The 288,358-nt window shown below is 41.1% G+C and overlaps 1 protein-coding gene, 1 long non-coding RNA gene, 2 other non-coding genes and 1 pseudogene across 4 annotated transcripts; 2 read left to right on the plus strand and 3 right to left on the minus strand.

The window, feature by feature from the left end:
* Positions 1–54,624: 54,624 nt before the first annotated feature.
* On the minus strand, positions 54,625–202,159 carry LRATD2. The gene is made up of 3 exons (XR_004954666.1): positions 202,081–202,159; positions 200,918–200,990; positions 54,625–54,698 (listed from the first exon to the last, which is right to left on the minus strand). It is a non-coding gene; the product is annotated as an LRAT domain containing 2 (transcript).
* LOC107506199 lies at positions 137,249–143,663 on the plus strand. Its single transcript, XR_001595843.2, has 3 exons — positions 137,249–137,914; positions 140,523–140,647; positions 140,914–143,663. It is a non-coding gene; the product is annotated as an uncharacterized LOC107506199 (long non-coding RNA).
* Positions 202,160–224,003: 21,844 nt separating the features above from the next.
* LOC118612050 lies at positions 224,004–224,122 on the plus strand. Its single transcript, XR_004954770.1, has one exon. It is a non-coding gene; the product is annotated as a 5S ribosomal RNA (ribosomal RNA).
* A 6,764-nt stretch (positions 224,123–230,886) lies between these two features.
* Positions 230,887–257,220, minus strand: LOC118611958 (cytoplasmic tRNA 2-thiolation protein 2-like). The gene is given in 9 exon segments (XM_036232734.1): positions 230,887–231,031; positions 254,679–254,846; positions 255,562–255,724; positions 255,727–255,810; positions 255,813–256,078; positions 256,080–256,163; positions 256,165–256,362; positions 256,509–256,913; positions 256,976–257,220. Coding segments are annotated over 9 exon segments (1,758 nt in total).
* Positions 251,104–251,222, minus strand: LOC118612053 (annotated as a pseudogene).
* Positions 257,221–288,358: the final 31,138 nt, after the last annotated feature.

Genomic DNA, 288,358 nt, shown 5'->3' on the forward strand with positions numbered 1-288,358 from the left:
GCTTGGGCCACGCCAGTTAAAACTAAAGGCTCTCCTTTAGTTGGTGCACTGGGCGAAATAGAACAGAGAACAAGTCCCAGTTCTCCAGTGATTCCCAGGCTCTGTGTGGATTATGATAGGCAAAACAAGCCTGAAGAAAGGGCAGGGCCATAGAGGAGCCGGTTTCAGACTCTCTGAGATAGAGTCACTTATTAGCTTTAAGGTTTTAGGGTAATTAACTCTCATTTTTCAGTTTTCTCATCTATAAAATAAAAGTAGAAATACTACACAATTTATAAGTTGAACAAAGGAGTTAATAAGATAAAATATGCGAGGTGCTTAGGGGTCTGCAAACTTGCTTTGTAAAGGTACAGATATTTTCAGCTTTGTAAAGGTACAGATATTTTCAGCTTTGCAGGCCACCCCATCTCTGTCACAACCACTCGACCAAGCAGGGGAGGCAGCCATAGATGCTACATAAACAAACGTGTACAGCTGCGTTCCAATTACTCTTTCTCTACAAAATAGATAATGAGCCAGATTTGTCCTAGGGCTATATGTTATGGACCCATAGTTTAGAACATAACTGGACACACTATAAATGACTTATAAGTATTAGCTGTTACTATTATTGTTATTATTATTATCAGATCACTATGTCCTTCCAGATTATTTTTGTTTGATAATTAGCCAATAGTAAAAATTTTTATATTAATGTTCTATACTGATCTTCCAAATTCAAGGTCATAATAAAGAGATTATATTATATTAGACTCCCACATAAGGTTTATTTTTATAAACAAGTCTCACTTTAAATATATATGTATATATACACTAATAAGCAAGAATATATAATTCTAGAATATACATATTAGTTTTTATATAGAGAATACGTGTATTAGTTTTATACGGAATATGTATTCTCTCTATATACATTCTCTCTATATATAAATATATATAAAACATATTTTCTATATAGCCTCTCTATAAAAAGTTTATATATATATATATATTAATAAATTAGATTTGGCAAAACTTCCTTCTGCTTCCACAAATCCTTCTAATCTCAAATACTCACAACTCCTTTCCATGCAGACTTGAGTTTTGAGACTGCTTTGAAGAATTCAGGCTTCTGTAGAGCCCTTACATGGGCGAGAGCCAACTTTTAACAAGGCTGGTTCTCCTCGACACCATCCTTGCTGCCATCACTGTTACTATCATCCAGAAAATTCTCCTTTCTCAAAGAGAGCACCCAAGTTCCAGGAACTGGTTCTGCCAGCATCTTGGCACCTTTTCAGCAGGCCCATCTGTCTGCACTGCTCAGTCGAGGCCTAAGGGCCCAGAACATATGGCTGGGACTTCTCGTCTTGGAGAGTTGAAGCTGACAAATACTTGAGAACACATATTTGATGTGGGAGGTATGTTGGCTCATGGGGGAAATTACCTGAAGTCCTAGTAGGGAAAAAAGAACCTTTCCATTTTCACGAGAGTAAATGGAAATGGCTGTATCTAAGCATTATACTATTTCTATACAGATACAAGAAGCGAGGCTCTGACAGATTGAAGGACACACCCCAATTGAAACTGGGATTAAGTGGCAGAAACTGAGCTACTTTGAGAGTATTCTAACCTTCACAACAGAGCTCTACATTTACATTTACCTAATCAGAAGATCCCATTTTCCAACCACTCCAAATAAGTAGAATTTGACTATACAGTTGAAGAGTAAATGGTCTGCGAATAGGCAAAGTTACAAAAATAGATGTAGGCTAAAATAAAACACAGCTGGACAAAATATATTAGAAAAGCCCAAGAGATGGGGGTAAAGTGGTCAAACAGATTATATCCGAACATGGAAATTTAAACAATAGGCCACATGGCTCTGTGCAACCACAGCCCTTTCAAAAGCTAGTTATCTCTGATAATGAATCAATAAACAGGACAGCCATGGTTCCTGTTTCCATGCAGTTTACCGTCAAGTGGGAGGTTATTGGATCAGCTAAGGCCCAATAACGAAAGTGAAAGCATGGATAAAGAGTTTAGCTGGGGAGACTTTCATGAAGGATTAGAGTTGTGAGCAAGGCTGAAGAAATGCAAGGAACAGGGAAGCACCTTAGAATGGACAAGAGTGAGTGGGGAGGCTGATACCACCTCTCAGACAGAAGAGGCCAGAGGAAGGGACACTGTTTTCAGCCTGGTGAGGAAGCTGAACCTCAGAGGAGGACCTTTGGCTATGGAGCAACACAGCAAAAGACAAAGAAACCACTACAAAGCAGGCAGGAGTCGGAGAGGAAACCCATTTTCCTGCTCTCCAAACTCCTACGTGTGGCCCCCAAGGGCAGAATTCCAGCTGTAACTAAAGCGTAAAGGAACCCGGGTGATTTAGCCCATAAGGTTCAGCTACTTGAGGCACAGAGTTATGGCTGAAAAAAGGGAAGAGTGATTTGTATTTGCTTTTTGTTTTTGGTATAGGATGTTGAAAATGAAGAATAACCAGCTTACTCATGGTATTTCTCAAAGTCTAATACCCATGAAAGGCACATAGTAGGCCTTCAATTCATGCCTCTTTAATGGAAAATGGCATAATGGAAATAAATGGGTTTTGGAGTCAACTAAACATAGGCTAGAACCCTATCTCTGTCACTGTGTAGCTGTGGGATATTGGACAATTTCCTTAAACTCTTTGTTCCGATTTGTATAACTGTAAAATGGAAATAATAATGCCCTCTTCACAGGCTCTTTGTAAAAAATAAAAGAAGGGGTGTTTCTTTCTTAAACCCTTGGCATGTAGGAAACTTTCTAATAGTATTATGTTCTTTCCTGCCTTCTTTTATACCACTGCATTCTCATTACTGTGATAATTTTAGGAATTTATAGCCCAGAAAGCATAAAATTCAATGTTGGACATAACTGGCTAATATTTTAACAAACTTAAAAGTGTTGAAAACAATCCCTCAAAATGTAAAATAACGTTGGTCTTAAAAAAGATTAAGGGAACCAACCTAAAGATTATGGTCATCTAAAATTCCACTCCTTAAGATAGCTTTTTGATTTTTACATCAAAGCATTTTGGACAATCGTTTAAAAATGTTATAAAAGTTATCATCCCTGGGGTGATGAATGTGTTTTTAATCTCTCCCTACCTCGTTCCTTTCCTGCCGAGTTATTTGTCCAAAACCAGAATTGATTCTATCACTTTCCTCTATTAAACATATCTCCCTATACCTACAGCACAAAATTTAAACTCCTTAGCAAGACATTCAAAGGTTTTCCTAATGTAACTCCAAAATATACCTCTAATCCAATTTCTTAGCACTTCATAAACTATACATCAGCTTCACTGAGTGAGTCACGCCTTGCAATACATTTTCATATCTCTGTTTCTTATTGTTCCCGCTGTCCATATCTGCTTTCTTGGCCCAGTGAAACCTTATCAATCCTTCAAATATTAGCCCTAATACTGCTTCATTGGAAAATAGGTCATTCCCTCTCCTTGGTTCCCATAGTGCCTTGTTATAATTCTTAATGCTGGCCCATGTTAATAATTAGTTGTATGTCTGTCTTTCTAAACAATTCAACTTATATTCAAAGCACATGGCCTATATGGGTCAGATATAATAAATACTTTTTAACTGAATAAATATAGCGAGAGTAAGGAGAATTTTATTAAGGTGGGGTTCCAAAGGAAGGTGAATGTAAGCGAATGTTAAATTTGTAAGGTGGGAATATGTGGGTTTTAATAAGGCAGACAGAAACATTGTGTTAGTTGGTACAGATGCCAAAGCCCGTCTAGTGCTTAGAGAATGAGACAGAACAAAAGTGTTTCCGTGGGAGAGAAAATATGCAGGAGACAATTCAAACAGGCAGTGGAAGCCAAAGAAAGTAAGAATCACTGATCTTCATTCCTTCCCTCTCCCCCTGCAGCCTTCCCTGGCCACTTCAGGCCTAGGTAGTGGCCCTGCTTCGGCTCAGTTCTGTGGCTCAGACAGTCTAGCACATGTTTGGCATAACTACAACTGTTATTAGCTTTGCTCCTCCTCCCCAATAAATGACAAGCTTCCTGAAACCACATCTCATTATCCTCAACCTTTGTTCACACATCAGTGAGCTACTGTTGAATGAGAAAATGAAAGACCTCAAATTTCTAATCCAGAGTTTGACTTTGTTGAAATGAACAATGGACAGGTCCTTCTGGCCCTCCCTTTGCTTCACCCTCCTCGACAAAAAGAAAGAGAGAGAGAGAGAGAGAGAGAGAGAGAGAGAGAGAGAGAGAGAGAGAGAGAGAGAAATGTTTATTTATGTATTTATCCTATGCTTATCAGTGCCCGATGTATGCAGTCTCTGTTGAGATGCCGGGGATACAACCGAGAACAAGACAAAGTTCTTGACTTGAGAGAGCTTATCCTTCACTAAAGGAGATTAACAATGAGTGAACGAATACAAAAGAATAGATTTCAAGAAGTAATAAGGCTGTGAAGAAACAAAGTTGGATAAGAGTCTTAGAGTGATGGAGAGGCAATGTAGGGTGATTTTCAACAGAGCAGTCAAGTAAGATTATTGCTGAGCAGGTAATTGGCATCTGAGATGAACGCACTGTGAAGAATGGAGTCACACAAACATGGTGCCATTAGAACATGACAAGGCTTTCTCAATCAACTATTGAACTTGTTCATAAGCTCACTCAACACATCTTTCAAAGGGAGATAAGACTCATGAAATGTAACTTTTCTTCCTAGTCCCTCAGCATCTATTATCAATTTTTTCATTAGTCTCTGAACATTTTCTTTCATTACATTTTTAATTTCCCACTAATACCTGAAATGAGATTTGGTCAATGTTAACTTCCAGGTTATTTTTTCAATAGACACATTGAAAGTTAGAATTTTCTTTGCTCAATCATGTCTGTTCTTTCCTCTATAAAGTGTCATTGTAAGATTTATTGACCATCTGCAAATTTGATGGATGCCATTAAGAGGCAGCAGAAGAGCAAGGACTGTCATGTTTCGGCTCCAGAACACATGACGTTCGACGTGCATTCTTCTCAGATCCATCCAAGAAACATTTGTTGAACATCTCTTATGGGCCATTATTCTACCTGGTACATCAGTGAACAAAGCATTCATGTTTCCCTCGTCTCATGGAGCTTACTATCTTAAAGGGGGAGACGGGTAATAAATATAAGACACATATAAATTACAAGGTATGGATAAAAATGATGAATGCTATAAAAAAAAGACAATGTTGATTCATGTGGAAAAGAATTAGCTGGGGTGGCTGGTGCTAAGGAGCACTTTACACCTCATAGAGAAAAGATTGTATAATGAGAAATGCCTGGTGTGTTCTAGGGGGCTGATGTGGACAGAGCAAATGGAGCTAGAGAAGGAGTTATTAAAGGGCAAGGAGAGACTGGCAATAGGGTCTAGGTCCTACAAGGTCATCAGCTTCTATTCAGAGCGACTGTAATTCTTCATGAAATACAGACAGTCACTCTCAATTTGCTCTTTCAATACTAGCTCGAAAACACAGTTTTAAGGTAACCAAGGGGTAAAAATCTTCATGATTAAGGCTACATAATGCTTTGGAGTTGACAAGGTGCTTCTATCTATATTTATTCATTTAATTTCCCCAAATCCTTAAGTTAGTCTTATTCCAGTTTTTAAATGAGAAAACTGAGCCTTGGAGATGCAACTGCCTTGGTATCTCCACCAAGGTATGAAAGATGGAGATGCATTCTTATCCAGGAACACTGTACTGGAACAACATCTCACACCCCCACCATTGTAACCAGCTACATTCTTCTCTTCCTGGGGCTATCTCATCAGCTGTTGGCCAGATGCACTTTTATCTACTTGTTTCTTATTGCAGCAAAAGTGCATCTATGTCTTGGTAGCATCCCCACGTCAGTAAGTTCCCAGTCATTGATGTGGTCTGCAGGGCACTGAATGCACGACTTGTGTCCCTCTCTCCGGCCCTGGCACACAGTCCGTCTCTCCTCTCTGGCTACAGTCACGTTTGTTCTTTTTCATCCTCAGTCCCGCTGCAGGTCCACTTTCACATGTTCCTTTTTGGATGCAAAAAATCCCTTCTATTCTCTTAATTATTCCTACTTTTTGAATCTTAACTCAATCATTTCCTCCTATTACTCTTTCCTCACCTTCCTGGGATGTCAAAAACATTCGTTCAATGCAAGAGATTCTGGAGCCTCAATAAATATTTGTTAAATGGATGGATACACAAAGAGTGGAAGTCTGCATCTAAAGCCCACATATTTCCATGATACCCACTATTCCTACATAGCAAACACTTTATGCAAGTCTGTGATTCACATGGAAGGGCGAGCCAGGAGGAGGCTTTGCTAGACAGCAAGAATAGACCTGTGCACAGTTAGGAGTTAATACATCATTTATATTTATGACACATATGCTAATTCAAGTACTTAACATATTTGCTGATTTATTCATTAAGGTAAAGTTGCAATTATTTTCTATTTAACCATAAAAGCCTGTACTTGTATAGGCAATTACAGCTTGCATTGTACTCGTACTCTGGCTCATTGAAACTTCGTAAGGACCCTACAAAGTGGTTGTTAATATAACATATCCCTGACTGTCACTGATTTAACCAAGCATTTTATCAATGTACTAGTGACTCAGATGGCACAAAACTTAAAGTCATTTGTAATTTTGCTGAGACAAGATCTCGAAACTCATATTTCAGTCACTTAACTATCCAGTAAACCTGATTGATCATCTATATACTCATGCCATCATCACTGTTTGTCTTCATAAAGAGGAAATTTAAGCAAAATGCTGGAAGAGTAAGTGGAGACAAAGTAGAAGCATCTAAGAAAGTGTTGATGCTGGGGGCAAAAAACAGGCTGTGGTGACATTGTCAGATGTAATGTTTAAACGGATGAAAACAGGCTTTACCTGTCTTCATCATCTCACAATAGTGCCACAGTCAAAAGAACATAGTCTATAACAAAAATAATTAAGTTAATATTTTACCTAAATTTTGTAAACAGGACATAAACTTCTTAATCTCTCTCTCTCTTCTTTTGATTTTTTTTTTCATCAAATGCTATCACATCACAGCTACTCTTAAATCTCACACTTCAGGCCTTCTCTGACCGAACATCTTCCCAGCCCAGGAGTCTTTGTCCTGGCCTATCTTTCTCTTCCCGTTTTATCTGGGTCCTGCATTCAAAGTCCAGAATATGAGACTGTGAAAATGTCAAGCTCTTGGCAACCTGGAAACCAGGGGAGAAGAAGATATTTCATGAACTCACCCAGATTTTTCCTTTAATAGAAAGAAGGATAAACTGGGGCATCCTCACAATAATTTTTTCCCATCACACATGATTTCTGGCCTATGGAAAAGTGAGTATTTTCTTGGCGAATACTAAATGTCCACAAAGCACAGTCCACAGTATATAGTGGAAGAAAATAATGCTCGGAAAATGTGTGTAAATCTGACACCGTTTTCCTTTAATGATCATAAATTTGTCACCTCCTCAGAGCAGGGTAGAAAAGAGAATTATCTTGACTGACTTTATCCTTCTACTTGCTTCTGACCTTGAACTTCCTCAAGACCCAAGCTCTGTTCATGTTGTCTCACAATCTGCAAAGAGGTGATCTCTCAAATGTACCTAAGTCCTCCCTGGCTTTTAATCTTTGCTGCTACTAGCTCAGTAATGTCAGTTCATCATGGATGCTGCAACTCCCCAATCAAGAAGAGACAGTGCTATATGTCTGAAATTCGAAGCTAGTGGAATGTAAAACTAGAGCTTGAACTTGGTCCAAACATTTGTCAGTGAAGCCTGGTAGGTTACCTCATGAGCTTTTAGACAAAACGATATTATGGTGTGAGTTAATTTGATCTTTGGATTCGTTTTTTGTTGTTGCCATGCCTTTCATCGTGTACACATGCATCTTGTTTTTTCTGTCTCTTGACATTAAACTCAATACCTCCAGCCCTTTGCACCTCCATAGCCTCTTGTGTCCTATCTCAACAATGTCATATGCTGAAAGACTTGACTCTTTCACTCAAGGTTCTTCAACATTCTTCTCACACAAGCATGAGAAGGCAGCACTGAGTAAGGATTTTAGAATTGTGTAGCTCAGGGTTTGATTTCAGCTCTGCTGTGTGCTGGATTTTGAGAACTAAGCCAAAGTCTATGTTCACATGCATCATGTAACAGATGTCTGGTTCACTTTACTTACCCCTCGCTACCAACCCGTCCCTGTTACTTCAAAAGAGAACCACCAGTTGACTTCTACCAGGTGTTAGCTTATTCCTATAACTTAACACTACTGACATTTTAACCGAAAGTCTCTAGAGAGCTCCAACATAGAGAAATCCCAGGCAGTCAGAGCTCTCCACCAGACCTTTCTACAATGATAGAAGTATTTGCTATCTGCAAGGCCAATAGAGCAGCCACTGGTCACATGTGGCTACTGAGCACTTGATATGTGGCTGGTACAACTGAGAAGCTGAATTTTGACCTTTATATTGCTGTTAATCATTTTCAAGTTAAATCTAAATATACATATGTGAATATTGCTACTGTACCAGGTCACACAATGTTAAATGATAAAATTTCAGACATTATGACAGGTTCATAGTATAAATATTCAAGGGAATGGACAACTTTTCAGCGCCCCTCGACTACCGGATATTGTAATCATTCTGCCTGTTCCTCAGCTTATCTGTACCATCTGACCACAGGACCCCCATATTGTTTGTGTGTGGGTATACATAAGGTTATTATTGCTGCCAACTTTTTAAATATGTCTTCATTATTTCCCAATTATCCAGATCGCTCTTTTATTTTCCTCTGTTCAAGACAGATGCTCAAATAAATTCAGGAGGGAAGCCAGGTAAGAGTCATCATTAATTTCATTTAGTAGGTTGTCTCCTCGGCCTTTATCACCGTTTCTTTCTCCTTATAAATGCATTTCCAGTCCTTTAATCCTCTTGGGGTAGGTTTAACTCACTATTGATGGTCTGATCTCAGCCCTTTATTAAGTCAGAGTCCTGCAGTTTGGAAGTTTTCCCTGGTGGGACATTTGCTTTGAATAAGGGCTGTATTCCCTACATTTCTTCTACTTGGATGGGACATCATTTAATAAATTGCTATGTAGACTTTATATATAGAATCCAAATAATAACTGGAATGAAAAAATTAACTTTTATTTAATTTCTGTATATATTTTATTGGAGTCACATGTGGTTTGCCTTATAAGACAAGTCAGCTCCTTGTCACTGGAATTATCTAAGCAACAGTGTAAGGTCACATTTTAGGTATTCTAAAGATATAAATCCTGACTCTAAGTTCTTGGCACTTAAAACTGGTTTGATGTTGTGATGGTAGACTATCCGGAAGCTTAACTAGATTTCTTAGACTTCGTCCAGATATAAGAATCTTTTCTACTGTGATGTCTCTGATTTTACTCTTGGTGTCTGTTTTTTGTTTGTTCGTTTATTTGGTTTTTACTGCTTCTCTACTGCATTTTTTTTTCTGGGTTTATTTCAAGGGGCTGTCTTCCTCTGGCAATTGTATGAATGGTTGGTTCCCCAGAATCCCCTGCTCAGCCTTTCGCCCATCTCAGTTCTTATATTCTGTGTGTGATTACATCTATTCCCATAGCTCTACCTGCAACACAGACCCTGATAACTACTAGACATGTCCCTAAGCAAAGCTCCCCATAAACACCTAAAACTGTCTACCTAGGAGATTCCACCTGAATGTCCTCACATATAACACACCAAAAATTTAACTGTCACCCTCAAACCACCCAAAATACCTATTTCTCCTGCATTTCCTATTTAGGTGAAATATACTACCATGTAACCAGTTACCCAAACTCAAAACCTGGGGGTCATCCTTGGCTTTCCCTCTTCCTGACCCCTTAACCATCCGAATAGTTACCAAATCTTGTCTATTCCATCACCATTCATTCATTCATTCATTCATTCACTTATTCCTTCAGTAAATATTTATTGTACACATGCTATGGGCCATGTAGCCTGCTAGGTGCTGTAAATAGAGAGATAGACAAGACAGACATAATTCCTGCCCAAATGAAGCTTAAAGTACAACAGAGAGAGATAAAATAAAACCAAAAAATCATATAAGCAAAAGTAATTTGCAATTCACACTCCACAGCACATGGACTAGAATTGACTCAGCCTATCATAAATCCTTGCTCCTAGAAAAATTGCCAAAAAATGGCCCTGAATTCTTATTTGCAGATTAAAAGAATACAAACATCAATACTTTGGATTTTTTTTCCAAAGAGAACACTGCTTGTCTATACAAATTGCTTGGAGTTTGTGTCATATTGAAGAGGCTCTTCCATGAAGACTCATTGCACAGGTACTATTCATTTAGTCCAATCTCTAACTCCATACCAGATTGACTTTTACAACAAGCCATCAGCACTGGGCAAGCTCACATCCTCATGAGGCTGCTCACCACATTTTTTAATAACTTTGCCCATTAGCAGGTTTTCCCAGAAACTCCAAGCCACTGCCCTTGTTCAGAAGTTATAACATACACCCAATATTTCCTCTTGTGGTTGCCTCTCAAATACTAGAAGATAATTAGCTAAAGCTTACATCCTTCAGACAAATTTTCTCAACTTTTTCAAATGATCCTCATCTCATGCAAATGATAGAGTCCTCAGATCATATGCTGGCCAAATCTTAATGGCACTCTAATTTGTAAATGTCCATATTCAAATGTAATACCCAGAACTGAACACAAAGTTCCAGATGTGAAATAACTAGCTGTGATTACAATGATGATGATGATCAAAATCATATTCTTCTACTTATCATATGCTTCCCATGTGCCAGACAGGCTAAGAACTTAATTATCTCATTTGATACTCACAATAACTTTATTGGTTGCATGAGCTTATTATCTCCATTTTTGCTGATGTGTAGAAATTGAGACTCAGAGAGATTATATCGGTAGCAAAATGGCTCGTAAGTGGCAGAGGCATATGCTTCTTGTACCCAGCTACCCAGCTACATTTAACTTCACAGCCCATGTTCTTAATCATTTCTTTGTTTTCTTTCTTCTGTACAAATAAAGCAGGGAAAGCAACTTATTTTTTACCTCTCTGTGCCTCTGTAATTTTGATTTGTTATCTTATTACAAGTCATATTCTTGTAATAAAGATGGAATAAAGACAATACCTACTTCCTAGAGTTGTCATAAGGATAAAATGGGGTAAAATACTATATGACTGGCATATGAGTTTAAAAATATAAACTTTTATTATTATTGCCACTGTTGTGCCACATCATACTTGATAATCAGTAATAAATTATTTATAACTGAGACATTGAATCCTAAGAAAATCAGAGAGTTGTAGCTAATGATGATTATCACAGAAACTCAAAGGTTTCCATACTCTCAGAATGTTCCTGTAATTGGCTTGGCAAAAACAACTCTCAATTTTTAATGCCTCAAAAGAATATTTACTTATCACTTACTCTACATTTCCAGCATGGCTTTTCTGTGCACTCTGCTCTGTATATTTACTCAAGGTCCCAGAATAATGGAACCACCATGTTGTACCTTGTAGCCATCTCATCTGGAACACATTTCCACTTTGACAGCTGCAGCAGGGAAAGAGAGAAGTTCAAGGATCATGCATGAAGTTTTCGCAGCTCGAACCCAGTAGAGATTCACTGTGCACTGACCAGAACTAATTACCTGGCTCCACTGAACTGCAAGTGAAGCTGAGAAGTAGGTCTTCTCTGAGCCCAGGAGGACAGGAGACTAAGTATGAGTAAAACTAGGAGGATGAAACTGTTTGCCCTGGGCAGTTGCAGTCTGTACCTATCATCCTGGCATTTATTACTCTCAAAAGTGCCCTGGTTTGAATGATGATCTGTCGTTACTCTCAGTAACATCAATTCCATCTTCCTACCTATTTTATTATGTCATTTCGTGAGAGAAACCTTCCCTCCCCACCTAATCGAAAGTAGACTCCCACTCTCTATCATATCACTCTCTTTTATCTGCATCACATCACGTATCACTACTTGTTTGTTTGCTCCTTTGTTTGCTTATTATCTGTGGACCTCCATTGAAATGTCAGCCCCATGAGAACTGGGGTCTTTTCTGTCTTGCTCAATGCCATCTTCCCAGTTTTTGGCTCAATAAACGTTTACTGAGTACGCAAAAGAATATGCCAGTTTTCCTCACTGTAGTATTAGTAATTGGGAAATGAGCATTAAAGCGACATTAAAACATTAAAGCTACTTTTACTTGAAAGGAAAACTAAAAAAATATCTAGTAATAGCAAGTGTTAATGAGGATATGGAGAAATGGAAACTTTCATCCATTGCTGTTGAGGATATAATTTGGTAAAATGAGTTTGGAAAACAGCTTTGTATTTCCTAGTACAGCTGAGCATGATCTGTTCTCTCTACAACCCAGTAACTCATCCTACAGCACATAACCTAGAGAAACTTCTGAACGCATTCCAGAATACATGCATAGGGATATTCTTAGCAGGAAAAAAAAAAAAAATGTTAACCAAAATATCCATCTACAGTAGAATATATAAATCAATTGTGGATATTTATATAACAAAATAATAAATGACAGTGAAAAGGAAGGAACCACAGCTACATAGAGCAATGTGAATGAATCTAAAGTATACAGTACTGAGAGAATAAGAAATATCCCAATCACTCACTAGACCTTGTTTTCCCAATGCCTCTATGGAATTACAGTCCATCTAGATACCATGAGGACTAAAAAGGAAAAATAAAACCAACAACATTCCTTTGGAAAAGCTGCCTGCTAACTTTCCTTCTTGGAGAGTCACATGCAAAGTTGCTATTAAAGGATGTAAGAAATCCTACAATGTAAATTTAACTGTGTCTCACTACATTATTTATGTTACATGTATATTAATAACAAATAACAACTTGTGGCACACATTTTAGAAAAATGTAAGAGAATTTATGATTTTTCAGCTGCAAAAGTTCAATAAGCTAAATATTATCTCAGAATTGTATTAGGGTGTTGACTAATTAGATTATTTTTCAATTTCCTCAATAGAACTGGTAACTCCAAAGCTACACCTTGTCTAAAGGATCTGCTTCTGTGGATGACCTCAGAGAGCTAGTGTCTGGACACGGGACATTTGCTAAGAATCTGCAGTTGATCCCAGAGTCTCTGTATTCATGTTAGTAGCAGATACTCTGGAGGAAACACTAGTGTGTCCACCTCACTTCCGCTTTCCAAATTTTTCAAATAACAACCAGATAGGCTGAACCTAGATCATGTCTGAACCCTTGCTGCAAGAGACTCTAAGAAATACAGGTTTTTGCTTTTCAGCCTCTGTATAGGTGGACACACCAGCAAGACTGGAGTGGGTGGTGAACATAAATCTACCACACCCACTATAAGGACACATTTTAGGACCCAGGACCAAAGAGAGAACAGGTAGTGAAGCAAAAGGGAGATTATCTTGTTCCCTAAAACAGTGTAGTATGCCTTGGCTGAGTAACTTCTGAGTTCTGTTTCAACTCTCAGATTTTTTTTTCTTCTTTTTGTTTTTTAAATTATTGAGGTGTCATTGATTAACAAAATCAAATAAGTTTCAAGTGTATTATTCAATAGTAAGTCATATATATACTGCACTGTGTAGTCACCACCCCGAGTTAGGTTTCCTTCCATCACCAAATATTTGACTTATTTACCCCTATCTACCTGCCCACTCCTCCCTTCCCTCTTGTAACCATTAATCCACTGTCCATGTCCATGAGTGTCTGTCTGTCATGTTTGTTTGTTGCTTTCAGTTTTATATCCCACATATGAGTGATATCATGTGGTTTTCAACTTTTCAACTCTTATCTTTTTGATTCATCAATCTAAAAAGTTACTCAGCCAAGGCATACTACACTGTTTTAGGGAACAAGATAATAGTGATGTTTCTTTTAACTTTTCCAGTAGTAGTCAGTTTACATTACTTTGGTTTTGGGACAATACTTTTTGATTTCTTGGTAGGTCTCTACAGCTATCAGGATCCCAATCTAATAGGACTGTATTCTAGTCAACATGTGTGAAATAAGATTTTTTTTTTTTTTTTTTTGCCTTGGAAATTCTCATCTACCCCAGATTCTCAAAATGAAAGATTGTTCACAGGGTCAGAGGCAGAAGGCTAAAAACCAAATAGACAAATCGCGAAATGAACCAGAAAATAAAGGGCAAAGGCAATAGGAGGGTTCTGAGAGTTTGGTATCATTTCAGCGACTTTATCTAAGTTCTCGCGCTGGGGTGGCTGCTTGAAGTGTAAAATGGATCAGCCTGGTTTGTGGCAACAATGCCTGAAACACAATATCAAAGCAAATCTCAAAATGCTGCTTTTAAAGTGTTTCTTAAAGATTCTCACATGGGCAAAGGTCCTCGTTGTTAATCTATGGCTGGGAAAAACAAAACAAAACAAAACAAAAAACAGTTGCGTTCAAGTGAAAGGTTCTAACACTTCATATCCGAATGATTTCTGATTTAGTAAGGACATTATGTAACTCCAGTGTAGGTGGTCCTTTAACCATCTTTTGAGAAATACTGTTCTAGAGTCATATAAGAGAGGCTTGGTCATTTTCTGCAGCTGGAGAAAATAATTTTATAGAGATTTGGAACCAGGAAGAGTCTGTCAATAGCCTTGTCAACAAAGGTCACAGACTAGGACTCAAAGTATGATCCAAAAAGTGATGCGCTCTTTAAAATGCAGATACCTGGACTCTACCTCAGAGCCGTTGAAGTGCGATGGAAAACGGGCTGTCATTCAAGCTTCCTACACAATTAGAATGCACAATTTGAAAATCACTGTCACAGATAATGTAGACAACACTGCAGCATTATTTTTCCAAGAATTCTGAATTCATTGAAGGAGGTTAATGGGCACTGAAACATTTTAATATGTGATATCTAGCACTGGCCACATAATAATTTATTTCTAAATAAGCTGACAACCACAGCATCAAAAATCAGCCTTTCCATTTCTATATAAAACCAATGCAAGAGTAGCCATCTAAACAATATTTTACCCTGTTGGTAATCTCAAATTCAATTGCTAGAGAATTGCTTAGAAGACAAAGTAAATTAATCTCTATAGAAATGAACACTAGGAGAAATACTTGTCAAATTATTGCAATGATGAAAGTTTAAAATGATATTCTATTTCCACAGTCTTTGCAAATGAATCCGTTTCTATACTATGTACAGACCTTATGAAGATATCCAAAAAAGCAGATTGTCATCATTGGGGAAAATTTTTGTACTCAAAAACAAAATGCAGCATCCTTTACATACTTGTATCCTGGAGAAAAAGACTGTTATAGCAAACACTTGCTGCTCTGGTTGTAAAACAAATTGAAAGCAAATATAATTGTGTTTCAACCTTGTATTGTTTACTATGCCTGTTAAAAAGCCCAGATGAAATTCTGAACTTTTATTCTAGTCTTTTTCTTAAGAGTATTTTGTTCTCCATCAAAACCATAAGTGTGTTGAAAAATCCATCTGCCATCGCTGATCCTAAATGTAACTACATTAATCCAAGGTGATAGCTGTATGTGAATACAAAGCTGATGTCATTTATAAACAAGCAATTCAGCATACTGTTTTAACAACTTATTCTTCCCAGCTTGACAAATATAAACATTTATATACAAAGTCATTTACATTTAAAATCCCATGCCAACAGTTGATAAGAGAAGATGGAATATTAAATTCTGGCATATAAATAAGCTTTTCCAAAATAACAAAGAGGATTCTAGTAACGGCTTTCATTTAGACAGAAATTCACCCATTGAGAATTCTAACTAACACACTGCACAAAAATAAATAGGGAAAGTTTGTACTCTTTATAAATAAAAAGATTAGTTATGGTAGGTCACCAGAACTCAGAATTTTAATTGGTTTATGTCACAATGCCTCATTTTTAGAACTTATACGTAGAACTTATACTTCGGAGCTACTTACAGGAGGTCTTGGGAGCATATATAGAAGTCTGAATTTACAACCAGAACAATAAAAATCTACACATCTATTGTTGTAGAGCCACATCTAGAGCGTGACCATTTTGTAAATGGCCACATAGCCTTGTCCAAATGCAGAAAACTATTAATGTCTCATTTTTAAAAAGGTGATGCGAGCATTTTGATTTCAGTGACTGGGAATAGGCAGTTGTCAGAATTCTTGATAAAATCAACTACCAGAACAATGAAGCCCATATACTGGTAAAATGGTGTTAGTTGAGAATTTAACGTCTGGCATCCAATTTTTCCAAAGCATTTTTCAATAGGCAGTGAAGTCTACTATAAAGTACTAAGACTTTGGAATGAATCAAAACTAGCTTCGAATATAGTTTTGCCACTGATGGCGTGATTACAAAGCTGTATGTTGTGTGCCAATAACCTTGTATGGCCTTAGGAAAGCATTTTACATCTTTAGAATATTATTTGTTTGTTTTTTTTTTAATCTATGAAATAGGAGCAATAATGCTAAAAGTAATTATAATATCTATTGCAAAGGACTGTATTATCATAATAATTAAATAAAATGATGCATGAATGATGCTTAGAATATTGTCTAGTACAGAATAAAATTTCAGTAAAAGAGAACCAAATGTATAACCACTGGTTTTCTAAGCCTAACCTGGGAATATTCTTCTAAATATGTAATAATTTAGAGGAAATATAGAAATAATTTTAAAGTCAGATTATAATAACAGGAGGTAAGAGTGATTAGTGAAAGAAGAAATTAAAAAGAATAAAAGACAAGAGGCCCACTAAATTGGCAAAAGTAAAAATGACCTACTCTAATAAGTGTTGATAAGGGCAGGGAGCAACCAAACATTACATGTATACTATTGGTGGAAATGTAAATTGGCAAAACCACTTTGAATAATAATTGGGCCTTACACAAAAGAAGCAAAAAAAAAAAAAAAAATGTACACACACCAAGTCCTAGGAATCTCACTCCAGGCACATACTCTAGAGATCCTTCTATATATGTGCACCAGAGGACGTGTACAAGAGTGTTCACAGTAGCCATGTTTATTTAAAGTAAACACTGAAAATAAAACTGCCATCAAAACTAGGATGAACAATAAGTTATTAAAAATCCATAGTATAAAACATAAAAGAGTGAATTTACATTGTTAAATGTTCTGTTTTTGTCATCTTGCTCTAAAGATGATTGGCCTTTCTTCTGGCTGGCTGTTAAGTAACTTGTATGTGAATTTGATCCCCTTATGACCTGTTTAGCTAGAGTAGCTTTTACTTAAGGACAGATAAGCCCTACTGTTAAATTGTGACACCATTCCCCTCAGAAGAGTGTTTCACTGGGTATTCTGGGCAATCGCTGAGGATGCCCTGCTCTTGTTGGCTTGAGTTTAAACATCTCCCCACATGTGTGAGCTATATACATGCTACCAATAAGGAAAAAGTAACCTGCAACCAGAGAAAAATCAGTTCTAGAAACAGGCCCAAAAGTTTCAGAAATGATAAAACAAGAAGAAAAGAACATTTGTTTGCATGACATTTTTTTTTCTTCTTTTCAACTTTTATCCTATATGTGTCTATATATTTAAAGGGGACTGCTTATAGACAATATGTAGTTGAGCTCTTTCTTTTTTATCAAGTTTGGTTATCTGTCTTGAATTTGCAGTATTTAGAGATTTATATTTAGTGTAATTATTGTTGCAGTTATATTTAGATCCACCATTGACCTGGATAAGAATGAAAACAAAGCCTACTAATGCAAATTGATGAGATGCACCTAAAGAAGGGGTTTCAAAAATTTATAGCTTGAAATGTTTGACATGAGAAAACAAAGGTTTTAAAATAAATTAATCCTTTGACTTCAGGAGTTACAAAAGGAAACAGCACAGTAAACCCTAAGAGAGTGAAAGGAAGAATATATCAAAATATATAGAGAAATAATGAAATAGAAAAGAAAAACAATAGATGAAATCGAGGAAATCAAAAGTTGTTTCTTTAGAATAAATTAATGCAATTCATACAAACATATCTAGACTAAACTAAAGGACAAAAAGAGACATGACAAAATTGCCCATATCAGGATTAAATAGGCTATCACTACAAATTCCATAACTACTGAAGGAATCATAAGGTGATAACATAAATAAATTTACACGAAGCAGTCCAATAATTCATTTGAAATGGACAAATTTCTTCAAACACACAAATTAGCAGATTTATTTAAAAGGAAATTAAAAATCTAAATATTCTTTTATTTGATAAAGAAATTTAATTTATTATTAAAATCATTCTAACAAAAGAAATCTCTGGCCCAGATGATTTCACTGGTAGAAAATATCAAAACTTTAAGTAAAAAATTATACTAACAGTATAGCAAACTTTTTAAGAAAATAGAAAAAAGGATTACCCTAAAACCCAAACCAAAAACATTACAAGAAAATACTACTATATATCATTATCTCACTTAAACATATGTAAAATGTTTTTAAAATATATTATCTAATAAAGTACAGGAGAATATAAATAGGACAACACGCCATGACTAACTATGGCTTAGCCCTGGAATGGAGGACTGATTTTAAATGCAGTAGCAATCAATGTAACTTTTTATATTAATAGACTGATGTATTCAAAGGCTTCTTTCAGAAAAAAAGTTTAGAAAAAATCAATACACCCTTATGATAAAAATTTATGAGGGAATTCCTCAAACTAATAGAAGGTATTTATGAAAAATATATAAGGAAAGCATCATATCTAATGGTATAAGATTATAGAAAAGACAAAAATTATAGCTCTTACCATTCTTATTTAGTATTGTACTAGAGGTCCTAGCCAGTGCAATAAGGCAAGACAGAAATAAAAGGCAACTAATTAGAACAGAAGATATCTTTCTTCATTTGCAGAAAATATGACCGTGTATATAAAAATCTTAAGGCACCTATAAAAATTATTAAAATTAACAAGTAACTGTATCAAAATTATGGAATATGAGGTCAAGATATAAAAATCATTGGTATATTATATATATGCCATGAAAATTGGATATTGAAATTAAGAGTCAATAGCATTCACAATAATATAAACACAGGAAGTTATAAATAGTAAATTTTAAAAACATGTTGCCTCCACTGAATCTAATTGATATTTGTAGAATACTTTACCCAACAGTAACAGGATATACATTCTTTTTGAGCTCCAATGTAATATTCATCGAGGCAGACAACATTCTGGACCATGAAACATACATTAATAAATTTAAAAGAAAATCATAGAAAGTATGTCCTCAGAACACTATAGAATTAAACTCAACGACAGAAACATGATTGGAAAATTCCAAAATATTTGGAAATGAAACACGCTTATAAATAATATTTGAAGAAAAAAAAATCTCAAGAAATATATTTTAAACTAAAGAAGTACAAATTAGTAGTTGATAGATGGTCACACAGATGGGGAACACGGCATAGGGAATGCAGTTAGCATTAATATGTTGGCTAGGTGGAGGGTCAGGGGATGGAGCAATTGGAGGGATCGTTTTATAAACTATATAGATATCTTATCAATGTACTATATACTGGAAACTCATTTAAATAATTAAATAAATTATAAATAATTAAATGAAGATAAAAATACAACTTATCAGAAACCGTGGGACGCAGTGAAAATAGTGCTTCGAAGGAAATTTAGAACACAGCACATACCTTAAGTTAAAGACTGCTCTAAGTCTTCTATGAATACTGACTCACTCAACCCTCACAACATTAAAAAAGAAATCTAAATCAATAATCTCCGCTATTAGTTTAAAAACTAGAGTAAAAAAGAGCGATATATATATATAAACCTAAAACAGGAGAAAATGCTAAAAATTAGAGCAGAAATCAATAAAATTGAAATCAGGGAAACAATAGAGTAACAAAAGCAAGGAGTGGTTCTTTGAAAAGATCAATAAAATTGATAAACCACTAGCCAGGCTGGCCAAGAAAAAGGAGAGAAGATACAAATTTCGAATCACTACTGGTTCATTGACACTAAAAGGATAATAAGGCAATATTATGAACAGCTCGAGACTAACATAACTGATAACTTAGATGAAGGAACCAATTCTTTGAAAGACACAAACTATCAATATGCACAGAAGGAAAAGAAGATAATTTGAATAGGTCGTGTCTACTAAAAAAAATTAAATCAATAATTAATAATTATCTTCCAAAACAGAAAGCACCATGCTCACAGTTTCCTTGGTATATCTATCAAATATTTAAGTAAGAAATTGTAATAATTTGTGATGAAAGAAGAGACAAATAGATCAATGGAACAGAATAGAAAGCCCAGGAATTAATCCACATATAGCCACTGACAAAGGAGGAAAGATAATTCAATAGAAAAAACAACAGTCCTTAAAAACAAACAAACAAACAAACAAAAAGCAGAGCTGAAACAACTGGACATCCATTTGTGAAAAGGAAAAAAAAAGGATGTGGACACTGATCTTACATATTTCACAAAAATTAACTCAAAATGGATCATAGACCTAAATTATATAAAATGCAAAAATATAAACCTTCTACAAAATAGTATAGGAGAAAGTCTAGACTGCCATGGATTTGGTGATGAGTTTTTAATACAACATGAAAGTACAAAATTAGGCAGCGAGAATCTCAGCAGGAAGTGCATATCTGAAACAGACTCCGCAACCTCAGTGGGGACCTTTGGAGCAGGATCTGCCTATTGGAAGCCTCCTATGCTCAACTAAAATGGCCAGAACCAAATATCCTGCCATGCTCAGTCCTTGGCTGGAAACTGCCTAAGAATACCGAGTCCCTGATTTGAAAGCTGAAGAGATCCAAAGGAGGTAAGAGCTGGAGGTTGTCAAGTAACTGCACTCCTTGTACCTAAATGGCAAGGTCTTTCCTGGATGAAGATCCAAGCATAACCTTAGTGGCTGCCCCAAGTATATTGGAAGTGTCAAGAACTAGCCATCAGAATGAGTAATATACTTGAACATGTCATCTAGATTCCCAATTCGGAGCCTTGTTTTTAAATTTATTTTACATTCAAAGCACATATCTGCCAGCCCATATGGGGATCTTTAAATGCCAACATATATTTGTCTTGGCAAATATTAGACTCTCTATCCTGAAGCTAATTATCAGAAGAGCAATCTTTGGCTGGATACCCCAATGGCTAATCATCTCACCAGTGCTGTTAGTTTTATCTACACATTGGCTAGTCTTCTCTCTAATTACAATTTAAGCAAGTGCAATTTGGAACCAGCTCTGAGGAATACTCATTTCAATTTTATGTGCAAATAGGTATTTTCCTAGTAATTTATTTTTGTTTCAAATTTCATGCTCCCTTAGCCAGAAGTAGGCTACGGGTTTTTTTTTTGATAACTACATTTTAGTTTAATGCTTTATCCTTAAAACCATCTTAAAACATCAATCCATTATGTTTCTCTCATATTTTCCATTCATGAAGCTTTTTATTGGTCACAATCATAGCAAAAATGGAATCAGATGGACCTTAATTTTTAAATTCCTTCTTTTCTTCTGCCTTCATCATGTCCTTTAAAAAAAAAATCTCTATTTGTGGGTTCTTAAATACAATTATGTCTTATTCTTTTTCAAAAACGTAAATGGGCCACAACACACTAGTCATGCCTAATCCTCTCTTCTACCATTATAATCAAATATCCCACACGAGCCTGAGAAAAGGTGGAAAGGAATAACGATGTCTGAGGCCTTGAGAAGAGAAAGAGAGTTATACTGTTGTAGGTTTAGGATGAGGGGCTCTGCTTCATATAATATGCTTAAGAGCTTAGCATTTTATCCTTTTATTAAGGATAAAATTGGAGACAGAGAGGTCAAGATCAGGGGGACAAAGGTAAAGGCTAACCTCATAGCTTCAGGATGAAAAGATCCTTTCAAACAAGATATTAGGCTTTGTATTCATGTTTAGGCTGGAACTGTAAAACATAAGGAGTCACATGTGCTTTAGACTAAGAATTTCTTATCTCATAGTGTTTTGGGAATGTGGTATCTGCCTGAGCCCTGTTCACTTTCTGCCTGGTAGAACAGGGAGAATCGTGCATTCATAATTGGTAAGTGTTAAAATGATGACCAAAGAAATGATTGATTGTATTAACCTATTCATTCCTCATACTATTTAACACTCACCTTCCTTGCCTGTCCTTGTCCCTATCCATACTCCTCCTGGGTTTAAATCTCTAGTTCTAGGTCCTAAAAACTCCAGGATTAGAAAGCCAAGCTTAAACTTTCTTTCTAGATCTCTCAGTACCTTTGCAACATTTCGTGAAGATAAAAGTTTAAAATTATTGAAATTGGGGCTCTCTTTGCCTTAATTTCTATCCCTTGCCTGTCTTATTTAATTAGAAAAATAAATTTTGATCTTAAATGTTCTTCAAGGATGAGCTCAAACCATGTATCTTCCAGAAAGTCTTTCATGGATAATCTAAACCCATGATATTCTTTTCTGTTTAGACCTTGCACTAGAGAATCTGTACTAGCATGTGTATCAACTTATCGTTTTTAACTGATTGTTCCTGAATTCCTACCTGAAACATTTGACCCAGGGATCAATTTATTTCACACACAAAACTTGCTAGCTTGAGTTAACTGAAACAAAGGATTCTGAAGGATTTCTTTAAATGCCCTTGGGGTGATTGTTCTTGACAAGTGGGACTCATGAGATTCAGCTTAAATTATTGCTTTAAAAGGTGCCTACGGCCTCTCTTCAGAGATTTTGTTTCAATGGATCTGAAGTAGAGCTCCTTTGGTGTCTCTGTCTTAAAAAAAAAAAAAAAAACCTCCTCACACAACCCTGGTTAAAAGCTACCTCTTTAAAGCTGAAAAAAATATTGGTATGATTTTAATTTCCCAAGTGGTACTGACTAGAGTTGTCTTATTTGGTAAATAAAAATATAGAAAACTCAGTTGAATTTTAATTTAAAATAAACAAACATTTTTTAGTATGAGTATGTCCAAAATATTGCCTGCCTTCTCTGGTGACCTTAATTCTGACGGATACATAGGCCCCATACAGATGTGAAAGTTTTACATATGACAGAAGTGTGACTGCAAATCACTGGGGACCTAAGGGGTAACTTAATAATTATGCTAGGATAAAAGATTATTCTTAGGAAAATAAAGTGAAATTGGAGTACTACCTCATACTTGAAACTTATTTTTAGATTAACTCGAAAACAAAACTTTAAAACACTTAGGAAAAAATATGAGGCTATTTTATGTCTTCAGGATAGGTATAAATTTCTTTAGAAAATATATGGAAGAAGGTAATCCAAAAAAAAAAATGTTGATAAATTTGACTATACTAAAATTAAGAATTTCTGTTTAAAAAAAGACATGACAAAGAAAGCGAAAATATAAGAATAAAATCTTAAATCCCATGTTCAATGATATTAGTAACCATTATGTATAAAAATATACTCAAATCACTAAGAAACAACCCAGTAGAGAAATGCAAAGATATAAAAGGCAGTTCAGAAAATAATCCATAGAGAATAAATATGTGAAAAAATACTTATTCTACTATATGATAGAAATGATATAATTGGAAATTAAAAATAAAAGTTAACAATAATATCATTTTTATGCCCAATGGATTGGCAAAAATTAACAAGTCTGATAATACCAACTGCCGATGGTATGGAGCAATTTAAATACTGGTGAGAGTGTTATTTAAAAAAAAATTCAGAAAAATAAATTCACATTATAAATTTAAAAATTATAACACTCTCTGATCCAAATATTCTAATTCTTGGAATAGAGCATAGAGAAATTCCACCTCAAAAAACTCTTTCATATGTCTACCAGCAAACATTTTCGGAAATATTTACCATCAAGAAAATAATCTAGTGGACAAATTCACCAACACAGGTAAATTTGAGAAAGAATGTTGAGTAGAAAAAAAAAAGCCTATCTCAGAAGACTACATTCAGTATGATACTGTTTTTAATGCATAACTAAACACAGGAACATTTATATGTTTAATAAAAATTATTGGAAAAAAGACAAAGGGATTAAATACAAATTTCAGGATAGTGCTTACTCTTATGGAGAAGCCTAGAATGGCATAAAAGAGTAATAGTTGCTTAGATACAACGGTATTCGTAAAGTTCTAAATTTTTTGCTAGAATCATGGGCATTTATTTTATTGTTATGCTTTATAACACACATATATGTTAAATATATTGTGTTAAATATAACATAACTATATTATGTTATATTGATCTAATATCATGATAAAAATAATGAATAAGTTAACATCCTTTGTTCTAATTCTTCAGTTTCTTTTAAAAGTTTCCCCCAAAGAGTGTGCTAAGAAGTTTTCAGTTTGCACTTAGAAAATTTTTTTTCATTGTGGATTTTTTCACAAGCACATATGCGCATATTTCTAAAAAAAAAATGTATTTTACATTTTTGTACTAAACAGTGCATACTTTGCAATGCATTCTGAATTTTATGTTATGTAAGTTTCAGGTGTATATTATGATTGACATCTGTATCTGAAATTCTTTATACTGTTCTTTAATGCTTTTCCAGCACACTTAAATGATTTTATAGTCCATAATTGGGTCATGACCTAGAGCTGGAAAAATACTGCTCTCGAGTTTACCAGTTTTGTTGGCTGTTAATAAATACTACTTAAGCAAAGGAACTTGTTGTCTAATATGTTTAAGAAATTATAGGTTAAGTAAGTTTATTATGAGGTCTCCCTTTATTCTTAAATGACTTAAATGTTAATATGCTATGTGACTATCTAAGTAGGGGAGTTAGTATTCAGCTTCCCAGACTTGACTGATCATGGGAACGTCTTGTGGGAATAGAGCAGTAATGAACATACTCAGGAAATAATTCATCAAGAGAATATCTCCTCTTTCACTCTCTTTGCATTTCCCTATCTCAATTTTTTTTTCACTTATGATCTCCCCCCACCCCCGCCACCAAAATTAGTAATGATTAAGATGTGTGAAGCATAGAGCTAAATATACACTTAATTGAAAATGGGGAAATGGAATACTATAACCCATAAAATGGTTAGAGTGTCAAGAAACCTCCCATCTTCAAAAAAATCAATCAGTGGCATTCCTAATCTCTTCTCATTAAATCCAATTTACCTGTACGAATGAAAAAAGTAAAATTCAAACTATTTCATTCAATTTGGCCATCTATTCAATTTATTAATTTTTTGATAATAGTTATTTTCTGCCTTTTAGCAGAAACCTGTGTTCATCCTGGTGGACTAGACTTTTGTGTAAAGACTGTTTGTATTTTAATTTATATGGGATAATGTGCACTTAAGTTCCAAATAACTGAGATATTCATCAGTAAATTTAGGTCTGCTTAATACACTGGAATCTTAACAGATTAAGCCATTACCAATGATTAAACTCATGAGAATTTCATTTCTAGGAAGACTAGAAAGGCCTGAACTCTATGCAGCCACAGCCGGAAGAGGAATAATTTTAGGAGCACACTTCTTGGTGGGGACCCCAAAAGAAGAAGAGGGAAGAGGTATCAAAGACAAATTGCTAATTTTATTTTATTTATTTGCTGTTTGTTTATTCATTATTTATTTTATTTTCTGTTAGGAAATATCCTGATTTGATAGAATACAAGATGAGTCTCATTTTCTACTTCTCGGGCAGGCAAAATGTTTACCATTAGGAGTCTCAGGGCTAGTTGATTGCAGGTCAATCAATCAAATGTCAAAACTATGTCTTTTCTCATAAGTTTTGATTTCGAAACTTTGGCCTTCTGGGCACCCGGCATTTGTTTCCCCAGCTCCGTGGTGCGCTGGAGCTGGCTCGTGAAAGCTGATCGGACGCATGTCTTCCCCGGCTGGCTTGGATGGCGGGTGCATTTACACCACGGAACTTGTCAAATGCTACAGATTGAAATTTTTTGTGTGTCTGTGAATCAGTTTGCCAGCGCACAACTGACATAGGCCACCTTCATTCCCACAACTGTGACATTGCCCAAGTTAGTTATGTTCCTTGAATTTCTCTTTAACAGAAGAAAACTAATTCATTCTCTTCTCTTCCTAGTCCACAGAGGCTACCTGGGGCTCAGACACATGTCTATGCATATGTTTTGCAGAGGGAAAAGAACCATGCAAATAATTATTTTAACTGAATCAATTCTGTTTTATTTATACCTGTCTCTGAGCTACACCCTGTATATCATCCTTTTATCGGGTCCCCATTGTAATAGACTGTAACTTTTATAGTTTCCAACGAGATACATCTCGGGTTATTTAAGCCCTTATATCATCCCTCCCCCACTGGTTCTGAGCTACTCTATATGAGAGATCTTGATCAATTAAATGAGATGTTGTGCTAAGTCTTGATCTAGGTTAAAAGGGCCTGGAAGCTTCTGTTTGCACTTGGGGGTTTCGAGCAAAATTTAAAGGAAACTGAGCTAGTCATGTAGAAAGAGGGAGTGAAGAAAAATAGAGACGTCTTACATTCCCACCTGAGCCAGCAGACATGGAAATAAAGAAGCCATCTTGGATGTTACAGCCCTAAAATATATAACGCGGAGCAGAAAAAAAACATCTGTACCAATTCCTGCCCAAATCAAAGATTTGCAAGCAAATAACTTATAATCATTTTAAGCCACAAGTTTTGGAGTGGCTTATTTTCCAGTGATAGATAACCAAAATACTTACCAACTTTGAGAACAAAGCATCATCTCCATTTTTGAATAAAAGAAACTGCGGGATCATAGATATTGAGAGTTCACTCGAGCTCGCCTAGCAAGTAAATGTTGGATTTAGGCTAAAATCCCAGTGTCTGCAATCTAGCCCTATGCTCTTCAAATGATCTTATTTACTATGTTTACTGTGAATACCTAAAACCCTGATTGCACAATAAGCTCCATTTTAAGTTTTCTTTTTCTATCGTGACCAGTCTAGAACTGCATACAGAGCTGACAGTGGATTTGGGAGGCGACATGGTTCAGTGAAAACGGAAAGACACAGAAAGAGCTGCACTGTAATCCTAGACTCGTTGTATTAGTTGGGATTCTCCAGAGAAACAAAAGTAACAGGGAGTGTATACAGAGACTTATTTTAAAGAACTGGCCCATACAGTTAAGGGGGCTGCTAAGTCCAAGATCGGCAGAGTGGGCCAGCAGGCTGAAGCCCCAGGGAAAAGCTGATGTAGTTCAAGTCTAAAGGCCTTCTGCTGGAAGAACTCTCTCTTGCTCAGGAGAGGACAGCTGTTTTTAAAAATATGTTCCTCGACTGATCAGATGAGGCTCCCCCATATTATGGAGAGTAGTTGGCTTTACTCAAAGTCCACCGATTTAAATACCAATCTCATCCAAAACACACTCACCAAACTAACAAGCAAGCTTGAGCACTGTTGAGCCAAACATCGGGGCTCTGTGGCACAGACAAAATGACATGTAAAATCAACCATCACACTTGTCATTCTCTAGCCGTGAGGCCTAGGACCAGTCATGTAATTTTTCTGACCTCGGTTCCGTTCTGAGTATGATGGGTGTATTCCTCCTTTCCTCACGGGTATGTAGATGACAAGGTGCGTAAAGTGTGTGGGTCCCTCAGTACATTGCAGGGCACACTGGTTAGTTTATCTGGTGATGAGCACTGCAGAGCACATGAACATTGTCCTGACACGCCAAACTTTTAAGAAATTTCTCCAGAAAGAGAAATCTGCTTTGTTTCACAAGGCTCTTCTGATGAAGGCAGGCAGCGTGAGCTCAGCAGGAAATCCCTCTAAATGCAGAGATTGCATTACAAGGCAATTTTACTATGGTCCCTTTTCATCAAGTGGGCTCAAAAGCACAGTTTTTTTTTTTCCTTTCTTTCTTCAAGCATCTCTTTAAAGGAGGAGAAGAAAAATACATCCTCATTCATCCAAATTGGTTTCTACTTCAAAATGCGTGTGACTGCGAACCCCTGATCACCTCGGAGTGCCAGCCTCCCAGAACATTCTGTTTCCTGATCTCTAATGGCTCCTTTCAGAGACTGGCCCTGGACCATGGGGACTTCCAGTCAATCAGACCCTCCCTGCCCAACCTGATCCAGGTCCCCTCCCAGGCTTAGCCACCAACAGGTTCTCTGGTGCCCCAGTGACATTCTCCAAACACAGACTGAGATTTATCATTCCCAGGAGTTAATCCAAGGAGATTAAAGCTTTGATCTCCACAAAAATGAAAATCCCCAGAGCTCCTGTAAGATGAGGGTGTCAACAGGAGTTTAATGGAACATTCTGGGGGTGGGGAGGGGGAGGTGTGTGTGAACACAGCGGGAAGAGAGTGGAGCCCTGGGGTATGAAAAAAGGAGCAGAGGATCCAAAACATAAGGACAAATCTCCATCACTTGAAAATCTAACTTAAAATTGGCCCTTCGCTAAGCCTGGAGATCTGACTGAGGGTTCTTTGTCCCCTTTTAGGAAGTCCTGGGAGGCGGGCTCTGTCACAGGGGGAGCAAAGATCGAACACATTCTCTTAAGGAGGGGGAGCAACTCAGAGGTGCTGCATGAGTGTTCATTATTGGAGGAGTAAATTCTTGATTGAATAGAACTCCCACTGGCCTTATAGGCTGTGTGTGGTTGAACCATTCACTCACTAAACAACAAAAACATCATAGGGGAAGATTAGCTTCAGTTCCACACTGAGCCCTTAACAGAGGGAGGCATGAGTTCTCTCTGGTCACCTTTTAACTGCAAGGAGGAAGGCTCTTCCAGCAGAAGAGGTGTGATCATAACTGAGATTCACATAGCTCTTTAGACCTTCCATCAATGACTCCAGTTGATTCTCTCGTGCCAATCCTGCAAGGGAGGAAGGACAGAGGAATTGCTTCCTCCCACTTTCAGAGAAGCTAAGGACGAAGACTGCTAAACCCAGAATTCACAAGTGCCCGATTCTTCTTGTTCTGCTTCTCCCATTGTGACTTAGGCATAGGACAAAGATCGCAAATGGAAATTCAACTGAAAGGGAGGAGTAAGCATTTTGTTGCAAATCCTGGCTCTGGGTAGAGAAAGAAGATCTTTTCCGTCCTTCAGACACCACTGTGGTAATGTCATAAACGACAGCACAGCATACTTGAGAATTCACTAAGGTGTTTTCACAGTAGTAATCATGGAAGCACATATTTAAGATAATAAGGATATGCCATTACACACACACACACACAATTAGGTTGGCAAATTTTAAAATCTGATAATTCAAAAGGTTGACAAGAATAAGAGTAAATAAAACTGTTATAAACTAAAAGTAGAATGGTAAATATTTACAACTGCTTTGGAAAATAACTTGACAATATATAATAGAGTTGAAGATGCACAAACTCTATGAACTAGCAGTTTCATTCCTAAATGTTTTTCCTGGAAAAATGTCTATATATGTGCTTAAGATGACATTTACAGGACCATTCATTGCAGTGCTGTTTATAATGGCTGAAATTGGGTTTCTAAATTGGAACAAACCTATTACCATTCATTTATTGATTTAGCCATCTCTCCATCCATCCATCCATCCATCCATCCATTCATGTACATGTGTCTATATATGTCTACTATGTGCCAGGCATGGTTCTAGGTACCAGATAGGCAGCAGTGAACAAGACTACAAAAAGCCTTTGTCCTCATTTGTATTTTGGTAAAAATAAGCTATAAACAAGAAAACAAATAGGTATATAATTTTAGTAAGGAAAGGTGCTATGAAACATAATTAAGAAGGTATCTAGGTTGAAGAGGGACATATTTTATAAGCACCCGTTGGTCCAGGAAGCTTCTTTGTAAGAGCAACATTTAAGAAGATATTTGGCTGAACTTGGGAGAAAGAGTATGAGTAAATGAGAATTGTTCGAAAAACTGGTGAGTAATAAATATTAGAGAGTGAAACCCACAGGTACAGTGGCTCTGAGGTAGAAATGTGTTTGGTATTTTCTGAAACTCAGATGTATTGAGGGTAACCAGACATTCACAAGGAGTGGATTTGAGTGTGTGTGTGTGTGTGTGTGTGTGTGTGCATGTGTGTGTGCATGCATGTGTGTATTTTGTGAGTAGATAGCTGAGGTTCTTTTGCCCTGGATTTCTTGTTTCTGTTCCATGTATGGAGCGTGCTCCATAAGAAACAGATAGAGGCATAGGCTTGATCAGTTGCCAATCCATCTTGCCAATTCATGAAAATAAGTCATTTTGTTTAGTTAATTTTCCAAGGTCCACACTTGGATTTTTAAACCCAGCCTCTGTTCGATCAGAGAACCCAAAACGTTATTCACAAACACGCATTCCTGACCGACTGTAGTGGCCTTTCTCTTGTTTATCATGAGTTTGTCTACAGCAAAGAATAATCTGTTCCTGGCAGAATAGCCGCCTCCCTATAAATTCTCACTGTAACACTAATTTTTATGCTTATCTTGGTCAATGGCAAAATTATTTTTGCTTTGAGTAACAATGGGAATTATGTGGAACTTTTTACATGTCAAAACTTAGAGGAGCTTCAGAAAGGCATAGAAAGCAAAAAAATTAAACATTCAATAGTCAGCCTTTCAACCTGATGCTAACTTTAAATATACAAAATGCTGACTTCAAGAAAATCTCTTAGAAAGGCTTTCTTGTTCACTCCTGCACAACCTTCTGAAATTTATGCTTCTTGTATCTCTCTTAATGTATCTTATCTTACTCTCCAATTCCTTCTGCTCTTTCTGCTGACCTCCTGAGCTCCTCTTTGTGTGGGGTGTGGGGGGTGGGGGGGTGGGGAGTGGGGGAGTGGGGGGGGGGGTGCGTGTTCTCAGGAAGAAGCAATCACACCGCACACAACATCTCTTTCAAATCCCTAAACCAGAAGGCAATATATAAAAGCTGCACTTAGACCCAGGTCTAGAGAAAAAGTTAAGGGCTATAATTACAATTTTCCCCAAACCTCTAGACATAACCAGAATCTGCTGTGGAAATCAGGATTTGGCTAGATATTGTCCAGGATGGTCATAACTGTTCCAATTGGTTCACTAAGTTGTTATCCCTTTAGACAGAGAAAAATTGTTAAAAGTTACAAGGATAGAAAGACCAGGAGAGAATTTAAATAGTCCTGTTATGCATATTTTTTAAATGGCCGTGACAGGGCTAAATAAATAAATGGAAATATACTATAAAAAAGCAATTTAAGAAAACTTTCTGTTATAGGTAATTGCATAAGGATTCCAAATTGTAAGCCAAATAAAGGTGAATCAACAGCAGTCTTTAAAACATAGTTTTTAAAACCCCCAAATGGTATTTTTTTTTAGGGAGAGAGAAGTTGTTCTTTCTTTTCATAAATAAGCTCAGACCTGAATTAGGGGAATTTTCAGACAAAAAACAATAATTAAAAAAAGGAGTAATTTCCAATTTAGAATATTTCAACATGTAACTAAACATTTGCAGTAAATAAAGCTAGAAATCAAAACAAACTTCAATTTAATAAGATGAATTTATAAATGGGACTTCCAGATAAATACTACTACAAAATTATTGTTACTAGGAATCTCAGAAACACATCCTAGATTCGATTAATATGTTTACATTATATGTAATTGAAGAAATAAATAATTAGCTATAATTCCAGAATTCTTATAGGCAAAAATCTCATGCACAGCGATGGAATAATTATAACAGAGCACATAAGCATCCAGACCGATTTTTCTCAGATTATTGTAAATTGCTTTTTTGCATATACTAATATGTTAGACCATATTAACTGTTAACTCAACAGTATGGTATACCTCCAAGACCCACTGCTTACTTTACATTATCCCTTGATCCCACAGCCAAGGCTTACCCTCTGTATCTTTAGATTTCACACCAGAATTATCTCTAAATCTGGTGATAGCTCACGCGACATAATCTCTATTCCTAACAGAAAACAACCAACATTTTTCTGCTAGCCAGTGACATAATTATGAAATATTGTTACTGTCTTTCAATTGAAAAACTCTCTTATATTTACTAACATAAGAAAATTTCCTGATTGTGTTTCCATGGTTCAAGTAGTATCTATGTCCATAACAGATTTTTTGTACTCTTTTAAGTCTTGACTGAATACATTTATGTTGCTATGTCTTGTCTTAAAAATTAAAGAGAAAATCACCAGGCTCAATATGCAGTAATTACTTTAGTCTTCTATAGGATCTAATCCCTTACTGGAAACCAAATTAATTTAAATAGCCGAACAATGGTCCTTTCAAGAACTAATCAAATTGTTAAAAATAAAAATGTAAATATATTGTTTAATAGTAAAATAATTTTGAAATTGTTTAAGTATCTTAGGATGATGTTCAAATTAAAGTTTCCTTCCCCTTCAAAATACTGCTCTCCTAAAAGCGGAGCCTCATAATTAAAAAGATACTATTGAATCGCATAAAATGCTTTAGAACAGGGGTCCCCAACCCCTGAGTAGAAAATGAAATTAATCTTTTTTTGAAGAAGAAAAAAAGAAACTATCAGAAAAAAATATGATAATAGAGATGTTATGGGAGAAAAATTATATGGAAAAGCAAAGAAACTAGAATAGCTAAAATAATTTTAGGGAAAAAAATCAAGTGGGAGAAATCCATTTTTCTGATTTCAGAACTTACGTAACTACAGTCGTCAAGAGTCTGACATTGTTGGAGGGACAGATGTACATGTCGATGAAGCAGAAGAGAAGGAGACAGAATAGAGAGAGACCCGCACAGGTGAATCTAACTCATTTTTGATGAATGCACAAACAATATCCAAAGGGGGAAAATCTGCAAAATTCAAGCCTAGGCTAACAGCTCATTAAGTTGACACCAAAAACATGGTTTAATCAAGAAAAAAAATGGTAAATTAGGCTTCATGAAAATTAAAAACTTTTGCTCAGCAAAAAATGCTGCTAATAGTATAAAGAGATAAGCTTCGGAGTGGGAGGAATATTTGCAAACCATATATCTGATGAAGGGCTAAATCAAAAATATATAAAAACTCAAAAATAAAGAAAAAGAATAATTCATTTCATTATGGACAGAAGACATAAAGGGACATTTTAATGAACAAGATATATAGTACGGCTAGAAAATAAGCACATGGAAAAATGTCCGACACCATTAATCATTAGAAAAATTCAAATCAAAACCACAATGAGGTATTACTGCATTCTTAACAAAATGATGATTTAAAAAAAAAATAATAATGACAGCATCACATGCTGGTGAAGACGCAGAAAAACTGAATCGCTCAGACATTGCTGGTGGGAATGCAGACTGGCATAGCCCCTCTGGAAAACAGTTTGACAATTTCTTAAAAACTAAATATGTAACCGCCATGTGATCCAGCAATTGCATTTATCCCAAAGAAATGTACTGAAAAAACAAAACCTGCACACAAATGTTCATAGCAACTTTATTCAAAATAGCCAAAAACTAGAAACAACCCAGATGTCCATCAATGTGTGAAGGGTTGAACCATCTGTAGTATATCAATAACATGGAATACCATTCAGCAATAAAAAGCGACAAACTACTGATACATGTAAAAACCTAGATGAGAACTACGTTGAGCGGGAAAAAAAACAATGTTCTAAGTTTACATACTCTATGCTTCTGTTTATACAGCATTTTTGAAATGACAAAATTACAGAAGTGGAGAACGGATGTGGTTGCTAGTTATAAAGTTGGGGTGGTGGTTAGAGAGAATTGAGTGTGATTGTAAAAGAAAACCATTAGGAATGCTTATGATGATGGACACTTTCTATCTTGACTGTATCAGTGTCAAGGCTCTGGTTTGATATTTTACTATAGTTTTGAAAGATGGTACTGCTAGAAAGAAATGAGTAAAGGGTACATGATTTCTTTAATATTTTTTTTTTTACAATTGATATGAATCTATAATTAGCAGATTTTCATTTTGGTTTTTAAATCAGATATTATCCATTAGTTACCAAGCAATTATTTCTTTTTAGAAATACTATGATCTAGAATGGTTCATAATAAAAATATTTTTCTGGTTCTCTTCCAATCAGAAAGTTTGAGAAGACAGAATACTCCATTCCTCTCAGCTGATATAAGAAAAAGCAAGGTGTTTGTATCAGGGCACACCTCATTCAAATCTCAAGTCTATTTTGGACCTGATCTGTGAAAATTGGATATCTTGTTTTTGAAGTAGGGATAATAATACCAATTTCACTGAGTTGATATGAGAACTGCATGAGATAAAGTATGCAAAGCACAGAGAACATTGCCTACCAAATCATAGGGGCTCAACAAATGTGAGTTTCCATCTCTTTTCCATTCTGAGTAATGGGATCTCTTACTTTATTTTGCACATAAAACCAAATACTAAACGGAGAGAGATGTCAGGCTATGCCTGCAGTACAAATTGCCTTGGGAAATGAAAATTAAGATGAGTTACCAAGATGAAAAATATTCTTCCCAACAGAGTTCAAAGAGACTCAGAAATGGTCTCTATGGGGAAAACTTCCACAAAAAATGAAAACATGAAACAGGCGATAGTCTTGTCCTGGGAGAGTAACGGCCAATTTGACCTCTCATGTGTTTACTATATCCAGTTTATTTGTTGTCCTGATCACAAACCACAAAGGGGACATTAAGGGTGAAAAAGAGCTGTCCATTCGACAGCCATTACTTCTAGGTTCTTTCTTTTGCCAACTAGCCCTGACGCAATGTTTTAAGCAATGATAAATTAACTTCCTTTGACCTACAGCCTTCTCTAGGATGAGAAGATATTGAAGAAAATTTATATTGGGAATCAGGAGTGGTAAGGGAAAATATAAGACCAACATAAAGTGCAATAAAAGAAGGTCGAAGTAGGAACATCAAAAAATTAATTTCCTGGCTCCAAGTGTTATTGGATTGCATCTCAGCAGCTCACCTGGGACAGGTCAGAGGCTCATCACGGGAATCTGCTGAGCCAAGTGGATGGAAACACCAAACAATGAGTAACAAAGACATTTGAACAGGTGACAATCTTAGTAACCCCTGAATGACTTACTTGTTCGACAATGCAGAAGATTTTCTTGGTGGCTGATAAACAGCCTCAAACAAATTCGTTCTCTAGGAAACACTTTCATTTTAATGGGAGAGGCAGGCATTGGCCCCCAGCATCAGGTACCTCCTACAGCATGCTTGGGCTGCTTGTGGATTTGTGGAATGGCTTTCCTAGATGCTGCTTCTCTTGGACATCTATTAGAATTAACTGGGCAAAATCAGATTTCAAACTAGACTAGGATGTCAAAAAAAATGTTGCTTATAAATTTCCCTTCTCCCACATCAGAAAGAAATGCCTGTGGATCCAAGATACTTTCATCATAAATAATCAACTTCATGTACTTGTAAAGCACATTACAATTTACAAAGCACTCCTTCCCAAGTTCTCTCTTTAGATCTACATGAAAACCTTCAACCTAGGCAAGGTATACGCTATCACACAGAAAAATCACAGGAGGCCACCTAAGAAGACCAAGTGCTATAGGTGTAAAAATTTTTAAAAATAAGGGCTTGTAAACTGACAAGGTCCTTGCAACCTGTGAGGTCAACCAAGGGTTGCTTCACCAAAAAAAATAAAAATAAAGAAAAAATAAAGAAAATCATCTACAGATGAGGAAACTGAGGTTTGAAGAAAATGAAGGTCTAACGTCGCCAAATAAAAAGTCAAAGTTGGATATTCTGACTCCCAGAATACCACCAATTTGGAACCAAGAGCCAAGAATACACAGGCATTTTGAGGTTGCGGATTTTTTTTTTTTTCATTATCCTCTGTGTTTTCTTTCCTTGGGGCAATGAAGGTTTGAGATGGCTTTGTCTTTGATGGCACTGCACTGTAGCAGTCACTTTGGAAAGTGAAGTTCAGTTGAGGCCCCAGGCCCACGAGAACTCGAATATAGATTGGGAAGAGGCCATCCCTGGAACATTTATGACTCTCAGAGGGGAAATCTGAATATGTGTTGAAATGAGGGCAGAGATAATAACTGCTAGTGAAATTCCAACTAATTATGTGTCATTATGAGCTAGAGTAGAAGCAAAGGTTTTGTGGTGAGGCCATTATAGGCAAAGACTTAAAAAATTAACATGATTTACAGACAAAGGAAGTAAAGGAGGGGTGGGATATTCCAATGAAGAGCAGTTTGAGCAAAGGCAGAGGAGGCCATATGTTTTAGAGCTATGATAATTGGTATTAGAAGCTGAAATGAATACTGTGGTATAGATTTAAGAGGGAGCTCTGAGATCAGACTGTTGGAGGTAAAAAAATATCCACCACTTACAACTGAACAAGTTATATGACAGTTTCTCCATTTATAAGCAATAATAAAAGTACAAAAGTTAGAGTTTTTTTTTCATGAGAACTAAATAAGAAAGTGGATAAAATGTTCTTCATTAGAATAATATCTGTATTAGTTGATATTAAAAAAACAAAAAACAAAAAAACAAACCCTGTTGTCTATTTGCGAAAATCGTCAGGAGCTAGGAAAGTGTTTGGACTTGGAGTATGGGTAAAGCGACCATAAAATTTACCACTTTAATTATTTATTTAGCCTTTGAAATGTAAGGGGATACTATTAATGGCTATCCCAGGGCACCAACTATAAAGGAGAAATATTTGGGACAAAACAGAAGGTATGGTAACTCTACATACAGAAAGCCCTACTCTAAATTTTTCCTTCTGTATTCAAACTTCCCAGGTATGTCACAGAAAAATTCCATGATCAAATAGCACTATATAGGCCAGGATGTTAAAAAGTTATTTCTGTAATATAATCCAGAGAGTTCAGCTTTGGTCCAAGACATGTCAAAGGTGAAAAAGATTTTAGAAGTCACCAAATATTCTTTCCACATTTTCAGTTTTAGGAAGGACTTTGTTGAATACAGGAGCCCAGAGTGCCTGTGATTTCATTAGGCGGCGCAGACACAAAGGACCGATATAGCTAGAACTGGGCAGAACTTTGAGAGACCATTTTACAGATTTCTAATTGTTATGAAAGTCCGGGGCTTCTTACACAGGAGAGGGAACTGACGTAGACTGGCTAGGGCCCTTATTCAGGAGTTCCTAGTCCAGGAATCTTTTCAAAACACCTGTACTTCCCAAAGCGTGTTCCACAGAACACTAGCCCTCCGAGATGCTCTGGTAGAGAAGGAGGGAGGGTGGGCGGGGACAGGAGGAGGCCGTGGCTGAGGAAGCTGAGACACTGCAGCTTATTATATCACACTCTGGGAAATTCATAACATACATTAAATACTATGAGAAGCCCCTGAGCAAAAAAAAAAAAAAAAATCATTTTGTTCAAAGCACTATTTCCCAAATGTGTTTTATCGCAATACTCTTTTATCATGTAATAATAAATTAACATTCTGCAGAATTAGTGTTCTGATGTTATGTGCTTTGCAAAAAAATATAGATATACATATTCTACAGAATTTAGTATTTTGTGAAGAACTTCCAAAGCAGTAAGAATAAGGAATATATAGATCATTAGAACATTTGCTCATTTTCTATGGTTTACATGCATTTATAAAATTAATACCCCTCCAGATGAATTCATTCTTTTAGTTGTTTTAAGTAACATATTCTATCAAGCTTAAAACAATTGGATACACCCAATTCATCATTTCCGTATTGTTCAAAGTTTGCTTTAGCTTTGTCAAAAGCAGCAATATTAATATAAAATAATTTGAGCTTAATTAAATATTGTATAATCTTAAAAAAGGAAGAAAACACTTCAATTTATCCTAACCTTTAGAATGGGAAGACTTTAAATTTTTTAAAGCAATAGGAGAAAGTAAAAGAACTGAGAGATTAACTGTAAAGATGTTATATTGCTGTATGGCCAAAATATAAAGCCAATTAAAGAAATAATAAAAAGAATTTATAGTTAAATATGACAGCAAATGATACCTATCTTAAGTACTTAAATGGCTTCTGTAAATTTCAAAAGACATACAAACAACAGTAAAACCCATTAAAAGAACAATAGAAAAAGGACTAAGCATCTGAACAGAGGAGATAGAAATAGAATGAATAAAGGAGGTACTTGACTTCTCAGCATCCTGCTTTGCTATAGGCTACACCTTCTTCTGTAATGTATTGACTCTGCTAAATCACTTCATACATCCATTTCCATCTTCCATGCCCCAGACCACTCCAGATTGGTAGGTGGCAGGTTTAGTAAGCAAGGAAACTTAACACACAAGGTTTGTTGTGAGTGGCCATGAGGTGAGATCTGATTAAGACAACAGGAAGTACAGAAATCCTAAGAATATATAGAGAGGCCTTAACTGGGCTCAGTCACATATACAAGACAGATGGTCTCAACAACACGCTGCTCTTACAAGGCTTTGTTTTTGAAAATGGCTCCGACTGTGACTGTGGGAACAGTGAGCAGAATGTGCATTCCAAGTACAGGGAAGGGCAAGGAGTCTCCAGCTGTTCAAGCCTAGTTCTTGGGTCAAAGGGCAGTCACGTCCTCTCATTGCTTTCAAACAATAATATATATTAAGGGTTAAATGAGATAACAAATACAGTGCTTACCTCAGAGAGCAGCATAGGGCTAGTGTGCAATGAATGAAAGTTACGGTAGCTACTTGTAGCTAGTGCTTGGGAAGACTCCCGCATTTTGCCTAGATGAAACATAGGATTAATTTGCTTCCACTATACCTTATTCTTCCTGGTACAAATCCTCATTCTTATTTGATTATAATATGTGCAGTGAGGGCACAGAAGAAACAAAAATAAAAACAAGATAAGCACCAGCTTCAAACCACAGCAGAAACAATATTCAAAATGAATAATCGAATCACAGAATCGAATATTACCACTGCTACATGTTACAATAAAATAATTTCCTCATTCGATGTAATTTCCAAGTAAAATATAGAGTGTCTCAAATACCAGTAAATTATAATCTAGAGTGATGTTAAAATTACTAGTCATAAACTATGATGAAAAATTGATGTTTTCTGAAAATTAATATAGTGCAAGGGTCAACACAGATTTCTGGAAAGGGCCAGGCAGTAAATGGTTTTGACCCTATGGGCCAGATGGTTTCCACAGTCATTATTCAGCTCAGCACACTGGAACTTGAAAATAGCTATAGATGATACAAAAACAAATGAGTGAGCCCATGTTCCAATAAATCTTTATTTACAAAAACAGGTGGCATGCTGGATTTTGCCCCCTAGGCTATAGTTTTATTCTCTGCTTTAGAAAATAAAGGATAAGAAGAAAATTCCCTTGAATTAGCATCACTGCAGCTACAGTCAATCCTAGCCAATTGTCCAGTCGTTTTAAAACTCAATCAGGAGAAATTTCCCACCAAGACATTAATTATGACAGTACGATTTCATAGGTTTGGTTTCAGACTGCCTTTTCTCTCGGAAAGTGGCATCTGAAACACTACACGGGTATTAACCAATCTGGAGCGGCCTGCCTCCTTCTTTGGTTTCTCCTTGCCCTCCTCGGACAGACGGGGTCTGGGGCAGTTTGGAAATCAACAATTACGAGGATGTTTGTGTTGCAAACACATGACCAAAGAGCCTCCAAAATGTTAAATAATTTGCCTAAAGTTACACAGCCAGAAAAAGGCAAAGCCATAATTTGGCCCCAGTGCTATCTGATTTCAAAACCTGTGGCTTTAATAGCCATGTTCTATATAATGAGGCTTATACCTGCTCTGCAAAGGAGCCCCCTCTTAGAGGGCAGACTTGAGAGGAAAGAAATACCTGGAGATTCTAATTTGGACGATATACAGACACCACTAACACCATGCAAGTGGAAAAAAACAATATGCTGGAAGGAACTTCATTTGAATACTATCTATGAATGTGCCACACTGAAGACAATGTGGATTTTTTTTCTTTTATTTATTTTCTGTTAAGATTATATTTGAGGCAATTTCATTTTCTTTAACATATAAAATAAAACAGGCAAATAGAGCTCTACGAATGGTTGTCACAGGGTCCTTAGCAGAGTATTGTAAATCAATAATTCTTTTTATTGCTGAATCTATTCCATTGCATGGATTTTTTATCCCTATTTTATCCATTCACCTACTGTAGAACATCTTGGTTGTTTCTAGTTCTTGTTGATAATAAATAAAGCTGCTATGAACATTTATTTATAGGTTATTGCATGAAGAAAGATTTCAATTCATTTAGGTATATGCCTAAAAGTGAGATGATTGGATCATATAAGTATATGTTTGATTATATAAGGAACTGACGAAGTGTTTTCTAAAGTGGCTGTCCCATTTTTCACTTCCCCCAAACTGAGCAAGAACTCCTGCTGCTTTTTCCTACCAACCACCGGTACAGTTGTCCCCCCATTATTCATGGGATGTATGTTGAAAGACCCCCAGCAGATGTCTGAAATTACAGAGAATACCAAACCCTATGTACTATGTTTTTTCCTATACATACATACCTATGGTGAAGTTTAATTTATAATTAGGTACATAAGAGATTAACAACATAACTAATAATAAAGTAGAACAGTTATAATACTGTAATAAAAGTTATGTGAATGTGGTCTCTCTCTCTCTCTCTTTAAATATTTTATTGTACTGTCCTCTCCTTTTCACTTTTCAAGGAAGTATTTAATGGCTTCTCTTTGTCATATCCAAATTGCTGGCATCACTAATCTTGCACTTTGGGACCATTATGAAAACAAGGGTGACTTGAATACAAGCCTGTGATACCAGGTCAGTGGATATGACAACCAAGACTGTGGATATGACAACCAAGACTGACCTAAGGGCAACAGGCCTTGATCTCCTTCCCCCAGCATCTTAAGGCTTTTGTTCCCTAAGAAAATAGAGGTTATCTAGGCAGGGCTCTGTGCCTTTCCTTCAACAGCTGCTGTTCCTCTCTTACAAGACAGTACCACAAAGGTTGCTTTGTCTACACTCTCATCCTAACCCTAGACTTTCTTATAAGGACCCAGTGGTGATCTGTGGAGAACAGTCTGCAAATGGATAAGAATTCCCTTTATTTTAGTGTCTCCCAGAGGAATTATTTTCTATGGTGGCCCACACTCCGCTCTTAGCAATTTGTTAAATTTTTTAGCCGAATTACTTCTGGTTTGCATGGCATCTGGCATTTGCTGCAAGTATATGCATTCCATTTTTCTTTGAAGGAAATGATTATTCCCCAAAGTTTGAATTCATTGGCTGTCCTGTAAGCTCATCTTTTTGGTATATTCAGGAAAATATGTGATTTTACAAATTATTCAGATTTTTTAGTCGTTAACAGTGAGATCTATGTTCTTTCCAACTTTCTATATTCTAGATGAAAGCTGAAATTTTTCAGTTTTATTTTGAGAAAAACAGAGCCATTAAACATTTTTGAGCTGGGGAAATGAAAAGATCAGATCTGTTTTTTAGGGGAAAAAAAATTATTCTGGTTGCATGATGCAGAATGGATTGGAGAAAATGAGAGTCCAGAGGCAAGTTAGGAGGCTGTTGCAATATCTGGGCAAAAGATGAGCAAATTCCAAACCCAACATGACATGGGGACCAAAAGATAAAGATATATTTGAGACGTTTAGGATTTAACAGGATTTCCTGACAGATTGTGGACGTGGGTGCATGTATGCATATTCATGCATTTAAATATGCTGGATTATGGTGTGAAAAAGAGAGAAGATTCAAAAATTGTGCCCATGTCTCTAACCTAGACAACCAAGAGGATGGTGGCAAAGGAGTCGAGATAACATGAAGGCTGTAAGCAATGCAGGATTATGGAGAGGCCAGAGAGATGAGTGTTGTCCTTGGAGATAAGATGCAAGGACTATGAACAAGCTAGCCAGAGGACCTCAACAGCTCATTAAATGAATGAGTGAGTGAATGAATAAATATATCAGAGCTTCAGTCTGGAGCTATACTACTTAATAAGACTGCTTTCTTTCTTTTACTCCAGCAAGGGTTTTATGACACTTAAAAGAGTTCAGCGGAAATAACTTGTCTAAACTGAGATGCAGAACCACTGCAACCATTTCCGGGCTGAGATGCTTGAGGAGCTTCCTCTACACTCCCATCACCGGCATCCCCAAATACTGTGTGCTAATTGCATGGGTCAATTAGTATAAAATTCAATTTGTTATAATCTGCTTGAGGCCACTTAATAAACCTGATATGTCAGCCTCAGGTTTGGGGACAATTAACAGCAACTCACAGTGTGAAGGCATTTAAGTACTTGTTAGGAAAGAAGCAAAATATTTAACGCCCGATTCCCTATTCCATCTTTCAGAAACCAGAGAGGGATCATTATATCACAAACATCGTAATTTAACAGTGATCGTTACTGAAATAGTAATTAAGACAAATTGTCTCAATCACAATGTCATGGAGTTCCCTCTGCCCTTCCTCATTCTTGCAAGCATTCATAAAGCTCTACTCTGATCCAGCCTCTGTGCTTGGTGTTTTGGATGCAAAAACGAGACTCTCCTTAGAGGAGTTGAAGCCTCCTGAGAAAATGTCCACAATAAACAGTTTGAGTGCTCAACTAAGGGCTGGAGATGGGCCAGGAAGGAGAAAAGAATATTCATCAGCAACTTGGACTGGTCTCGATGAACTTGCCCATTTAAATAAGCATTGTTCTTCAAAACAGTCACTTTGAAAAAAAGAATACATGTCTCAATTGTGTTCCAATAGCTTTAAACATTTTAGACTTTCCTCTTGGAGTTATCTTCAGGGAATATTTGCGAATTATAAGATTTGATGACTGCCTTTCATTTTTATCAAATTATAATAACTAGCTCAATGCTTTCCCAAATGTATTTCCTTGAATAGTTTTCTATACAGATGCACCATGAAACATGCTTCTGTGGTTAAATAAATTTAAGAAAAATCTATGTAAGCATCCTGTTTATTTGATATGCATTAGCAGATCCAGATCTTTGAGAAGCCCTGCAACAAATTTATTTAACTTTTGTAGACCAGCACTTCCCCAGTTCACCAGAAATAGACACATTTAGCTATTGTTATGATTATTATAAGTTATTATTATTATTTTTCAGGCATTCTTGACAAGTAACCACCTTTCCAGATTTAGCTCTGCAAGAATCTTGGCTAGTTCTGAAAATCAAAATGACTCTTTAAGGATTAATTATTTCTTGTGTGAAGAGGTTTCCAGCAATATGCTCCAGGGTCTGGTGATCGTTATCAAGTGAGGCATATCCAGAAGTAATTCTGGCAATGGCCGCCTTATCAAAATAAGTGCATGACCTCCTGCATGTCTATTATGAGAGCAACTAGACTCATTTGCAAAAAAGCAGTTCTGTGGTGATTTCTGTCATATCCTGCTGCACTGCAGGTAAATTGAATAGAAACATGTTTTCTGCTTTCTGCATTCCATCCCTCTCACCTCCCAGGTCCAATCAATTTGAAAGTCTTTATTGGAGGCAGCGTTTTTGAAAAACGCTGAAAAGAAGTTTGGTTTCTTTAAAAGCAAGAATTTCACTTACTAAGTATATAACTTGGGCCAGTCAATTGATCTTTCTTGAGCCCTGATTTCACCTATAAAATAAAGATGGTAAAAGTGCCTAGCTCATAGGGTTGTTTGGGTGCTCGACAAGATAACACACATAAAGCTCTGTAACACATTTCCAGACACGTGGTAAGCACTGAATAAACAGCAATATTAGTTTTGTCGATTATTATTAGCATTAATATTAGTATCGTTGCACTAATTTCTTATTGTGACAGATCATCGCAAACATGGCAGCTTACAACAAGATAAGTGTATCATCTTAAGAGTACTCAAGGTCAGAAGTCCAAAATGAGTCTCACTGGGCTAAAATGAGGGTGTCAAAAGAATTGAGTTTCTTCCAAAAACTTTAGAAGAGAATGTTTCTTTGCCTTCTCCAGCTTCCAGGGGCTACCCACATTCCTTGGCCGGTGGCCCCTTCCATCACCACGGCCAGCAATACATCACTGCATCACTCTGACGTGGCCTCACCTGCCTTCCTCTTTCCCTTATAAGAACCTGTGGGAAGCCATTGGGCCCAACTCAAGGTCAGATAATTAGCAAACTAACTGCCCCCTTGCCACGTAACATAACGTAGTCACAGGTTCCAGAAATGAAGACATGGACATCTTGGCGGGGGGCTAATATTATCCTGCCTACCACAGTCATCGTCACTCTATCAATTATCTTCTACTTCCGAACACATCACTCCAAAAGGTAGCTGCTCACAGTAACAGCACTATCTCACAGTCTCTCTGGGTCAGGAATTTAGATGTGGCTTCGTGGGTCCTCTGACTCCAGGTCTCTCTCAGGGCCTGACTGGGAGGACTGACCAAGTTCATTCACATGGTGGTAAGCTGAATTTAGTTCCTTGGGGGCCCTCTCAGTTCCTTGCCACATGGGCCTCTCCGCAGGGGCAGACAGCTCACAACATAGCAGCTGGCTTCAGAGCGAGCAATCAAGAGTAGAGGAGAGAACCAACTCACAAGACAGAAGTTGTCGTCTTTTGCAATGACATCTCAGAAGCAACAGTTCATTACTTTTGTCATATTTTACGCATTAGAAGCGAGTCACTAGGTTCAGCCCGCACTCAAGGGGAGGGGTTTTCACAAGAGCATGAATACCGCGTGGCAAAAATCACTGGAAGCCATCTTGAAAGTCTGTGTACCACAATCACCATCATTATTGTCTCATGAAATCCATCCTTTTTACCCAGTCACATTTGAGCCCCAAATCCATTTCCAACTAATTATATCAAAATAGCTGGAGGCTGAACCCAGGCCTCGTATTTTTAAAGGGCTCCCTCTGTGATTTTATTATGCAGCCAGCACTGAGAGCCACAGCTCTACACTACATCACTACAATAGTGATTTACTTACGATGCACTGTGTCTGTCATTCTCATTTTGAAATCCCATCACAAGGTTTGTGATCACTTGTAGCAGAAAGTGGAAGCTCTGTACCTGTTTGTCAGGCCCTCTCTGACTTGCACCTACTTCTCTGGATTTGCCTCCATCTACTCTGACCTCGACACACACTCCTGTAATATCTCAGTGCTTGTAATGCTCTTGCTTTTATCTAAAGTTGTAACGCATGTGCGTACATCGATAAATAGTAGTGCTGTTCAGTTAGATATGTTTTGTGGACTCATACACCGTTCTTTTCCTGAGTTTCACCCATATGTTCCTCGTAACTGAAATACATATCTTTTCACCATGTCATCATAACCAATGTTTGTAACATCTCAATTATTGATCTACTCTACTGCTGATGGACATCTGGGTTATTTCCAATGTTTCTGCTATAAATGACTCTGCTTACCATAAAATTATTTTCTTTGTTGACGTACTCATGTAAAAATATTTCTCTGGGGTGTATATCTACGAATGGGTTGGGTGGTCCCTTCATACATGATGTTCAAACTTATTAGAGACTGACAAAGGATTTTCCAACATGTTTATACCAATATACTCTCTCTCTAGCAGTGTATATATGTTCTTACAGCTCTATATTCTCATCATCACGTCGTATTGCCAGACTTTTTAGTTTTTGCCAGTCTAGTGGATGTGATTAGCAACCTAATCACTAATGAATGGCACATCTTTTCAAAAATTTGTTTGCCATTCAGGATACCTCTGCTACAAAGTGCTGTGCAAGTCTTTTGCCTGTTTTCCTTTGTAATTTATAGTTCTTTGTATATTTGAACCCTAATTATTACATTTTGTAGTGTGTCTTTTATCTTCTTTGCAATATGTTTTGATAAAGAGATGCTCCTTTTTTTAACATAATCGGTTTGATTTATCTTTCAAATTACGACCTACTTTCTATGTCTTGTTTAAAAAATGCTTCCCTACTCCAGGTTAGAAAGCTATTCTCCTGTATTGACTTCTAAAAGCTTTAAAAGTCTGATTTTCAAATTCAAATTCTTAATTTTATGAAATATAATCTTATGTATGGTGTGAGGCAAAAATTAAATTCTATCATGTCCCTATGGTTAATTGTTATGTGAACATTTTTAACTTATTAATTACATAGTCCATCATTTCTATCTTGAGCCATAAGGCCAATTGTTTCATCAATAAGGCCGACAAGACAAGTACATATGTTCCTTTTTCTGGGTTTGTTCTGTTTGTCAAATTGCTTGTCACTACACTGCATTCTAAGTATAATTATTATACTTTTATTATTACTTTTGTCTGAAAAGGCAAATTCTTATTCTTCTAAAAAATTATTCTAAGTATTCTTTGCCCTTTGTGCTTCCAAAATTTTAGAATCAACTAATTACATTTGGGGTTTTAATTGTTTTGTTCTCAGTATTACTCAAGTTTTAGAGAGTCTAAGGGGAGGTGATACTGAGAAAAACGACTGACTGCACCCATACACAGTGCATTTACATTTATTTCCTTCAGTAAGCTAACCAAGGAGCTGACTGGTGAGGAAGGGTCAAGGCTTCTGGTCAGCACTATTTAATGGGATTAGCCAGTCTCTCTCAGCCTCAGCCACTGCCGACTCCAGGCAGGAGCTCACCATGACCTTTCTAGTAAGATTTGCTTCTTCCATCTGCACAAGGAGACTAGAGTCCTCCCACAATCTGTGTGCAGTGCACCAAAGAAAACTCAGTTCAGCGTTTTCCAGATGGGCACAGGATAATGGGTGTTCCAGGCTTAGTGATGCTCAGTAAATAGGCTGTATGTACTTTGGTACCAAAACTTTTACTATAGTACTAGGCTACAGTTGTCAGAAATACAAGTGTAGATTTTTTATTTTCTCAAATACAAATGGCATGTTTACAGCACTTTATTTTTAGGTAAAAATATTTTTAAGAAAAAATACTTCTCAAAAACATGCTCAAAAATAAATTTCACACAAAAAAGTTTATGTCATTTCTTAAGAGCAACATGCTTATAACAGTGAAAACACTGTCTAAACTCTACTTTTTTGGGGTAAAGAAATAAGACACTTTTACAAATACTTATAAAAATCCCAAATATCAGGGATTGGAATTGTTTTTGTGTTAGAAGAGTTTAGAAAGAGTTGTCAACTCTAGGACACAGAGTATTCCAATCCATGAATATAGTATGCTCCATGGATATAGTATGTTCCGTGGATATAGTATGTTGCTCTATTTATTCAGGTTTTCTTCAATGTCATCAATAAAATTTCATAATTTTCTCCTTAAAGATGTGTTGTTTCTTTTGTTAAATTTATTCCTATTTTTATTTCTCTCGACACTATTATAAATAATAATTTTTAAATATTACAGTTTAACTGGAACTGTTGTATAGAATTATAATGATTTCATATCGATTTTTTTATTTTAAACTTGCTAAATTCACTTATCGTTTTAATAATGTCTATATATTTTTTGCATTTTCTACTAGTCAGTCTTATAAGTAAATGATGAATGTTTATTTCTTCCTTTTCGATCCTTATAAATTATAAACATTCTGGCCTTACTATTTTGGTTAAGGTTTCCGGGAATATCTTGAATAAAAGGAATGATTACAGCTGTACTTGTCTTATTCCTGATTTTAAAAAATTATTTTAACAATTCAACATTATATATAATATGTTCTGTGGTCTTTTAAATATTATATATCATATAATACTGTACAAGGACTTTCTATTATTAGATTTTTAAAAAGTGAATAAGTACTGAATTTTATCTAATATTTTTATACAGCTATAATAAAATGCTTTTATGATTCAGTATTTTTTTCTCATACATTTTATAGTAGAAAAATGTTTTGAATTTTGAGAAAAATGTTTATTGATTTTCTAATATGAATCCCACTTTTATTCCTTGGAATTAACCCAGTTTAAACATGATATATTTTCTTTTTAATGGATTTCTGGATTCAGTTACTAATATTTTATTTATAATTTGCATTTATGTTCAAGAGTTAAACTGGGTACAGTTAGTTTTCCTTTATCATACTGCCTTTGAAAGGTTTTGGTATCAAAGTTATGTTAATCTAAGTAAATGCTCTGAGTAGGATTTCTTTTTTTTTTTTCCTATGCTCAGAAATAGTTTGTGTAAGACTGAAAATTTTTCATGAACACTCAGTAGATCTTTATGGAAAAATCTTAGCTATTTGTATAATTACATTAATAATTATATCACTATTTAAGTTTCTTATTTCTTTATGGATTAGTTCTTACTAATATCATTTTCCAAGAATTTTTCCATTTCACTAAAGATTTCAAATTTATTTTTACAATGTTGTTCATAATATCCTCTTAATATTTTTTAATAACTATGGCATTTGAGGTTGTTTCCTTTTTATTTGTAATTTATAGAATGTATTTGTTCCTCCTCTCTTTTGTCCATGATCGACCTTAAAAAAACTTTGTCTGTTTTATTATTTGTATTAGTTTCCTATAGCTGCTGTAACAAATTACCACAAACCTCGTAGCTTAAAACAACACAAAATTTAATCTTTTACAGTTCTGGAAGTCAAGAGTATGAAATAAATCTCATGAGGCTAAAATCAAGATACCGGTAAGGCAGTATTATTTCTAGAGGCTTCAGAGGGAAATCTGTTCCTTAACTTTTCTAGCTTCTAGAGACTGTTAGCATTCCTCGATGTATTAGTAGTATGTACAATACATACTATACTTACATGTATTTTAAGTTACACATGAGAGTTTTCTAGTTGGCCTTTGGTACTGAGGTTAACTTAATTACACTGTATAATTTATATGATCTTTAAAATTGAGACTGGCTTTATCACCAACTATGTGACTAATTTTCATATAACATCAAATATGTTTTTAAAAAATAAATATCCGATAATTGGGTTTTGTGTTCTATACACATAAACTTGCAACCTCTAGTCCTGCTCAGCATTTCTCAATCAACTCCAATTTCCTTTATCGCAAGAAGACTTCCTTGACCACTGGGCTAGTCTTCTCTTCTACACTCTCATTTCTCTCCATGTATAATTAAACACAGCTTTTTATTCTCACTACTGTAGTATCTAATCCCTCACTTACCTCTCCTATATGTTTTAAAGATCTCCAAGGATGCAAAGCAGATTTTATTTATCTTTGCTTTTCTTATTCCCAGCACTGTACCTGCCATGTTGGTTCTCAATAAATAATTATTGACCTAAACAACTGAATAAAATTAATATCTTAAAAAGCTTGCCTACCCAACTCTCCTCTTCCATATAAATAATAATCACTGCTACATTAAACCCAGTGGAAAGTAAGGCAAATTTTCTACCCTATTAAAGAAAATACCAAGGGAAAAAACCAGTATTTTATCTGCAGGTTTTATTTACCAAGGCAAAAGTGCTTATTGATTAAAGTCATATGCAGGTCATTAAAGAGAGAACACATAAGTCTTTGAATGTGGTTTTTGACTCTTAACAAGTACATATCCCTTAATTTTGCTAGGTTTATAATGTTGGGTGAACACATAGAACTTAACTGTATGGTATCTGGGACATTATTAGGACATAATGTTCACAGCTTTGAAATAGGGAAAAATCTAACTTGAATTAATTATAGACTCAGAGCTAGGGAAAAAAAATTTAAATCTTCTAGTCTGGCCCAATTCTTAAATTTCTTCTCTAAGATCCCAGGCAAGAATTGAAATTTCTGCTTGAATATCTCCAGTGATAGAGGACTTAACTACCTCTAACATTTTTAACATCAATATGATTGCCTATCAGGAATATGTTAATCTGGGAGTGAATTAAGTGATTTAATTCAATAAAGAGAACACAATAATTCCTTTTTAAAAAAATTATTAATTCTCCTCTTTCCTCTAGATAAATGAATCTTCCCTCCATGCATCATCTGTTTTTCTCAGTCTTCAGTGAGATCATAACTTAGGAGCTATTACAGAATCAAAGCTTATCTAATATAAAAGGCAATACCCAAACTAAGTAAATTTTCTACGCAAAACTTTAAACTTGGACTTTTCAACAGAAAAAAAATGCTTTTATGTCACAATAACTGTAACATTAAAGAATTTCTCAATTCAGAGGCTGGCCAGTATTAGATTATTATATCTGTTAGTCCAATTTAATTCAACTACAATTAAGCATTTTAAATTCCCAAGTACATGGAGAAAATTGTGAAAACTCAGGTATTCTCAATCCAGAACTAGAGAATTCTAAAGTACAGAAGATCTTTCAAATTTTTCTGTTTCAAGGAAGGCTGAATGATGTCTGAATGCTTCCAAATACAGGAGTTCCTAGAGGTGAGAATATTCTGGAAGTGTGGTAATGGCTAAGGAAAACAGCACATATTATATCAGACAATGCCTAGCTTATATACCACATGGCCCATAAATGTCTATCTTTTCTCACCAAAGGCTTTGACCTCAGTTTATGACAGCTATGTTGTAAACATGCGAAGTCCATAACTTTCCTTACATCCACAGCCCTTGCTATGTAACTTTGCAGTGCCCTCACACTCTGATGGAAGGCTTGACCATGTGACTTGCTTTAGACAAAGGGAAATTGACAAATGTGACATGCATACGGGCTTGAAGAGTGCTCGGCAATTAGGGATTGCCCTAGCTCTTGCTCCTCTGCCTTTTCCATGAGAACATGCCTAGGCTCCCCCGCTGGAGAGACAGAAGAAAGATGTGGAGCAAAGTCAAGTGACTCCAGCCAGCAGCCACATGACCCGCGGATGCAACAGTCACCCCCAGACAGCACAGATATGTGAGCAATTTCAGTTAAGACTAGAAAAGCTGTCCAGCCTTGTTTGCTAACCCACTGATTTATGAACTAAATAAATACTTATTATTTTCAGCCAATATGTTTTGGATCTGACTCAATAGTTGCTTACTTTCTTTACTTTTCTCCTTCATCACCACAAAACACCCCATATAATTTGATGGCCCGGAGAGTCGACTTTTGGGCTGGACAAAACAGTGTTCAAAAGGAACAAGGAACTTTCCCTGAGCAAGGGCAGGGTAGTAAAATGAAGAGAAACTGAGCCAAGATAGTAACTCCAAAGGCTTTTCACTCATAACACTATTTCTGCTGTTACCACTTCTTCAGCATACATGGAAGAAAGGCTTATCATTTAAGCACATCTCCCAAGTTCAAACTGTCAACCACGGTGACCGATGTTCCCAATGGGCTATGAAACAATGGTGATGGGAAGGATAAGGACCGCACCTATTTAGAAAAGATAACATACTGAGCAATTTATTTTGCTTGAAGCAGAAGAAATGGACGTGAAAGATAAATTAATTTTAAATTTCCACAGTAAAATGTTCAAAGGAAGAAGTGAGGATATTGGAAATGGCAAGAATAAATAAGCGATTATAGAAAAGAACTAATTAGAAATAAGTCATATAAAATTTGAACTGTTGAAATAAAGAGCTTACTAGATACTCTGAAAAACAGAATACATCCCATCAAAAAATGAAATCTCATGTCTAGGTCTTTCGTGGAAGGCAGAAATATGGCGCTGAGTGAAAAAGAATAATTTAAAGTTAAACGATATAAAGGATAGGAAAAGATTTGTTTATATCCACATAATAAGCACTGTAAAATCTAAGAAAACCTAATTAAAAGGGAGGAAATATGTAAAAACAAATTTTAAAATTCTTGAATTAAATAAATATGTAAAATCACATTAAATAGATTCATAAAGATTAGAAAAGTAAAAGCTATACCTATAGTCATCAAATTTAAGTACATCTCAATGAAAGAGAAAAACTTTCATGAGTAAAAGTAGATCACCTAAAGGGAAACGACAAGAATCACGTATAACTGAGACCAAAAGTAACAAAATAATAATAAAAAGTGGTAAAGCAAAGAAATTGTAAATATACGATGTTATAATCAGCTAAATTACTGCTTAAATAGGGGGCTAAAATACAAATAGTCTCAATAATGAATGCCTCAGAAATTTTACCACAGCTACAGCCTTTTAGAAGAAGGCTTTGATTAGGTACTCCAGCATTAAGACATGGGAGAATAAAACATGACAATTAATTACTTAGTAAAATATGCTGTTAAGTAAATAATAACTATATATAACAATAACAAAAACTGAACAATAACAATATCCCCTGAAATTATTAAAGTGTATTCAGAGTACATTTCTAAGTGATAACTATATTGTGATATAAAAGGACCAAGGGAAAAGACCAGAAGAAGTTAAAAGAGATCTTTACTTCAAAAAAAAAAAAAAAACCCCACAAAAACTGGTTGGGGATAAATAAAAAACTATAAGCCTCAATAAGTTAGGGAAACTAATAAAATTAAAGTATGAGATTTTTAAACCTTCAAAATAAAATTCAACTTATCTATAGAAGTTACAAGAGAAAGTAAAAGCAACAATAAAGTATTATAAATAAAAACCATGAAATGAGATTTCAGAAATAACTGAAATTTTTAATAAACTTAACTGGGTTGGATACACCAATTAAAATACTAAGATTTCAACTGGATAATTTGATATGCAATGCTAAATGTTTACCACCATTTCCCTTACTTGGGCAGAAAGGAAGGAGGCATACCCTAATGTCCCTAATAGCTAATTTGGGGACATAGGACTGAATAATGCCTAATTGGCCCTAGTAGTGCAAATTCTTGGCTTTCAAAATATGATGCTCTACTTCTCCTTTCTCTTGTTGCATCAACTCTATAGAGTCCCTGGTGTTATAGCTCTTGGAGCAGCCTGCCTCCCGCCCCCCACCAAATCACCTTTTGGAGTAGAACCATGCAGGAAATCCATGTTGCCCACACCATACTACAACATTGAATGAAAAATAACAAATCATCATTGCATTCTTTTGGTTTTTAATTGTAGCCACATATTAGTATAGCCTCAGCCTGCCTAATATCGAGAAACAGGTCTGGCCATAAACTATTTTCAAGAAACAGTTTCGATAAGGAAGAATTCTCTAAAACACCAAAAATCTGAAGTGAGAGATGCAATTCAAGGACGCCAGCCCCAGCTCTGCGTTGGTAAGGATTTTGTCATATAGAAAACTATATGTTTATATGCTTTCTCATAAACTAAGGCAGAATGATTTCCAGTGGCAGCTGTGTTGGAACTACACTATAAGCCTAAACTAAAATGACGGAGGCGCAATAAAATTTTCGTATTTTACTCAACTCTGGCAGGACACAGACTTCGTGGGAAGTGTCCCTTGCAGCAGTGCGCGCATAGAAAGAAGACAAGGACACACTCATGAAAGGCATGCTTCCGCTCTTGGTTGCTTTACCACGTTCACTCCGTCAAGTTATGATTCTCTCATTCAGTAAGTAAAAAACTCGTAAATCACATATTTATAGCAGGCATGTCTGTGCTCTCTTCCCACCAATTCATAACCTTATGTGCAACACCAAACATAGTTAAAATATTTCAAAAGGGTGAAAAAGAACATGCTAGGCAAATGTAACCGAAAGAAATATGGTGTCACACCATTAATTTTGGACTAAATAGAATTCAAAGCAAAACATCATCACAGATAAAAGTTTTACCTTATACGCGGGCTGATAAAAGGGACGAAAGATCCAAAAGGTAACAATAATAATGAATATATTTGCACATAAAAATATATACATTATCTCTAAGGATAGTTTACGAGCTCTGAGGAGAAACAGCTAAATCAGCAGTTGTAGTTAAAGATCTTAAAGCCTGTGTATTAGAAACAGATAGCTCAAGGAAACAAATTAAAAATTCATATGCATGATAATTAATAACTATGAACCAAAAGACACAGAAGCAACTTTATACCGAATGAGCGCTTTTTCTTTTCCAAGCATGCATGAAACATTTACACAATTCAATCAAGTACTGAGTCACAAAAAAAAAGCCTCAATAAATTGCAAAAAAAAAGCAATATCTTTGAGTTTTCCAACTATTACTCAATAAAAATTAGAAATCAAAACCAAATATAGAGCCTGATAGAAACTCCAAATATCTATAAACCAAGAAACATACAGCCATGCAGCACTTGGGTTAATGACAAATTTATAAGTGAAAGTACTGAATTTACAGCTGAGTGAGCATAAAAGGACTGTGTTAAAATTTCTGGGAACCAGCAAAGGCAGTACTGTGAGAGGCATATATATCCTAAAAAATATTTATCAGAGGACAAGAAAGGCTATAAATAAGCTAAATATTCCGTAAAAGACTAGGAAAAAAGCAAGAGAATAAATCCAAAGAAGTAAGAAGGCAGGAAGTGAGAAGGAATAAAGATAAGGACAGAAAGTAATAAAGTGAAAAACACAGCCAATAACAGCTAACACGTCTAGAGCACATATCTTATATTTAAGGGCTGCTCTAAGTGCTTTACATACACTCACTCACTTGATTCCCACAACAACCCTTAGAAACAGCTAAACTTAGTCACTCTCATAATATAGATGAGTACAGCAGTGCGCGGAGATTGCATAACTTTCCCAAGATCAAACGGCTAATAAGGAGCAGAGACGGATTTATAATCTGTGCTTTTATCAACCATGCTATACTAAGGCAAAAGCTGATGCTCTTTTGCAAAGACTCCTAAAGTAGATAAATCTTCGGAAAGTCTGATCAAGGAGAGAAAAAGAAAGCATTGCTGCTTCGGTCAGGTACTTAAGTGTAGCTGACACAGCGAACCCTTCAATCTCTTGGGCGGAAAGTAATAAATATTAATTTCTTGCTTACATCAGAATCCTCGGTCAGTGGAATCCGCAGGGCAGCTCTGCTCAGGCAGCGGTCAAGGGTCCATGACAGCTGTGGCAGAAGAAAGAAAGGGTGAGAAACACTGACTCTTAACCTCCTTGATCTAGAAGTCATACTCTCTGCTGATCTCTCTTTGGTTTGAACCTACTGATAGTCGAAGTCAATGATAACGAGGCTGGGAAGGCAGGAAAGCCCATGCGTAGTGTGGGTGGTCACTATCAACCTCTGCAATTGTTGGAGGAGGTCACTGAGAGCATGTGACCACTGGTTAACCAGCAAGAGCAGGACCTGGACGATCGGAGGCTCCTAGCCCGTTCCTCACAGTAGAAGCAGATCCAAAAACGCAGCCTTGAGAGAGTCAGGTGCATTGGGACCATCTGAACTGAATACCTGACTGAGCCCCATTAAGGCCTCTGTATAAGCTTGAAGATTTAGGGGATGGGGTGCTGCGGAGATCTACTTGCCAAAGAGGAGCCTCGCGTGTAAGTTCCCTGGCTTAGTAACCTGCCACCTACCAGTGTGGAGTGACCTGGATCTTTCCTCAGTCTCTCCCTGTACTCTCTGTATGAGGCCCAGTTTGTGAACCAACAGCAATAAATAGGGGGGGGGGGGGGAGGCAAATATACACTTGTCCAACATCCAGAGGGCGACGGTCACACCCTAACAAAGGCTATATCCAGCCTTTGGTGGGGGTGGAGGAATGTTCTCCCAAATTTGTTCTGTGATTACTCCGCATCGGCCGGAGAGTGACTTTTCTTATATACTTGTTACTTCTGTATTCCTTAGAGTTCTTTGTTACTGTTTAATAAGTCCTTTTGTTCCTCTTTCTGTTCAAATTACTCTACAATTTCTGTCTCTTGACTAGATACTAACTGATATAGTCCAAGTCTTGTTTTAAGAGGACATTTCACCAAATTTCAAGACACAGATAATACATTTTATACAAGTTATTCAGAATAAAGAAAAATCTGTTTTATGATTCTAGTGCAATCCAGATTCTCAAACTACATCAGGGCAACACACAAAAACACAATTCCATGTCTTTCCATAGGCGAAAAAATAAACAAACTGTGGAACATCCAGACAATGGGATATTATTCAATGTTTTTAAAAAATGAGATATCAATCCATGAAAAGATAAGCAAGAACCTTAAATGCATATTGCTAAGTGAAAGAGGCCAATCTAAAAATGTGACATACTGTATAGCTCCAACTATACTGCATTCTGGAAAAGGCAAAACAATGGAGACCATAAAAAGACCACTGGTTGCCAGGGCTTGCAATGGGGGATGGGATACACACAGGCAAATAACAGAGGGTTTTTAGGGCAGTAAAACTATTCTGTATGATACTGTATTGGTCATACACGATACTACTAATTCGTCAACACATAGACAACATCAAGAGTGAACCCTAGTATATACTGTAGACTTTAGCTAATAATAATGCATCAAAAACTGGTCATCAATTGAAATAAATGACTACACTAATGCAAGGTGTTAATAATAGAAGAAAATGGGGGAGGGAGTGAAGAAGTATATAGAAACTCCATGTACTTTCCACTTGATTTTCCTGCAATAAAAAAAAAAAACCACGATTTCACGCCTATTTCACTTACGAATATAATTGCCAAAATTTTAAAGCAAGTACTAGATAAACTCAGTATTATTTAAGCAACTATACAATGATGAAGTAAGGTTTACATTAAGAATGACTATGCATAAAATATATTTATGTAATTTACATATTAATGGGCAAAAGAAAAAAAAATGGCCTGGTCCTATTAGTATATTCAGAAACACAATTAGATAAAATTCAGCATCCATTTATGACAAAAAATATCATAGACCATATTAGGTAGGAACTTTCTTAACATAGTAAAGGCTATATCCTGAAAATAGATAATAAATATTATATTTTAAGAACATAATTCTTAAGGGAGAACATAAAAAATAATCGAAGAAATGTAAAAACTGTCTTTATGTATAGAGAGCATAATAATTTGTATTGCACATCCAGCAGAATCAACAAACTATTAGAATGAGGCTTCGAAGTTCATGAACATAGGAAAAACAATGGCATTTCTCTATTCTAGCAATAAGCAATAAGAGCAGGTAGTAGAAAATCAGATACTATTTAAAGAAACCATAAATATATAGAAACTAACTTAAAAAATGCATAACATATTAGAGAAAATTCTAAAATTCTATTAAAAGTCATAAAATAGACCTGAATGAATGGAGAGATTATTACTTCTATGGAGGGTTTTAATTAACATGGTAAAGATATCAATTCTTTCCAAAGTTCCTATTTAAATTTTACTACACTGTCCGCTGGCTCCTTGATCTTCCCTCCTTTACCCAACACCTTAACAAACCTTCTCCTGCCTTCATTTCATTGAATATCAGTTCCATTCTTACCAAGGCTCAGACTCAACCCTGATTCATCTATAATTATACTTTTTCCAATAACCCGTATCCAGTCTAGCAGAAATCCTGTATAATATGCCTCAAACATATTGAGAATTAGACTACTTTGTACCACCCCACAACCAGCACTCATTCAAGACAGAATGATGCCTCACCTAGATTATGTAACGTTTCCTAACTAATCTTGAACTCACATGATCCCTTAAACTTATTCCCTTATACCACGTGACAGCTAGAGGACCCTTTTTAAAAAAAATGATTTTTAATGACTTTATCTTGTAGAGCAATTTTAGATACACAGGAAAATTGAGCAGAATTTCAGAGAGGTCCCATAAGCTCATGCTGCAAACATGCATAGCCTCTCCCTCCATCAACATCCTGCATGCATCATAGTTATACGTTTGTTACAACTGATGAACCTACACTGGTGTCATAATCAACCAAAGTCCATAATTTACATGAGGGGTCATTTCTGGTGTTGTGCATTCTATGGATTTTGACAAACGTATAATGACATGTAGTCACCATAACAGCATCGCACAGAATACTTTCACTGTCCTAAAATTCCTCAAGAGTAATGCCTATTTGTCCCTGCCTCACCACTAACTCCTGGCAACCAATGATCTTTTTACCGTCTCCATAGTTTTGCCTTTTCTAGATGTGACTCATTCCTATTGGAATTCTAGAGTACGTAGCTTTTCCGATAGTCTTTTTTCTTAGCAATACGCATTTAAGGTTCTTACATGTCTTTTCATGGATTGATAGTTCATTTCTTTTAAGTGCTGAATAATATTCTATTATCTGGATATACCGGTTTATTTATCTACACACTTACTGAAGGATATCTTGATTGCTTCCAAGTTCTGGCAATTATGAATAAAACTCCTATAAACATCTGAGCACAGGTTTTTGCATAAACATAAAATGTCAGCTTGCATTGGGTAAATACTAAGGAGTGTGACTGCTGGATCACATTGTTAAGAGTATGCTTTGTTTTATAGGAAAGTAACAAGCTGTCCTTGAAAGTAGCTATACCACTTTTGCTTTTCCACAAGCAATAAATGAGAGTTCCTGTTGCCCCACATCATTATCAGTAGTTCATGTTGTTAGGGTGTTGGATTTTGGCCATTCTAATAGGTGTGTAGTGATATCTCATAGTTGCTTGAATTTGCAATTATCTAATGACATATAATGTTAAGGATCTTCCCATATGTTCATTTTCCATTTATATATCTTCTCGGATGAGAATTCTGTCTCGATCCTTCATTGTTCATGTTCTTATTGTTGAATTTTAGAGAGATTCACTTAAAAATTATGTTAGACCATGTTCATATTATCATCAAAATGAGAATAACAATTCATATATACGCTTCGCCAGGAACTGTACTATGTGCTGTTCGCATAAAATTCCCTCAAATTTAAGATACAATTTTCTTCTTTTCACATTTAGCATTGTTTAAATTGGGGTGTATCACATTACTGCTGGCCAAACGGCAGTCATAATGTAACTGTCACAGCCTCTGAGTAAACATCAAATATAAACTTGCCAAAGGTGTCAATGTCATGGAGGAAAATACCAGAGGCAATAGTAGGAGCACATTCTTTTAAAAATAGTGCATTGCCAATGGCCTTAATGAAAGTCAGAAGGATATCAGTTGGAAAAACACAAACATAAGGAACTCTAAATGAAAGGTTTCCAAAAACCTAAAAGTTATTAATTTTAGAAACACTTTATTCTATTTGCATAAATTTCACTTGAGACACTGAATGGAGATTTCATAAGATTGTGGGAAAAAAACATAACTAGACCAACTTCCCCAAAGGCTGAAACCCAGCATTGAATCATTTTTATACATGTTTACATTTAGTTAATCTGTCCCCACTCTATCTCACTGCCAGAGCAAGATATAAACCATCTCTTGAGAAAGATAATATTATTCATAGTGTTTACAATTTTTTACACGCAATCTCTAGAATACAATAAAAAAAAAAGTCTCCAGGCATGATAGAAGGAAGAAATAAATGACAGAAAACCTTCAGGTGATATAAATATTGGAGTTCTCAAACAATGACATTAAAATCATGTGATAAATATGTTCAAGAAAATAGAATAGAATGCAGATACTATCAGCAGAGAAATGAATCAAATAGAAATTCTAGAAGTGAAAGAAAGCAATAATAAATTAAGAACTTTATAGATGAGAAAACAGGATAAACACAAAAGAAGAAAGAATTAGAGAACTAACTACAAGTTAGGTTAGTACAAAATATTTGTACTAGGCTCCCGGTTTTCCAGCAGTTGAAGCAGGCCCAGAGTGGTTAAGTCACTACATCAAAATCATATCGCTGCCTGATGTCAATAGAGTTGCCTGACTCCACATCCAGTGCTCATTCTATTGTGTCTCACGCTTAACATTTTCCTCACCACGTGAGCACCCATTCTGGAGAATCAGGCCTTCTGGATGCTCACGTGGTGAGGAATGCTGAGAAACTATAAGGGGAGAGAAGAAAAACGAGGTTTAGAAGGGGCTTCTAAATCCTTGGGAAATAGGGAAAATACCAAGGAACATACTCCAGGATCTCCTTGTTGCTCTCTGGGGTACTCCATCTGGAGTAAAGCATGCAAGCTCTATTAGGAGCCTCCCTCTAACTCATCCATTGCAACCAGTGAGAAACAGGTTGAAGGCAATATGCCAAATATTTAAATTTGCTTAGAGAAAAGGCCTCTGTAGAGAAGCCTCCACAGAACATCCAGAGAAGCAGCTACTGGAGTTCATCTGTCACTCCTGACTCTCAGGAGAAAGGCCGTTTTAAATGGAGTATTAACTCAAAAATGCACCCGTGAAATGGGCCAAGTGGTTCTCTCTCAGGAGTGATTTGGCTTCCCAGGGGATGTTTAGCAAAGTCTTAGACATTTTGTCATGACTAGGGGGTGCCACTGCCATCAAGTGGAGAGATGCTGCTATACATTCTATGATGCGCTGCATAGCCCCCAAACACCACAACAAAAAACTTATCTGGTTCAAAATCTCCCAAGTACTAAAGTTGAGAAACCTTGCTCTAAACCAAAATGTAGAAAGAAAAAAAAAGGGTAGCAAAGAAAGAGAATAAGAGATATATGGAACACAGTTATAAGGTCCATAATATGGATAATTGAAATCATCCCCTCTCCAAAAAAAAAAAAAAAAAGGCCTAGAGAATGAGATGGAAGCAATAAAATTTTAAGAATATTATAAAACTCATAAATGCCCTCAATCCACAGACTAGGGTCTTGAAATTCCAAGCATGATACCTATGATATTACAGTAAAACTACTAAAAATCAGACAAAAAGAAAGTCTTTAAAGTGTTTAAAGGGGAAAAAATGATATCTTACTTTTAAAGGAATAAAGCTAAGACTGGCATTAGACACTTTGACAGAATATCTGGACGTTGGATGACAGTAGTTTGACATCTTTAAAGGGCTCTCAATCCAGAATTCTATACCTAGTGAAAATATCTTTAAAAAAAACCTATAAGAATGTAAACCTGCATTAAAAGAAGCATAAAGTGAATTATTCAGGTAGAAGAAACGTGTTCACAGAGAGAACAGAAATTCAGGGAGGAATAAAGATCACAGAAAAGAGTAAACGTAGATAAACTGAAAGAATATTTACTGTATTCAATAATTACAACAATGTATTATGAGATGTATATTTAAAACTAAATTTCACAATACCAATAGGTAAAAATATGGATAGAGGCTTTCTTAATCAGCTTGGGCTGCTCTAACAAAATATCATAGACTGGATAGCTTAAACAATAAATGTTTATTTCTCACGGTTTAGAGGCTGCATATTTGCAATTGGTGTGCCAGCAAGATTAGATTCTTGGTGAGGACTCTGAGCTTTCTTCCTCTATCCTCTCATGGAAGAGAGAGAGAGAGAGAAAGAGAGAAAGAGAGAGAGAGAGAGAGAGAGAGAGAGAGAGAGAGAGAGAGAAGGGTGGTGAAGATGGACAGACAGGGACCTCTTGTCTCTTCTTCTAAGACACTAATTCCATCTTGAAGATACTCCCCACCAAACCTCAACCTCATCTAAATTTAATTCCTTCCCAGAGGTCCCACCTCCTAATACCATTACATTAGGGGTAAGAGCTTCAACATAAGAATTTTGGAGACACAAACTTTCCACTCCTAACAGTAGTTAAATGGAGTTCAAATCTTACTGAGAACTTGAGTTGTTCAGCAAGTGATAAAGTACAGGTTTACTTGAATTATACTCTAATAAGTCAAGTATATATTCTAGAATCTCAAGAATAACCACTAAGATAATAATTTTAATATACTAACTCATGAAAAAATGGAAGTTAAAAAAAAAAAACTCGATTTCACCTAAAGAAGTTAAGAACGAAGAAGGAAGAAGATGGAATCAGTAGAAAAGAAATATTAATATAATATGTAAGTCGATATATATTAAATTATAAATTATAAATCTAATTTATAAATTAAAAATTAAATTATACATGGAGTACATCAACTTAAGGGAAAGACTGTCAGATTGGATCAAAAATGGAAACCCATCTATACACTACTTGCAAGAAAGATATCTTAAATGATATGCACCCATAGAAAGGGTCAAGGTAGGAGGATGGAAAATATACACTGTGCAAATTCTTGGACAGTGTATATTTAGTATGTCTATATTATAATTTGACAAAGTACACCCTAACGTAAAAAGGATTATTAGCAATAATGACATAATCATCCTGCATGTATAGTGACCAAATAACATAATCCCGAAATATGTAAACATTGATAGGAATAATAGGAGAAACAGACAAAGCTATGGAGTGGAAGATTTCAACAGACTTCTCAATTAATAGCAGAAAAAAAAACAGATTTTTTAAATCAATAAAAGTTTGACTATTTTAAACACCTCATATATGTGGAATCATGTAGTATTTGTCTACGACTAGCTTAATTCACTTCACATAATGTCCTCCAGCTCATCCACATTGTCACGAATGGATTTAAGGCTGAATAATAGTCTATGGTATGAAAATATCACCTTTTTTTTATTCATTCATCTGTCAATGGACTTTTGGGTTGTTTACATTTCTTGGCTACTGTGCATAATGCTTCAATAAATTTGGGCATGCACGTATCTCTTTAAGATCCAGACTTCAATTCTTTTGGTTATATATCCAGCAGTGGCTTTGCTGGATCATAGGGTAGCTCTGTTTTTGAGAAACTTCCATTCTGTTTTCAAACTCACAGAAGCACAGAATAGAATGGTGGTTGCCAAGAGCTGGGAGAGGAGGACATGGACAGCTGTTCAGTGAGGATAGTTTCATTTATGGCAGATGAATACATTCTAAACATCTTCTGAGCAATGTAGTGCTCATAGTTAACATGTATTGTACACTTAAAATGTGTTTAAAGGGTAGACCTCATGGTAAGTGTTCTTATAACAAAAAAATAAATAATTAAAGAGGTACAAGGCAAAGGGGAAGGATATGTCGATTGTGGTAGTAGTTTCACAGGTGTATCCACATGTCCAAACTCAGCAAATTATACATATTAATATGTGCAGGGTTTGGTATATCAATTATATTTTGATAAAATCAATAAAAGCATAGTAATTGGTACAGCATATTCAACAAACTCTATCAAACTGATGTGTATATAGGACCTTCATCGATTACAGAATATACATTCTTTTTAAGTACAAATGTAATAACCACTAAAATTTATTATATAGTAGGTCCTAAAAATCTGTTCCAATAACATAACATAACATATATCTACTTAATGTTTTGTCAATTTTTTAAAATTGTGTACTCAGGATGAACTTTTTCCCCCCTCTCATGCCTCTTCTGGGTAATAACTCAGAGAGATATTTAAAATGAACTTACTGAGGTAAAACTGTCAATAAGATGAGTCCCAAATATAATCTTTTAGAAAGACAAGGACCGGTGATTACCAGTTTTCCTCTATTTAACAAGGCTTGCAAATCAGAAGCCCTAACTCTCCCTTTCAATTGCAGACAAACAAGTTTAATTCATAAATAGAAAATAAAATGACATCCATGTATTTTTGAAAATGTATTATGAATAAAATATACAACCGTGTAGTACTGCCTCATATGTTCAAGATCAAGATAGTTTTCCAGATATAAACATTTTAAATACTGTCCTTCCTAAGATGAAGGGTCTTAAGCTAGTATTTTTAAGGAAGGCATTTTGATTCTATCCATTTCACACAAGGACTATAAATTAGACTAAATAGTATATGACGGGTCACAATGAATCTACTTATTTACAATCATTATTTATGAAAAAGGTTTCGTGGATAGTGAGAATGCCCAATGCACTATTTCAAAGAAATTGGCAAAAGCAGAGCAATCAGGGGAAGGAAGAATTAAAAAGTGCAGCTACATTTCCTAACTAACAGGTTTATTTGGGACTCTCATGTAATTCCCATATTTTCAACCTATTTTCCAAAGGACCAAGATGACACCCTCCCAAAAAACATGATATTTTACATTACATTAGAGTACAGACAACAATAAGAAAAACACTTTCATGGAAACCTACATAAAGATGTTTTATATAAGACTCCAGCCTCTTCGAATTGGAAAGATTTGGGTACCAACACCTCCTGTCCATCATTACTTTGCAATGGCCTCTTCTACTGTCTTCTCTTTCTGCACCTCCTCTTATTCCTCCTTCAAGGAGGAATTTTATACATTCCTGCTTGGCCCAAAACAGGTCTACACAAAAGGGCACCTTTATTTTATCCCAAATGTAGTGGAAGCAAAGGCCGACTTGAACTGTTTATCCCAAGGGCCTCCAGTTATTTCTTCAAAGCATGGGGAGTCCCAGTAAAAGATTCCACTTGGCAATATTAACTCGTATCCTTATTTGAAAAACGGAAAGATCACTAGGCATTATGGGGTAGGCCTAGGCTACTGTCCAGCATTCCAATCTCTGAGCAGCCAGGTTGGAAAGCTCACTCTCTGAGATGTCCTCCAGCTCCTGTGGGAGGGAGAAGTCCAGAGAAGAACCTTCCTACTCTTCAGTATGAAATTTTCATCTCCATAGAATCCTTCCATATTTCAATCTGTCTGCATTTCATGATTACATAATCCAGCCTCACAGATAAAACATCCTCTTAACTTATGTTTGGAACCCAGATCCCATTCCTACAGATGCTTCAAAGTTCTTTTGAATTGCATTAGCTTTAAGTGGGCCTAAATAATTTATATTTGTTTATATTATGCTTGTCCAAGATTGGCTAATAGCTAATGAAAGCTAAACCAGGTTCTCTCTGCTCTGGGCAGCTAAATGGAAAGTAACTCTCATCTAATTTTGTTTGAGATTCTGAAAGCATTGTTTAAAACTCTGAAGCTATATTTCTAAAATATAGTGTTAAAGTCCCACGGTTCATGTTCATATCACCTCTGAGTTTTATTTATGTGTATTTCCATCATCATCCTCTGACTGTACAAACATTCAAAAGCAGAAATTTTAAAACTTTTTGATTATAATGTTAACTTCTTACAGGTTTCCTTAAAATACTAAGAAAATAATGGGAAGTCTCTGGTGACCAGACCCCACCTTTAGGTGTTTTCTAAAAGTCACCTCATTAACAGAACAAAAGGCACCTTTATCACTCTCAATACTTGGAAAATTTCAATGGTGTTGGGAGCTGTGAGTCAGAAACTCAAGAGGAAAATTAAATACATATGAATGACTAAACATATATTTCTTATAAATCACAATATCACAACTTCTAATGATGAGTACACACTCTGTGAGAACATAAGACATCTCTCTTTCACTAGTACTCCCACTAGGGGAGGTCATTTCAGGACTTTTAATCATCATTTTACATAAAATCTCCTAATAATTATTTAGCATTCAAAGGGAGTTAGTAGGCTTCAGGCCTTAGGCTTTTGGAGATGTGGGGTACAGCGAGTTTCTGAAAGTGATTCCACTGACTTTAAAACATTATTGAACAAATATTATCAAAAGGTCTGGCGTTCAGTGGGATGTTTATCTTTTTATCTGTCCATTGGGTATCTTCTAAGAATGCCTGGTGATTGAACCGACCACCAAAGCACCAACTTGTTAGTGCTTTGGCTAGAAAAGCAAAGCCAGGATAATACTCTTTCATTTTTTTTTTCATATAAAGAGAGTGTGTGTGGGTAGGAGTAGGTGGGGAGGCCAAACCCCACAGTGTCTGTTCCATTGTTCGGAATGCTTTGAGCAGGTCTGCTTTGCGCCTTCTGTCATTTTCCTTTTAAGCTGGGGGATTTATTTAATGTGCTAAAACACTAGAGTAATACTGGTGCAGGAATAGGAAAAATTGTCTTTGGAGAAAATATAGAGATAGTGCGGCAAAGTTATGGGACTGAGGCAATGGGTGTTGTTTCTTGGGGCTCACAAATTTCTTGTTTTAGGTTTGGTTTCAAGAGGAAAAAAAGGTTATTTTTTTTTATTAACAATTTTTCTAGGGAAAAAAACATAGAATTCTTCATTTTTATCTATTTCCTAGGATGCGTTTACCAATGATATTTCTCACAAACATTTACCATTCATGTCTTTACATAAAAATTAACTGACGTCTCTTATCGACTGTAAGGGAGAAAATGGAGCACACTAGGTTTGCTTCTACTTAGGTTTCCATTTTCATGGCAACCCATGCACTGATATTAATAAAACCTTTTATTTTAATTCAAGTCAAAACTTACATATTGCTCTTAAACATCAATCTACTATACAGTGAGTATTTAGAATTTCAAATATAATTTTGAAAAATATAAGAATAATTTTATTACTTTATTCAGGGTAGACTCTTTGGTCATATAAACAAATAAATTTGGGGAAGAGAAAATATAGAAACATATTTCAAAATTTCCTACGTGTTCAACACTATGGAATTAATGTTATAAACCAAATAGAAAATCCATTATTTCGAATAGAAGGAGAATCTTTAAAGCAGCACCCTTGACATTTTTCCTCCCAAGTTTCATATTTCCTTTACTTTTTCATGATCTGATTTTTAGTACCACCTCATTCATCCCAGAGTCAATTTCTTTAACTTTAATGCTCTGGGTCATTTTGGGGGTGGGGGAACCCCTTGCTTTGACTCCCCATTACACTGGTATTATTATATAACTGAAATAATGTTACTAAATAGTAAGGAAAGGATAAAGATGCAAATAAGTTATAAATAAGCATAAATGCAGTAAAGCTCTCTAAATACAGATTCTTAATTCTCTTTGTTAAGATTACTGTATATAGCCAAAGGAAATGAAAATAGGTTATCAAAGTGATATGTGTATTCCCATATTTACCACAACATTAATCATAATATCCAAAATATAGAAACAATCTAAGTGTCTGTCAACAGACGAGTAGAAAAAGAAGAGATGATCACACACACACACACACACACACACACACACACACACACACAGGAATACTATTTACCTGTCATTTTTAACAATATAGATGGGACTCGAAGACATTATGCTAAATAAGATAAGTCAGACATAGAAAGACAAATATTGTATATCTCTTAAAAAAAAACTGAACTGGATAAAACAGAGTAAAATGGTGGTTACCAGGGATCAGGGGGTGGTGGCGGAATAAGAGAGATATTGTTTAATAAGACATGCTTGCAACTAGTAGGCAAGTAAGGCTTGAACATTTAAGATACAGTACAGTGATTATGGACAACAAAACTGTGTTATAAACATTAAACTTGTTAAGGGTCTAGATCTTAATCATTCCCACCACTAGAAGTAATTATAATTATGCGAGGTGGCAGAGGTGTTAGCTAACATTAGAATGACAATTATATTGCAATACAAATATATTAAATCAATATGTGTAAACAGATATAAATAGAGGCAGGTATGAGAGAAAAGCAGAGAGAATGCGCGTGCGAGAGAGAGAAAAAGAGAGAGAGAAAGAGACAGAGACAGAGAGAGAGAGAGAGACAGAGACAGAGACAGAGAGACAGAGAGACAGAGAGAGGGAGAGAATGACCTTTAATGTACAAGTTGCAAGTCATTGTGTATTTGTCAATATCCAAGACTGACCTGTTTGGCCTCCAGGCTGGATAGACTTCCTCAGCACCCAAGAGTCCTAATCTTCTCTAGCAAAATATGTCTTTTTAATGTGAAAACAGTTGCCAACATTATGACTGTCAGTTTTTGTATCTATTGATTAAAAAATACATAGTGCCACACTCATGAATTCAAGAAACACATTAAAATGAATTTCTATGTCATTAAGCACAAGGCTATTTACATAAATGTATGGACTGGGAATTCATATGTGAATGAGACTTTGTGTTTGTTTAGTTTAGAGACTATTTTGAATGTAGAATGACTTTGGGTTCTACATTTTTTTATCATTATGTAGATGCAGGAAATGTCTTCAAAATGGAAAAACTTTACATAGTGATAAAAATCTCATTGTTATTCTATCACCAAACATCCTCTTGGACGCGAAGATTAAAATTTGGTTCTCTTGTCCTTAAGACAGGTCAGAGTGACCAAGGACAGAACCCAGGTTTATTGAGTCAGTCCGACATGGGATAAAGTTTGATTTAATAAATATTCTTTCTAAATGCTGGACCCTGGGAAAATGGCTTGGCTTCACAAAGTCATGGTTTTATCATCTAAAACAAAATAACAACAACAAAAGTGATAATAATACCAGTTTCTTCAAGGTAATTGTATTTTTCTTTACTCTTTTAATATGGGCATGTATTTATATATTACTATACTTCCAAAAAGATTTGAGACCACATGGTGATATCATGGAGAATAAAAGAGATAATTCATGGAATGGTTCTGTTTGCGATAAATGTGCAACAACTTTGATTTCTTTCTTCTTCTCTCCACTTTCTATTTTAAAATTTAGCCTTTGATAACTCTGATTTGAGCATTTCCTTTATTTCAGTGCCTTGGTATTACCATACAAAATGGGGAAAAGACGCATTAAAATCTTAGGATTTAAGAGTGAGATGACCTGTTTCTGTGAACTTGAACAAATTGTTGAATTTCATCATGCCCTAAATTCTCACCTGGTAAACTGAGAAAATACCTGCCTTAACTAAAATAATCAAAATGCTATAATTATAAAATGTCTTTGTAAATACTAAAGTATATACACACGTAAGTTATACTCTATCAGTAAAGCTAATGAAAAAATGGGCTGGGAAAGTCATTTGACCAAATAATCTTATAAATTATACTTCTAAAATTGTACTGGAAAAATATTTGATGCTGAGAAGTTATATATCAACAGAATCCCCATAAAACACTTAAAACTTTTTATTTGCATTTTATACCAACAAAACTTTAGCACAGACAAAAGTAATAAAGGGAAGAATTTATGTGAAAACTTGAATTCCCATTAGAAAATATGTCATAACATTTTAAGATATAATTATGTTATTATCATTTTATGATTTTCAATATACTCTCTTATTTGAAAATTAAATGCATGATGAATATAACTTTATCTATCATTAAATGCTCTCAGCTTCTGTTACCAGAAATAAAGATATACTTTGTAAAAAAAACATAAAGAAAGGGATCATTTTCAGTCTCTTTTTTCCCTGAGAGCTGGTATTATATACAGGTTCCCCAGTGTGTAAGGATAGCTTAATTTATGAACATTTCCCTGATAGTATCCATCATGACTCAATCAGATTGCATGTATATTTCATTCCATCATTCAAAAGTTAGTGACCTGTAGATGGTCAATGAGGGTGTAGGCTTTTGATTAAAGAAAGTAACTGCTGATCTTGCATCCTTAGAATGTCAAAAGAACTGGAAATGGTTCTTGCTAAATTCTGTAGCCGCTAGGGCAATGTCAACTGCATGGAAAATTCAGTTCTCCTTAGAAGAAACCCTGAAGCTATGCAATTTCCACAACGATGATTAGTTTCAATCAGAAAATATGGTACTATAATCTCACTGAAAGAAACGATAAGGAGATTGAAACTCAAAGAGGCAGATTCTCTTCGAGGTGCAAATTATTTCTGGGTAGGGTTGCAGGAAACACTACTAACACTTTCAGGCCATCAGAAAAATATATTAGTGTCACCAAGCACTGAAGTACCCCCATGGAGGCATGGGTAAGTTCATTTATTTTCCCAAGAGCATAATTTACTTCTGGGAGGACACTAAAGTATACCTTTATGTACATTGTCTTATTTAATTCTTATTACAATTTAGAAATAGATAGTACTACCCTCAGTTTATAGATAAGAAAATGAAGGATAGAGAGATAGTATAATGCTCTCAAGGTCAGAGATAAATCTGCCTGCTACCAAGGCTCATGGCGTCTCTCATATACAGTACAACCATTCTTACAGCCCAGAAATAAGTTCTCTACTTTCACAGTCTTACACTTGCCCCTCTCTCGACCACTGCCCTATACCCAACACCAATTGGGGATAGGTGCTTGCTACAATCTACTGTACTGTTTGGAAGTGTGCAGTTCTTGAACAAAGCAAGAATTGATAAATTATTCATCCAGCTACCCATCTATTACCACAGTCCTATTTGGAAAAACAAGTGTTCAAAATATATTTCTGTTCCTAGTCTATGACAAGAAAAAGATGATAGAAATGAAACCCAGTTAACAAGAGCAAGAAAGGCAGGAGCATCTGATGAACCCTGAAGAATGAATAAGGCTTCAGTGTGTAAAGGTGGCCCCAGACATGACATTCACAGAGTGGTGAGGAACATGAAGCAAGGCTCAGAGAGATGCCAAGTCAGGAGCAAAACAAAGTTAAGTGAGACTCAAAGGTGGCCCTGAAGTTTCAGAGTTACAGAAAATGCCTGGGCTATTAACTACAATTAAGGAAGATAAGGAGCGACCCGAAGGAGAGGACAAAGTTTTGGACATATTGGTAGTGGTGGTCATTTGAGTCAGTTTTCCATTTGCTCAAGCCAAAAACTTTGGAGCCATCCTTGATGACTCTATTTCTCTCACACTCTGCAGCGCAGTCTACCGACCAATCTTGGTGGGTTTACCTCAAAGTATATTTTAGATGCAACCTATTTTTCATTTTCTCCTTGGTAACCTGTAGCCTTTGTATGTCTTTCCTTTGGTTTGAGTTTGCTGTTTTTCTTTTTCTACCTTCTGGAATTGAATGTTTAGCCCGTTTGTTTTAAGCCTTACATGGGCCCTAATGATGCACTTAAAATCATTTCTTTCTCTAAATACTGTTTTAGTGGTGTCCTACAAATAGCGACATGGTGTGTTTCATAACCTCTCAATTTTAAGCATTTTGAAACTTTATGATTGCTTTTTTAAACAGAAAAATTATCATATATTACTTCAGTTCTTAACTACTGGAAATTTTAGCTATTTTTGTTGTACATTCCTAAATTAATTGCACTATCTTAACTGAATATAGACTGTATAAAATTGATTCTTTGATGTTTACTTGTGAGACTTCCTTTCAGAGCTAACATAGAATCCAAAATTTTTTTAAAAATTAATATTTTCTTAATAACAAAATATTTCACCTATTTGTCGAGCAGAGTTTATATAAATATAAATAAGCATAGATGATACAAATATTGATACAGAGATAAAATGTGTCTGTGTATAGAGATATAGAAAACTCGAGTGTATTCAGATCTATGGTAACTCTTGTTTTGTTCGCCTATTTGTTTTGATTTTTGATCTATCGGTTCCTGTAGAGCATTTCAACATCTCCAAATGCAGTTATTGACTTCTGTATTCTTCCCTTCAGTTCTGTCAGCTGAGGCTTTTTATATTGTTGAGTATATGTTTGTTTTGATGTTTATTCCTTCTTGCTCTATTGTGCCTTTCATGAGAATATAATGACTTTTTCCTGCTGCTTTCTGAGGATGTTCTTCAATCTGATTTCTAACTCGTTATGTTATTCTTCGGCTATTTATCCCATATGTTGTGTTTTTTACATCAAATTTACAGTTTTCATTACCCAATATTTCCAAATCATCCTTTCCTATAAGCTTTAGGTATGGCTTGGTATCATTCCTTACCTTCTTATTTCTATTTTATTATATATTATTATATTTATTTTACTCCTTTTAAATTGAGCCTTCTGTTTCAATGACTCTTTGGTTGTATGTTTCTGTGTGTGTGTGTGTGTGTGTGTGTGTGTGTGTGTGTGTGTTTTGTAGAGATTATTTGATCAAGGGTCTGGTTATTTTGGCCCATGAGACCATGTTTCCTGGAGGTATTAGCTAGCTGGGGGGAAACTCAAAAGGTAGGTCCTTGTCTACATAATCCTACCTGAATTTAAGAGGTGGGAGGAGACCCGGGTCCTGCACAGTTGGCCTCTCTCATTTGCTGCCACCATACAACTCATCTGTTCTGGTTACACATGTAAATTCTTAGGAATAAGCAGACTGGGATGAGGCGGTCTCCAACATTTCGATCCACTAGCCCCGTGAGTTTGGAGGGGGAGCGGTGAAGAAGAAATTGTCCAAAGCTGACTAGTCAATTCCCATCTGTTTTCATCAAATCTTCACCCCATCAGAGCCATGCTCAGCCCTTAATATCACCTCCACTGATATCAGTGCGGCCTGGGATGCTGCTGACATCGGGAGAAGGCATCGGCTGTTGCCTCTGAGACAACTGAGCAAGAAACAAGGTAAAGGCTTTCTTTCCTCCACTCTCATTCCTCCCCTAGGCAGGCCACCTCCACGCCAAGCCGTTGCAGCCTGAAAGCCTTCGGTCTCCCAGGAATTTATATCAGGCAATTGTTCTTGGATGTGTCTTCTGTTCCACGCTTCTGTGTTGCTCCTATTGTTCCTCCAGAGCTGATTTGGGAGGAGGGAGCCATGCCGATTTGCCATCTCCATCATGCTTTAACAATACTTAAGCTGCCGTCTTTGTCAGTGGAACCCTCTGTAGTCGAGCATGTAATAGAACCATCTCAAATTTAAAAAAAAAAAAAACTGTATTTATGACTTCATGCCTAGAGGACAGGACTGACTCTAACAGCTGAGGAACAACGGTCTTTAATGCTATGCAGAATTGTCCAATATTCCTTTGGAGAGAAAAAAAAAAATATTACCCTGGCCTTCCCTGATCATGTCAGGCCAGCTGTCATCATCATCAATGAGAAGAGTATTCTAACTGGAAAGAGTGGAGTTGGGTTTGCTTCATTTTGTTATGCTTCCCTTTGGAATTTCCACTACAGATCTGTCAGAGGTCGAGTGTCATGTTCCTCATTTGAATAATCTCCCAGCCATGACTCTATCTGTCCATCATGTTAAACAGTATGTTCAATTTAAATGCACATTCCTACAATTTCACCAGAAAACTGACCCCTGGGACCACTTTGGGCCAGCATTATACATCTGGCACCCTCTGCCGTGCTTACTCTGGCTCTCCTAAAGCTATCTGAAAGTCATTTCTTTATGTAAATGCAGAATTCCTATTACCTGCTTTCAGATAGGTAATTCTGATACCTTCTTTCTTTGTTCTCGTCATGGTCACTTAGAAGCAGCAAAGGACAGCCTTTTGTGAATCCATTCTTATTCTACTATTAGCTTGCTTGTAAAATTATAATATTTCTTTTATATATTATATACAAAATTTGCAATCACATTTAATATTTATAATTAAAATACACAGTATTAATCATTATATAAATATATAACAATTATGTTATATAGCATATATTATATATAATATGTCAAAGTGATTATATATTATAAAATATAAATTATATATAAATATATAATATATATAATATTATATAAATATACATCATGTATAATACTGATATATATTATAATAAATAAAATATTCCTCATTAGTAAGACTCAAAGGTTTCTGAAAATTATACTTCAGAGCTGTCTAAATTTCTTAAGAGGCATTTAAAGATGCTTTGTGGCTTCTAAACTGGACATTTAAAACGTCTGTCCAGATACCAGAAGGCTAGATAACTTTTTTTTCAAAAAGCAGAAGAGGTGCTTAGATAGTACATCCAAACTCTTTAATCTCAAGCACACAGCATGTTAAAATATCTAATGATCTGTTTTTGCACTTTTTAAATCTTTTATTTAAGAAAAGATGTTGGCCACGTCCTCAAATATGTCTGCTCAGAATGCTGTATCTGGATAAAAGCATTATTTGTTACCACTCTTTCCTTTTCCAATGCAGTGACAACAGTTTCATTTCAAGGAAAAGAAACTTTTTCCTTAGTAGACCCAGGTCTCTATGGAAAATACTGATGACCTGGGGCCCAACTAATTGAGCCTGAAGGATGCGTTGGCATCTCAGCACACGGCATCAAGGCGCCCAGGTTAATAAGCCATGTTTACGGTTAGTGCCTGTTCTTACATAGTCATCAATCCTCCTTAGAAAGAACTGCCACTCTGGGATTTGCCACATCTGTCAATCAGTTCTACTCAAGAGACCAACCAGGGGCATGAACAGAAGCTAACACCAGAGGGAAAAAAAGGTCAAATAAGTCTAACAGTTTGATGTACATGAATCAGAATTTTACATTAGCCAAAACTAAGTTACCGCTACTTATTCTTACCATTCCTGTGTACATGTCAGATTGAAGGGAACTTCGTGCTTTATTGCATGTTAGGATGAATTTCCAATTACTAATAGTTTCTTTTATGTTATTACTCTTGTCGAGTATGTATAGTTATTAATAAATATGTATTAATTACTAAACGTTTAGTGTATGTATTTTCACATGTCCACATTTCCATTTGCGAGATCACATTAGTAGTATAAAGTACACTTTCAACAGGATTATCTTCTAAGTGAGTCTGCTCCCAGCTCCAAATCAATATTCTCTACTCTTCCACTCAGTTGACATTTAATGAGAGCCTACTGTGTGCTCAACACTATACCAGGCTCTGAGGGTACGAGACTGATCTTCCCTCTCAAGAAGCTTAAACGAGTGGAAAGTTCTTCAGTTTATATATTACTACTCAAATTAATATATGCACAGTACTCAAAATTAAGTTCACATTGTAGGAAAAAAGTTAAGAAATTCTTTGAAGTAAAGAAAAAGATTTCTGGGTTTCTTCGGTGGAAAGCCACGCACAGTCTAAGAACACTTTACTACATTGCTTCATTCTATGAAATCTCTGAGCCTTTCATTACCTTCGAGTCATTTTACAACTTTATAATTTGTAAATAACTGATAGTGAATGAAAGATTCTTTTCCATAGACATGACTAAAATATTGCTTTTCCATTATTTTGAATATAGGCATTTGAGGAAGAAGTTCACTTAAACAAAGCAGAAAGACAGATTAAGTGAATAACAGAATATTTCTGAGCACTTCGAGCTGAGTTTGGTTAAAGAAGTCTCATACTTGACTATGGCTAATTTTATTTAAAAGGTCGTGGCTTTCTTTTCTTAACTGGGGTGTTAACTTTAGGAGAACTTTCTGTCTTTTTTTATTTTTTTAAGGTTCTGTAGCTTTAAATGTTGTTTGCATTAAGAAAATGTTAGTTGCTTTTTATTTTGTTGTTGTTGTTGCCATATTGCTGGTGGTGGTGGTTTCTCAGAAGAGATAAAGGAAGAGAGAGGGAAATAAAGAAAGTAAAAATGGGAGAGGAGAAGAGAGAGACAGGGTTAATAATATGGAAAGACAGAGGAGGACAAGCAAAGGTCCTGAGAAAAAGTAAGATGGCTGAAGTGAGGAGAAGCCTGGATTTGTATCGCTTGCAATATCCACAGTGTAAATACCTTGTGAGAAGTGACTTCAAGCTACCAGCACAACATCCTGAACAGAGGGCCAGAAAGAGAAGTCCCCAGTCAGCATCCTCCATCTATGTACCACACATGCTCTCTTGTTAGCTACTGGAGCCTCACAAGCCAGCTCCAGGACACCATTGTGAGGAGAGGAAGAAGAAAAGGGGAAGAAGAACAGAGTGCAAGAGGGATTGAAGGAGGAGTTGAGGAAGACTGATGCTAAAATGATGTGTGTAGTGAGATTCAGGCTAAGAGAAGGATAAGCCAGGTATGAGAAAAGTCCCCTTTCTGGGAGTTCAGAATTAGAACTATAGCTATCTGTGATCTTGTGGGACAGTTTTCCCAGAGGACTTCGGTAATTCTCTCCCAGGGAGATATTATCCAAGAAGACCTGCAGAGAGAGAAGATTCACTCTAAACCAGGTCTTTTCACATTTTAATGTACATAAAAATCCAATCAGGGTCTTGTTGAAATGAAGATTCTGGTTCAGTAAATCTGGGATATGCCCTTGATTCTTCATTTTGAAAGCTCTTAGGTGATGCTGATTGCAGGTGTATAAACCACAAGTTGAGTTTCAAGACTCTAGTCAAGCTCTTGACCATATGCTTCTTTAGTGACATATGCAAATAAGCTTATGTCTTATTAGAAAATCTTGATCCTCGTGAATGCCACAGCCTGTTCTTATACTCTAAGAGCCATGACCTCATCATAGATTCTGATTAGACACAGATGATAGAAACAGTAATCACCTTCACTTCTACATTCTAAGTGCCATTTATGTGCCAGTGCCTAACTTCCCATCAATAGCTAATAAAAGTTCTGTTGCTTACACATTATTATAAATACAGTTCATTATAACAAAGAAACCCTCTTTGCTTTCATATCATCCGACAGCTGGGCCATTCATCGAAGTTCAGCTTGCAGTCGTACTTTCTATTCTTTCTGCTAAGCCTGAATGTTTGTGTCATTCATATGTCGAAATCTTAACCCTCAAAGATAACAATATTAGATGGTGCTGTCTTAGGGAGGTGCTTAAATCACGAGGGTGGAGCTCTCTTGAATGTAAATAGTGCCTTATAAAAGGGACCCCACAAAGCTCCCTAGCCCCTTCCACCTTGTGAGGGCACAGAAAGAAGTTTCCGGCTATGAACCAGGAAGAGGATCCTCGCCAGAAAACAGCCATGCTGGTACCTTGAGCTTGGACTTCCCAGACTCCAAAATTATAAGAAAAAAATCTTTATTGTTTATCAGCCACATAGTCTGTGGTATTTTGTTATAGTAGTGAACAGACCAAACACTTCCTTATATACCATTTTCCTTCGTGGCTTTAACATCAAACTCCTGCCTTTAGACTCTAGGAGGCTGACGGAGAATCCAGGCAAAATCCTTCTTTCCCAAAGAGGCTTCTTTAAGCTAATACCCAACCTTCTTTTCATTTTGTCACTGTCAATTCATTTAAAAAATACTTTTCCCATTTACAATGATAGCCTTACAATTCTCAACTAGGAGAAAGGTTGCCTAATTAGAAAGAAACTGTATTATAATAAATCAAAATCAAGCCAAAAATTTCTTTTCATATATATCTCCCCGGGCAAGAGAAACAAAAGAAAAAAATAAACAATGGGACGAGATTGAACTAAAAAAAAAAAACCTTTGGACAGCAAAGGAAACCATCAACAAAACGAAAAGATAACCAACTGATCGGGAGAATATATTCGCTAATGATACATCTGATAAGGGGCTAATATCCAAAATATATAAAGAATTCATACAACTCAACAACAAAAAACAAACAATCAAAAAATGGGCAGGAGACCTGAACAGATACTTCTCCAAAGAGGAAATACAGATGACTAATAGACATACGAAAAGATGCCAAGGTTGCTAATCATCAGAGAAATGCAAATTAAAACCACACTGAGATATCACCTCACTCCTGTCAGAATGGCTATCATCAATAAATCAAAGAACAACAAGTGTTGGCGAGGATGTAGAGAAAAAGGAACCCTTGTACGATATTGGTGGGATTGCAAATTGGCACAGCTGCTATGGAAAACAGTCTGGAAGTTTCTCAAAAAGTTAAAAATGGATCTACCTTTTGACCCTAAAATTGCATTTCTGGGTATTTATTCCAAGAAAATCGAAACGATAATTCATAAAGATCTATGCACCCCAATATTCATGGCAGCACAATTTACAATAGCCAAGATATGGAAGCAACCTAAATGCCCACCAACAGATGGTTGGATAAAGAAATTATGGTGATATGTATAATGGAATATTACTCAGCCATTAAAAAAAATCCACCATTTGCAATGACATGAATGGTCCTAGAGGTTATTATGCTGAGTGAAATAAGTCAGACAGAGAAAGATACACACCATATGACTTCACTTATATGCGGAATCTAAGTAACAAAAAAAACAAACTAAGCAAAAACAGACTCGCAAATATAGTGGACAATTTGGTGATGGACAGAGCGGAGGGGAGTTGGAGGGCTGGGAGAATAGGGTGAAGGGTTAAGAAAGTACAAATTAGTAGTTGATCATTGGCCACAGTGATGGGGAGCACGGCAGAAGGAATGCAGTTAGCATTACTGTACTGGCTAGGTGAAGAGCCAGAGGGGAGAAAGAGCAACTGGGGAATCATTTTACGAACTATATAGCTGTCTAACTAATGTACTGCATACTTGAAACTAATTAAAATAAATTAATTAATTTAAAAGTAAGAAGTGTTACAGAAAAAGAAAAAAAAAAAATTGAGCCAAGGAGAGAGTAGAAACACTCTGAGGAAAAGAGGGAAGATGAGGCAAAGAAAGAAATGCTGGTTTCGCCAAGGTCTTGCCCTGTCCGCTAAGGTGACATTGTCATCCAGAAGTTGAAAGAAATGACGTTAGGACCCCTGCGAGGAACATGCGGGCCTCCAGGAATTCCAATGTGCTGTGAGTTTATAAAGTAGATGGTAGGAAGCCAACAAGTGCTTATATTTCCATTCTAACACAAAACGCTCATACCACGGTCTTAACCTCAAAGCAGAGGGCTGTTAAAAAAACAAACAAACAAACAAACAAACAAAAAAACAAGCCTGAGCTTTTAAGTCAAATATATCTGGCTTTAAGTTCAAGAATCCATCCATCACTTACTGGCTGTGGCTGTCCTTGGACAAATGACTTAAACGCTCTCTGTTGCCACTTCTTCATCGGTGAATTGGTGCTAATAATAAGACTCTTATCATGACATGCTTTTCCAGATTAAATTACACAACAGTTAAGAAGAATGTACCACATAAGAGAATTTCCATTCACATTAGTTATTTTTCCTGCTATCCTCCTTTATATAAGAATACATTTTAAGTGCTAAAAATTTTAGGTCTTATGAGTAGCTAACATTTTTTAGGAATGGTGAAAACCTTCTGTAATATTAAATAACCAATCATAAATTTTATATATATTGTAGACACACACACACAGAGTCCCTACGCATGTATTCATTTTAATGTTTAACCAATTAGGTAAATTTTTTTTTTTTTTTAAAAACCTATTTCCCAGTAGAGTTCATTCATCATTTAATGCTATCATTGGCTTTTAATTGATAAAAGTAGTATCTATTGATCATAACATAATAATACCTTATAGTTGTACTTTTCTATAACCTTAAATTTCTCATTTAATCTTAAAAGAATCCCAGTTAGATGTCATATTAAACATTATCATTTCTATTGCACAGATAAAAATAAAATTTATAAATTAACAAAGATCATACAGGAAGGCGGAATGAGAGTTAATCCTTCAAGATGGATTAAATTCTGTTCCGATGAGCTTCTGAGAAGTCAGGAATCTTGTCACTTAACTCATAAATGAACGTGGCTGTAATCTGATTCCACAGCTCACGCTTCATCTATTTTTCTCCTATATCACTCGATATCTAAAACTGTTTCATCTTGAACAGGACTTTATATTAATTGTGCGGTTACACAGGTTAGTTTGCTTTGATCTGATCCTTAATACAGTCTTCCAAAATTAGGATGGACTTATATCATTATAACTCTGATTTTATGACTGGAATAGAGATTCAGATAATAAATACGTGCCACAACTAAGTCACAGACACTGTGGCTGAAAGGTCTAGTTTGGAGAGAAGGATACACCTGTGTGGGTAATGAAGTATCTATACCAGCGAAGCCAAAGTTTTGCCATAATCCTTCTCCAGCTCCACAAAGCTCGAGAAAATGTATAAGCTCCTTACCCAGCCCTCTCTGGGAAGAGGTCCTGTAACACTAAAACGGTAGTCATCTGTTTAAACAGACTCACTACCATGGATGCAACTTAGTTTTTTGTTTGTTTTTGGGGAGGTTTTTTTTGGCAACACTCTTTTTATTTCCCAAGGAGGCAAGAGTTCAGAGTAGAATAAAGAACTGCATTAACAGCAGTGTGTGAGAGCCTGCACCTGCCTAAAACAGGCAGCTTGCAAATTAGTCCTGATCGATTAGATTTCCAGAGAGAAAGGGGAATAAAAAGACAATCAAGTCAACCCCCTGCCCCTGTCCAGCCAGTGGGACACATTATTCATGTCTCAAACTCAGTGAGTGCTGTTTATAAATAGCTCCAGACCTTGGGGTGCCAAATAAACCCTCTGCTATTTGTACAACATATGAGGTGAAACAGGACAAGCGTCAAGCCTAGAGCCTGTAGTTGGGGTTTCCAAAAATTCGTGGAGCCTTATCTTCGAGCCTTTTAACTGCTGGCATTAAGATTTCATTAGGACGTGCTGGACAAATGGCAGCCGCTTGCTGTGGTCGAGGAATGTGTGAATGCCTCAGGAGCATAATGAATGTGTGAGAGGGAAAGCTGCCCGTTTCCACTCAGCACTTCACTGCTGTAGCCCAACAGCAAAACTGAAATGTAGATGTCCTGTGGTTGAAGCAGCGGTGAGGGGCAGAAGCCCTACCTGATACCCTGCCCAGGTATCATCTCCAGAGTTTCTTCTTGGAACAGTTAGGACTTCGTATTAATCAGTCTACACAGAAAAAAAATTTCAAACCAGGTGGCTCAGCGGAGGGAATTTAATATGGGGGACCTGTTTATGTGAGTAGTGGGATAGTCGAAAAGCCAAATAGGAGGTCAATGTATCACTTTGGGTCCTCAGAAGTGGACACCAAGGTGGGGTTGGGGATGCTAAGGAAGTATTGGGGAAAGCACCTGCGAAGTGTAAAGATGGAGGGGGCACAGGTAGGCACTTAGAGCCTTCGGAGAGTCAGACGGATCCAACACGTGTGAAATGAGAAAAGGAAGGAAGAACCAGGCAGGAAGGGCCTCAGACTGCAGCCACAGTTCTGACACAGTCTCAGGCGAGTGGAGATCTCCAGGCAATAGCCGACCATCACAGGGGCTCTGCACCAGACAAGGGCAAACTGGGTCGCGCTCCCCTGCCGTGTGCACTCACTGGCTGGGAGCAGACTGGGGAAAACATGGCCTTGTCCAGCACCAGCTGGATGCAGTGAGTGGTGGGGCAGCTGGGCCTGTCAGTCAACTGCGTTCCCCTGGCCGTGAAAGGAAACGTGGGAGCAGCTCTCCTCCACAAGAGGAAACCCAGAGATGAGCAAGACCAGGAGGCCACTACCAGCCCTAGGGCAAGAGCCGCAAAGGGGCAGATGATGCTACAGAGTTACAGACACCACCGCCCTGCAGGGGCTGGGACAACAGAGAGGAGACAGAATAACAACGAGCAATGGAAGAAACACAGCAATTAAAATCTGTGAAGGGCCCCAGCCAGTTAGCCCTCCTGACTGATGGTGTTTTATGAAATGAATTTCTGAACATGGAGATATGCTCAAATGGAGAAATTCTATTGTCTGCCTTTCTGGAGTAAAAGGAACCATATTTACTCAGCTGCCTGGAACAGTTAAAAGACCCAAACGGAGTCAATGAACCGATCATTCTTAAATCACTGGACTTCAAACAATGAAAGGTAGTGATTCTTGAGAGACAGGAAACAAATTAAATGGTCCCCACAAATGCACCATTTTACTACTTGGAGAGGATCTCGAGGTTTTGAGTCATGGGCTGCATACAAACTCAGGAAGAGGCTGGTAAGCTTCCTGAGTCAAGGAGACGGAGCTGAGTCTGGAGAGAGACCAAGGCAACCAAGAGTTTGCAGGTCAGTAGGTGAGGATATTGGAATTTACGGATCCTCACAAAGAGAGAACTTTGGAGATGCACAGAGGGTCTCTCTCAAATACTCAGCTAAAGGTGGTGCTGGGCATACATGGGAGTAGACTCCCCAGATCAGTGAAAGCACCACCCCAAAAGAGTAGAAGAAACATTTGAGAAACTCGCACAGACTGTGCTCACCAAGTACAGAAGAGAATCAAATAATTCATAGAGCATCATGAATGGATTAGCAGAGAGAAGAGTCTGTCTCAGAACGGCAGAAAAATAAGCTCTAGACTAAATGCTCTTCTGGTCCCACCAAAGTTTTAAAGTAACGAACTGTTTCCAAAAAACTTAACCACAGTCCGAGACAAAGCTCAACTATCTAGCATGCAACACAGAAAAGTTTAAATTGTCTGGCATTCAATAAAAAAGTACTAGACATGCAAACCAGCAGCAAAATACTACACATAATGAAGAAAAAAATGAATTAATGAAAACTTGTGTAATCCTTCCCTTTGCGGGTGAAACCTATACTTCTAACCAATACGTTAATTGACTTTAATCTCAAGGGAGACTGTCAGGAGTGGCCTTACCTCATCAAACGAGCCTTTTAAGGAGGGTTTACAGTGTAAATATATATATATATATGTGTATATATATATATATATATATATGCCTTACTGTTAAAGTATACAGATGAAACTTATTGGATTTCGTTAACCAATGTCACCATAAAAAATGAATATTTTTAAAAACGTAAATAAAAATAAAGGAGGGTGTAGACTCCCTGTGCCTGCAGCCCAGACTCGCTTCCTGACCTTTGTGTCTACCTCGAAATTTGACTCAACACAGAGCTTTAAGAAATTACCTCTGACAGGGAGGAGGAAGACGGTGGACTAGGTAAACGCAGCGTTCGCCTCCTCTCAAGTCCGCATTAAAACTACAACCCTATTATAAAGTAGGCAACGTGGAGAATCACCTGAAGTCCAGCTGACGGTAACACCTATGTCTGATGATATGAAGGAGCCACACCGAAGCCGGTAGGAGAGGCAGAGCCCTGAATCGGGCTGGCCCCGCACCCGCGGGTGGTAGAGGAATCCCTGGGAGGGAGAGCGAGGCTGCAGAGGCTCTCCTGAAGGGGGTGGGGGAGTCCTGGTCTCATCAGGGGGTGCTCCTCAGCTCAGGGAAGAGGAGATTCCAATAACTCTGACTGTAGAAACCAGAGGGCATTCCGGCCCTCCATACGAGACTGAAGGAAACTGAATCCCTAGTTGTCCCTTTGAAGGACCCGCACACAGGCTTTCTGACCTGTGGACACTCACCTGGGCCACTGGCGGCGGGTCAGAGGCTCACGCAGGACTCATATTGAGAAGGTCTGCATTATCTGGTGCCAGAACAGGGCTGGAAGAACAGCCACCTTTGTGCCTTAGTCCGGCCCCGCTACTGGGAAATCTACAGACCAGCCAGCTTGCCAGCACAACCTCCTCCCACCCGGCCATCAGGAAGTGCCGGCCTGAGGCGATCAGACCCCCTGCCCAACCTACAGATCTCCTGGGGCTTTTGTTGCTGGATGGCTGCCACGCCCTGCGCCCATCAGGGCTAAGCATTCTCAGCTGGAGGCTCGTGCTTTGAGCCGCTTTTCTGAGATAAAGTCAGGCAGATCATTGCTGCCAACATGAACTTTTGCAGATCTCAGGGATCCGTGGGCCAGTCCCAGACAGCAGCTGGTCTTGCTGTGATCTGGTACTTTTGTGGGAATGTGTGAACTGTTACTGAAGTTGCAGCGAGACTGAGGTTGTATTGACCTGACCCGCCATCGTCTCCCTGACACCCCACCCCATAAAACCCACAGATTGCCCCAGGTGGCCCTTTGACAGACAACTACCACCACCCTCCCCCTCCTCAGGTCTCCCAATCCACAGAGGCAACAAACTTCGGCTAGCACAGGGCAGGCACTGTGGCGAATTAGTTGCAGGCAGACCTCTGCTGCCTGCAACTGCTGCAGTATCTCACGGGGTCTGTGGGACAGCCCCAGGCAGGAGCTGATCCCACTGTGACCTGTGACTACAGCGGGAACACGCGGGCACAGAAAGCAGCAAAACCGAGGCTACATTGGCCTGATGGCCAACGTCTCCCTAAGACCCCCTTCGGCCGAGCCACAAGTGCCTGCAGCCCATCGACAGGCAGCCTCCCCTGCCCGGCCCTTCTCTGGGTGGCGCATTCTGCTGTGCAGCAAACAGACCTCAGCCAGGGAAGGAAGCAGAGTTCAGGGAGTACAGTGATGGAAAGATCACTGCTGCCAGCCCGACATACAGTGTTGCTTGGGCAGATCTCAGGGGCTTTGTAGGCCCATCACAGATGGCAGTAGGTCACACAGTGATATATGACCTTGGTGGGAGCCGACAGTCCTGGAGCTGGCAGCAAATCTGGTGCTGTGTAGGCCCGATGGCCCTGTCCTCACTGACATGACGCCCCACCTAACCCAAAATTACTGGTGGCGAGCCTGCTCCCAGGCAACCCAGTCCCATCCCGTGCTTTCCTTGGGACAGAAATTCAACAGCAAACAACAGTACTCGGTTCACGCAGCCCACGCAAAGCCCGTGCGGCCAGGAGCAGCTTTCGGTGGCGGGCCGCAAACTGAAGCCCAGGAGCTTCGGTAATCCTCAAACAGAGCTCGGGTGTTTGCAGGCCTGAGCTTAGCAGCAGCCGGCCTTGCCATGATTGGAAACTTGTCCAGGGAGCCATGGAGACAGCGGTGGCACAAAACTGACACTGCCAGAGGCAGGAGGAAACTTGCTCAACAGATCCAGGAGGCTGGGGGTGGGGGGGGGCTGCTCCACCCAACACGCATATTGCCCAGAGGCTCTTCCAGTTTCAGAGACTTATGGGCAACTGACAGGCAGTGTCAGGCCTTAAAGAGGACTGGTCCTTCCGCTAAACAGCCCTAGGCAAGGTTCGAGTGATAAGGAGGACCACTGCCTATAGCATTGTCTCTTCCCCTTATCAGTAGACCCAGCATAGGCAACAACCATCTGTGGATCGCTTGGTAGCTCCCACCAGGTAGCCCTGAGCAATCAAAGGCAGTGGCTGACCTTGGCCTACTGGGGAGTCCCTCCCAAGGGGCCACGAAACCAACATACCCGGAGGGCTGACACTAGACCACACGGAGCAACTCCTGACTAGCTCCATAAGCAGTACACACAAAGGATGGTCTCAAGAAGTACACAAGCCTGCGAGGGCAAATTCCACTCAGTGGGGTCAGCCCCGACACAGCAACTCATACTCTGTGGGCAGGGCCGGTTCCCACAGTTTGTCAGCCTGAGCATTAATCCCATCCACTGATATACTAACTAAAGAAGGCTTAGCTACAACACACAACCCACGCAAAGACCATGTCCAGAGCCCGCAGCACAGGGGATCAGCGCGAGAGCACCACTGGGCCGCACAGAACACCTTCCACATAAGGCCATCGGGCCAAAGGTGAGAGATGAAATGAATATTCCTAGCACATAGAAATGATAACAAGGCCAATGTAAATGCTGTCTACAAGGGACCCACTTCAGATCGAATGACACTCACAGACCGAAAGTAAAGGGATGGAAAAGATATTTCATACAAATGGAAATGAAAAAAAAAAAAAGTCAGGGTATCGCTACCCTGACTTTTTGTACATTTGTCTAAGTACCAGACAACTAGGCTTTAAAACGAAGGTTATAATAAGAGACAAAGAAGGGCATCGCATAACGATAAAGGGATCACTAAATTAAGAGGACATAACCCTAGTAAACATACATGCACCCAACATAGGAGCACCTACATACATAAAGCAATTATTGACTGACATAAAAGGAGAGATCACCAGTAACACACTCATAGTAGGAGACTTTAACACCCCATTGACACCAATGGACAGATCTCCCAGGGAAAGAATCAACAAGGAAACAAATGGGCTTAAAAAACACAATAGACCAGATGGATTTAATAGATATTTTTAGAGCATTTCACCCCGAAGCAGTAAAATATACATTCTTCTCAAGTGCACATGGAACTTTTTCCAGGATAGACCACATGTTAGCACACAAAACAAGTTTCAATAAATTTAAGAAGACTGAAATCATATCAACCATTTTCTCCAATCATAGTGGTATGAAACTGGAAATCACCTACAAGAAAAAAAACTGGAAAATACACAAATGGGGAGACTAAATAAAATGTCGCTAAGCAATGAATGGGTTAACAATGAGATCAAGGAAGAAAGCAAAAGATACCTAGAGACAAATGAAAATGAAAATATAATGATTCAAAATCTATGGGACACGGCGAAAGGAGTCCTAAGCGGGAAATTCATAGCAACATAGGTCTACCTCAAGAAACAGAAAAAAGCTCTAATCTTATACTTAAAAGAAATAGAAAAAGAACAGCAAATAAAGCCCAAAGTGAGTAGAAGGAAGAAAATAATAAAGATCAGAGAGAAAATAAATAAAATAGTCTGGAAAACTATATAAAAGTTTAATGAAACCAAGAGCTAGTTCTTTGAAAGGACAAAGAAAATTGACAAACCCTTAACCAGGCTCATCATGAAAAAAAAAAAAAAAAAAGGGAATACTCAAATAAATAAAATCAGAAATGAAAGAGGAGAGATAATTAGGAACTCCACAGAAATACAAAGGATCATAAAAAAATACTACAAGCAATTATACACCAAAAAATTGGATAATCTGAAAGAAATGGATACATTCCTAGAAACATTCAATATCCCAAGACTGAGTCAAGAAGAAACAGAAAATCTGAACCTATGAAACAGAATCAGTAATCAAAAACTTCCCAAAAAACAAAAGTCCTGGATCAGATGGCTTCATAGGTGAATTTTACCAAACATTCAGAGAAGAATTAATACCTATTCTTCTCAAACTATTCTAAAAAATTCAAGAAGAGGGAAGGCTCCTTAACTCTTTTTATGTTACCACCATTACCTTGATTCCAAAACCAGACAAAGACACTACAAAAAAAAAGAAAACTATAGGTCAACATTTCTTATGAACATTGATGCAAAAATCCTCAACAAAATATTAGCAAACTGAATTCAGCAATACATTAAAAATATCATACACTATGATAGAGTTGGATTTATTCCCAGGATTCCAGGTTGGTACAATATCCACAAATCAATAAATGTGATAGATCATATTAACACATAAAAAGTTCAAACCATATGATCATATCAATAGATGCAGAGAAAGCATTTAACAAAATCCAGCATCCATTCATGATAAAAACTCTCAGCAAAGTGGGAATAGAAGGAACATACCTCAACATAATAAAGGACATATATGACCTAGAGCTAACATCATACTCAATGGAGAAAGGCTAAAAACATTTTCCTTAAGATCAAGAACAAGACAAGGATGCTCACTTTCACCACTCCTCTTCAACACTGTATTGGAAGTCTTAACCACAGCAATAAAACAAGAAAAAGAAATAAAAGGTATCCAAATTGGAAAGGAAGAAGTAAAACTCTCGTTATTTGCCAATAACATGATATTATATGTAGAGAACCCTAAAGATTCCACTAAAAAATGGTTAGAAATGATCAAAGTTAATATTCAAAAGTCAGCAGCATTATCATATACCAATGATGAACTTTTAGAAAGAGAAATTAAGAAAACAATCCCATTGACAATTGCATTGAAAACAATAAAATACCTGGGAATCAAATTAACCAAGGAAGTAAAAAAATCTGTTCTCAAAAACTTATATCGCTGAAAATATAAATTAAAGAAGATACAAATAAATGGAAGCATATACCATGCTCATGGGTAGGAAGAATCAACATTGTTAAAATGGCCATGCTACCTGAAGCAATCTATAGGTTCAATGCAATTCCTATCAAAATATAAATGGCATTTTTCAGAGAATTAGAACAAACGGTTCTAAAATTTATGTGGAACCATAAAGGACTCCGAAGAGCCATGGCAATCTTGAGAAAGAACAAAGTGGGAGGTATCACACTACCTTATAACAAACTATACTACAAGTCTACAGTTATCAAAACAGCATGGTACTGGCGTAAAAATAGATACATTGACCAATGGAACAGAATAGAGAACCCAGAAATAAATCCACACCTATATGCTCACTAAATATATGACAAAGGAGGCAAGAATATACAATGCCGTAAAGACAGTCTCTTCAATGAAGAGTGCTGGGAAAATTGGACAGATACGTGCAAAAAAAGAAAGAAACTGGACCACCCTCTTACACCATATACAAGAATAGACTCAAAAGGGATTAAAGAGTTAAACGTAAGACCTGAAACCAAAAAACTTCTAGAAGAAAACGTACACAGTAAACTCTCTGATATTGCTAACAGTAAGTTCTTTTCAGATATATCTCCTCAGCCAAGAGAAACAAAACAAATAAACAAATGAGACTACATCAAAGGAAACCATCAACAAAACAAAAGGACGACCAACTGATTGGGAGAAGATATTTGCTTATAATACACCGGAAGAGGTTACTAGCCAAAATATAAAAAATTCGTACAACTCAACAACAACAAAACAAACAATTCAGTTAAAAAATGGGCAGAAGACCTGAAGACATATTTCTCCAAAGAGAAAATACACATGGCCATTAGACATACGAAAAGATGCTCAAGGTCAACTAATCATCAGAAAAATGCAAATTAAAACCACAATGACATGTCACCTCACTCCTGTCAGAATGGCTATTATCATTAAATCAAAGAACAAGTGTTGGTGTGGATGCGGAGAAAAGGGAACCCTCAAATATTATGCAAATTGGTACAGCGACTATGGAAAACAGTCTGGAGGTTTCTCAAAAAATTAAAAATGGATATACTTTTTGACCCTAAAATTACACTTCTGGGTATTCATCCCAAAAAAACCAAAACAACAATTTATAAAGATCTATGCACCTCTATGTTCACTGCAGCTCTATTCACAATAGCCATGATATGGAAGCAACCTAAATGTCCATCAACAGACAATTAGATAAAGAAGTTATGGTTCGGGTATACGATGGAATATTACTTAGCCATTTAAAAAAAAAAAAGTGAAATTGTACCATTCGCAATGACATGGATGGACCTAGAGATTATTATGCTGAGTGAAATAAGTCAGACAGAGAAAGAGAAATCCATATGATTTCACTTGTTTGTGGAATCTAAGGAACAAAAAGAACAAACTAAGCAAAAACGGACTCAGAAATAAACACAGAGGACAATCTGGTGATGGCCAGAGGGGAGAGGGTGGCTGGGAGAAAGTGGTGACTTCTATTCTATGTATCCTTCCTCACAGACACTGCCTGAGCTCAGACCTTCCTCGCATCCCCCAAAGATGGTCGCAAAAGCCTCTCGAGGCCTTCTTTTTCTCTTTTATGGATATCCCTACATCTTCCATCTTCCATCTGCTATTGACCATCGCTCCCATGCTTAACTTCTTTCAATGCAATTCATTCTCTAAAGACAGAGGACAAATTTCTCAGCCTACAGTCAAGAGTATTCAAAATATAGCCCATGGCTTTCTTTGCTCTTTAACTCCCGGGCATTCTAAGATGCAGCCACAACCAATTTCTTAATGTTATATACCCTTAATGCTATCTAATGTTATATGACGCTCTTTCCTCTGCCTTTGAGTCCCTTCATCTGCTTCAACATCATATCTTTGGGAATCTCTTTTGACTTCTATAACAAAAAAAAAAATCCTGATAAACAGGTCTCGTATACAAAAGTTTAAAAATAAACAATAACACAGAGCTGAGTTTCAGAGAAAGGGTTGACCTGTTCAAGTCACTGCGTACATGTGAGCCAGGGCCCCAGGCCAGGCCAGGCTCTAGTGTCCTTTCATCTGCCACTCTAACTAAGACTCAACCCTACTGAGCTCAGTGCATGGGCTGTCATACTGGGGTATTTGCATATGTATGTATATGTCATATGTAAACACGTGTATATAGATATACAGCTATCTATATGTATGTGTATACAGTATATTCCAGTCTATGTCACATCTGCACATATGCGGTCTACATACAAGCACAGATCGGCATGTGACAGCACATATGAGTGTGTGTTCTCTTATGTGGAGATGCCTGTTTGTATGTACATATGCTCACCATTCCCTAACTCTTGTTCATTTAACTACATGGTATGGGTGGGTATGTGAGATATAGCCAATTTGCGACAAATGTCTTCTGTGTGGCCACTTTGGGCTTATAAATGTCAAGAAAGAATGACAGATATATGAGCGATTTTGATTTCCCTTGGACGTCCTGGGGCCCTCCATTCAATGTTAACGTAAATGAGCTGAAATGGAGCATGAGATCAGGGCGGATGATGGTCGATTCCATCTCTACTCCCAGCTGGGCCACAAATGGAGCCCGGTAATTCATCCCTTCCTGCTCCGCATGCTGAAGTCAGGGTCTCTTTCCATTGCCCTTTGTCGCAAAGTTGCCTCTTTTTCCTGGGTCCCAGCCTTGTTTCCTGACAGAGGGTCAGCGAAAATCATTTGGCAGGTGCGTTCTCCTGGTCTCCCGCTGCAATACTTGCACATGGTCCCAAGAAACACATTCTTCTACTTTCTGTCCCTCAGAGGTTTTCTTTCTTTCTTTCCAATGGACTCTTTTAAATGACAACTTTCCGGCTGTTGTCATGATATCCCTGTTACTAAATTCAACAGGCTGTGTCATCCCGAGGTACAGACATACCTATGTGAACCTTAAACTCCATGGTCTTGTATATGAGTTTTTTCTCTTCGTTTTTTTTGTTTTTGTTTTTTTTTTGCTTGTAAAATATCGGCTTAGACTTTCTTACAGACTCTATGCTACTCGAGAAAAGTGAATCAGAGTTAATAATTATTCAGTGTTCCTTTAAATTTCCCACCTTCCTTCCAGACTCTTTTTCTCTTCAGCGGAAAGGGTTAGGATTTGCTACTGCTACTGTCATATTAAATAACTTGCAGTTAATTTATTAAACACGTCATGCTCTGGTGTTTATCACCGATGAGGGTCATTAACGTAAGAGAGCTTTCAGGGTTCATTACAAGTACAATTTCTGGTTCTCCACACCCTGTGGTCAGAGCGATCTTTCAAAATGCAAATCTGATCATGCCACTCTGTTTTGAATTATCCAATAGGTTCCCATTGCTCCTAGAATAAAACCTAAACATTTCAACATAGCTTAAAAGGCCCTGCATGCCACCTTCCCCCATCTTCCCAGCCACATCTCATGCTTCACTTCTCCTTCAGTTTCTTGAATAGAACACCCAGGCCTCCTTTCAGTTTCTCTAATTCGCAGTGCTCCTTTCTGTGAATGTGCCTTTGTTAGCTCACGCTGTTTCCTCTCCCTGATATTCTCTGTCCTTCCCCTCCCCTCACTTGCCAATTTCTTTCGAACATTCACATCTTAGTTCTAATGTCACTTCCTTCTGCACCCCCTACACCAGATCGGTCCCCAAATCTGACGCCTTCGAACACCCTTGGTTAGAGCCATCGCAGTTTGTGACCGGATGGGCCCTTCATGAGCCATTACATTTAGTATGTCCACAGCTACGGCATGATTCTTTGCTTCAAGTCTATCTTCTACTAGATGTATGATAAAAACTATTTAAGTTGTGGCTCAGCTGTAGATATATTCTCAGGGCTGAATATTTGCAGTTGGTACCTAGTAGGTGCTCAACGAATGAATGAATTCGTTCGATTCACTGAACAAATGAATCTGTGGACTGGAGCTTTACCCCAATTACAGCAAAGCCTGAGCTTAGTGTCTAAGCTGCCTCCTCATCATCCAGTTCCAACATTACACTAGAATAACTTTCTTCTAAAGATGTATTGATGGTATGTGGAGGAGCTGTTTTGCTGTTGAGGGAGAAAAATGTACTCAACCACATTCAAACTGCCTTTCTGAGATAAGAGAACATTGCTTATGAATCTTTTGTAATGTTTGGCAATTTTCAATTTAAATATTTACCATGAGTTCAATTATCATGTTTACCCAGAATAAATGATGCAAGGCAGATGGCAATAAACATTATAATGGACCTCAAAAGTGCTATGAGAGTTAAGTAGAAAGAAAATTAATCTCTATTGGGAAATCTGGGGCGGTCCTATGAAGAAGTTAATATCTGAACTACGCCTTGACGTTTGGGTAGGCTGGGAAAGACACTTTTAATCCTGCTCACCTGGCCAACTCCTGGCTAACTCTAACAACTTTTTCTGTTCGTCTTAAAATTCACTTCCTCCTGGAAGCCTTCACTGACATGATCCTTCGACCAAGTTACATGCCCCCAAGACCCTCTCCCCATTATTACAGTCCTTCTTTATTTACTTTGCTAAGCTGAGCTCCATGGTTTAGTACAGTGCCTGACACAAGGCAGCCATTCAATAAATACCCAGTGAATGAATACACGAATGATAGGAGAATGAGAAGTCGAAGCGGAAATAGCATTCCAGGTATGGAGAAACACCATAAAAACATAAAAGAAAGGAAAGCATAGTTGGTCAAGAGCATGCAGATACGGTATTACGTAAGAGAGAGGAAACATTTGGTGTGGTTAAACGTACGCTGTAGATAATGGAGATAGCGAAAGGGAGGTTGGAAAGGCCAGCTTGGGCCAGATTTTCAAAGGCCTTGAATTATAGTGAAGAATTTATATTTTCTATCATCAAAGGGAAGCTACAAGTTTCTTAAATAGGAGAAAAGTATCATTAGATGTATATAAAACCTCATAAAAATTGTTTCAGTGGTCCAATAGTAGAAAGTTTGGAAGAGGGGAAAATAATAAAGGTACAGTAGTAGAAAGATTGGAAGTGGAGAAAAAAATAAAGGAAGCTATTATAATTATCTGGTTCATGATTTCTCAACCTTGGCACTATTAACATTCTGGGTTCTAGTCTCATTTTACAGAAAAGGAGGCTGAAGTTAAGTAATATGTTCAAGTATACACCACTAGTGAAAGGCGAAGCTAGAATTCAAACCCAGACTGGGTTCCAGAGTGTTCCAAAGTCTTCTCTTAATCAACAAGCTACACTGTCATATGAAGGGCATAGTAACACCATGATGTGTTTAGTCCAATATCATTATACCTAGGCCAACTTTATTTTCAGAATTCTCAGCTTTTCCTTTACACGTCCTTGTTGTCATCCTCGCCAATCCCAACTGACTCACATGCCTTCCACACGCACGGAGCTAACAAATTCTCTTCCCTGTTTTATTTAAAATATTCTTTCCAGAAATTATCTCCTACCTTTCACTTAATGTCGAGTTTTAAGTGAAGGATAGTAAGTCACGGTACTTCCTTATCCAGTGAGTCACGTGTGTGCCGTGAAGGTAGTCTGCATGGCAGAAAGAGTACTGGCTTTGGAATTAGATGGAGATCGGAAATTTCACCTTTGTCACTGTGATCTAATTAGCTCTGTCATTTTAGGTAAATTGCATAACTACTCTGAGCCCCAGATTCCATTCATGTAAAGTGGGAATAACAAACACTCTTCTTGCTGTGGGCTGTAATGATTCAATAGAAACATACTTAGAGCACGGTGCCTCGAACACAGCTCTGATATCTCTTTAGCAATCCAGAACTCCATCCAGAAACCCTCCCACTCCTAGGAGGACTCACTCAGCATATCCTTCATGAGTCCCCTGACTTTGGCCAACCACCCTTGTCTAGTGTAAACTGCAGAGTTCCTCTTCTTCAGATGAGAAAGCTATCGTTGCATTAAGAGAGAAATTCTGGCAATATGTTCAAATAGGGCAATCACTCCAAGTCTATCACACTGAATTAGTGGCAAAGGAAGCTTCCATGACTTAATTAATTCTTCAATTATCAGCATCCACGCTCTTCAACTGACTCTCATTTGCATATTCCCATAGAGCATCATTATTTAAGTTTAAAGGCACTTAAAATCAAGTCACACGATGGTTATATGTACTCAAATCAATGCAGGCTATCCAAAGAAAAGCACGTGACAGATATAAAGAGTGGGTGATAGGTGTACCATTTCAAGCCTGTTCTATTTATGCCCACATTCCAACAATGCTCATTAAGCACCTACTATGCACAAGATATTAAACGATTCTTTACATGGTACACAGGTAACTGCATTTAAAACAATGCTATCCTGTTGAGTTATTGACCTGTATTGTACATATTTCCTGGTTATAGGCAGCTTCTACACAGAAACATCTGGATGCAAATTGAAGAATTCAATTAGTCAGATCCAAGTGGGAATATCTATTTCCCGGTTGCTGGGTAATTGACTTATAGCTGGCATCCCACGGAGATAGCCCAAAGCAATTGTGACAAAGGGAGAATGAAGTGATAGCTGTTTTTTTAATGCTACTGAGGAAAAGATCTTTGCAGCCATGCTTGACATTACATAGGTAGCCACCCAAACAGCCTAATTATAATCGCTATGTGCTCACTTGAGATGCTACATGAGCCCTCTGATTAATGCAAAGGTGTAAAAACATCTCTCAAGACATTGTCATAACATTCCCTGATATTTCGCCACTACTAAATTTTCTGAGTCATTTACCTGTCCATGGGTAAAACAGCTGTGAAAGGTAGTGGTAATCCCCCAGTAATAAGGGGAAGACAAGAATAAGTTTAGGTTTTGGACAATAGTAAAGGAAATTTAACGACACTATTTCGAAATCATTCAGTGTAAAAATCCAGTGTGAGAACTTTTATTGTGCTAGCCTCGTCTCTGAAGCAAGAATATAAATTGTAACATTTTAAGTGTAAAATGATAGAGCCATTTGGTGTTTTTTTTTTTCCTTTTAATAGATTTTCATTAATTTCATCTGATTCTTAGCCTCTCCTGGTCCCTGGAATGCAAGAAGGTGACATCTCTACATATTTTCTGAGGAATAAAGGAAGATTGAAAGAAAGGGAGGAAGGGAGGGAGACGGGGGGAATGAGAAGAGACGTCCCGCACCTCTCCTTACACTCGAAAGCCACGGCTGTGCAGCGCCACCCCCTCTGTGACACAGCTTCCCACACAACAGCCATCTGTGAAGGGAAGGAGGTGGCAAAGCAAGTTGTTGACACATGCGGTGAAGTTCATCCCTGGCTTTATTAGGAAGAGAAATGGAAAGCAGACGCTTAGGGCTCTGGGTAATTTCGGATGTGCTGCTTTGCCCAGAGGATGGAGAAGACTTTGTTTACTCTGAGTGCATCCTGGTTCCAAAATCCGTAATGGCTCCCTAGTATTTCTCAAACTTTAATGTGCATGTAAGTCACCTGGGAATCTTGTTACCATGCAGCTTCTGTTTCAGGGGATCTGAATCCTGCATTTCTTACCGACTCCTAGTTGATGCCTGCTATTTGGTCCCCGAATCATGTCTAAAGGGCCAACATGGCCAGCCTCATCTCCCTGTCCTCTGGACTTCAGCTGCACCCCAGCCAAGCCTGACCACTGGCTCTCTCCTTAACCAACGAGCTCTCCTGCTCCCCTGCCTCTGCTTCTTCTGGTCCCCTCCCCAACAGCTCCCCGTACTGCCCACTACATATGCCTCCAGCAGCAAGATCGAAAAATGTTCTCTGCTCTGCCATGCTGCCACGACTGTTTCAAGGGTAGGCGTGCAGTTCTTTCTGCCCTTGATTGTATTTGCTGCTACTTTTGCAGGATGCCGGAATACTTTAGCTTCTTCTCCCTCTTCTTCTCCCTTTCTCTCTTTCATTTGAATATTTAGTGAGGCATATTAAAAGGCTGAGGGCAAGAGCATTTGGAGAAAACAGGGGGACAAAACAGTAAGTTGATACAGTGTGGAGGTGCTCGTAGACAGGAAAGCACGAACTGCTTTAGAGGGCTAAAGAGCTGAGATATAAAAGAGAATTTTACAAGGCCAAGAAAGGAATGAATACTCTGTGTGTGTGTGTGTGTGTGTGTGTGTGTGTGTGTGTGTGTGTAACAAGCAACCGAAGAGCAAGCAAGGAAGGAAGAAATGACACTAGGGAAAGAGAAAGCCATGAGACATTGCTGCAGGATGAAGGGCAAGGCATAGAGTGTCAGACCATGAGGTTAAAGTCACTCTGGCTTTAGCCGAGACACACTGACCTCTCCTCAAGCACTTGAGGCCAGGAAACTCTCCTTCGATCCCTTCGACTTGACGAAGCCCCATTTGGAATTCTGAAAAACCACAGTCCAGGTGCCTAAGGTATGCGCAGGAGCCCTGAGCTGACGAAACACTTGCCTGGGCTTTGGTCATCGCTTGACGCATAACTCACAACCTCAGTAGCAGCAACGTCCATCTCCAATCTTTGCATTCGCCCCAGAAGCAGCTCCTGAAACAACTGAGTGTAAGTGTTTATGTGGCATGTGAAGACCAGTAGGGGACTGGAGAAGTGAGACAAAGACAAGGAGACAATCAAAATACGGCTGACCCTTGAACAACGCGGGGGTTAGGGGCACAGACCTCGCACCATTGAAAATCCATGTGTAACTTTTGATTCCCCCAAAACTTAACTAACAACAGCCTATGTTGACTGGAAGCCTTACCAATAACGTAAACAGTCGATTGACACATATTTTGTATGTTATATGCATTACATACTGTATTCTTATACTAAAGTGAGCCAGAGAAAAGTTATCAAGAAAATCATAAGAACAAAACACATTATGATATTTATGGGAAAAAAAATCCACGTATAATTGGATCCGTGCAGTCCAACCCCGTGTTGTCCAAGGGTCAAGTGCATTATCAAACCAGTACGCACGGAGAGCAACTGGAACTTAATCACATCGTAGATAACCTGGGAGCCAACATGACACACATGTCTCAGAGTTGCTCTACCAGGGTAGGGCAAGGGAGCTGGGGGGCGTTTAGACACCCATTGCCACCAGCCATTGACTGAGGGCCACTAGAGCCGGGGATAATACAGGAGTTGCTTCTCTGGCTCTTCTTGTCTGCCATGCATGGCAAGAGAGTCTCTCAGAGCAAGTAAATGAATAAATAAATAAAAGCCCTCAGGCAAAGAAATGCAGGTGCTCGCAGCTGGAAGCCTTGTGGATCGGCGCTGCAATGGTGAGATAGAGGGGCTGTGAGCAGCACACTGCAAATTGTGCCGCATGCCCCATGCAGGGTCAGGCTTTCTTCCTCTTCGCCTGCTCCCTGCACCACCCTCAGCCCAATTTTTCCAGCATCTGGCTTTGCTGATTCAGTCTCCTCTTTTGGGTTCTCCTCCTACCGAAGCTTCCCTCTCCACCTGCTACCCAGTACACTCTAAAGTACTCAGAAAGTGTTCACTGAAGTCCATCCAATGATTCAAATCTGATGAGCCACCTGATGAAATTATTTTAACATGATACTGAAACGAAATGGAGACGACTTTACATCAGGTACATATTTGTCTGTAGGTCAACATTTATATTACATCTTAGCCTTCAGGTATTTGATAAAATTTGTAAAAGATTTTTCTTTTTTGTCTCTAAGACTACATATCTTGATTCAATCATATCACCATGTCACATTTTAGGGGTTATATTCCATTGCCTCTTCTCTGCCCTGATTATATTCAATCCTATAATATTAGAAAGATTTTACTATAATTCCTAAGCCTCAAGTATATTTCCCTGTGGTTTGCGTCTACAAGCTCCTTTTGGATCATATTAATGGCATTGCACTTAGGAGCCTGGAGTGCTAGTTACAGCTTTTGCCTCTTAGCCATTCAACCATATTCTAACAGAAAAAAGAACACCTTCATCCTCAGACCATGTGCCTCCAGTAGCATAAAACCACCTGTGTGACTCTAGGGGCAGGCATGTGACTCAGGCCTGGCCAATCAGAACATCGTATTCCCTTTGGCCTTTGTAATTGGTTCTGCACGGGCATGTGACCCTTTAGAACTAATGGAATGCAATATGATGTTAGCTGGAACTTAGAATATCTTTCCTTCTTTTATTCTGGACTTGAATCTTGGGAACCTGTTGGCCTGAAACTGCTCACAACCATCTTATTATCAACCCTGAGGCTGAGGACAGAGATAATAAGGAGGAGAGCAGAACTGAGAGACAGAGAGACTGAGGCTAGATGACCAATTTAGCAAAGCTCAAAGCCAGGGATATGTCTTGCTTAATAGTTATTATATTAAAAAAACTCTTTTGATGTATGTATGACATTTATGTTGGATTTTCTGTCACTTGCAACTGAAAAGCCTCAGTTCTGCCTCTTTCTAGCTCAATTTTTAAAGTTAAGTTTCCTCCTCTTTGAAATGGAAAGAAAATAACCCTCCAACAGAGCCACTGTGAAAGAGAAATGAGACGATGTGCCCAAGTCGTTCCGCATAGTGTCCGCCCCAACTGCCTCTTCTTTCCCACCCCAAATTTACCAGCCCATTAAAGGTAAATTTCTGCCCATGGGCTGCATTCTCATAACTGATAAAGTCAGAAAACAGACACTCACAGAAACCTTCACGGTCAAGCACCCCATGGCTAATACCAGACTCCATGCCAAGGAGGGACGCGACTCCCAGCTGGCCTCATGCTGGAATTGAGGAGATTCAAGACGTCTTTGTGACTTAAAGAATGGACCTTAGTGGTCTTATTTCTCAAATGAGAGAAAAAGTACAGAGATGGTATGTAAGGCCTTGTTCAGCAATAAAATACCCTATGCCTGGTTTCTATTCATATTTAGTGGAGTCTAAAATCTATTTACAGCAGGGCCAAGTCTGGGTTAGGCAAGTGGGGTACCTAGGACAGAATGTATAAGGAGGCTCTCACTCTCAGATGCTGATCTGTGCTAGCGCAACCCTAAAAGTGCTTCCTTTAATTTCGCTCCCTGGTTACCAAAATTAATCACCTTAGTCTCAGCCCTGAAATATTCCACCTACAGTAGCTGTTGCCTAGGATATGTGGAAACCTAATGCTATGTTCTCTACGGCTGGTTCTAACTAGCTAATGATGCTACATAACCTTAAATTTCAAGTTAAACCCAGAAAACCGGCCCTTCCTGGATCCAATTGAAGACATGTCCTGACATACAAATTATGAGACTCATTTTAAACAACTATGGAAAGACTTATGAATCATATTGCTCTATCAAGAGTCCAAAGTTGAGTTTTTGAATTAGCATAAGCGCCACGATCCTGGCTTTTCCAGCACATTGCAAGTACCCTCACTACCTCCACTTTTTATAGAACTACTTGGAAAATTTTTCAGCAGTGCCAGTCTTCATTTGGCAAGCACATTGACTGAGCATCTTAAAAAAAATAAACGACTAAATAAGCCCAAAACAAACAAAAAAAACACCTCTGGTTCTGTTTTATTCTTTGACAACGTGTATGTCATATAGACTTGGGAGAATGTCGATTTCATTTCCTTTGTGGTGAGGTGTATACAATCGAGGAAAGACGTGAGCAGAGAAGACACATTTGAACAGAGAACAGTGTAGGAATAAAAAAAAACAGAAAGGAGGGACAGGAATTGGGTAGAAAAAGTCATTTCAGACTCCATCTTCGATGTAGATATTCAAAGTCCATAAATATATTTTGAGCATTTGCAAAATACTAGGCACCTGACATGCACTGCCTTATTTTATGCTCATGACGAATGAGAGACATTTTATCTCTGTTTTATAGATAAGTAAACTAAGACCAGGCCCAAGTCAGTTTCTCAGGCTCATAGAATTCAACCGAGGTTGAAGAGTCTATGTTGAAAATGAGGTTTCTCTGACTTTTAAGACAGCTAAGCCCTCCTCACGATTTTTCCAGGAGTTAATTTGATTTTGATTGACTATTTGCCCTTTATGCTCCCAAAGGTTTCAGTGTTTCTGATCATCACCTAAATTGTCAGGCAGAGGAGTTTTAACTCTCTGGCCACCAAGGGAGCAAGTTATAATAGCCTGCTCCAATAGATGGAGTAACAAAAGAGCTCTTTTTGGAGAATTAGGGATTCTGATTTCATGCCTGCTTTTCCAGCAAAGTTTCACAGCTATGGCTGTACCATTCTCGTTATTAGGGTGTCCAGAGCAGCAGCTGTAATAGCCAAAAGGAACATTAAGGCTGCCCCCACCACACATACCTAGTAACACATCAATAATGAACACCTTGCCGATGCCCTGAAGTTTGACAGCTCTATAAGAGAACATTTTCCACACTTATTTTCCTTTAAGGAAAGCAGTGTATTTCTAAGGCAATTTTCTGGGTTTCCTTACTAATCTAAAGCTCAAAACTTGCCCTGCTTTTTTTTTAAAGATCGAAAACTCTAAACAGCCATCTGAAGGACTCGCTCCAATAATGCTGCACCTGCTAGGTTATGGTTCTCTGAAAAGGTATTCGTTCGTGGGAACAACGTCATTTAGTTCTTTCCAGACACTAGATAGTGAATGAAGAATCAAAGGAGAACACAAACAGCTCTTGGGAGGGGTAATTGTAGGAAACATACATTTAGAGCAAGCGACTGGCACCTTCCAAAGGACAAGGGCTGACTCTGGCAGCTACACAGGGTAGACATCGATGTTGGCCAGCCTTAGTAAGAAGCATAATTGCAGAATAGAGCTAACTACTAAAGGAACAAGGAGCGTTCCGGGGGGGATTTTTCTTCATGCTTAAACGTAAGGCTTGCCCTTATTTCGTATCCCATTTTAGTTGCAGATATTCACATGCAAATGAGTTGCTGTATATAATGTAATAAAAGTAATATCTATAGGATATTTTTTTGCAATTGATGTGAATAGTTAGATATTATCAGTGGTCTTGTATAGCCTGAAAAGTTTCAACGGTGAGTTGTGATTACTTCTTTTAAGCTTTTTGTTATACCATTAAGGACACTATATTTGTTTATTTCATGATCTCCCATCAACTTCATCCCAGACTCTGAGCCCCTTGAAAGTTCTACTACATATTCAGCTTGGTGAGCTCCTTTGAAGCTCTGGGTTCCTAGCACCTGGGCCATAACTGATCCTCAATAAATGCTTGTGGTATGCATTGATTTTTCAAACTGATGATAGCTTCCAGTTATCTTTATACATTATTTCTAATAATTTCTTAACTTCTTTCATAAAAACAGATATATATATGCATCTGTATATATATATATACACATATATATGTATATATATGTGAATACACACACACATATATATATATACATACACACACACTAGGTTTATCTACTTTTTATATGCACACAAATCATAACCAAGGAAATAGGTATAAGGATGTTCACAGCAGCATTGTATATAATAGCAAGACATTTGAAACTATTAGCTATCAATAGGGATATAGGTATGCAAATTATATAATATTTGTACAACGGAGGACTCTACAGCAGTGAAAATAAACTGAGAGAACAACACTTACTAACATGAGTAAGTCTCACAAGCAATGGTAAGTGGAAAAAAAAAACAAAATGCTGAAGGGCATGTGCAATTTGTTGCCATTTATATTAAGTTGAAAATATGCAAATTACATTGTTTGGAGATTCCCCTTTATGTGGCAAAAGCCTAAAGACCTGTGTGGGACTAATAATTGCTCTATTAGTCAGAGTGAGCTAACTCAGCACACGCTCACTCCTCACTCATGTAACAGTCCCATGGAGCTGGTGGCAAGAAATTGCTCCACACAGTCACTCAGAGACTCAGCACTGTCCCTTGGAATTCTCCTTGAGAACTTCAGGACTTTCTCCATGCAGCCAACTAAGGGAAAAGTCTAAAGGTTTACTTAGGAGGTTTTCAGAAGTCATGTACTGCGTTTGTATTCTCCTCCTGAGAATTCTGTCACATGCTCTGATTTAGTCTCAAGGGAAGTTGGCAAATATAGTACAGCCGTATGTGAAAAAAAGGGGGATATTTTTGAGCAAATCTCATTGTGATTACCACTCGGTAGGTTGGGGGAGTGAATATAATCAGGTGAGAAGAAATAAAAGGCTTTATTTGAACTATTTTTTTTCTTAAGCTGTGTGGGATGCATACATGAATTTTATTATATTTTTCTTTAAACATTTTTTTTCTGGAGTATGTCATAATACAATAAAACTTTTACTAAAGTAATTAGATAGAATGTAAGGTCTCTCTCTAATCATGGAGACTGAGGTTAAAACAATTCTTCCATATAGAATATTCGGGAGAAGTGAATCAGAATTCTAGTCTATAATTCTGGAAAATGAGTAGGAATTTTGCAATTTAGAATAATACGAGTGCACAGGACCAAGCATCTAATTCTCTTGTTCTGCTCTCAGGTTAACCAGAACCCCCTACTGCTGTGGGTCTTTACATACCTGTTCTTATCAAAAGGTTCATAAAATTTTGGAGTGGTAAGGGTCTTAGAGGCATGCATGCCAATACACTTTCTATCATGGGCAGGAATAGCATCCATTTTCTTTGGCCTATTATCTAGCCCCTTCTAGAACACTCTCTATTCCTCCCTCAGACTCTCCTTTCTGCCAGAAGAGGGCTAGATACCCAAGATAATATGCACTATGTTGTCACTTGGGCTTCTTGTCTTGGTAAAGGTAATAATAGCCTTTCAATGTCCTAATCCAATGGATGGTCCCACGGCAAGCCTGATGGTAAATGCCTTGGAGCATGTGGAACTTACATCAGATCTTGTAAGTGCTCACGTTTGTGCTTATTTCCAGACAAATTTCTAAGGTAAACCTTTGCTATTGCTGCACACATATCCTAGGTCAAGGTTAAAAATTATTTTTTCATCATCTAAAGCTGATATTCAGTCTATGTGGGAGATCAGTCCCATAGTCATAGAGGTGATATTTCTTTACTCTGTGCTCCTGGGGTACTTTGTTTATCTCTTTTTTAATACTTCATATATTCTACTTTCAATAAGAGAGTAGCATTTGAATATATTTCCTCTGGTATTTGATGAATTCCTCACAGACTTTATTAATCAGCCACAATCCCTGGTCTACAGAAGATGGGCAATAGTAAAAGGAAAATACAGATAAAAATGTTAGAAAAATAACAAGGTAAACAATTTCAAAGGGTTGATGGAATGTGAGACTACTTCCATTTGATGGGAGTTATTAATGACTATCCAGCTACATAATAAAAACATAAATTATAGTGGGGATAATCTAAGATTTCTATGAGAAGTTAGTTGAACACTTAAATTACATGCAAATTGGGTGGCTTTCAGAATACATGTACAACGGCGATATTAAAATCTGAGGCTACCGGGAGTATAAAAATTTCCCCTTTTCCTACATGCTGAACAATCAGCTATATTCGTGTATTAAAATTCTTGAAGATGCACATTTATGCAAAACGAGAGAGATGAGATTGAAAGCGGCAGTTCCTGACTCCCAGACAGGACTGTTCGGTTTTGAAAGTGTCAACCTCTTCCTTTCTACTTCAGTGTATGTAGAGTCAGTTGAAAGATAAGTACAAAGGTCAGGTACGAATTATGACTTGAGTCCTCGGGAAAAGTGGCTTGCTAATACTTTCCTGAACTGAAGAATTCCCCAAATTTACAGGTCACCCCATAAGGACAGAGCCAGCATAATGGCGCTCATGCCGGGTAAGAGAGGCCAAGAGAGCTACACCAAAGAGAAGTCCTCGCATTGAAATAGAGGTGGTAAATTAGCGTTCCCTTTCGACAAGGTAGAATTCCCCAATTCTGTCTGAAGTCCGATAACTCATTCCCCATAAAACAATGGGAAGTATGCCAGTACTCTGGTTTCCTTCCATGACCCAGTAGAAGGTTCTATTTGACAGGTTCTGTGGAAGCTACAGCACCCCTCTGACACCAAGGAGCAACAATATTTCCCCTCCTGGTAGCCCCAGTGACTGCTGATAGAAATGCAAAGACAGTCATGGTTAATGAATACAGAAGTGGGTCCAAGCTTCAATAGCAAGGCGCAAAAGAATCAGGGAGCGTGAAATAAAGCTGCTTAGGATTCTGCTGACTAGTCTGGGGTAGAAATGGTGCTGGCTGATTGTACACTTCTCTGTCTGAGCCTGAGAGGCTCAAAGGGATTGTTCTGGAAAATCCTGAAGCAGTTACAATTTTATGGTCACGAATATTCTGTAGTTAATGTGCAATTCTAGCTGGGGTTTGAGAATTGAGTATTTCAATTCGATTAAAAAAAAAAAAAGGCTATAAAACCTAAGAAGCACATCAATCTTCTGTGGTATAATTAGATGGTCTCTTGGGAGCTCTGTTCCATGACTCTGAAGTGACTATGTATACATATATGTATTTGTTCTGCGAGTTTATATATTTATATAAGCATATAACATATTGTCAGTTATTAGAGGTTTCTTTTACCTCCTGGATAAAAGTGTGCCTCTTTAAATATCAAAACTTCCTAAATATTAAATGTTTTACATTTCTAAGAAGATTCTGAAGAGAAATTAACCATTTCTCGATTTTTAAATTTCATCATTATGAGCGTAGATGATTAATTGTGGGATGAACCTGGGCTACTGAAATATTTAGAGCAGTGTCCCCTTACATGCAATGGCCTAGTCCATGTTTCTCTTTGGCACCATCAACTATTAGATGTTTTAAGATAAAATTTATACACGGTGCAATGCACAGATCTTAAGGGTAGACTTCAATGAGGTTTGATAAAAGTTACTCTTGCGTTTACCACCACCCCGATCAAGACATGGGCCATTTCCATCGCCACAGAGCGTTCCCACGGGTCCCCTTCCTGTTAAGCCCCGCGACCTCCACAGGCTACCACTGTGCTGACTTTCATTGTGCAAATTAACTTTGCCTGGAATTTGTTCTTGAATTTAATATACCATAAATAGTATCAACAGTATGCAGTTGTTTTTTTTTTTTATGTCTAGCTTTTTTCACTCAACATAACATTTTTGAGCTTCATCCGTGCTGTTGCACACATCTGCAATTACTCTTTGTATTCCTGATTAGCATGCCATTGCTAGAGTAGTCCCAATATGTTCTTCTATTCTCCTATTGCTAGTATTTAGGTCGTTTCTTTCCCCTCCCCCCCATTATGAATAAAGCTTTAGTAAACATTTTAATAAAAATATAAACAAACATATGGAGGAAAAGAACTTGGATCACCACATCAAATCACATGCAAAAAGTAATCTGCAATAGACTAAATAACTACATATAACTAAATGTAGAAGTTAAAACCGTAAAGTTTCTGGGGAAAAAGAGAAATACAGTATATCTTCACAACAATGGCATAAGCAAAGATTTCTTGGCAACAACCTAACAAGGCTTCAACATGAAATAAAAGTTGATAAGATAGACCTCATGAAAGTAAAAGCTCATCAAAACACATGATTAAAAAAATGAGAAGTTGTCAATGTCTATAATAGGTAGGGAAATGTATTGGCAATGCATTTAACAAAGGGATTGTATCCAGAATAAATAAAAATTCTACAAATCAACAATAAGAAGACATTCTAACAATTAACAAAAGATCTGAACAGACATGAACTACTATCATTTGCAACAACATGGATAGACCTTGAAATAATCATGTTAAGCAAAATAAGCCAGAAAGAAAAAGTTGAAAACCACATGGTATCACTTATATGTGGGATATAAACCTAAAAGTAACAAATGAACAGGACAAACTCAGGGACATGGACAATAAACTCATGATTACCAGAGGGTAGGGGAGGAGCAGGAGAGGAGAGATAAATGGGATAAAGGGGGTCATGTATGTGGTGACAGAAAGAAATCTAACTATGGGTGTGAACACACAATGCAGCGTATATATATGCCTTACTGTTAAATTGTATGCCTGAAACTTACCGGATTTCATTATCCAATGTCATTATAATAAAAATTAAAATTAAAAAGTTTTATTTTTTAAAAATAAAAAAAGGCACTTTATAATAGAAGATATATGAATGGCCAATAAATGCAGAAAAATGCTTAAGAGGGTTAGTCATGAGAGCAATGCAAATCAAATAACAATGATATATCCTTTTATATCCACATGATGTTAAAATTGGGAAAAAACAAACAAACAAACAAACAAAAACACTGACAATACCCAAATGCTGTTGAGAATGTGGAACAATTGGAAACCCGTGTATTGGTAATGGAAGTGTGAAATGATACCAACACTGTAGAAAATTGTTTGGCAATTTCTCGGAAATCTAAACAGATATAACTACCTAGAAATTCTATCCCTAGGCATTTACACAAGAGAAATGAAAACCTACATTCCCCCAGTTTTTGTTCTTGTTTTAGCTTTGTTTTGTTTTGTTTGGAAGATTTTTACATGGATGCTTTTAAGAATCTTCCTTTAAGTTAGGACAAAAAACAGCACAGTCAAGGGAAGCCAACATTATTTGAACCCTCACTATGCGCCAGATGCTGTGCAAGGCAGGTTATACGTGTTGCTACAGGAGATACATGACTTTCCTGAAGGTAAATAATAAATAGCGACTAAGTCTTTCTTTTGTTATTTTATGCATTGTTTAAACATTTAATAGGTTCCTACCAGTGTTGGACACTGTACTGAGCACCGAATATACCGCATGAAAAATGTTAGAGGATTAGGTTTCTGTTCTAATGGTACTTAAATTCTAGTAGAGACTGAGGAAAGATAAACTATCAAAGTAACAAGTAAATAAATAAAAAAGGTGGCCCCCGGTAGTAAGAACTGTTGTGAGGACATTGAAATGAGGTTACTAAGACAGAGAGTGACTGGCAGCCTGGAGGCACATTCGATAGGGCTGCCATGGGAGGTGTGTCTGAGGAGATGGCAGATTTGGGATGGTATTCCAACGATGAGGAAAAATCAGGCACACAAAAATCCGGAGGAGAATAATACAGGTCGAAAGCACAGTAAGTGCAAAGGTCCTGGGGTGAGGACTAGCTTGATGGGTTCGAAGAGTAAACAGAGGAAGGGAGACAGGAGAGGAGGTTGGAAAGGTAGGAATGGGTGAGATTGTGCGATGCCTTAGTTATTACGGTAAAAAGTTCAGATTTTATTCTAAGCTCAATGAGACTCCATTGGAAAGTCTTAGGTGAGGTTTTAAGATCTACTCCTGGGGCAGGGGGGGCGGTCATTGTCAGGGCTCAGCTGATGATAACTACGATGATTATAGCAGGATCTGACTTGAGTGTTGGTCATATTCTTTTTTTTAAATAAAGTCAAGTACACATTCATTTCTTAATTCATCCACTGGATAAATATTAATTGAGCCCTGCTATCAGCCAGATACTATTCTAGACACAAGGTGATCGTGAACTGAGCAATCAAAACTCCCACCCTAAGGGATATTATGATCTATTTCTATGCTTCTCCAGTAATCTGGTTGCATAATTAGAATCACCTGGGGAGTTAAAGAGAAAGAAAGAATCTAACAGAGCCTATTACTTCTTTCATCTCTCCAGATAATTTTAATGTGCAAACTGAGGCGAGCACAACTATTCCTCTCTTAGACATCTGGAGGCAGCATGACATACTTGTGGAGGTTCACACATGCTTTTATAAAGCCTTTTTTTCAAATAAATATTGTGATAAAGCTAAAGCACAAATGAACTTTAAAGTGCAGCTCCACATTGGCCAGCAAGTAGCAGAGCTGAGATTTGATTGTGCATCCTTCTGATTGCATAGCGATGCTTTTTCCATGTCAATCGTCTATGACATTTTTTAAAAAAATAAACGGCATGCTCTTAATTATTACTTAATTTTTCTATTTATTATTTAGTATCTCGATTATTTTGGTTCTTACAGAGTGCTATAGGAAAGACAATGTATAACTAGGAGCGGAGTCTTAATCTTACATTTCAGCTCTAGAGTTGGTGACAGCAGTGTCATGATTAAAAGAATAGGATGAAGAAACCTAGAATAATGTTCATTTCTGCACAGTCTAAAAATTAAGTTTGTTCAAGAGTTGGCTCCCCTCCTTTATCCAGCCTAATAAAAGAATTAAGATAGGATGTTGTTTCTGTGGATAGAAGTCAGTCTCTGGCATAATCTCTAAGATTGTGGGGATATTTTCATTTGGAAGATAAGATTAGCCTTATTTCAAAAAAAGAATTTCGAAAAGAGAAGAGATTTTCATAATGACTAAATCTTCGTTTTTGCTCGATGCCAATTTGCATACTGCAGGTGACATATCTAGCATGCTTTCAGAAACAGAGAAAATTACATTTTTAAAAAACCAATTGTAATTTTAAATTTTGCCAAATACCGGCTAATGTGTAACTTCAAGGAATAAGGAGCAAGAATTTAACCATAGACTCGAGTGACTGTCTATATTAAAATTCAGTGTTAATATAAAATGTGACCTCTAATAGACCTACTTTGCCAGTGCATATAAATAACTCACTCATATAGGCACAGGTAAGTGTTTTGCATATATATGAAGAGGTTGATAAACCTTTATTAGGTTTGTCAACATCCCTTACCATCAAGAGATTTAAAACACGTTACTAGAAGAAATTAGATCAAGACGAAAGGACCGCCTTTAGTTAAATTTTTGAACAAAAATATATTTCATTGAATGAAACAAGTCTGAAAAAAGATCCAGTATCTGACCACCGTGTCTCCAGATGTTATTGACACCCAATCCGCCCAAGTGAGGAGCCTCTCGCCTTGGCTCGAGTACACTGTTTCGCAAGACTCAATATGTCATTGCATCCATGTACTCTCTGTCTCCCATCCAACTCCAGAACTACTAATAGGTAATATTTATATCATATACCATGTGAAAAAATTAGTAATAATTAAAAATAACTCAGACGTCTTGGTTCTCCCCCCCACAGTGGCCTTCTCTGGGAATCGGCCACCTCAGTGTCCTTCTTTTAGTCTCTTCCTCCACCGCAGAGTTCAAAACTATGTCACTGTCCCCAGAACTTCTGTCCTGACTCTGAGGTTCTAGAATTAGGGTGACGATCAGTCCAAAGATGCTTTTATGCAAATTAGGCAGAGGTACCAGCTTTGGAGGACATAGCTCCTTACCTAGCAAACTGCATAATTTCAAGAAGTAGACAGATCACAAACTCAATGAGAAACACAATTAACAGATGCCAACACCGAGAAGACAGAAATAGTGGACTAATCTAATAAAGATTTTAAAGTAGGTCTCATAAATAGCCGCTTCAATGACAACTACCTGATCCAGAAATGAATGAAGATACAGACTGTCAACAAAAGATATAAAAAAGAACCAAATGGAAATTTTAGATATGGAAACTACAATAGTTGAAATTTTTAAATTTTAGTGGATGGGTTCAACAAAAAAAAGGGGAAAGAGGGGAGAGCAGAGGAAATAATCAGCAAATTTGCAGATAGAACAGCAGACATACCAAATCTACATAGAAAACAGATGGAAGGAAGGAAGGAAGGAAGGAAGGAAGGAAGGAAGGAAGGAAGGAAGGAAGGAAGGAAGGAAGGAAGGAAGGAACAGAGCTTCAGGGATCTGTGAGACTATAATAAAAGACATTTCTATCATCAGTGTCACAGAGGGGAAAAAAAAGAATGTATGGCTGAAAAAGTACTCAAATAAATAATGGCTTGAAACTTCCTTAATTTTTCAAAAGACATAAACCTATAGATTTACGAAGCTGAGCAAACTCCAAATTAAATAAATCCCCCAAATCCAGGACAAGATAGATTATTCTCAAACTTCTGAAAGCTAAAGACAAAAAAAAAAAAAAAAAAAAGATCTTAAAAGTAATGAGAGACGGTTCTTTACCTATAGAAAAAAATTGGTTAAAGTAACCCCAGAATTCCTATCACAAACCATCGAGCCACAGGAAGTGGCATAACAGAAAGCCCTGGATATTATAAACTAAACATACAAATTCTTTGATGGTGGAGAGAAGAAGCTCAGGCCGAGAACAATGTGTCTCACACCTTTTAGAAAAAAATAACTCAAAATGGATCACGGTCTTAAATGTGAAGTGTAAAACCATAAAACATTTAGGAAAAAAAGTGGAAGAAAATCTTCAGGATCTAGAGCTAGACAAAAAGTTCAGAGATTTGACCATGAGCATGATCCGCAAAAGAAAAACTGATAAATTAGACTTCATCAAAATTATAAATTTTTTCTCTGTGAAAGACACTGTCAAGAAAATTAAAAGATAAGCTACAGATTGACAGAAAAAATTTTACGAGCCTCATATCTGACAAAGGACTAGTACTCTAGGATCTATAAAGAGCTTTTGAAGTTCAATAAGCCAAAAATGAAAATAAAAAAAACATAAAGAGACATTACACTTGACAATATACAGATAGCAAGTAGGCACATGAGTTATTAAACACCATTAGCCATTGGGGAAACACAAATCAAAATGATAATGAGATATCGCTACGTACCTATTAGAGTGTCTGAAACAAATTTGTGTCAACACTGAATGCTGGTGAGGATGCAGAAGAAACGACTCATTCTTATAATGCTGATGGGAATGCAAAATGGTACAGCCACTCAGGAAAAGAGTTTGAAATTTCCTTAAAAGCTAAACACATGATGTTCATGGCAGCACAATTTACAACAGTCAAGATATGGAAGCAACCTAAATTCCAATCGACAGATGACTGGATCAAGAAATTATGGTTCATATATACAATGGAGTATTACTCAGCAATTTAAAAAAATGAAATTCTACCATTTGCAATGATATGGCTGGACCTAGAGGTTATTATACTGAGTGAAATAAGTCAAATAGAGAAAGATAAACACCATATGATTTCACTTATATGCAGAATCTAAGGAACAAAAAGAACAAACTAATTAAATACAGACTCACAAATGCAGTGAACAATTTAGTCACAGACAGAGGGGAGGGGGGTTGGGAGGCTGGGAGAATGGGGTGGAGGGTTAAAGAAGTACAAATTAGTAGTCGATAGTTGGTCATGGGGATGGGGAGCACGGCAGAGGGAATGAATGCAGTCAGCATTAATATGATGGCTAGGTGGAGGGCCAGGGGAGGGAGGGAGCAATTGGGAGGATCGTTTTATGAACTATACAGATGTCTAACCAATGTGCTATATACTTGAAATTGATTTAAATAAATAAATTTTAAAAACCTAAATGCATGACTATCATACAATCTAACAATTACATTTCTGGCCATTTATCACAGAGAAATGAAGACTTCTGTTCACACAAACCTGTACATACATGTAGAGAAGCTTTATCTGTAATAGCCAGAACCTAGAAACAACCCAGCTGTCAGAATACTGGTTCTCTCCCTGAAAGAAGCAGGGGTCTATGCCTGGTGAGGGGCGCAGAAGGTCTTCTGGGGTTCTGGCAACAATCTAGTACTTTGCTTAATTGGTATTTTCATAGGTGTTCACCATACCATTATTTACAGAGTCATATATTCTCTGCGCCTTAATATATTTCGTATCTCAATTTTAAAAAGTAATTTAAAAAAATTAAAAGGCAATGCTTTATGAGTGGCATCATGGAAGGAGAAAGGCTCCAGCCCCCCAGGATTAGGCTCCGCCTATCTCAGGAATTGTGGGAGCTGCCCTCTTGCAGAGCGCTGGGGAGCGGAGCGACAGAATAAACAGCATCCTGCCTAAGAGCAGAGGCGGGCGCTCTGTGGCGCGGAAGGATGCAGGAGTCTGCGCTTCTGCAGCAATGAGTGCAGAGGAAGTGACCTTAGTGCAGGAGGCCCGAGGGCACGTGGATTTTTGTCTGAAATATTAGGAAGGATGGGATAGAGACAGCTGACTGTAAGCAACAGACCTTAATATTCTGAATGGGCCTCAGGAACGAGTTATTCAGTGTCCAAACTGGCACAGGACGCCAGGGTTTTGCTGAGTCCCACTGTTACCAGCAGCTTTGTCCTGACCACGGAGGCGAGCTGCCAGTCCACACCGAGGCCACCAGGATCTGTGGGGCCCAGCAGCCACCAGCCGCCTCCTCGGACCCCTCGGCTTGCATCTTCCTCCTGCATCGGGTATAAGTCTGTGTCTGCCACGAGCGCCACTGTCCCTCCAGAGTCCAGCATAGCGCGTGGGAGACTGTTGTTCCTGGCTCATCCCTTGTCACATGAATGTGGGATTGAGTGGAGAATTCCTATTTCACATTCACAGACACTGAGCCTGGAAGAGCCTCCGGAAGGACCTGGAGCCTCCGGTGGGACGGACTGCTTGATACTCAACGTGTCAGACTCAAACCTGTTTCCCGTAACCTGCCTCGTCTTTCATTTCACAAAGTCCTCTGCTTATCTTGGACCCCAGATTTGGGCTGGTGGGGTTAAGATATTCTGAGGAAGGGAGTGAAAAACAGGTTCTTATCCCTTTAATAAGTGGTAGTGCTACATTTTTTTATTATTATTATTATTATTTTCAAAGTAAACTGCTGCTTTGACATTATTTCTAAGTAGACGCTCTGCGGGGAAGAGGGGCGAGGGGTGATTTAAGGAAGTCGGAGGGCCGCGGAGAGGACCGAGGGATCAGCCACAGACAGAACCAGCTGGGAGGGCGGTAGACACAGATCGATGAAGGACACGGAAGCGCTTCACAGCTCACGCACCTGGAGCGCTGTGGAAAGAGAAAACAAGCTTCAAGGCCGCGGATAATTAGGAAAGGGAGAGGGGTGGGGGGGAACGAGAGGGGCAGCGTGCTGCTGTTCCGCGATGGCTGAGAATAAACGCCCAGAGTCCCCCCACCGGCGCGCCGGGCCTCTGGCCGCACCCGCCTGCGCTCCCTGTCTCCTGGCCTCTGGCTTCATGGGATCCAGCCAATACTCCCCACCCGCTGCAGCATCGAATCAAAAGATGCGTGTGCTACTCCCCGCTTTCGAAAAGTGCCGTCTCATGGAAACACAGTATAAGCCACAGATGTCATTTTGTGCTTTCTAATGCCACATGAAAAAAGCAAAAAAGAAAAGAAAGAAAGAAAAGTGGTATTACTTTTGATGATACATCTATTTAACCCAATGTATCCAAAATATTATGATTTCGACATGTAGTCAGCATAAAGAATATCAGCAGTATTTCATATTCCTACTAGGTAAGTGAAAGTCCGTGTTATTTTATGCCAGTCGTCCACTCCAGACTGGCCCCATTTCACAGGCTCCACGGACTCAGGGTGGCATGTGGCTACGGGGCAGGACAGGGCTACGGGGTGACCCTGGGCATGTCTCTTCACCTCTCTGAGCCTTGTTTTGTTTTTTTTTCTTTTTAAAATGAGGATTAGGCTTAGAGGGTCTCTATTTTACCTTTCTTAAATTAAGTACTCCTTTATTATCAGCAAAAGAAATCTCTATTTCATATCAAGGGACTCTACCTCTCACTCTGGCCAGCTGGTTTGAAGATATCCAGCAGAAACTGATGGTCCCCAACAGTGATACACATCGATTCAGATGACAAGGGAGTAGGCACAGGGGACAGTCCCTGCGGCAAAGCGATTGCCCGACTAGCCACCAGTGTGCCGTAAATACAAATCTGTTACCAAAAATGTCCAGTTTGTGACCTCACATCCAAATGGTTCCTTTGTGGTGGTCCCTCAGTCGTCAGAGATGAGAGAAGGGCCACGAAACCACACAAACCACCAGCAGCTGCTAACCCCGAGGGCACCAGAGATAGAACTTCCCTGAGAAGGCGGCCCAGAGACCTTAAGGGTTCAATTAGATGTATAAGTTCCTTAAGAAAATGTAGCTAATACTTTCCTCTAGAATGTGCACCTCTAAGAGCCACATATCTGCCTTGCCATTAACAGACATGTGGTCCACGCCAAATTGTCCTTAATATTTGGTTCTGTCAAAAACATCCATATTTAGGAAATGTCCTTGGGTTCAAACAGCCCATAAAGTTTATTTATATATTTAGTTTACAGGACAAATACATTAAAGACTCCTGTAATGTTTATTGGTCCAATAATTGTGTTGTGGCTGTAGTGTCAATAACAACCCTTCCTGTTTGGTAGCCTTCTGGTCACGGCACACGGGTGAGGTAGATGGGTGGCCATGGACCAAACGTCTCACGCAGTAGAACTTTTGGACCAGACTAAATATCTCCATCGATGCTGTAGACAGGACCGAATGTCCTACAAGCCTGCCACACAGTGGCACAGAATAGAGGCCTCCTCTACAGTTAAACTACTCCCAGGAAGATTTTCTCCACTGCCAAACCCCAGGAAGACAAATGCATGTTCCCACTATGCATCCAGCTTACCAAAGGAATTCTCTGGAAACTGCCCTGATCAGATAGAATCCTGCCTCACCAACGCTATGGCTCCGGCTGACCTTCCTGAGAGCGTCTCACCTGCTCGACTTGGAACCTCTGTCCCGCACCCCAGACACACAGCCTCCCTTCTTCCTAGCCAGGCTCTGCCTTCGCTCGTGCAGCGTTGTCTGATTTGCACGCTCTCCTGTCCTTCTCCACATTGCAGAACGAATGTCCATCTTCAAATCACAAACCACACAGTATTTCCTCTGCGAAGCCTGTTCTAATTCCATCAGGCACAGTAAACAGCGGCTCCTTTTGTTTCTACAGCTATTTGCACACTATCAGCCCTGTAGCACTCATCAGAGGCGGGCACCAAACTCAGCGTAGTGTGGAATTAAATGGGCAGACCCTGGTTCGAATCCTGACTCTGGCACTTACAAGCTTTGTGCTCTTGAGCAAGTTACTTAACTTCTTGCAGATTCCTCACGGACAAAATGGAAACAGAACTAACTAGCTAACAGCAGTGGTGGGTTCTTTTAGTTAATCTTCATGGCCCACCACCCGGTGTTTCTTAGTACCAATAGTGTTAGAACGACCAGACGTTTATATATGACCCACTCAGACGATATTTACTGAGCATCTACTAGGGGCTGGCACTGTTCTAGATTTAAAGGAGAGATTCTGATGGATAAATGACTCAGTCCCTGCCTGAGAGCAGCCTGTTCTCAGTAAACAAAGCCTGGGGCTTTAATGCTGGAGCATAAGCTCCGTTTCCTTTGCTCTGGCCTCTGGAAGAGAAGCCGAGCAAACAGTGACGCTTTTGGGTAGCTGGGCTCTGTTAGGGTGCCTGCTATTTGGCTGAAAATAGGAGACTCCTGGAAAATAAACAAGGCAAAGCTTTTTTCAGTATGAGAGGCCTTGATGGGAGTATACACAGGACCAACGACAGTTACGACACAATCTAAACGGTGCCCTGCCCCTACCTTCCTTATACTTACTCCCCATTTCAGCGAAGGCTCTGCCCAGGAGCTGGGAGCCATGGCCGACAGTGAGCGGGGCTGGCCAGTGGTTTAAGTATGGCTGTAATGAAACCCATCTCGCTAATAGCAGCAGACGTACAAATGGGAGCAAATGCATGAGTTCACTCTGATTCAGCCAGGAGCAGAGAATGGCCATGTCTCTGATGTGCAGGGTTGCCAGAGGCACCCGGAGGGTTGTGGTGGAGGAGGGGTTGGCAGGGCCAGGCGCAAGGCTTAGGGGAGGCTCAGGAAGGGCCAGTCTCACCAAGGACTTGGGAAACGGAAGTCGGGGGTGAGGGACAATTGTGATCTTGTAAGCTCCTCCCCGATACCAGGCTCGGGTTGGCAGAAGTCTTCTACACCCCTTTTACTACCACACTGCCAAATTAAGTCCCAGGTTGGCTCAGGAAACGCTGACATCGTCAGGTGACAGAGCTGGGAGGGCAGGGGCTGCCCTGATGGCATGTGGTGAACACAGTAAACAAGACTCCAGGTAGCAAAGCGGAGCCCTGGGTTTTGTGGGCAGAGGGGATGCTTTCCAAATCCCTCCCAGGCCTAGAGAGGCCCCTGGGACTTTCTTCTTCCAGGAAACTCCGTCCTCCCCCAGGGAACTGGGCGTCAGGTCCTTCTGGTGCTCAGTGAGCTGCCAGTGTGGTCATAGTGCAACGCCGCGGGTTTGTCTCCCAAGCAAGTTAGAGAGTGAGAAAGCTCAGTGACACCTGCTGCCTTCCTTAGCTCTGATCATTATTCTCTTGTTACAAAAGATGTATCGATTCAAACATGGGCCTGAGAGACCGAGGAGATGAGAGAGGAAGACAGAGAAAAGAAATATCTGAGAGCTCTGATTGAAAATAAAGCAAGTCATTTAAACAAGGTCGGACGCCTCCATTAGCTCCAAAACGGCCCTAAGCAGAAGACTACCTGGTGACGTGTAGTGACATTCATGCAGAAGAATGGGGGACGGAAGTACTGGCCTGGCATTCTGAGGGCCGTGCCATTAAAAAGAGAGGGGAGGAAATACAGCTGCTTCTGCACAAACCAAGCAGAAACTCCAAATAGAGAATAAGAATGTGAGTGAGAGTGGCCCACAGCGACGACCTTCGGTCAGCGTCACCTGGGGAGCTCCGGGTGCTGCCAACTCAAACACACCCCTGGGGAGACAGCCGAGGGCGAGGAAAGAGAAGTTACTGTGACTTAGGAGTTCAGGGGCGAGTCTCAGATGTGGCCCTCAGGGGTGATCTCAGGAAGACTTTTAACACCTCTTGATTTTATTTTATTTTTTGCCAGATCGTAAAGCATTCTCTTTCTTGGTTCGCGGCTGAGTAATAGGCCCCTGTCCCACGTTTTGCTTTAAATAGATCGTTCTTTCCTCCAGACCCTAAGACCCTCCCTAGGTAACGACTTTGTCTTGTTCACTTTCAATTTCTTATTCCCAGAACATACTTAGTACAGAATGAATGGAAGGAGGCGAGGGAGGCAAGGAGGAGAGGGGGGAGGGCGAGGGAGGCGGGGAGGGAAGGATGGCCGAGTGAGGTGGCCTGGAACAGCGCAAACTTGACTGTTTCTGTGAGTCAGATCCGGTGGGGTCACGTGAGCTGGGCTCTCGAGTCAGACCACATGGCCTTAACTCCCAGCCAAACTGGCTGCTTTGTCTTTGGCAAGTTTCGGCTCCTTGCTGTGCTTCAGTCTCCTTGTGGATACACGAGGGACTGGGATCCCATTGTCTCTTAGGGGCTGCCATGGGCATTGCATAGCACAGCGATGCCCCTGCCAAGCATAGCGCTGGCACTTGCGGGCACGCACTAACTGTCAGCGATTATTAATATGTAAGAAGAAATAAGTAAAATGAAGCAGGGGTGGTTGAATCAAGTTGGGGGGTGTACATAACCCCAATCCCTCCGCCACGGTGCTAGAGAGAGCCCTCTGCTCCGTTTGGATATCGGAAACCTCTGGCAAACAGGGGGAATCACCATGGAAGGGACTCAAGCATTGAAGTAAGACCTGGTTCTAATCCCAGATTCATTACGTAGAAGAAAGGAGAGGCACTGAGCCTCCCCGCTTCAGTCCTTATCTGTAATTGAGGGATGAAATTTGCCTGACGGTCGAGAGGATGAACTGAAGGAGCGTAGGCACGGCACAGATGACAACTCTGGACACTGAGCAGACGCTCTGTGAATTCGTTTCTGTCCCTTCTAAACACTTCCTCTTCTAGGAGAGCAGGAGTTCGCCGCTATTTTCCACGAGAGTAGAAGAAAACTCCCTATACAGCGACGAAGGAATCCATTACGTCCAGCCCCATCTGCACGTGCGAGGTGGCCCTCCCCCCTGCTTGATGGACAGCAGTAAGTACCTGGGGTCTCCTGCAGCCAGACCTGTCAGCCTGCTGCCAACGCCGGGGACAGACTGCAGCCTGATAGAATGGCCCCGTCCAGAGGCCACATCTTTAGCAGACAGCGACAAATGCAAATCAGGAAAGGTGTGCCTTTCGAAATGACTTTATCAATTGTCAGACTAGGATGGCTCCACGACGGTGGGGTGGCTCTGAGCAAATATGAAAAAAAGAAAAAACCCCACAAATTCCCAGTACGGGTTTCGTAAGTGACTCCGTAGTGACAGCCAACGCGCTTCAAGGAGGATAGAAACCTGTTGCATAAAGAAAGATTTCCAAACATATGCGGCAGTGAAGTTTCTGGCTCTGAGAGAGGGAAACAAAGCATTCCACACACAGGAAGACGAAGATTCCGAACTACCCAGTCCTCCCACGTTCCCCTTCCCTCCAAGCCCACACTTGAAGCCGATTTCCAAAAAGGAAGTAAAATCTACAGAAACCAAAGAAACTGAGTGTATGAACTTTGATTCACTATTTTTTTTCCAACAGATTTTTTTTCTCCGTTTTTTTTTTTTTTTTTTTGCTAATTAACTTTGTATTATGGAAAATTTCTAACTCGTAAAAATAGACTCGCCGAGTGAATGTGCATGCATTCGACAACCACCTTCGACAATTATTCCATCTTCTCTTAGCTCTACCTTTCAATCGCTTCCCGGTCTCCTGTCCTGTTTCAGGGGAAAATCTCAGACGTCATATTGTTTTATCAATAATATTTCATCCCAGCCTTTTACTGATCCCCTTCTGTGTGTGCTTGACACTGGGCAGCAAAAATAGTGAGGGTAGATTCCTGGCCTTCTCAGAGCTCACTGTCTCCAAGTGGGACAGGGACCTTCGGGAACAGGTAAAGTTGAGGCATTTATTTATGTGACCAATATTGTAGAGTGTGACCTGTACCGGGCATAGTTCTCAATGCTTTATAATTTTAACTTTCTAACTTATTTGAGGTAATCCTCTTAAATTCCCAATGAGGTAGGGTATATTATCATCCCTGTTTTACAGATGAGAAAGCTGAGGCACAGAGAGGTTAATTATTTTTGCCTAAGGTCACACAGCTAGTAAATGGGGAAGCTAGGGCACACAGAGTGCTACGAGGACCCAGCAAAGGAAGGAGATAACTCTTCCTGGGGCCATCGAAGAGTGAATTGATGTTCCTCATGTAGACAGGCAGAGGGAACAGCGTGAGCAAAGGTCCAGAAAAGGAAAGAGCTCAACGCACAGGGAGCAGGATTCGGGGAGGAAAACTGAATGGCTGGAATTTAACTGGAAAGGCAGGCGAGGCCGGGCTGCAAGGGCTTCTGTGAGCCACGCTCAGGAGGGTGGACATCCCCGTGGCCCCTGGACGGCCAGCAGAGATTAAGCAGGTGAATGATAAGATCGAATCACATTAGCGGGATAACCGGAGACCGCATGGAAGATGGAATGTCAGTGGGAGAAACGGAAGGCCTACAAGCGTCCCAGTCGGCTCGGAGGCGATCAAGGCTGAACCAGCATAAAGGACGTGGGAACGGGATGAAAGAGATGGAAATAGGAATCAAGAGACATGATGCTAATTGGGACTTCCATGATGCTAACTGGGACTTCCATTTCTCAGAATGGCGGCAGAAGCCCAAAGCTCTGAACACTAAGGACAAAGTACAGCAAATTCTGAACAGAGGTGCAGGACATACCAACAAGGAACTTGCTAAGAAGTGGCCAAACCCCTTCCCGAACCCCTTAGCCCATCCCCCCCCCTTCACTCTTTATGTAAGAGCAGCCTGAGATTTGCCCAGAAGAGAACTTTTTTTTGCAGAATGTTGTCGGGAATATAGGGGTGAAGTGCTCTCCCCTCCCAAGCCAGGAAAGAGAACGCCGTGGACCTCAGGATCAACAGGGGTTCAGAGTAGCGGAGAAATTCTTGAGAGGACATGACAAGTACTTCTTAGAGTTTGGTGGGACAGAATAAGGCATCGGACTCTTGCCCTGGCAGAGGGCTAGCTGGGGCTGTCCGCAGAGCTAGAATGCTGCAGCGGGAGAGGCCTGGGACTTCAGAGTTCATGGGCAGAGACATCAAATGGCTCCGTGGGTTCAGAGACGACCTGCCTGGGCTGTGCTTTCCCAGCGGGAAGAGGCTGCAGTTGTGCTACTGGAAGGAAGCACAGACTGAGAGTCAGCATGCGACATGCTAGTGGACAGCGCTGGTGAGCAGAGCCGCACAGCGCGCCTTGGAAGGGATGTGCGTGTGCGCAGACAGGAAAGCGAACCTAGCAGGCCTGACTGCTATCCTATGAAAGGCCTGCTTTCAAGGTCTACCCTTGACTGGGCTTGGCTGGAATCGAGGAACTCGGAGTGTTCCCACCATTCCTTGAAATGATAACACTTCTGGCTCCTTTTACCATATTGTTTGTATAGACAATATGGCTTATCCTGAGCACCTGCTGTCTTTCTGGGAGTCTAGGATGTTGGTATGTGCCAGATAGATGCAGCCTACGTATGAGGTCCCCCACCCCCCCAAAAAAATCTGGGCATGTCATCTCTAATGAGCTTCCCTAGTTAGCAACATTTCACATGTCACAACTCGTTGTCGGAGAATTAAGCATGACCTATGTGACTCCGCCAGGCAGGACCTCTAGAAGCTTGCACCTGGTGTCCCCCGACTTTGCCTCGTGGGTCTTTTCCCTTTGCTGATCTTGCTTGGTGTCCCTTTGCTGGAATACTGCTGTCTGTGGAGTCTTGTGAGTCCGTCTAATGATTCGCCAGATTTAGGGGTGCCTGGAAGGAACCCACCATTGCCCCTCCATGAGAAGCAATGCCAGCACTTGGGTGTCTCCCAGACAGAGGGTGCAGATGTCAGATATGATAACATCAGTCACGTAAAACCATTTTTAGATTTTCGTTTCTCAGTTTTCTCCCCAGAGCTGATTCTGGGAAAAGCGAAGCAGCATGGGCTGTAAGAGAGGAGGAGAGAAAGAGCAAGTGCAAAAGGAAAAAGCAAATGAGAAGTCGGGAAAACAGTGGACACCCCCTCCCGCTCTGCAGATCATAAACAAGTGAATCTGACCTGAGCTGAGGTCCAGAGTGATGAGGGAAAGGTTTGGAAGGAATGGGGTGGGGGAAAGTATTGACCTGAATTAGAGATGGAAGTTTTGGGTTTTTAATATTTGAAAGTGAGACTGTCATAGTAACTTAAACCAGAAAGATGGTTTTAACCAGTCACGTGATCCACTGGAAATATTGGCAAGGATGGAAATGAAGATGCAGAGTGTGTTTGGAGACAATAGGGAAGCAGAAAAAAATCTATTTCTGGATTGAATCCTACCAAGTCCAGATCACTCGAAAGAACCAAAGCCCACTTTCTTAGCACAATCAGGTGTTCGATAAGTCCGCATGAAGCATACAGGTAGACATATCCACCTCTAGTTAAAAGAACACAGGCTATGAATTCTCACTCTGCTATTTCCTAGCTATGTGGGTCTGGGAGAAGTTTCTTAGTCTCTTCGATCCTCAGTTTACGCTCTCATAAAACATGAACTTGACTCTCAACTTCACACATAGGTCACTAAGGGAATAAATGAGAGAAGACACAAAGTGCCTGACACTGTTAAAATATTCGGAAGACATGCAGTCTGTGGGGTTGTGTGTTTTCATGCTCTTAATTTGGTTTGTGAGCTTGAGCTTGCCCAGGTTTGCAGAATGTATGGTTGGTAAAGCTGGGATTTGGACCCAGGCGGTACGAATCCTCTACTGCCTTCTGCGACTGAGCCAAGTTACCAGCAGGACTGGGCCCCATTAAGAACACTGGTCCCCATGTCGCCCATCACACATCACTGGGCTATCATTTTGCTCAAAGGGAATTCGACTTGTGTCTCTTTCCCCATTAACTGCACTATAACGACAGACTGAATTTAAATTTTTCAGGAAGAACAGACATCTCCACATCCTTCCAAGTAAATTACATCTGTGCCTTAGATAATGCAGATATGCTTGAAATTCAAAGCAAGGAAAATACTGGATTCAAGCAATGCAAGTAAAAGAAGGTGTTTTTCGAGCTAAGGCAGCATTGTCAGCCACCCACCTTGGCCGTGGTTTGTATCTGGGAACCAGAGGACTCACTGCCATCAACTCTACTGTGGAACTCAAGAGAGCCTGGCTCCCTCCAGAAACTGCCAGCAAGAGCTGGAAACACTCCTTGTACGCGGTTCTTGGGTTTCCCTGTTATCTTTCCCACTGTATATTTAGTTCTGACTAGAGAGAATGCAAACGCAGTAGAAATACACACATTTAGCAGGTATGTTTTGAGCAAACCATGATTCTCTCTGACCTTCGCTTTTCTCCTCTGAGCGTAAAGAAGACTAAATCAGTAGTTCTCAACCCTGCCTGCATCTAAGATCACCTGGGAGCTTTTAAAAAATACAGATGCCCAGGTTCTTTCCTGAGCAATTAAATCAAGACCTCTGAAAATGAGACCGAAAAATGGGTGTTTTTCAGAAGCTCTCAGATACTTCTGATACAGAACAACTTGGCTAGATGACACTTGCAGTTATTTTCCACTTCCATTACTCATTTTATGGTCCTTTATTTAAAGTGTGGCCATAAACCAATGAGGTGGCTTCCCATACTTCTCGTGAAAGCCATCTAAATGCTAAGGTTTCTCTTCGTATATTGGATAAAATCTAAGCCAGCCTCGTGGACAGCCCAAGTCATAATACGGTTTCAGGAACTTTTCTAATGCTAAATATCTGGGAGGCAATGACGAAATCTAAGACCAGGGAAGTCAAACATTCAAATGATTTTAGGGTCAAGCAAGAAACATTAAATGTGTGAATGAGGCCAGATATAATAACAAGGATGGGTGGAGTGTGTAGAACTAAAAACGTGTGCCTTGCCTATTGGCATTCAAATGAGCTCCTTCCTTCTTTCATCCATCTTTCCTTCCTTCCTTCCTTCCTTCCTTCCTTCCTTCCTTCCTTCCTTCCTTCCTTCCTTCCTTCCTTCTTTCCTTTCTTCCTTCTCCCCTTCCCTTTCTATTTCTTTCTTCACTTCTCTCCATCCCTCCCCGCTTAACTCTTTTTTTCATAAATATCATGTTGGCAGAATGAAAAATAAACCTGCATGCTTAATTCACCTGTTCCACCTGTCCCACCTGTTTGAGACTCTTATTTAAGACATTCTGATACATTAGAAGAAAACGAAAAGCTTACAAAAGCATCAACTCATTACTAGACCTCTAAAAGACACCATGTCCTCCACATCCCACGTTGCCGTGGACACTAAAATGGACAAAGAGGCAACAAGACCCAGGACCGAACACGGCTCCAAACCTACTCCACTTCCCTTTCTTCAAGCATCTCTGAGGCGCTACAAATTTGGCTCTATAATCTCAAGCCAAACGTCTGCTCACAGCCCTTTGGTTTCTATGTGTCATTCCGGTTTCCTTCTCGGGCTCGCCGTACCTCCTTCCCACATGGAATTCTGAGCAGGAAACTCCTCTAATATACTGTGTCCTACAACATCAAGGACAAAGTCTCTCCCAACTCCCCAACCCCAGGGGGCCAGCTGTCCTCTAACTCAGGGTTTCTCATCCTCGGCATTATTGACATTTCAATGATAATTCTTTTAAGAGGAGTTACCCTATGCATTGTGGGATATTTCGCAGCATCTCTGGCCTCTATGCACTTCATTCCAGTAGCAACCCCTCCCCCAGTGGTGATGATCAAAAATGTCTTCAAACATTGCCAAGTGACCCCCAGGGGACAAAAATCTCCCCGGATGGAGGCATACTGCTCTAACCGCAAAGCGTCCCAGTGCCTGCAAGGAAAATGGTACAGTAAGCCCCATCAGTCTGGGACACAGCCAGCATCACATCCAAGCTTCCAAAAGAAAGTCCCCAGCTGAAAAGGAACAAGCTTCAGTATGATCAGCTGTGTCAGTTCCATTTAATTGCAAATCTGGACAGGCTCTGCTGAGTGAAGTGCAAAATGTTCCTCGCCTTGGGCACTAATATTATATTAGAATAAAAGCAACCTGAGAGGCATTTGTTTTTGGTGGAAAGTGCATGCATGGGCAAATCTCTGCTCATCAGATTGTTGTGAATTAATGCGCAAGCTATAAATAAAGCGTTCTCTCTCTTTTTGGACTGGCTTTGATCTATTGTTATCCCTCTCTTTTTAGAATCCTATAAAGGCAATTTTCATTCACATCCTCCATCAGTGAGGCAGGCGGACTCCAATAATTCCACTCAAAAAGCCTGGTCGCTTTCTGCCCACAGGCCCTTTAGTCAATCAGTGGAACAGACCTCTCCCCCAGATGGCTGTCCCCTCAATGCCCCTGGAGAGTGGAAGATGGATGGACTAGGTCGAAGTAACTAGGACAGGAATGTAATGTGAAGAGAACAAGTTTGACTGACATTTTCTTCCTGTGTTAAGGTTATTGAATAATTGCGTTAGAATTACTGCAATCACGATTCTCACGTGCCCTAGAGGGAGGGGCGCAAAGGGATGTGACTCCTCCTCTGGCGAGGTGCGTGATCCGGAATCTTTGCCTCCGGCTGGGTCGTTGATAATTGAATCCTCTGACAGCAGCCTGCATTTCTGCAACTGCCAAAATCCACATGTGAAAGATGACATGAGCTTCCACGGTCACAGGACAGTCATGAGTCCAAAGTAATTGCACATTAGTGCGCCAGATGTTCGTGGGAGAAGAGAATGACCCCTCCCCTGAAAGAATCCCAGTCTTGCCTCTGACTTGCTTTTCGTGTGGCTTCTTCTGAGCCTGGTTTCCTTGAATTTAAAGTGACACCAATTATATTTCCTTCACAAGGTCACTAAAGGTTTTAGAAATCTACTAACGCAAGTGCCTGGCGTCACCCATGGTCCATAGAAGGTGGAGGTGCTCCTCACCAGGACCATCCAGGTCATTCTCTTCCTCCTCACTGTCATCGCCATCGTCATCACAACTGTCATTGTTAATTCTACTTGGTGAGATGAATGGGTTGGTAGAAACGTACTGTATTCATCTCCATTCGTGGCAAAGAGAGCTCTAGCTATTCCTTCCATGGGATGTCGGCGGGTAGAGGGGAGAAAGAACTTTGCCCAGGCTTCTGATATTTGGAGAATAGTGGGAAATCACCCTAAGCTCCAGGGCCTTGCCGACCTGGAGGACTGGGTGGCTGACGGTAGCTTTCACAAAGGCCTAGCTCAAGGCACAGAAGGCCGTGGAGGGTGTTGTGCAAACTGAGTATGTGGCTCCCTGCCTTTCCTTTCCTTGAAGAGTGTGGGCTATGAATTCATGGAAATTGAAGACCTGAATGTCAACAGAAATCCTTTCCCCTCAGTGTGAATGCCAGGGTGGATTGGAAAAGCAGTGTGGACTAACGGGTATGCCGTGGACTAATGGGTATGCCATGGACTATGAAGGCAGGCCCATGTGGAATCAAATTCTGATTCTTCCATTTAATAGCTGTGGGACCCTTAGCTTCTCTAAGCCTCAATGTCCTATTCTGAAAACTTGGGTGGGGCAATTCTTACTTAAAGGAGGATGCCTTCTGGCTCAGTTCCCATAAGGATGTGAGTCAAACTCCTAGAGAGGAGGGTTGTTTTCGGAGGAAGAATCCCCTTAAATAAAAATGGGATTAAAACTAGAGGCTATAAAATGTCGAGGCCAAGGCAACCGTTTTGCCTCAGGTCAGTTAAATACCATGGAACGAAGTTGTTCCTGCTCCTTCACTGACAGCAGTGGCCGCACTATGTAAGGCTGGAGGGAGGACCAGAGGGAGGACTCCACTAAGGCTATGCTCTTAAGACACAGCTGCTCCCAGGCACAAAGGATCAGAGAGCCACAGGCAAAATGGCAGTGGCATCAGAAATGCTTACGTACTCCCAGAGGAGAGGCAAGTCCCTCTGGTAGTTCACAAAGGACAATCCAAGAGACCCCTGGACCCAAAAGAGAGGGTTAGGGAGGAGTGAGGTTCCAAAGGTTTTGTTGTTGAAGATCAAGGCAGAAACTGTTGCTTGTCCACTGTGACTCCTTGATATTTCCAGCTTGGTGTGCCATGGGGAACGACGGCTACACATGGATTTACAAACTGCTCATCCTTGCAATAAACAAGAAAATGTGCAATATCAGGTCTGTTGGAAAGGCAATTTTCCATCGTAGGGCACCTCACTAGAAGTCGGGAGTCCAGTTCCTAGACTCAGCTCTGCCCTGTGTATGATGCTGTGGATCCTGAGCAAGACTTTGCCAATTCGATTCTCCTCCCTAAAATCAGTTGTCGGATTTGCTATAGAATCCAAATCTGTAAGATCAAGTTGTTGAATTGGGCAGCAAAGCTGCTGCTCTTTTACCTGGGGCATTAGGAACCTGGTCTGAGTTCTTGTGACAGCCCTGAGTCCACAGGCAATCACCGCCCCTCCAGCAGTCAGTGTATGCCTAGAATGGAGGAAAACCTCTATGTCTAGAATGGAGGAAAACCTCTCTCTCTCCCAAAGCCAGCAATTAGCACAAAGCATTCAAGGAATCCATTTCATTCCATCACATAATTTAGCACTCTCCTCTCAACTAAGTGCAGCATCGATCTTCCTTAAGGAAAACAAAATACCCTGGAGAGAAATGCAGTTTTTAACCAAAAGATGACACATGGACTTCAAAACGGCATTGGCATTCTCTCACTACGCCAAGGCAGTTCATCTACCTTCCGATGCAGACTTGAATTGATCACCAAAGGCTCCCAGCAGCCCCTGGGAAAATAAAAGTAAAAACAACTTCACTTTTCAGGGACTTTAGAGACTTTTCCTCATGTGGAGAGTGTGTGTGTGGAAAGGAATTTTAAGCACACATCTGTGTTTACTGAGTGTAAAATGAATTGGGATCCTGACCACAAAAAAATGAAGGTGCCTGATCTAATCTGAAGACTCTATGCAGTCAAATAAGCGTGTGGCAGCTTTGGGGACCCGGGCCCTCCTGCTGCCAAACACCCGAGAGACAGAGGGATGATGCTTTTATCTTAGGGTCAGAAGGGGTCCTCAAGAAACTCTGAAAGCTTGTCTCCAGCTTTAAAATGATGTGACTCTGTGGGTCTGTGACCCTGCGATCTGTAAAAATCACTTGATGAAAATAGAAATACACCCTGACAGGTTCACAAGTAACAGTAATAGAAGTTACCCAAGCTATGCATTATTAAGTGCCTACCATATGCCAGAAAATATTAATTGGAGCTCTCTCTCTCTCTGTGTGTTCTTCCTACCTCTCTCTAAATAGATTAATATAATTTCACACAAAGGAGCCATTATTAGCGTGTTATAACCATTTTTAGATGAGGTAACTGAGGTTCAAAAATGTTAACTTGACCATGATAACCAACTAAAAAATGGAAAAGTCAGTATTTAAACCCCAAACAGTCTGACTCCAAAGAATTTTCCACCATTTTATCCTTCCTGGGCAAACATTTGATATAGGTGCATTTGAAGAAACATAAAGGGATCAATAGTTATAGTCAGTAGTTTAATCAGTATAGTGTTTGGTTAATAGTTGCTAGAAATATCCCCCAAAGAAAAGAAAACTTGGCAGCAGTTTCCTGGGATGATTCAATATAACAGGACAGCACTGTGCCTCAGCGTATGAGGTGTGAATTTTGACAGCGTATTTCCTATGGGGAGTAATTTAGGGTCTTGCTACACAAAGTATGGTTCATGGGCCGGTGGCATGGACATCATCTGGGAGCTTGTAAGAACTTCAGGCTTTGCCCTAGGGCTACTGGATTGGAATCTGCCTTTTAACAATGTCCAGGAGTGATTCTTAAGTTGGAGAAATATTGATTTAGGGCACCAAAGTAAGAATCATATGGATTGTTTACAAAGCCATGAACACTCACAAACCTAGGCTTGTGGAGTATTGTGATTTACAGTGATTTTTAAATCTTTCGCTTTTATAATAAAAAAGTAGATGATAATAGGACAACATTGATAACTCAGTCTTAGGCACTGTACTAAGTACTTTCCATTTACATTTATAATTGAATTTAATTCAAATGACAACTCTAAAAGGTGGCTCATCATTATCCTCATTTTGTAGAGTAGGAATTGAAATTTATAGAGATCAATGATCATGTTTAAAGTCACTTAACTTCTAAGTGCCGGTTCTGGGCTTTGAACCCAGGCAGTGTGATACTAAGGCTTACACCACGGCTTGATGAGTGTACTATCCTGCCTCTCCACCCCAAGCAAGAAAATGTCCAGAAGAGTTCAATGGAGCATTGTACTTCAAGGAAGTTGGCTGGAGCTACAGTTTTCAACAATAGCCTCACTTTACACCAGTGCTATCTGACCAGGTCTGCAGAAGGTAATTTATTACTAATTAAATAACAATGTTCGTGGATGAATTAAAAAGCAAATTAAGCATAGCGATTGAGCAGTGACAGACACGATTCTCCTCCAGTTACAATACATTGACACTGGCACCAGCTCGCCTGAGGTACATGCTTGCCAAAAGATGCTTAACGTGGGTCAAATCAGAAGACTGACAAACTCAAATGCAGAAGCATTTTCCAAAACAACTCACCTGTACTCTTTAACAATGTCAAATTCATGAAAGAAAAAATAAAAAAGCAAGGGAACTGTTATAGATTAAAAGAGCCTAAATGGAGATGCCTACCCAATATACCCCTGACTGACTCCCGAATGGGGTAACCAGTGGTGAAGACAAATAAAAATGATTATTATGATGAATGGGGATATTTGACTAGGGACTGTCTCTATATTAGGTAATAGAACTGCATTGGTGTTACATTGAGTGTGACCACTGTATTGTATGTATAGAGGAAAATCCTTGTTCTTAGGACATGCATACTGAAAGGTTTAGGATTGAAGAGTCATTTATACGTGTACCTTCCTCTCGCATGGGTCAGAGAAAAGGCAGAAGCAAGATTAAGTCAGATGTGGCAAAATATTAACAATTTGTGTGCTCATTGTATTATTCTTTCAACTTTTCTATAGGTTTAAAACTTCAAAATTAATATTTGCGGAAAAAAATGAGTTAGTGCTGGTTCGATGTTATGTCAATAGACGATGCTACTTGAGCAAGAAAGAAGGGCAGTGTGTGCTGGGGAGAGGAGGCAGAGCTGAGGGACTGGGGAGGACGTAGTGGGGTTTAGAAGACTAGGAATTGCCAGTAACTGAGACGAGTCCAAGGGAGGTGGCCTGCCTACGAATGTCATCTGCACGCATTTCAAGCGTAAAAAGTAAACGGAGATTGCAATCTACAGAGAGATCACTGTGAACTTTGGTGTGATTTGTCAGCCCCACTTTGCCATCACCAGTCAGGAGCTGACTCCAGAGTCACAGGATTCCCCCATCATTTTGGACCAGTCTCCCCAAGCATCCTCTTGCCTCCACCCAGAAATGTTTTGGAGGAGTCCCTAGTGGCTCCCGCATCTACTTTCTATGTTGAGGGACTGCCCCTAAGCAGTCACGTTTGTCCCTCCTTAACCTCATCCCCAGCCACAGGTGATTAGACACCAGAACCAAGCTGGGCCAGTCCGGATTCTCTCCCAGGAATCTCGAACAGAGAGAAAGAGGACTCTGAGCTGGAGAACCTAAACTTTAAAACCACATAAGACCGTAGTAAACTGTTGCCAAAAGCAAGCTGAAATAATGAAGGAACGGAAACCATAAATGTGCAGAGAAGGGTGGTCACCTGCATAAAGAAGAATGGACACGTTGTGTGAAAAAAAAAAAGAGGCGGAAGTTCCCAAGTTCCCAGAGAGTCAGAGTAGCACGGGAACTGCCTTCTCTGCAGGGTTCTCCACTCCCAGCTCCAGGTACCATCATGCCTGCCTTCCTCCCCACCCCACCCACCAGCAGGGCGGTCCTTTCTCCTTTCTCGGAGCTAATTAGGTAAGTTTCAATTCCTTGAACATGTTCACTGTCCTACTGGGTGTGACTTGCCTTCTCTCCCTCTTCCGCTGGGATGCCCTCATCCAACCACCTCTTCTGTTAGCAGGCGGCAACCCCCAACCCCAAAGTGTTCATTCCAGCCTCCACCTCCTTCTATCCATCCCACATCTCCGAGCCAGCCCAGCACTCGGGCGCGCTCGAATGGTGGCATGATTGATTTTACTATTCCTTTTGTTAATGTGTACGTTGCTGGGGTGTTTGTTTGATTTCTAGTATACTGATTGCCTTTTGGACTCTAGAGGGCTAGGGCCAAGGGTTGCATTATTTAGGTTGTTATTATAAAAGTAATGCATGTTCATAATAGAATTCTTGGGGAAAAATAGAAAAGGAAAAAAAAAGAAGAAAGAAAAATCATTCATGATTCTATCATCTAGAGGTAACTCCTATTACCATTTGGGTTTATTTCCTTTTAGACTTGACTTACATAATTCAGATTATGTAGCAATTATCATTTAAAACCCTGATTTCCATAACATGGAAAGCCTTTACTGAAATTTTAAAAGTTCTGTTAAAATATTTTAAAAGCTGCATGATATTCCATTTTATATAAAGTATGTAAAAATACATAAATACATAATGTGATCTAATTATACACACTCCTGCTATTATACATGTTGGTTATGTTCATTGTTTTCTAATATAAATAACCCTGGGGTAAACATCTGCTTATTGTTTAGATTCTGAATGTAAACTGACAAACTGTTTCCACAAATGATTTTACAATTTCCTCGTCCCTTCATACAAAAATTCCCTCACACAGCATCTTTCCTGGCATTGCTGCCATAGTTATTTTAATGTTTACAAATTTAACCACGAAAAAAATGGTAACTTATATACGTCGACATATTCAAAGACAATTAAGGTTAAACTTTTTTCATTTGTAATTTGCCTGGATACAGGGCAAATCAGTGACTCATAAATTTTGTTCCACTGAATGAAGAGCACATGTATTTATTAAGATAAGGGAGTGGCTTCTGCTATCCAGTGTCTTGAGATTTCATAAAAAAAAAAAAAACTCATCATGTAAATTAGTGATCAGTGCTATGCAGATAGAATTGATATCACAGAACTTTGCCAATTCTCCCAAACTGAGAACCAAAATGAGTGGCACCATACAGAAATTAATAATATATAAATAAACACTATAACCGAAGGAAAAAATTTTACAGTGTCTTTCTGTAAATGATTCTTCATTTCATAATTAATACTTGGTTTCGATCAGGCACTATTATAATGTTAGATTTGAAAAGATTTTAAAGAGCTTTGATAATGTGGTTTAAGAGATGGAGAAACTCCCGGTCTTAGAACTCTAGATAGAATTCTAATGGAAAAAGAAAGAAGGTCTAGCCTTACCAAAAGGCTTAGATTCTCTCTTCGCTTCGAAGATGTTAAGACAGGAAATGCACTGGCATGGCCTACTTATATAATTCATGGTTACCCAATAATTTACACTCATCAAACCCCTTCAATGTCTGAAAAGGAAATTTTCCTGCAGAAGTGGAAATTCTTTTTCCTCCAAGGTCTAGGTCAAAATCATTCTCCCTGAGTCCCCAAGAGAAGGAATGGAAACAATGGGAAGTCTAGTGACTTATTTAAGGTTGTGTTAAGTTTTGGAGGGAACAAACAGGTGGAATTGGCTGAAGGTGGTCAAAGGTATAAATTTTTAGTTACGAGATAGATAAGTACTAGGGATGTAATAATGTACAGTATGGTGACTGTAGTTAGCGCTGTTTGCTATATTTGAAAGTTGTTAAGAAACTAGATCCTAAGAGTTCTCATCACAAGAAAAATAATATTTCCTTTCTTTTTAAAAATGTCTATATGAGATGATGGCTGTTAACTAAACTTCTTGTGGTAATCATTTCACAATACATGTAAGTCAAATAACTATGCTATATACCTGAAATTTATGCAGTGCTATGTGTTAATTACATGTCGATAATAATAATTAAAAAAAAAGATTTACAGACTTTTTTAAAAACCTTCTTTAAAATGCCAGACAATCCCATTGTTTAATTGACCCCAAACCCATGTTATTTGGGAAAAAAACTATTGAAAATATAACTCACTCTTATTGTTTTGTACCTAGTGGAAAAGCTTGTCACAGGATGTTCACGTTTCATTTTGTGATTGCGTTGGTAGAAGTCATTTTACACGTCTGCAATTTCCCAGAAGCTGGTGATGGCTTGCGCCAGCTCAGAAGAGCCAGTCATTAAATGTTCAGAAATTTTGTGAACCAGCTGTTAAATACACCCATTTGAAATGACATAAACTTAAAATTTACTAAATTATATCACAAAAACAAAGCTTTAATAATCACTCCTTGATTATTTTTGCTATATCTTATTACTATCTGTGTTCCTGAATTTATCTGCATCTATTGATTCTGTGTGTTCACAGAGACCCTACATGATGGTGAACTATTTCACGTGTCTTCCCAACTTTGCATTCCATAATGTCACATCTGTAGCTTGAGATTCTCCATTGCAGTGTTTACATCATAGAAATTGGAAGACACTACTAACCTGGCTTTCTGCCTTCTCTCCCACACCCGTGGTCCAACCCACAAAGAGCTGGGTGTCATGAAATATCTCCTAACGCACAGAAGGAAGTAATCGCTGGTGGGAGGGGCGGGGCTTTATGGCAAAAGCCTGGGTTTGAAAGTCAGAGAAAACTGAATTATCATTCTGGTCCTGTCGCTTACCAAGTCTGAGGCTTTGGGCAAGTAATACAACTTCCCCGAACCTCATATTTCTCATCTGTAAAATGGGAAGAATATCTGTCTCTCAAGATTATTTTGGTTTATTATTATTTGGACAAGCAATTACTAGACTTATCGTGATGATCACAGCGTACAGTATATAAATGTCAAATCACTATGTTGTACACCTGAAACTAATATATTATATGCCAACTATACTTTAATTAAAAAATAGGAATAAAAGAAAGGAAAAAATAACAATACAGGCTAGAATGCCAGGAGACCACATAGATAAATATCAAAACCCTATTGATATAGCCTTTGAGAAAACAGCTCTAGGAGAGAGACCAGATCTAAGATAAACAAATATCACTCTGATTTTCAAAAAAAATAGTATATATCTAAGAAATGACATATTAGGAAAGCTGATGATGATCCCTGAGGACAGTCACAGGCTGATGATAAAACAGAAAGATCATGTACCCAAAGTAAAGAAATCAGCTCAGGACAGAAACCCAAGAATAAAGGATTTGTGGAGTAAGATGGAGAGTTGGCAAAAGTCACACAAACAAGGAAGGTCTGCTTCGTACACTCATTCTTCCAGTAGACAGTTATCGAGAACCCACCACATGCCAAACATAGACTGGACTTTCTGAGAACAGAGCCTTGAATATTCTGAAGCTTGGATGAGTTCACTTAGAGATCAAGAGGGAAGGATTCCAAGGCGGAGGTAAAGGCCAGTATAGAGGAACGGAGGAAAACATCCAAAGGGCTCTTCTTAATATCTTTTTTTTTTTTTTAATGCTTTCACATTTTTTTTTTTCAAAACTTGCTAGGTACACCATAGGAAACAAAACACACTTTTTATTTAGTAACTTGCTAATGTAGACTCTCTCCCAGATAATCACACCTTCAGGTTTTAAAGGATTTCACAAATGAAATTAAGGGCATTTAAGGCAGCCCAGTAGGAAGCTCAAGTGTGTGCTGACCACTGGTTCCCACTCGTGGCTGGGCCTTCTGTAACCAGTGGTAAGTCCACCTCTGCAGAGAGCTGCCCCAAACTTGATGACTGAAACCTCCACGGCTACGGACAGGGCATCGGGTCTCCCTGGTTCCCAGGTGAACTTTTGGAACAGTCCAAGTAACTGGGCACAAACAGGGCTCGCCGTTTCAGACGCTCAGAAGAAATGGGCTTGCTCGCACTCAGAAGTGGTCCTTCCTATGCGAAGCTTCCAGAACAGAGGGAGACAGGGTGCTGGCGGGAGACAGTGTTAATAGCGGAACAGATTGGCCAAGCTTTAAAAAAAAATTTTTTTTCCAGCTTCATTTGAATGATTTAGACACCACAGAATATGTGTTTTTCACTCCCTCCTGTCTACAGCAAAAGTCTTTTCCTCTTTCTTCAACCTCTTCTGACAATTTGTAGCTGGCACTGAGTGTTGTGAATGTGCCGTTTTGATTTGGAGGATGAGAAGATATTTCTTGAAACTGATTTATTTTATGCCGAATGTGAAATTAGATTTGCGATGGCTGGAGCAGATGGAAGACCCGTGAAACAATGCCGTCGGGGGCCCAGGGGCTGTGGAATCAGGCCGCTCTCAGTCGGGGACAGGGGTGGTGTTCGTTCTGGGGCTCTAGCTCAGGAAAAAATGAAAGGAACATAAGCGAGGTGATCTGGGGACACCCAGCCCCCTTCAAATTGCTGTCTAGCTTTAAATTTCTCAGAGGAAGTCTGACAGATCTGTGTAAACAAACTCAGGCAACATTTTTTTTTTCCCCCTCAGATAGATTCTTCCTCCTGCCTTCCTCCCAGGCTTACATTTTTCCACTTTAAACTGCTTTTGTATTTCCCCACAAAGTGTGGGGTATTCTTGTAGTACTGAAATACAGTGACTGATGGATAATGGATAACAAACAAGCAAACAAACAAACAAACAAATAAATAAATGGATATAGATGAAGAACAGGTTTTAGAATGAGCAAACTTTAATTTAAATTCTGTTTCGATTCTCTCTGTGTGAGCTTTGGTAAGTTGCTTAGCCTCTCTGGGCCTCAGTTTCTCCTTTTGAACAAGTGGCTGATATCTAACTTCAAATTATAGTGTAGGAGTGAAGTAGGGTATGTTATGGAAAGTAACTTGCAGAAGACGAAGATGGAATAAATGTGGTAAAACTGACCTCAAATATGCCTGGATTGCCTTACTCTAATTGTGCAAATACGGTACCTGTTTCAGAATGAGAGCCTGACAAAGCCTGGGTGAATGAGTTACTGGGAGCTGGATTGATGGGTCCATCCTGAGAACACTGTGTGACTTAGAGGTGTCTCAGGGCTTGCTCCCTGGGCTCTGAGTGACTGACTAAGCTGCTGGGAACCCCAGGACTAGATGGGGCTTTAGAATCTGAGTTCCGTGTTGAGCGTCTGGGTTATTGTGGATTTGTATTTATCCCCTGGATAAAAGTACCCACTCACCCTGGAATTCTTATAACATTTATCCCTTCCTTTCTTAATCATTTTAAAATTGTTTATGTAGCCTTATAGGTATATGTATTTTTCCTTCTCTACTCTATCATGAGCATGGTGTGGGCAAGCTCCATGACAGATTCATTCAGCATACACTAGCATTTGTTAGTCATTAAAAAGAAAAAATAGTCAACCAAGTAATAATAACTAACTTCATTGAAGCTTCTCTATCAGCCACTGTGCTAAGCCGAATAATCTCATTTAACAAATGAATGAATTCTTTAATGACAGAGGTGGTAAGACAAATAGTATACACCCTTTATTGATAAGGAAATTGATGTTCAGAAATGTTATGTAATACATCCATGATAGCAAATCTTAGAAGAAGAGAAGCAAGGATTCAGACTCAGTTTCGCTAGGTCCCACAGCCCTGGCTTTTATCTCTGACGCCTCCTCAGCCCTCCCGAAACCTCCCAATCCATCACTGTGAGTATAGCTTAGCAGAGCCTGTATTTTTACATTCTAAGTTGGCCTCGATGGTCGACGTCAGTTCTCCTTTCCAGCTATGTCTGGTTCCTGATCTTCTGAAAACACCATAGGATTATACTTCCCTAACCCCTTTGAATTCAGGCACAGCCTTGTGACTTGCAATAACAAATAAAGTGTGAGCAAAAGTAAGGCCGTCAGTTCTGGGTAGAAGCATTAAGAGCCAGTGCCCGATTCACCACCGTCACGTTCCCTATTGTGGGAGTGAGTGTGGGAAGGAGCGGGATGATCTGCCTTGGGCACGTGCTGTGGGGAGAAATTGTGGGGCCACAATTTAGGTGCTAATTGTAACTGTGCTGATTCTGGCCCTGTGTACCTCCCAGTACCCTCTCTTGTCCTCAGCTCTTCAGGTTATGTCTCCTGGGGTCAATACCAGCTGGCTTCAGGCCACAACCAAGAGAAAGCACTGGAACGGGTTAGGGGGTGGAAGGGAGGGAGAAAACGGTGTTCTTCCTCCTCCTCCTTCCTGCTCTGGGTGCATCTCTGGCAGCAGCCGAGTCTCTCCCATGGCTCCAGGTCAGGCGCAACACACGTGCCATGGTCCCAACCACGGCAGGGGACCCTGGCACCCCGGGGGGTGGTGGCCGTTGGCTCTTTCCGGGTGGCTAACTTCTGAGTTCCCTCACCCTCACCTGGTTCATCAGAATCTTACCTTCCTTGTGTAACCCTTTCTATGCCACGAATTTCCTCTGCTGAAAATACTAGAAGTGTTTTCTGCTGCCCGGCTAGGCCTACGTCATAAAGTTCATTTTCCAGTGGGAGTTTTGAGGAAAAAAGTATGATTCTGGTATCGCACAAAGCATGCGGATGGCACTTAACTCATTCTTGTTGCCTTAACAGACACAGCAGCCCGCTCTCCCTCCTTCTCCTGCCCAGGAGTGCTGTCCTACGACTGCTTTCTGGAACTCAATAACCTTTCTCTGAAGACAATTAAGATAATGTCATTAAAACAAATGGAAAATATTGTGCTGATAAGTGACTCTGACTCAAATGTCTCTGGCAAAGACTTAAACAAAGGAGGGCTCTAATCTATGTCAGTGATAAAGTGACCTTTCAAAGGTTCTGCGTACTTTCTGGTCTGTTCACTCTCAGCTTGTACACTCGACGTGAGGATCTGTACAGGCTGCTCTTCTGCTCTGATCCTGTTTTTTTCTTGGTTCCCACATGGTGCTGACAGATGAAGCCCTCTGCGTTTCACAAACAGGGCTTCGTTGCGTCTCCTTGGGCTATGTCTTTAATCAAAACTAAGGCTGAGCTCAAGATAAACAAGAATGAATATTGTTGGGTAGAGTCACTTTCAAACCAGATTCACCAGATGGAGTCCCCTGGGCCTTTTGCAACCAGCAAAAAGATTTTGCTTGGCCTACAAGGGCCTTTTTTATTTTTTAATTGGAATGCATTATCGAGATACCAAGGTTAGACAATCCATATTTAAAAACCTTGATTTAGCTTGTCTATTGAAAGGCTAGTAAATTTGGATATGAGATCCTTTTCCTATGAGATAGCAACAGGCTCTTAATTTAGAATAAGGCATTCCCTCTAGGGCACTGTGGTCCACACAGGCCCCTCCAAGCATTTACTTCACCTGTCTGGACCTGGTAGTCATTTGAATTTGTGTCCCCCATGATGGGCTGTACATAAAAGAGAAAAAAGTCTGGATAGTGTTAAACCATTGAGATTTAGGACTTATTTGTTGCCATAGCATAGCCGACCTATGTGACTAATACTGGGTTTTTTTCTATTGTCACCAGCATAATCTATGTAGAAATGAGAGCACAGTCTTGAGGAGTCAAGGCACCAGGCTGCATTAGCCTGGATTCTCCAGAGAAGTACATATTTGCATATTTACATATTTTTTGGCCTACACAAGTTTTGTGTTTCTATATATATATATATATACACATACACGCACACATATAAAATACATTGTATATAAATATATGTATATATACTTATATATAATGTCTAATTAAAATTATATATTATAAATATATTAGAATTAAAAATATATTTTTTATATAGAGAAAATTCATACACACACACACACACATGCGCGTGCACACATGTGTTACTCCCATCCAAAGACAGAGGTGATCAGTTCTTTGGGGTCTCTTAGGAATCAGAAAAGCCTTCATAAAAAAGATTATCGTTTACATTTTCCTCAAAAGGTTTAAGAAATTCCTTGAAAGAAAACACTAAAGCACGTACCACGATTAACTTTGAGTCAGGGTTTTTTGAAGTATAGGACAATCTCCGTAAGGGAATAAGAACTTGCCAAGGTCCCTGACAAGCTATTTTTTTTTAGAAATGATAATTTTAAAGATTTTTTAAAAAACAAAACAAAACAAAATACACTACTTCCCTGTGATTTTTAAGCCAAGAATAGAAAACGTAACTTTTCTTGATAACTCAGGTTCGGCCTTTTGCTTTTAGTAATCTTTTCCAAGAGCACCTAGCAGCTGCCTAAATTTACACAGAACAGTCTAGTGAAGGGTCTGAGAGGCACGTTTCATCTCTGACAAATGAAATGACCGGGTAGTGGCACAGTGCTTTGCTTCTGACAAAACTATTCCACCAACTACCATTTCCACGCTACGTTAGATGCAGAAATGCGACTTCCAGCGAAGTAGGGATTCGAGATGCTTCCTTCACTTCCCCTCTAATACCTGGATACGCTCTGGGCTGAGCGCACGCTGAACTACTGAGCAAGTCTGAGAGTCCTTGGACGGTAAGACACATCATTGGTCATTCCCACAAAAAGAAAAGGTGCGGCCCAAAGACGCACTGGATGGACGCCAAAGACACAGCGATGCTTCCTAAGCAACAACTGAACGTTAGCTGCAAAGCATACGCCATCGAGATGTGGCAGTGAGCAAGGGGGAAGGGAGGATAAGGAGTTCCAGACCCAGGGAATGATAGCCTGTGGGGCGGCGGGGGTGGGGGTGGGTGACCTGGGGACGGCTGTGCTGCTGCCGGCATTCCCACTCTGATCCAAAAGGCATTTGTCTGTGGGAACGGTGTTTAGAGCGAAATTCCCCATGGACTTAAAAAACGTGGGCCCTGGGGCATGGAAAAGTGACATTGGAGACAAAATAACAATTCGCCTCGTTGACACATTCCAGACCTCCAGAGTCAAAGTGCTTCCTGTTTTATTGCTCAGAGCCCCTCTTCTGGGACTGGCGAGCCCTCCGCTTCCCCTCTCTGGGAACACGTGCAAAACTCTTCCCGCTTATCACAGCCCTTATCTGTCCGGCCTCTCTTTCCTCTTTGCAGCCTTTGACGTGGGTTTCTGACTTTTCTAAATAAACAATGCCATCCCTCTTCCCCTGGTCCTGCTAGTTAAAAAGAGGATGTTTTGAAACATTTCGTGCTAGAACCAGCAAACCCAACCATGAATCATCCTGCATGCAGTAGATACTCATCGCATGTTTGATAGACAGACGAGTCCGTTTCAGGGTCCTGAGTCCCAGCGCCCATTTTCCCTCTTAGTCACTGGAAAGCTTTTAGGTGAGTTACTGAGACTCTCTCAGCCTCTGTTTCCTCACGTCAGGAGGCTATATGAGATGCGAGTGTGAACTGTTTAACATCGTGAGCCTCCAATTAATGGAAGCCGAAAAACAGTTGTTTACTCTCTCATCTGAAGAGCACAGACTTTGCCTGTGGAGGATCTCAAGGTTCAGCACAGGAAACCAGCGCAGAAGCAATGGATTGCACACTGGAGCAATGGGGCTTTGGTGGAGGGACCTAGGTGGTCTGGAAGAGCCAGGTTTGCACCTAAGGATGTGATGCTGGAGCCGAGTCTGGCAAGGGCAATGGGCCTTTGCCAGGCAGACACGTGGAAAAGGAGACATTCAGGCAGAATGTGAGTCATGTGCAAGTATGTGAAGACTGAGCAAACAGTGATCTAATTCTGGGGGCGGGACATGGGATAGAAGAAGTGAGATCAATAAATGGGACAGAGAGCCTGGCATGAAAGTTTGTATATGAGGATAAGGATCTTGAATTTTGCCCCAAAGGAAAGGTGGAGATAACAAGTAAGTTTCAGTGGAGGAATTATTCATGCACACACAGAGTTATATCTTCACATTCATTGCAATGTCAAAAATGAGCTGTGGTGTGTGTGAGCTGGGGGTCGGCGACAGAGACCAGATAGGGAGGTGACTTCTGTAGCATGCCCCTAACTATAATCCCCTAGGCGCCATCCTACTATTTACAACTACCTCATCATAATGAGTTTATAAACTTTCATCCATGCTGGAGATGAATATTCAAACAGGAAGTCTATATTTAGAAAACGATATGTATTTTCTTCATTATCATTTCTGGTGTATGCTCCATCCTGACCCTTAAATCATACTCTGCTATTCCCTGCAGTAGGCTGGGGCAGGCACGTGAAACCCATGGCAGTAACTGCTGCCCTGAGCAGTTGTCTGTCTAATCTCCTCCTTAATAACAACTACCACTTAGTCATTCACAAATATAAGCAGAATGCCTATCAGGCATCTGGCCTACACTGTAAGGCGAATAATATAACCAGGTTGTCTATCTTCAAGGAATATGTAGACTGGTGGAGAAATTTTATAGACTAGATGCATTTTCTCCCATTTGCTGCTCCCAACATGCTGTAAGATGCAGATATTATCATTCCCACCTTAGAGGTCAGGAAACACACTTAGAGAGGTCAGCTGACTTGTCTGAACCACACAAATGGAATTTCATTTTTGTTCTTAGCTATTTTCGTTTTTCTTTCTTTCTTTCTTTCTTTCTTTCTTTCTTTCTTTCTTTCTTTCTTTCTTTCTTTCTTTCTTTCTTTCTTTCTTTCTTTCTTTTAAATAAATCTTACCCATTGCCTTGTTTAGAGGGGAACCTCCTTCCGTGTGAAGGGAACTCCACTGACAAAACATGACCAACCCCAGTACTCCCTCTATGCGAGGAAGAGTGACTTGAGGTGAATGGCAATTTGCACACCTTGTCCGTTTCTCTCACTTCCTCTAGAGACAAGACCAAGTCTCAAAGCACACCTTCTGCTGTCTTGCCCACCTCACAACCAAAAACTATTAGCACTGAATAATTAAGTAACCAGTCCATGGTTACATAGAGATTTGAAGCCAAGGAGACTCACCCCAAAGTCTCCCTCCTTGACCACCGTAATAGTTTGCCAGAACTGCCACAGCCAAGTACCACGGACTTGGTGGCTTAAATAACAGACATTTATTTCCTTAGTGTTCCGGAGGCTAGAAGTCTAAGATCAAGGTGTTAGAGGATTAGTGTCATTCAGAGGCCTCTCCTCTTGGCCTGTAGATGGCCATCTTCTTCCTGTGTCCTCACATGGTCTTCCGTGAGCGCATGTCTGTGTCCTGGTCTCCTCTTTTCATAAGGACACAAGTCAGATTAGATTAGGACCCACCGCAATGACCTCCTTCAACCATATTTACCTCTTTAAAGACCCTATCTCCCATACAGTCATATTCTGAGGTACTAGGGGTTAAGATTTCAACAGAGGAATGTAAACAGGACACAATTTGTCCCACAACAAACACTATGCTAGATTGTCTCTTTCAGGGCTGGACAAGATTGGTACAAAAATAATGGAAATGTAAGAGAAGTAGCTATGCAAGCTCTCAGAAATGGCTAAACAAAGTAATACGGGAGTTGAGGGGAAGAAGGAATTACCTTGAGCTTCTGGAATGGAGCAAGGCTGTGAGGAAGCTAAAGAAATGGCCATTAGAGGTCTAGGCCATGGGCCACAGAGACAAATTCTGGCTTCTAAATGCAGATAATTTACACACATATCGTGGGAAGAATGGGAGACTCACAGAATGCAAGGAAAAGATGAAAAACTTGACTCGTGAAAAAAATAAACAGAAGTCACTCTAAAGGGTCCAAGTAGCAGGAAGTGAGAGTCACAGAGTCACAGTCCAACGGGGCTGGCCTGAAGCATGTCCACTCCTTGGCTTGAGGAGTCCAGGACACTTGAAACAAAACTGAAACCAGTAGGGGCAGGTCATGCCTTGAAGGGAGATTTAGGGGCTGTCACCAAAAAAAGCATGTGTGTGTGTGTGTGTGTCAGAAGTCGGGGGTGGGGGGAAGGGGAGTAAATGCTGAGTAGGCAAAAACAGCACTACATGGATGTGTCATTCTGATATCATGGCTGGGGAAACTGAGGCTTACCTTTAGGTACAGCTTGTAACTTAAAAGACCTGGGACTTATAAGAGATTCTGCTAATTCTGAATGATGTATTCTTTCTAGCTACCCCAGAGGGCATCAGCCCGCAACATCCCAGGGTGAATAAATTAATACATGAGTAAATATATAAATAAACAAGCAAGCAAACAATACGTGACGAGGCTAGAATTCCAGAATTTTAATTCATTAATTTATTTATACTCTCTCTCCACTACTAAATTGAAGTGAAGGAAGGTGTGCTTAATAAGACAGCTTTCTTTGTTTGGTTATCATTAATATTCAGGAGAGGATTGGAATCCACATAATCCACCTTCTGCAAGAGAAGAGCAGGTTCCAGTTTCCCGCCTGTCAATTCACCTGGGTCCTGACAAGCTGAGGAATCTTTGTCTGCAGCTCACCTTTCTGCAGGTGACCTCTGCTTTCCTGCCATTTGGATTATCGAGTCTAAAACGCAAGGGTTATGTGTAACTGTGTTTGCAGGAGTACCTGATACATTGATGGTCCCTCGAAATGTAACTTAACATTAGCAATGTGGATGGTTTGTCACGTAGATGAGGGAGGGGAGGTTGCAGTTCAACATCTGGGGAAAGGTAATTGAGATGGGGTGGGCGGAGGCGGCAGATCCTACATCTTTCAATTTGTTGGGTATTTACTGTCTCCAATTATATTTCTAGTGCTACGCAGGTCCCCAGGAGAGAGCTGAAAGAGTGAGCTAACAGCTGATTCTCAGAAATATTTCATCTTTATTGTTATAGGTTTTATAACTAAAACCTGAACTCTGGAGACTGAGTTAAAAGGCCAACTCACAAGGGCACATTCCTTCTGTGGTATTCTTTCCAACAACCTATAAGTCCATACTAATTTTAAGAAAAACATCAGATAAACCCATACATTGTACAGGATACCTGGCTAGCACTTCTCAAGAAGACTGTCAAGGTCATGAAAGGCAAGGAGAGCCTAAGAAACTCTAAGAGTCGAGAGTAGAATAAGGAGACATAGCAACCGAATGCAATGTGGCACCCTGATTGGATGCTGAAATAGAAAAGGACCGTACTATACTGAAGAGTGTGCCCCTTGCAAAATGGATGTTCACCCAGTACCCGTGAACGTGACCTTATTTGGGAATAGGTTCTTTGCAGACGTGATCAAGTTCCGACAAGGTCATACTCCTTGTCCATTCAGGTTGCTGTAACAAGATACCAAGAGTGGCTTATAAACAACAAATTTATTTCACACCGTTCCCGGGGCTGGAAATCCTGGATCAGGGTGCCAGCATGGTCCGGTGAGGATGCTTCTCCTTATCTCAGACTTTTTGTAAGATGGAGCCCTCATAACCTAATCACCTCCCAAAGGTCCCACCCCCAAACACCATCACATTGTACGTTAGGATTTCAACATATGAATCTTGGCGGGACACAAACATTTGGAACACAGCACCAAGGAACTCCAAGCGTTGCCAGGACCCAACAGAAGCTAGAAGCGGGAAGAGAGGATTCTTGCCTAGTGACTTTGGAGAGGGCCTGGACCTCCTGGGGCCGTAATTTTGGACTTCCAGCCTCTAGAACTGCGAGAGAATAAATTTCTATTGTCGTAAACCATCCAGTTTATGCTTTGTTATGGCAGTGCTAGAAAAATAACATAAGGATTTAATGGGCAAAAATGATGCGATCAAGATAAAGGCTGGAGTTCAGTTCATATTGATATGCTGATGTTGGTTTCTTAATTTAACAAAGGTTAAACCATAATATAGGATGTCGACGATATAGGTGAAGTGGGTGCCAGTTGCACCAGAATCCTGTGTGCTGTCTTTGCACGTTTTCTATAAATATGAAATGATTCCAGAATAAAAAGGTAATTTTGGAAAAAGAAGTCGACTCACAGGCCGTGTCGCCTTTGGACGGTCACGTCCCTAAACTTGGGTCTCCTCATCTACAGAACGGAGTTAATGAAAGTCATTCCAAGGGTTGTGTTTAAAACGCAATAACGCATATAAAACACTTATCGGGTCGCATCTCTTCTCTCTTCGATCCTGTCACTAGGTCGACTTGCCAGCGCTTCCGAAGTCATGTCACGATGAATATGCCCGGTTCGTGCTCTCACCCGCGTCACTGTTTAAAATGCCAACAGTGAAAAGGACAGAAGCCCGCAGGCTGCTGCAGGATTCGGTGGCTGCACCCTCACGGAAAAGCCAAAGTCTCCGCAGTCACCAAGGAACCCAGCCGACTCGCGCGTTACATCTCCAGCTAAAACCTATGTGCCTTATGAGCCAACATCCCCCGCATGTCCGCTAGTTGAATGACCTTAATAATAAAGAAATGAGGCTAGTCTAGGGCAGATGCGATGCTTGCCTTATCTTTTATAGGTGACCATGTCATGTCATCATTAGGTGGAGTCAGGTTCTACCACTAGCTGCACCTCTTACTAGTGTGCTGCTGGATAAGTTGGCTACTCTTTCTGAAACTTAGCTCCCCAATCTGTAAAATGAAGACAAAAAAAAATACCTTCTTTGTAAAGTAGTTGGAAAGGTTACATTAAGTAACGCATGCAAAGAGCTTAGCCATAGTTCTTTGCACGTACTAAGCACTGGCATTATCGGCATGCACGTACGTCTGTGTGAGATGTGTGCGTCTTCATTGTCTGGCGCAGTGACCAACATATTAGGAGCACAGAAACTGTTTGAGGAAAAAATCCTGTATAAATGAGGACACGAGGGATTGAGGAAAGACTGTGATGTGACCAAGGTCATAGTGCAAGAGAATGGCAGAAATGTGGGAGGCACACAGGACGTGTGCCTCGTAGGGCGTTGACTCTTCAGGAATAATCTAGTGTTTTATTTTGTGGATAAATAAACTGAATCCTAAATAATCAGCGGGGCTTGTTTGAGGTGTCACGACTTGTTAGTGGTAAATATTAGGTTCCTCTCTCATGCGTTCCAGCGCCTAGACGACTTCTTCTGGATTCTCAATAGCACCTAGTAAAATCTATGCATAGAGCATCCAGTTTGAATGTAAACAGTTGACTGGTCATATCTAGTATCTCAGAAATTAAAGGCAGCTCTGCGAGCTGTCAGACCTTTGGGCAAGGACAGCGAGGATGAGGACAGTTAAGCCAAGGCAGCTTTGATTATAACACAGGGCTTTGCTGAAAGACCTGTGGCTGTATCTTAATGTAAATATTGAATAAAAGCACAGTCGTATCAGTAGCTTTTGCAACATGCACCACAGCTAAGCAGTGCTTTGGGCATTCAGAGAAGCTCCTAGAATATTCCAGCCCAGCTCTGTCTGCCTCACTCCTGTAGAATTTTGAGTAAATCACTTCTCTGTTCTGTGCTACAGTTACTATTAAAATAATGGTATCAGAGAGTTGCAAAGTACTGTATGGTTTTCAGAAAGACATTCTGACTCTTTACCATTGTCTCATTTAATCCTCACAACAACCTTTCAGGTTATTAGTGTTATTATTTTATAGTCTCTATATTGTAGACAAGACAAGGAAATGGGTTAAGTAAGATAGAGTGTTGTTTTTATCAGCAAATATATATATTAAAAATGAAAACAAAGAAAATGGTAGTCTTTAATATTTGCTGAGCATGTATCACTTTTCCTGGCATTTTAATTTTGTCATTTAATTCTCACACAACTCTGTGAGGTTGGTGATGTTGTTATCTAGTTTTATCCTAAGCTGCAGAGAGGTTAAGCAACTTGCCCGAGGTCATACAGCTAAGAAATGGAGATGTCAGGCTGTGAGCCCAAGCAATCTGGCTCGAGAGAGCCCAGGTTCTTACCAGTAAGCTGTAACTGACATAACCTCTTGCTCAGCATTGAGCTTTCGAGCTGAAGGAGACACAGATATATCCTTCTCCTTAAGGAGCTTACAGGCTAGTTTGGGAAAATTGATATGTATATTAGGTCATCATGAAAGCTAAGAAAAAGTATAAGATATTCAGAGCAATGACGTAAGGGTGATTAAAGTCAATACAGTGGAGCTTGAATTAAAACCCAAGACTCCTGACTGTATAATCAGCATTCATTCATTCTTTCCTTCATTCCATAAACAGTTCATACTAAGTGCTAGAGATTAGAAACAATAAAAATAGTAAAAAGACATTGTTCTTCCCCTGAAGAGCTGATCATTTCAGTCCAGAGAAAACATTTCCAAACCACTTCACGCCTGAAGACTTTGTTCCAACATGAGCACATCAAGAGTTTATCTGTCATAAACTGACATTAGGACCAGTCAGCTCTCCAAAACCCTACCCCACCCCCCACCTGCTGCTTTGAAGAGTCACCAAGGAGCATTCTATTCTGCTGGCATTAGCCATGGTGGCCTGATTTAACATAACCTCGAGCTCACTCGCTTTCACTAATGCAGACTTAATTGGGATCCCTTTAATCCCCACAGAGATTTCTTCTCCATAAGTGGGGAGTTGGCTCTACCACGGGAACTCTACTCTCTGCCGGAGGAGGGTCTACGGCAGAAGTCCCCTGGATTTCCAGGAATGCAGCGATGGGCAGTATATTCTTTAGATGACAATGAGAGTTTTTCCACTAATCCTCCTCGTGAAAAAAAGTCTTTGAAAGATGTGGTCAGACTTTCCACACCTACTTCTTTTGGGGTCAGAAATATCTCAGCACACACTTCGCCCGATGTTTTGAGGATAAGGCAGATGAGACTGCAATTAGAAAAAGCGAAAGATGGAGTTTTATTCCTAAAATAACTCTTAAAATTTAGCTATAAATTTCGCTACCCAGCTCAGAGTACGTGAGGTGAAACTACAAAATATGCCTGCTCCAACAACGTGACTTCCAAATATGGTTATAGTTCTTCCAGTTCCCCCAAATAATTAGCAGAACACCCAGCTAGGCTACAAACAGAAGGGCTAAGACTTGAGACCTCCCCCTAACTGTAGAAGTTTATCACCTTATTCATTCCGTCTACAAGGGGAGGGAAGGAGGTTGATCCTGACTGTAAATAGCAAGAGGACAGAGGACTCATGTCTAAACCTCAAAATTCATTTCTTCTCACTGCCACACTGTGCCACTATCAGACTGGCCTTGCATAACTTGACACTGGATTCACGTCCACTGCTACTAAGATGAGTTTGATCTAGGTCATTGACCAGAGTACAGAGAATTCTTATGTTGGATGACGAGCCTGGCCACTTGGCCCCAAAACTTAACCAGTGTTCTTGGGTCCAGCTTCAACCACTGTTGCCAAAATCGGCTCTTCCCTATGCCCCTCTACCTTGAGTGCTTCTGTGAGCCTGGGCCATCGACCTAGGCTACCTTTTTGTGAAAATCTTTTTGATCTTATCCATCACTGGGTGTCAGCTGGACCACCCTGATCCATCCTGGTCCATCTTCCTAGCTTCATAATTTCCCAGCTTCTTTTTGTCCTTAGACTATTAATGCAAGCTAGTCCTCCTTTTCCTCCCCAGGGATCAGTTCTGCATGCCGGGAGTCTCAGCGATGGACACCCTGAGCAAGGTCATGCACTCTGGATCACTGCTTCTCCTCATGGGAACCTGTCCATGCTAAACCTCTGCAATAGAGTGGTTGAATGACTCCTTCAAACCGAGATCTCCTTCAAAACTTTTGTCGTTATGTCTATGACAAAAAGAGCCTGGCCTTATTTTTCAAGATTGCCCTCATTAATTAAACACAAATAACAGCAATGTGCACATAGAAAGCAACAAGCGTTGAAGGTCACAAGTGAGATGGTGGCCGTTTCCTTTCCAGCATGATGCAAGGATGGGTTACACCCTCAGAGGAAACTAGAGAGGCATGAGATTGACGCCGGACAAACTGGTCCAGCCGGGGAGGGAATAAGCAAAAGTAGAGCCATAGAAGCCTTCGTCTACCTTTTTCCCTTCTGGCTGGGAAGCCTGGTGGTTAGGAACAAGCCTCCCTGTGCTCACCAGATGCCCGGCGGAGGGAGAGCCCAAGGAAGAGATGAGGGACAACTAGAAGGGGACTCTGGGATTAAACATCTACCCAGCCTAACTCCTGCTGGGATTTCACCACGGTCCCCAAATACGAACCCTTAGATTGCAGGGCTAGCGAGGCTGCCGTGAGCACAGAGCACAAATTCCTGTGGTGCTGAGAGCCGCAGCCCTTATCTGTGTTTGTTCCCAAATCCTGGCAGCTGCCCTTACCAGCTCGTCTTTTTCCAGGGTCCTTCTGGTCAAACCAATCAATTAAAAACATCAGCGGCTGGAGGAGCAAACACAAACACGGGCAGCAGGAGAGGAGCCTGCAGGGCCAAGTCCTGCTTTCAGTTACTCTGAGTTTCCTAGCACGTTCCAAAAAAATGACCCCCGCCGCCATGGCGAACCTGCATTTGATGAAACGCAGTGTACGTTCTCTAATGTTGACACAGAACAGATGGGACTTTGATTTTTTTTTAATCTATTCTTGATAGAAGAGAAATAGAAATAATGGATTTTTTTTTTTTTTTAATTTGGGATTTCTTTTTTTTCTCTCTCTCCCCCATGCATAGCTAATACTGAGAGTTTTTTAGTCCTTTCTCTTTGTGTGTCATTGATCCTTTCTGTAACGGAAGTCTCCTGTGGACTGGGCCTGGCTGTTCTCATCAGCCAGGTAGGATGAAGGTCACTGCCCCCGCGTCCCTTCCACCTGGCTCAAAGAGCAGCCGTGGGAGCTGTAGACCAAAAGAGTATCCCCAGACTTACAGGCAATGTGACAGAGGCTGGTCACCAGCAATCTACAAAGTGAGAGCTGAATAGAGGACCTGTGGGCGGATACCTTCACTTACCCCTGATATTGCTGTAATCTAAGTGAAAATGGTGAGCGTGCCATGCCAAATTGGCCTCGAGACAAGTGCCAGCAGATTGCAAGCCATAAGCCCTCCCGAACAGGCCTTTCAGAACCGACCCTCGTCACAGAACGTCCCTTCCAGCCCTCCCAGCAACTGCCAGTAGAGATGCTGGAGCATGCTCTGTGCAGGAAATGCTCTTGGGTGGAGGGATGTCCACCCCCCACTTGATGTCATTCCCATGACGACAGTCGTTACAGAGGCAGATTGCAACAGACGCGGTGAGATGGGTTAGGCCCTACTACATTAACCCCAAATCATGATTAGACCATAACAGGTATAGCAGGATAGCTAGCTGTTCAAGATAAGATTCAAATTTCATTTACTTGTCTTTACTTCTTCCTATGCAAAAAAAGTACCTTTCAAGGAACAAAAAAAAATTTTTAAAGAAAGAGAAATACAGGGGCCTATGACATAGGGTAGTAGGTATTCTGCCCTATGCTGAGTGGTTCTGCCTTTGGTTTCTATAGGGCAGGCTCCCCAGGCAGTTGGACCGATTCAAAGACACAAAAGGCAGCCTTGCGCTGGACAGCGAGTGCAGGTTCTGTTGGCCTTTCCAAGTCCCGTTCATTGTCCCGCCACCCTCAGGGGGCTGGTGGGGTGGGAGCAGGGCTGGGGACGTTTACTGGTGTATAAAATTGGTAGCATTACAACCTGGAGTCTCATCTTATGCTCTCTCAAACTCCTGTCTCTCCAGCATCAAACTGCCCTAACCATTTTTTTTTTTCTGAAAGAAAAATCTAGAAATAGGAATACTTCCTCCAAAAAACTTTTTTTTTTCCAGTGAGGACAAAGTCATACAGAAATAAAAAATTTTTTACATATCTAAAGGAAACAAAATCACTATCATGATGAGATATCTATATCCTCATGTTCTGTTCATATATTCATTGCAGCATTATTCACAATAACCAAGACATGGAAACAATCTAAATGATATATATAAATTCAGCCATTAAAAAAAGAAGAAAATTCTGCCATTTGTGACAACGTGGACAGACCTCGAGGGCATCATATTGAGTGAAATAAATCCAACAAAGAAAGACGTATACTATATGATCTCACTTATATGTGGAATCTAAAACACTGAAATCCTAGAAACAAAACAGACTGGTGTTTGCCAGAGGCAGCAAGAGAAGGGAGGGAGGGAGGAGGGGGATGGGTGAAGGTGATCAATATATACAAACTTCCAGTTATAAGAAAAATGTAAAGCCTAGTGGCTATGGTTAACAAGACTGCATTATATATTTAAAAGTTGCTAAGAGAATGGATCTCGAAAGTCCTCTTCCTAAGATAAAAATCATAACTATATTATAATTTCTCACCACAAGAAATGTTACAATTTTTATCACCAGAAAAATTTCAAGTCTGTTACAATCATCGTGTTATGTATATGTTATGGATGGGAACTAAACTTACTGTGGTGATCACTTCCCAATATACATATGTCCCAAATCGTCATGGTGTACATTTTAAACTAATACAATGTTACATGTCGATACTATCTCAATAAACCTGTAAAAAATTTTATAGAAAGACAGAAAAAATTGCTGGATTGTCTTATTTTATAAGCTACCTACAGAAAGACAGTCTATTTCTATTTTTTTTAAAATCAATTTCACATGCACTGGAAGCACTTCCTCTTGATGATTCTATTTCCCAGTCCCATGTATTTCACCAAGAAGTCACTTGTCACGTTGTTCCTCACATTGAACAGCAAGTGCCATGGTATACAATAGGTCCTTGATAAAAGTTTTGACTTCCTAAAAAATTTGCGTTAATCGCCATTGCTTCCTTAATGAGCATTTAGTAATGAGCATTTACATTGGATGCCATCAAAACTAGTGACAACGATGACAAGGCGTTAGGAATAATGAAGAGGAGACTAGATAAAAGTAGCTTATGTGAAACGATCTGTCAGTTTTGTGATGAGTTTGCACAAGAAAAGTCGGAGTGCCAGGGCCTGAATTCAAGTCCCATTGCTACCACTTAGGACGGTTAGTTGGCCAGTCACGCCATGTGCCATCCTCAGTTTCCTCATCTTTAACGTGGAGATAATGCCTCGCAAGCTGTGAAATTAACTGAGAAAATTATATGTGAAAGCACTTGGTAAATGGGTTTGCACAAATATAAGGAGGTGATTCATTATCGATCATAAAAACTATATCACTCAACTGTTAAGACATCTTAACGACAAACTATTTATAAAAATGCAGAATAACCAAGGATAATATATTCTTTTTGAAAAAACTTCAGTGTGACAAGAGACCACAAATTTAGCTGTTTTAAAACAACACCCATTTATAATCTCACGGTTCTGGAGGTCTGAAGTCCAGGAAGACTCAACTGGGTTCTTTGCTTAGGCTCTCGCATGGCTGTAATTAAATTGTCAGTGGGACTGAGTTCTTAACTGGTGACCCTGGGGAAGAATTTGCTTCAAAGCTGCTCCACATTGTTGACTGAATTCAGTTCCTTGGGTTGTAAGACTCACGTCTCTCTTTTCTTGCTGGCTATTAGCTGGGTACCACTCTCGGCAGCTCGAGGCTGCTCTTGGATCCTTGGCCCATGACCCCTCCAGCTCAGTGACCTTCCTTACATCAAATCCTCTCCCTCTGACTTCCTCTTCTACTGCCAGCCAGAGAACACTCTGCTTTTAAAGCCTTTAGGTTAGGTCCACCAGACAATTATTCTTTTGATGAACTCAAAGTCAACTGATGAACAATCTTAACCACACCTTTTTTTTCCATGAAATGTAACGTAATCACGAGTGTAATATCTATTAGAGTCACATGAGGGCTAGACATCTGGGGAAGGGGCCACCTTAGAATTCTGCCTACCACAGATTATGAACCCGCTGGAGGGTAGTTTTGAATACACACCCTATGTCTCTCTTCATTAAGATCTGAGGGTCATGTTCATATCCTCGGTAACTGGCATTATTCCTTGCACACAGTAGGTACTTAATGTGGGTTGTTAACTAGAGACCTGAGGCTTCTTTTGAGATATCTGCTTTGAAATCTCAGCTTTCATAAAGGAAATAAAAACGGAAAGTGTTTTTTATGTTGTCAGTAACTGTATACCCACCTCACCCCTCCGCCATCTAGCAAAAAACCCAACATATAGTAGGGCCGTGATAAATAATGTTGAATAAATAAATGAATGACTAAGAGAATTTTCCATTTGGCCTCAATTAATAATCTCCTTCGACATCTGCATGTTTTTAATAAGATGTTGGGAAAAGCTCAATAGTAAAATTTTGTTTTTGATTTTAACTTCTGAGCACTTTTTTTTAATGTGTCCTCAGGGATTTGTTCCACTATGATCTATTTGCATGAGTAATGGCGTTCCCTCTCAGCAGACAGGGGCCAGTAGTTCCGGACCAGAGGGAGATTGGACCAGATCAAAGAGGAACGATGCCTGAGGCATCAGAAGACACCTGAAAAGGCGCCAACCCCGAGGGCCTTCTCTTCCAAAGAATTTCAGAGCCGCACTGGTCTGCTAAGGAACTTAACAGCACCACGCGCCATAACAGGCTAGATTCTAGCTCAGCAACAAGTCCATGGCTCCTACCAAACAAAGCGCACACACAAAAATCTTCCATCACCCTTCCACAAAAATGTCACAAAGCCTCCACCACACTGTTTCAAAGCTTCCTCCTTGAAAGCTGGATTGACAGATACTGGATTGAAGGGAGGAGGCTTAATATTCAAGATGACAGCTGGCCACGTCGCTGGGAAACACAACCCGCTTTGCCATGGATGAATCAATGTTCCACTCTGGGCCATTACTGTATTAGTGGCTGGTTATTACTTAAAAAATAAAAACTTGTAAATGTACTGGTTACCCCTTCATCAGCCCGTCTCTCTGGAGGATTCTTTTTGCGATTCTTCTGTTTTCCAAGTCGCATAAAACAATTTCCTATTAACCATATCCTAGCATATTCTGCTTACTAAACGAAAGCCATTTACATAATGGGCAACTTAAGACACGCGTGTGTGCACGCATACATACATGCATGTACATTTGCTAAATATATGTGTGAACAAATACCTTGGAAAAGGCAAAACACCTAGACTGACTGGTGGAGGTGGAAGACAGGAGCAAGGCGTGTAAGTGTTACAAGTTAAAGAGCAAGATGTATTAGCATCGTCTAATCTTAATAACAGCACTTGCTACACTGTTCTAAGCACTGTATTTGCATTAAGTCGTTTAATCCTTACAGAAGCTCTGTGATGTAGGTGTACTGTTATTATTATCTCCCACTTATAAACGGAGCTACGATGCGGAGAGGGCAGACAGCAGAGCTGGGCACTGAACTCAGGAAGCCTGAATTACTAGACGCTCCTACTCCTAGCATTCTCGGTGGTGGGCTTTCTAAACTCCACGACCGTTTCGCCATCATGTACCCGGGTGCTACCTCTGACTACTGAGTGGCTGCAGGTATCTTGCTCCATTTCTCTAAGCTTTGGTTTTCACATCTGGAAAATAGGGATAAAAAGATAGCCAAACTCCTAAGGAGGATTATAGTGGAGATGATTTATTTCTTCATTCTAAAGATCTTCACTGAGCACCTACTAGGTACCAGGCACAGTAAACAGAAGAGACAAATCCCTACTCTCAGAAAGCATACTTTCTATAGTGGGGAATAGACAATAAACAAAAACATGAAGCAAAACTATACGGGTGCTATGGCCATTAAAGCAGTGGAGAATGCATCTCTTCACAAGGCCGATGAGGTTTAAACTTAACCCTTGGGATGAAGAAGCCACTGGGACACTTAGAGACACCACAGTGATAATGCAAAACATGCATTATCAGCTTGCTCAACACAGACTTAGCAAAGTCAGTTCTGGCCCCAGGAGACCAAGTCTAGTGAGTGACAAAGTCTGTGTTTTAATGCAGATCTGTCTGTGTTACCCCAGAATCAGTGGTCCCTCCAATGTGATTATTTTCAAGCTTCCTGAAACTGAGGAATTCTCTTTTTCTTTATGGTTTACTTTGTGGTTGGATTTAGAGTGATCAGTCAAAGAAAAAGTTGTCAGAGATAGCCTAACTTTCAAGTACCAGCTGCATGAAGGGTTCTATCTCAAGACTTCACTTGACGGTACAGAGAGTTTCTCTCTCTAAGAGCTGGTCAAGGCCACCCATAGAAATGGAGACCAAGTGATGCCGTCCCAGGAGAGGGGGGCCGATGACATTGTTTAGCAAGATGTCAGTTTGTATCATCAGAATCCAGGCTGTATCACTTAATATCTGGGTGGTCTTAGATAAGTTACACAACCTCTATTCCTGGTTCCTCAGTGCAGAGTGGGGGTAAACAGTCATGCCTGTTTCACAGAGTGGTTACACATGTTCAGACATCTGCACTTGAATGTCTGAATAGACACCTCCAATTAAATGTATCTAAACATATCCAAATTAAACATCATACTACTTTTCATCCGCAAATGTCAATTTCAATAAATGTCAATCTCATTCTTCAAGGGACTCTGTATAAGAACAAGCAAACAAAAAAGTAAACTTTCTTGATTCAATAAGCTCAGATCCTTATGCTGGTCTTCATGCTCTATCTACCCATATGTCCCTCTCCACGCCCCTAACCTGGGGTCCCCTCCCACAATCTCTTCAAATCACCATGATCTCCTTGCTGCTCCTTGAAAAAACCATGTGTGCTCTTGCCTGAGGCCTTTCCTCTTGCTGTTCCCTCAGCCTAGAAGTAACCCGCCCCCAGGTATCCACACAGGTACTCCATCACCTCCTTCCAGACTTTCCTCCAAGTCACCCTGACTCAAGACCTTTCCTAAACACCCTCTTTAAATTTCCAACCCAGCCTTCCAGCCTACCACTCACACTTCCTATCTTTCTTCCCCGGTTGTGTTTTTTTTTCCCCTACATAGTATAAAGCCTTCATAACCATCTAATATTACTGATAAATATTTACTTCTTAAAGAGTTTGTTTCTCCTCATTAAAATGTAAGTTCCATGAAGGCGGAAATTCTATATATTTTGTTTACGCTTATGTCTCTGTCACCCAAAACAGGGTTGGTCAATCTCAGCATTATCGACATCTTAGGCAGGATGAGTCTTTGTTGTGCGAGCTGTCCTATATATTGTAGGATGTTTAGCAGCATCCCTGGTCTCTGCCACCCAGATGTCAATAGCACCTCCTCAGTTATAACAAGCAAATGGTTTCCAAGTATTGCCAAACGTGCCCTGGGAGGCAAAGTCTCTCCCAGCTGAGTATCACTGACCTAAAGCAATGCCTAATATGATGCAAATGCTCAGTAAGTATTTTTTGAAAGAATAAATGAATGTTAAATGAGTTAATGTCTTAAGCACAAAGAACAGTGTTTGGCACAAAGCAAACACTCAAGAAATGTTAATTATGATGAGTGTGTGCAGTGTGTTCCTTTTTTTTATTATTATTACTGCTCTGTTGTTGTCTACATCTAGAATAAACCATGGAGACGACCAAACTGTATTACGCGGAGCCCTAAGAGTTGATATAGATTCTATTTTTCAAATGTATTTAAATTATTTTAAAAACCGCAGTACAAAACCTCACACTTAGAAGTGTTAACACATCGGGTACCACCAATTCATTAACTCGTGTTGCTGTGTGAACTTGTCTTTGTGCAACCCTCAGAATAATTCGTCTTCTGCCGTCTCTGCGCATATATTTTAACTTCTTATAAATGTGTCACTGATTCGGAAGGCTGTAGTTTGGCGCTGGCACTTATTTTTATTCCTGTCTGTTCCTGTCGGATCCTGTAAAAATTTTTCAAGCAAGTAGTCCATCGTAGAGTTGTATTAAAAATACAATGATTTAATCTGCCCAAATGCAACTATACAAGCCTGGCCAAAAAAAATAAAGAGAGAAAGCATAATGTTCACTCAACATGGGCCCCTAAATGCAAGCCAATTACTTCATCTGGTGCTCAACTAAAGCCACAGCAATCTGTTCCACCCTGGAGGAACAATCGGCAGCACTGGACTTAGTAGAAAGATGACACACTATATACAAACCTATGGACCATATTTTACGGGAGATTTAGGATCTTTTTCATGGGCAGTTTGACCAGGTATGTTTATCGTTTTTTCTTGTCTACAGTCCAAAAAGCCAAAAAGCCTTTGAAAAAAACAAACAAACAAAAAACCCCTCAGCATTTTAGAGTAACACACTTGGCAGCAAATTCTGTGATGTTATTTATGGTCCTTGTTTTCCCAGTGTGTTTGATTACAAGATGGTGCCCCAGCCCCTGCTGATGGTACGAGCTAAGGGAGAACACACTCAACTTATTACCTTTATAAAGTATGAAAATTCTGAATTTCAAAGGACACTTGACTCCACAGTTTCAGAGTAAGGGTTGTGGACAGTAACTGGTTTCGACTCACTTGCTGCTTTTCGCCCCTGATGCATGGGTAAGATGTTAGCTAGTGGTAGAGCAAAACCACTGTTATCACCCGCTCAATAAATGCACCTCGCCTATCGTCCGCCTATCAAAAGAGTAATCGTGAATGGAAAACATACAAAGCACATAGATGGTTTTTGAGCCTAATATAAGTTTGGCATACTTATTGTCTCATTTTTATATTTACAGTATTAAATTTAAATAGTTGTGAAGTAATCCACCGACCACAAGGACTGAAAATATAAGCCATGAAATTTTTATTATTATGATAATTATAATCCTCACTGTCATTGTCCTGGAGGTTCACCTTTGAAACCAAATTTCTTACTAGTGTTTCTTCATATTTCACCAATAGTTTATGTGAAGAGCATTCTGGGATTACAGGGCAAGCTGTTAAAAACTGTCGCATCTCCTCACATGCATATTATCGTATTTGCTCAATGCAGACTTTAGCCATAAAATTGATAAACTTCTAAGCAGACTGATGAAATAAAAAGAGAGAAGACGCAAACGACCAACAACAGCAATGAAAGAGAAAACATCATCACAGCACCAACAGGAGTAAAAAGGATAGAACGGGAATATTTTAAATCACTTTAGGCCAATAAATGTGATGACAAATGGACAAATTCCTTCTAAGACACAACAAGAAAAAAACAAGAAAGTTTACCGAAAAAGAATTAGATAACTTGCATCATCTTATATCTATTAAAGAAGTTGAATACTAAGTTACATCCTTACCAATTGGCCCAGATGGTTTCTTTTGAACTCTATTTTAACAAAATAATACGTATCCCAATTTTGGTGCAAGCTACATAATGAACACAGTCTTCAAAACTCTTTAAACTATATACCTAAAATAAAGGGTGATTTTACTATACGTAAATTACAACTCAATAAAGTCACTATTTGGGAGCCGACAATCCAGGCAGAATCTGCACTATCACAATCCAGCATTGCGAATGATAATTCTAAATTGCGTTCTCAGGCAACAAAGTCTGCAGAGTATTGAGTATCGCATCAGTTTGGGCAGAGGTCTGACCCACGAGCACGAGCTCCATCTGAAGCGGCCACAGGGTCCTGCCCTCAAGTCTATACTTCACAAGCTCCAGATAAACAAAATCACTCCGCACCCTGTGAGAAAAAATCGTCCTCCTCCATAGCTCCTGTGAGAAAGTTTATGCAAATATGCAAAAATGGTTCTCGGAAAATGAAGAGAGCACCTGCAGGACATGAAACAGCCCCTTCCCTTGGGAAATAACCTGCCAGCCCCAAATGCGAGGCTTCTTTCAGTTTAATAGCAGAAGCATGAAAAAGAATTAAAAGATATTTCTTGGTCGAACGTAAAAAATATACAAGCCTGAAAAATTTTCTCGGTCTCCCTTTCACTTCCAGGGCCCAAGATTTCATTAAAGATTGAAAATATCACTTGTGGACGCAATCATCATTTTTATTTTGTCCCACTCTGTGACTATTACAGACGGAATTGTGTCCCCACTCCCCATGACACATATGTTGAAGTCCTAATCTCTAGTACCTCAAAATGTGACTATATTTGGAGATAGGGTCTTTTAAGGGACAATTAAGGTTAAATGAGGTCACTAGTGTAGGCCCTAATTCAATCTGACCAGTGGCCTTATAAGCAGAGGCGATTAGAGCACAGATATACACAGAGGGGAGACTATATAAAAACAAAGAGAAAAAAGATGACCATCCGTATCTGTAAGCCAGGGAGAAAGGCATTCAGGGAGAGGGGGAAAAAAAACCCTGCAGACACCTTGACTTTAGCTTAGCATCATGAGCAAATAAATTTTCGTTGTTGAAGCCACACAGTCTGCAGTTCATTACGGCAGCCCTAGGAGAGTCACAGAGCGACTTTCCCTGGCCTGTGTGCATAATAAATACAAGTGAAACTCTGGATTAGGAAGCTATGGTCTCTATCTACCTTGCTGGAGCCAAGCCAAGGCCTTCACAGAAAAGGCAAGAAACTACAAAAGAGTTTGTCCCAAACTGAGCCAGACGTGACTCAACCAAGCTGGATACACCTATCTCAGTCTTCACGTTCATTTTAGCAGAGCTAAAATAGCGTGATCACGTGAGCCTTTTCTGTGTGACTTCATCGCAGCATTTGTGCCTTGCTGGTACCCATATTTGAAAATGAACAAAACAAGCATTTGGTTAATTATCTATTTTTCAACGTGAACTAATGTTATTCATCACTCCGACCTAGCCTTTACTTGTTTATTGCTACTCCAAATGTGACAGTGAGCTATGCCAGTTGACAAAGTAATTTTTGTATCCCTTCAAAAATCAGAACAATAATTAAGAGTCCTGGGTGGAGGGGAGAGTAAGTGAGGGACAAGTGAGGATATTTCTTTTCAGCTAACACAGACTAACCGGGTTCTCTGTACCAGTCACTGTGAGTAGAGACAGGCAATAACGCCTCTCAGTCGAGGAGGACACGGCCTTGGAGCGCCTGCCTTCTCTGAAATGCATGCTTCGCAGCATAGCGGTTCACACAAAGGACTTTAAAACCAGAACGGCCCATGTTATTTGAATCCTGGCTCCATCACTTATTGTTCTAGTTCAGATGTCAAGTGCTTCATCTCTCCCAGGCCTCAGTTTCCTTGTGTTTAAGGTGGGCGTCTTATTATTGTTTGGAAGGCATTTATTTTACCATTTATTAGCTGCCATCGTTGATGATCAATAGAAATTGTTAATCATTTGTGTATGAGTTTGGGGCATAGCCATGCACTTTTACCTCTGATATTGTTTTTATCCCTAAAATGCCTCTGTGAAGTCGAGGGAAGATATTGTTACACCTGTTTTAAGAAATTGAGTCAAAGAGGCTAGACGACTTGCCCATGGCCACACGGGGCAACAGTTTTACACTTAATTGCAGGTCTTAGAACTCGTAATGCTATGCTCTCTCCCGTAGGTGTCCTGGCTTCTCCCTCTCTAGCAGCGGTCTGGATGGCCTCTGGTTGCTTTAGGGAATGATTTATTTCAAAAATGTGCTTCCCCTGTGCAAGTTAAAATCAACAACCCATAAATCAGGCAGACTCCAACTATACCAGACAAATGCTAGTCTATCAAGTGCCTTTAGCTAGGACAACTGATAGCCACGATGATTATCTTCTCTAGAAATTCACGTTCCTCCCCTGGGGCTTCCTCCCTGGAATCAGGTCATTTTGAGAAGTCATTGAATACAGCCTTTGAAAGGAAACTGTTATTGGTGTGCTTGGAAGCACAGCAGCCCACTCCAGGAGCCTTCACTGCTGGAGGCAAGGGCCATTAACTGACCTTCTATTTCCTCATCACAGAATTCTCCCAGCCTGGGATCTGAGTGATCCTAGGGTCAAAGGCCATTGCCCAGGGGCATGGTGTCTGACTCAGAAATGTCTGGGCCTGGGCCTTCCATCATAAAACGGTATTGCTCAGACTTTCTTGAATGCAATCTTCAGCAAAAAAAAAGATATTTCCATCATAACAGTTACAAGTGCATTTGAAAACAGTGGGCAGCGAAATCAGCTTAGTAAGGACGACTAACACTTTTAAAAATTAGACTGGAATGGAATGGAATAGGAATGCATTGCATGTAGTAAAGATTAAGTATCTATCTATCTATCCATTTGCCTAACTACCTATCGTGTATCAATCCATCTATGGACTGGGAAGTCATGCTCAATTTATTTCTGACTGTGGATCATAGTCAAAAATGCTTGATAGACCTCAGCTCAGAGGAACGCCAACAAAAGGGGGTCGGAGTTGCTGAGGATTTGAAAGACAGCCATAACGAGCTTTGAGAAGATGAGTGAATTCTACTCCTCCACCGACTGCGCCCTTTCAGTGGCTGCTCGTCCTCATTCCCCAGCAAGCCCCTTCTTCGTTTGGCAGACACCGTCACGTGTGATGGAACTTGCTGACGTCTGCAGCTTTGTGGCTGGCCACTCATATCACCTGTCATCTTAGGCTTCAGCTATCTGTAGTGTGGGTAAAGTCTAAGCTCCCTCATGCCTACAGGTTTCTGCTCATATGTATCTTCTACCTAGAATTCCTGTTCTCATGGGGCCTTGCCTTGGTGACGCCTATTCATGATTTCGATTGCTCAGCTAAATTGCCATCTACCTCCTCAGGAAGCTTCCGTATCTCATTCAGCATTTAACGAATAGGCACCAAACACAGACCTAGCAACGGGAGATACTGTGGGCAGCAAGACAGAAGCTCCTGCCTTCCTGGCGTTTACATCCAGTGAGTGGACAGATGAGAAACAACCGAATATGTAACACAACGTCATTGGTGACAAACGAAGCACAGTTCGTGAGAGACTGTGTAGTAGAGGAAGGCTTCACTGAAGGGGAGTTGTGAGCAGAAAACCAAGTTAGGCTGTAACGCAAGCCACGAGTATGTCTGGAGGAAGAGTGTTCCAGAACAAGTGCAAACAGCAAGTTCAAAGACCCAGAAGCAGAAATGGCCTTGGTGTGCCTTGGTTGACCAAGCTGAGTTAATTATTCCTCCTTCTAGGCTCCTTAGAGTCTCATTTATAGTTTTATTATGTTGAATTATGTTTTTCTTTGTTCTCCCTACTTAAATTTGAGCTTCTTGAGGGCATCTAGGAACCAACCAAATGGTCCCCTCTACATATTCGAGTGTGTAAAGAAAGAAATCTGTAAATGTTTAAGAAAATGATTGACAGAATGAACAAATGAGTGAAGCTTTTCCTCTCCCTTCTTAGGGTCTCCAGAATGAGGCTGGTATCTGTAGCTAGGGGAAGCAATGGCAAGGACCTAGTTCACCCTCAACTATGTAGACAAGGAAATTGAGAAAACATAGTCACTGCCAAGAATTTCACCGGAAATTAGTAAGAGTAAGGATGACATTCTAGGTTTCTTGAGAGATCCAGGTCTCGACCAGCAATACTCCCATTATTCCCGTAGCTACATCTGAAGGGAAGAGGGAAGCAGGGAGACCTGGTCGGCTTTCGGGAAGACCCTGAGAAATGTACACCCAGAAAGGGAAACTCTGGAAAAGGACAACTTTCCCTAAAACTAACCCAGCTGATGTAGGCAAAACCGAAAGAAAAGGTGCATAGTTTAGTTAATTCTGTGACAAATATGCCGCATTAGGCCGAACCATCCGAACTTTCGGCCTATATTGCCTTTCGAAATATAGTTGTGTTAAATCGGTGTTTAAAAATTCTTCGTGGCTCCGCAAATACTCAGTCTTGAGAGAAGAGATGCCACACCCTTGAACGTGTTTTCAACTGTCTAGAAAATGAACCCTAGGGTATTCGAGCTAGAGATTGACACTCAGCTACTTCAAAGTCCTCACGTTCTAACATGGATCAGGACGCAGAGCAGTGGCTGGTCCATGCTGCGCCCAGAACCCAGTCTATTCCCTCTCTAGTCATGGTCCCTGCGTCCCATTGCGTTGCCGTTAGCCTACCCATTGCAGACTATTTTTCTTTTTCCATTCGGTGAGAGAATATTCCCTCCAATCACAGGATTGGGAGGTATGAAGATAATTGAAAAGTGCTGAGCTCTACTGGCCTTCTCTCCGATTCTGAGATGTCAGAGGAAAGATGGCAACGGGCTCATGTCAAATCAAGTGTCAGATGGCAAGAGCTCCGGAGAATCTTACACCTAAGGTCCCGGTCCCATCTTGCTCTGTCTTCCTGTGAACTACACTTCAAATAAGGCTTAATGTGAGCTGACCCTGAGAAACATCCATTTTTCTCAGCACAGCTGATATTAGGAGGAGTTTTGGAGATTCCTCCCAGATAATGGTAAGGATGTGAGATGTGCCTGGGGATAGGAACATGACTTGGAGAGTTCTTTTCTTTTGATATTTTTTTAACTAATAGTGAAAGATATGGAATATTATATATTTTTCAAATAAACTTTTTTCTCAGAATAACTTTAGGTTTAATTTTTGTTGGAAATCTAGATAATACAAAAAGTTCCCATGTATCCCTCACCTAGTTTCTTCTCTACTGTGAATGCCTTATATTAACATGGTACATTTGTCACTACTGAGGAACCAAGATTGGTAATCATTGCTAACTAAACTCTTTACTTTATTTGGATTTCACTAATTTTTCCCTAGCATCCTTTTTCTGTTCCAGGATCCCATGCAGGAAACCATACTACATTTAGTCATCTGGTCTCTTTAGCCTTCTCTGGTCTATATCAGTTTTTCTCAGACTTTCTTTGTTTTTGATGACCTTGACAGTTGTGAGGAGCACTGGTCAAAGATTCCACACATTGTTTTCCACTGCTAGGCTGGGGTTTGGGGCTTGGGAAAGGAAGACACAGACTCCAAATGCCATTTTCATCATACCATGTCAAGCGTGTGATGAATATGATTTGCTACTGATGATAACCTTAATCACCTAGCTGAGCTGTGGACTAAATAAAAAATGCCACGACTTCTTAACCACATTCAGGATTCACTTCATTTCTCAATACTCTATTCACTACATTTGCCTGAAATACAGAGGGACCAACATTTCTCAAAACATCCCACATTCTTCTTCCCTCCAGCCCTTTGTTCGGGCTACTGCCTCTGCCTGGAGCACTTTCTCCTTTGCCTTGGCCAGTCCCCACTTATCTGTTGACATTAGGTTTCAACTTTATTTACGTTACTTCTTCTGGGATCCTCGCTCCCCAGTAGGCAGGACAGAGATCCCCACTCTTTGCTCCCACCGCACCCACTTCATACTGTTGTCATGCTGTTTCCTACATGTCTACTGCTCTACCACTTCCCTTTCCTCTGGGCTTCCTGAGAAACATGACCATATATAAAAATCATTATATATTTTCATCCTTAGGCTCTAATATGTACAAGGAACTTAAGAAATGTTCATGGAGTAGATGAATGAAAAAACAAATCTGAGCCTCATCACACTGTTCAGTAAATATAATCTCCATTTAAAAATGGGAAACTGAGGTTCAGGAATGCTTTATAACTTCTTGAGGTCACATAACTAGTAAGGGAAGAGCCAGGGCTCAATCCCAGGTCTTTTGACTACATCCTTCTTGTCAACTTCAGTGTTGATATTCTAAGAATCTGAAACCCCAAGAGTCTGTCTGCTACCTGGTGATGTGTATAAATCCTTTATTAGCTGCAGGGTGGAATTATGTTGTCTTACTTCTTCCTCTAGGTACAGCTATTACTTTGGGGGTCTTGACTACAGTGTTCTAATTTAGTTTAATGTACTTAGTATCGAACCTTAACTGTAAGAGCCCTATGTTCTCTCCTAAAATTTGATGCAGAGTACCTAAGGGACTCCAAAGAGTTGTCTCTCTTAAATCAAGTTTATTTTAAGAGTGTGCCTAATATTGGAAGAGCAATTACAATCATTTATAATGTTTGCCATCTCTTCTCATGATATTTTTTTCTAGAGAAGCAATTGCTACTCCAAATTTGGTTATAATCAATGGTCTCAGTTCATAAAGATCAAAATCTGAGCATATCCTTATTTCATAGAGGATGACAGAGATCCAGGGAAGTTAATCACCTATTGAAGGCTGCTCAGCCAGATGTGGATGAGGCCATGTCTTGAACCTCCTCTCTCTGCTCTTTCTCTCCATCACTCAGCGTCCAAAAGAGTTGGCTGAATTCCAGAATACAATGTAAGTACGTAAATTCTCCAAGAAATATGATAAAATCCTAGCGTCCCTGAAGACAGAATGAAGGAAACGCGAGCCACAAGTATATCCCCTTTCCCATCTCTTCTTGGCTCTCCTTTTACTCTTCCTTTTTCCTCCTCTTTTCTCTACTTGAGCAAATGGGTGACAATGAGAGAGAGAGAGAGAGAGAGAGAGAGAGAGAGAGAGAAGTAAGCAGAGTTCCAAACTCACGATAACATCTAAACTTAACCTACAGCTAAACAGGCATATGCTGGATTTTCTAGACGAGTTCCAATCTCAAGTATTCTGTTCACTCTCCCTGAAGAATTTCTCACAGTGTTCAATTCAAAAGGAGAACTCACTCCTTAGAGCAAAGGTGAGCAGTACTTCTGGCTGCGCCAAGGAAGCTTCAGCTGAACGGCACCCCAGGTGATGTCTTCCTTCTCAGCATTCTGCGTCCCTTTTGTTTTCTTACCCAGAGTCTCGGGTCACCCAATTCCCCATTAACTGTTCATTAAGCATCTTATCCACTGCCATCCACGACTGCCCGTCCACGGACATCCCAGCTATGACAGCAGTCAACAAACTACTACGCTCCCCTGCGCTGCTTTCTTTTGAATGGCTTCCAAACTAAGAACGGTTTCTACATTCTTAAATGGTTGAAAGTAAGTCAAAAGAATAATAGTTCTTGACATATGAAAAGTATATGAAATTTAAATTTCAATGTTTATGAAGTTTTAATTTCATCAATTAGAAATTTGTAAAAATAAATTTTCTCTATATATGAGCATCTATATAATAGCCTCAATTTTGTCTCTTGGCCCCGAATGCCTAAAATAGTATTTATTATCTGGCTCTTAACATAAAAAGTTTGCCCTCTCCATTACAGAGAAAGATTTTAACATCATGGTTAAAAGCTCAAGTCTTAGAATTAAGCAGACTTGAATGGAATTCCAAGCTGTGGCACTTCCTAGCTGGGTGACCTTGGACATGTTACATACCCCTTGCAAGTTTACTACCCATTTATTAAATGGGGAAAAAATGGCACCTACTCTGTAAGAACGTTATGAAGATTAAATAAAAGGACGCATGTAAGGCACTTTGGCATGTGACTGGTATATAACTCTCAGTAAGTGTTAGCAATGATCAGTGTCTACATGATCATCCTCATTCTCTTTGTCATTATTCAGAGAAACTCTTCTGAAGCTCGGTTCTGAAACTCCAAACCTCTCTAAAGAAATAGCGATTACCAGGAGAAGACTGATAACAGAAAAGCACGCAAAACCCTCCAGCCTGAGGTCGTGATAACAGAGAAGCTGCATATGAGTCTCTCAGCAAGATGTTGATCTAATTAAGTTTATGCACATTATGGTGTCAACAAGGCTGAACCCTCAAAGAGAAGGCATCTTCTTATTAACAGAGTTACTTATTGTGCCAAATAAATCTTCAATTATTGAAATAAGGATATGATGGAGGAGGAAACTTGCTCAGTGATGATTAAAAAAATATATTATGTATGTAATCTTTTTGCACGTGGTGCAGTCTTCCCTAAGTCCTTGCCATTTCTAGCTCACATACTCCTCATTATTTTCATTTGAGATTATTCAATAACCCTGCCTCTGCCTCCTCCAGCCCACATTTATATCATATACACACATTCTTTAATTCGTCTTTGAGAGAACCAAAAATGTAAAAATAGCAATGCATTATTTTCTTTTAAATATTTATTTTCATTAAAAATGCAGTATGACCATATTATCGAAAATTCTGGAAAGAAGGAAATAAAAGGAAAAGAACCAATGTCTCACCTCGGATCCCATTTTTCCTGAGCATATGCCTTTCCAGAGCTGTCATCTTTAAGAAGTTCTATTTATTTTGTTCGGTGATTTCGCATATTGCAATTTTCACTTAATTGGTGAGAGCACCTTTCTATATTATTATATAGTCTTTGTAACCATTGTTTAGTTGTATGTAGGACACAGCTAATCTTAAATGGCGACATTGAAGGAAACAGAGAAAGAGTCCTTTCTCCAAGCAGACACGGTCCCGCACCAGGTACCCAGCCAGGTGAGCAGAGCACAGGCTAGATTTCAGGCGCCACTGATCTGCATCTGCCCTTGACTGGGTGGCCTTGTGAAGAGCCCTGTGCCCAGCAGCCCTGCCATAAGCATATCTGTTCTCCGCATCTTCCTCCTGGACCCTTGGGCTATGAATCACAAGATAGTTGTCCCTTGTCACTTCATCTGCTTTCTTATATCACTACCTGAGTTCAGGGTTTCCTTTAAAGGTGTGATAGTTGTAGTAATGCCTAGGACAGGCGGGGGAAATAATGTGCAGTCATAGGCAGGAGTCAGGTGCTGGGCTAAAATCCCGCTCCTCCACTACCTGCTGTACAACCGACATACAAGAAACTCATGTTTGGTCTTTGTCAGATGTCCTAAAACCCTTGGGATTTCCTGATTGATAGACGTATCTTTTAATATTTATGACAAGCCCCTTCTGACTATGCATGATTTATGCAAATGAGGTGTCCTAGGGTGGAGGTCCCTAGACAGCTTCAGAGTGAAGCTGCTCATCCAAGAAACCAAAGCTGTGATTAGAGGGTGAGAACTTTCAGCTCCCCCATCCACCCGCCCCACCCCTGACCTCAGGCTGGAGGGCACACTGGTGTGCTGGAGGGTGGGGTCCCCAAAGAGGGAGGGATTAAGTACTATGGGCAGTGGCACCTGAAATCTAGCCTGTGCAAAGGCAAACCCTACATCCCACACACCTTGCCCTGTGCATCTCTTCTAGCTGGTTGTTTCTGAGTTCTATCCCTGATAATAAACTGGAAAATCTAAGCAAGCATTTTTTTTTTTTTAGTTCTGTGAGTCATTTTATTGAATTATAGAACATGAGGAAGGAAATCATGGAAACCTCCAAAACTGTAGTCATCTGGGCAGAAGTGTGGGTAGCCTAGGCACTCCTTTTTGCATTTGGTGTCTGAAGTGGGGTCACTTCACTACTACTAATATGGGGTCTACACTAACTCAGGGCACTTAGAGTCAGAATTGAATTGAATTATTCAACACCCAGTTGGCGTTAGAGAATTGGAGAACTGGTATGGAAAAACGACACACATGTGGTCAGAAAACACGACCCAACGCCTTCACCGACTGCCGTGGACAGTTCTCAGAAGAGAAGAGACTTCCTGAGCATGGTCCAGGCGCCCCCGCTCTCCAAACCCCAGCCCTTCACCATCTCCCACAGAGGCAGTGCAGACATGGTCATTAGGCGATACATTCCCAAATATCCAATCATCCAGAGACAACTTGGGGAAAGAACAGTCTCAACCATCGGAGAAAAAAAATGAACTTTGGAACGCTTCGTAATGTGAAGTTTGTCTCTACCCATGTCATCTGTAAACCACATTATCCTGTATAGTAGAGTCGGTCCTTTTATTAAACCTCCCCCTCTCCATCCTTCCAAACTGGGCCTCTTGGAGCTTGTGGAGAAAAAGAACAGAGCCTACGGCGGCGAGGGCTGCTGCCTTCATCGCTGGAAGAAATCCACTGCAATTGCTGCCCTGCCAGAGATTCAATTAAATTCTCAGCCAAAGGCCCTTGTTCTCTGATGTTTCTGTCTAGGGAAAGAAGGAGAGAGAAAGTTCCTTGGTCTCTCAGTGACTCCAGGTTTTGCTCTCAGCTTTGTCAACACTTTATTCATGTCTCTGTAGTGCCACTCAGCGTCTCAGGATTTGTACTTTTGCTCCCTTCCACCCTCACCTCCATCCGCCCCACTGAACTGTATGTGCCTCAAAGACAGGGTCGGCTCGCTTTGCACAGCCCAACAGAGTGTCTGGCCATAGTGGGCATCTAGTAAATAAGTGAGCAAGTTCATGTGTGTGTGTATGTGTGTGTGTTTGCAAATAAGGGATGGATAAATAAATAAATAAAGGGCCGATTGGAATAAGAAGATCCACCTTGCAGGATTCTTGTGAGAAATGAGTAAGAAAACTTCGGGAGAACCCTGCACACACTTCCTAGTCTTTGTCTATGCTCATTAAATGTTACTTTTCCTCCCTTCGTTTTCTAGATTCAAAAGTTCCCATTTAGCTTCCATGGCTTATGACAGTGTTATCATTTATATGCTGGTTTACTGTTGCAATTGGACACATTTAAGAAGGCTTCAGCTCAGTTTTCGTCTAAGCTTTTGGTTATTAGGCATGTTATTTTAACGCAGTACTGTTAGCGTATACCAGGGAGCGAAAAACTCTCTATTTGCGTGTTGTGAGTGAAAGGGCCTCTTTGCTAAGAATGATTAAGTACTATGGGCAGCATCTATCTGGGATTATAACAACCAAGTCATTTAAAAAAAAATAAAGAATTTATGTGAAAGAAGATAGTCTTTAACCTGAAGTAAGGAGAAAAAGAAATATATCTGCATATTGCAAGGATTTAGGGAGAAAGTGGCTAGGAATATCTTAATTCAAATTAATATACTAAAATCACCCCACCATTAAAGGAAGACAGTTTTTAACCTAAAAAGGGGGAAATACATGAAAATATAATAATTTAGAGAAAAAGTTGCTAAGGATATCTTAATTCAAAAGCAGATACAAAAACTAGCCAGCCATAACCAGGATGTAAATGCAATGTCTTTCCAGATACTATATTTGACATTAAAAGAGAAAACATTTTCAAGAATTGGTTTCCTATTTAATTCTGTTTAGTTACATGAGTATATGTGCTTTCTTTTATCTTTACTTAATGAGAAAAAGCAAAAGAAAAGAGACTGGAACTGCTAAGTTGTCGCTTTAGCCCATCGTAGCCCGCCCCCCCTCAGGTGACCTAGAAAGTGTTTGAAATAAGTTAAAGCGGGATTTTGTTTTCCTTAATCATGCCCAACCACCTCAAAAACAAAAACAAAAACAGAAGCTCTCTGCCCTGGGCTGTATAAAACTGAAACTTGGCAGGCATCCATCAACCTTGCCACGGTTCTTTTAAAATCTTCAGAGACACAGCCATTGTTTCGCTTGCACAGAGCCTGGAACACTTAGGTGTGACCACCGCTTAATTTATTCTCTCCTTCTTTGTGGTGACAAACTTTTTTTTTTTTTTTGCGTGTCTAAGCTTCCATTACAGAAGACTGACTCGTGCTCCTATCCATTCCTCGCTGGATCAGAGCAGAATTCAAGGGGGATCCTGGCACGGGCACTTCTGAGCGGGAGAGAAGCCAGATGATTTGCGCGGCTTAATTTATATCCATTACGGTTACAATATGGTGCGTCTGATGCCGGTACCGATCGCTTGGAAGCCTGCCACGGTTTCGCTTCTCAGTCTGTCTCGGGCCGGGAGCGCATTTCAGGCCCTATCCGCCTGGGCTTCCTTCTATTGTAACCAAAAGATTCTGGTTCAGTTTGCAACAAGCCCAGCTCAGTCCCCGCGGCCAAAGAGGAAAAGGAACAAGGCACATAAATATATCTGACAAAAGTCATCAGGGATTAGAAAAACAGAATCTGGAGATAAATATGCTAATTGGGTCATTTGAAATTTCCCTCGCAGGGTTCTTTGAAAATGCAGTCTCAGAACTGGAGTCTGGCTGGAGTTGACTTTTGTGCCATTAAAGAGACGTATGAGAGAGCTGAAACTTTTTAACGGTATTTAAATATTTTCCAGTGGCGAGTTAATAACTTTTCAGTCCACACGAGGGAAATTTTAATGATGCAGTTAGGAATAAGACCCCCCCACCCCGGTCCCAACGGCCTGGTGATGGACCTGGCAAGTCCAGAGCACACCCTCTTCTCCAGACGCCAAGTGCAGCTGGCTTCAGTGTTTAATGAGCACTTAGTGAATGCTTAAGAGTTCAGTTCAGCTGCTACTTAGGAAAAAGAAATGGTTTGGTTTTTTTTTCCTCTAATGCAATGGCATCAAAGTTTTAATTACGTTTTGCCATTTCACGGAGGGGAGTTTTGGCTGTTTCAGCAATCTGTAGGTTGTGTGTGGTGGGGCTTAGCATGTTTGTTGTTAGAAGTCTCCATCATTCCAGGAAGGCTTCCCTTGAGTTTGGAAAAGAAAGAGAAAAGGTAGCTAGCTAGATGCCACTTCCTTCAAGGTCATCTCTGAACACCCAGGACTGAGTTCTGAGCTCCACATGTCTCACCCCCTGTTAAGGGTGGAAAATTCTTTCTAATGGCCAATTTATGCTAATGTTAAGAGTGTAGTTCTAGGTGATATCCTGTGCAAAGATATGCTAATGGCCAATCTCTGCTTCTAAATTTGCTTGTTCCTTTGATGTGGTTTTAGGCTTTATAAGCTACCCCCTCTGGAGGCTCAGCTGCTGATCTCCTCTGGTGGAGGGTCAGTCGCTAATAAAGGCTCACAATTCATCTTAATTGGCTCTGTGGGTCTTAGACTTGATCGCACTACAACACCTCATCGTCATTTCCCATCCGACAGGGGCAGTTGTCCTGTCTTCCCTCCTCCTCCAGCTCCGAGTTCCTCTAAGGAAAGAACCAGGTGCACTTTCCTCCGGGATTCCTGGCTCTTCCTTGGGCCCTGGCATCTAATGAGCCCCAAATAGATTTTTATTGAATAAATGAGGGTGTAGGGCCCATAGAAATAAATGATGCTCTTATGACAGAACTTGTCTATGTATTGAAAAGATTCCATGTCCTATGTTCCTGTTAAGACTTAGATGCATAATCCTTGTACTGTTCTAGAATATAATCTTTGAGGGATGAAGATAAGAGGATCTTGGAGTGTATCTCTCAACATGACTGATGATCAAAATCACAGTCGAACATTAAAATATAGATTTTCTGTGAAACTGTAGGATGGAGGTTTATAATACTATTGCATCATCATCATCATCATCATCATCATCATCATCATCATTATTGTTACTATTAAGGTCCCCAGTTGATTCTGAAACATTAGTAGAGCTCCTGCTTTTGAAATTAGATCATCTAATCCTTTCAGCTGATGGGTGAGGTCACTTACTCTGCAAAGGATAAAATACTTGCCCAAGGTCACGGTGCAAGTGATTGGTAGAGGTAGGACTTGGACCTAGGTTAACGCATTCTGGTGAATATTGGAAATAAAAGACAAATAACAATAAAGTGCTTCTTCACTGAGCACTTAGTATGGATGTAGTGCTGAGGGAAATGCTTTATATAACATATGTACCATATTTATAATTGAATCAGAGAATTTCAACTTAAAGAGGTCAACTTGCCCAACAGAAAAAGGCTCTTGCTTTAAATAGAAGCCTTGGGTGAAAGAATTCAGTCTAACGGAAGAGATATGTCCCAGAAGAATTAACTCTGTAATTTGGTGGGTTTTCTCCTCCCACCATTGTTCTACACCCTCCCTTCCCTGGAGCCGGTGACTTTGATAAGGAGCCCTAACCTGGGGGGAGGAGGCAGATAGTAAGGTACAAGAGACATATCTACAGGAGTTCACCTTTGTGGAATAAAGATATGATTTTTATTTTATTTTTTTTACTATAATCCAGTTGGAGACCAGAAAACTGTGAAGCTCATTGTTTCTCTTCCCCACCTCTATCTCCCAAATTTGAACTCCTGCTAGGTCTCGATCACCTGCAGAATCAAATAAATATGAAAATAATATGAAGAGCGGGTTGTGTTTAATGGTAGGATGAGGGAGCAATGGAATTAAAGGCCTGAGGGTGCTGATTAGGGAGAAAACAAGATAAGTGGGATCACAGGCTGCAGATGGTGAGGGTGGCTGAGGAATGTGCTTGGAAAGCCTGGGACAAACCCTCAGGTTCGTGAAATGGAGCTCAGGGACAAGACGCCGTCTCTAGAAGAGCCACTTCCAAATGCCCATCATTTTGTGGATTCTCTATTGGCCGGGTTATAGCAATAGGCGCATGAACCACATTGACAGGACTTGACACGCCCTTTGGTTTTTTCTGGCCATCATTAACACTTTGTAACACCCAGACCCACCCTTCTCTCTCGTGACAGAATGGAGCAGGAAGCAGACCACTGAGTACATTCCAGAAGTGCTTTGAAGACCAGATAAAAGAGAAACTGAATCTGCCTGAGGATAGGGTACAGGGGATAAAGAAAGTCTGCAGGGAAGGTCTGGGGAGACCTGAGTTACCTGAAGTCTTCACTGGACTTCAGGAAAGACAGTCCCGTCCTGGTGCAAGCCTTGCAAGGGCCCCCGGGCTTGAAAGTGTGGCCTGTTTAGATAACGCTGCACAGGCACTGGCTCTCCTGTTCCGGGAATTTGCTGAAATGCAGAGTCTTAGGCCTCCCTGAGACTCAACTTCGATAGGTTTAGAGGAGTTTTGTTTTGTTTTCTGTTTGTGTGTTTGTTTTTTAAACTGGATGTATATACCTAGAATTCAGGAAGTCCCTGAACTCGGATGGGAAGCATTTTACATCTTCATTTTCGCTACCCTTTAACTGGAGACTTGAGCGTTTTGAAAGCAGGCAACACACTAGGACAGCATTAGTGGCATCTGTGTTGTCGCCAACAGAAACCACAAACAGTTCGATGCCACATCATTGCTGTGGCAGAGACCTCGAAATAATGTTTATGCTGAAATAACAGTTTATTAAACTTAATGCTAAATCGTGTTACTTTATGTGTTAATAAATAAGCATATATATTACTATATCGGGTAACTGATATGCAGTTATAGAGATGGAAGACTGTATACTCAGGTTTCTTCGTGATTTTCTGTATTTAATTGCCTGCATTTAAAGACATTGTTTTTTGAGAAGTGGGTTCGAAGGCCACAAGGGTCTGTGTCACAAAAAGTTGAATTACTTCTTACAGAGTAAATAGCGGGAATCTCCATTTGTAACGGGCGCACCTGACATTTCTGACGCTAGTGGTCTTACACTGCAGCCGATCACATTGCAGGAGACAAAAAGTGAAAGACCAGAGCCAAAGGAATTTCTGTTCAGGGAGAAGCAGAGGCTCCGAAGCCGCCAATGGGCCGAACTTTGAAAGACCCTGGGGTGTGCGTGAGTGTGTGTGTGTGTGTGTGTGTGTGTGTGTGTGTGAATGTCTGTGTTTGTGTATACTTGTGTGCCTTTGGGTGCGTGTGTTCCTCATGGAGAGGAATAAAGGTGAAACGAAGCATTGGAGAGGAACGATACATGAAATTGCGCCTGGAAAGTCACCTAGGCTGTTTGCAAGTTTTTCCAAGAAAAGTTTGTTAAGCGCAGCACAAAGAATGTCACAATCTTGAACTTAAATGTGAAGTCATAAACGAGTAATGCATACCACTTAGCCGCCCAACTGTAATTTATTCGCCACTTCTTACAGTCGCCATTAAACCACAGAAGCGAAGCTACTAGGGTTTGTGACAATGGTGGATTTATGTATATACCGTGTCTCTCGCTAGCCTGAAACCGAGGCCAAGAACAGGCATAAAAACAAATGAGCCATGAGACAAAAGTAACAGGAAATGCAAAGAAACTAGCGTCCTCCTGGTAAACTCAAGGTGGGGACCCGGGAGACCAGGGATCCCCCTTTTTTGCCTCAGGATCATTCTGGAAAGGTTAATGTACGACTCCATTTTTTAAAGAGAAAGAAGAGGCTGCCAGAGATGATAAGCAAGCCGACCCACGGTCCAACTTCAAGTGTTTTATTTGATTCCTTCATGTTTTAGTTATAAACCACATTCATTTGTGGGTCAAAGGGAGGTAAAAACTAAATTTAGTATATATTTACTACAAGACAGGTAATTTATATACCTCATCTCGCATAACTTTCGGGGGGGCTACTCTGATCCCTTTTGATCGTTAAACAAGGCTAGGCGGGTAAAGATCGCGTTTAGCAGGTAAAAGTGCTACTAGCCGTATAAACCCTTGCTGCTTTTACGGTTCCATGCCGCTTCTCTAAATTGTGCTGAGGAATCCTTGCGACGAGTTGGGCAGAACATTTACAGACTGTGTTTCTTTAAAAACAGAATCGAGTTGAAGAAAGCAACATACATTCATTTATCTCTTCAACTACCCGGACTCAGCCGAAAGACAGTAAACAAATTATTTTACATATAACCCTCAAGGACAACAAGGACAGGCGAGGACGTAACAGCAGCGAAGTCTGAGAAGCCGCAAAGCAGATGGATGGCCGATATGACATAGTAACTGCAAAGCACTGATCCAAAGTCTGCAGTGGGGAAGCCGGCAGCGCGAGCTGCCACACACGTCCCCGAAGAATCGGACAGAAATTGATGGTACAGTGTACCTCTAAAATTCATAAGATTGGGGGCTGACAATAAGAGAGTTGTTTGTTTGTTTTTTTTTTAGAGACAGTTAAACCTCACATTTCTTCCTCTCTGGACCACAATCAAAAGTCAGTCCGTTTCCCACTGCATCAAAAAGCCAGGACACTTATTCTTTAGAAGGAATAAAACAGGACGTTTCTGGCTTGCGGGAAACCAGACACGGATGAAATGGGGCTTCTGTATTGCGACACGTAAAATGAATAATGAGAAAGTTTACAGGCTGACTCCAGATCCCCTTTCACCACTCCCGATTCAACTCCCAGAACAAATTTCCATCCCGCAGACAGGCGGGAGGTTGGGAGCCTTCTGAGGAATCTGGCAGGCCGGGCAGTAAACATGGAGATGCACCACTCGGAACCCTCTCCCAGGAAGGACAGATTGCACAGCTGTCGGGGGACATGTCAACTCCTTCAGGTGTCTGGCTCAGCTGCAGAGAGTCCCCTGGCTCAAGCTCATGCCCTTCCTGGGATGGCCCGCATCCAATGACTAATGGGGGTGGGGTCAGAGAGGTTCCCTTTTCGGTCCATATGGGACGTGATGGGCAACACTCCCTCCAGCACACTCAGCCAGCGTGGTCTGTGTTCCAGTTTGATTTCTTCCTTTTGCCTAGTCTTCTTCTCCTTCACAGTGTTTGTCCTGAATAAACGTCTTTCACCAATTTTGTCTCAACGTCTACTTCCAGAGAAACCAAGCTGTGACAGGCCCTAAAATTAAAAACCTAAATATAACAGAGTAGTTTCCCAGTGAAATGGACAAAGCAGTCTGTCCTCCAGTGAAGCCCCCAGTTTGGGAGCCTGATATACACACCCCGGCTTCTAACCAGCCTTTGAGAGACACACACTTAAATGTGAGATGCCCAAGTATCAATCAACATCTTAGGCAAAGCCGTTAGCGTGGCAAGCAGGATCCAAAACAAAGAGGCTACACAAAACATCATTCTTGTCAAAATGAGATGTTGTACCTATGAATCAAAAGAAGTGTAAAAATATCAGAAACATAAAAAGCTCTTAGAATTAAAAAAATGACGATACCAGTAATAGTTGTTATCAAGTCTTCAATGAAAGCATTTAAAGGCAAAGCTGAAACAATTTCCGAGTATCTAGAGTAAAAAAGGAAAGAGATTAAAATGAGAGAGAAAGATAAAACAAACCAAAAAACCTGAGTCCTGGAGAGCATACATCCATAACATTAACTCTAGAAAGAAGGAATAGAGGTAATAAAAAGAATTTCAAATAAATTATTCAACATGAGTTTCCAGAGTAACGAAGCCACCTAATTAATACTTAGCCAATGGATTTTTTTTAAAAAAGACTCAAACCACCCAAAACAAGAACAGAAAGCGGGGTGGGGGTGGGGGGTGGGGGGTGGGGGGTGGGGGTCTTACAAATTACCAGAGAGGGGCGGAGAGCAGTTTTTCTGCAAAGTTCAAGGTTCAAAATGGCTTTGGTTCACGCAGCTGTAACAAGAGAGGCGAGAAGGAATACCTTCAAAATTCTGAGGACATCCACTGATTCCTGTTGTTCTGTACCCTGCATGGTTAAGAGTGAATGCACAACGAAGATGCTGTAGGTCACAGAATATCTCAAAAACGTTCCTTTAACTCCCAATGTTTGTTTAAACATTTCTTCAAGGATTTACTTGAGGACGAGGTCCATGATGCAAAGGAGGGAATGAGACAAAGAGAGTCAAAGAGTGTAGGAGACCAGGGATCTAAGGGAGGAAACCTGGGGGCTGGGCCATGGCGAGGGAGAGGCAGAAGGATGGCTGTGTCTCAGAACAGAGAAAGCTCTGGATGGATTTCTCTAAGGAGATAGCAAGAGCCCTCCCTCATGTGTCGGAGGACATCTGGGGAAATGGGGACACCGAGGATTGCTTAGTGAGATGTACAGCAAAGGAAACAAAAACGAAAGGCGATTATTAACTTCAGCAAAAACAAAGATCTGAGCCCCAAAGAAAATGCAACCCTCAAACACCGCATGGTTTACCTGTAAATAACATTTGCATATTTTAAATAATGTAAATACTGAATATTTTTCTCACCACAATTAGATAAATCCTAGAGGAGGACAAGAAAGGGGGAAATTGCATGCCCGTCGTGGGAATGTTGAAAAGGGTGTGAAAAATAACTAAATCCTCATATCCTACTACTGGCTATCAGATAAACAAAACTTAATACTGAAAAACCAAAAGTAGTATTTAGAGATACAGAAGAGTATACCTCCATAAAAGGGACTAAAAAAGTTTTTTTTTAAGTAGTTGTCTCTGCGAACTTGGAAAATCGGGAGGAGCAGAACGTGGCTTTTTGGGTTGGTTTTAATAAGCTCCGTAGAATTATTTGATTCTTTAAACCAATTTGGGGATCACCTTAATAAAAGTAAAAACTAAATTTTACCAAGAGCAGAGCCAACCAGACAGCCCTCTCTGCGACCACCCGTATTGGGGTGAATCAGTGTTGCCGTCCTACGTCCCCAGCCCACACAGTGGGCTCCTGGGCTCCTTCAAACCCGCTGACTCTGGAAGATGGTGACAGATGGCCCAGACTTTTCCAGTGAGATGACGGTCTCGACACATGGAGACGATGCACGGGAGCAGCAGGCAGAGTGGCCGAAAGGAAGCATAAATTACCCCACTAGAAGCTTCCCAGAAATGCTGACACCAACGGTTAACAGCAAGATTTCTGCAGCGAGTGTCAGCGTGATGCTAGACACCACGGATGGTTGCAGAAAACGTCCAAGTTTCCCTTGAAACTTTCCGGCAGGACAACCGGGCTCCATCCTCAGCAGGACACCAGCATTGGCAGGCGTCATAATGGGACAGAGCTGAAACCCCAGTGCCCTCTGCCTCCGCTTCCCTCCCGTCTGCTGCAGGGACAGTGAGGAGGGGAGGCAGGGCACGGAGAGGACCAGCATTCCCTGACTCGCCGCAATCATCCACCATGTGCTTTACCCGAAACAGAAAGAAATGAAAAGCTAAAAGCCCCTGGCCTCTCAGCCTTGCTCTGGACAGCAGAGAATAAATTCTTTTCATTGCTTCTCGCCCTGTCTATTGGCTGTTGCTGCTGACAGGGAGGGCGTTATCTTGGATGCTCTTTAAGCAGAGGGGATGAATTAATTTTTTAAAAAAATTTTAAAACTTTTCACCTTGCTTAAATTGAGTATATGTGACAAATGGCTCATTAATTTAGAAAAAAAAAATGCTCCGATGTCCTTTTTGGTTAGGAATAACAAGTCTCAGCTGTGATCTGGAAGGAGGAGGTTTTAAAACAAAGGAGAGAAAGTGCTCTGAATAATCAAGTGAGGGGAGTTTTCATCCCATCCTCCCTCGGCCTAGGAGACTGTCGAGTCAAGTCCCTGGTAGTGGGAAAAAGAAGAGATAGGAGAGTATCGCTGTGGGAGGGACCAATTCCCAGAAAACATTGCTAGGCAGGGACCTAGGAGAACTAGGCTAAAACCAGTCCATCCTTCGAGGATAGCTAAAGAAATTAGAAAGAGTGACATCAGACAGAGCGCTCACTCTAACGGGTGTCTTTTGTTCTTTGTGGTAAGCACCTACCTTGATTTTGGAAAAGCAAGATCATCGAACGCAAGAACAGGCTGATAATGGAGTACTTTGGGGAATGGTAAGAAACTTCAGAAACCTCGGGGAGGATGCTGGGGTTCCCTCACTTATATAGAACAGGGACTTGGGTTAGCTTATTTAGATGTCCAGGAAAAGCATGACATGATAGAAGACAGAGGCATTCAGGGACATTAAAAGATGGTCATTAGGAAAATGAGAGGTGATGACTATCTTTTTTTTTAACAAGAGTGTCCCTCTTTGCTGTTTGAGTTGCTGTTAATGTCCCCAGGTCACTTCGCAGAGTATACCGTGGTCGAGGACGGAGCCCAAACACCAGGTCTACCCGCTTCTTACGGCACTGACTCTTCTCCATCCCACACGAGCAGGAGCCCCAGGTGCTCGCTGTTGAGGGAAAGCTTGGCTTCAAAGGGTTATCCGCCTCATTGAAGATTTGGATGCTTTGGGGTTTAGAAAACAGAAAACTGAGTTGTTAGTAAACTCTGGAAAAAGTTTGAAGGGCAATAAGACATGGCGAGAAAAATACAAAACAGGGGGAAGGAAACTACATGAGAAAATGCTGTGTTCTTGCTCTCACAAGATTGGAGTAAGCCAAGAACACATAATCCGACTGAGAAGAGCTTAAATCTCCGTGAAGACTGTGTGTGCACCCTTCCTGGTAACCTTGGCAACCCTGTCTTGAAGATCACAGTGTTATTAAAAAAAGAAAAACAAAAAAACACCATGTACGTGTGACCTCGCACATTCTCCCCCTGGGAGAAGGTCTGGGGAGAAGCTTGGGAGTGATGGATCGAATTTGGCAGAGAGGTGCCCACGAGGAAGATCTGGGGCAGTGCGGCCCAGGTGCCCTCTGCTGCCTGGGCGGTCTGCGTGAGCAACCGGATCTGTGGATCCACAGTGCTTCTCTTGCCACAGGGCCTTTGGCCTGTGGGGGACTGAGCACTGGAACGCAGAAGCACTGGGCAGGGGGCGGCACGCACTGAGGCTTCCATGGTCGCACCTCCCTTCATTATGCAAAGGGCACGATGGGACCGGCAGAGCCCACTGCCACATCCTTCCTGTTCCTGTAATTAAAAAGTGAAGATGTCACTAGCAGCTATCTCAGAGGGGTTTTGTGAGCACTAAGCGAGCCAATACATAGAAAGCACTCTGAGCAATGCTTGGCACATAGTGAGTCTTTTTAACGTGTTAGCTCGTAATATTGTAGTTGCTACTACTATCTAGTGGGCAAAGCTGGAGTAGAACCCGGCCAACACTTCGTGTCTATCTGGGCATGATGTCTGTGACGGCAAAGACAGGGATAGGGATGAAAGAAAGTTAGTTGCTAGATAAAAGAAGGTTTAGGGACGGGCCGGGTCCAAAATACAGAGTTAAGTCAGGGTCCCTGGCTCTCAGAGGAGCTGCAGTTCTTAGAGCAAGGATGAGGGTTCTTTGAGGACGAGCTGGTTCACTTCTCAAGGTTATACTCTGAGACAGGGACCCCACACCCTGACAGACTCAAACCTCAGGGATGATGGCTTTGCTACCAGCTCGTCAGTTCAGGCCCAGAAAAAAGATACTCTCAGGCACAAGTCGGACTCAAGATGACCCGGTTCCAGCATCCATGACCCTATAGACCTGCAGGCATCAAACCCCCTCTCTCTTCTGACTCAGTCGCCAGGGCCAGCCCGCTAGTCCTAGCTCCACCTATGCTCATGAAAAAAATATGTTGAAACCCTCACTTCTAGTATCTGTGAATGTGACCTTATTTAGAAATAGAATCTTTGTAGATGTAATCAAGTCAAATAAAGTTATACTGGATTAGGGTGGACCCTAATTCAGTGGCTGCATCCTTATAAGAAGAGGCAAATTCAAGCTCGGTTATAGAGGAGTGACACACAGAGAGAGCATCACATGATGACAGAGGCAGAAACTGGAGAGACGCATCCACAAACCAAGGGACACCAAGGACTGCCAGCAGCTACCCGAAGCTAGGAAGAGGCAGGGAAAGATCTTTCCCTCAAGCACCGAGAGAAAGCCTTGGCTTCCTGACACCTCGATTTCAAATGTCAGGCTCCTGAGATGTGAGAGGATAAATTCCTGCTGTCTTAAGCCACAAATTTGGTGGTAATTTGTTACAGCAACCCCAGGAAATAAACACGGAAACTAATTTTCTATCAGTTGCCCCATTGTCTTTGCCTAACTCAGAGCAGGTCACGTTCCCTTTGCCCACCAAGTTGCTCTTTCTAACTTGTAAATCTTTGGAGAAAGGACTGGACGAGGTACCAGTCCTTTCTTACTCAAAACATCACTTACTTGGGCACCTTGAGCGAACTGGCCCATCCCTCCCCAGAGCGGCACCTGGCAGCAGTCCTCATAGAACAGAATTAAGCAGACATACAATTGTGGACCCATCTTTTCCTCTGGGTGGGGCCTCTGACATCCACTGGCTCCCTAACAGGGGTACTAAAAGATCAGCAAAAAGGTGACATTTCACCTCCACCTGTTCTGAAAGTCATGTTTGTGGCAGCTTTGTTTGGAAGAGGAAAACAAATCAACCCCCAGGGAGTCTTTCCAACTTATTCCTGATTGAAAGATTAAGAAACTGAGGCTCGGAAAGGTAAATCTATGTGTAACAGTAGAAAATAAGTTTTAACGCATATGTATCTGATTCTCAGTGGGTCTCCTCTCCATAATCATGACAAGCCCTCTACATAAAAGAGAAAGAGGCACAAGCTAGAATTGGAAGAGCAGGCCTACTTAAATGTTCTTTACGTTCAATTTTTGTCATTCACGTATATGTTACAGGGAATGGTGTGAACCTAATGGAATAATGACATGGATTAACCCAAGTTGATAATCAATATACTAAAGGAAGGAAGAGAGGAGCCTGGGGGTTCGAAGAAGGAAAGGAGAGGAAAAGGAATAAAAAATAAAAAGTTTTCAAGGAGGATAAAATGGTTTCAGGGAAAGAAATAGGAAAGAACAAACTCCCTCACAAACTCAGAGGCTCCAGCTCTGAGCTGAGGCACCAGTCGCGAAGAGCAGGAAAAAGTCCAGACTAGAAAAAACGCTCAGCACCATGTGGGACCAAACCGAGCCCAGTACCACATCCTACATGTCTGACTGTATGACACATGTGGATTCAATAACAGACTTCCAGAGCAGAGAAGGGGAGGGGGGCACTAACCCCTCAAGTGTGCACATAGGTGTTGTGGTTCCTCAGAGGTCATAATGACAACCCTTCATCTTCCGAGTTTGGAGCCCATGGAGAATAAACTCCAGTGTCAGTTAGGAAATAAAATATCGATTTCATCATGGACAAAGCTGGAATGAAGAACTACAGCTTGGGTCTGTTGCCAAAAAGGAGGTGTTATACATTCTGCCCTAAGACTACACTGCCACCCTACCTTGGGTGGACTCTGCAGAGCCCCAGGGCCCTTAGAGGGACCTTTAGATGCAATAGAAAGAGATGCCCTTTCTGGGAAGAGCAGCCCTGCGGGCACCTGGCTTGGCACATACAGTGAGGGCTGCGTTTCAGCGCCCACTGGCCTCTCAAGGCTGGCTGGGTGCTTTTGTCAATGCACTAGGCGATCGGTTTTTGTTTTGTCAAGTAAGGACTCATTCTTTGGTGTGCAGCATGGAGCATCTCAGCCTGAGTCCAGCTTCTGACCCTCATAGAGGACCAGGGAGACCATGGACCTCTAGACCAGCCTCGAGAAGAGGCCATGGAACCAGAGTTCCTTACTACGTCAAAGGGGAAGCAAACGGTAAACATCACACTGATTAAGCAGGCCATACGGCCTGAAAAAGTGAAGACAGGCAGATTACGCAAGAGCAATGGCCTGTAACAGCCCATCGCACTCAAGGGACAGCAACTAACAGAGAGATTTAAAAAATTTTGGCCAAGGCCCACGATTCTGTGAGCCAACACATGCATGAGCATGCATACACACACAAGCACACACAGACCAAAATAAAAGTTTTGAAACTATATTTACAATGTTTTCTATATTTATGTAATGGAAATCTCAACCTCTATTGCTTTCATGACCTCTAATTAGTCACAGCCCCAGTCTGAACAAGTCTGGGCTTATGAAGTCAGTCCTACTCTGCAGACCTGATAAAGAATCCTTCCTCAGGGAGGAGTAAGCAAGGAAGTGGAGGAGAAAGTGGGCATCGCCTTCCTCATACTTCATAGCAGATAAAATCCACATTCTCAGAGGCCCAGACACATGGGGAGAAAAAGCTTACATGACCTTCCCCTGCCCAACGTGAAACAATAGTCTGAATGATGGATGACGATTTTAGGAATACCGAAATGGGTTGAAGGTCTTCTTTTAATTAAAGAAACAAGGTCGTTGTTGTGTTTTCGTTTCCTTGAACTGTGACTTGAATCAAAAGTATTTTTTGTTTGTTTGTTTGTTTTTCCTACGGGTATGCCTACTGGGTGGTTTCAAAGGGTGACAAAATCAGTGAGTTGTCTGAAGCGACTCGACTGGAACAAACCAAAACAACAAAACGTCCTTTGAGCTGAATCGATATTTCGTTCCCGTCAATGGATGAGACCGAAAGCTTATGAAGTGCTGATCCCAGAAGCAGAAGGGCCCTTGACTCTATGCTGCTCAGCCTCCCTGACCTTCGCCCCATGTCTCAGTCGTCTCTAGCTGCTCGGAGTTCCCCCCAAAATCCCCAAACGCTTACGGCTTCAAGCCTCTGCTCATGCATCCTCTTCTGTTGGCACTGCCCATCCTTCTACCCCTTGCCTCCCCATCTGCTTGGCAAGCACCTACTCGCCTTTCAAAATTCAGTTTAAGGATCATTTCATTCATTCGTCCATTCACTCGCTTTTTCAATCAATTTTCATTGAAGATCCGCCATGTGCCAGGACCCATACTGGTTACTGGGGAACCCAAAGGTGAACAATACATGGTCCCTATTCTTAAGAAGCTTCCAATCAAGTGTAATAGGCAATTACAATATAATGTGGTGAGTGTGATCATCTGAGCAAGAGTACAGGGTATTGTCAGAGCATGGAGGGGAGTCCTCAACTCAGTGTCATGGGCTGTGATAAGCTCCCAGGAGAGACTAATGCTTGACACAGATCAAGAAGGTGAAGGAGAGAGTGGGACTTCTAGGGGACAGCAATAATGGAGTTAACTACCCGTATTCCCAATTTAGAGATGAACAAACTAAGGCATAAAATGGTTAAGTACATTTCCCAATGTGCAAAGTTATTAATTAATAGACCTGATAATTTGATCTCGAAGCACACTAACTCCCATGTAGGTCTCTTAATCATCAACTCAAAGTGTTACTCATTTGCCAGAGCGATCCAGACAAAGGGGGCAATCCTGGTGGGGCCTTGACAAATGGGAGGAAGAGACTGGGTGGGCCAGGCATGGGCTGTTAGATCCACTGTGAAGCTAAGTACTAAACCTTAGGATTGATTACAAGGCAGGAGGGGTTGGGGGTGGGGGAAACCCTGGTGAACAGGGCCTGCAGTGAAACACACCTCTACAGTTAAGTCCTTGTAGAGAATCTGCATCAATGCTACTTGTTAGCTGAACACTATTCATTTCTTCCTTCCTCCTTCCTTCCTTCCTTTCTTTCTAATGCCTGGTGTTCTTAGGTGGTCTCCCACCCAAGTACTAAACAGGCCCAACCCTGCTTAGTTTCCGAGATTAGACGAGCTCGGGCACATTTAGAGTAGCATGGTCGTAGACTGAACACTATTCATTTCTAAGTCAAACCAAGCGAGGTGTAAATCCTGTCTCTGACAGTTATTAGAAGTGTCCCTGGACAACATGTTTATCCTTCGTGACTCTCTACTTCTGCGTCTGTGCGATGGGGTTATAGCAACGTCTCCCTTATGGGGCTGTGATGAGGATTCAATTAAGTGAGGCCAAGTGCGGAAAGCACCAGGCGGAGCTCCCGGGACACAAGGCGTGCTAAACTCACATTACTCCTGCTTCTCTTTTGCATTCCTTCGGTGTTCTCACGCTCGCTGAGGGACATGCCTAGGTCCTTCACTTCCCTCCTTTACAGAGTGGGCAGGACACTGGAACCCAGCCCCATTCTGATACAAACGAGTCCCTGGCAACAATCCAGGCAGGAAGTGGCTAAGAGCAGAGTCCTGGACACTGAGCAGAGCTTGGTAGAATGAAAAAGGGAAAGACGGGGTCTGCCTTAAAGAGATGCCAAGGGAACCAGAGCCACCCCTGCAGAAAGGAACTGTTAATTGTGTCATTAATAATACTTAGTATTGTCCTTGTGCATGTCCAAGCTAATTAATTCCACTCCAAACCCTGGTAAACAAACGACTGGGTGTGCTGGAGACAGGCCTCTGTTTCTGAGATAGAGAGGAGGGACACGTGTCTTCCACAGTGACTGAGGGAAGGAAAAAGCTACAGTACTACTACTTAGGGTCAAGTTAGCTGGGGTGGGGATAAGGGACTGAGACCCGGTGGGGACTTACCCTCCACTCTCAAAACCCTCTTCGAATAAGCATAATCAGGCAAGGGTACAAAGTTACGACAAGGCTTACCCAGCTGTAGGACACATTGCCCTGAAGTGGCAGATGTTAGGATGACACCATGGTCTGGAGGTAAAAGTCTATCCCCCTTTTTCCCTAAAACACAGGCTCAAGCTCACATGCCAGAGAGCAGAACATGTAGTCAGCTGGTCGACCCTGCCTCCTTTAACTCAATGGAGACTTACTTTGCAGACCAGAAATGGGGGTACCAAGAACCTGACCCAGTTATTGGTCAGGAGTGAGTGCAGAGTCCAGCGTGAGAGACACAAGAGGCAGAGAAAGATAAAGCTACAACACAAAGAGAATTACTCAGATGAGGGGACGCCAAGAACCTGTGGCAGTCTGAGAGGCGTGAAAGGATTCCAGAAAGAAAACGTGTCAGAGCTGTTTGGGAAGACGATTAAGAGGAAACAAAATGAAGAAATGCAGGGATTAGTCAAATGAGGACTAGATGTGCAGATGCTCACGGTCAAGGAAAAGCAAAGTCCATCCAGGGACTTGAACCCTGTAGAGTTGAACTGCCATCAGACAAGCAACTCATGTCATCTCAAAACGAAGGACGGCTAGGTGGGAGACACACAAATGTACACACGTGTAAACTGCAAGAGGAGGGGCCAAAGTGAAAGGATTAAAGGAGGGGAGAGACTGGCTTTGCCTTTCAGGGGAGGATCAAGTCAGTGACAAACTAGCAGGTAAAGGTCCTGGCTTGACGAGGCTAGAGGAGGAAACTCCTACCCCAAAGATCCCGATTCGGGAGGTCCTGACTGGGACCCAAGAACCTACACTTCCGGCAAGCATCCCAGGTGACAAAGAGGCAGGCCATCCATGAGCCTCCCTCTGGGAGGTGTGCGGAGTGGTCCTGGTGTCAGGCTGGGCTCACGTGCACTCTGACTCTGGTCTCTTCTGTTTGCAAAGTCATCCCAGAAGTGACAATGACAGCACCCCTGGTGCCACAAGAGAGGTTTTCTTTTCTTCTTCCAGCGTCCCACCTTTCCAAATCCAGAAAGGCTCCTGAATCATACATTTCTAAGGATTTTTGTCCCTTATGGCAACAAGTTCCTTAAGGGAAGCGACACATCATATTCGAAGGCACATCTAAGCTTCTGGTGCGGAGACTGGCCGCGTAGATATAACACATGCTTGTTTGGTTAACAGAACTGACCTCTATTTCTTTTCTGAAAAGTGCGCTGTGCAAAATGTTAGCAGCCATCGTGATGATCTATCTGTACGTATATAATATGCCTAGGTGATGACCTGTCATAATTTCTCTCTTAAAAAAAAAAAAAGGAATCTGTTCTCTAGCTATTTGAAAACCACAGTCGGCACAGGAAACGACTGTGTGCGTTTGTGGAGTCATGTTGCCTGTGTGGGGTCTGTGTGGTCACCGCAAAGTCCAATGGCCATAAGAAAATTCAGGTGGTGACTTTGCTACTTATGAGTTACAGAACGCTGAGAAAGTGACCTATGTCTACATATTTCAATTTCTTCTCTAATAAAGTGAGGGATTTAGACAACGTATTCATTTATTCATTCATTTGATAATAATAATCAAGCACATGCACAGTCTATCGTGCATTACCCTAGTGGAAGGGGGTCAGTGGTCAGTGACGCACGCTCCATCTGTCCTGACAACGTAATGATGAATAATGAGACCCCCTTCTCTCCATTCAATCACCAATCCAAAATTTGGAAGCACCTAGCAACTGCTCTCCTGCTCCAGCCTCCTGTCAATCACCAAGTCAAGGCAATTCTATTGCCTAAATAACTTTATAATCAATTCCCTCTTCTCCCGCCCTATTATTGCACACATGTCCCAAACACCTCCCAAGTGGTCCATGGCTCCTGTATGACCCATTAGGGTTCATAGTCTTACATGGCCCCCAGCTGGCCTTTCTCAGATGTAAATCTGATTCTGTGACTACTCTATTTACATACCCTGCCTGACTCCTTGGAGCACTAGATAATAGTGATAATTGGTCATAGCAATTGCTTACTATGTACCAGGCATTGTTCTAGAGGGCTCTGCATACTTTAACTCATTAGCTCACAGCAACCGCAGAAGGTAGGTTCCATTATTGTCCCCATTTGTGCTAGTTTCTTGTCTGTTAGTTGTCAGCTCCGTTCCTGCCCTCCATCCCTTTAAACCACAGGGCTGGGGCAGCCTGCACACTACGCTTGCCAGGCTCCCTGGTCAGCTGCCTTCTGGTTGGGCTCGGCCAGTGGGAGAGTTTGCTTCTCCAGTGCTCTGATTTCTTTCTCCCTCTGCTTCCACTGGTGCCTCCCCGGAGGTAGCAGTATCAGTGAGATGATGGGAGTGTAGCTTCTCTCTGCCCAGCTGAGAGCACTTGAGAGCAGTGGTGGCTCCAGCGTGTCCCAGGCCATACAGGCTGGGCTCCTGCCAGAGCCGGCGAGGCTCCTTCACCTCCAAGTCACTCTCTTATCCCTCTTCCTCCTCCACCTCTCCAAAATACTGTAGCTAATCACCTGTGTTAAACCCCTCTCTGCTGACAATATCCACAGTGGGTTCTGTGTTCTTGACTGGCTACCGATGGGTACACCATTTAACACAGAGGAAACTGAATCACAGAGAAGTTAAGTAACTTGTCCCAAGTTCAACAGTTAGGAAATACCAGAAAGCACAGATAAAGAAAAAAACCAAACGAACTAAATCCAAATATTAAATCAAATCAAAGCTCCCTAAGCACGTTGTACAAAGCCCTTCATAATTGTTTTCTTCTCTCCATCCACGTCTCACCATGCAGGAGGGAGCCGTGTTTTATTGTTTTGTTGCTGAATGAGTGAATGAATGAATGCATGCCAGATACACCATACTCATGTGAAAATCCAGCAGGATCTGTAACTGCAGTGGGTGTCTGATGGATCAGTGAGAGAACAGGTAATAAACAAATGAATAAGCACAACCAGCCAACCTGAGAAGCAACCCCTACCTCTCCTTCCCCTTGGTCTCGGTATCAGAGCCTGCTGCACCCGAGACTCTGAAAGGTCGCCTTCCTTATGCAGAGTCGGTGCACAACACCGACACACTCGTAAAATGGATGCATAAATCGAGCAAGCAAAAATATGATCAATCGAGCCATGCCTCAATGATGCTTAAAGGACTAGTTTATCAAGATATAAAATTTCCTAGGAGTATAGCACAAAAGAAAACCATTACACTTTCCGAAAAATTAAAACCTGCAACATAGTGAGTGGCCTGCAAAAAGATGTTAATGCCTTTAATTTGAAAAAAAACAAAAAACAAAAAACAAAAACACACAGTTAATCTCAGGGAACATCCTGTATGGAACAGGAAAAAAACAATGCATCATAGATTCTAACCTCCTATTTATAACCTGGGCCCACAAATGATCTGCGGCTGAGGGAGAAGAAAGCCATTAATCTCCCAACTCAGGGAGCAATTTTATATTTTGAATAAAAATAAAATAAACAGCATTAAGGAGGAAAATAAATCAGATATTCAGTAATTAGCTTGAAAGAGCCGGATTTTCCTGCCTCTTTGGAACTTAAGCCTCATCCATCAAAGCGAAAGCATATCCAGTGTCACGGAGATTTTCCGTTCCCTTTTCAGACAAAATTAGCCAGTTGATCTGAATAGCAAATTGACAGGAGCCAGAAGGGAGAGCGGAAGCGATGGGATTAAAGCAGAGGTGGGAGCAGAGGCTTAATAAAGTTTGGCGAAGCCCTGACACCTGCACTGCTAACCTCCTAGCCTCTGCGTGATGCTTTATTCATTACCTTGTTCGTTTTCTGTGAAATCTTAGAAGACCCAGGATGTAAAAAAGAAGAAGAAAAAAAAAAAGATAGACTCTAATTCATGTTCTAACTCAGCACCATTATTTTACGGATTTAGAAAGTTCAGCCAGTTGACAGTAACTGATTTGCTTAAGTTTGTACAACAAAATCAGCTGAGACTCCAGGACCCACATCCTGGGCGTGTTCCTTTGGCCCTTTACCACTAAGCTCATCGAGGACAAAGAAGCCAACAGTCACAAGGTGGCTCCTCACTTAAGGAGGCCTGGTTTTATACAACACTTTCTGGGGACAAACCCCTTTTATGCTAAATGATGAAACAGTTGCCATTTTTTGCATACTTTTTTTCTTTCCAATCAAAGACCCTCTACAGATTCCTCATTCATTCATTTGCACCTTATTCTAATTATTATGCTTTCTCTCCCCATTGTTTTGGGATGTTCTGCTAGAAGAATACTTTTCAGCAACACTTTGGTAACTCGTTCGTTTGAGGCATAGGCATAGCAAGTCTCTTCAGACACACTGATGAATCTTTGCATAGGATTTTTAAAAATATTGTGAGTTAAAATAATAGGATTCTGTGAATAGCTGTCCCTTTCACCTCCCGCCATCCTAGCTATTGGGTTTGGGTCTATACATCCAAAGATTAACAATCATATCAGAGGAGAGAGCAGGGGAATATAGACAGATTAAGGATCTCATCAAAGCATTGGTTTCTAATAATAATATAATAATTCAAAAGCTGACTATAGGTTAAATGCCCATCGGTAATGAATAGTTAAATAAATGATGGCTCATTCATACAGCAAAAAAACTATTCAGCCATTCGAAATATAGAGAGGAATTTGTGCTGACATAGAAAAATGTTCAGGATACATGTTTAACATGGGGAATATGAAGATTTATCAAATGGCACTTACTATATGAGCCCACTTTTTACCAAAACAACAACAAAAAGAACAAATTGTTACTGAAAAAAGAATGTAATGATATTCTCAACTTTGTAAGATTATATATATATATATCTTACAACTTTTGTATTTCATTATGTAATATAGTATATGCATTCTTTTCAGTAAGAGAAATACTTTTATCTTTATTTTTTATTATTTATTATTATATAAAATATATAGTATATAAACGATGTACATATTATTTTTATTGCTATGTATTATTATTTTGCTATTTTTAATTATTGTCGTGATATAAAGTAAAACTACCCAAGTAGTTAGTTGCCCTGCACAATTAGAGAAACAATTGAAAAATTAGACCCGAGACCTGAGTGTCTCGGTGACTATGTGGCATGTGGGGAGGAGAGAGAGGGACCTGGCTGGTCCCACCTTCCTGCTTCCACTGCTCTGTTTCACATATCGGTTTTGTCTGTTTTCATATATGAAGCTTTATTTGAACAGAGGTCCCCCAGGTCAGATATAGTCATGTATTTTGCTCGGTTTTCTTTTTTAATGATCAGAATAAGTCCTTCTCTGGGAATCCTGTCTTGGTTGTGGACAAAGGTAGGAACATAAACAATTCTCGAGAGGTTTTGATGTATCGGATGCTATCCTCGGGCTTTTGACAAACTCTATCCTGTTTGTCATCACGGCTCTGAGAAGCAGGTGCAATTTTCACTAAATTTAAGACACAGGAGTAGAGGCTCGGAAACATGTGATGACCTGTCTGTATTTTCACGGGCAGACATGGTGGGACTGAGGAAGGAGCCAAGAGCCTGGAGAACCAAGCCCTGTCTTCCGGCCAGCTCCCAGCAACCGGTCTACCTGTCTGGCTGCTGTTACGGGTTGAATTAGGTGCCCCATCAATATATATGTTAAAGTCCTAACCTCTCAGTATCTCAGAATGTAACTGTTAAACAAAAGTCTTTCGCAGCCAGAAGCTTTTCTGAAAGAAAGGGTTTATTGAGCCAAATGCTAGCTAGAAAGGGACCAGGTCCTGGGGCTTGAAGTGCAAAGCACCAGCAGCAGGCCAGGATGGAGAAGGCCACCTGCCCACCCTCCTAGAGCTGACAGGCTCTTTGACTCATTATGTGTTGGTGCAGTAAATTGTTTTGAAAGAATTTACGTTGGCTTCAGGTGAGGTGGCGGGAGGCAGGGGAAAGTGAAGTGGGATCAGTTCTAGGGTAGGTGCACAGTCTATGATTTACTAGTTCTGTGGGAAACAGTCTTGAATGTTCGTGCTGAAGCAGGACGCTGGGGCACCTGGAAGCTGCTACAGGGGGCTGATTCAGAGCTCCAACGCACACGCAGGAATGTGAGCAACCCAAGGTGAGCCGACCCACGGCTATTAACCGAATAAACACTCTTGCTTCTTTCACCCCCAGGGCCCGCTGTCCTTTAATTGAGGACATCTCAGAATTTTCCTCTTGTCAGTGACCTTATCTGGAGACAGGGTCTTTACAAAGGCAATTAAGATAAAACGAGATGATTCTGGGGGGCTCTAATCCAATGACTGGTGTCCTTAGGGGGAGAAATTTGGACACGTAAGACACAGGGAGATGCAGTGTGACCGTGAAGACAGCCATCTACGAGCCGAGGGGCGAGGCCTGGGACAGCTCCTTCGGCCACAACCTTCAGAAGGAACCGAACCTACCGGTGTCTTGTCCGGGGACTTCCAACCTCCAAAACCGAGATAATAAATTTCTGTTATTTAAGCCACTTGTGACAGCAGTCCTAGCAGACCAACACAGCTGGTCACCTGGGAAACACATGGAACATCACTTTCGATGGCAGAAAGCGTGCCCTTAAGAATGCAGGGAAGTTTAGGGCCACTCCGTGGGAGCAGAAGGCTTGGAGGAGTGGAATGGGGGAGCCAGAAGAAATGCCCAGCGGGAGAGAAACCCCATGAAGCCCCGCTGCCTTCCTCCCATCCCGCCCACGCCAGCCCTGCTACCAGGAACAAAGCCACGAGGCAAATTATTCGGAATCATGTGTACTGGGGCCAGGAATGCGTTATTTAATTTTTTTTGCAGCAGATGTACCTTTTCCATTTCGTTTTGTTTAAGGTTGCAATTACAAAATTAAAATTTAATATTCAAACATTAGCATGAGTTTGCATTCCCTGAACATCCACCACCTTCCAGCATATGCAGAATGGCAAGAGGGAAGGGCCAGACAGCAGACTGGAAAGCGGACTGGGCTATGGCTGCTGGTCCTGACCTTGTACCAGAGTGGCCATGTGACCCTGAACATATCGCCTTCCTCCTGTCAGATGATGGAGATGGCCTGGGTGTCCTTTAGGGTTCTTACAGATCAATGTGCCCACAGTCTATGTGTCTCTAGAAACTAGAAGGAGCCGAGTAGAGACCAACAACAGGCTGCTCTGCAGGAACCGAGTCTTCATCTATCTCTGAGCCATCCTCAGTGCTGGGAGGGGGTTGGAGAGCCACAGAAAGTGAGCATCTCTGAGTGTTGACAGGTGTGTCACTTGAGCAAGGTCTCTGTAGACCTTAGAGACCCTAGACGAGGAAAAGTCCTAGTGCCTGCTCCTATCCTCATTAGTGAATGATGAAAGACAAAACACATATGTATGCTAAAAACTGAATTTTTTCTGACTGCAAAATCTTGGATTAATTTTTGAAGCGTCTGTGATGTGTAAGTCCGACTATGCATGTGTGCACCTATGTCACTTAGGCACGTGCCTCAGTTTCCCTGGTGTCTAAGCAGGTTCTTAGTCTCCCTTGGGGGTAATTAAGCCTTGAAAAACAGGCACACCAGGACTCCTGACTTTTCCCTACTCTAACGGCTGCCTCTTAATTTCCATTATCGGTGAGAATATAAATTGATGTCGCTTTATTTAGTAGTTGAATCTTCTCTATAGCACACCAGGTTGAGAGTTACTGCTGTGAGTGACCCTTTCACCTCAATTCACCCAAGAGGAAAATTCACCCAAGAGGAACTCTGCCAAAACTTGGAATGAAATTGGGTAGAGTTGACTCATCTCACCTCTAGCCCCTTGTTGATCAGCCCCACCAGTCAAGTTGTAAAAACTCTGGGAGTTTTTCACGGAGGAGTCATGGAATGCCAGAAACGCATTGTGATATAGTAAAAGCAAATGAGCACTTTCCAGCTGACTTAGAAGTTTCCCGAAAAATGCTTTCAGTCTCAGGCCTTAGAGAGAAGAGGACACTCTTTTCCATGTAACATAATCTAATCAAGAGGGTGAATTGCCATCATTTTTGCCATGTTGTGCTGGTGAGAAGCAAGTCACAGCTTCTGCCCACATTAGAGAGAAAGAGATTATACAGGGGGTAACTCGCTGGCTAAACCTAGGCTCATGGCCCCTTTCTTCCATCTTCGAGGCCGGCAGCACTGGGCCAACTCCTTCTTTAGCTGACGTCTCTGCGGCATTCCCTCTCTTCCCCTCTCTTCCGCCTTTAAGAACCCTTGAGGTTTCATTGGATCCACCTGGATAATCCAGGATTATCATCCTATTTTAAGGTCAGCCAATTAGCAACCATAATTCCATCTTCGATGTTAATTCTCAGCAGCCTTGTAACATATTCACAGGTTCAGGAGATCAGGGCATGGCCACCTTCGGGAGCTATTATTCTGCCTGCCACAACTATTGATTTTTCCTGCGTGGAGGGAAGTTAACATTTGTGGTTATTCTTTTAAATCCTTATCTCCCAGAGATACATATTGCATAAGTTACAGATGGAAGGCTATGTTGCTTGAAATTTCCTTCAGAATAATACAAAGGAGGAAAGAAGATAGAGATAGAGATAAAACGAAATTAGCCGTGAGCCGATAGTTGTGGAAACTGTGTATTTAGTATGTAGTGGTTCACTATGTTATTCTGTCTACTTTGAACACGTGTAAAATTTTGCATTACAAAAATATAATAACTGAAAAGAGAGACAAAGATGCCAAGAGATCTTAGTATAAATTGAGCAATTCTATGCAGGAGTAACTATGCTTAATGCCTCATTTATATCCTCTGATTCGAGCCTCACCACAGCCCCAGGAGGAAAATATTAAAAGTCCGACTTATGACCAAGAAACCTGCTTCTCTACTGGGTTAAATGACTTGCTCAAGTATACCTTGAACCAGGTGCCGAATCCAAATTTCTTTTGATCTCAAAGCCTATGTTTTTAATCACTGTCTTAAGTTAAATTATCAAATACAGGTTAAGCAGTTACACAGTGCACAGGAAAGGTGACAACATTTAGAAGATGTGATGCTTGGTCTCAAAGAGGCCAAGGCCTAGAAAGTGTTTGTTGAATTGCAGTTCTGGTCCTGGCTCAAACACGCATGAGGAGAGGCAAATTAGCTCACCTCCCTAGACCTCGAGCCCTTCATCTCTACGACAAGATCATGGAATCATTCCTCAAACTGTAGAGGACAATAGGGAAGACCAAACGAAGTCATTTCAGTAAGAGCTGTCATGAACACTAAAGGGCCGTATAAGTAAAAAAGGACAAAATGCAACAACAATGATGAAAACAATGTGGCTGCAGATGAGGGTCCTGGCCCACAAAGAGGGGGACTTTCAGTGTACTACGTCGGGCTCTCCTAGACCCCACGGTTTTTCCTTCATGAAAGCCCCTTGGCAAATTCACGTACGGTGAGGCAGATCCTAGAAACACCCAGGACAGTGACATTTCAGAGTGAGTGTAGAGAACCTCTGTCATCACACTGAAGTCCCCTCCAGCTCAGAGACTGTGCTTAGCACTCGGGGGAGCCACATATGTTTGACGTGGTGGCTGGGATAACTGTGACATGCTTTGTTAACAGAGAGACAAGAACAGGTGGTGTGGGATGCACACTAACCTTCAATGTGATGTCCTTCAGGATCTGGTCCTAGCTGGAACCTCCAGCTTCATCTCCCACCACACCCCTACAGTCACGATATGCCCTTTACTCTGGCCTGTCCTAAAATTCAGCTTCCAGGAAAGCTATGCCCCCTCACTGCCTTCTTTTTCACAGTCTCCTACGAAGACACCTTCCCTCTACCCTTTGCTTGGTTTCTATTCTTTCTCTAGAATTCAAGTCGGGTCCTTAGGAAGTCTTTCCTGATTCAAGTCCAAGTAGAATTAAATATCCCTCCTTTGACTTCCATGAAATCCTTCGACTTCCAAACTATACGTTTGTTATTTAACACTAGACCAAGAGGAACTGAAGGCAGCAGTGGCCTTTCCTTGCTATATCTCCAGTGCTTACAAAAGGGCAGAGAATGTAGTAAGTGTTTTGTGATTATCTGCTGAATGATAGAATAGTGTGTCACGGAAAATAAATATTATTTAAGGTACCCCTTATTTTGTAAACAGCAGCCCCAGATCTTTGTCACACATCATAGTTAAGGGGAACAAGATTTAGAGGAACACAAGATCAAAAAAGGTGCAAGAGAAATTTTCAGAAAGATGGCTACATCAGTTTATGCAGGGCTATAACAAATAAACCTGGAAATATTTTTGACTCGATAACATGAATTTATTTCTCATTCACATAAAGTTTAATTATCACATACAAAAATTTTCTCACTCATGTAAGCCCCCTAGAGATGATCCTGATGGCAAGGGGTAGAGATGTGGATTAAAGTTAGGATTAGTGCCGCCCCAGACAGAGCAGAGTTGATTTGATGGAAACTTCAATACCATCAACAATCGTCCCTGAACCTCAACACTGAGCCAGCAGGGGGAGTAAGAGAGAGGATTGTCCATCCATGGGAGGTTTTTATGGGCCATAAAATACATCCTTTTTATATATATTCCATTGGATAAACTCAGTCACATGGCTATGCCTAAGTGCAAAGGAACCTGAGCAACGTAGTCCGTGTCCAAGAACAACAGAAAACCGCCTTCGAAGAACATACGGTAGCCTCTTCTGTGAGGGTCAAGAGATGGGGAGAGTCTAAAATCAGAAGAGTACAGGCAAGACAGAGAGGGGATGGGGGAAAAGGAAGAAGGAAGCAGGGAATGACAGAGGAGAACTTGGAGTGTATGGTGAACAGCATTACACAGCCTTGACTCCACCATACCTCAAACAAGGAATCTTCAGTGTAATGTACTACATTGTTCAGTAATAACTATGTACCAGTGGACATATTAGGAAAGAAACTAGAACTGAAGAATCAGGACAAAGGCAACCTATGGGTTATAAGATGAATATTTAAAGAGATTATTATATGCTTCTTCCAATGATGATTCTGTTTGTTAAAACGTGACTGAAACTCCTTTTGGTAACTGCTTCCAGAGCCAATTTCCAGGGTTTCAAGAAAATCAGTCTTTTCTTAAAAGGGAAAACCACTCAATGAAGATCCAAGTATAGTATAGCCAAGATTAAGATCCAGTCTATAAACGTCTCTCTATGCCACTAGTAGAATTAAATATTAAAAGAGAAAACATAAGCCCTGACACCCTCGGGAACTGAGAAAGTGGCTCCATAATCCATGTGTCAAGTATCTATTTGCTTCCTCACTTAATTCATCCAATCCCTCGGTAAAGTAATGTCATTCACCCCATTTATTGAGGCAGGAACTGGAATTACTAGGGCTATGTCCCTATTAACTGCCAGAAGTAGGAATAAGAATCCTGACTACTAATAGTGCCAAAAATAATAAAAGGTAATATTTAACTAGCACTTCCTATGTGCCAAACAGAATATTAAGGACTTTACCTGAGTTACTAAATTTTAATCTCAAGACAAAGATATGATGGGGGTACTACATGCTGTTCCTATTTTGGAGATGAAGAAACTGAGATAGAAGAGACACATTATTTATCCAAGTTTTCTTAGCTGTCATGCAAGAGGGCTGGCATTTGCACCCAACTGTTTTATAAGTTGCCATATTAGCTTCCTCTCTCCCCACTGCTGAGTCCAAATCCATCTCTGTCAAATGCACCCATCACTTTTTTTTTTTTTTGCCACGCAAACGTCCCTCTAAATAGTTATCTAGTCAGGATTCCCAGAGGAGAAAATGTATTTTAAAGCCTTTATATCTGAGAAGATTGCTTTAAGGTCCCTTTCGTCTAGGTGATCAACCATCCCAGTTGGCCTGGAACTGTCCCAGTTTTACCTTTGGAGGTCTCACATGTCAGAAAACCTCTCAGTCATGGACAAACTGGGACTTTTGGTCACACTACTCCCAATTCTGAAATCCGCGTGTTTATAAACTTTATGCGAGACTCTTTGCTCTATCCTGGAAAGAGAAGGGACACCTGGGCACATCCTCAGAAGCTCACCTTTTCTCTCAGTTAACAGCTAAGTTGCCCACACTGTATTCTGTTATGAACACACCTTCTATGGCCGGTTAAGGAACAAACACACGTGAACAATTAGACGCCATTGTCAGGAGAGAGGAGCCGTTACACACTGAATGGGTTATGCAGTTTTGTCATGCGTGAGGAATGTAATAGGGGGACATCCTTCATTTTTAGTAAGTCATCTAAGCAGTGCATTTGAGACCAGGCCCCGTCAGAAATGAGCACGTCCATCTCTGGTCTCTGCAGACCAGACCGAGAAAACTATGAGAAGTCGTGGCCAGAAGCTGAGATGAGAGGCGCCCAGGGCAAGTTGGGACAACTTCAAGGGCTGCACGTCTTTTAACACTGTTTGAGGTATCATCCTTGACTGGTGACTCAAACATGGCACAGAAGCAAGGGATGTTTAGAGATGTCATAATCTGAGCTGAGGGCACATGAGCAAGGCATCCGTAGCAGAAAAGGTGGCCTGGCTGGAATCTGACCTTTGAACAAAAATCAACCATTACTAATTCCTTCTTATTCCCACAATTTTTTCTTTTTTTCTTTTTTTTAGAGCGTCATTCCTTTAGCTTGCTACTCACCACAAGTCAGTCATTCCCCGTGTCTTAGTTAACCTAGACTGCATATCACAGACTGGGTGGCTTAAAGAACAGATATTTCTTTCTCAGAGGGAGAATGACCCAATTTTGTTTTAATAAACTTTCAATTTTAGAATAATTTAGACTTTATAAAACGATTATAAATAGAGTACGGAGAGTTGCCGTATGCCTCTTAACCAGAGTCCACTATTGTTCTCATCTTATATTATCATGGTACATTTATCAAAGCTAAGGAACCAACACTTGTGCATGATTTTTAACTAATCTCCAGACCTCATCTGGATTTCATCAGTTTTTACATCAATGCCCCTTTTCTGTTTCAATCTAGGGTACTGCCGTATATTTAGTTGTCATGTCCCTTTAGTCTCCTCTGGTTTGTGACAGTATCTCAGCCTTTCCTTGTTTTATGATAACACTGACAGCTTTGAGAATTATGGGTCAGATATTCTGTAGAACGCCCTTCAATTTGGGTTTGTCTGATGAAAAACATGGTTTTCATTTAGCGATACATCAGCCAGGATTTTGATTCTGCTCCAGCCAGGTGACCCATAACATAAACTGGGCCCTGTCTCATTTTTGTAAAGAAGTATCTACTTTATATACAGAATTTCTGCAGTTGAGTATCATCCTTCTGTCCTTAGTGTCCCTAGCACTGAAGGGTGTCTGGTCCAGAGGAAAAAGCATAGGCATTAGAGTCATAAAAACCTGGCTTCAAATCTTGAGTTCACTTTTACTAACTTTGATCTTAGGTAAATCATTTAAGTTCTATGAGCCTCAGATTATTCTTTTGAAAAAAAATGAGAATAGGCCTTTAGAGCCACACTTCTCTTCCTCAGGCCCACTTTCACATCTGGAAGTGTGCTTTCCCTTCTAATAAAGCTTTTCTTTTCTGCTGTAAAAAAATAATAAAAATAAAATGAAATAAATAAAAAAATAAATGAGAACAAAATGCTGAGTTCATGCTACTGTGGTAAAGATTAAATAAGCTATGCACGCGGCACTTAGAATATTATGTAGCACATATGGTGTTCAATGAACATCTGTTTTCTTCCCTTACATTTGTTCTTTTCAGTTCCCGCAGAGGCTGCCTCTGAATATCATCTTGTTCCTAACAAGAATATACAGAAAACATATTGGGGTGATTACCCAGCTTACAAGCCACCCAGGAGCCTCAATTTTGTGATTGATTCATCCCTTTGTTATAGTAATAGGCCTGCCTTCCTGGACCCAGGTGGGTCATGTGACTCAACAAGACCAATAATAAGGCCCCTCTTCCCTGGCTATAGTGATTGGTCCACACTCAACTAATCAGAGTCCTTCCCTGGGACTTTTCTCACTGGAGTTAAGAAGAGAAAGTTCTCTTTCCCCTCTGGTCACACAGTTATAAGGATAAACTGCTTGTAGTCATGCTACTTGTCATGTAGAAACAGCCAGGCTGAGAGCAAAAGAACAGCATGCATGAAGAAGCAGAGATGACAGAGTATTCCATGAATTCTAATAGTTGAGTCCAATGATCCCTAAGGTCAGCCCACCTCTGGCCTTTCCATACTTCAGTGACTTGAGCAAACCAATTACCCTTTTTTCTGAAGCAACTTCGGCTTGTAATTTCACAAAATATAATGAAGAGGATTTCAGTAGATTGCCTCCCTGGATTTTGCTGCCTGATATATGACCTGTTCTAAGTAACCTTGCTCCATAACCATATCCATTCCTCCCTTCTCCTGTGTCATGGTTGGCACCAAAGTGCCTTCCCTCCTTGGCCCTTTCCCCAGTGTTGGGTCTAAAGTTAAATGTATGAATTACTTTGAAACAGACAATCTATTAAAGAATCAAGAATCAAAAGCACTGAAAAGAAATGAAGTCACTCATGATATCACAAAGCTGTTCGGAACCTAGACCCTGGAGTCCAGTGGATCTGAGTTCATACCTTGACTCTGTCACTCACTAGTTGTACGACTGCAGATAACCTATCTAACTTCTCTGAGCCTCAGCTTTCTTATTTAATACATGAGCATGAGAATACCTTTTCATGCGGTTTTTGTGTGGATTCGACAAGACAATATTCATGTGATACCAAGCACAGCACTTGCCATATTGCTGATGCTTAACTTTATAATACTAGTTATTAACAATGATAATTAAAATTTTAGTGAGTCACCTGAATCTACCCATTAATCTTACCCATGTGAAAGGTGGGATAGTTAAATTTTGTGTCTATCCTGATGTGCTCTAATATAAAACACGCAGCAAGAATTCATGAAGCGTTCTTGCCTCCCCCTCAAAAAAATTCTGATTCTGAATCAAATCAGCCCTCAAGACTCACTTATAAGAAATAGGCACAGGATACAGGAACGAGTTAAATGAAACTCTAAGGAAGTAAACAGGCACATGCAGAATACAGAATATTGGACGTAATAAGACAGGTGACTTGATTCCTGCAATGAGTCCAACGCAGGAGGAAGAGAATGAGAGAGAGAGAGAGAGAGAGAGAGAGAGAGAGAGAGAGAGAGAGAGAGAGAGAGAGAGCGCGAGCGTGAGCACGTGAGAGAAGTTGAGAACAAAACTGTGGTTTTGTTACTATCTCAGCATATTATGCCCAATTGAGGGGTACTTGAAAGAACACTGCCATTGAGCCAGATGACCTGAGCTCATATCCTGCTTCAGCTACTGTCATTACACTAATAAACTTGGGTGACTCATCAAGGGGGATAATTCACGTGTTGGTGTGAGATTTAAATGAGACTATGTATATCAAACACACAACATAAAATTTTATGTATACAAAATTTTGTAGATATCATTTCGCTTAAAGACTTATGCAGGAAGTTATTCCAAAGCATACTATTTCTCTCCTTTTGTTCATACTGTGCCCACGTGTTTCAAGTTTATCTATAGTTTGTCCCTTCATCCATTAATTCATTCAGTCAACAAACTTTTACCGAATGTCTCTGAGTGCTTAAGATCGCAGCATTTACAAAGATGCTAGGAAAAAGTCCCTGCCCTAAGAAAGTTGAGAATGCTAAATGTCACAGCCACATAGTGAAATAAGAGCAGAGGTAACAAGAAGTCGCACAAGGTTTGGGGCAGGAAGACACTGTTCCAATGGCATTTTCAATGCCAGCTCCGCCATTACTAGTTGAGTGGGCCAGTTCTACTTTCCACCCTTCAAACCCTGACTCTCTGCTCTGGGTGACCAACCTGTAGGGACAACTTTAATAGGCTCAGGTGCCCTCTGGCTCCCTACTGAATCTGGCTCCCAGAGGAGATGGGGGGTTGAGAGGAGAAACAGGCAAGACAGCTTCCTTCCTGAGTTGTCTCTGACAACCCGAAGCCTCTGCTTCTCTCAAGGTGGCCCTCCAGACACGGATGTCTTCTCTCCTCTCTTTAGTCCTATGGGTAAGAGCCCTGCTACTAACTAGCTCTGGAGTACTGTATTATTCCCGTGACTTCCTAATACTGCCCACACCTTTTTAAATAATCGTTTCTTAAACTGTCTTTGAAGTAGCCTCCTCTGCACGAGCCATCCATTTCCTATTGAGACTCTGGCTAGTCCACAGGGTGATCTTGAAGGAGTCTCTTTAAACTTTTGGGGCCTTTGTTTTCTTATACATAAGATGGGAGTAAGTGTAGTTCCTTCCTCCTGGTCCCAGGTAACTGGAGTCAAGGAGAACACCGTGGAGCATGGGGAAGTCTATGAGCACGGGAGAAAGACAGATGGGGTTTAATCTGAATTTCATTCTTACTGTTTGAGTAACCTCCAGCATTTTGTAATAAATCTCTTTGCAATTCAGCTCTCTGTGGGTAAAAGGACTATAACAAATGTTCTATGTAACTTAGATTTTTGGCTGAGACCCCCAAAATGGGAACAAATCTATGCAGCCATGCGTTAGAGATAAGCTGGACCCCTCCATGTGAGAACTGCTGGTCAGTGACCAAATCCAACACTCCCAACAGCTTGCTTATAGAAAGTGAAGAAGCTTCCTTACAGAGAAGGAAATTCCTTCAGAGTCTTGTTATATCAGAGATAGGTTTGCTTCCACTCACCCAGAGCAAAATGAGCAAGTCTAGGATACTCAGTCTTGGACAGAGGATTTGCTGCAAGACAGCAGACTGGTAGCTCGCTCCCAGGCTGACATTGATGGGGGGGCCAACATGCAAAGACCTCACCTGAGTTGGCGTATAGTGGAGTTCTCGGGAGGTCTTAAAACATATCCTCCTGACATTGGAAACATATTGACAGGGGCCCAGCACTTGCCTGGAGAAGACTAAGGGTAGAGCTCATCACAGCCACCCACAATGGCAGATACCATGCAAGGTGAATACCATGGAAGGCACCAGCTTAACTCATCCTCTCAAGAGGACTGGGGCACCACAAGGGGTAGGAGCTGAGAGAGTCACGGAGACGAGCCTAGCACATTGCCAGGTCAGTGTCTCTAAGGAGCCCACATGAAAGGTGCCACCTGGAAGAGCCAACATTTGGATCCTATTAATTGGAGTGGCTTCAACAGCCTTGAGAGCATCACAAATAGCATCTGCCACCTTCTCCCTCATCCTTCCCATATCCCGACCTTGGAAAATCCATCAGCAATTAGGTGAGTCAGGTAGAGGTGAGAAGCGATGAACAGATCAAACGCCCTGTGCCTGTCCCTAAGAGTCAGGACATGCCTAAGCTGGGCAGAGGGAAGGCATTTTCAACTGGGTGTGGGTTTAAATTCTGATTTAGACTGTGCCAGACATTCTAATACTCAAAAGTGACCAGAAAGCTATAGAGCTCCCTGGCATGCCATCAGAGGAAGGAGAAAGCAAATATAACTGAGTGAGTTTGAAGACAACAGAAAGGAAAGGAAAGCTATTTCCTGTTTGTATCACCCAGCTCCAACCTATCCCCAACAAACCTATTACAGTGGCTTTGCGGGATTTTTGTGAAGGTTAACTGAAATAATGTAAAGCGGTGCCTAGCACAGCTCCTCCTTGTTCTTCTTATTAAAGATTTCAATTATATGCTATCGCGCAGGTTAATAACACACAAAGTTGTCACATTCTGATGGGGTTAGTGTAGAAGAATGGTTGCCCCCGGTGAGATTCAAGCTCAGAGATCTGTTTTTACAGGACCTCAGGCCCTTGAGTGGCCAAGCTAGTGTCCAGAAGGCTAAGAGCAAAAAAGAAAAAGTCCATAGGGTTTTTCATAACGATCACTGAACTGACGTGCAGCCTAAATCTACACCAGCAATTGGCCCCCTTGCATATCAGATCCACGTAATAATCATTCAACTCTTACAGAAGCATGCAAAGTATTCTGACTCTATTTTCCAAACCCACTTTTGACAAGTCCCACCTTACCTCCAAGCATCTTCTTCCTGGAAGCAGTCTACTCTGCTACCTTGATCATAGTTGCCCATTCAGAACGATCAGATTCTTTTCATTATTAAGACTGGACTACCTAGGTTTCTATACTTATTTAGTCTTCATTTTTCCCTTAGTGATTCAGCAACTCCATCATTTAATTATTACATCCTTGAAAGGTGAGTTAGGTGAGTAAGTGCATCTGGATTAAACAGGTAAGGAAATAGGTCAAGAGCTTTAAGGAATTTGTTAAAATTCACACAAAAGACACAGAGAACCTTGCTAATTCATCATTCTCTAAGGAGAATTACTCTCTGGTTTTGCACACTCGGTAAAAATCCGTGGTGGCACATGGAAGCCAACAAACTTTCTGTGTAATCAACATGTTCCTTCCTGGCTGTGTCTGTGTAACCAGGAGCGCAGCGAGAGGGTTCCCCTTTAACCTCCTCAAGGCCAGCATCGTGGAAACGACGCAGATTCAGAAGCCAGCCGGCATCAGAGTCTCGGCTACGATGCAACCCCACTTACCGGTCCTCCTCCTTCGCTGAGCCACGCCGCATCTGCTCACAGCCCTCTCATCGACCGCTGGGCAAGCAGAGTCCTATAATAGGAGAAAGGGACTGTTGTAGTTTCCCTCTGATTTTTGCCTAAAATATACACTATATAGTTTATAGAACGTTTCAACAAAAGCTCCAGCTCGGTGGCTCTTAATATTTTCGGAGGACGTGTCCGGTCACAGAAGTCTCCTGAAAGGTGTGAAAAACCTTATCAGAAAAAGAAGCCCCACAGAAGACAGAAACAAACCTTGCATAAATATCAGAAGGTTCGTGGACAGTATCCATAGAACTTTGCAGAGATTGATGAACTCCGGCCTGAGATGCCTGTTTCCATAAAAGTTAAAGTAAGCCTCCTCCTCAGACACCCTCAGAACATTGGTAAGAACCCGAGGATCAATGAAAGCAAAGCAGTCCCTCTTCCCAGGAATGCAGGAGGAGAGGGAACAGTATCACTCAGGTGAATGCTACCAAAAAATGCTGTATGGGAAATTCTCAACGAAGTCCTCCCTACGCATTTTCTCGCAGCAGAAAGTAATGTTTACTAGTGCTAAGCATTTTGGGTAAGTTGGCTTAAAGTTCAGCTTGGATTCATGGCTGAGATCCATGTTAATACAGATTGTCATCATGCACATGGACCTAGTACCTTTATTAGCTGAAGAATTTTGTCAAAATATTTTTTAAAATGTTTAGCTAACTCCTTGAAAGAAAGCTGCTATGTGCCTTGTATTGACGGCCCCAGATTCCAGCATCCTCTCCCTTCCGCCATCCAGGTTGCATAGAAGAGCTATGAGCACATGTTGGGGACACGGCAAACACAGGTTAAGGAGAGTCCCTGCCTGCAGCCTCCTTGTCAGACCAGAACCATAGGTGGGTGCACTTACATCAAGGAGAGAGCTAGTACTGAGAGCCGGGGGGCGCCGGCCCACCATTCTTGCTATTAAACGCCATTTTAACTGATTTTACCAGTAAGCAGATAGATTCTGGTGAGATGATGGGTCGGAGTATGGAAATGAGAGCGAAGGTATGGAACCCGAATGGTGAGACGAATGAAGCAAAAAGATTCCAACTTTTACAGACTGAGAAAATCGACTTGAAAAAGAAAAAAACAATAAAAGAAAAAAAATCGCAACTAACCTAGAGATGAACTGTTCAAGCCCCCAGCTCAAAGCCCAGTGTTACTCCTGCTTCGGACATGGCGAGGTGGCTTTTAAACCTTCCTTCATAACAGTTACAAGTTGATTAATAACAGAGGCCACCTTGCTACCTGCACAACTTGCTCAACTACTCTTTCCTCAAGTAGGAAATAAACTCGTTCCAATAATGGAGGTAGCAAAAAAAAAATTAAAAACACCCCAAAGGAAGTTACTCCTTCAATATCATAGCCACTCTCACCGTATCATCTAGTTACCTTGCTAGATGCAAAAACATCTGAGTGTGTGTGTACATGCACACATATCAATATACATACAGTATATGTATATACACACAGGAGTATGTTAGCATATGCGTGTACAGTGTGTGTAGCATGTGGATGTAGATAACCTCCCAACAAACACAGGAATTTTTAATTTCATGCATGAGCACGCTGAAGTTCACAAAGCCTGGATGATCACCCAGAGGACTCTCACTCAATAATCAACAGACCGGAATTATGTTCCTGATGTTATTGGCTCCCAAACGCCTCCTGGTTCCAACGATTTAACAAATATTCATGGATTTTGGCTACTAAGTGCCAGGCACCAAGCTGGATGTTAGGGATTTCGAAATGAAAAGGCTTCTCCTCCAGGAAACCCACAGTCTAGTAAAATAAACTACTGTGTAGTAACGTATTTGCTTCAACCACTAAATAACTCTATAACCATTAGCTGCTTTTGTTGGACTAAAGCAACGTCACTGATCTTTCATCCATTTCTTAGGGGGCCGTGCCAACCTCGCTAATAATTCTTGCATCTGTTATCTCTTTTCCCCTCGGACTGGCCTCCAGTCTGCAGGAGAAATGTCTGCATCTGGTCTCTGCATCCGTTTCTGCTGGTTCCCTGTTCGTGGTTGCCTGGTTCCGTCTGTCTACCACATGCCCCGCTCACCTGCTAGCATTCTAGTCTTGGCTTTACTTGGTCCTGACTGTTAGTGTCTGGACCCAGTTTCTTAATGCTGTGAGCAGTGACTCAGTGTACTTTCAGAGAGGAAGAAAAGTTGAGCAACCAGGTCAGAAGCACTCCTTAGAATGCTGAGAGGGATGAGTCCGGCTCTGAGGGGTTGCCGGAGCAGAGGGTGGAATGCATTCATAGAGTGTGGTCATTACAGGCAAAGGCTCTGGAGACCTCCTTTTCCTCACTTGTCTTTCTAGCTATGTGACTTGAGCCAAATAATTAATCATTCTCTGCCTTTGTTTTGGGAGGGTAATAATAGTAAACCCCTTGTGAGGTGACTCAAAGTAATGATTGAATTATCAGAGCAAAATCATTATCATTATACAGTATTTTGACATCTAATTCCAGAAATCTCAGAGAGTCATGTGAATACCCAATGAAATGTGAGTCCCATGGCCTTTGTGCTGTTCCAGATCACCTCTCACACTTCTCTTCTGTGCCCCGGGAGGCCAATCTGGATGAATCATCAATAGGTTCCCTTGCCATTAGATTTCTGGGTGGCTTTGGCCATTTAGAAATACCAGCAGAAGAAAAAGGAAGGGAGGAGAGGGAGGTGGGGTATTCATTCTCAGAGCCACACCTGGAGCCGGCCACTTCCCTCCTTGGGGCTCATTCACGTCAGGCAGCTTTCTTCACATAGGGCCCACCATCTCTATCTCTGTTCAATACACCACTCTCTCCCTCTTCCTTCAGACCTAGGGGTGACAGAGGACCCTTTCCCTTTTGAGCCCCGGTACTGCACCTTCCATCAGGGGTGGCTTATGCCTGCTCATGACATTGAGAGCTCTTGATTAAACTCTTCTTGAATGTAACTAACCCGAAGGTGACATTCTCACTCGGGACCCTGACTGATACCATTGGCTTCTCTTGGCCCCAGAGGCCACTTTCCCTGAGAGAATGCTGGGGTCCGGTTCTGAAGTTCCCTGTCTTCTGGCTTGAGTCTCTGTTGGTAGGATGATTGAGAATGAAGTACTGGTCAAAATAAGTCTTTCTAGGGAGGACAGCTTGGGTCCTGGAGGAATAAAGGGGAGGATTGCAAAGAGATTTTAGGCCCAGAAATGAGTGAACCCTAAGGAAAGAGCTGATCGCTGGACATATGAAGTACCTACACCAATTTTCTTACCTCCCAAAGCCACCATACCACACTCCTCCTTGTCTAGCACCCCCAGATTCCCCTCCCGGGACTTCTGAGAGCGGATCTGGGACCACCCTGGCTCTGGGGGCAGGGCTAGGATAACTAATGAAGAGCAGACCAGATAGATATTCACTTTCACTAGGAAGCGGGGAAAGGACATTAAACAACAATAATGGTTTTAAACAAAGGAGGCATCCTTCCTCAACCAGGGCACATTTTAGATTCCCAATTTTAATGCAAAGACTTTCGGTTTCAGCTCAGATATAGAGCTGGAAAGAACATCGCTCCCATCCTTACATCAAGAAAAAACATTAGACAAACTGCAAATTAACTTTTCTTGAACCCATCAAAGAACTGAGGCCATAAGTTACGCCAAAATTTGGGAGAAATAGACATCTGTAGAGACACAGGATCTAAGCATTTGCTTGTCATGTAGGCTGATAAGAAGATTCAATTAAAACCATGTGATACGATATAGATATATACACACACATATGTGATTACATATGTGAAAAAGACTGATACATAGATTGATACATGTAGATATATGCATGTATATAAATTTACTCACACATATACATGGTGTTCATACATTAGTTTGAGTGAGTTAAGGAGTGTAAATTATACCATGTTTGGTTCATTGCACAATGTGAAATTGTTCTCATTTGGTCCTTTGTTACTTTTACTTTTACTTTACTTCTTACTTTTAAATATTTCAAACGTACATAAAATTACAGAGTAAGACAAACATCTACGGTGTCCCTGCTCCCCAGATTTAACCAGTGTTGACGTCTGCCACCTTCCACTGTCCACCCCTCCTCTGTTTGGATGAAGCTGACCCCGCTCCTTGGGCTCTGCAGACCTCCAGGAGCCCAGGACAACGCCCACCTCATTTCATCTGTGCCCACCTCACCACGCCCGGTGAGCGAGCCATCCCCTTCCTCTTAAAACAGAACTTAAAATGGAACGTTCCTTCCTGTTTCATTTGGAGCTGGGGAGTTTTTGTGCTTTTTGGATAAGAAAAAGTATATGCTCTCGTCTTCGGCTTCGAAACAGAAATTGGCCTGTAACCAGACTGAAATAACATGTTCCCTGTAACCGGAAGAGCCTAATAATAAAAACTCTGGTTTTTGAAGGCCTGATATGTACCAACCCATTTAATGTACTGTAGTGTTTGTCTTTCTAGCCACACTGTGAAGTGCCCGGGGCGAGTCCTGTATTACAGACGGGAGACCAAGAACTGGAGAGATTATCAGCCTACCCAGGTAGAGTGTATATATGGTATCTGTCAGATGGCAAAATCTGCACTTTTTTTAAAAAAATGATAAAGGTCCAGATTGCCTTTTATCTGACAGTATCCAGATTAGTTACCAATGGGCTCTTTCCATAGGCATCGCCATATTCCAGACGACTGAGTTAGAGAAGTAAATAACCTTCACATTAGTGCTAAAAAGTGGAACTACCTTTCTTTATAACAAGGCCTTTAATTCCTGGGTGTGATTTTTTTTAAACTAGGTAGAGGAAAGGTACAGCTGAGCTTCTTTACCATCTGTCTTAGGTCAATGCCATAGAAGCAGCATCTGAGATACTGATTTGGGTGAATGTGAGGCGGGATGGGCAGGGAGCAGGCTAAGCAAGGATGCGGTCTCAGCAGGCTCCGGCCTTAGCTTGAGGCACAGGGAGCTCTGGAGCGTGAAATTCACCCACGGAGTTCCTGTCACTTTAAGGCATAGAGCATGGCACCTGTAGAAGGTGAGAATTACCTTCTCCCTCACAGCAGCGGGGATTTGTTCAGGGGCCACGTAAAAGGAATCTGGAAAGGGAGACAATGTCCCTACTCTGCTGTCCTTGAAGATTTAAAGGACTGATCGATGAGGACCTCAAGCAGCCATCTGCACTACCACAAAAAGACATGGAATAATTAAAAGGTTTGAATTCAAACTTAAAAAAAAAATGCTCCCTTTTAGATGACTGGACACACCGAACCAAGAGATTAAGTAGAGGGAGGTAGGAAGGTTGGTCTTCAATGGTTAAACTCTTCCGCCACTTGCAAAACCATCAAATTAAAGTTTTCTTGATGGCTGACTACCTGCAGAACCTTCTGCTGTTCTTTCTGTTGGTGACTTCACCAAGGCCCCACTGCTGGTCCTGAGACTGCTGATTTCAAGGCACTTTAAATACAACATTTAAGATTCTGTTTACTTTCTGCAGGAAATGACTGTTTGCTTCCTATAAGCTGGGCCAGAGGAGGCATTCAGAATATATTGCTAGAAGTAAACGGGATATTTTTTAGCCGTTTAAATTGCAATTTACTCTTGAAAACTCCATTTTATCAAAACTCCTGGCTAATACTATTTTCCAGGCTCAGGCATTTCCCCCAAATATTCATGCAAGAGATTCAGGAGTGCAGGGGAAAACTGTTCCAAAGACAAAGTTCCTAAAAGGGGCCTCAGGTACTAACAGACTCATTGCTGCGAAAAAAAAACAAAACTCGGCAATGACTGACCTATAACAGGGCAGACAGGTGTGTGGTAGGGCATAGGGGGCTCTATTTAGGGTCAGGGGAATTAACCCGCCTCTCACTAGTGTGCTCATGAGCAAGTCATATAATCTCTCTGAGCCGTTGGTTCATATTTCGAAAGTGGGTTTAGGAAGACCCTCCCTGCCTCTCTATCTCAGAGGGCTATTGTGAAGATTATATTAGATTAATTCAAATGTAAGTGCTACATGAAATAGTGCTACGCGAATGAAATATAGCTGGAAATAATGTCCCTTGCAGCCAAACACTTGAAAACCCACAATTAAACCTATGGTAGGTAGAATTCTAAGATGGTCCCAAGAATCTTACCCCCTAGTATATCCATCCCATATAATCCCCTCTCCCTGAGTATGAACAGGTCCTGTGGATGTGATAGAGTAGTTACTCCCATCATTAGGATATGTCATATTAAGACTCTAGAGAGAGAGAGTCTTCCTGCTGGTTTCCAGGTCATGGTTAGGACCTAAAGGTGGCCTCTAGGGGCTGAGACGGCCATCAGACAGCAAAAAAAAAGAAAACAAACAAACAAAAAAAAACAGAGACCTCAGTCCTACCGCTACAACTTAAATTCTGCCAACATCCTGGATGAGTGTGAAAGAAGGCCTGGGGCCCCAGGAGAAAACACAGCCCAAGCAGCAGGCTAATTTCAGCCTGAGCAGACAACCCAGTTACTCGGTGCCAGGATGTCTGATCTAACAGCTATAATGTCTTACGTGGGTGTTGTTTTAGCTGCTAAGTCTACGGTGATTTTCTTACATAGCTATAGAAAATGAATACACAATACTGTCCTGAAATGGTCCATTGAGGACCTCTGACTCCCACCTCTTCACAAAAAGCCATGAGAATACTAGTGAAAACTGACCAACTTTTTCAGAACTCTGAAAGATCACCAAAGGCTTTCAACAATATAAGCAGCAGTTATACAGGAAAATGGCCGCATCCCAACAAGGACGGTGAGCCCTGTGGCATTTTAACCTGACTTTTGTGCATCAGCCTGTTCCCAGCCATTCAGTAGTACTGAGAGCCAACAGCCTCACAACTATCGTAGTTGTGAAAATCAGCAGCTTAGGAGCTACTGAAGGAAGAAAATGAGCTTGGAGCTCAACCAGAAACTCTACTCCCAGAGAACTGTCACTCTTTGACCCATCTGGCAGTTCTCAAAAAGCTCCACTTTCAAGGATTTTTTGTATCTGATCTAATCAGAACGTAGGCTTTGTTGAAGAGTCCTACCCACAGAGTATTTGTCAAATACCATCAGTGGCAACTGCTTAATATCACAGCTGCCTAAAGAGGTGTTAACAGCTGGAGCTAACAAAAGACTAACCAACATTTTTAAAAAAGAGAAACTGGGTAATGAGGTGTCCATAGGGTTCTTTGAAAAGCTCCAACATATTCCTGGGACTCTAGAAGCCCATGTGCATTTTCAGGACTGTGCGTATGCCCAGGAAACACCTGAGAAAGTCCTACTCTCTTACCTCTGGTTGCCTTGAGTATCTGCATGAGCAGGAAGTTAAAAGTAATATGGAGTTATAGACTGCTTGCCAGAGCACCAAAAACATAACTCAATACACACACACACACACACACACACACACGCACACACACACACACCTTTAAAAGCTGAGATAATATTAGTTCGATAATTATTTTAGGACATGGTTCCTTCCATAGGGTAGCAGTTAGCACGTCTGCTTTACACTCAGAAGGTCCTGAGTTTGTGCCCCAGTGGAACCATAGTCCATGGTCCATAGCCATGCCATCCTGAACAAGCTCAGTGTCTGATCTCAGAAGCTAAACAGGGTCAGGGCTAGTTAGTACTTGGATGGGAGACCATCTAGGAAGACCAGGTGTTGTAAGTATAAATAATAATAAATAATAAAAATAATAATTTTTAAAAAAATCCCTGTCTAGTCAGTAGCTAACTACCAAGCTAACTGGATAGAGACTTCAGTGGTCACACATGACAAAGAATATGGATTTCACTGAATTAGTCCAAGAGGTCACTAAACAAACAGCAATAACAACAGCAAAGCCAGGAGAAAAAAAAGACTCTGGTTTCCAGAGTCAACACACTGTATTATTTAAAGTGTCCGATAGCAACAAAAAAATATATAAGACATGCAAAAATGTAGGAAAGTATGGCCCAGACAAAGGAGAAAATTTAATTTATAGCAATTGTCCCTGAGAAAGGCCAGGCATTGGACTTATTAGGCACAAAGACTCAATCTAGTTATTGTAAATATATTCAAAGAACCAAAATAAACCATGTCTAAAGAATTAAAGGAAAGTAAAAAAAAAAAAAAAAAAGTGTGACCAAATATATTCAATAAAAAGACACAAATTATATTTTTAAAAAATTATTTAAAAAACAAAAGTTCTGGAGTTGGAAGTTACAATGGAAATGGAAAATTAACTGGAGGGGCCCAACTGTAGTTTTCAGCAGCAGAGAATTAGCAAAATGAAAGCCAGGTCAGTTGAGATTACTCAATATAAAGAACAGAAAAATAACAGAAGTAAATAAGTAGAACCCCAGAGACACCATTCTGAGGTTTGCATTATCCTGGTACCAAAACCAGAGAAAGACATCCTAATAAAAGAAAACTACAGATCAATATCCCACATGAATATAAATGAAAATTATCTTTGGCTACTTTCATGCTATAATAGCAGAGTAGTTGCAACAAAGACTGACCCTATCACCTGCAAATCTTAAAAGATTTACTATCTGAATCTTCTCATAAAAACTTCCTTTATCCCTGCTCTAGGGTACATAGTCACTTGTGAGCCATTTCAAAATAAAATAAAAAAAAAAACAGAATAACAAACTCACGTTTCTTTCTGAATGCCTACTATGCCCCCAAACTCTACTAGCCAAGAAGCAGTAGAGCATATAGTCAGTCACTTGCTTAGTCACTGAGTCATGTGACCTTGGACAAGTTATGTTATCTCACAGTGTCGTCTTCTCTAAAATGGGAATGATAATAATATGAGCTTCATTGGGCTGCTGTGGAGATAGAATGAGGTAATACTGTATTGTGATAAGTTGAGTTTTTCCCTTCAGGAGAGATGTGCTGAAGTCCTAACCCTTGATATCTCAGAATGGGAAATCATTTGGAAATAGGGTCACTGTAGATGTAATTAGTTAAAATAAGGTCATACTGGAATACGGTAGATACTTCCTCCAACATGACTGGTATCTTTATAAGAATACGACCATGCGAAGACACAGATGCACAGGGAGAATGCCATGTGACAACAGAGGCAGAGATTAGAGTTATGCTACCACAAACCAAGGAATGCCTGGGGCTACTGGCAGCTAAAAAGGGGCAACAAATGACCAGCCCCCAGCAGCTTTTAACAGAGTTTGGCTCTATCAACGCCTTGAATTCAGACTTCTGGCCTCCAAAACTGTGAAAGAATAAATTTCCACTGTTGTTGTATTTTGCTACAGCAACCTTAGGAAACTCACAGACATGCGAAATTCTTAGAACAATGCCTGGCATGTGATAACACCATAATTCACGTTAGAAATTATCCTAGATGTTTTGACCTTATTGTTTCTAATAATCTTTAAAATAATTGTATAAGGTAGATGTATGAGTCTGCTCAAGCTGCCATAACAAAATTCCACAGACTGGGTGGCTGAAACAACAATATATTTCTCACAGTTCTGGATGCTAGAAGTCCAAGGTCAGGGCACCAGTACGGTCGGGCTCTGGTGAGGACTCCTCCTGGCCACCTTCTTGCAATGCTCACATGGTGGATAAAGAGAGAAAGGAGAAGCAAGCCCTCTGGTCTCCTTATAATAATGCCTCTAGCCCATCGCTGGGGCTCTGCCCGCATGACTTCATCTAAACCTGATCTCCTCCCCAACACCCCACCTCCAAGCACCATCACACTGGAAGTTTGGGCTTCAACATAGGAATTCTGGAGAGCACAATTCGGCCATAGGAACAGGCATTATTAACTCTGTCAATAGATATGAAATGGAGTCTCAGTGAGATTAATACACCAGAAAAAATACAAAAAGGTATAGGTATTAAAAAAAGAAGTTTACAATGGGTATTTTCACCACAGCCGTATGTGTTCCACAGCAGCAGTGGTGTTACAGATACTGAGATCAGACAGGCTGAGTTCAAGTTCACCTTCTGCCTCTTGCTAACTCATAGACAGGTTACTGAACTGCTTACACTCCCAAGATCCTTGCCTGCAGAATGGAAGATTCCTAACTTCGTGGAGTGGTTGTGAGCATTAAACAATGAAATACATGTAAAAAGAGTCCCAGAGTGCCTGGCATAAAGTAGGCATTAAATAAAAGTTAGAACTTCGAAGATAAATATATAAAACATTGGATTCAGGCGTGATTGTGAGAACAGATTTGGACAACTTCAATATCTAATGATAAGTTAAATAAACTATGATTCATTCATATTAGGAGATATTATATAAGCATAAAACAGTAAGATAAGATGTTTGCGGACTTCCTGAGTTCTCTTACTGTCCCTAAGTACTGTGTGACTTTAGGCAAGTGACTTAACCTCTCGGGGCTTCAGTTTCCCCATCCGAAAAATGAAAATTAAAGCAGTACCTATTTCATAGAGTTGTCCTAACGGTTAAATTACATATACTCCATACGAGATGTTTAGAATATTCCCAGGCACAGAGTAAGCACATGATAAATATCATCCATTATTATATTATAATTCCATTTGTATGAAAGAAGGCCAATTGCTAATTTTCAAAGAGATATAAAAATCTGCTACTAATTTTTATTTCTGAAGGGCAAGAATGGGAAGCAAGAGGAAGAAGGGTTTCGACTTTCCCTTTAACTCTTCTTTACCACCGGAAACAAATCAATCCCCAGATTTTGAGCTGTCTCTTGTCATTCCCTCTCTCTCATATGAGGAAGGATGACCTGATGGTGGCTGAGCACTTCCTTCTACTGCCAGCCAGGGGTGCTCTGCGACCAGGACACAAGCGTATGGCAGCTAAAAGATTTTCGTTTGGGTTGGGAAATAGCCAGGCGCTTGTCCCCCAGGACCTAGCAAGATATGGGCTAACTCCTGGCCTGCTGGGGGCTGCTGGGAGCCTCTGGGATGCTGATTCACAGTGACTCTGGCTTCCTTAGGGTCCTGGAGTTCAGGTTAGTAAAAATTTTGACTCCCAGGTCCAGGCACTGAGCTCAAGGCTTTGCACCCATTGCATCTGATTCTAAATAACTCTTTGAGGCACTTATTTTTCTAAATAATAAAACAAAGGTTATCTGTTGCATGACTTGCCCAGTAGGACACAGTTTGTAAGTGGAGACTCCAGCTCCCAAGGCCGTGTTCCTTTCGCCGTCTTTGCTTTCATTGGCTCGCATCCCCTCTAAAGGTATTCACATGCTCTGCTTCAACAAGTTATTTTCAAGAAGTTTGTTTTACCATCTTTGTGGTTCTGACTCATCTCAATTGGTTGAGCAGTTTCCAACTCTGCGAATAATTAATGAGTTGAGTTTAATCTCTGGCCTGCAATTGACCACCGAACTTGTGGATTTGTCCTGAACAAAAAGACAAGGAAAATGTCCCTATCATGGTACTTTCCAGTGCCCTGAGAGGTAGGGGAGCCAGAAGACTCATTCTCACTCTGTCCCCGCTCTGAGAGATACAGTCCCCTGACTGGGATTACAGGGGCTAAACCAGGCTTGGAGACCGGGACAGTACTCTAGAGAGACTGGACATGGTTTAGAAATTAAAAAGTCTAAGGTTTAAGTCATTATCAGCTGTGTGACCTTGGGCAAGGTTACTCATTCCCTTCCTTGCTTCCTTCATCATTCTTAATAGGGGTGACAGTATGTATAGGCACTAAACTAATATTCTGCAGGGATATTAACACAGGGATATTTCAGTAGTCATCAACCAATCAAAATGCTTCACACAGAGCTGCAGCAAAGTGTTGGAGGCCCCAGCTCTGCAGGCAAGCAGCCGTTAGTTGCCTGGTGGGGCTACCCATGGGGGTCCCAAGGCAGTGGAGATACTACAGTGGTAAGGGGTGAGTTTCAGGGAAGCAGCTTTTTGTCAACTGATATGAAAACGTTTCAATATTTCAACAACTGGTATGGCTGTATGAATGACTATAGGATGAATATGGGTCCTTTGCAATGCGAGTTTGCGTTTCTAGGAGAATTTACCCTGTGCTTGGTACTATATTGAAAGTTTTTTTCTCACATCATTCCAGGTACTCTTTACAGACACTCCAGAAGGTATTACTTCAGGCTCATTTTTTCAGATGACGAAATCGCCTCTCTAAAAGTTACAATGGCTATTAAGTGGTAGCACAGTGATCCAAATCCAAGCTGACCAGTGGCAGAGCCAGACTTGTACCGATGCTGGGAGAAAGAAGGGAATTCTGGGCAATAATGCAAAACTGACATTGAGAACATAGGCTGCTAAGGATGAACGAGAGAGCTGGGCTCTAGAACAATCAAACGAGGGATAAAAAAAGCTGCTAGACAAGCAGCGTCCTTGGGCAAAAATGACATTAAAAACATTTATCCCGCTTGTGCTTTTCAAATAGAATAAAATGTTAACAAAAGATGAATCTGCGTTAAGGATAGACAGAGGTTCTTTTGCACTGTGCTTATTCATGCAACTTTGAAACGATGACCAAATAAAAAGTTAAAGTAAAAATCAAAGCTTCTTGCACCCTGGGCTCCTGACTTCCCTTATCTCTCTGTCATCTCTCAGTTGAATTGTTCGGCTTCTTGCCTTCATCAGCTCATTTTTCAGAGTGACAGGGCCACCGAAGAAGATCTAAGTCTAATGTTCCACCTCTTCAACTTTCAGCAGCGCTGCAGAAATCTGGAGTGAAGCCTTTGCAATTTCGTGACTGGAGAAATGTTTGTGAACGAGAGTGAGCACAACTGCTCTAAGTAAAGGTAGTGTAGCAGGAAAGGTAGATGACTTCAGGTTGAATCCTGTTTGGTCCGTTTCACAGCTCAGCGATCTTGGGTGAGTCATAACTTTATCTGTGAAATGAGACTCGTAGTGACAACCTCCTGGGTTATGTTGAGGATTAAATAAATAACATTTGTAAGGTTCCAACCATGGCATCCGGCATGTAGCATGTGCTCAATAAACACTGTATTTCTCCTTCTCTGAGGCTCGATTTCTACACCTGTTCAAATGCAATAATCTGTGAATCATGCTTTGGAAATGCATCACATTACACATGAGCGTTATTGCTAGAGATGACCAAGTTGGCCCGAATGTCCTCTTGCCTCTAACTATGTCTCACAGTTAAATTTCTCATTCTGTCTTTATTATTTCCAAGATCCTTCTGACTCTTTAATTTATCAAATAAGTACACAACAATTGAAGCATTATTTATACTTCTGAACACAATCATACCTCTCTAGCGTGACTAACTCTGAGCTATGGATGCACCAAACACGTGGTTAACATTACATTTTCAAAGCAAAGCCTAAAGATGTGATAGGCTTTAAAGTGAAAAGACTGTCCAAAGTGATGCTCTTAATTGGTGACGATATGACACTCTGTGTATTTACTCCCCTGCCCAGTGAATCCTCAGTTTTGACTGGTCAGAAAACATATTCACAGGTATGGGAATGAAGGTGCAGACATCTTTGGGGCACCATTATTCTGCCTACCACATCATCTTACTACATGGCATCATAGTACAGTTAGGAATTGTTTGTAAAGTTTTAGTGTCAAATACATATGTATGTATACATACATACACATGCACACACATACATGTATGTGGGCATTTAGTTATGATACACAGTGCATTTCTTATTGCAGGTCAGTAGTCAGAAAGTCTGAAAAATACTATTCTAGAGCAAGAAGAAAAATCCTTGGTATGTTTAGGAAAATAAATATAGGCCTGTGAGGCTGGAATATACCTTGTAAGGATTCGGAATGATAAGAAGCAAAGTCTCCAACAGAGGCAGAGGCCCATCTGTGCAGACCAGCAGGCCATGGTAAGGAACTTTGATTCCATTCTAAGCACTATTGGAAGCTACTTAAGGGTATAAACAAGCACGTTGCACACTCTGATGTACATTTTTAAAAGAAGAATAATTTCGAATACCTTGCACCACTATTTTCTATTATTTGTTTAAGTTCATAGATTAGACTCTAGAATTCATCAGGCTAATCCAACAACTAAGTACTATGGAGAGAATTAGAATGTTCATAATAGAATAAAACTGTAAACAACTGACTTGAATTCTTGGTGATACCAATAAGGTATCAGGAGGTAAAAAAAAAAAAAATGCGTAGGAAGTCAAACAAACAATGTCCTACCTTTTACCTATGAGTAAGCAAATATTTTCAAACACTTGAGAATGTTATTAGCATTACTGTAAATTGGCATAATCTTTTGTAGAGAGTTATATGGTCATTCCTATCAAAATTTAAATTTTGCAGAACATTAAATCCAAAAACTTCACTACAATGACTGTATCCTTCAGAAATGTTCACATATTTGCTAAGAACAGGTATAGCAAGATGTCTCTGGTCTCATTTATACTTAGAAAAAAATGGATATAGTTTAAATGGGCATCAAAGAGAGAATGCATAAGTAAGAAACAGAAGCTTTTTACTATGAAATACTAAATGATGTTTAAAAGAATGTTCTAGATACTTTATGTACTAACATAAAAGAAAGTCTTGATTTATTGATGAGTACAAAAGGAATATGGGTAGTATAATCTAATTTAAAAACTGTGAAAATATATGTATATAACATATGGGAATGTCCATAGAGAAGTCTGGAAGGAACATACAACCCACCTAACCCTCGTTAGAGGTGGAAAAGGTGAGAGAAGGCAATGGAGGGTGTCCCTTACTTTTACTTTACACACTTTTATGTGAAGCACATGCTATTTTTGAAATGTAAAAATAAAGTAATAAATGACATTAATAAAAATATTCAGAGCCTTAAAGGACAGAAAGAGGCATTACGCAGGGAGGTAATAAAACAATTCTAGCTTTATGATGATATCAGTGCCTGAGTTTCACCTCTTAAATCGTCAGGTTGAGGACAAGCCAAAGAGTCATAGGAAAGGATGTACCTGGCTTGATGGTGGTAGTGTGCATGTGCAGGTGTGTGTGTGTGTGCGTGTGACATATATTTATGCTTGTCTCCCAAACACCTGGGACCAGATAGTGTTAACCATTACACAACCAAACATTGCACCATCTGTGACCATCTTAACTCTGGTTAAGTTTGTTTGGCTTAACCTGCTCCAGTCTGAAATTCATCTGTGAGGTTCTGGTTTTGAGTCGTGGACACTGGGCAAAACTGAAAAAGAAAAAATGGTACTGACAGCAGCCAATGGCCAAGCATATCACACTGTGCCAGGGCTACTTCTGAGTGATTTGTGAATATTACCACTAACTCTACAACTCCACGAGGTAGGTGACATATTATTCCTACTTCAGAAATGAATAATACACTGCGGCCTCCCATGCCAGGTGAAGTCATCTGCCCAGGTGGCATAGAAAGGGGGTGAGGAGTGCTGGGTGACAGCCCCGGCCTGACTCTAGTGCTGGCAGGCCAACGTTTTCCACAAATGCCTCTCAGCTCCCTCAAAATGCAGAGCAGCCTCAGGCTTCACTGCATGGGAGCTGGGTGATGAGGCTCAAGATAATAACTTTTTACTGCCATAAAACTGATATCCTCTCAGAGCTGTCGATGATGTACCCTGGTCGGCTGAAGTCTATAACAGCACCATGAAAAAGAAAGGAATTACTAAGCAATTTATAAGATTCCTCCTCATGTATCCCTGTACCCCCATCATACCAAGACCGATGTGCATTTTATTCCTAAAATAAAGGGTTGATGAGAGAGGAGCAAGATTATGTCAGAATCTTTCTTGATAAGACCTCCCCTACCTGCGTAATTCTCCCAGGAAGCACATCCTGGACCCGTCCCCACCCCCGCCAGTGGCCCGCCATAATGTCTGCTGCCTGCTTGTTCTCTACTCTCAGATTTTTAACATGAGGTATTGCATTTGTTGTCTGACTGTCTGTCTTCCTCAGAGAAGGAGCCTGAAACACAAAGATGACATGGTCATCCTCTTATAGACCCCGCGGGTAGCAGCACCTTGCCTGGTAGGCCTCAATAAATGCTTAAAGAAGGAATGAACACAGTTCTAGCCGGGAACATCATTTACAATGCTAAAGAAAGCAAAAGGGCCCTGCAGGGAAGTGTCGCTTAAAACTTGATAGGAGAAGCTGAAACTAGTTCTTAGTTTGGGGCAGGGAAGCAATAAAGAAGGAGAACATGTCTTGAGCAAAGCTACTCTGTATGATACTACGATGGTGGTTACATTTGTCCAAACCACAGAACGTTCGATGCACAGAGTGAAACCCTAAGTACCCGATGGCTGACAACGCTGTGCCAATGTTGGTTCATCTGCTGTAACCAATGTACCACCCCGAGACCCATGCTGATGGTGGGGAAGGACGTGTGGTTGGGAGAGGGGGCATTTGGGTATTCTTGGTGCTTTCCACTCACTTTTGTCATGAACATAAAACTTATGCTCTAAAAACTAAACTCTATTATTTTTAAGAATTACTACAGCAGATGCTGGCACAAAGAACTGCCACCATTTGATGCTTTACGACGTTCTAAACAACCTTGCTCTTTCTGAAGTATAAAAAGAAATATTAGAATAAGTCATGTACATCCACTGAGGTATAGAATTCTCTCCATGAGCTATTGGCCCATCTATTGGCCTAGAGTAGAGCCAGATGGCAAAGAAAAATGTACTCTGGTATGAAAAAAAAAATCAGTGTTTGAAAATTAAAAACAAACGAAAAAATTCTACGTTTCCAAAATAAAGGAGATACAGAGTAATTGACTCCTATCATCATCTTTCTCCTCATCCATGGCCCAGATTTGGTTCGTAATATTAAAGACCATAACAAAATTTACCTGTACAAAAGAACAAAATTATGTAAGTCCCTACTTTTCACAATAAAAGCACTCCTTAAAATTTAGTCATCTTGTTATTATTATCATTATTAAATTTTTTACATTTACATATTACATGCATGAGGTTTAAAACTATGGCCAAAGAATTAGTATTAACCAGTATTAATTAATTATAATTAAGCAGAACAACTGGCAACTTCTATAACCATCTCAAAAGATAAAATTGCACTTAGAATCTGGTGAGAGACTCCTGTTGGAGTTGGGTGTTCCACACACAGAAACACAGATCGAGGGTAAAAGGACTTGCTCAAGGTCATATACAACATTCGTAGCAGATCCATTTGTGGCAGAGCCAACAAGGCCACTAGGCCATACCTAAGTGCCCCGTGATGCATTAGATTGACTTTATCTCATGTAAGCCGAATAACAGCCCCAGAAAGTGGGCACCCCTAGTGGCCCATTTTCTTAGATAAGTCACAGTAGCTTAAAGAAGTTATGAACTTGCCCAAGGGCAAGTTATGGAGCCATGATTCAAAGCACACCTGTGACCTGACCTTGGCCTGAAGGGGGAAATGGAGTCACAAAAGGGAGACGAGAAGAAGGGCAGTCTGAGCAGGGACTGGCACCATGCTCAGCCACAAGGAGGGTGCAAGTAATTATGGGATGGTAAACAATCACCCCTGCTTGTCACTGATACCCCTGAAAAGGATGTGAAACCCCCCTGGCTGAGAGTTGTCTCTCTTCCTCTTTCTGCCTCTTCTTGCTGCCCTGAGTCACTACCTAATACATTTATTTATTATTTATTCCTGGGTGATTTCGGGGTAGGCTGCTGTGCCCATTTCTGTTCCCCAGGTCTCACGGCCTCAAGAGATGTCACAAGGAAGCATGCTATTCAGATACTGCTGCTGCGTTCCAGACGTTGGTGCAGAGTAAGGTATTCTCCACAGGTGAGGAGGAGGGAAGGGCAAAGGGGTACCAGTGGTCAGGTGATACTTTGGTAGATGAACCGCAGTCTGGGGCTTTGGAGACCAGCATTCTTGTTCCAGGCCAGAGCCGTCATTTATTAGCTGTGTGACTATGGACAAATCACCTCATTTCCCTAAACCTGTTTCAACTATAAAATGAAAATATTAGCATCTGTCCAGATGGCTGTTGTGATGATAAAAATAGGGCAGTCAGGCAAGGTGACCTCATCATTTAATATTATTAGTGCAATATCCCTTCTTATGTCAGCTCTCCAGCACCTGGTACCTTCAAAGTTCTCAGGAAATATTTGTTGAATTAATGAGCAAACATAATAAAATATATAAACAAGTTAAACTATTCATCTACTAGAGATTCAAGCTCAAGAAACATTTCAAACACAACAGCAATGGCTAAACAGCTGATGTGTTAACTAGAGTTCTTTCTTATCTTACCAATTTCTTGTGTCTAGCTAAGAAAATTTCCAAGACTAAAGAGAAGAGTATCTCTCTTTTCCAGACGATAACTTTATTTATTTTGAATAAGGCTTTTGAACACATACAATAGCCAGATTGTCTCTAAGTTAATCCTAACACCTACTGATCTGGGCTTTATATGTACCGTTTCATTCTGTTTTTACAATAACCATTTGAAGGAGACTATTTTTATAGTCCTATTATATAGTATATATTAATTAGTTATATCATTTTACAAATACAACTGAAGTGCAGAGTTAGGTGAGTTGACTGATGTCACAAACTGCACTGTGCAGAGAGGAAATAAAGTTTCTAGGCAAGTACATAACTACTTCCAAGGTCACCAGCTTAATAGTAGGCCAAGGCCAGAGTAGAGAAACCCAGGTAGTTTGCCTGTCAAATCTTAACCACTAATCCATTCTGTATGCCTAGATCAGACCCTCTCTCGACCACTGGCCTAACAACAGAGAATCCTAGAAGTTATGAAATTAAAAAGAATGTACTGAATAATCCAACCTTGGCACTTAATTACATTGTTGTATACGAGATTCTCAAAGAAAGTAGCAGAGCTCATCTCATGAGTCATTTATGGCCATCCTCCATGAGGCATGAGAGACTGTATCACAACAGCGGCTCGTGTTGGCCAACTGAGCAAAATAAATTCTTCCTCAATCATGATTCCACAGCTATGATGAACGGGCAGCAAAACTTCTGACACTGTTTCAACTCTGCTCCCATTTGGCCTGGCCTGTGCCACCTCTCTCACTCGCATTAGGTAAGGGCCCGAATTCACCCTCCACTTCATCACCTGCCTGGCAATTTAAGTCATCAGTAGCCATTAGCAGTAGCATGTCCAGTTCTGGGAAAGGACAGTCACTCATCTGCTCTCCCTGTTCAATCCAACCTAAAAGCTATTGCTATTTCTCCCTCTTCAAACCACAGTCATGAGATCACCTTGAGAAAATGAGGGCTTTCTAGTCTAGCAAACCCTGATCTCGAATTCATTTGCTCACTCAAACTTTGAGTGAGGGTCTCTCTGCCTGATCCCGCCTTAAGTGTCGGAGATACACAAATGTGGTGGATGGGGACCTCCAGGAGACATGACTGCTACTGGAGCATGAAGCAAGGGCATTCTGAAAGCACTCAACGTTCGTCCAGTCATTCACTCCCCAATCTTCCCCCTTACCTAATGCAATCAGTGACCGCGCTGAAGCATCTGGCTTTCTTCCTGTCAGTTCATCACAAATGGTACTTCCTCAAAGAACCCTTCTCTGACTCAGGTGGAGAGACATCCTCCCCCATGCACCTTGTATATATCCTTCATTACACCTATCACAACTGTAATTAAATATCTTCTAGTGAACTCCTTTTCAGTAAGCAATTAGCTACCTGCCTTACCTATTAGATGTAAGTTACGTGAGGTCAGAAACTATGGATCTAGTTTATTAGGCACTGGGAATTTAAGTGCCTCGTGAATATTAGTTATATTAGTTACATCTATTCTCTATCAGCATCATCAGCACCTTCAGGTTTTCATCTGATTTCTCCAACGGGAGTACTCCAATTAAACCTGCATACATCTGCTTTATTTGAATACACGTCAACCATCAGCATTTACAAGGCCCCCTTTTATTATTATTTGTCCTCTATGTAGGAATAAAATTAATTTCTCCTTAGAAACAAGCTCAAGGGCAGGGGCTGTCTCTAAAGGTTTTTGTTTTTTAACTTCTGTTATGTTCTAGTACCTAGGTTAGGGCTCAGCATCCTTTACCTCTCCATAAATAACTTAGTACTTCTCGTGATTGCAAATGCAGACACTAACTGTTCTTGCATTTACTCTGCAGATAAAATTGCTGTATTTGTTCAATCAGCAGTTTTTCCAGTAAATTCAGTAAAAGCCTTTCTGCACATATTCTGGGCCTGTTCATTTTGGAGCTCCTTTTAAACACTTCCAAACATGTCATTTCCCTACATTAAGCGAGCTCGGTCCACTTAGAAATGGGAACAGCAGCTCACACCCAAATCACCCAGGAATAAATACACACTCTGGATTAGGCTTCTCTCCCTGTACTTGTGCAATGAGAATCATGATAAATTCCAGGGGAAAATGATCTTACTGCTGCTTGAGCTCCCTGTAACCTTCAGCATTCAACTTTCTCCCTTTTTAAAGTTCTCAGTGGACTCCGCTGATAAAACTCAGGCTTTTGAACTTCGCAGGATTGTGGGAGCAACTTCAGGAGCTCACCTAAGAAGTGCTGGTGGCCTCCCACACATGCCAGGCCTAGATGCCACCTATGCTCCTTTGCCAGTTGCTGGGACCTGCATCCCGTTTCATGGCAACAGCGTCCCATGATCACACTTACCCGACTATTGTATTTAAATTACTTGTTGAGCCCATTCCCCTTGTCTGGGACTCTGAATCCACCTAAAACGCAACATGGGTTACTGATCTTAATCCCAAAACTCCACAGTGCAGATTCCAACTGTGAGTGTGGTTTCCAGCAAAGTTTGCAGTAATTCTAAAAATCGACATGTATTGAAAATTTATGTTCATGGGACATTTTTCATGAACACTGAGAGCCTAGAGGCAATGGGTGATTCTCCTACAGTAAGCACAGGGAGAGCTTTCAGTCACTAATTCATTGAAATGTTGACTGGGCAATAAAAAGGTGATACACACTAATATTCTCAGAAAAACTGCAGGTAGGCTGAATAGCTTGCATTTGGACCAAAAAGGCAGAAAAAAGTTATTCGTGTGGGAAAAATATACCTATGTTCAATTAACTCTAATAGATGATTTATAGGAAACCTTCATAGCAGTTTTCAAAAGGACTTGACAGATTTTAATAAGACAGTGAAGAGGAAATGGTTTAAAAGATGTCATCAATCTTTTATTTAACTAAGTAAGCACAGCCCTTCATTTTGAAGGAAATGATACAATTTCAAATCAGTACCTCCTTCTCAAGAAGTGGTATGAGAACATGACATTGATTTAACATACAATCTTCAACAAAAAATAAAGTTTACACAATTCACTGGGAAATAACATACATGTGGAATTTATGTTAGTCAGTATAATTCTCTATGGGTTACAAGTATTAATAGCTAAGAACAAAACAACATAATGAAACGTTGAATAACTAGTCCAGTTTATAGTTACCCTGATTTAAAAAAAAATAATAATAATAAATAAAATATAACTTTCCAGACAAATCCATTCAATGACCATGATCACACTAGATGTTATTCTAATTTATAAAAAATGGTTAATCACATATCAGGAGTCTTCAACACAGTGGATTCCATTTAAAAAAAAATAGAAAACATGTAGTTAATTTTCTTCACTCTCCATAGCATATGTTGTATAAAATTAAAGTTTTGCTTCCAAAAATATGTTTCCATGTGGTTGTGGTTTTGTCTAGCAGTGCTATTTGGGCCAGAAGCACCAAAGACATGAGAAATTTAACCACTGAAGTGTCATTTTTCATAAAAACTAAAAATTTCCTTAAAGGTCTGGAGTAAAGTCTTCTGCTAGGCATTTTAGTGCTATAAAGTTATTTTAAATTAAACGTGGAATAAGAACTACAAAAAGTTGAGTTCTTTCAGTACAAAAAATTGTGTAGCTGAAGTTGTGGGCTCCTTTGCCATACAGAAGCAGTCTCAATAAAATAGTTACTCAAGTAAGAAAATAGAATTTGTCTGATCACATTTAGAGTACGTTCCAGTCGGGTGTCCTGCTAATCCCTGCCAGAGCTTCTGAACATCGAAATCGATATTTCTTTCCTTCAAACGGCAACCATAATTCACAGTACGAAATAGTTCTAAAGTCTTAATCCTAAGGAGAAACAAAAATTATTAAGTGTGTGTGTGTGTGTGTGTATATATATATATATATATTTTAAAGTGCCAGGTGTAGCCATTACCTGGCATTAAAAACTCAGTTATCCATCCACAACACTGCCATTTTGAGGAAGGAGCAGAGTTGATCTGATTCTCCTTTCTTGGCACCTTCACTGTGTAGTTGTTGCTTTCTTTACCTGAAGCTTTAGAACCCTAAGAAAGCTTCCAATGGAATCTCTGTTCCAAGTATAAATTTCACATCTCTGGCGCCCTATAAAAACACTTGCTCTACATGGGAAGGCAGCGTCTCAAGTTGACCTATTTCCTCTTCTAGTTCATTTTCAAGCCCTGTTATCAAAAACCTCTTCTTTAGAGGCAGGATGCTGTTGTTGGCGTAGACCTTCACAGAAGTTCTTCCTTTGCGTTGAGACTTCTTCTCCAAGAGCAGTTCATTTGCAACAACAGGTAGTCACTGCTATATCTCGGTATGACCAATGACATTCACTTTCCATTCGAGGGCAAAAGAGGGAGACAGAGCTGGGGGAGCGGAAGGGCTGGCCAATCCGCCCAGAGCTGCTGGACGGCACTGTGCTGCTCTTCCTCCTTCCTGCTGTCTGCACACTGGTCATTACTTTCAATTCTCGCTACTGTGTTAAGCACAAAGGAAATTCAAATCCATTAGATGTAACAGGCTCTCCTCAACATGGATTTACCCGCGTTTATCTTGCTCAGCTTTTCCATGAGTGAGGGAATACAAAGACAAAGTGGTGAGATTTACGAAACCAGATCTACATTTCCAACAGGAGACTGATGTCAAAGTCGCAGACTGAGGCTGAGCGTGGTTTATCTTTAACAAAGTGATAGGACCTCTTTGGTGATTCCTATAAAAACAGGAAACACAGCTAATGCCCTGTAATTAAATGATGTCATGTCGAAGTGCTATGAAGGCTTTTCAAAATTATGGCCTCAATTTCCAAGTTTGAAAAAAAGTATACAAAGAAATCCTTCAAGTCTATGGCCATGCCACCCTGGACACGCCCGATCTCATCTGATCTCGGAAGCTAAGCAGGGTTGGGCCTGGTTAGTATTTGGATGGGAGACCACCTAGGAAGACCAGGTGCTGTAGGCTCTAAAAAAAGAAAAAGGAAAGAAAGAAAGAAAGAAATCCTTCAAGTCTTGTTGCCTTGATTTAGAGATCTCCAAGCCGGGTCCCATGGATGACCATGGCTGTAGAGCACTCAAGTATCATGCTACTCCCACTGTAAGAATTAGGTCACAAATTGACTTGTTCGGTGTCATCTCTCACGACTCCCAAGCGAAAGCAAAACTTTACTCAACTTTTGAGACAGCATTAAGTAATGCCAGTGTGCAGCATTCTGAAATCGAGGGCATGAATCATTAAACAGCTCACAGGAATACAAGACACAGGTTGTAAAAATTCTTTTAAAGTCTCATAGTAAAACAAACAGTAGCTCGGCAACAGATCCAGATAGTATTGGCCAGTAGATCCCACAATCACTAACCTGTGCTTTAGGACAGTCACCAGATTCAGCACTGACTACACCAGGTGGCATTTGTGATTACTTTCACCTCCCTTAATTGAGAAAGCATTCCGAAGGGGCTGCTGCAATATAACAGGACTTTGCGTCTTGAATTCCGTGTGCATCAAGTGTGGCGACCAAAATAAATACTTATCATTGAAATATGCTTCAAGCCTAAGATTTTTACCAGTAGCAGAACAAAAGTGAGAGGGATGGGCCAGTGAAGGAAAATTAAAATTCACAGGACCACTACCAAAGCCTTGTATTTTAAAAAGGTTATACCTTCACTGTTCAGGAACGGGGTTCAGTGGGCGAGTGGGAGTGATTCACTAATTCCTGCCAAGACGACCCTGTTTGGCTGCTTCTGTAGTGAATACTCTAGAAGGTGGCACCAGCCAACCCTATGTGTGACCTGTGGTTGAACACAGCCAAGCAGGTTTGATCGGATCAGAGACACAAAGGGCTATTCCCTTCTTTGATGACAAATAACACAGCGGTAAGTGCCTACAATGGCAGGCAAGAAACAAAGGCGGGGGAACAGAACCATAACTAATCCTTCCCCTAGCTGGCCCATGACAATGGTTCCTTGCGACCTGGAAAGTGAGGGTGGAGCAGGAGAAAGCAGGAGACTCCGCTAGAAGCCAGCTCCAGGAGACGAATTACTTGGGGAGTGGGAGGGGGGAGGTAGTAAAGTCTTTGTTTTGTAGCCCAAGTTTACTTATTTGCTACACTTCACAGGTGCCTGTTTGGTTTTGGTCTGCTGCTCCCAGATCTGGTCCTAGTTTCTCCAGCCTCGCACCCAGGAATTCCATAAATCACCCCAGCCTCCCGAATCCCACACACAGTTCCGCACGGGTAGCAGATAAGTGGCCCTCTGGCCTTAGTGTAGAGCATCCTCCAAGCCAAGCCTAGGGTGGGCGAGAAGCCGGGAGGGGGCAATGGCAGGCATTGGTACTCTGAACTTTTCTGCACCCCCGCGTGCATACAAAGAGTCGATTTTGGACCCAGGTCGAACAGAAATTAACCGTCAGGCACGTCCACAGTTTGCCCCACCTCAGAAAGGAAGACGTAACTAGAGGGCAGACAGGAAGTGCCCCCAGCCAAAATGCTCCTACCTGCTCCCTCTTCCTCCTCAGTCCAAGATAACAAGACCCAGCTACACAGCTGGCTGCGCCTTTCACGAACCCTCCGTTTTCCAACTGGCCCAGGAGCCCAGAAGGGGCCCAGAGGGTGGTGGAGGAGAGAAGGAGAGGAGCGGGGGAGCAGCGCCTGCTGCAAACAGCTCCCCCTCACAGCTCTTCCCCCAGCTCGCGGGTCACTGCACCACCACCTCTCGGTCCTCCTCTTCCTGGCCGGGCGCGGGGGGGCGCTCGGGAGGCGGCGTAGTCCGCGCGGCGTCGCCGTCGCCCTCTTCCGGCTCGGCGGGGTGCAGGTGCATGGCGAGCTCCTGCAGCACGGCCGCGCGCCCTATCTGGTCGTTGCGCCGCTTCTCCATGATCAGATCCTCCAGGCTCTGGAACTCGAGCGTGTGGCTGCGCTGCGCAGAGAGCTGGATCTGCAGCCGGTAGGGCTGCTTGCCGATGCGCAGCTCCCCTCCGATCTTGAACTCGCGCTTGCCATAGCGGCACCAGGCGGCGAAGCTCTCAGAGTTGCGCCAGCTCAGCTCGCGCTCCTTGGCGCCCACGTGCGCTAGCGCGTTGCGAACCACCGTGCTGGGACTCAGTGGCTTGTAGCGGTACAGATCGTTCACCACGCGGCCGCGCCGGCCCTGGCTCGCGTCCGTCAGGAAGCTATTGCTCACCTCCAGCCGGTGCAAGTGCACCACCTGGAAGTTGCCCACGTACACCGCCCAGTGCGGGTACTGCGCCTGCGACACGAACTCCACCAGGTCTCCGGGCTTGCACTTGTTGAGCAGGTTCTCGGGCGTGTAGGTGCTCAGCGCGGCGGAGCCGGGCGCGAAGCTTTTCTGGTAGACGCACTCGTCGCGGTAGAACACGGAGCACTCCACCTCGTGCAGCCGCGGGTCATAGGGCTGCGGCGGGGGAAGCTGCGGCCCGTCCCCGCGGTCCGGCAAGCCACCGCCATTCGGCCCCTGGGGCGGCGGTTGCGGCTCCACGTCCTCGTCGTCATTGGAGAAGATGTAGGAGACCCCGATGCGAGGCCCGTCGTCCCGGTCCACGCCCGTCGGGTCGGCGGTGGGAACTTCCTTATAACTTAGGTGGGTCAGTTTCTCCACCTGGTTGCCCATTACGCTGCCGACACACGTTCACACCGCCGAAAGGAGAGAAAGCGAAACCACCACTAGGGTCATTGGCACAGGTCCCCGGACAGGGGGCTGAGACCACCTGTTGGGAGAGGAAGGCAAGGAAGCCATATAGGAGCCCGTCCATGTAAAGGTCGATTTGTTAAGAAGGGGAAGAAAGGTTCGGGGCGAGCAACTGGGGCCATTCATTCTACAGGAGTCTCGGATGTAGTGAGCTTTTCCACATTTCTCCACCTCTGGGGTCACGGTCACAGGAGGCCGAGCAATTTCAGCTCTCCCCCGCCCTCAGCCCTTCACCTCTCTCGGGCAAAAGCCCATTGCATCAGCAGCTCCTACCGCTTCCGCCAGCGCCCTACCTGCCAAGCCCAGGCAGGAGGGGGTAAGGAAGAGAAACTTTGCTCCGGTCCCCCCTTTCTTAACACCCCTTTCACCCAGGACCCTAAGTTAGCCCCTGAGACGACACCTCCCGCCCCCTCCCCCAAGCCTCCTTCCCCGGGGAAACGAGCGAGGATCGCGTAGCACAGTCCGGGGAGGTGAGCCACCCTACCTGGCTCACCTGCGGCGCTTTTTCCTCCCGCCTCGCCCGTCCCTCCCCCGCGCGCCAGCCCTCCAGCTCGGGTTACCTGCGCAAACTCACCCGCCGAGAGGTGGAGGCCCTGGGGAGCGGGGAGGGGCTCCCCGCCGCACCCTGAGACTTCTAGGGCGACTTTGCAGGTGTGGACCTCGCAGTACCTCCTCTCCTGGCGCGGACGACAGCGAGACTGGACAGGGGGGAGCGACGCATGTCTTGTTCCCTCGGCTACGTAGCGCCTCAAGACTTGAAGGTGGGGGGCAATCGCTGTTCACCCTGCACCGCCTGCCTCCTGCTGGGGCTGCTGCGCCCCCTCAAATGGCTCCTGGGGGAGGTAGGACGCGAGAAGGAGGAGGAGGTAGAAAGAAGCCTGGCTGCCGGACAGCCGCAGCTCCCGCTCGGGCCGGGCGAGCAACAAGCGCCGGAGCGGGAGGAACGGGATTGTAGATCCGGCTCCAGGCTCCCCGGGCGGGAGCGCAGCCCCTGGCATTTAAAGAGACAGGCGCTCGCTCCCGGAGCCTGAGCCTTTCCCAAACCGCGCGGAGCCTCTGGGATCCCCGCCCCCGCCCCGCCCACCCGGCCCGCGGGGCTCCGCCCAGTTCACGCCCCCGCGCCGAGCCGGTTTAAATCCCACTGGTAAATAATCTACGGGCAGGCTGGCGCGGCGGTCTGCACGCAGGTGTCTGCCTCGGCCGCTGGAAACCTCGCTTGCCTTTTTAGAGGAAGGGCCTGCAGCGGGGTCTTCACTACTTGCTCGGGTCGCATGTTTCCGAGCTGTGGGCTTTAAAAAGAAGTTGGAAGATAAACGCCACCTGCCAGTGTACAGATGAGAGAGGGAATAAGACTTTGCTGTTTGTTTCCTTACTCCTTCGCCTCTTTTTTTTTTTTTTTTTTTTTTTTTTTTGCCAAATACCCGGAGAGGGAGGAACAGTCATTATTAGGAAACAAACAGACATCTTTTCTTTCCTACAGTGCACTTTTTGCCTATGGTCACAGAAAAGATTTTGTGACTGGGACAGCTGAAGAAGTGTGTCAGTTTAGAGTTATTTCCAGAATGAGTGCTGTGAAACTTCAGGGTAGGAAAAAAAAAAATCACAGAAAGGAAACAGTATAAAACAGAAGGAAGACTTAGTTATTGTCTTGCTTCCAAGACCGGCGCTCTATTTATTAGATGTCCCTCCAAGTTAGCACAAACTTGATTTTATATCCTCCACTGTTCCCAGTTACTGTTTGGTCAGGTAGTGAGAGAAAGCGTTCAGCTCTGGCTGTTTTTCTTGGGAGTAAGAGATGTAGGAATTGCCTAATTGTCCTTAAAAAGAACAAATTAGTAGAGGCTTCTGGTGGATATAGTTCCTTCCTGCTGATTTACAGAAGGAAGCGGTGACAGAGAGTATTGCCTATTAACCTCCACCGCAAGAGGACACTTCCTGCCTCCCCCTTCCATGCTGGTTTCATTTTTTGTACCTAAGATGCAGACTACCCAAGTGTTCTTTCTTTTTTGAAAAAACCGTAGATCTGAGTGGTGGTGGAAGGCTGACAGTAGACAAGCTTAGGCATTCACTGGAACATCCAATCTAATTCGCGGTGGAATTAAAAATGCAACTGAAGACTTCCTCTACCCTGTTTTCCATCACTGTTTCTTTTGACTTAAGTTTTTCCAGGTAACACTATTTATTCAGTGTGTATACCAACTAGTGGAAACAAAAATATACTAATACCACTGCGATCCTTTTCAGTTTGAGGGGAAAATAAATCAATCTACTTATGTACTTTTGAGCCTGTACAGTCAATACTAGCAGAGTTGTTTTGGAAATTAGTCCTTCAGCAAGTCTAAGATCACAGTATAAGTTAGATCCAAAGAGACTTCTGTGTGCCTGCTGAGCAGATTCAGTTTAAGTATTATCTGACCAACCTTAGTGTGACCAGATGAGTCCCTCCTTCACCTTTTGACTTTTTTGATAACAGGGCCCTGGGGGTTACTGTTACCTGAAGAGTATTTGTCACTACTACGTGAGTTCATATAAGTACTCATTTCACAGGGAGGAGGAGGAAGGCTTAGAAAGAAAAAGGCAAGTAAACCTGGGAAAACTTCGCGATAGTCAGCAGTGGTAGATCATTGGGTAGGTTTGCTGGTGATGGGAGAATCTCTAGAAGGACACACTAGTGTGACAATTTGCGCCAGCACTCTGAGGTAAAGAGCTAATAGAAACACCATGAAAAAATAATATAAAAGGAGCCACTCCAAAGTAGAGTCGGAGGTGCCATTTCAGGGGAACTGCCTTGCAGTCTTATTGTTCGAATCTTAGGAATGGTAAAACTGGGCAAAACAACCTTTGAAGTGGGGCTAAGGCAGCACCGTATTCCAAATAACTGTTCTGTCTGAAGTTTAAAGGCATTCTTTAGAATTAGAATCACTATGTAACTTATCTGCATCTACAGAAATTCCTGTTCAAATTATTGTAGTTGGAGAGGTAGGGAAGCTTTGGGGTTTCAGGGTTGTCGCTCTGGCTGCCCTGTGGAAAAAGAGACAGGTCCCATGGCGGAAAGTTCATTCCATGCAGATGGAGCCTAGTGAGCAACGGACAAAGCTCTTTAAGTCACCTTCCCCGAGAGCAGCCACTCAGTAAAGAAATGTTAGCCGGCTTTGAATTCTCAGTGATAGGTAGCTTTATCAGTTTTTCAGTGACCCGAGTATCACATCCCACTCACCAACTCAGAGAAGGCACTCAATAAAAACAAGTCGCATTGAATGCCAGTTAATGACTCTCACAGTATCTTGTCTAGGACAGTGGGGAATAATAGAGAATTGATGTTCCCGCCTGACCAGACAGAGGTGCCGACTCTGCAGGTATGGTAGAGATCTCCATTTAGATGGCTACCTCTAAGAATGTGTGAAAAAGGAGCCTGAGGGCAGAATTATGTGATTAGGCAATCTGGAGCTCTGCCTGTTCCCTGGGCTGGGCCCCAGGCTCGCTGTGGCAGCAGATAAACTGAGTGAGTTTGCTGAAGACAGGTTCCTCCACGTCTCCCTCATACTGGGAAACTGCCAGACTTACCTGTGCTTATTACCTACTCTGGGGTTTTGTCAAGACCTCAAGAGGTGAGAGGTAGGAGAAGGGAAATATGACCCAGGTCGGGGTCCTGTTTGCCAGCTGCACGATCTTGGAGCTGTCTCTTCTCCAATCCAGGCCTCCCTTCCCCATCGCTGTTGATAACTGTGAATCCTTAAATGAGACAGTGTCTATGGAAGGACCTTGTAAACCCTAAGGGCGGTGTAGATGCCAGGCATTATTTACACAGGGCGTGAGAGCCAGATGATAACTGTGTGTTGTGGGCAACCTCTTATGAAATCACAAATCTTGTTTTTCACATTCCTAGATAAGAATACAAAAGCCCAGGGATATGAATCTTGCCTATTGGGAGAGGGAGAAATTGGATTTAAATCCCAATCTGCCTGGCCCCGAGGCTCCTTTCCCTGTTGTATCATAGGGCTTCCGGCCTCCGGAATATGTGTTTGTTCATCCAGTCACTGGCCAGTCTGAGGACAAGGGGACTGGGATGGCTTCTGGATGAAGAGTGACCAACTTGTTAGTTTTAGCACTAAAGGCCCCGCCGGAGCCCGCCGGCAGAGATCGAACAGCATCTAAAAGAGGCGGGTGAAGCCTAAGAAAAAAGAAGATAGGAAAGCGCTTCGGGAGGGCATACAGTCACTACTGCAGCCTCGAGTTTATTTAGCACAGCCTTTATATAAGTTTTTGGATACAATAGCGAAGCACAGAGTACAATACCATAGGAATGCTGGCATTTACAAAAGTTCTTATTCTTTTCTGGGCTGTAAAACATTCCACTATCTTAAGAAGATTTCTTTAGGAGACACACCTCCCCTCCAGGGTCAGTAATGTTTAACTCCACACCCTGCTTCCTAGAACCTGTGTTTAAGCAGTCTCAGCAGCAGCAGTTGCTTCACGGCTATGAGCTACGTGACTTCTTCAGTGTCTCTTAATGGCTCCCGACAAGGCCCCGTATCCTAGCCAAACTGGGACAGCTGGCTGCCCCATGTGGATGACTTCCTGTCCTCTTCATTGCCTTTCCTGACCAAGAGCTTCCTAGACTCAAAGCCCGGGGCGTTGCCAGGGGTGGAGCTGAGAAGAGGGGACCACAGAGACAGGTGTTTTTGTCCAGACCTGGCTCTCACAAGGGGCCTCCATTTCCAAACTAGGTTATATATACAGCAGTGGCTGCATAAACAAGGCCAGCCAACACAAGAGACAATAATCGTTAGAATCTACTTTTGGCATTTGTTTTTCTCTTTTTAATCATACTCTGTACAGGAGGCGAAGGCTGGGGCTGCCTCCCCTTTGAGTGGGAGTGCCCTGCAGCTGCTCTCTGCACCCTCGCGCCGGCCTGACTTACGCTTTAAAACCCACATAAAGAGTTTTTGCACTTTGACTGAATGACTCCTAGACCTTCGAGTTAAGGAAGGGAGTCCACAGGCCTCCGAGTGCCATCTTTTTCTTGGGCTTCTGTATTTTATTTGCTTTTCCCCTCAGATCACCAGAGCAGGCTCTCTCAAACAGGCTGGGTCAGAGCCAGTCTTCCCCATGGGTGGGGGTGAGAAGGAAATGTCCTGAGAAAGCGTTTGAGACTGTCACCCGCCCTAGATCTCCAGCCCTCCATGCATTAATCCTGTGGCTAAAGTGTAAGGAAGCTTTTAATCTTTTTCCGGAAGAGGGCTCACCAACGGGAAAACACTGAGGACAGCCCCTCCCAGAGCCGTGCTGTTTTAGGAGGCCCCTGACATCATATTGTTGATGTTGAATCAGAGTTTGATTTGTGCTCAGGAGTCTGAGTGTGTAGCTGGGCTCCAGCAGAAGCCTCATGAAAGATGCATCTCACCAGGCGGTTCCAGGGGAGAGATTGGCTTAAATTACAGCTCGACAAATCCAAATATTGGCATATCTGCAAATCCAAATGTAGGGATTTCAAGAAAAAAAAAAAATCTAAATTCTAAGAACCTTATTTTGCACTTCTTGTGCGAGAAGGGGAAGATGAGCTATTCAGAGAGGAGACAAGGCTGTCAGTACCGAGAGGCTCCGGCAGAGCTGGACCAGCCTCCTTTTCTTTCCTTGGGCATTCTTCATGCCCACATGAGGGAGGAAGGCAGCGCTGGCTCAGCACAGCTATCTGCGGGACAGATTAGGGGGACCGGCCACCCTGCATTTGGGGCATAGGGCTCAACAAGTCTGGTTGTTCAATTTCTGTCAGCTTTCCCCAAACCACTTCTAGGCCTGGGGCCGAGGGATTTGCTTGGAGCCCTCTATAGTCAATTCACAACACAGCAGCCCCCAGCAATCCTGCAAGGCTGCAAGCCAAGGCAGATCGCTCCCCTGCTCAAACCCTCCGTGGCTCCCCATCTCCCTTGGAGAAGGCCAGGATCGCTAAAAGAGCCCTCAAGGCCTTGGTCTGCCTCTCTCACTACCTCTCCGAAACCCCCCTCACTCACACTTCCAGACTCACTGGCCCCTTGCTGTTCCTCACCCACAGGGGGCGTGCTTCTCGCCCAGGCACTAACATTCTCTGTTACTTCTGCTTGGGACACTCACCCGCCACTCCCCGCCCACCCTCGGGGTGTCTTCAAGGCGTCCTTGTAAGTTTTGGCTCAGATGTTAGCTTCTTGGTGAGCCTTCCCTGACAACCCTATTTAAAATTCTAAGTGTCCCTTCATATATACACCTATCATCTTTCCTGCTCTATATTTCTATCACTCAATCAACTAACTTATCACCTTTTAGTGTTCTATATAATTTATTAATTCAATTTTGTTCCTCATCTCTCGTAATTAGACTCTAAGCTGTGTGAAGTCAGGGTACCCTTGTTTTGTTCACTAAGGTATCTCCTGCACCCAGATTGGTGCTCAATACATGTGAGTCTCAATAAATTCCAGTTATATGAAAAAATAGAAGGGCCTTTTATGGATCATCGCTTTTCATCCTCACAATAGCTTTAATGGTGTAGGATTAACTCTCAATTTAAAGATGGGAAAATTAATTATAAGGTTCACTAAATAGCTGTGGTGTGCCAGACGTGGTACTAGGCAGTTGAATTTCAGAGGGGTTAAGAAGGTGGGTCCAGGTAACATAGCTATGTTCACCCAGAAATTATTGCTCTGCACCGTCCCGCATGGTGGCCACTACTCTCGTGTGGCTGTCGAACACCTGAAATGTAGCTCATCTGACCTGAATGTGTTGTCAATGTAAAGTGCACACCAGTTTCCAAGACTTAGTAAAAATAAAAAACAAACAAACAAACGAAAAAACCTTTTTTTTCATGTTGATTACATGATGAAATTACAATATTTTAGATCTATTCATTTAAACAAAATATATTATTAAAATTAATATTACTTGTTTGGTTTTACTTTTTTTTAATGTGGCACTATAAAAATTTAAGTTTCGCATGTGGTTTGCATTTGGCTCTTCTAGCTATTTTTGTTACACCTTGTACCTCTCTATTTTCAATTATGTTGTCTCTTGGACTCTTGAGGGCAAGAGCACAGTGATTATCTTTCCTGAAAGGAGGAGAGCAATGATATGCAGAATGCATGAGCAAGTCTCAAAGATAGTAACCTACCTGTTATATGCTCACTGCTTTTGTCCTCATAAAAATTTACATGTTGAAACACTGCCCCCAAATGTGATGGTATTTGGAGGCAAGGCCTTCGGGACACAGTTAGCTTTAGATGAAGTCAAAAGAACTTCTTTTCTCTGCCTCTTGAGAACGCGGTGACAAGGTGGCCATCTACAAACCAGGAAGAAGGCTCTTACCAGAACCCGACCATTCTGGTACCCTGATCTTGGACTTGCAGCCTCCGGGACTGTGAGAAAATTCATTTCTGGTGCGTAAGCTGCCCAGTCTGTGGAATTTTGTTATGGCAGCTCCAGCCGCCCAAGACAATACCTGAAGACTAAATGTCTCTCTCCAAAGGACAGTAAATCTCCATGAAAAGCAAATGGAGGGTAGAAGAGGCCTCCAGGGCTGGTGTGTCTTCGGTACCTCAGTCAAACTGACAGCTCCCTGCACACACCTGAGAGCTGGATCCGTGAAGAAGGAATTCCCAATGTAATGGAAGTGGATGAGGCTGACTGTCACAGAGCCAGGACACCCACCATTAATATTATTGAGCATATTCTTCCTTCTCGTCCCTGCCAACTGAGCAGTCTTTTGAGAGGTATTTGGCTGCCCAGGTAGACATCCTTATAAAAAAGACAAAGTGACCTGATGGTTACATTTTTGTCAATAAGTAAGCTAGAGAGCTAATTTTATTCATCTGACTCTGTGGGCTGGCTCTGTCAGCTTTCAGTGGGTTGACAGAGTTGGATTTTTGAGACTTCAAGCTCGAGGATCACACCTCAGATGACAGAGAATTCGTGAATTGGTAATAAACACAAATAAGATTGTAGCAGCTAACATTTATTGAGTGCTTACTGTATCCAACACCATTCTAAGAGCTTTATATGTATTCACTCATGAAATCCTCACTGATAAGGTAAGCATGATTATTATTATTATCCTCATTTTACAGATGAGAAAGCAGAGGAATAGCAAATTTAAATAAATATCTTACCCACGGCCACACAGCTAATGCCCCGCAAAGAGTCAGACACAAGGCAGTAGCAGGAGTGGTAGTGACCTCCGGCCACCCGTACCTGTCCCAGACAGTAACCAATATGGCTGAATTCCTTTGTGTTCACAGCCCACATTCTCCTTGGTCCCAACTGTGGATGATGAACATGTCACCTATCACCTTTGCATTCAGTCTGACTCTTCACCATCCCTCTAGCCTCGTCTCCAGCCAGTTTCCCAATAGCCCACTATGTCCCAGCTGCAGGGGTTCTCGCTTCCCTGTCCACGCCCAGCCTGTGATTGCCTCAGGTCTTCACCTAACTGTTCCCTGGGCTCGGAATGTTCTTCATCTCACTCTTCTAAATCTTTTGGTTTTCAATGCCTTCAATTAAGGCCTTAGGGATTTGCTGGTTGCACACCTCACGCTTCTTTGGCCTGTTTGTTTCCTACATAACACTTATTACGATTGATAGTAATTGTATTTGCTTATTTACTTATCGTTGTCTGTCTCTCCAGAAGCCCAGCCTTTGATGGGTCACTGTGGCTCCCCCATTGTTCAGGGTAGCATCCTGCACACAGTAGATGCTTAACAAATATGTACTGAGTAAGTGAATCCCGCTTTGCATTAGCCCAATATTCTCATTCTGTATGGGTCAAGAGAAACATTTCTTCAAAAAGTGATTCTGAGTTTCAAGTACATGCTCAGGTTCGCAAAACTAAGGTGTTAAGTGGAACCAGGAGGAAGCTGCTGAAGTAAAATGGATCACAGAGAAGAAATAGAAAAAAAAAAAAAAAGAGGAAAACAAGGATCTATTAAGAACAAGTATCAAGAAATGGTTTTGCTAAAGTACATGGCGTGGAGGCTTGCTTTCCAGTTTGTCCAATGAGTTATCTGGCCGGCCTGCAGGAGTGAAAGCTGGGATGGCATTCTCATTTCACACGGAGAGGATTTACCTTCGGCCGAGCCCTGCCCTGGGCCCTGCGGCCAGGCTGAATGTCCAGTGCTGTACACGGCAGTCGGCCACTGTCGGTGCCTGGCAACCTGGTTCTGGGAATCCTTATTGAACTGTTACTTTACGCCATCCATCATTCTCACCTGCTGTCCAAAGGGCCTAAAATCCAATCCTTGCCCTGTGGTTACTCAGGCCCCATCACACTAGCTAGCATCTACTGAATAACTTAGTAGATATTGAGCAAGCGTTTTTGAAGTAATGGATTAATGAGTGTTAGAATTAGGCTTTTGTCTTAAGAGTCCTAAGAGCAGTTGGGGATGCCAGACAAGGGATATTTAGAGAATGAGCCAAAGTATAAGTGTATAAGCTGCGTTTACCTAACTGTGCAAATTGAAGGGGCTATAACCACTCTGTGCATAGCTATTACAAGAGAAGAAATAAAATATTTTTGCTCTATCTTCATTGGTTGGGGCCCTCAAATGAGCCTGAGAAAAGACAGATTAACAAGAGGAAAGCAAATGGAAGTTTACTAACATGTTTATCCTGCCTATATACACAGGAATACTCTGTAATGAGTAGATCAAAGAGGTGGTTAGAACTTGGGCTTGTATAGCATCTTCGCAAAGAAAGATAATTTTGTAGAGAAGTGGCAAGACAAAGTAAAAGGACTTTGAGCTAGTGATGGCAAATTGTGGGAAGACAAATATGTGGAGAAACTAATGGTAGATAAGCACTAGTTAGATAAGGTTTGTTTGAGTCGACCATTTTTCAGAGCCATCTTGTTTCCAATGATAAGGTTATTATTCCCTTCCTGGAATAGGAAGTGAGGAAGGGGACACCTTGACAAGGGGACTTTATGTTTTGTTTTCAGGTCTATAGGGAGAGGGCAGAGAGCTTTTCTTGTATATGCTTCTTCTCAATTGCCTTCGACTCACAATAATCCTTGTGCCAAAATGCATATTTTGGGCTAGCAGATTATGCTACTTTTTACTATGAACCAGCAAAAAGATGAAGTCTGGTCTCTGAGACAGCGGAGGGGTTTATTCTGTGGGTACTGTGCTGACTCTTTGTAATCATTACCTGGTTCACCTTGCCCACAGCTTCACCTGGCAGGCTCTATTATTATCCTAATAGCCATGTTAGAGCTGGAGAAAGTGAAATGTCAGAAGTGACTTGTCCCCATCACAGGGCTTCCAAGTCAACCAACCAAGAGGGTATGGACCTGGGCAGATCTGAATCTAAACCCCACCGGACATGGCGCCTTGGCCCTCCAACCATTATTTGTCACACTGATGTCACCAACAACAGGAAGGAGCGTCTTGGTAGGCAAAATGCAGCCATTAACTATGTCTTTTTCCTCTTCCTCCTCCTCTAAGCAGGGCGCACTTCACCTAGAGCAGCTAGCCCAAGGGTTTTAGGCTTGTTTCTTAGAATTTAGTGCACCCACACTGATTTCAGAAACAGACTGACAGAAGATGGTCCCACTGGGAGAAGGAAGCCGAACCTCCTAGATAAGGATAGCCCAAGGAGAGGAGAGAAAAAACAACCCCAAGACCCTGACTGATTTGAAGGAATGAATGTATTACCATGGGAGGGTCTGAGTCATTAGATCTTTGGGGACATGCCAACTGAGATAAATAAATTGGATTTCAGTGTGCTATAACCAAATCACTACATTCTTACAGGCACTTAAACAGACACCAACCTGAGCATTTGGGCAAGGTCAAAAAAAATTCCCATTGCCGCCAGGCAAAACCCTCACCTACTGATTTACAAAGTCCTGCCCAATTGTCAGGGACTAGATCAACACTTACTAATACTGTCTTCCATTGTCCACAAGCCCTAGAGTCTCCTGCCTCCTGAGTCATTATGTAAATAATTACAGGCAGAATCTAATAGTCATTAACTGGTGGAACACTGTGCCTTGAAGGTCTCCAGTGAACTGGATTTCTGCTTAACTGAAGTTAAATAAAACTTGCCTCGTTTCATTCCTCGTTATTGAAAATCTTTCCAAACTCTGTTAGTTCACTCACCTGCCTACGTTTCTGGAGCACAATGAAAATAATAACATTTTCGCTTGGTGATCAGACATCTTGCAGTGCCTTGGGGCACTATTCAGCCTAGCGGTTTAAATTAAAATTTCACTGTAGGTGTAGACTTTTGTAAGAAATTAAGCTCCAACTGTTCTAAGTTGAAGAAGAAATTAATTGAATTTTGTAGAGAGAAGTATCATACCTCGACTTCCCAGTGCCTAGACGAGTGTCAGGAGGAATATATTAAAAGTTTTTTTGTCTGCAACCATGCTACCCTGAGCAAGCCTGATCCTGTCTGATCTTGGAAGCTTAGGGTCAGACCTGCTTAGTACTTGGATGGGGAGACCACCTTGGAAGACCAGGTGCTGTAGGTATAAAAAGTAAAAAAATAAGGGATCGTACGCTGACAAGGTCCTTGCAATCTGTGAGGTCAACCAAGGGGTACCTCACCTCCCACCCAAAAAGAAAGTTTTCTTTCCAGCGCCAATAAAGTCAATGAATGCCTGATATAAATTTATTTTTTGGCAGATTTTTTTTCTAATAATAATTGTATCTGCTCTTTGTTGATCTCTAGGGATTGTTCCAAGTCTTGTGATAAGACATTTGCATGCTTTACGTCATTTTGTCTCAAGTCATCACACAGTGGGTGGGTTCTATTTTACAAATGAGGAAAAAGAGCCTCAGAGAGGTTGAGTGACTGGCAGAGGTTCTAAATCTAGGAAGAGACAAACCAGAACTGAGATTACTTGAGGGGCTTAATGAATGGCAGTCGCCATCTGCAGGTGGATAGATATGTCGGAACTCCCTTAAGACTGGAAGGACAATGGAACCTCTAGGAAATGGGAATTGAGGTGGGTAAGGACACACACACACACACCCGTGGTCCTGGCCTCCCCATCTGTTAGGAAGTCAGTACAGTGTAGAAGTTTAGAGAAGTGATTCTCAAATGATCTCTAGGGAAGGACCAGACTGTTTTGTTTATAATTTCCAACTTTTGGTGAACTGAAAGCTTTGTAAAATAACATAGATATATATATTACTAGGAGAATGAAATAAAAATTAAAAAAATAATAATAATGAAGTACAAGCCCCTTTTTATTATTGTTATTAAATTTAGCAGATATAAAGTAACTGTCAAATAGTAATAAAATTTCTAGTGGCTCAGTCCCAATTTCTGTTCTTCTTTCTCTGTGGACAGATAAACCATTGGTGGATCAACAGAGGTACTCATATCCCACTTTGGGGGCCCGGGGCACTGACCCTTGTTTCTCCAAGTGTGGCCTTTGAATTGGAAGCGTGGGCCGTACCTGGGAGCTGAGCTTGTTGGAGATACAGCATCTCAAGAAATCTCAGGTCCCACCTCCAACCTGCTGAATCAGAATCTGCATTTTAACCAGGTCACCAAGGGATTCTTGTGTGTGTTAATGCTTAGGAAGCAAAGATTTAGACATAGGTTCTGAAGTCTGACCACTTCTTGTAATCAAGCTCTGTCTCTTATATCTGTGTGATGTTGGGCAAATCACTTAACCTCTCTGTGCTTCGATTCCCTAGCCCTAATAGCAAACCCCTTTCCAGGCTATTGTGAGCACTGCGAGGCAATACACCTGGAGGGTTAGAGCACTTGATGAAGCCTAGCAGGCTAGGTAAGGGCTCTCTAGCTATTGTTGTTATTAATGCTTTTTTTTTTTTTTTTAATTCCCTCAGCCATCCTTACTGTCTTTGAGGTTTGGACATCCAGATCAAGGATGTTTCCTTTGAGGGTTAGATTATCTGTTAGTTGTATGGAGGGTTTCCCCTTCCTCCGCCTGCTCCACATTATTTAAATGGCTTCTGAGGCCATTTAAGCCCCACTGGGACAGGTGCCTCACTCACTCAGGATCATCCATTTCCACTGGCCATCCCGAGTGGGGTGAGTCCACAAGAGGCCCTCCCAGCTGGTATGTTCTGGCTTCCCAGGCTGTCCAGGATAGGTCTCACCACGGCTTGGTGGTTCCTGCTGGCTGAATGAGCTACCGTGATCCAGCTGGGACAGAGGACGCACGTGGGGATGGTGGAGTTTCTGTGGCAGCAGCGACTTCGGCTGCTCTTTTTCTTTTCCTCTGTTACCTCTACAGATGAAAACCAGTGAGTCCTTCAGTGAGACTGATGCTTCTGTGAGCGTGAAGCCAGGGAAAGGCAGCAAAGAAAAGTGAACAGTCAGCCAAGTAGAGTTTGCTGAAGATTTACACAGAAACCTACCCACAGACATAGGGCTGCTGGATTTATAACAAGGACGGGATAATTTGTTCTTTCTCGTGTGCTCAGATAAAGGTAAACAAATTTCATGCTGTGATATAAGCCCCTATCTGCAGAAGTCAGGAAAGATTTTCTGCCCTATTGCCAAATTGCGTGCTCGACAAATTATCCTCAGGCTTATTTCTTGATGACTTCCATCTAGAGGTCATGTGCAGCCCAGTGGTAAAGGTAGAAAGAGCATGCCTGGGTGCAGAGGAGAGAGACTCAGCACAGGTGATACTATTTAGAAAATTCCAGAGAGAAGCTGGGGTGGCTTTGAGTAACTGTGTGATCCTTGGGAATGATTGAGGAAATATGCCAGGAAATGCATGTTCCCATTTCGGCCCACTCTTGGGCTTGGTCCACACCCACCCTAGACCTGACTCTGACCTTATATTGTCAACAGCCGGTAGATAAGTGTTCTGTGTTCCCAGAGTTTCTCATTATACCTCCACGGAAGGAAGTCCTCACTGAGCTGCAGGAACTGGCTCTCTGCACCACACCTTCCTCTTCTAGAGGACAAAGGCAATATTTGATCATCTTTACATCCCTTATGTACACACTACTCTATATGTGCTAATGATGTTTACAGAAATAAGAAAGCCAGCGTTCTGAGGGTGAGGCTCTTTAAGAAATACAAGAATACAACTTAAAGGTTGGAATTTATCACTATTCTATACTATATACTATTTGGTTTTCTGAATTCTAATTATTCTATATGCTATTCTTATGACCCCACATTCCAGATATTGAAACTGAGGCTCCAGAACCAAGAAAACATGACTTTCCTGCAATGAAGCCAGGTTCAAACTTATGACACTTAGACAGCCAACTCCACTTTGCCTAAGCTGGTGCTAGAGACCTGATTCCAGGCTATATGCTGTCCATGTTCCTTTGGGGACTTCCCTGAGCCTAGGCCTGTGTCCCATTATTTCCCATCTGTAAAACGGGGGGAGGATACACTAAGACCCCATAGGCTTTTTGTCAGTGACTCTCAGCATTGCAGAAGGAGGAGGTGTGCAGCTGGGGAGACTGCGCTTTAAGGCTCGGGCAATGTCACATGTGAGCCCCCAATAGATTGGGATGCTGCTACACAGGCTTGGGCATGAACAGTGAGGTGGTCACCAGCACAATGCCTTCCAGAGACAATTTAACCCAAGGCCCAAAGTCCAGTCTAGGGCTGTGAGTAACCAGGTAGGTGTGATAGAAAACGCTGATCCCAAAAGATGTGTGTGGTCACGTTTGTGTGAAGAGGAAGGCAGACACGCATGTACATCTGTGCACACCCGGAGACAGTCATAAAGACAGTGTTTGTGTGTAGCCAGAGACGCAAGAGGCACAGAATGAGATTCTTTTATATTGCAGATAATAATTCCAGAACTCTCGGGCTTCCCTTACATAGGACTTTGCAGATTATTAAAGTCTTTTACTGGTCAGTTTCCCTCTGTACCATGCCTCCCATATTCCCGGTGCAGACAATGCATGTAATATATCACATTTTTTTGAAAAACAGATTCTGTATTTGTAGGGGTGTGTGTGTGTGTGTGTGTGTGTGTGTGTGTGTGTGTGTGTGTGTGTGTGTATGCCTATCTATATCTGTCTATTCTTGCTTTTTTCTCAAAGATTTTTCATATATAGACTATTTTTGGAAGTTTTTCCAAAAAGCTAGTAAATATAGTTGCCTCTGAATAGGGATCTAAGTGTCAGAGGTAGGAAAGAAAATAACTTTGCATAACATCTTCTTCCAAAATATTTGCATCTTTTAATAATCATGGATATAGATCCCTTACTCACAATAAACTGGGGGAAAAAATGATGATCAAGCATCTGTCTTACACGTGTTTCCTGAATTGGTTTCTCTGAACACATGATCATTTCTGAATGTGAATAACTCTTGAAGTATTTATGACGTGGGTAGAGGATGTTTCTGGTTAGTGGAAAGACTTGAACAGTAAAGGACACTTGGAGTTGGGGAGAATGGAAATGCTCTAGATAGGACGGAAACTCTTTCCACCTCAGCCAGGAATGGCCAGATCAAACACCGGCTAGTGACAGGTGTCAGTAATTCCCATAAATCAGTTAAGAAATAGGCTGGGCTTTTCACTGAGACACAGGCATGAGGTAGGAGTATCTAGGAATTTTAGAAGATTTGAACTAGACTTAGGAAACTCTCTTTTATTTCTGAAGATAAGACAGCAGTGAATCCCAAACGTTTGTTGCTGGACTGACCTTTGACCACAGAGCTGTGATGCAGACTTTGAAAGGAGAGCTTTGGGCCCGGCAGTGGCCAGGTGTTTTGCAGGTCTTGTCTCACTTAATCTTTAAACAGTCTTATCAGGAAATATCCCATTTTACCTATGAAGAAATCAAGACCCCAAGGAGTTAGGGGTTAATCAACTAGCCCAGATGTCACAGATAATATGGAAGAATCACACACAACATGACACTAAATTCTCTTTGATTTAAAATCCTGGGCTCTACCCAACACTGCGGGATGGGGAACGGGGAGGGAGCTAGGGGTGAATATTCCACCAGAAATTAGCAAGTAATTAACATAAGGTAATGGTTTTCAAACACTGGCTAAATCAGAACCACCTGCAGGGCTTGCGAAATCACCTATTGCCAGCCACACCCCAGGGTTTCATATTCATTAAGTTTGGGCCAGGGCCTGACAATTTGCATTCTAACACATTCTCAGGGGATGTTGATACTTTTGGTCAGGGGACTCCTTTTGAGAATCACTATCTTGAAGCGATTAGAGCGGAGACTCATAAAGCTTATTTGGTGATTTTAGAGTCAAATGTGATAAAAACGCGACAAGTTCATGCTGTTCGTATTTCTTATGATTATTTCGTTTGTGTTTTCCTTTTGAGTTTTAACAAAATGCTTTTGGAAACTATCTCCTAAGGCGAAATGCCATTGCTTTAACAGATTAATTGTAAAAGATCTGTAATCTCTGTGATTCTTTTCTTTTTAACTCATTGTCTCAAAATGGCTGCTGTTGCGCTAATCATCACATCTGTGTTCCAGTAAGGAAGAAGATGGAAAGTAGAAGGTGCGTGGTCCACCAATTGTTCATATCCCTCTTTAAGGCTCAATTGTGTCACATAATCATATGCAGTCTCAAGAGAAATGGATAGAATGAGTATTTAGTTGGCTATATTGCCTCCCTACACAAAGTCAGCATTTCGTAGTTAAGGGAAGAGTTATTGGATAGTGAGAATTCACTTAACAGTCTTGCATGGCAGATGGGGCAAAATGGGGAAGACAGCACCTTCATAAAAAAGGCAAGAATAGGCATCTTCAAGAAAGTAATATGCGTTATGTTTTGCTGCATAACAAGTGACTCCAAAATTTAGTGACTTTTTAAAGTAAACAAACATCTATCTGTTTATAAATCTGTGGATTAGAAACTAGGACTTATCTGGGAGATTCACCTCTGCTCCATGTGATATTGGCTGGGCTTTGCGTTATATCTGTTATCTATGCCAGATGGCCGAGATCACTGGTGTAGCTGAAACACTTGGACATTTTTTTTGTACATGCTTTTTTTGTCCTATAGCCACCTTCTGCACATGGCAGCAGAAAGGTCTCAGCAGCAAGTTATTTATCGCTGAGTAACAAACTACTTCAAAACTCGGTGAAAGAAAGAACTACCGTTTCATTTGCTCGTAACTCTGTGGGTCATCATTTTGGACTGGAGTCAGCTTGATGGTTCATCCATTGATCTCTGGTGTCTTTCATGCGGCACACTGGGTCCGAGTGGTTTATGACATTCCTCCTCTCATGTCTGGCAAATGATGCTGGCTATTGGCTGGGCCACTTGTCTTCAGCAGGCTAGCCTGGTCGTCTTCTGGTGGCTAAGTTCTAAAAGCTGCAAGAGAAAAGCTAGTCCACAGTGTGTAAGTGCTTCCCAAGCCTCTGTTTCATCACATTTGCTGATGTCCCACTGGCCAAAGTAAGTCACATGGCTAAGACCCACATCAATGTGGGAGGGGACAGCGCCAGGTTGTGTGTACAAGGAGACACGATTTTGGGGGAACGATTACTGTCAACAACCTACCATACATATCTAAACCAAGGATTTGAATGCCCAGGGTTCTCTCTATTCTGTCTGTGCTTTTCTCTGCATATCATCTTCGTGACTTTGGACGCATGCCTTCCCTAAGGGCGGGAACCACAGCTGCCCTCAGCTCCAAGAATCACTTTCTCAGCTTCCCACCCAGAGGGAAGAGGGTCTTTTTCCCTTTAATTCTATTCCGAAAGTCACTGAGAAGAACTCTGGTTGGTCTGCTGTGTGTCAGATGCCTGTCCTGAGGCTAAGTTGGTGACATTCTATTATTGGTAGCTCCCACTAGAAGTTCAGGTTTGGACAGAGGTTACAGAAGGAGTAAGTTCGAAGACATCACCCTAAAAATAAAGTAGCGTCTCTTCTGGAGTGATGGAGACGAACTGGCTAGAAACCAGAAATATTTGTGCTCAAACAGAGTTAGGGACTTTTTGAACAGAAAACCTCACAGACTTTGTTTTTGGATGATTTTTGTTTGTTTGTTTTGGCAAAATCTGGTTTAATAAGAATTTAAGTTCATTTAAATTTAGCTCCTATAGTTTTCCAAAGCATTACTTTATTCAACCAATCTACATATTTCCCTTATATTTTCTTTGAAAAAAAAAAAATTACAGACTCACATCCACTGCTGTCCCCAGTGGGAAGTGACTGACTGGGTGTTCTTTGTGGCAGGTGTACAATAGCGATTACATTTTCCGGTCACTCACCTCCCCCTGAGATTGTGTGGGGAAAACAGAATGCAGAAAAGCAAAAGAAGAGAGACCTTAACTGCCACAGCAGTCACATATCAATGGGGGTCTGTTTTTGCCTCAATCCCATCAGGAATTTAAGAGCATGCCGATGACGGTCTACATTGTGATTTCTGAGCATACGGAATTTGTGGCAAATGGGAATTGCTAGGATCCTCTCTGCTCTGCACGGCCTCTGACGGAGGCATTCCAGCAGAGCGCCACTGAGGATCCCCAGCGAGAGTGGGGTGGAAGGGTCCCCTCTCGCCTTTCTAAGTGGAGGGAGAGAACGTAAAAAGAGGTAATCGTGAAACGTGCATGGGAGTGGTAGGGATGCCAGTCTTTGGGGAATGCTATCCAGTTTCCACAAATAGCAGAGATTCCTGAAAGGCTTTGAGGCAGGCTCTGCTGGGTAGCCATGGTGATACTGTGTGTCCTGCCTCCCACTTCCCAGGGGTCTTAGCTGGCATAGCACTGGCCTATTTCAGAAACTGCTAGATACAGCTACTACTCAGAAACTCTCAATTAATTGGTGAAACCGGATCCCAATTGTCTTGGTGCCCTGAGACGGGTCACAGGCACCCCTTCTGTCCACCCAGGAAACATTTGCCAGTTCTAGTGGTGCTGTCACTTTTATTTGTTTGTTTGTTTGTTTATTATTTATTTATATTACAATTGGTTAATAAAATCGTATAGGTTTCAAGTGTACAATTCGATAATATGTCATATGTGTATTGCATTGTGCGTTCACCACCCGAAGTTCAATGAACAGGTTGTGGTTTGCGTTCCAGGGGCTGTTAGTTCTTTTGTTTTGTATTCTTTGTTGACATCAGGGTGTCTTCATCAGCAGGATTTCTGAGGAGTCTTGGCTGCGATTTTGGAATCTGAAAACAGTCTGGCTTCTTATACACCCAGCTCAAAATTCATGCTCCCTTCTCCCCACATTCTTCGGTCGTCTCTCATACCCTTGGTCCTAGATGGGAATTTATGACAGACGGTTGGGCCCGAACTGGGACTTCTCATTCAATGTGATGGAAAAGCCAAAATGAGAAGGGTCAAATTTAAATCAAGTAGATTGTGCTAAGGTCCGTGAGAAGCCACAAGCTACATGCTGGGTAGCTGGATGGGCCACCTGCAGGGTCAATAGCCACGGAAGCATATGTGAGGGTGGGTGAGAATGATCGGTTAGTAGAAAACTGCAATTCCTATACATACACAAAAGACAGCAGTTAAAATGGTTGGTATTAGGGGACGAATAGCAGACCAGGAATGAGAAAATGTGGGCCAATGCGAGCTGAGCATAGGAGGAGGATTTGTTTCTTCATTCCTTCACTCATTCATTCATTCATTCATTCAGCACTGATGTACTGAACACCCAATTGGAAGATGTCATGCTTGGCACTGGGGTTAGAATAATGAGCAAAACAGATATGATCCCAACGGATGGAACTTTTCAGTCAGGCACTCTCCGAAAAGGTCACACTAATGAATAGACAGTGATAAACTGAGCGAAATGCTCTGAAGGAAGGTAACTTGACTGTTATTGGAAGTCAGGGAAAACTTCCTGCAGGACAGGGCACTTGACCTGAGATCCGAGGGATAACTAAGACTAGAATGAGAGAAGAGCCAGCTGCTCTTGTGACCAGCTCGACTAGCCTCCTCCTGACCACACTCTTCTATTCCACTGTCCTCTTTACAAGGCCACTCTGTGATGGAAGTTCAGCTCTTTTTGGAACGATTGGGACTTACAGTGGGTGTATGATCTGCTGACTCCATCCAAAGGGGCTGGCCAGTCTCTCCAAGCAATGTGGGAAGGCAAGAGATAATGAAGCTTTATTTCTTGCTTACTATATCCTCCATCCCCATTTTTCTGACAAAACATGTTTTTGTCATTTGTTTGTTTTTTTATTTTTTATTTTTTTAGTGGTCGTGATGTTCCAGACATGGAGGTATAAATTAAATGAAACATGGTATCTGCTTTCATGGATTATGCTAATGCATAACCATATAATTGCATTATATACTTCCACCACAGCCCTTGCTGGGTGATCTGGGGACATCCATGTGTCTGTTCATTCTGCAGGATGTCTTGAGTGCCTGCTGTGCTCTAGGGACACAGAGATGAATGAGGAACATAATCTGCCTATAAGGACCTCACTTTCTGGTACAGGGGATGACCTGCACACACAATTCAGTGTAGTAACTACCAAAATGGAGATAGAGGTAACAGAACTCTTTGAAAGGAGGCACTGTGGAGAGCCTTTGCTTAATTCTTTTTTGCTTTCGGGAAAGTAAACTTCTTTCTATTCCATAGCAAAATCATTTATAGAAATGTATAGATATAGCTATTATCTTCACTTAATCTGAGGCCTGAGATGATACATTTCTGTGCTCTGTGGAGGGAACTCTAGTGCTGCGACACTACATTAAAGACCGTTCAGCTTCTGCAAGACGGACGGACAGCGGCATGCAGGGGTCAGTCCTGCTCAGATGCAAGTGACCGCCTCAGTTCCCACTATGAATTCTCCTGGGGTCTAGTGAATGAATTAGACCTTTGGGGATAAAAGTAGCCCTGATTTTCCTTTTGGAATATTACCTGCTCTGGTCTATTTGGTCGTTTTAAGATGAGGCTCTGTCCCATTGGGATCCTCTCTCGGTTCAAGTTCAGCCAGGGCAATTAGAGAAAGTCTGGAGGGGTCCTGGAAGGTGGTTCCCACGCAGGGTTTGAATGTGGTACGAAAAGAAAATTAAGTTTTGCTTCTCCTCTCCTGAAGAATGCTCAAGTACTTCTTCCAACTTGTCCCACTTTGCACACTCCTGCCATCTTTTCTTTGCCATTTCTGGTAGCACGTGAACATGCCATTGTGAAGAAAATGTGATTCAAGCTACTAATCACTAAAGTCATGGTTCTAGAAAGAATAAGGATTTTTGGGTGATCGGAGGGGCAGGACAATAAGGACTCAACTTGTCAAGATGCAGTATGCATGGGACGTCGCGTGTGTGACAGTGACATGAGCTCTCATCGTCAAAGGGGCTGACTCAGAAATAAGTCGATTCCTAATCTTGGTATTAACAGACCTTCTACATGGTCTTTCTTTTACCTTAACTTTCTGCGTGAGCACAAGCAAGTAACATTACCTAGATTTCTGTAAATTCTCTGTCTTACCTCACAGGATTCTGTCATAGATTAGCAAAAATATGGGAAATAGGTTAAGTCCTTTTGCATAAAGAAGGTAGCCTGCCCTCTGGCTGCCTACTTTTATTTCTGAGTGGGGAGGCTGTCTGGCCTGAAATGGGAGGAGAGGGGCAGTCAGGAAGATCAGGATGGGCAGGAGAGAGACTCTTTTGATAGATCAGTCCTCAAGGTCAGGGACGTGGAGAGACCTGGCTGGAGGAGAGAGGGCAGCAGGCCGCTGAAGTGAGACTTCGGTGGGAGGCGGCATGGCCAAGGGGACAAGCACAACCTTGGAGTTCGTTAGTCAAGGTGGGTTTGCAGCCCAGGTCCAGCTCTCACTGATGATGTGAACTTGGATGAGCTGCGTCACCTCCCTGAGGCTCAGTTTCCTCACTCGTTAAGGTGGGATAATAATATTTTTTGTGCATTATTTGAAGTAAATGAAATCATGTATACAAGAGACCTGTGACTCTCTTTCTCTTGAAATCTATTTAATTTTTAATTTTTATTTTAAACATCCATAAATGTACCAATAATAGGGAGCCAGGGATAGTTCACAAAGATTCTCTAATTCACTGAACCGACACCAACAGAAAACAGAAATATTTCCCAACTCTCCTACATTCAAGTGTCATAGAGCGACATGACTTCTCTGAAAATATCCCATAGTTTCCTATCTCCTTCCACTGGCTTCTGCTGACCCTCTACCTGCAAGGCGGCCCTTCTCACACCCCATCACCATCAACTTGACTTTCCCTGTGTCTGTCCTCCCCCAGACAGGAGATGCTCTGACCTGCGTGCGGCTCCCTGCTAGGCTGTGCATAGGTTTCATACCAGCGAACACGTGCATAGAGCTTCCGGGTGCCAGAAAATGCGTTCCCATGCTCCCTACATGCTATCTCACTGAATCCTCGCAGCTGCCCTATTAGGCATGGCTACCCCACCTTATGGATGTAGAAACTGAGGCACCAAAACTTTTAGCATCTTTACCTAAGGTTCTCAAAGATACGAGTGACAGAGTCAGAATTCGAATCTGGTCTGATTTAGGAGTCTCCATTCTCCTGTATGCCAGCTGTGTTTGCATTACTAGCTCCGAGTATAATACCTATCCCACGGTGTGTGTTCAGGAAGTGCTTATTGAATTAACTGGAATAAACACCCCAGGCTATACTTAGAAAGTTTTAACTTCGTGGATTATATGCCAATATAATGAATTTGCATCTGTGAGGCATAGGAGAAAGCCAGGTTTAACACATTAAAGTCACTCTGCTGTTATAATATGTAAAACAATTTATGTAGGATCCTTTTTGTATGCAGACAATGACCTAACATGGAATAAACACACATTATCACACACAAACTACACATACCACACACTTCTTTGTCCCAGGTCAGGACGAGCCGGGATAGTTTGGGGAATAAGATTACAACATATCTGTGTCTTTGTGAGGAAATTCCAACGACTCACATTCAGAGTGCTGCCTTTGGTGAGAACAGCTCATGGCTGCACAGGGGAGTGAAATAAATATTATCATAGCCATTGGACTTGACTGGAGTTTAACCCCAAGGTCACTGGGAGGCCAGAGCCGAACAAGAAAAAGAATGTTGGCCCCCGAGCCGGCTGAGCCTCTGGGCACGCTCACCTCCCGTTATTGGCCTTCCACCTAGCGCTGTGACAGTCTGTACCAGCCCTTACTTAGCAACCCAGCCATGCTTCTCCCCACAGGAAGGGAACCCGTCCCCCACTCTGGCAAGAAAACACAGGCACCTCCCTGCTTGGCCCTCGTTCCTCCTCGCCCATACCGCCTGGCTCCCCACTCATACAAAAGACTCTTTCAGAAACCGGTAACCTAGATTTGAACTTTTCAACAAGGCTTTTTTTTTTAATTTTTATTTTTTTCTTTAATCTCTGCAGCTAAAACGCCAGATCCTGCTGTTGCTAAGATTAAGGATTTTTCTCCCCTTTTCTCCCTCAGCTCAGTTTCCATTTACTAGGAGAGGCCAAGAGATGGATTACTGTCCCTTTGCCAAACGGAGAGAGGGTGCTTGAGCTTCTGGGGCTTACTGTGGGGTAGAACATTATTCGGGCCTGCGGTAATAGTCCTTATTTACTCATGCTCTCACAAAAGTCGCACACACTCGTGTTGGTAACTAAGGCCCTACCGAAACCACTCAGCCCTAAGCGCACACAGGAGAACCAGTGAGTTGGGCTAAAAGGTAATTTAACATGTTATATTTATATACTGTACGTACTGCGTGCCATAATCCACTCAGCTTATTTTCATTTACGCATTTTCTTCCCATTTGCAGTCTTTATTTATTACAAAGTTAAGGTGGTTAGCAAAATAACAATTTGGGGTAGGTTTGCTTTTTCCCTTTTTTTTTTTTTTTTTTAGGTTTCCTGCTTTCTAATCTATCTCTGGGAAAGTGTGCCAATATAGCAGCAAAATTGGTCACTGCTGCCAAACCCCGAGAGACTGACGGCGTATTGTTCGGAGCGGAGATCTTTGCCTGGCCTTAAGCCCTGAGGGCTGAGCACAGTGGCTGTGTGAGCCTTGTGTTTACTGAGCCGGGGCAGCTCACATCCGTCACCATTTAGTGACAGCAATCACCCATTTCTCTGGCTTTCAATGTGGGATTGCAGGTACCTAACAGGGCAATGCTTCAATGGGAACATTGCTAGAATGTTCACTGGATGCTCACAGTCTCGAGCTAGAAAGACAGGTTTATGGCCCAGCACTGCCACTTACTTGCTCGGCAACACTGGGCAGATGCCTGTAATGCTTTTCTTTTTTTTTTTTTAAGGGAGGCAACCCTTTGTTGACCTCCCGGATCCCAAGGACCTTGTCAGCTTACAATCCCTTATATTTTTATTTTTTATGCCTACAGCACCTGGTCTTCCGAGGTGGTTTCCCATCCATGTACTAAACAAGCCCAACCCTGCTTAGCTTCCAAGATCAGATGGGATCAGGCTTGTTCAGGGGGGCATGGCCGTAGACTACCTATAACATTCTGAGCCTCCATTTCTTTTTCTACAAAACGTGCATAATGATAGAACCTTCTTCATAGATGTGGGTATGTGTTAAAATGTGTAAAATGTGTGTACGTGCTCAGCTGGGCACACGACAGGCTCTAAACTGATGCTGACTCTAATCACACACCATGTGATTCTGGCAGTAGCCAGGAGGGTGATGAGGGCGTCTGTACCCTGGGAGGTTAAGTCCATTTCCTAATGCACACACTCAATGTGTTTGGACCCAGCTGTCTGATCCACGTTTGTTTCACTCCAAAACTTTCGATCTAGTTACAGTAAAACACACCTTAGTATCTCTTGCCATATTTTTACTGAAAGTATTTGAAATCTGGCAAATTTAAGTTTTGGGCGGAGGGCTTAACCTGGATATGAGTGATAAAAACAGGTAAAAAAGACTCAGGTTTTCTTTTATGCCAGTGCCTGTGTAGAGATTAAACACACTTTTGAGAAATGTCCCAATATTTTGATTCGTGGCTGAGTTCCTTTTCGGTGGGAGCTACAATTTCCAGCACTTCTAAACCTCACTGCGGCCATCAGGGTTTTGACAACTGGTTTTTACAAAGAGTCACGTCTCTCAATTCCAAAGGGGATATCCTGTCCAGCTCTGGATGTCATTTTCCAACAGAGACATTGGGCATGCCCAGAGGAGGGTCACCAGGATGGTGAGGGCTGTGAGAACATGTCAAGAGGGACAATTGCTAGATAACGGGGGAGGAGGCCCATGTGGGAGAGAGATTAAACTTGACCTTTGAGGCTTCAGACATGTCTTGAGCAACAGGTGGGAGTGACTGGGAGGTAGCTCGGAGTTTGATTGGAGAGTGCCTGAAGCAGTTCGGCAGTAGAATGAGCTCTGATAAGGGTGTGTGTTTCGCATCCCCACTGCTGTGCAGGATGGACTGAGAAGCCATTTTTAGCCATGTTATTCGAAGGATTTATGCATAGACAAGAAGATGGCTAAGGTCCTTTTCAATTTAAAGATACCATCACTGTAATATATCTGGTACCCATAGACAGTTTTCCAGTAATCTCTATTCTCCCTTTTTCTTAATATTATAACTCCTGATTTTTGATGGACACATGACCACCCAGCTAGAAACCTCATTTCTCAGTTTCCGTGGCTTCTGAGTGGGACCACGTAGTTGAATTCTGGATAATGGAAGGTAACCAGGAATGATGTGTGCCATTTCCAGATTGTCCCCTAAGTATTCGTGGATGAGTGTTCTTTCTGCCTATTCTCTTTCTCGAAGGTTACGTTGCAGATGTGATGATGAGAGCTAGAAGACACAGAGCCTGTCTAGGAAGTAGGTGTCTCCAGTGTTGATAAAACTCCTGCCCAGCGTGATGCCTCAAGTGACCCAGGGGCTGCTGTATGTTTGAGGGACACTCATTTGAAGGTCACTGATCAGGTGAGCATCTTGGAAAAGTCACGGTCTTAGCCTGGCACCTCATCTCGGAGATTAACTGTGGTGTTGTGGGGACTGCAAGGGATGTTAGGAGGTAAAGAAAGAAGACTGTCACTCGCAGAAATGTAGTTAGGTACGTATGAATTATGAATTAACTTGAGTTCCTCATTTTTAAAAATTATTTATGTCTATAGAACCTGGTCTTCCTAGGTGGTTTCTCATCCAAATACTAACCAGGCCCAACCCTGCTTGGCTTCTGAGATCAGATATTGGGCTTGTTCAGGGTGGCGTGGCCGTAGACCATGGACCGTGGCTCCACTAGGGCACAAACCCAGGACCTTCCGCGTGTAAAGCAGACGTGCTAACCGCTGCACTATGGAACCACATCCAAGCTATTCATTTTGGGTCATTGCTCTTTCGGCCTGTTTCCGTTGACTCTGAGTTCTGCTCCTTTCTGTTATGGGTTGAACTGTGTCCCCATTCCCCCAAATTCTCATGTCGAAATCCCAACCCTCCTTACTCCAGAATGTTACCTTACTCTGCAAAAGGATCTTTGCAGATATAATCAAGTTAAGGTGAGGTCATTAGAATGGGATTTAATCCAACAGGACTGTGTCCTTATAGGAGGACACAGACATATACAGAGAAGATGGCCATGTGATAATGGAGGCAGAGATTGAAGTACTACAGCCGCAAGCCAAGTATTACCCAAGGTTGCCAGCAAACCACCAGAAGCCAGGAAGAGTCAAGGAAGGATCCCCCACACGAACCTCCGGAGAGAGTGCAGCCCTGCTGACACCCCGATTTCAGACTTCCATCCTCAAGAGCTTTAAGCCACCCAGTTTGTGGTGCTTCGTCACTGCAGATCTAGGAATCAGATATACTCTTTCTGGGCAGCCTGTCTCTGCAGAAATGGCCAAAGCAGGCAGAGCTGATCAAAGAGCAGGGTACCTGTAGGGTTCTGTCCCCTTACACAGGACCCTGGGTGTGGCCACTGGCCAGGCTAGAGGTGTTGCTCAACTTCTGGGGTGTCCCTCAATATTAAAGCTAGAATGGACCAGGGAAGAAAAATTGCAATATTTATTACTTACCACTGACTCCTACCAGGGTGATTGGGGAAAGGAACAGACCAGTGGTCCCTGGAAGACTTTCCTGAGAGACCAAGGTCAAGCTCATGTGTTATATTCTCCAAGTTCCCTTTTATGGTATCATTCTTTTTCTGGCATAAAACCCCTCCCAAATTTGTACTCAGACCTCCTGATAAAGTGGAGTTAACCAGTCAAATATGAACATGAGCATCAATAAAATCACTAGCTACTTCATTTGCATGCTGTTTTCTCATTTAAATATCATTACCATAAGGTGGGGGTCCTATTGCCAGGGCAACCAGTCAAGAACTGAGCAGTGTAGCTTTTCTAGACACTCTTCCTCCACTTTGATTCCTGCTGTGTTCTTGGCTACTCTCTCATTTGCCATTAAAGGAATGCAAACCATTCCATGGTTTTGTTTTTTCGTACCTCGTTTTGCTTTTCTCTTTGCCAAAGAGCTCAGTCCTCACCCCAGAGTTTCACCTGATCTGTAGTTTTCTCTAAATTAACTAATTTAGCTCTGAACTTGATGATGCTTCCCCTTCTCCCGTTTAATAGCCTCTCCCTCTGGTCAACGTCTTGCCCACTGGTTCCCATGACTGTGTGTCCCCAGTGCCTGGCACCCAGTCATACGACCTGTATGGCATATCCTGAGTGTGAATTCCAGCTCAGCTGTGAATTCACTCTAGAAGCATGCGATGAATTCTTCAATAATTCAGGCAGCACATTGTTCATCTTTAAATAAGAGGGTCTACTCTATGAGAATTAAATAAGATAATGCATGTGAAGCCTGGTGTATGTAGGCTTCGTATGAGTTATCTAATGCTGACATCCCTCATCGTTTCTGTGGCTCAGGAATCCAGGAGCAGTGTGGCTGGGCTGCTCTGGCTTGGGGTTTCTCATAAGGTTGCAATAAGATATTGGCTGGGCCTGCAGTCATCTGAAGACTGGGCGTTGACTGGGGAACCCACTTTGAAGATGTCTGTCTCACATGACTCATTCAGGTTGGTGCTGGCTATTGACGGGAGGTCTCTGTTCCTCTCCGTGTGGGCCTCTCTGCAGGGCTGCTCGATGGCATGGCATGGTGGCTGTTTTCCCCTAGTAAGAACAATGGGAGAAGGGGGTGGATGGTGAGAGAGAGAGATGGGGCGGGGTCAGGGGAGAGGGAGAGAGAAGCGCAAGGGTGTATCATTTTTATGGCCTACTCTCTCAAGTCACGTAGCATCATCTTCAACATAGCTGTTGGTTGAAACGAGTCAATAAGTCACTACATCCAACCCACATGCAAGATGAAGGGATTCAGACTTCATTACTTGAACAGAAGGGTGTCACTAAACTTAACATTTTTTTAAAACCATGACAGGCTCATACTAAATGTCAATTTTTATCATAACTTTAGTTATATATTTTTTAACTAAAAATATTTTTATTTATACAAATAGATGATCACATGCCACCTGCCCACCCTTGTACTTGCCTTCCTGTCCCTGTGGCATGGCAGAGTCCCATTGGGGTGACCCAACACTGAGTAAGGTTCCTGGGCACATTCCGTCCCATAGCTCACCTTCAGGCTCAGCTCTGACCCATCTCTGCCTCTTTGTCACTGTCCTCAACCAGATACTCCTGGATCTCCTGAGCACCCCAGGCTCTGGAGGAAGCTGCACAGTGGGAACTGCTCTCCAGGTGCTCATGACCAGGAGAGCCCCTCCCAGGGCGCCCCCAGCAGAGTGGTGCCAGTGCCCCTGGCTGTCGAGCTGGGTCTTCACCAGGATAGAGTGCGAGGGGTTCAGGAAGGACTCCCACAGGGCCTCACCCCCCGGCAGCAGCCCTGGGCCCTCCCCTGAGCCTGGGCATCCTGGCCTCAGCCAGTGAGGTTCGGGACTGCATCTGGGAGAAACTGGAGGTCTGAGCCCCCAAAGCCATGGCACTGTCGGCAGTGTGGGGCAGGTCCAAGGTACACATACAGAGCAGGCAGTGGGGCCAGGGAAGCCGACAGGACAGCCTTTTCTGGGGGCCTTGAGCAGCTTCTCATTCATCCTGTATGTGGTGCTGACCTTGGAGAGAGCTGGACCGGGGCAATTGGAAGCCCCTCGGCTTGAACTGGGCCAGCTGGCCTTTTTTCAGGGATCTTGGTGTTGATGGCCAGCCTAAAGACAGAAAGGACAGCAAACAGGCAGTTATAGAAGGGGACCTCCTTTGGCATGTCACCACACGTAGGCTGCACCCACACCATGTCACCCTGCAGCTAACCTAAGAAGCCCATGTCGCAGGTGAGGAAGGACCGCTCAGTAGCTCCAGGCAGTAAAGCTTGATGCCTGGTCATGAGCTCAGTGGGTACAGCTGTTCTCCATCAGCGCCCTGGAGTAGCCGTGGGTCCAGGCCACCTGCAGGATCAAGTTGGCCCGCTGGGGTGTGGAAGGTTTTCTTGGCTGTCAGTGCCACCACCGAGTCAAACCGGCTGGATGGACAGGCCTCAGCCTGAGCAGCTGTGGGTGGCCCAGGCGGGCTCTGGGGGTCCTGGTTGCCCACCAACCTAGCTGCAATTTCTCTGGAGCTGTCCCTGGCTTCTGCAGCCCTCAGCCACTGCTGGAGGGCCTTCGGCCTCTGCTTGCCCCTGGGCAAAGCAGCTCAGTATGGACGGCAGGCCGAACACCTCCTCCAAGGCAGAGATGCTTGTTGATCCAAAACCTCGGGAGTTTGCATAGAGGAAGGTTTGAAAGTGGCCCTGATACACAGTAGGCAACAAGCATGGGAACTTACTTGCGCTGCTTGTCTTGGGCGCGGGAAGACGAGCAGATCTCCGCACGCCCGGCAAGAATCTCGAGTGCGCACAGAGACCGCGGCTCATTCATCCAGTCGCGTCTATTGTCCAGACGGCCCCAGCAGCACGTTGCTCTCTCGACGCTGCATCCTTTAAAGGGCTCCGGCCATGCGGACCGGACGGAGGTCGGAACGTAAGTTCCAAGGACAGAGGAGTGGCCGAGGGGCTTCCAATTGCCCCGGTCCAGCTCTCGGGTCAACGGGCGGTCACCTCTCCTCCTAGACCTCCTGCGACAACGCGCCACGGTGGCGACAGTCTGCAGCGTCAGCTTCACTTCCGCCAGGGTTTGCACTCTGCCCTCCGGGCTCTGGCCATAGGCTGCTCCTTCGATGACAGAAACGACCCTTGTCACAAAAGGCAGTGTTTTGACAGAATCTCCAGCGAGGCCTGCATGGACCTGCCAGACCATGGAGCTGGACGAAGTTCCCTCCAGACCCGGCCCGGGGGAACCTTCTCGCCGGGAGACAGTAGCCGGTTCTCCCTAAACTTGGCTCTGAACTTGTGCACGTAAAACACCTTGAAACGGTCCTTGCCGAAGGCATCTCCGGCTGGCATCACCGCAGCAGGTAGGACTTCCTTGCACTTGATACACTTCCGCTCACTCTGGCCGGAGTGGTGGTGGCGCCTTGCAGTTTTCACCATCTGGCTCATGTTTTAATAATATTTACTAATATACGTATATATTTAATAATGTAAATACATATAAAATATAAGTATATATGAGAAATAAAAATATATAAAAATATAAAAAACAAATATAAAATATGTACAAAATAAATACAAAATATTTTATATTTATATATTTTTATATATTTTATTTATATATAAGATATAAATATACATATCAAATATAAATATATATATCAGTGGTAAAAAGAAAAAAATGGTACTTCTAGAATCTACCTCATCTGGCTCTGGTACCCTCTTAACTACTGATGCTGAGGGGTGGTACAATGTATTAAATCTTTGTGTCCCGCCAAAATTCATACGTTGAAATTCTACACCTCAGTGTAATATTAGGAGGTGGGGCCTTTGGGAGGTGATCAGGTCTTGAGGAGGAATCCTCATGAATGGGATTCGTGCTTTTATAAAAGAGATTCCATAGAGATTCCCCCCCACCCCTTCTGCCAGGATAGGACACAGTGACAAAGTGTCCTTCGCAAATCAGAAAGTGGGCTCTCCATAGACACTGAATCTGCAGGAGCCTTGTTCTTGGACGTCCAGCCTCCAAAACTGTGAGAAATACATTTCTGTCATTTATAAGCCACCCAGTCGGTGGTATTCTGTTATACAGCAGCCCCAACCAAGACATGCAGGGTAGAGCAGTTGAACTGAAAAGCTCAATCTTTTTCTTTCGCAACAGTTTCTTCGGTTTCTTTGGGTAGGGTAAGTGAGCCATTGATGACAGGCTCAAACACCCCTCACGCTTGATGCTTTCTGGCTTAGGGAAGCTCGCTTTTCCTTTCTTCCTGAAAGACGCACACCCACTCACTTTGGCCGGACCCGTTTTTCTGCGCATAGCTCTCTCTACCTCACCCTCATGTCATTCTTAGCCTGGGCCCATCTTCCTCCTTTGACTTCTGAATTCATATCATTCTTCATTGTCGAATAATGATGGAAACTCAAAATATATATTTTTCCCTGAAAATATTGTGGTAAGTTATATTTAGATTTCAAGGCTAGTTGCCAAAGGCTCATCTCTCCAACAATGTAACTGTTATCTGACAATAAAAATTTTTGGAAAAGTTATGTTACCGAATGAATAAATAAAACAGGAAAATATATTTTTCATTTATTATATTTTCTACATTATCACAGAGAAGAGTTGACCGCTTTGGGAGTATATAGTTCTTTGAATTTTAACACACCTCCAAAGTCAGGATTCAGAGCAATTATGATGCTCCCCCAAATTACTCCATTCGATGCCATCTCCCATCTCTAACCCTGGCAATGACTGATCGGTTTTGTTCTCCGTTACTATAATTTTGTCACTTTAAGAATATTATAGAAATGGGATCTTTTGAGATTGGCTTTTTCCAGTCAACATAATTCCATTGAGATCTATCTAAATTGTTGCATGATTCAATAGTTTGTTCCTTTTTTAATGTTGTATAATATTTCATTGTATGAATATACTAGTTTCTTTATCCACTTGCCCATTGAAGGACTGCAGGGTTTTCTCCAGTTTTTGGCAGGGGGGAACAGAGCTGATATAAACATTCATGTACAGATTTTTGTGAGTATGCAAGTTTTCATTTCTCAAGGGCAAATGACCAGGAGTAGAATTGCTGAATTATATCATGCATGTATGTTTAACTTTATAAGAAACTGTCAAATTGTTTTCCAGAGTGGCTATACCATTTTCCATTTCTATCAGCAATACGTAAGAGTTTCAGCTGCTCCACATCTTTGCTAGCACTTGGTTGGTATTCCTAGTATGTTTTAACCTTTAGCCATTTTAATAGGTATATATTAGTATCTTATGCTTTTAATTTGCATTTCTCTAATGGTTAATTATGTAGAACATCCCTTTATGTGCATATTTGACACACCCATATCTTTAAGGATGTGTCTGTTCTTTTGCCAATTTTTAAAATTGGCTTTCTGTTTTTCTGCTGTTGAGTATACCATTACATATATCTCCCTAATCAGATATCTAATTTGAAAATAGTTTTTCCTAGTCTGTAGCTTATCTCTCTAATCACTTAAGAATGCCTTTTACAGAGCAAAAGTTTTTAATTTTAATGAGTTCAGTTTATAATTTTTTTCTTACTTGTGGTTTTTATGTTATTTCTAAGAACTCTATCTAATTTTTCTATCTTCTATGGTTTCCGATGAGAAATCTGTCAATTGAATTGTTCTATATATAGGTAAGAAGTTGTTTCTTTCCGGCTGCACAAATTTTTTTTTGTTACTTTCTTTAGAAGTTTGATTATGGTGTGCCTGGGTGTGGATTTCTTTGGTTTTATCCTTGTATAGGTTTTACTTAGCTTTTTAAATTTTTAAGTTTAAGTCTTTTGCCAGATTTGGGAAATTTTCAACTATTATTTCCTAAAATATATTTTTTGTCCCCTCTTTTTGGAATTCCAGGGACCTGAATTTTAGGACATTTTTATTGCCCCACACATCGCTGTGACTCCGTTAATTTTTGTTCAATCTCTTTTTTTTTGTTGTTCAGATTGGATGACTTCCATTGATCTATCTTTGGGTTTACTGACTATTTTCTCTGTCATCTCATAGCCCATCCAGTGAGTTTAAACACACACACACACACATACACACACATACACACACACACACACCCCACACACACATATACATATATGTGTGTATATATACATACACACACTTATTTATTGTACTTTTATTTCCAGAATATTTGAATTTTTAAAAAATGTTTTATTTCTTTGCTGAGATTTTCTATTTTTGTCAGTTATTTCAAGAATATTTGCTATTGTTTGTTGAGGCATTTTAAAAATAGCTGCTATAAAGTCTTTGTCAGAAAATTATAATATCAGCGTGTGTTGGTTTGCTCAGACTGCCATAACAAAACACTGCAGACTGGGTGGCTTAAACAACAGAAACTTGTTTTCTCACAGTTCCAAGGCTGGATGGAGGTCTGAGCGGGAGGAAACCCCATCTGGTGCTCCCCACGGCTCCTTCCTTGGCTGGCAGGTGGTGCTTTCTCACTGGATCTCAAACGGTCTTTCATCTGCCTCTGCGCAGGCCTCCCTGGTGGCTCTCTGTGTCTCTAGGCTTCCTTTTCTTATAAGGATACTACTTAGTGGGATTATAATGGACCTTGATGGCTCATTTTAACTTAATCACCTTTTTAAAGTCTCTATCTCCAAATATAGTCACATTCGGAGGTACTGGGGGTTAAAGCCTTAGCATATGAATTTTAGGAGAAAATAATTCAGACCGTAATAAAGTGTCATCTTGAGGTTGCTGTCTATCGATTGTATTTTTCCTACGTGGATGTAGAGTTTCCTGGTTCTTCATATGCTCTGTAATTTTGGATTGTATCCCATACGTTTCGTATGTTATATTGTGAGACTCTTGGCCTTATTTAAATCCCACCGAAAACACAGATATTTTTGTTTTATCGGGCAATTCACCTTGAGAGGTTCAAGCTACAAATTCTCACCTGCTTTTTGTGTGCTGTATTTCCAATGTCAGTTCAGTTTTTAAAGCCTTTGCAATTCTCATTAGATCTGCCACACGTGTGCTCCGCCTGGGGCTCTGCCTCCGATGTGGGCAGTGACTTGTCTGTATGTTCAGTTTAAAATTCCTTGATATACTGATTAGGATCACGTGCACAGATTGTGGGGCCACCTTGGGGTTCTCAAGTGACTTTATGAGGTCACTTACCTGATCTCTTTCTTTGCAGTCTACTGGTACTTGTTCCCTGAATGTCCCCCTTTTGATTTCTAGCCAGAAAGCTGGCGCTTTAGTTAATCCTGCTCTGCCACATTTTTGTGACTATGCCCATGTCCGGGGTTAACTGCTGGGAGGATAGAGAGCAGAAATAAGGGGGGAGTCACCCCACCCAATTGGAATTACAGTTCCACTGATCGGAGAGGAAGGGCCCTTCAGCGGGCTCCCATAGGGACCTCGGACACCACGACGTCGCTTGGGGTCTGGGTATGAGAAAACGGAAGGGAGAAAAAACAGTGTCAGAATTCCCTTTTCACTACTTGAGGCAGAATTAGGGCTTCTTCTGAAGTTTTCTGTGCCGATGCTCACTTCTGGGTTTCGAGTTGCCTTGTGCTCAGGCTGGAGGATACCAGTGGAAAAAATGAAAATCTCACCACCGGTTTGGTGCCACTTCAAACTTTCTCCCAATCTTCCTGCTGCCATTTACTCCTCAGAGTCCCCAAGGAGCTGTTCTATGCATCCTGCCCAGGTTTTGTAGCTTCGTCAGTGGCAGAGACAGGGTGGGACCTGCTTCCTCCATTTTAGCAGGAACTGGAAATGCCTGAAACAGAACTTTATGGAAATTGAATAAGAAAAAGATGGAAACATGTCTTTTAAATGCTAATGCTTAAGACAAAGTGATACAATTAGGCAAGGATGAAGATATGTGTAGAAATTTAAGTGAAAAATAGTAATTCTGAAGGAGATGTTTAAAAATCTATGGAAGCTTTTGAAATTCAGAGTACAAATGTTTATTGTTTAATCTTAGATGAAAATGGATAGTTTCTACCTTCTCAAATGCTGACATTTGGCTAATGCTATCTGCTTATAAGTGGAGTGAAAATTTAGACTCTTTTGGCAAGCAATCCTTTTAGATTTTTCCAATTATTTCCACTGAACTTTTAAAATACTTTTTTAAAAATCGTAGTCCAGTACACTAAACGTAAAATTTACCATCTTAACCATTTTTGAGTGTATAGTTCTGTAGCGTTAAGAACATTCAGTATTGTGCAACCAATTCTCCATCTCGAGGAACTGAAATCCATACCTGCCAAAGGACAATGTCCCGTCGCCCTTCCCCCAAGCTCCTAGATACCACCCTGGTGCCTTTTGTTTCTATGAGTCTGATTACTGTAGTTACCTCCTGAAGTGGAATCAATCATACAAGTATTTGTCTGTTTTGTGACTGGCTTATTTAACTCAGCATAATATCTTTTAGGTTTATATATGTTGTAGCATGTGTCAGAATTTTTCTCCACTTATCCATCAGTGGACACTTGTTTTCTTCCACCTTTTGGCTATTTGAATAATGCCACTATGAACATGGTGTACAAATATCTCTCAAAGCCTCTGCTTTCAGTTCTTTGGATGTATTCGTAGATGTAGAATTGGTAGATCATATGGAAAATCTGTTTTTAATTTTTTGAGAAACTGCCATATTCTTTGTCAATGTGACTGAACCATTTTCATATTCCTGCCAACAGTGCACAAAGATTCCAATTTCTTCGCATCCTTGCCAAAACTTTTGTTTGTTTTTCTTTTTATGGTAGCCATCTTAATGGATATGAGGTGATATCTCACTGCCTGTTTGATTTGCATATCCCTTGTGATTAATGATTTTTAATATCTTTTCCTGTGCTTATTGGCCATTTATGTATCTTCTTTGGTGAAATGTTTATTAAGGTTCTTTGCCCATTTCTGAATCAGGTTGGTTGTTCTTTTGTTGTTGTTGAATATTAAGAATTCTTCATTTATTCTGGATATTATCATATATATGATTTGCAAATGTTTTCTTTTTGCTCTGTTGATTTTGTCTTTGATGTACAAAGTTTTTAATTTTGATGTAGTCTAGTTTACCTATTTTTATTTTTGTTGACTGTGCTTTCGATATCATATATGATGGGATTTAGGATAAACTACCCCATAATATGGCATTTTGGCATATTTAATATTTCAAGCTGAAGGAATTTGAGAAAACAGTAGAAGGAAGGTCTTTTAGAAGATGTATAGTTTTATTCTGAAATAGATTTGTTCATGTATTTCGTAGTACTAATAAATGTTTACATGCGACAATACGTGAATGCTGCCTAACTTGTCTTAGACTAGGAGACATTTGTGTTAAGTAGAGAGGGATCTTTGAATGGAAACTAATTTTTATAAATTTTTATAAACTAATTTTTATAAACAGGTTTTTTTTTATTAGCAAATACAGAATTAAACTTTGTGAATTTGGAGATTTCGATGATAAAGATAACATCATCATTGAGGCCTCAAGAATGAGTGTGTTCTTTGGCCTACTTAGCTTCAGAGTTGAGAGAGTTGGAAAGAGAATCAAGGTGATCACAAGGCCACTTACTTTAGAACAGTCGAGGAGAAAAATATTTGAAGTAGCTGGGGAAGTTGCTTTGAGGAAATTATGAGAAGAATGTGGGTAATTTAAAAAAAAAACAGGCAGGAAAGTAGAAAATTTTACATTTATTATTTCAGGAAGACAAAAAAAAATAAGGAAAGAGAAGTGTGGGTTTAAAAGAGAACGAGGAAAAACATGATGGTAGATGCAAAAGGAACTTGGGTTTCAATTCCTTTTAAGATAAGATGGGAGGTGGGAAAGAGTCGTATCTCCCATTAAGTTCCCACCGTCATACACTTTCTTACCTTTATACAGACTGGAGCAGGGGCACAATTAGAGACCACACAAAGCTTCACATGTTTGACTTTATACTTGAACTTCATCACATCTCCATTCTCTCTCTGTCCTGTAAACTGCAGGGCCTTTGTTACAGCTGGTGTTCACCCACCTCGATGTTAGTTTATAACTGACTGTATTTTCCCTCAGAACTATGAGATTCTAGAAATCTAATAGAACCTGTAGAACAAAAGGTATAAATGTATAATGGTGGCATTTCAAGCATATTTACCAAGTCATGTCGTTGTATTCATTCTCCTTGACTCATTTCTTTTAAAGGTGGTTAGTGAGTTTTCTGTGTTCTAGGTACAGTGTTGGACTAAGAACACAAAAACAAACAAGTCCTCACAGAGTTCACTACCCAGGTGCTTCTCAACCAGGAGGCAACAGTATTTCTCTCTCCACGTTTGAAAATGTTGGGGACAGTTTGGGCTTTTCCATTGACTTGGGGGTCATTACTGATATTAGTGGGCTGGGATGCTAAGTGTTCTGGAAAGATTTGCACAAACAGAATTGTCTGGCCCCGACCAGGGGTGTCTCCACTGATAGACAAATGCTAGAATATGAATAATACTAGTACTAACAATTTATGATAGACCTGCGCTGTATCATGCACTTTACCTGTGTTGTGTAATGGATCTTCACCTTGACACGTGGGAGTAAATAGCTCCATTTTTCTGAGTAGCTTGAAAAGCATAAAGAACTCTCTCAAGGTGACACTGCTCATAAGTGGCAGACCCAGATTTAGACCGTATTCTAGACCTGAGGCCAGAGCTCGCAGGCTTCATAAGTCTGCCATATCTCAAGCTTTATCTTCAGCCGAACTAGAACCCGGGGATCATATTCAGGCAGCCGGGGCATCCAGACGTGGTTTCCTCACCTTCCTCCCGTCCACCTGGGACAAAGGCTGCCGTCAAGCCTGCCCTGTGCACGCTGTTGCTCGCCAAACCCTCCTCCTTTTTGCAGGGGAAGAGACCTGAAGTTCAGGGAGGTGCAGTCCTTCTAGCGTGTGGCAGACCTGGGGACAGAATTTCAGGAAGCTGCTTCAGTCACTATGAGTGACAGTGTGAAGGTTTTTCAAAAAGTTAAAAATAGAACTACTATATGACCCAGAGTTCCACTCCTGGGTAAACGTCCAAAGGAAATTAAGTCACCATCTCAAAAAGCCATTGGCACCCCGTGTTTGTTGCAGCATTATTCACAATAACCAAGAAATGAAAAAAAGTATATATATATATATATATATATATATATATATATATATATATATATACTTTTACGTGTGTGTGTGTGTGTGTGCGCGCGCGCGTGTGTGTAATATAATATTATTCAGCCATGAGAAGGAAGGAAATCCTGTCATTTGCAACATGGATGAAGCTCGAGGGCATTATGCCAAGTGAAATAAGTCAGATAGAGAAAGAAAAATGCTATGTAAGATCACGTGTGGAATCCCAAAAAGCCAAACTCACAGAAACAGAGCAATGGTTGTTGCCAGGGGCTGGGGGGAGAGGGTAGTGGGGAGATACTGGTCAAAGGGCACGAACTTAGAAAACGAATATGTCCTGGGGAATAATATACAGCATGGTGACTGTGGTTAATGATATATTGTATTGTATACTTGGAAGTTACTAAAAAAGTAGATTTTAAATGTGTTCACTACAAATAAAAAATGATAATTATGTGAGGTGGCGGGGGTGATAACTGAAGTTACTGTGGTAATCATTTCACAGTACGTAGTGTATCAAGTCAACATGTTAATACCTTAAACTTTTACAATCTTGTAAATCATTTATGTCTCAATAAAGCTGGAAAAAGATAGAGCGCATCCACTCTGAATCACTTCAAAACAAATCCAGAGGAGGAGCTGACAGTGCGTTAGCAGCCGACTGCTCTATCTCTTAGTTCACCCACTTACTTGCCTAGTCCCTTAGTTCCTTGTGTCTATTTATGCCAGAGGTTAGCAGATTTTTTTCTGTAGGGCCAGGTAGTAGATATTGTAAGCTTAGCAGGCCATGTAGTCTGCGTCACAACTGCTCACTGCTATTTTAGCAAGAAAATGGTTATAGGTAATTTATAAACAAATGGGCATGGCTGTGTCCCAATACAACTTTGTATACAAAACGAATGGTGGGCCAGATTTGGCCCATGGGCCATCGCTCACCAGTCCCTGGTCTATCCCCAGTTGTGGGCTTTGTCCTTTTAGATCAATCTGTACCTGGATCATCGAGACCTTGGAATAAGACTGGTGAACGTGTAGAACAGCATTTCTCAAACTGGTTGTTTACAGCATTTCTTGGAAACTGTTAACAAAGTAGATTCCTGAGTCTCGCCCTTGGAAATTCTAATGCAGAATGTCTGGGGAATGGCCACAGGATCTATATTTCTGGCCTGTCTCTGATGCACACAATGAAGTTTGAAAATGATAAATTTATAACGTCAGTAGATAACTTTGCAAAGAGATGATATTAAATACATCTCTGTGTAATTTCAATTTCACCCACGATCCTAGCTCCATGACCAAAACTCTGGTTTACTGAACAGAATATACATTACATCTCAAAACCTCCTATCATTCCACTCTTTCTATATTTATTCAGCAGCAGACATGTAAAAATAATCACCATCAGAATACTAATGGACCATAAGCTAATGTAAGGATCTTTATTCAACCGAATGCAATTACCAGTAAAACCTTGTTTTCTATAGGTGTGACTGTAATCCAATTTAAGTCTTTTAACCCCTGGTGATTTTTGTTTCATTGTACTTTGTGATGGGTGGAAACTGGGCATGGTTGCTGGGGGCTGGCAAAGCTAGAATAAAGGGAAAATAGCACCACCACACTACAGGCAATTTTCAGTTGCAATGAGTCACTAAATCTCCATAGCCACGGGGTGACTCTACAGGATTCTATTGTTAATTGAATTTTTTCTCCAACTAGAAGGAGTGCTTATTTTGCATTAACGATTTTATTTTTAATGATTGTTGGTAAAGTCAGCTAAATTAAAGGTATTTTAGCTTCTACATCCAAAGGTATTACTGCTATGACCTCAAAGGAGTAAGAGTGTCCAAATGGGTTTTTCCAAGAAAAGACAGTATACAGAAAAGATGGCCCCAAACCCACTGCACTGGTGTGGATGAGACGGTGGGGAAGCCCTCTCCACATAAGTGACATTATGTCCTTCTGACTCATCATATCGGAAGGTACATGATGTCGATGTGTGTTATCGCTACTGGTTAGGTGAAAAGCGATCATTTGGTTAAGGTGGTGTCTCCCGGGTTGCACCACTGTGAAGATTTAAAGTTTCCCTTTGTAATGAATAAGTAAGCTGTAGGATGATGCTCTGATGCTATGCAAATTCATTGAGTTGGTTTCGAGGAGATAAAGAAAGTGGACACATTTAACTCTGTGCACATCAATGGTATGCAGCAGAGAAATCGATGGCCAGAAAGTGGTTTTACCACAAACTAATCCCAAAGTCTCTCATTTGAGGCAGAAAATGGCTCACCTGAAGGCCAACTGACAATTTACTTTTAGAATTGGGATGACCACCAGCCCAGGGCTTCACCTCAGCTTGCTTTACTCTGACCACCTTCAGAATTGATCATCTATCCAGAGTTTGTTAGTCTTTGATGATGTGTGTGTTGTAGAGACGGAACTCATTCGAACCTTCCCTCTTCTTCCACTCACTGAAAAGAATCGTCACCAGTCAGCCAACTGCTGTCTTTCTCCCTCTTCATAGTGTGGGTTCTGTTTTCATTTCCAGAGGAGCCTACTGTGATCTGTTTCATGTGACTTCCGTGCTGAAGCCTTTTTTTTTTTTTTTTTGGCCCCACATCGGTTTGGGTCTTAAAGCCTCTCATGTCCCCTAGATTTGCTCTTTTTCTAGATATTCCTTGGGCTTTCACTCTAGCAGGCCTTTGGACATTTTATTCTATTGACCTAGAATTCCTTCCCCTCTCTATCAGCCTGGTGAAATCCTTGTGAAATTTTAGCTTTGATGCCATTGAGTCTCAGAAAGTATCTCTGACTCTGCTTCCACCCGCACCCTCCTCCCTGTGGCACTTCAGATAAATCTCCATTCCAGCTTTTATGACCCTCGATTACATTTAGCTGGTTTGTACCTGTCTTTCCTCTGCCAGCCCTCCACTCGTGTTTAAAGAGCAAACTCTAGGTTTCGATCCTCCTCGTTTCACCCAGGGTCTGGATCCTCGTGGCCTTTCCCGCTCTCTGCCAGTCTCCTCGGCCAGACCTCCAGCCACGTGAGAGCAGAGCTGCTGGGTTCATCGCCTGGTCATCGCCAAGACCTCAGACAGAGCCTGGTCCCCAGAAGGGAATGAGCGGGTGTTGCTAAGTGCGTTTGCTATGGGCTCAGAGTAAGCTGGAAGGGAGGCTCCAGGGCCCTAACGCAGACGCAGCTTGCTCTCTGCCCGGGCGGGACAGGCTACCACTGGTTTCATTTCTCCCCTCACCTGCGAGTCTGTACTCGGATCTCCAAGCCAGGCTAACGCGACTGAAAACTTTGACGTGCTACTCTCGCAGGAGCTCACTGGGGTCTCTTCCACACGCAGCGTCAGAGTTATTTTTGTCTCGTTAGTCTTCCTTTATTTCGGGTAGTCAGATGAACACTGATCCATGTGTCTTACACCAGTGGGTCTCAGTTTTTTTTTTTTCTTTCCCCTAATCTTTTTTCCTAAGCTACATTTCAAAGTTGTCAGACCAGAGCCTGGAGGGAGTAAAAATGGGGTCAGATGTTTCCAGAGATCGCCAACATGGCCCCCTCTCTTCCTCTTAGCCTAAATAGCCCACTCATTAGGAGTGAGATAATCGCGACTGCTTTTGAGAAAGTCTACCTACCCCACTCCTATTATTTTATTTAAGATGCAATGCAGTTTTATGTTAAAGATCAAGAATTTAGACATCACCGCAGTGGATCTAGTAGAATTGCAAAGAGAAGTGCTTAGGAAAACACGTTAACTTAGGGAAGAGGAGATTTGTGGCCACTTGGTTTCTGTCTCCTAATATTTGTCTTGTGAACTTGGTAGGAAACATGTCCTGTGTGCTTCTAGAAGGTGAAATGAGATCCCATGAATGGACGAAACAAGGAGAAAGATTTTAGCTCAGACAGGAAGAGTATGTGTCTACCATGCTTGGCCACAGTGGGTAAGACATCTAATTTTCACTAGATCTCTGTCCATTAAAGGTTTTCATTTATATACAAGGAAAGCAAGACTCAGGGAGTAGCCCGCCCAGGGTTGCTCTGCTCACAGGGGCGGTGGTGGATTCGAGTCCGGGCCTGTGGTCTTTCCCCTACTTCCCTTTGCCTCCTGCACCCATGGTGCTGAGCTGTTTACCAGTAATGCCCTGGATCATTCTATGTCCTGTTAGGGGAGACGCTTGGACAGAGTGTATAACCCTAGAATCTCTTGCATGGGGTGCAAGGTGCACCAGATGACCTTTAAGATCCCTGCCAAATATCAGACCTTGATTCCAATTCAAAGCAAGGAGTAAATGAACAGGTCGCAGTTTGAGAGCTTCGTGCCGCCTCAGCCTCCCCCCTGCCCCGCACCCATCACCCATCTGTGCATCTCTTCTTCCCGGTGCTGAGGAATGACCTCTTTAAAGCACATCTCAGCTAACATTCCACCACTGTTCCAAAGTCTTCAGCAGCTCCATTTGCCGATGCAATAAATATGTGAAAATAAAGCACATTTTGTTTTCAAAGCCTGTCTTCACTTTCTTTTCAGCTCGCATTAGCTCCCTTCTTAGAGCCTGTTCTCTGGGCAAATATTCTTCTTACATTCTGATGCTGTGCCTTCGGTAACCAGGCCGTCCTCTCCTGCTGAAATGCACTCCCTGACAGCTCGACTCAAATCCTTTTCCTTCTCGAAGGGTCACCTCTAATGTCACCACTTCCATGAAGCTTCTCCGCAGTGCCCAGCTCTAAGTGGAATCTGCCGTTTGAAGCTACAGAAAGGATACCTTGCATCGACCTTACGGCACGCACCCCACTCTGTGCAGTTTTGAAATTGCGTGCGCCCTTGTTTTATCTCCTCACTGCGTCGTAGGCTTCCTGAGGTCAGGGCCTGGATCAGTCATTGGGGTCTGTCCCTCCCTGTGTTCCTTCGAGTGTCCAGCACCCAGTGCACACCAGGTCATCAGGGCTCACTGGGACCCGTGGAGCTGGCCACAGAATGGAATGACCAGGTTAACTCTCAGAGCAAGCCTGATTAACATGTGGTCGTGTGTGAAGAATTTTAGGGTTACTGACTGGAGAGGAAGAGAAGGAGGGGGAATATATTTTATCTGTTAATTCTTGCCCCGTTATTTTTAGTCTTTTGATGAGGGATAAAAAGAAGAAAAAAAGTAAAAGCTCTGTCGACAGTAAAAAGCAGACATCTATTATCTTCACCAAGTGTGTGCTCACTCTCCTCGGGAGGAATTTAATTCATCTTTAAAAAAATTTTCAGCATCCCTATAATTATTTCTTTTTTAAAAAAGTTTCCATTTTGAAAAGAAAATTCAGTTTCAGGGAGGTTAATTAACTTGCCCAAGGAAATGAGGACTCTGTCTAGAACCCAAATTTTGTTTCTCCTCCTAGTTCACCCTGCCTTCTGGGCCCTGCAAACACTCGTGAAAACAAATTGTCTTGGGGATGGTCAGAGGCTTCAAGAGGCGCTTCAGCCAAGGTCATCTTGCCTCGAGCTTAAAAAGTACAAAAAATAATAATGCAGCTGCTACTTAAAGTTAGCAGATTTAACTTTTTCCCATGTTTGTTTTGGATCGCTCTCTTTAAAGAGAAAGAGAGAGGGGAGAAAGGGTGAGGGGAAGTAGAGAGAGGATGCTAAAAAGCCACCTGTATGTCCTTAATTTATCACTCTTTAATGAGAAATTAACCTTTTTTTTTTTTTTTAAGAAAACTGAGTGATAAAAGCAATGTCTCATTAGTCTGTGGAAAACTAAAAGAAAAAACAGCTGAAGATGCAAATGTATGTAACATTTGCCTTATTTATATATACCAAGCTATATGCAGGTTCTCTCTCTCTCGAGTGAAAATAGACAACAGCAGGAAATCATGCTATAATCTAAGATTCTCTTTTTAGTGTGAGCTTCTCTGGCCCAAGAGACCACATGAGTTCTCGGCAGAGACCTGTCCCGATTTCAGGAGTGTCTATCAGAGAGGAAAGGACCCTGGGATGGGGATCAGGTCCCAGGTCTGTCTCTGCCCCCATTCTGATGGGCAAGGTTGGGCAGGGAACTTCACTGCTTCAGCTCTCAGTTTTATTTTTTTTTGATTTATTAAAGTACTGCACTGGATTAGAGCAGGGTTTCTCAGCCTGAGTACTGTTGATGCTTCAGCCCAGGTAATTTTTTGTAATGGAGAGCTGTCCTGTGCATTGTAGGGTGTTAGCAGCATCCCTGGCTTCGACCCACACACCTCCTCCAAACTTGTGACAACCAAAAATGTCTCCAGACATTCTCAAATGTCCCCTGCAGGGCAAAATCACCCCCCACCCCACCTGCGAATCACCGACTAGAAGCAGATTTTACATTCATCAAGTATTTATTGAGAACCAAACAGGCAAGGCTGTTCAGTACGCCTGGACGCAATGGTTAACCGAGTAAACGGTGTCCTGTCTTCATGGAGCTATGATCTAGTGGGGAAGGGGACTCTTCAGGCTGCGGGGAGACACTTGGACAGGCGTCGTCATCAGACACATGCAGGAGGAGTCAGGGACCCTCTGGACCTGTGGTTCTGTGAACGTGTCAGCAATGGATGGACCCAGTCACTTCTTAATGAATGATGTGTTTCGGCCTGCCGCCCGCTCAGATAAGTGGGGAAGGTGAACACTCTTGTTTGGGGATAAAGATCTATTGCAACATAGACTCGCAGAGAGATGGGGAAATGACGAGCGAGTGTTTGGAAACGGGCACGGGGCAGAGCCATTCCTAGCGCTTAATTCCCCGTCTCTGGGGTAGGGATTTGGGCGTGTTTCCCGCCTCTGGCTGCGACGCTCCTGGGAGGAATGCAGCAGAGGTGAGCCAGACCTGGCGCCTGTGTAACCTTTCTTAGCCTTCAATTTTCACACTCCACTGGGGTGTTTAAATTGCAGTGGGATTATCAGGACATTCTAAACATCATTTTCTTTGACAGGAAAAAGAAAGGCACTTGTGGAAGGTGGTTTTGTTTTGTTTTGTTTTTCCCTTAAAAAGAATACATTGATAGAATATTAAACTGATAGACACTGCTGCCTAGAGATTAAGAGTCCAGGCTATGGGAGTAGAACATTTGAGTTCATAGTTTTGACTCAGACACTTAGCTATGCAATTGAAGCAAGTTACTTGACCTCTCTGTGTTTTTTTTTTTTTTTCACTAGTAAAATGGAAATACTCAGGTTGTTGTGAGGATTAAAGGACTTTGAATAAAACCTGGCATAAGGAAGTCACTCATTAAAATTTTGAAATAAATTCTGATGAGTCTGAGAATCACCAGGTCACTTGGGTAATGTCCTAGATTATATAGACCGTGAGCAGAGTTTCGCAAAGTTCCATACATAGTAGACCAGGTTATGCTCTTCTTAGTCCCTTTACATCCTTCTAGCATAAGTATAATCTTGGTACCAGCCTTGTGTTACCTATAAAACAGGAAAAATTGATTGAATATTATTCATCCAAGGTCAGCCATTTGAACCAGAAGATCTTCGGAAAATCCATCCTAGCTCTAAAACCTTCTGAGCTTTTCTGGATTCTTAAAAATTCTCTTTAGTTTCCTTAGCTCTGTGAAATATGAAAAATTGATCTCATCCCCACTACGTTTCTCAAATATTAGGTGAGGATTTAAGAAAGATGTTTTAGTTTATTGGTAGAAAAAGTGCTTTGTAAGTCAGGATAAAAAATATACCTCTATTGATTGGTTAAACACTCTTGGACTCACTTTCCTTTCTCCCTTTAGATTTTTCTCTTTTAATCTCTTTCCCTCTATTTCCCTTCCTCCACTGTTCCTCAAGACCCAGTCAATATCCTTCAGAATACAGACTTTGCTTGGACTTTGCTTCTCTATCAGAAGCAGGATATTCAATCTGCACTGTTTATCTGCCTCCAGTTCTGGGGCGAGGTGGTCACCGGAGGGGCAGAAGCCAAACAGGGGTGTTTTAAACTTGTCCATCATCCCTTCTCCTCAATTAGCATAGAAAGCCCATCTCCGTTAATTATTGACTTATGGTTTAAACACTGAAGCTGACTGTCTGCAGTTTCCTGAGCTGCTTCCTGCATCTTGTGGTTATTTACTCCTCCTAGAACCCAGGCGAGGGAACTCGGAATTCTCATTGTTGATACGAGCAATAAATAGTCACAAATTGACTGGTTCTGAAAGAGAATTTTCCTGGAGTCAGAGAACCAACATTCTTGTGGAGTAACCAGACCCATTCTCCTGTACTACAGAGTGAGAATTCCCTGAGCACTTTCTGTGTGCCAGGCTCTGTGCTACGTGCTGGGGATGTGAGGGAGTGGGACAGTCAAGGCCTATGCCATCGTAAAGCTATAGTCCCTTGAGGGAGATTTATTAGGTAAGTGAGGCTTTGCTCACACCCACTTGACAAGCTGTACCCTTGTTTCCTGGTTCTGGAATCTTTGCACAGAAAGAGATTCAGATCACGGGCTCTAGATGACATGGGTTCCAACAGGAAAGAAGGTAGAAACAGTGGGGCAGAATCTTCTATCTTTAGTCAATGCCTCTTAATGATTGGTTTAGCTTCTAGGCATTAGATAAACTCAGAGGATGGAGAATGATTGACATCTAGACTCATCAGATTCACACATGGACCCTGAGAGAATGTTTGACATTTATGCAGGGGATCAGAATAAAACATAAACTCTTGACTGAAGAGCTGACATCTAGCTGAGACAGGCATCCCGACTTGTAGCTTTCAGATGGAGATCTAAAAAGAGCTGAAGAAGTGAGGTGCGCCTTTCCAGGTGACCAAGTCAGGCACCACAAGATCTGTGGAGTGAAAGGTTATAGCCTTCTCACCTGGCCGATTCATTAAGTGTGGTAATGCATAGGTGCTAGAGTTGATCCAAGCTAGCGGTTCTCAACCCTGCTGCTGGAGTCACTTGGAAGCTTGTAAAAATAGAGAAACTGAGGGCATAGATTTGCTGAGACAGAATAAGGACAACCTTTAGGTATAAGGATTGGCAGTCTGTACATTTTTAAACATCAAGGCTGAACCCCATGTAGAGGGGGTTATCGGGCAAGCATGAGCCAGTTAAGTCTCTTGTGGTGGATGCCATCATTCTGTTCATTATTTTAAATATAGTTATCATTTCTGGAGCATTCCTTAGAAAATTATGATTTAAATATTTTAATTTATGTAAATTTATGATTCTTGGAACCAGGTCAGAATACTTTTAAGACTGCGTCTCTTTGGGAAATTAAAGGTCTGCTCCTAATTCTAGGATGAATGTTTAGTTAAGGTGCTCACTATTTCTGTAAGATAAGTGTGTGTAGGCGGGGGGCGGGGGTGTGGGTGTGTGTGTGGGTGTATGTGTGGGTGTATGTGTGTGTAAGTGTGCTCACACAGTACTTTTAGCAGTTGTTGCCAAAGAGTTGATGGTTTGAGCTGTGGTAATTTCAGAAGTCATTTGATATGGCCCAGTGTGGGGGTCTCTCAGTACCATTTAGATTACACAGATAAGAGACAAAGCACCATATAGGATGAGGTGCTTTATTCAGTGTTAAACACTATGACTGTTGACCTGAAAAGGATATTATTTGCCATCATGGCTTTTTTGGGACTATCATAAAAGGTATTCATTTATTCCATCAACAAATACACATTTAGCACCTGCTACCTGCCAGGTACTGTACTAAGTTCATTCTAGGGGTTCAGAGATGACTAGGGGCTGATATCATAACTGCCAAGGATATGAATTTAGCTGGGGAAATGCATTCATTCACGTTGTGAGGCTGTTGCTCCAGCACAGTGTGCTTGTGAGTCCGTGCTCAGTTCTCTAACGTAGTGCCTGGCACTCACAAGGTGTTCACGACGTGGGAAGGGCACCCCAGGAGTAGAGTGGACCTAGCACTAGGAAGCCAAGCACCAGTTCCAAATCCCCTGTTTCCCAGGGGCACGTGACTGTTAATCCGGTTGATACTGTTCATATTAAGTGGGGCCAAAAGCTTTTGCTTCAGCCACATGTGTGCTGTTTCCATAGTTATGTGCTCGGAGTGACTAATTCATCAAAAGTAAGTTTCTAAAGTCTAATTGAATAATATCTCTGAACTGATACACTGTTCCTTTAAAATTGGTATTTTTTTCTATTTCTTTTATAAAACACCAAAAATAATTTAGAGAGTTTTAAAAAAGCCATCAACTTATTACTTCATTACATTTCTGTGCACAAGGCATTCGCTGTAATTTACATAAGTGATTTTAATTTTACAACAAATCTGTGAGGTCTTTATCATCTCCATTTTACTAATGGGGAAGTAGAGGCATATATAGCTGAACTAGTTTGCCAAGAAGACAAATAAAAAATAATAGAATCAGAATTCAAAATTTAAGTTTGTTTAATTTTAAAACCCATAAGAAAACATATTTCCTCCTTATATGCGGCATTGCAAGTAGTCATTCACTATCTTTTCTTTAGGACCATGTAGAGAATACCTTTTAATCTATAGTATAAATTCTTTATATAAAGATTTTGGTTTGTCTTTAGACATATTACAAGAGTATGCTGAACATACGTTTCACATTGTGACAAACACTGGGGACCTAAAACTGAGAATATAGACACAAGCTAATAAAAAGGACAATTGCAAAATCAAATTAAATAATTGTAGTTCTGTGATTGCTGTAAAAGATAAGTCCTAACGTCTATTAGTCCTTGGAGACCCCGAAGAGTAATATGAGCTACTAAATCCCATGTCAGTCCTTACAAGCTCACCCTGGATCTGGGGCATAAAGAAAAGTAACATAGAAAGGAAAATTAAAAATGGTGCAGCAACCACCTCCCTCTACTTCAAACTGAGCACATGTTCAATGTTGAGTGAATAAGTCACATGAACTTGAAAATGAAGCATGGGTTTTAGAGACAAAGAAAAATGAATTTGTCTCTGGGGAAAAGCCTCTATTGTTTCCTGGGATCAATGCTATCGATTTTGTTCTATGGTACATAAGAACAGTGGCTTCGAGATATGGGTGTCGACTAGCAGCAAAAGGCCAAGGATAACAGCTGTGGTAATGAGAGAAAATGACAAAGTTTCTCTGTCAACCTATAGGAAGATTTTGATTTATCTTTGCTCCTCTAAACTCAGAGTTTAGAGCAATTGTACAGGTAGCCCCTGAAACAGTGAGCCTAGAAGAGGTGATAAAGTTATACCTGGAGCATCAGGATCAGCTGTTGGCATCTGAGTTAAGAGAGGAAAAAAAAGGGTGAAGGTAAGGACCAAAAAGTATATTCCCGAATCACCTGGTCATAAATACTACTTGGGCCTTTTGTCAGTTAACTATGTCTATAATTTTATTACATGATGACCACATGTCAGTGGAATTTTTTTAGTTCACCTATTTTCTGTCACTTGGTTGTGGGTCAACTCATCTAGACTGAGCTTGGCTGATGTGGTCCTTGTTCTCTTGTCTCAGCTGGGATGACGCATAAATTTGCATGAATGGGTCGTCCATTCTGGAGTGGGCCCAGCTGGTCCACAGGCCTCTCATTCTTCTCCAAGGCGAGTGGTTTAGCTAGGGGAAGTTTGTCTCAGCTGGGATGACACATAAATTTGCATGAATGGGTCGTCCATTCTGGGTTGGGCCCAGCTGGTCCACGTGCCTCTCATTCTTCTCCTGGGCCAGTGGTTTAGCTAGGGGAAGTTTTCCTCATTACAATGTCAAAAGTGCAAGCATAAGTCAAATCTAAGTGCACAAGTGTGTTCCAAACTTTGATTATATGATACCAACTGATATTCCAGGGCAAAGAACACAGATACAGAGAATGAAGAACAGGAATCATAGATGTACTCTGCCCTATGTCTTCTTTAAATATGTCAACTACAACATTCTGGATTAGAATCTCTTTGGGAGGTGCATGAGCCTCAGGCTCTTAACACCAAGCAAATTTGGACCTACAATAAAAACCTTTTGAGCATTATGTTGATGTGATCACATATGTACAATGTGTGTGTGTGTGTGTGTGTGTGTGTGTGTATCCGGTCACCTTGGAAAAGTCAGACTACCTAAAATTTATTTTCAATAAAGCTCTGAATCTTCCCTCAGTACTTCTTTCATAACAGCTTTTTGAGATATAATTTACATACCATACAGTTCACCTATTTAAATTGTACAATCGATGACTTATTATATATTAGAGAGTTGTACAACTGTCAACATAATAAGTTTTAGAACATTTTTATCAACTAAAAAAGGAATATATATCATTTAGCTATGATTCCCCACACCGCCTTTTCTCTGTTTTTGAGGTAAGGTACTGATAATTTTCAAAAGACATTTCTATTTTTGTGCTCCCTAGAGTTTTAGAAATAACTGCATTATAGCACTTATCACAGAGCAGAACTATTATTTATTTCTCTTTCTGTCTCTCTGATGAATCTGTAACTTCCTTAAAGACAAAAAAAAAACTGTGCCTTATTGAACTTTATATCTATACTTTTGGCCTAAGGCTTAGTATATATTGGGGTTCAAATAAAAGGAGGAAGTAAGGAAGGGAAAAAGGAAATTATCAATAGAACTAATTTATTCTGTAGAATATAGTTCAGAGAAAATATCCCCACAACTTATTGTGGTAAATATTCATGAAGTAAAGAGTAGTTTGGGTGTTTGTTTGTTTGTTTGTTTTTGAGAAAAATAAAAATCTTGAGTTTCGAACACAATTTTTTTTGAGCTAGTCCTATTCTGAAAATTCTGAGATAGGTCCTTCTGAACCCACCCAGGATTCTCCACATACATCATCATTCTTTATTTGTATTAGTTGAGATACATATATTTGTCTGCTATCACTGAGGGATTCAAAATAAAAGTTAGAAATGGATTTTTCTGTGACATGGCAATCGCTAGGTAGCTGTTTTAGAACCAGTGGAATGCCTCGCTCCTGAAGATTGTCTAGGAGGCCCCTCCTGTGCTTCGCCATTCTCCAGGGCACCACCTTCAGTTGCACTGTGAGGATGGCTGCCCAGCATTTGTGTTCCAGCCAGTTGAAGAGGGGCAAAGGGTTTTAAGAGCATAATCTGGAAGTTACATACATCACATCTGTATGCACCTCGTTGGCAGAATTAATCACGTGACCATACCGAGGAGCAGGTGGGCTATAAAATATGTTCTTTGTTCTGGATGGCTTTGCATCTAGCTACCGTTTGAGTGCCAGTGGCTATTTCTAAGGGAAGAAGGGAAAAGACTGGATGTTAGGAAATGGCTAGTCGTGTGTCCTATGCCGCTTTCACAAGTCCCACTGCTTGTGGAAAACTCAGTTCTTGTTCATTATCCTTGTTTCAAGTTTTGTATCTTAACGAACTTTGCGGCCTGAAAATTATCGTAACCTTTAATCATATTTTGCCTTATTCTCCATGGTTAGATGTTTTATAGGATTTAACAGAAAACGGGCTCTTTACGGCATTACTTTCTACTTTCGTAATTGAAAATTCATTTCAGTTAAATTATGAAATAAATGGGTTTTGCTGAGCTAGCCTGGAAAACTTACAACCACTTACAATATTGTTTCTATGGGAAAATGGCTTTGAATTCTTAAAAGAATCTGACAAAAAATGTACTTTTGGAATTAAACACAGTCGAAAGTTGAGAACTGCTAAACACACTTAGGTTGACACATATGAAGTAACAGACGAAATCTACTGGAACCTTTTCTCAGTGAGGCCGTACACAACACTCCGGCAGCCTCGGTAAGCAGCCAGGACCAGTCAAGTCCAGATCCAGTTTCTTCCTTTCTCCATATGTCTTTCAGGCATACAACTGTTGGTTTCTCTTTTTCACTTCAAACATTTAGCTTGTCCTTGGAAAGTCGTTTAGTTGGGGAAGTTGTAGCTGGAGTAAAATAGCAAACTAGGGAAGGTTATCTTAAGACGTTTGAGTCATAGGCTAGATCAACATTTGAGAGACTATTCCAAGGGAGTCATGACCTAACATATCACCTTCTTCCAGATAAGACTAATGCTCCTTAAGATTGCTTAGAAAAAGCTAAGCTGGTCAAAGGTTCAGGGATTTATTTTAAGTTTTACACAAAATCACTGGTGAATTGATTGGAATGCAGTAACTCTATGAGATCGTAAAATCAGAGTGTCAGAACCAATATGAACTCTAGAAGCAGTCATGGCTGTATCTTCTATTCTAAATGTAGGAAATTAAATTCCTGAGTGTGTGTGTATGTGTGTGTGTGTGTGTGTTTGTATGTGTGTGTGTGTGTTGAAATGAGTTGATAAAATTTAGACCATAGCGCTCTGAAAAGGTTTTCTACTAATTAAAGGGAGCTTTCACAACTTAGAAATAAAACAAAATGGCAAGTTAGAATTTTAGCCAAAGAGAAGTATGTCTGAAGAGGAAGTGAATGATGATTCTGTATTAAACACACAGGTAAATGGAGGAAATAGATTCTTTCTTCTCTTGGAAGGAATCAGCACTGGAGTAAACCATCTTGGAACAACATAGAAATAGTTGATATTTCATCTGTTTATTTGTACAGTCATTAATTAACCCGCTCCTCCAAAGATACTTCTTGTGCAAGTAGTATGTATTTAGCATTTGGGATATAGTGGTTACTCGATTGGACAAGACAGGGTTTGTACTCTCCTGGAACAGTCAATCTAGAGATGATAGGGGATTGAAATAAAGTGGCAAATTCTAGAATGGAGGGCTCTGTGAGAAAGAGAGACACAAGGCGCTTAACTGCGATGTGGTGGCAGTATGTGTAAGGGGTTTCCAGTGAAGGCTCCCTGGAAAAAGTCACATATAACCAAATGTCTGAAAGATGAACAGGGCATCATCAGCTGAAAGCAGGCAGAGTACAATGAGAACTCAAGGCACAAGGCACGGCTTATAAAAAAGCATAGAAGCCAAAGCCTGATAAGCCAGAGGCCAGTGAGGCACATAGACGGCCAGTTAGTGCTAGTTACAATGCTAGCTTTAGGCTCTTAAGACAAGTAAGACACAATTTCTCTTTCTTTGGAACAGTCCACCCCACATTTCCGCAAACCAGGATTTTAGAATACCGCTATTCAACAGCTGTTCTAAAATCATTAGTGTTATTTTAAAAATAGTTGGCACTCTGCTTTCTGGGATCAGGAGTGAAATTCCTGGTTCACTTGTGGTTAGGTGGGGCCATATGTTATTTCCTGCCAGTGAGCTGTGAATGGAAGGCGTGCGTGTCACTTTTAGGTGAGACTCTGTGCTTGCCAATGTAAGGTCCTCCAGAGCTGTCTGTCGTTTGTCCATGGCAACCCGGCAGTGTTCTGTCTAGTGCCTGCTCTAGCCTGGGGCTCAGAGTGAGGATGATACAGAACGGAGGCCCCAACTGGCATGGTTGATGTGTAGTACCAGTGATAAATAATTTTTGTTGTTGCAAGATAATTTTTTGTTCTTCACTGAGATGTGGGAGTTGTTTGTTAAAGCAGCAAAACTTACTACATTGTGACAGATACAAAATTAGAAACAAAATATTTTAAATCAATCTAATAACCATTTAAGATTCGCCCACTGTGTTGAGTGCCATGGATATAAAGACTGGGGAGACTTGTGCTCTGCCTGCCAAGAGCTGGGGGGACACACTCACGATCAAATCAATTGGACGCTGTGAAGTCACTGGGAGAAGCTCAGGCCTTGTGGGAACATCGTAGGAGAACAGTGTATTTCAGCTCACAGGGGTACAGAGGGGAAGGAAGTTGAAACTTATTCTGGAAGGGTGTCTAGGAGGAAACCAGGTTGAAAAGATGGCAAAGGAGGTTCGAGGCAATGAAAAGAGCAGGACAAATGATATAGGGAGATTATGCCTACAAGGGTGCACGTTTGGGTCTCCCTGGAGTTTATATGGTGAAACCTAATCTGCAATGGGATGTCTTTTGCAGATGGGGTGGAGCCCTCATGTATGGGGGTTACAGTGAGAAGGCCCAGGAATTGGGCTCTCTGCAGGCACCATGAACTTAGACTTCTCAGCCTACAGAACTGTGAGAAATAAATTAATGTTGTTTCGAAGCCACACAGTCTATGGACTTGTGTTATAGCAATCTAAACAGACTAAAAGAACTGACTAAGAAATCCTGGTGGATTTCCTGTAGAAGCCAAATCAGGTAGGAAAATAAATTTAAAAATGAAGATTTTAAAAGGTGGAAATAAGTAAAACAGAAACAAACAACAACCAACCAAGTGTAGCTAGTAGGAGGAACAATCTCTTATTTCTTGGGAATTCTGCCCGATGAGGGCCCAGTGGAGCTATGGGCTTCTACTCGAGCTTCATGTCTAGGCCCCGAACATCTAATGGCCTCTCTTAGTCTCTGGAAAGGAAGCAGAGGACAGTGGCACACCTACCGGACATCTCCACGCACACTTCTAAAGACCAGAAACATCTTAGAGCCAAGGTGTGTGACTAGATGTGCTTCCGATGGCTCTTTAACAAGAAGAGAAACCAGATGGAACAAGAGTTTCAACTTACCACGTGGCCATAACAGTTGGAGGGGCTGTTTGTGCTTATTTGGGCATGGGCAGAGTATACAAGTTGTTCCTGTTTTCCTAAAACCTGCTCCTGGTTACCTCACTACTAACTGGTAGCCTGGCATCCAATTGCTAATTTTTCTTAATTAAATATATAACAGTTTGTTAAAATAACTTCTCTATCCATTCTAATTAGATGTTAGTGATTTGGCTTTCTCTGCTAATTACCGCTTATCTTCCTTCCGAAGACTATATATACAAAACTATATATATGTATCTATATGCACACATGCATATATGTGCGAACATATGTGTGTGCATATATATGTTTATACACACATGCACAAGCACACGTGCGTACATGTGCGCGCGCGCGCACACACACACACACACACACATATATATATATATAAATTGAATTTTAATAACCTGCCTCTTGGGAGAATGCATCATTGATAAAAATACCCCTGCCTTTGGTTGGTGGTTTTCTGAGATTTTAATTTCAATAGCGTTTTCCATATTAGGCTGCTTTCATCTCAGGAAATAATTATATCCAGGTTTGACTCTGTTCATTGGGGCATGACTACACCACAATGGGTCTCTTCCTGAATGGAAAAAGAAAATTGAAAAAAAAAATAATAATGAAAGCCCAACACACCAAACCCCAAATTATCTAAATGCATTTTCAACAAAAAGCTTGGTAGCTTGATAAAAACGATGACTTTTAAAAGAAAAATCCATTGAAAAATCCCATTTCCTATCCTGTAAGCTTAGGGGAATAAATTGCACTCAGGAAAGGGGGGAGGGAAGCGCCTTTCGACGTGTAATAAAGCAGGTGGCCTCATTTGAATTTTCCCATTAGGTCTCCCGGAGCGATCTCAGAAATATGTTGCCCTTGCAAACTGTAACTCAGCCTTGGTTCTCTGACTCCAGGACTCGCAGTTTTTCATGCAGCAGAATTAAAGTCTGGGCTGCTTGAAATGTCCAGCAGGAAGTTATTTGTTATTGTGTTGGGTTTCCGATTTGCCATAAAATATTAAATACGGCTCTTACTTTCCCCAGAATATTCATAATCTGATTTGCTGGTGGGCAAGTGCCTTCTCTCCCAACCGGCCTTTTCTTTTTTTCCCCTCCTCGTGTCTTCCCACCCCGAGGACCAGTGGGGATGCTTCCCTACCCGTGCAGGGACTGGGCTTTCTAGATGGACATCCGATGCTGCTCGGCATGTGGTTGAAGTCACCGATGTTCATCCCAAGTGTACGCGTCCCAGAAGAGGTGTGGTGACGTACGCTGTGAAGCATCGGTTGTATTCATTCATTCATTCATTCATTCATTCAACAAATAAGTATTGAAGAAACCTGAAATGAGACAGCAGTCATGGCCCTTCCCTCATACAGGATTCATCAGAAGAGAGACATTAAAATAATAATGAACGAATCATTAAATAATCGCAAAAGTGCTATGAGAGAGAAGTATAAGAAGCAATAAGAAGGCAAATCCAAAGGGTTCAAAAATGTGGGCACTCCTCATAGGCTAATACCTTGTGCTTTCAAACGGATTTTTAAAAAATACTTTTTCACTGTTTATTTAATGGAGGCAGGAAAAAACTGATTTTTAAAAAATTTACTCCATTTCACTAAAGAAACAACAAGCAATCTCTTTGCAGGATATGTATGAGAGAGTGAGAGAGATACTATACACTGATGCGGGCAGGCATGCTTTTATGCATATGTTTTGTTTTGTTTTGTTTTGTTTTGCTAGCAGCCTGTGCAGAATGATGGATCCACTGGGTCAGGGGAGGACAGATGCTCCAGCTCCTTGCCTTTCATCTTTGTTTAGAGTGGTGACCCAGTCCCAGCATCTGGGTCCTGGGGACACAATTTCCCTCCTACACCATAGCTTGGGAGCTTGTAGAATCTTCCAAACATCCACATAACCTCCAGGCTTTCCTCTTATTTTCCTGCTGCACCCATTGGACCTATATGGCCATGCGGCCCCATAGGACGCTGTTAGGGATTCCCAGCAATAACAAAGTGAGATTTTGGGGGGTGATTGGGGAGCATCCTAAAGTGAGGGCAGGAGAAAAGAGGCAAGAAATAAAGAAAGGCATTTGTTACTGGCAGTGGCACCCCATCCATTACCTACAGCCTAGTGAAGAGTCGTGAATTCTCAACCAAACAGCTGATGTAGTGGGTGTGTGTGGAAGAGTCTCAGGTACCTAGAACTCATGCAAAGTCTAAACACGTCTTCCTTTTGCTCTGGTCACCCATGTTCTTCAGCAACACCATTACACTGTACCTTTGACGCCTTCTAACACCCCATCCTAACCCCAACCTGTATCCAGACAGCTCGATGCTCCGGCCAGCAGGCTGACCACGAGGATGTGCGTGGCCGAGGGCCACACTGTGCAGGTGGCCGTGGCGCTCATATGTGGATGGGGTCTTTAGTGCTGCACGTCATTTTGATTCCTTTGGATTGTGGTACGTGTATAAGTGTTACCTACTAACTCACCTGATCAGGGAGAGCATTGAAGGTAGGATCTGTGTTTGACCCTCATGTGTCCCCCTAACCCACCATAGGTGTCCAATAAGTGGTCGATGGATAAAGAAAGAAACTTCTTCTGGCCGGCTCTTGCTGGGCTGCCCCAGACACTGGGAACTGACGAGAAGTCTTTCAATCCAAAAAGAAAGCCCTGATAGCAGCAGAGCCTCATTTGGCTTGTCTGGGAGGGTGCGCGGGACGAACAGAGGGGACGCCACAGAGCCCGCGGTGTGCGCGGAGCCAGACTAAGAGAAACTTATTTTGAATTAATCAAAATGGCATTCCAAAATAGTTCCACCCATGAATTCACTTCCGCTGACTGAAGCAGAATCAATATTCTGAACATTTCTGGCAAAATGTTTTCTACATTTCCGTAGTTCTTGTTCTCACTTAAGTTTTCTTTTGCAGTTTCCCCAGCCAGGCAACATCTTGGGAAGGATGTTAAAGGATCCAAAATATAGATATTAAAATAAGTAATTTGCTCCCATTTCACCCTGCGGATCATTGGGATTCAGAATTTCAGCTGACTGCTGATAATACACATCTCTTTAAAAAACGCATCACAAGCGGGCTCAGCTGAGCAAGGAAATATTTGCTTTAATTTACACTCAACAGTGTCATCTATTTTTCTGGAACCAAAGCCATATTAAATAAGGTCTTGCAAACCATTATAAAGTTTCTACACATTTTGGCCATTTTAGACTTTCAATGTCCAGGGAATGAATTAGCTTTCCACCCCCCCTCCCAACCAAAAACCCCACAGAACTAGCAAGTGTCTTCGCCACTTCCACATCCTGTTACCTCTATGAACTTGAAGCACTGTGACCTCTCCCCACTCTAGTGTTCCCACTGACATTTCGGGATTCACCCCGGTCAGGCTGGCACTTCTCCCCTTGTGATTCCTGATGGGCCGCTGCTCTCGGCCCTCAGTGGGCCTGCGCAGGGCAAGAATCGGGCCTCCTCTGAGGGCTGGCCAGCTCAGATCTGGCCGCAGGTCTCTGGCCCCACAGTTGTCCCCTGCCAAAGCTCCCTGAACCTTGGAGATGATGCCAGGCCTGGCTGGAGTGAGCGTGAGTGAGGAGAACACAGACCCACAAAGGCCGGGCCTGCTGTGCCAGGCCTCAGGCTCTGATGCCTGGGTCCACTCACTGAGCACAAAGAAATCTTTCTTCCTGTCTTTCTGCCTGAATAGAGGCTCTAGGATGGGCGGCAGTTGATGGCGAAGGTTAAAATATGGGCTTTGGAGTTACTCAGAAAGAGATTTGAATTTCCATTCAAACTTACATGGTGTGTGACATTAGGTAACTGGCTGACTCTTTCTGAGCCTGAGTTCTGTGCCTATAAAATGGAGATGCTGATATTAATCTGGTAGAACTGTAATAAGTATATGAGATGAGGCATGCAAAATTAGTGCAGGGTCTGTCTCCAAACAAGTGGCTAATTAATTAAGGATGATTTCACTGGGCTTTTGCTAGATGATTTGCATCTCTCTCTCTCCTCCTCTTCCTCCGAAAGGACACATAATGTTACAGAAACTGCTCAGCTCGCCTGGGCTGGCGGTGGAGCAACATCACATGCTCGCGCTGCACGGCCCGGATTACATTAGAGGCTCCATCACACCTGCGCTTCCCAGCGCGCCTCCCGTCACCTTCAAACACAGCCTCCGTCTGGCACAAAGACCAAGAAGAGTTTCCGGTCCCTTGAGGTTGGAGAAGAAAGCAACTGCGTAGAAACAAGCTATTAATATTAATGCTCCAGGAAGAGGAGAAGAGAGAAAGGACACGGGCTCCCAGAAAGAATGACTCCATATGGCTTTGATGTGTTCCTTTTGGGAGCAGCGTGGAGAATACAGAATAGCGAGGAGGAGGGAAGTGAGGAGGTGGAGGTGGCCTGGCAGCATCTGAGAAATTACGTGAGCCGTGGGGAGTAGGTTCTGTCTAGACAAAAAGCCAGCCAGCCACACTGCCATCTGCAACCATCAGAGAACAAGCCGGAAGGGAAAGGGACCCCCTCCCACCGACCCACCCAATGCCCTGGTTGTTGCAAGGAGAGGGTGTAGGATATTTTCTGTGAAAGGTTCTTGTGCTAAACCTTGGGGGGTGGCTGATATTCCTGAGAACCTTCCCAAGGGTCTCTTTTGTGCAGGCAAACTTGTTTTAGCCTCCCCCTTGCAGTCTTATTGTAGCTTTTAATATCTTGTACGGATATTACGGTCTGATACTCAAGAGCTTAGTCTTTGCAGTTTGGCCTTGATTTAAATCCCGTCTCTATCTCTGTCTGGCCAGTGCCCTGGTGGGCAAATTGCTCTACCTCTGGGATCGTCTGTTTCCTCTTCTATGTTAAGTAGTAGCAAGTGAGCAAGTAGTTTATGGACAGGACCTAACATCAGTGGCTGGCATTTTGAGTGCTGGAGCCCGTTCCCTTTCTTTTCCTGGTACCAGAGACAGCAGAGAGCCAGGTGTCAAGAACCTCCAGCAAAGGGGATACTCCTGGGATAATATATTACTAGAGGTACAGGTGTTGATTCAGGCTCTGTTGAAGGAAGCAAGTTTCCTTGGAACACTGCAGGTAAAGCCTCCACACATTGAATTTTGAACTTTTTGCATAAGTAGAAACTGAGGATCTTCCCCCCTCAAAGTAAAAAAGATCTCTGATACATGAAGAAATATCCCAGCCTGGGGTGTATGGGAGGCATGACATTAAATTAAAGGAGTTTAAGAATTGCTAATTATGGGATGAGATAAAGATAACATGATTATAGTGATCATATTGCAATATATAAGTGTATCAAATCAATACACTACACACCTTAAACTTACCCATGTTATATGTCAATTACATCTCAATTTTAAAAAATGCTTAGAAAAGGCAAAAAGAAAAATAATTAGATTATATCTGTCTAAATATTTTCATCATTTCCTTTGTGATGAGGAATTGTGGATAGGCAGCAAGTGCCTACCGAACAATATCTATAGTTCGTTGCACATTATAAACCACTAGTTCATTGTCCAGTAGACCCTATTTGTCATACTATACAGTGGCATTAGTCTTGTTCAAGGATTTTTTTGGATCATGTTTATAGAGAGTTTCACATTAAGTAATCCTTTGGATATTAAACCCAAAATGTATGAGCTGTATCTGAATATCATTCCTAACATTCAGTTGTCTAGAAAGAGCAAAATAGCATTAGGTAAATACCCTTAAGAATGCTGCATTAGAGAAAATATTTGCTTAAGTATCCAAGGAATGGGGAAGGTCCTTCTATACAAGACATAAAACCCAAAGGGGGTAAGAGAAAGGATGGACAAGTTTGGATACGCAAAAATGGAACATTTCTGTCCAGGAAAAAAAAGAAAAAAAACAGCATAAAGAATTTTCTCAATAAGTAATGAGGTATTATAAATCAATAAAAGATCATTTGGTTAATAGGAACATGAATAGGCAAGAACATGAACAGGCTGATCGATGAAAACGAAATAAAGTTGGTTTATTAGCGTATGAAGTAAAATGCTCGGTGCCACTTACAATGAAAGAAATGGACGTTGCGACAGTGAAGAGAAGTTCGTCCAGGTTGGATTGACAAATGCCAGTTTGATGATCATCATACTGGCGCGACGTGAAGAAATGTGTTCACGTCAAAGATTGGTGTAAATTTTTGGAGGGCAGCTTGACAGTAACTATCCAAACTTTAAAAATAATGCTCAGTTAAGGACTAATATTTTAAATACATGTTAAATAATTTATTTTATTGACACACATGCTCATATGAGCAAAGATGTATGTACAAAGATGGTTTTGGCAACACGTAGTTATACCAAAAACTAACAAGAAACTTAAATAAATGACTATATCTCTGTAAAATGGAATACTACACATACCTATATTTCTGTCTACTCCTACCTACATCTTGGAATTAATCATATCTTTCGATAACCATCTTTAACCATTTTTATTGGCCGTGTGACATATGTGGAAAAGTGCACAAAACAATATTACGGTTCAACAAATTATGACAAAATGAATATCCTGTAACTACTAAACTGACTAAGAAATAGAACATTATCCATATGCTTTCTTTTTACCTGCAAGATGGTGGATGCTTTCTTTCATTCCGAGCCTCTGTTTCTTTACCTATAAATTGGGGCATTGAAAATCATACCATTGTTCTCTCCTATCTCACAAGTACTTGTGAGGACTGCACGAGTTAATGCTACCATGGTGCTCGTAAGTGACAAGGAGCTCTGCAAACAGGAAAGATGACGACCGTTTGGTTTTGATTGATGTGTGAGGCCTACGAAGACATCTTGCTTAAGGTCACTCCTAATGGCTTTCACTGCCTTGAGAAGACAGGACGTAGGGGAAACAGTGGTCTTCCGAATGGGATAAACTGTCCGTCAGCATTCTTCTAGTGGTCTTGACACGGAGTGGCCCAGTCCAGCTTGCCCTGAGAAGAAATGAGCATCTTGTTTCTCTGAACCT

The sequence above is a fragment of the Rousettus aegyptiacus genome, unplaced genomic scaffold (assembly GCF_014176215.1).
Source record: "Rousettus aegyptiacus isolate mRouAeg1 unplaced genomic scaffold, mRouAeg1.p scaffold_m13_p_15, whole genome shotgun sequence".
Classification (NCBI taxonomy): Eukaryota; Metazoa; Chordata; class Mammalia; order Chiroptera; family Pteropodidae; genus Rousettus; species Rousettus aegyptiacus.